The following is a 281,656-nucleotide window of genomic DNA, read 5'->3' as shown; positions in this document are numbered from 1 at the left end:
ACCGTATCCCTGTCTACCTAGCTGTTCAATTCAAGACCTCCCCCACGCCTCACATTTTGACTTCAGATTGCCTTTGACCTTGCTTCTTGAGCTGCCCCTGGGTTTGAACATGCAACTAATACCAGACTCAGTCCAGTACTGTCCATGGTTAACTCTCAGCTGCTCTGTCCTTGCGTCACCTGGAACAGGACATTGTAAACTAGGGAAATACTGGCAATGGGGTGGGGGTTTTTTGTATCATGAATGAAAATACCACAGAAAGGGCTGTTGTGTTTACTGTATCTGTGATCTGAAAATATAAAACATACTTTGGTTAGAATAGCTCTAATCTGCTCACTTTCCTGCATTAACAACATTAACGCATGCACAGATTGCATGGGAGTGAGTCAAAATGCTTTGTCAAACATGAAAACACTATTCTGCTTTCTACCCTGCATTAACATATTTCACAAGTGACTCATTCCAGACTAAACTAATATGAATACTTTTTTTCTTTTTGAAACATTCATCTTCAGTTTGTGTGGTAGAATTGGACGCTTACCTTTGGGATAAGGCAAGATAGAGTTTTAAGGCTACCATCCTATGCACATTTACTCAACAGAAAGCTCCAAAGGATACAGTGAGCCCTTTCTGTGGCAGCTCCCTGCTTGTGAGATGGTCTCTCCAGGGAGGCTCACCTGGTGCTTTCTTGCATATCTTTAGACACCAGGCAAAAACATTCCTTTTCTTTCAGGCCTTTGGCTTATTAAACAACCCATGGCCTTTTAAACTGTGGGTGGGTGTGTCTGGGTGTTTATTATTTTTGTTTTACTATGTTATACATTTTTGTGTTTTATATTGTAAACTACCCTCTGATCCTCAGATGAAGGGCAATAAAGAAATTTAACAAATAAATAAAAATATACTACTTGGTAAACAGGAGTAGGGTCAGCCTTTATGGAATCACATGCATAGTTCACTTGCAAGGAAACCAAATTTCCTTCCTTGGATTCCCCCCCCCCCCCGAATTGGTTCACAAATTTTAATCTAGAAGCATAATACAATGATGACTATATTAATTTTAGGTAGATGTACCACTGGCTACTTTTAATGACCTGGGAGATATGTGTGACCACCTGTACTGAGAGATGTTGAATCAGTATCCATCACAAGTGGTAAGAAACATAATAAGAGCCCTGATAGATCAGATTGGAAGTACATCTAGTCTAGCATCTCATTTCCCACAACTACCAGCCAGCTGTCTCTGGCAACTCTGCTAGTAGCACATGAACACAACAGCACTTTCCTGATGATGTTCCCCTTTAGCTGGTATTCAGAGGGATATTGCCTCTGATCCTGGAGGTAGTATATAGCCAGCATGGATGATTGAGTAATAAAGAGTAATTGATTCTTGATTGAGTAATAAAGAGTAATTTAGTGGTGAAATGTGGTGTTTAGCACTACCCATCTGCTATATCACTGACTTTCTGTATGTGTTGAAACAGCATTTGGTGGCATTATATCTGTCAGCATTCACTTCTCTCTTGAAATTATGCAGAACATCATAGCTAATGACCCTATATCCCTTCCTTCTCCCTTTTGCATCTCACAGGGCATTGGTAAACAGTATAGAATCATAGAGTTGGAAGAGACCACAAGGGCCATCCAGGCCAACCCCCTGCCAAGCAGTATGGTAGTTAGCAGCATGTAACATTTTAACCACCATGTAAAAATGGAGAAGCTTATTATTTTCTCTAGAAAAACTACTCAGTTTCTTTTTTGTGCTTTAAACCCCTAGTTCATCTGCTTACCTGCCTTTGAGCTGTTCCCTTGGGCTTATTGATCCAGAAAGGGTGATCTGTGCTGGCCCTCATTACCTCCTTGCATCCTTGCTTCTGCAAGTGGCACCCTGAAATTCCAGACAGCAGCAGAGGAGCTAAGCCAAGCATTGTCAGATCCAAGACATTACACTTACTGCCAGACGGCAAAGGTTCATTGGGGCAGCTGTGGGCCTTGGGCACCAGATGACTGGTCAGCAGCCAACCCTGCAGTGGAACAACTGTCCCACTTCAGCTTCAGAGAGTGCTACAGCTAAAACTGGTTGTGCACCAGCAGCAGGTGTTGGAAGCTCCTTTGCAGTCCTTGTTGGGCACGCTGAGCACAGAGGACCTGTTGCCTGACCCCTTGTTGCTTGTTATTTCTCTTGTTGCCCTAGGCAGCCTGTCATCCATCCTGGTCCTACTTCCCTTCCTCTGCTTCTGCATCTCCTCCCTGGTGCATATCTCATTTGCAGCCAGCTTCTGTTTCTGTAGTGGGCCGTACTCCTGTTGGCTGTACTCCCATTCCCAAGGTTTAGGAGGCATTGGACAGACTTCCTCCCTTGGTAGGGCAAGGTTGGTGGTTGGTAGTGCTCTCCCCCACACCCAGGGGAAAGCCTATCACTGGCACAACACTTCCATCCACCTGGTTACTTGTCGGATTGTGGGCTGTGATTGCCCTGATTAGACAGCTCCCTTCCCCACACAGATGATTGCAGTATCCCTGCAAATGGTTGTGCTCCTCCTGCCATCTGAGGGGTGGTGGTGGGGAGAGACATGGAAGATGGTTGCAGCAGCTATACTTTGTAAGACAGTTGCCCCCTTTCCCCTGCATATTTCTGTGGGACACTCTATAGTCAAATCCTTGCCATACATTTTAAATACATCTAAAGCACATGACTCTCTAAAAAATCCTGGAAACTGTTATCTACCGCTCACAGAGTCACAATTCTCACAATTTTTTGTGGGAGGCCCATGTGCTTTAAGTGTATGCTGTGGAAGTGATCTGTCCGAATTTCATAAAGTCTATTGTTAAGTGTGTAGTAAGAATGCTTGGGATTCAATAGATGTTAACCAAGCCATAATAAAAATTGAAAATCAATATGCAAAGAGAAACACTAAAAGTAAATCAAAAGCACACTGGGGGAAATGAGAGATGGTGGACAGGAATATGAGTGTTTTAGAATGGGGCCATATTTCTATGTTGGGGTGAGGAACCTTTTCAGTGTGAGGGCCACATTCCCTCATGACCTTACGGAGGCCACCTGAGAGGGGTGGGGAAAGCCGGAGACAAAAGTGGATGGGGCTCTTAATTTTCTACCGAAAGCTCCATTCCCAGCCACACACATGCAAGAGGTTTCTACAGGCCCTCATGCGCACATATTTTTCCATTTTCCATCCAGGCAAGGGAGAAGCTTTATCACAATCCAAGGACACATTCCAGCCATACAAAAGCACTTGAGGAGGGCACCGAGCAAGGCTGGTGAGAGAGAAGGCCAAGCTAGAGGAGTTCAGACCTCAAGGGAGCCCCAAGGACCAGATAGATCTAGTGGGCCACATTTGGACCCTGGGCCTGAGGTTCCCCACCCCTCTTGTATGTGATAGAAATTTGAGGAGCGTTTCATTTCTGCAACTGTCATTTTTCAAGGACAAGAACGTCTGCCCTTCAAGCATGGTTCAGTCTGCTCTGTTCTCCATTTGGCTCACATTCAAATACAGAAACCACTGCAGTAACTGGTTGGACCTGAAATGAGTCCATTTATTAGTGGTTATAGTAAGATGCCAAACGTGATACCAGGAAGTCTGTCTGTAGCTGTCATTCCTGTCACTTAAGTACCAGGACATGAGTCTGGAGCAGGTGCCAAATTGCTGAAGTGGACTGGAGGTTCTAACAGCACTGCTCTTAAAGACTGGGCCCATCTATTTCACCAAAATGCAGATTTCCACCAAAATGCAACACTAAAGTATAATCCTGCCCAACTGGACACTGCTGCTTTTAAAAAAGGCTTTAGAAACTCTTGATTTTTTTGTCAGAAGAATGGATTAAAGTGTGGAGATCTTCCTTTCTTCTAAAAAGCATTTAATGCAAGGAATGGTGACCTTTTCATGCTAGCAATTATCAATTACCAACAGCAAGAGGTAGATAAATGTAGATTTGTAAAAAGAACTCTCATACACATCTGTTAGAATATCAAAATAAAAACCATACTATAGCAATAGCATAGCACTATGGCATTTGTTTTGTCAGAACAAGATTTCAGCTTTTCAGACGGAACAATACCCTTTCTCTTCCTGCTTTACACTGTTCTGGAGCTTCTCCCATACCACGGACAATGGGTCAAAGACCCAGTTTGGCATACACACACCCCTGCATTTTTTTTGTGTGTGTGTGTGTGTGTGTGTGTGCGCGCGCACAAACACAGACACACACACACTGGGTGGCAGCCTCAGTGGTAGCCCTCTGGAGGCTTAACCCAGGGCAAGAAAATGGCTCCCCCCCCCATATTTATGGCTCTGACTGAACCCCCCCCCCCAAATAAAGCCAATTTGGTGGGGTGGGAACAGTGAGGGAAGTCCTGTTGCACTAACTGGAATCCTTGTGTTTGCTTCCTCCAGTAGGACTTGTTACTTGAATCCCACACATCTCCCCCCCCCCCTTGATCATATGAACAACAGGATAGGTAAAGCATACACCTGTGTCCATGTTAAATGATTTCGAGAAACCACATTAGTGATTGTGGCAGTATAAACATTCCAGATTGCTTAATTCAGCAAAAACAGGAGCTTAATGATTGTGCCCTTGAAGGGATGAGAAAGTGGCCGCAGTGTGTGAATTTATGAAATGCTAACACACACTCTCTCCACTTGTACAGGAGGCCTCCTTGTTCTCGCTCTTGATCAGCCGCACACCTGTATAACAGCAGAGACCCTTTGCTTGGCTGAGCCTGCCTGCAGTGCCACTTATCAGACCTTGCAAAACTGTTCCCACTCTTTTTCCAAGAGCGGTTTCCTCCCTGACCAAGAAGCCAGGAACAGATGCTTGGCGGCAGAAACATTTGTAAGAAACAGTTATTTTCAGGACTGCAAGTGTCACCGGCGTACACGAAAGCTGGAACAGCTGTGCCTGCGCATCTACTGGACTGTTCATTTCACTTTTGGTGAGATAGAGGCTTTGCTCATTCTTCATTTTGTATTTTCACTGGTGGCGGGAGGATAAGAATTGTGCGCCCCACTCCAGAGCAATACCTGAATATCTGGGAGAAGACCCTTGGACCTGATTGCAAAAACAAAACAAAAATCTTTTCATCAAGTCCAGACTAGCATTGTCTGGCTGACTAGAAAGCACCTCCCCAGGGTCTCAGTCTTCCTATATCTAGCCTTGTTTCTTGAAATTCTTTTTAACCAGAGATCCTGGGGGTTGATTTTGGAATCTTCTGCTGTGGCTCCCCCCAAACAATAGAAAGCTATTGGAAACCCATTGCTTAATTTTTGCTACCTTGAAATTTTATTTTCCATGATGGTTTACAAAAAGAATAAAAACATATATATTAAAATGTTTACATTGACAATATTCTAAAATAGACGTCAAAATGAAAAAAAGATCCCTCATAATTGTTTTTTAGACTGAATAGTATATTAAGGTGTGATTCTTCTCTTTCTGTTAATTAAAATCTTAAGCATTTCCTGCTTAGTTTTATGTGCCCCGGCCCCCGCATTAAGGAGCCAACTGGGAACATGTAAATAGACTTATTTTCCACATGCAGCTGCTTGCAAGTGCTCTCTCACGCTGAAGGTGGAGGGCCTTCTCTGTTGTGGCCTCTCCATTATGGCACAACAACAACAACAACAATTTATTATTTCTACCCCGCCAGGTTTCCCCAGCCAGTTTGGACGGCTTTCAACAGAACATTAAAAACAGAATAAAACTTCAAACATTAAAAACTTCCCTAAACAGGGCATGCTCTCCCTTGGGGCTTTCCCCCTTTTTTGCCAATTATTTTTATTGGTTTTCCTTGCACCTACATTAATAAATGTTGGTACCAGGCAAATAGTTTTCAATTCGCCCAGTTTTTTATGAAATTATTTTTTAATGCTGTATCATTGTTTTTAATTTAGTGCTGAAAGAATTTTAATCTGTGCTAGATTGGCATGTGTTTTAGTTTTGTATTGCTCTTGTGCTTTTATGTAAATGGATATGTTTAGAGTTGCATTCTGCTGCCTTGGTTACTGGTTTTTTTTAGAGTTTGTATTTTGTGATTTTCTGTCTTATGCATTACACATAGAACACGGTTATAGTGTGACTCCTAAGTAAATAGATTTATTTTGCACAGATTACTTTCATTTGGAGGTGTCACCCTATGAAGATACAGACAATGAAGACTCTTCAAAGACCAATTACAACAAACTGTCAACTAGGATTTCAGGTAGCAGCTATACTAACATTTGGTTGTCTTTTCTTTTCCTCAGGACCTACATACTACAGCTGAGTTTTTTTAGGGAGATAGGAAATGTTTTATAAGCAATTTAAAGGCAGCTTCAAGCAGACTTATTCTAGGATGCCAGGGAAAACATATGGACTAGAGGTGAGGGATATCAGCATGGGTAACTGTAGACCAAAAATAAAACACAAACTCAAATGTGAAAGGCAGAAATAACTGTTATTATAACGTAACAGAAAGCAAAAAGATTAAGACTGAAAGAGAAAGTAGTCCTGCGAAGTAAATTTTTCACAGAAATAAAGTTTTAGTCTGAGAGGAATCTTCTGAGAGGTAACAGCAGTAGCAGTCAAAAGAAAACTCATTGGGAAGGTAGAAGGTATCACACCTTTTGATGTGTATACACAGAGAATAGGAGTGCACCACCCACCCAAACTCTGGCCTAGTATAAAATCTTCCCAAGTGAAGTTCTCCATGTGATTGCTTCCCCCAACCTTCAGGTCTGCTCTGATGCTGCACCTGGGTGGATACCCAAGACAGCAGCACCAGTGTGCATGGTCCTTTTCAGAAGGACAGGTGCCTACTCTAAGGAGTCTACAATCTTAAGCTTCACACAGGGCAAACTATGAAGGAAAAGAAAGCAGGTGTAAATGAATGCATTTCTGAATTGCAAAGTGATGTTGGAAATTGCTTCAGCTACCTTTTCTTCGTGTTTTATCCACATCTTCATGGAAATAATCTCTTGAACCCACTATATATTTTTCTCTTTCTGTGACTTTTGTTGGCTCCCATATAGCTATGGATAGGACAAATCCCTGCCTGCATGCCACAAATGTTTGCCACTTGAACCACAAGTGCATGCGTCTGCGCTCACTCTATGCCCAGACCTGCAGCACAGAGACCACCTGTGATCGGCGCAGATGCCACCGGCACCTGAGACACTTCTTTGAGAGGATCAGCGCAGATTTCACCAAGAGCCTCCTCTTCTGCCCTTGTCAAGACGAGGTCTGTGGTGAGCGGCGCTGGAATACCATTGTCCCGGAGTGCTCTTTCCAGAGCAGCAGCAGCAGCAGCAAGCCAAACTGCCTCGTCCTGTTGGACTCCTGTCTGAAGGACAATATCTGCAAGTAGGTCTGGCACCAAGGGCGTTGGGGTGGCTGCCATAGTAAGCTTTTAGTTGTATGAGGCACAAGTAACTGGATCCTAAGGCGGATTGTACACTTGATATAGTAAAAGAAGGAAATAAAACGATATGTTTCCATAATGCCTAACTATTTACCGGTAGATAGTCCCAGTCTACACACATTTTAATTTTAAAATGCAGTTTTAAACAGTGGATCAGGAGAAGCATCACCTAAATCTGGGATGGACAATTTCTACATACTTGAGAGCCACTTCATTCTCCAGACAGATGTCTGTGGGCCAGAGGTGGTCAGTTTCATAATAAAATTGGAGACCATCTAGTAAGAAGGACTTTGCTCTTAAGGAGAGCATATGCTCAATATGTATGTTTATAAAAGGTAAAGGACCCCTGGACAGTTACGTCCAGGCAAGGGCAACTATGGGGTGCCGCGCTCATCTCGCTTCAGGCCGAGGGAGCCGGTGTTTGTCCACAGACAGCTTTCCAGGTCATGTGGCCAGTGTGACTAAACCGTTTCCCTTCCCGCCACAGCAGTACCTATTTATCTACTTACAGTGGTGGGCTTTCGAATTGCTAGGTTGGCAGAAGTTGGGACAGAGCAACAGGAGCTCACCCTGTTGCGCGGATTCGAACCACCGATTAGCAGACTCAAGAGGCTCGGTAGTTTAGACCACAGCACCACCCGCTCCCCTTGTACATTTGTATATTACATTAAACATGTGAGAGATGTAGCACTAACATGTCTGTTCTATAAAGTATTTTTGGTTAAACCACCAGTTGCCAGAAAACACTGCTTCAGGGGCCACGTAAGCCATGAGCCATCAGTTGCCCATTCCTAATGTAGCTATTACTTTTAAGATGAAGATCTATTATCTTGCTTGGCTTTGCATAAAAAGTGGCTTTGGTTTATAAACTACAGGACAAATGAATAAAGCAATCTCTGTGGTGGTAAAGAAAGCCCTCATTCTGATAGTTGTTATCTTTCACCAGATCCCGGCTGGCAGACTTCCAAGAGCAATGCAAGCCTTCAGGCACATCTTCAGATGGCTGCTCTCCGCATAACCATGCTGCATGCCTGGAGGCTTACATGGGGATGGTTGGTATGTGCTGGGCCCAGAGGAATTCACTGGGAGCTTGATGAGGGTTATGCCATTAGACATACCTTGGGGGGGGCAATGTAAGGTCCTGCCTTCCCGGTCTATGGAACAGAGAGTGAGAAAGGAGCATAAGCTTCTTTGAGCTGTAGGAAAACCCCTCTTCTGAAGACTTAGTCCATCTTCCTTCCCCTTACAGCTGAATACTATTCCACTTCCACGTTCACTCTGAAGTTGGAGGAGGAACATTAACCATCAGTTTCTTACGTTAGGTGGTTATTAGCCATGGTAACAAAATGGAGTATCCACGTCTAGAAGCAGTACACCTCTGATTTTGAGGTGCTGATGCCAGAAACAGGATCACTATCCCCTTCATGCCCTGCCTATGAAGCATTTGGCTGACCATGGCAACAGTGCAGTTGTGCTTCAGTTAATTACAATTTTTAAAATTAGATATATTTTTAAACCTTGCCCTTCCGCCAATCTGGAGCACAGAGCGACTTCTCATCGGAAATCCTTAGAAGGAGGTTGAGATTGTCAGGATGTTGAATTGAGCAGATTGGAAAGCATGTCTAGACTGGTGGGTCTATATCTTTTGACTCATTGGTATTCCATATGGGCAAATTCTGACTCTTGTCTTTTCGGTCTTGAAATAGGTACACCTATGACCCCCAATTATGCCAGCAATTCCAGTACTGACGTCACACTGTGGTGCTCCTGCAAGGATAGTGGCAACCAGAAGGAGGATTGTGAGCAAGTCCTCAGCTCCTTTGCCAGCAACAGATGCCTCAGTAAGTCATCCAAACATATGCCAAACACTTAGTCCATCTAGCCGTATTCATTGTTATCTCCTTTTCATATTAATACTAGAAGTCAACTTTTCCCTGATTAAATTAATTAGGCAGCAGATTCAGGACAGGCAAAACGAAGTACTTTTCTATCCAGAGAATTCACTGCCACTGGATTTTATGCATATATTACACTTAAATCCACCTTTTCATTGAAGGCGCTCGAGATAATGCGTTTTATAAAGAATCAGAGAAATTCATAAGAGAAAGATCTGTCAACTTGTTTGTTGTTCAGAAACATCCATAATATTAGAGGTTGTATGTCAGAAGTTGGCTACAGAGACATCTTGCTGGGAGTTGGAGTCTAGCAATAGTTACCCCTTCCCATCTAGCTACTGGCTTCATGCCTGCATACAAATTTATCAGAGGCATCTAGTCAATCTCTTTTGGAAACAAAGGTCCTGTTTTCTGATCCCTTAGGGTACTTCTAGGGCTCTTGTTGCTCGTTAAGCAAGGGATTGGAAACTTGTAGCCCTCCAAGTTGTTACTGGGCTACAGCTTCTATAACTCCTGACTATTGACCATGTTGGAATCCAACAGCATCTGGAAGACCAGAGGCTCCCCACCCCTGTTAATTAATCACTCCGGCATTCACAAATTCTTTTGTTCTAACTAGTTCACTGGACTTTACATCAGCTCATTGATCCTACTGCTTGAGCATAAAATCTGATATTGGCCCTAACTTTGTCCAAGTCCTCCTCTCTATCTGTTATTGTTAACGCATCTCTTAAAATGTTTGGTCTTGCTAAGATTTAAATATTTTATTACCGTAAAACAGAACCAAAGTTTGCTTGTTAAACATTTAATGCCTCAGCTTTTTATCTGTTTGATTATATTTATGGAAAAGTTTTTCATGCCCCCCCCCCCCAGTTTAAGATTTGGGCACTTCTTTGACCAAACATGCTTCTCCCCTTTGGAAGGGAGTTAAGCCATGCCCCTGCAGACATTGGCTGGTCTGTGCTCCCCTACAGCATGGAAACAGCAGCTCAGCTAAATCATGACGCCTAAAGCACAGTCACAAATTCCGGAGTAGACTTGCAGTGTGTTAATTGCCAAATGCTTCAGCAATCAAAAATCAATCGAAAAAAATGTTTGATTCACAAAAATCAATCAAACTGTACACAAGGAGTGTGCAATATTTTCTTGCTCGAGCCATATTCCCTTGTGGGCAACCTTCGGGGAGCGGGGGCACACATAACAATAAGTGGGTGGGGCCAGAGGCAAAAATGAGTGGATTAATAAATGTGGCTCCTAACATGGTTCAGCAGGCTGTATTCGAGCCATGCAAACACTTCTCTCTGTCATTCAGGCAAGCAAGAGGTGATGGTGCAGTTCAAGGACATATTTGAGTCAGAGAAAAGCACTCAAGTGCACAGAGCAGGGCTGTTGAGAGTATGGCCTGGGAAGGGGGCATGGCTTAGGGTGATTCATGGGGGTTGGAAGGGTGGCCCTGGGTCTGATGTTCTCTACCCCCACAGTAGATGCATGCATAGCCAAAGCTGAGCAGAAAAGGTCTGCCGGCTCCCTCTCAGGCCATTTCCAGGCACCAATGCATTAATTTACAATAATTTATCCTAGTTACAGGTAGGTACCCGTGTTGGTCTGACGTAGTCGAAAAAAATAAAATTCCTTCCAGTAGCACCTTAGAGACCAGCTAAGTTTGTCATTGGTATGAGCTTTCATGTGCATGCACACTTCTTTATCCTGGTTACAGGTAGGTAGCCGTGTTGGTCTGGGTCGAAGTAAAATAAAAAAATTCCTTCAGTAGCACCTTAAAGACCAACTAAGTTTTTATTTTGGTATGAGCTTTCGTGTGCATGCACACTTCTTCAGATACCAAAATAAAAACTTAGTTGGTCTTTAAGGTGCTACTGAAGGAATTTTTTTATTTTACTTCTTTATCCTGTTAGTTACACCTGGTTCTCAAAAACTCTGGGACCCAGAATGTGTAACCTGACTGTATACATGCATTCAGGTCCTCACACAATCTCCTGCGTGTTCTCTGCTTTACAGGAAGTGCAATCCAGTCTCAGATGATCTTAAACCAGAGGAATATGGAGGTTCAGGAGCAGCTGCAGTTCACACCTTCCCTAAATTTCCAGGGAGATGCCACCAGCACAGATGGCACAGTTTTCACTTCAGAAATGCGCTGGGTACGAACCGTTCCTCCTGTTTGATGCAAAGCCAGCTTCTTCTGAATCTGTAGCAGGGATATAGGGAACCTGTGGCCCCACAGAAGTTGCTGGTCTCCAAGCTCCCATCGGTCCAGTAGTGAGGGATGATGCAGCTGCAGTCCAGCAACAACTGGAGGACCACGGGTTTCCCATTCCTGATCTGTAGCGTAAGTGGAATCAGGTATGCTGTTATGCGCCTATAAAGCAAGTGGTTGGCATAACAAGGTTGCTTTAGTTAAGTGTGTTCTATTGTGAGAGAAAGTTGAGCAAAGAAGCTGGCGCCTTTGTCCCCGGGTATGTCCTCAGGTTTTCCAAGTAGAGCAGGGGACACGGTGCAAGTGGAAATGGTGCTGGCAGGGAAAGGAGGGATTCAAGTGAGACGTTGTGACCAACAGCAGATGTATCCAGTCATGAGTTCTCTCTCTCTCTCTGCCTTTTTAGGAAACTGAGAAAAATAAGATGCAGCCAGAGGTCCTCATGCAAGACGGAAGATCATTTCCTAACTCTGTATATTCTGGAGCGCATCTTTCTTCACTCACTTTGACCTTCACGCTGCTCCTTCTGTTACTTGGTCCGCCATAACATCATACATCTGGCATTGCTCCTGACTTGTAATTCCATGAGAAGGGAAACTGGACATTGTTTCATGCCAAAGAGGAAGCACTGACCACCGCAAGCTTCTTCCCAGTGCTCACCCCTTTCTGCCTACTTTCACTCGCTGTTCTATGCAATGTTGGCCTGCCTGTGAAAGGAGCAGGGGTTGCTGGTTCTCTTCCCAGTGCCCATAAGGAAAACAAAGGCAGCTTGGAGATTCTAGGGACCTATTGCCTTCCAATATTTTTTTTATTTTAAGAGGAAGGCGCCCATTGCCCCTAGACTAGCAAATGAAATGCTATTTCTGGCTTCAGAGTTGCCCCCCAATCTGGACCCTCTACTCTTGGGTGGTGTTCAGGGCCATGTGTATATGCATGTCCATTTCTTTAGACATGCAAAACAAAACTTGGCAGTGATGCTAAATTGTATCCTCTGCACTTAACCCTTTCTGCCCCTTTGTTGTGACTCATGAGACATTTAACACCTCAGGGCTAGGCTGGGCTTCTGTATTCATCACAGTAACGCACAACTTTTCTGTCTGGTATTATATGAGCCTTCTAGGCTTTCATAGGAATTTGCATGCAGGCTTACTAAGATTTTACCCACCAGAGTTTCCTCGGAGCAATGAAGTGTCTGCCCTGAGCTGCAGAGCCAAGATTTTTTTTTCCATGTGTGGCTACCAAGCATCCCTCCACATGTGTTTCTGTACGTTCTGTAGCACCAGACATTTATCCATAATGTAATAATTCCAGATGTAAAGATTTGTGTGGTGTAAACTGCTGTTCTTTTGTGCTGCGGTGGTGTGTTGTCCATTTCTAGGCACACATTCATAATTCACACCCCCATATGTGTCACCACTGCCTTGTTGGCTGGCTTAAATTTTTGGCAGAGGTAGCAAGCTAACTGCAACAACTTCCCTGTGCAGCTGTTTGGTGGCTGTGAAAGATGCAGTCAGTATTGCATCTTGTTTCTCTCCTACTCCCCAAGAAAAATAGACAATGTTGTGGTTGCCAAAGTTTCCTGCCATTTATGTGTGTGGGGTGGGGGGTTTGGAGAACAAAGGCACAATCCATCTTTCTGTGAATGTTCTACCACATCAACCAGTGATGACTGACAATGCCTCTGTGGATTTTAGCATGTTTCATGTTTTTCTCATCCAGGTATGAGTTCCTTCTTATTTGTGGCCAGTGAAGGGGTCCCTGTACTGCCCACCAGCATAGGCTCTGTTTCTATGTACATTTACTGGTAGACTTGGTCTCAAACATTGAGGTATGATTTGCAAAGGCCTGCCAGTTCATTCTGCAGTGGTGATGGTGTTTATTATTATTCCAGCTCTTTACTGAAGGCAAAAAAGGATTTGCTTGTAGCCTTTTTAAAATGTTTGTATCTGGTTGTAGCTGTACAAATAACTTTGAAAGCATGTCTTCTGAAAAACAAGGCAAAGAATGTGAAAGGGTTACAATAAAAGCTTATTGGGTTTTTAAAAAATAAAAAACAAGAAAAAACACCAAATAAATATTGGGTTTGGCAGTGTAATACTGGCACAGAATATGTATTGGATCCAGGCACCTGAAGTGTTGTGGGAATCCAGACCTTGGAACAGGCTTAGTATCCATATAAGCTGAAAGCTTTCGCAACAGTGCAAATGTTTTTACAACATTCCTTAGGGTAAGCAAGTCCTGAGTGGAAAATCATGGGAAGTCTTAAACTTCATTTGTAAATGCTTTCTCATAAGCCAGTTTGTATTTCACAACACTGTTCTCCATTCTAGTTCAGTTGCCAAATCAGGCTTACTTATACAACATAGCAAGTTACAAAAATAAAGTTCAGCAATTTTATCCATTGTATCCAAGGGACCACACTTCTCTTTATTTATTGTAAGATTTCAAGTCCGCAACCCAGTCCACAATAGGCCCAGTACCCATGTGCAGTGGGATTGGTCACCAACCTTTTTAGGCCAGGGCATACTTGTGAAATTTTGAAAAACTTCTGTGAGCACCAGTCACAAGATGACTGCTCCGGAGGTGTTTAAATTACACAAAATGGCTACCTTGGGGCATGGCAGAATATATAATGGCTGCCACATCTAAAAGAACAGAAAAAGAGACAGGGCCACAAAATGGTGTGGGCGTGGCCCACATCAGTGCACACAGCCCTGCCATCAATGGGGAAAGAAACCTCAGCCTCTTACGTATTCAAGGAGAGAAGCTCTTTGCACTTTCTCTCTGTTCAGAATGTCCAGTCCTGGCATCCATGGAAATGTGGGCATGTCTTTAGACTGGGGGCTCAGTGCAAGCAGCAATTGAGCAAAGTATCTATTGTGCATTGGATTTTTAAAGGGATTATTTACTGAGACCTTCCATGGGAACCATAGGAGGTACTTGCAGGCATGCTGGCAACCCTTGCTTGAGCTTTGTTTTCTTGCTCTCCCCTGGTTAGAGTAAGTGGGTGCCTTCTTAGGTCCATGTACCTGTCTCCCCATCCTCTTTCAGCCCTGCTTCCCCCATCACTTCACTATAAATTACTTGTGCTCCAGAACATAAACTACTTGCTCTGTGGAGGGAGGCAAGGCTGTATGGCAGTAGAGAAGTGTGGTCCCTTGCTCATCCTACATGGGTAAGTGGGGGAAGGGGCAAAACTGCTTGCTGGATCTGCAGTGGACTGGATCATGCCCCAACTGCTTTTATTTCCAGTATATTCCACTGAAATTTCATTTTCAGTATCTGGCTGAAGTGACCCAGTATTGAGTCTCGCTTGACTTTTCAGTGTTGTGACGTTTGTTCCTGCTACTTAACATAGTAACAATGGTAATTTGTCTCTATTGAATACACCAGCAACTCTCATGCCTTTGTTAAAGCTTCAGGGCAATAGAAATCTCTAAAATGTTATCCGTCTTCAAAGTGCAATTTAGGTCTCTTGGCAAACAGAGAAAGCGGGAGCATTGAGAGCTGCTATAATGTACAAATTGCAATATCTTACAAATGTGGTTCAGACTATAATATCCAAAATAAAGTTTATCTCACAACTCTGGGAGTTCCTTTCCTTTTCGTTCAGCAGAAAATGCATGAAATGTCAGTTCTACCTAGTGATGGCACAGTGCAGGCAGCTCTCACACAACAGGTTTGAAAATGGAACCAAACCAGAGACGTGTCTAGTCTCTCCTGGCAACCTATGGTGTTAGAATTCGATTGTGTTTCTATAACTCGACACAGGAAGCATTGATCCTCAAGCCTCAACTTCTCTATGTGTTGGCATTCGTCTGCCTCGAGACACAATGGAGTGTACCTCCAGGGATGAAGTCAAACCGCTGTGCTAGCAGCACCAGTAACCTCCCCAGGGTGCAAGCTGTGGTAATGTGTATGGAGGTCCTGGGCTGCCCAGACAATAACCCCCTCTTGGCTTCACAGATGTAGTCCAAAGAAAAGCAGAGCAATATGTTTGGCACCAGCTTGGCTGCAGGAGTTGCCGGAAGGAGGCATGCAAGATGCCGTCCAACCATTTTAGGGACTCCACTGCAGATTTGTGTAGGGTTTACGCCTTAGCCTTTTCTTCTCCTGCAAGACAGCAAAGGTTTAGGATAAGAGTTTTCCTTCTAGATAGGCTACCTTCTCAGGTTGACTAGCCCCATCTGCCCCTCACTTCCCTCTACAGCAGGTACAGAAACTGCCCTGATGGTGCAGGAGAGGGACCAGGCAATCACTTGCTCAAGGCCACGCTATGAAAATACCTCTTCTCGTGATGCGAGATTTAGGCGATAACCTGTATCTATAAAGCTTCCATCACACTTGCCAACAAAGACCAGTCTGAGAACTTGGTGAAGAAATAGGTTCATTAGTGCCAACTTTGTTAAACAGATACTATTCCATAGGTTCGCTATTCCTCTGGAGATGGGGAAAGGTTAGGTTGGTTGTTTCATCATAGCCTTGGGAGAGTTTATAGTTGATTTGGCATGTGTTCCTGTTGAAGCCCTGGTTGATCTGTGGAAAAATGAGATAAACCAGATAATGGATGTGATCTTTTCTAAGCACACACTCTTGAATGGCTTTCTTGTACCCCAGGGAACTTGGAGTAATAGCAGCAGGGATAATTAGTAGAATGTAAGTGGAGAAAGGCACGTTCTAAATGTGATCAAACGCAGGCTAGATCTCACTTTAGATCATACTTGATGGTGATAGTTGTAAAGAAAGAACTCTCCCCACCACTATTGCATCCACACACTGCAGTCCAGTGGAACTGTTTAGGTAGCAAAGGGTCTGCAGAGTGTTAGTCCCCAGTGTGAATGCCAACAGGTTACAGATAGTTCATTGTAACTTACTTGCTAAGCACTTCGTGAAAAATAGAAGTCAACATTCATTCCAAACTGCACCTGACATGCATCTTTACATACAGGTTTTCTGTGTTGTTTTTCTAAAACGCAAATTGCTCGGCTGGAGGGGAATCTGCTAATTAACCTCTTCCTCCCTTGCTAAAGTCTTAACCACTGCTGGTGGTTAAGTTCCAGGTGTTTCTGGGTGACAAGAGGTAGCAGATTGCCCTAGTAGATGACCTACACCAGGAGAAAATGTGATGTTGATTCTTCTGAACCTCTCAGCAACATTCAATACCATCAGTCCTAGTATTTGGGATGATTTGGATTGGGAATTAGATATACTATGCTTCTGTTCCACTCCTATATAACACGCAGGTCTCATAAAGTGGTGGTGGAGAACTTTGGCTTTGTGCAGTGGCATCTGTGGCTATGGAGTAAACTTCTAGGAGAAGTTTGGAGCTAGGTGTAGGCATATCAATGACACCCAGCGCTGCTTTTCTTACAATTTAGATGTAGCAGTGGATGTCCTGAACAGATGCCTTCACTTGAAACAATACGTTGGCTAACAAGCTAAACCCAGACAAGATGGAAGTAGTGCTGATGAGTAGGGCTTGCCAAATGATATTTAAGTCAACAGCGAGTGATATTGGCTTTGTGTGACAAATGGCATCTGTGGCACACAGCGCCATTCTTCAACTGCTTTACCAGCTGCACCTCATCTTAGAGCCTTCTCACAACTTTCCATACTTTGGTAACATGCAAGAATTATTGCTGTGGTGTTTGCACATAGACTTTCCTTTGAAGAACATTTGGAAACTTTGGTAGGCTCAGATTCCAGTGACCAGGTTGCTAACAGGGATCTACTACACTGAACCCATTTTATGGGTGGTAAAATATCTTCGCTGGCTCTTGGCTTGTTTCCAGATTCAAAGGGTTGGTTTTGTAACTTGTAAAGCCCTGAACAGCAGGGGACTGAGGCGAGGGGGCCTCAAGAAGGCTGCGGTCAGAGTCCCCACTTTCTGATGAAGTTAGGTGTTTGCCTGGCACCAACGTTCTTTATCCTTCAGGCGCCAGATTAAAACTGTCTTATTTGCCCGTGCATTTAGCGGATGATTGCTTATTGCTCACTTATTACTCCCTTTTGTGCTTCCCTTATCTGCTTTTTCTTTTCAGTGATTGATTTTTTTTATTGTTGGTTTGTTTTTATTACTTGATAAGCTGCCTTGGTTGCTTGAAAAGCAATGCAGAATGCAAATGCTTTAAAGAAAGAAATTAGATTCTCTAAAATTATTCTTAATAATCCAATGACAAGGCAGCAAGCAACCAAAGTTCACTAAGCCTCCCCCCCCCAACACTCCAAGTGTCCCTATTTTCCAGGGACACTCACAGATTTACAGAAACCGTCCCAGTTTCTTATTTGATCTCAGAATGTCCTACTTTTCCTTAGGACGTCCCTATTTTCATCAGAGAAATGTTGGAGGGTGTGGAGTTATGCGACTCCCAAACCAAGGAGACAAGTAACTATAAAGCTTTTTAAAGACATCTGAATGCAGCCTTGTATAGGGAAGTTTTTATGTTAAAACATTAGTTTTATTATGTTTTTATACAGGTGAAACTCGGAAAATTAGAATATCGTTGAAAAGTGCATTTATTTCAGTAATGCAACTTAAAAGGTGAAACCAATATATGAGATAGATGCATGACATGCAAAGCAAGATATGTCAAGCCTTGTTGTAATTGTAATTATTTGTCATTAGGCAGGTCAGTTATAAATGGAATGTAATTAATGAAATGTAATAGCAATGTTTATTTTTGTATTATTGTAACTATTTGTTTTACTACTGTGGAATTTCCAAAAGAAAGCATTTGTAAAAATTAAAAGAAAAATAAAAAATAATAAGTTGCAGTACTGAAATAAATGTACTTTTCGACGATATTCAAATTTTCCTAGTTTCACCTGTATATGCTGGAAGCCACCAGTATCCGGGCAACCCAGTCAGATGGGCAGGGTGTTGTTGTTGTTGTGATGGTGGTGGTGGTGTCACACAATACTTTTAGTTGTGCATCCAATTGATCCAATATGCTTTTAAATGTACTTTTTAAAAAGTATACTTGCTTTGGAGTGCTTTAGAAATCAATACTTAATTGCTCAACTTATTAATAAGAATTAATACTTCGCTTACGGTAATTTGTTAATTACTGTATGATACCTTGTGAAGACTTTATTATAAAAGGCAGGATATAAATACATCAAATTAATAAAATACATTTAGATACAGACACAGACTTGACTATAATCTAATATAAACATGTTCACAGTTACATGTTTCATGATACAAGTGCACTCACTAATGAGCCCAGATTGGAAGCAGCTCTTTGTCTAGTAGTTTATGCTGGTTTAAGGAGAAGTCTTATGAAAACAAAAATGGAAGCAGAAATTGCCACTGTTCATTTATTCACCTCATGTCCAGCAAATATGATTGGCATTGGCTGTTGTTGGTTTCACTCTGCAAATGATAATCTGCATTGCATTTCCTTAGCGTTGAAATGAATGGGGTGGAATAATGTAATGGCAACATAATTTATGTAAGTTAAAAGATTTCATCGCAGTGAGAAGTGTAACATAGTTTCCGACAGAAGACAAACTGCAGCAGAACGGAAACACTGCTGTGTGTGACGAATGCAGGGAAGAAAGAAAAACTATGCCTCCTTACATCCCTAATGCTGAGTGATATATGATGGTATCTTGCTACATGATTTGTCACATGGTCATGAGGGTCTAGAAATATTTTGGCTTTATTTTCAAATAGGTCGGGTAATGGTCATTATGTAGCTGGGCAGATGACCGATAATTTTTTTCTAAATCTCTTCCGGAAGCTACTTACAAGCAGATTGTTCCATAATTGGTTTGTTTTTTTAATGCCCCTTTATTATTCATTATTGATAACTATCAGCAAAAACTACCAGAGACGATCCTTTGGGCTCTGTAGGTAAACTGTTGATCCATAAGCAATTAAGGAGTTATCTGCTGACCCACCGAAATAGTCCAAGTGTATTATGGAACGTGGAAGTTCTCAATTATTTAAACCTAAGAGGGCCCACCCACTCTGCAGTAGCTTTCATAAAGGACTAAACCTATTGTTTGGAGTCAGACACCAACCTGTAGTTTTCTACTATTTCCCAATAATTTGTTTCAAGTGAGTTTGAGCCAGGCCTCTGCAGATATGGATGGAGAGCTGCCAGGTACAGCCTTGGTTATCCCCTGGCCCCCAGCTGTGTGTCCTAACTGGGTCCTCCTGAGACAGAGGTGACGATCCCACTAATAACTTTTTCAGAGATGTGGAGGTGATATTGAAGAGGTGGTCTCCACATCCATAATTTATTCTGTGCAGCTTTATTAAACTGACACAATATGACACTCTGTAAGGACCTTACCGAGATGCAGATGGACTAACATGGTTACTGTTGCTTTGCAGTTATTTTCAGGGAAGTAGTCCCATAGTTGACAGCAGCCAGGGCCGTCTTAATCATATCCGGCGCCGTGGTGCGAAGATCCCTCCGGCGCCCCCCCCCCCATTTCCCAGAGTTGTTGACCTTTTTTTAGGAAGGGGTCCCCAGAGTTGTTGACCTTTTTTAGGGAGCTGACACCACACTTGCATATTATCTCTGCTTGGGAAAAGAAAACAGGAAAGCTCTTTCGCTTTCCCCCAGACAGCGTGCCCGGCTCTCCTGAGTGTGAGGTGCTCGGCTGTGGGAGGAGGGAGCCAGAGGCCGCAGCCCCGCAGGGCGCGCTCGAAGCATGGGCAGGGAGGTGGGGGGCAGAGCAGCAGCCCCCCTGGTGGCCAGGCGCCCTGGCACATTGCGCCACCCAGCCCAGACCTAGAGACGGCCCTGACAGCAGCAGCAATGAATCAGGCCTGCCTCTTGGGTGCTATGGTTGAACTTTTACACTGGTAAAGGAGAGTCTGTTTTAGTGACTGGTTGGTTGGGATACTAATGGAGATTGTCCTCCAGAATGCCTTTTCCTGTTTGGGCCTTAGGGTCAAGGAAGGTTCCTCTGTGCCATGCTTTGTCTCTCCACTCCCCACAAGCAAACAGTCCTTCATCTTTTCCATTTGCAGCTGATCTCTTCCATTATCCACAGACCTGGAGGAGATGATCAGTAATTGTTAAGTGCTTGAATCAGAGACTAATAGCTGGCTGCTAATTTGCCCTGTAATGCAAGTCTGAATTCCTGGTAAACAAACTGGCTGCTTTTCACACACAGGGATGGTTGCCAAGAACCTAATATTAGAACTCTGGAGTGAAGGCTTTTAGAGCAATTTCATCCACTCAAAAGATGTTTAATGACATTAAATTGTGTACTAAATAATTAGAAGATGAAGGCTCACTTGGAGTCAATGAGTTACTGTCTGATTATGGTGGAAAGGGGTTTCTGTCCTACTTTTTAAGCAGTTGTACTAAAATGGTGTACCTGATAAATGATAAAGATAACTAGGCCTTTACCTATGGGCAAAAGAATTGGCGCAAGATGACGTTATCCATCAAAGTCTAAACAAGATAATTCCTGGCTTCAGCCTTCTTCCAAGTGGCTTTTTAAAAGCATACCGTTGGTAAAAGGTGATATAATAAAAGTCAGATGTGGTTCTAAATTTTTATAGTAAGCATCTGCTGGCAGGAATTTATGACTTAGCAAAGGGGGCTTTGGGTGGGAAGATGCACCGATTGCTTCTGCCTTGAGGAAAGTAGAAGCTCCACACCACAGAAAAACACAGTGTCAAGTTCAGAGGCTGTGTGCGAGCAGGAATCAGGAAAGCCAACGATACTCAGTTTGAAGCACACACAGAGATGGATAAACTAAAGGATGTTATATTGATTTTGCAACTGAATCAAAGTTAATTAGTAAGTTAACCTTCAGCGGCGTTGTGCGTTGGCTACAACCCATCAATATAAACAGAGTCCAGAAAAGTGCAGCCGTGGCTCAGATGATCAGTGCAGAGGGAGCTGGGTCTCCTGCCCTATCCTTTTTGATGGTTTTACCCTTTGCTGGTTCTGTACTTCTAGCAGCTACATAGCATGCAGAAATCTAGCACGTCATGCATTCCCTGGCATGGAGATAAAATTATAACGAAGGGCTCATCTGACAAATCACTAGGTATATGTAAGCAAAATAAAAGTTAGCAAGTTTTTTGGTGCTGCTTTCCATTTGTTTTATCACAGTGTCCCTGTACAAAGCTCTGGTTTTGCAGTGGCAGTTGAGGTTTGTCTGCATCAGTAAATCCCACCCCCTGCATTTCAACCTTGAATTGTGGTGATATATGGGGTTTGCCACATAGCAGGAGGCAGAGTAGGGAGAAGACAAATGGATCACATCTCAGTAGTGATGAGAAAGGAATTTTTTGATGGTATGATGCCAAACATCTGAGATGTCTGGCAGTTGTACCTTATCTGTGGCTACTACCGTAGGTAATGTAAAGGGACCCCTGACCATTAGGTCCAGTCGTTACCGACTCTGGGGTTGCGGCACTCATCTCGCGTTATTGGCCAAGGGAGCCGGCGTACAGCTTCCAGGTCATGTGGCCAGCATGACTAAGCCGCTTCTGGCGAACCAGAGCAGCACACAGAAATGCCGTTTACCTTCCCGCTGTAGTGGCACCTATTTATCTACTTGCACTTTGACGTGCTTTCGAACTGCTAGGTGGGCAGGAGCTGGGACCGAGCAATGGGAGCTCACCCCGTCGCGGGGATTCGAACCGCCAGCCTTCTGATCAGCAAGCCCTAGGCTCTGTGGTTTAACCCACAACGCCACCCGTGTCCCTTACTGTATATATATTTTGAAGTAAATAAGAAACACTTAGCATTAAATAAGTAAGACAATAATTAAAAACAAGCACTTTTTCCCAGCTGTGTCAGATGGTGGTACTACTGCTGACTAATAATAATAATAATAATAATAATAATAATAATAATAATATTTACACCCCACTCATCTTGCTGGGTTTCCCCAGCCACTCTGGGCGGCATACAGCATATCTGCTAGGTTGGCAGGAACTGGGACTGAGCAACAGGAGCTCATCCCGTCGTGGGGATTTTAACCCACAGCGCCACACGTGTCCCATCTACTACTGTGGCTACTGTTGTGCAGCAAATACCACACTGTGTGGTGTGGGAGCCAGGTTCAATATCCCCCTTGCCTTTCTTTCTTGAGGGGCAGCAATGCTTACCAAAATGTTGCACTGTAACAAAGATTACCTTGAAAATCTGGGTTCCAATAGTTTGATAACTCAGTGTTCTTCAACCTTATTTGATGATCTACCTATGTTATCAATTTTAAAATAATTGAATTTATTAAGTAAAGCTTTCATCCATATCCTTTCTTAACACTCCAAGGGTAAATTTTGTTGTCGTTGATTTCCAATTTCCACTAATCACATTATAGATGACAGGCAGAAAAAATAATTCCAAATAGTGCAATATGGTTCACTTCTGGATAAATCCTTTGTTTTCTCCAGAATTTCTTTCCAATAAACAATAACTGGACATTGGCAAAATGTATAAAAATACCTGCTCCAAATTCAGTTTCCTCCAAAAGCACCTGGATCTGGTCCATGATCTTGCCCAAGAAGGAGTGATTGACAGATAGCCAGAAATTACTTAGATTTTCCAAATCCAGGGAGGGTTTCTTGAGGAGTGGTTTTATCACTGCCTCCTTCAAGCAGGCATGGACCACACCCTCTCACAATGGGGCATTAATCACCTCCCTGGCCCCCTCCCTCTAAGTTTTATCAGCCTCAGCCAAGAGGGGCAAGTAATTGCCCTGATACAAGCATCTTGTCCACATCCTTGAGCCTTACTAACTGAAACTTATCCAACACAACAGGGCTAGACAGTGCGCTGGACACCTCTCGAAACAGCAACAGGAGAGACATTCATGTTCCTCCTGTGGGCTTCTCAAAGGCATCTGCTTGGTCACTCTGGAAAAGAAGAAGTTAGACTAGCCAGGTCTTCCATTTCCCGAAGCAGATTCACAAAACTTTCTGTTTTAATTAATCATTTATTAAATTATTACCCCAAAAAGCCCTTCACATATATATGCCATTTACAGATAACATATAATGTAAACAAAGCTTAACAAATAAGTTAACACGCTGCTCTATTAAGCTATAGACAATAGTTCTTGCCAAACGTCATCTATTAATGTTCCAGTATTCAGCAAAAGGTCACCCTTGATCACACAGGGCGAATGCAGTTTGCTTTGTATTTTCCCAGGCCCATTTATAATGGTCCAATTTATTCATTAGCATGGCTTGCCAGATCTTGCATAACTCCTCTTCTGTTGTAGGCAACAAGTCTTTCTTCCTCTCTAATATGGTGCCAGAAGGATTTGTGCTTAACTATTTGCAGATTAAAAAAAAAGGCAAAGGAGCCAGTCCATTGGTTTTTATGGGTTTACTACAAGGGTTGGGGGGGGCACTTTCTCATTAACAACCTTCTGAAGGTTGCATGACAGTGGTGGATGCGGCCAGAGATGGGTGGGATATGTGAGACTTTTACCCTTTGGGATTGGTAGGGCAGAAGGTAAGGAGACCAACACAGCCTCAACTTAGAAAAAGGAAAATCAAACAGCAGAGGGAACAGTTCTAGCCCAGCCTAGTTTACTGGAGGGTTGTTGTTTTTTAATGGAAGGAAGCATTCAAGAAGCGAAGCAGCAGTCCATTCTACCACCTTAGAGGTGATTCTGTATCACTTTGTTCTACTGCATGTATAGCTAGGGATGGGGGAAGAACTTTGGTTACGTCTGCATTTAAAGGTAAACCTACCTAATCCACGGGACACGGGTGGATCTTTGTATTAAACCACTGAGCCTAGGGCTTGCCCGATCAGAAGGTCGGCGGTTTGAATCCCGGGGTGAGCTCCAGTTGTTCGGTCCCAGCTCCTGCCAACCTAGCAGTTCAAAAGCACGTCAAAGTGCAAGTAGATAAATAGGTACTGCTCCGGCGGGAAGGTAAATGGTGTTTCTGTGTGCTGCTCTGGTTCGCCAGAAGCGGCTTTGTCATGCTGGCCACATGACCTGGAATCTGTACGCCGGCTCCCTCGGCCAATAACGCGAGATGAGCGCCGCAACCCCAGAGTCGGTCACGACTAATGGTCAGGGTTCCCTTTACCTTTACCTAATCCACACTTTCCAAAACAATATGTGAACTGAAACCACAGCCATCCTTCAAAATCAGCTTATCTCTGAATTTTGCAAGGGAGTTCTCCAGCCAAGAAATGTGCAAAAGAAATGAATATACTGGGGTGAAATCTGCCTTCAAATGCATATATTGGCAAAAGTAACATACGCACAAAAAAGTGTTGTATTAGGAAAATTGCTATGCAAAAGTGGGCACATTGGGTACAAACGGTGTACAAAAATGCACTAAAATTCTGAAGCCTCTAAAAATGCAGATTGTTGTGAAGTGAAGTGAATTTAAGATAAGAAAAATGAGAAACCAAAATTGACAGATTTGCACATCCCTACTCACTGAGGGCCCGTCCACACTTCTGCTTGTACCTTGCTTAGAAAGCACAGGTCCAAGCAGTTTCCCATTTGTCCTATGCTTTCTTTGCACGAGTCCAATAGGTTTTCCACTTGTCCTGCCACTTTCCCAGGGAAAACCCACTCTTTAGTGTTAAATCAGAGTACAGTAAATGGCAAGCAGACGTCTGAATGAGCTCTAACATGACTAAGCAGAGCCACTCGCTGAAGAAATGGGCCGCAATCTGACACACAATTGTCACAGTTGCTTCAATCCCACTGATATTAATTGGGGTTTAAAAACATGCCCAGCTCTCCCAAACTGTGGCCTTGCAACATACTTACCTATAAATAAGAGTTCTCTTCCTGCGTGAACAGTACACATCTGATGAATTATGAAGTGGGAGGGGGTGCTTCCTTTGCCTAATCATGGAAGAATATTTTTTCCTGCATTATGGAACCAAACTCCAGTTGCTCTATGTCATTCCCCTGCTTCTCACTGAACACCCCCATAGCATTCCACTACAGGCCAAGCAGATGTGAACTAAGGGGCTTAGACTTTCCCTGAATTCTAAATGGCTGAGATAACAGTTTGATTTTGCAGCCTCCCAGACTAGCAGCCAGCAAAAGCCAGAGACCAAGGGATTCTGAAATAATCTTTTGATTAGCTGAAGTCAATTTTGCTAAGTGCTAGTGGCTCTGAGAAACTGGTTCTGTCAGAGATCCCTAGGGATCCATTATGTATTCAAGGCAATAAAGGAAGAATTGCTTGAGGGGTTTTTTTCCTCCTTTTTTCAGAAATAGAGAATTATGGAGGTTATTTTTCCCAGACTACAGCTCTTTGGGTTTAAATCTTTGTATCTTTGGGGAAAGTGTTTGCTTCAAATGGGAGCAGTTAAGTACCTCCGTTTCCTAATGTAAGGTTTAGCAGAGACATCTGAGGAGGTTAAAGCTCTCACATCTTATTTCTGAGGCAGAAATTCTCATGCGCCTCTACCCCAAATGTTTTGATTCCCTGGGTATTAAAATCACTTCCCCACACCCCTGTCCAAGCAGGTGTTTATTTGCAACAGTGGTCTGTTACTACAGTGTTCTTCAACCTGGTAATCCCCAAATGTTGCTGGACTACAACTCTCATCATCCCCAGCCAGTGGTAAAGGATAATAGGTGTTGTAATCCAACAACATCTGAAGACCCAAGGTTGAAACGCACTGTTCTACTGCTTGTTTTGACCTTCATGGTAGTTACTTTTGCCCACAGCCCACCATCCCTGTCATCCCTGCCCATCCTTTATGTGCTGGTTTCCTGCCAAAAACGTCGGTTAACAGTAACCAAAATATCCACACCTGTTAGAATGAACTGAGTAGACATGTAGCATAGTCCATACTACACAAGGCACCTGAAGTTTGAAGAGATGGTTGGCTGTTTCACAACAATACAGTGGTACCTCGCAAGACGAATGCCGCGGGCAATGAAAAAATCGCAAGACGAAAGCGTTTTGCAATTTTTGTGAAGACTCGCAAAACGAAGTTGTCTATGGCCGTGCTTCGCAAGACGAAGTAGCCTCGCCACCCTGTGCTCCGGAGGAGGTCACGGTTTGGATTCCAAGGGCGATGGGAAGTGAAGCCGCCACCACCGCCTGGCCCTCTGCCCAGCCCGGGTGGGCAGCGCAGCCAGCAGCAGGCCTCATCCGCACCTCCCCACTGCCGTGCACGCCGGGACATGAAGCAGACGCCGCCAACTGGCCGTCCGGCCCAGGTGGGCAGCGCAGCCGACAGCAGGCCTTGTCCGCGCCTCCCCACTGCTGCGCGCCCACTTTGCGATGGGAAGTGAAGCCGCCACCACCGCCGTCTGGCCCGGGTGGGCAGCGCAGCCGGCAGCAGGCCTTGTCCGCGCCTCCCCACCGCCGTGCGCCCACTTTGCGACGGAAAGAGCCTTAAAAACATCCGGCCGTGGCGGGTGAGTCGGCGCCCCCTTTTTGCGCTTTTTTTGCCCATAGGAACACATTAATTAAATTTCAATGCAATACTATGGGAAACCGCGCTTCGCAAGACGAAATTTTCGCAATATGAAATGACTCGTGGAACGAATTAATTTCGTCTTGCAAGGTACCACTATACAGAATTCTCTCCTCTTAGTCCACCCCCCCCCCGCCCCTTTGTCCCTCTGGTTCCCAAGCTTCCCCAGTTCTTAGGTTTTTTAATCCCCTTCCTCTTCCCATTTATAAATACACCTTGGTATGTTCATCTCAGGCTGTGTGCACACCAGACGTTTAAAGCACATACCCCACTCAAAAGGAGTCCAGGAAACTGTAATGTGTTAAGGGTACTGGGAATTGTAGCTCTGTGAGGGGTAAATTACATTTCCCATTATTCTTGTCTGGTTGGGGGGCGGGAATGTGTTTGAAAGATGTGTGTATGCAGCCTCAGCCAACTAAAATCCTCCTTCCCCCAATTTCCCTTCATCTGTCCCCATTTATCTCAGCTCTGAGCCTCCATCCCACAAGCACTTCCGAGTTGATTCCCTGCCCTGCCAATGTTCCTTCTGCCACCTTTGGGCCATTTATCATTTACCATACTTGCCATGCCTCTTGGAATTCCTTTCCACAAACGTTCAAGTTCACAGCCCTCTGTCCTTTCCTCATCCACCCAGACGACCCTGAATCTTTCTGCCTCTGTTCTTGCTTGCTGCTATGAGCACAAAATATCTCTTCTGCCTACATGTCCAATTCCATTTCCCTCGCAGAAGCTGTATTGTTTGTTGTCATCCTTTTCTCTCCAGCTGACCCTTTTCTCTGCAGTAGTTAAATTTAGTGAACAGTCAGTCTATGTATGACATCAGAGCAACTCAACCAATGACACAGGAGGTGTGCTCACAGAAGGACATTGAGCTTCCCTCAGTTATTTAGATGCATGCATGCTATAGTAATTATGAGAAATTGTTCTGACAGCTACTGCTAATCTTATGGCCAAGAAAGTACTTTTGCCAAGTGACTAAATGTCAACTTCATTTCCCCTTAATCAATAACATTTACCATGCCCCAGGTGTAAATATCGAAAGCAAGCTTCAAGTTGTAACATAATCATTAGGCATTAATTGGTACATTTCAAGAACCACCATCAATAAATGACCCAAGTGCATTATAATGTCCATCAATTACTGGTAAATGTTCATATTTGCCAGAGCTGGCTAGGAATTTGAATAAATTAATTGCTTTTCAGACATCTTCTTGCTTCAGTTATAGTTTTATTTAACCCAATAAAAACACTCCTCTGTTGTCCTTGTCCTTAAATTTATGGTACTCCAAACATATCACAGCTGGATGAAAGACTTCCTTTGACTTTGGCTTTACCTTATACAGATCTGCTTTTCTTCCCGTAGTTTTTCTTTTGAACTACAGTATTCCATTGAAATTGTGCAATTATCTGTTTGCCTCACCTTGCATTTCTTACCTTCCTCAGGATTTGCTTTAACCCTTTACTATGGATCCCACTCACTGATAATTACCTTGTTCTGATGTTCCATCAAGACTTCTGTAGCCTTGATTAACCCAAACAATTTTCTGTATTATTTTTTAATCACTTTTCTTGGTAGGTCACTGATGAATCAGCCGCACACTGCAGCCTTTAGAAACAAGCCATTCCATGAGGCAAAGCAACCTTTTGCTAATCCTTAAAACTTGCCCTTAGCAACCCTGTATTGTGCTTGCTGCCTTCCCTCTCACTCCTTCCCACTTTTCTGGACCTGAGGTTTGGAAAGAATCCAGCTTCTGTGAGCATCATGCCCTGGTCTAATGGAATATGTAATTATTGCCACTGAGGCATGCAGCTAGACTCTGGGTCACTATTAACTCAGAGTGACAGGGTTCATTACGCACATGCGTCTCTTCAAAGAGGAGGGAGTGATGGATCAGAAATTAAATCAAGCCTAGTCGCTCCGCTTCAAGTGCTGTTAGTTGGGGCGTTCCAAAGAACATAACTAGGAAATAATGAGATGAAATTAAGCAAAGATAGATGGAGGATGAATTAAAAAAAAAACTCTCAAAGCCCAATTAGCCTGCAGCGCAGGGACAGGCCATGGTAGACAGTATTTATGTGATCCTGGGGCCAGATTGCTGAAGTCCTCTGTGGATGTGAAATGCAGCTCCCAGAACATTATTTCTATTCAGCTTCTGAAAGATATGGTCAGAGCTGTATATTTATTTCTATTCTAAGGGGGGAAAGCCGAAATGAATTTTGCATTAAGGTAATTCAAATTCTGCAATACAAAAGCGGAGTTCTGTGACCTGAATAAATTATGCAAATTTGTGTATTTTCCCATTGTGCAATGTGTGTATTTTCCCATTGTGCTTTATTTCTTATTCTGCAGTCTTTCCAATTTGCATTATTTATTCTGCTCTAGCCTAGCCATTGACAGGAGAAGCAAGAAGCTATGCAGGGCACTGAAGCTGTGCTTATCTATGCAGTAACTCCTCTTCCTGCTGAGAGTCACCATCCATTGCTTGCAGATGTTACTGGACTGTATCTCTGCTAGACGCAAAATTCTGCACTCAAGGTTGCATTCTGTGGCTTTTTCACGCTTTCACAGAATCACAGCCTACACACCTCTACAGCACTTTTTTCAGTTTTTTCTATTACTGTATTCATTACTGAGAAAAATCTCTGCAGGGCTGGGGAGAAACAGCCATATGCTGTGAAAGGTCAAAAACCATCGCAAGCAACAAGAAATGAAAGAATTAATATTAGTGGGGATTGCTGAATATATGGGTGTATGATCAATCAAACATGCTTACACTGTCAGAAACAAAAAGAGAAGCTCTAATAAATGGTGGGTGAGACCAGGACAGGATGAAAGGCACCAGTCACGTTCACACCATACACTGAAAGCACATTTTAAGCATGTGGCTTATCCCAAAGAATCTTGGGAACTGTAGTTTGCTAAGAATGCTGGGAGTTGTTATTCTGTGGGGATAAACTCACCTGGGGGAGGAGGGTGGGGTGGGGTGGGGTGGGGTGGGGTGGGGTGGGGTGGACGAGATCTCCTGAGAGAGAACCACTTCCCAGTCTCTCTCAACAGCACCCTCCCCACTTTACATAATTTCACATATACACATAGAGCCTGAGAACAAAACCCCCACATAAGGGGATGGGGAGGGAAATGTCTGTAATTTTCAGCCAGTAAACTGTCAACTTATGACATTTCCAGTTTCCAAAAATAATGATCAAATCAGTCTGCCACGATATTCACCAAAGACAAAGCCACAGTTTAAAAAAAACAAAATAAAAATCATGCCAGTTCTTTAGCTAAACCTTGGCAGGTCACCTACAAAGATGGAATGTGCCAAATTTTATTCAAGCAACCCTCCCACCGAGAGGTTGGCAAGAAGCACAGGGTCTAGTTGACACAAGAGTAAGAAGAAGAGCTTGTCAGCCTTGAGGAAGATACCAAGGGCTAAATAGCAGCTCTCTTCTTTCTGGGTTGCTCATCCCTAATAGCTGCTTTGTCTTAATTAACTAGATTTGATCTGTGTTGAAGTTACATGTAGGGGGATGTGGAACATTGTCAAATTTACAGGCAGGCATTTCTCCCCATTAGGTTTTCCTGGCTTATTTGTAACTGGTTTCTATACTTATTCTTTCAAGCAGAAGGACATGCACTAAGCCCATGCTTTACTTACTCTGCAGCCACAGAGGTACCTAAAGAGAATGTATTTGTGTCATTTGTCTTCTCTTCCTTTCTTTTTGGGGTGGGGAAGCAGTTCCTGTAAGAATTGCACATTTTTTATATGTCACGGGGAAATTGACCTTTGATTCCTCCTCTCTTTTAAAAACAACATTTTTTGCATTTGTTTGGTTTGCTCTCTTTCACCATCTGCACCAGCTAGCAATTGTACAAAGGGAAAATGCTGCAGGTGTGCCCCCCAGTTGAGTAAGACACCTGATTAGAGTGGTTACTACGGTACCTACGGTATTTTTATTCTCAAAAGGAGAATAAGGGATTTACGTGCCTTTCCAGGGGTAACCAACTATGGTCCTTTTGTCAGGATACAGAGGAGTAAGACAGCATAAAATTCGTATAGCAGCTGCCCAAATTCCTGCTGCCTGGACCCAGTGCTTTTTTTGGGAGGGGGGATACGCAGGGGTACACATACCTCTAATCATTTTGTGAATCTAAGTTTGGCTTCATTGAGGGCAGTACAGTGGTATCTCGGGTTACAGATGCTTCAGGTTACAGACACTTCAGGTTACAGACTCCGCTCTAGCCCAGAAATAGTACCTCAGTTTAAGAACTTTACCTCAGGATGAGAACAGAAATCGTGTGGCAGCGGCGCAGCAGCAGTGGGAGCCCCATTAGCTAAAGTGGTACCTCAGGTTAAGAACAGTTTCAGGTTAAGAACGAGCCTCCAGAATGAATTAAGTTCTTAACCTGAGGTACCACTGTATTTCAATATGAGTAGGAAAATGAGAGTACCCCTAAACATTTTTTTGGGGGGGGGAGCACTGCCTGGACCAATAGTGTTTGCTTAACTAGTTTCTATGACAGAGAGAGAGTCAGGACGATCTTAGTGTTGCTGCATAAACAGCAGAGGTTGGTGCTAGGGATCCGCTAGGCTTGAAGCACCCCTTCTTGGATGTCAGTCACTATAGAAAACAATGGAGGGCTAAGCCAGACTTACGCTTGTTCCACTGCTTTCCCCTGGTAAAACCCACTTTTTAGTACTGACTTGGAGCAAACGACCATTGGGGTTTTGCTCCGGTTTAGTGCTAAAGAGTAGCGTTTCCCTGGGAAAGCAGTGAGAGAAAAAATGGAAGGGATAGAGAACTTTTTAAAGCAGACAAATACTGTCAGTGAGGACAGCCAGTGTAGAGCTAGACTTGTTTTCACTGTCATGCTTGCAAAGAGTTTGTGCCCACTGAGCGAAGTAAAGGGACTCCAGGAATATAGAAATCTTCTTGGCATGACAGGTGAACCATGCAGGAACCTCATCAATACTTCCTTTGGAAATGGAAATTAAGGGACCGGTCACTAAATACCTTTGCTCTACATATTGATCAGCTGTAGAGGAGTGTAAGCTCACATAATACCCAACGTTACTTTTTGGTTGCCTACATAGTTGGGGAATAGTTCGGTTTTCAAAAGGCCAGCTTCTGCTTTCACATACAACTATGTGCACATCCTTTCAAGGTTACAAAGGTATAGCAGAAGAGACTGTGCCCTCAATTTTTGCACTGGCTCCATGCCATCACCTTTTCTCTTGCTGTGCGTGCTATGTCTGACTCTCTTATTAATGGTGTTTTACAGACGCACTTCTATTTTTGACTCTTCATTCAGCTGGGGAACAACATGCAAACAGAAGGCAAGTTGTCTACAACAGAGACACCCAGCACAGCATATTGTGGGATCATGCAAATGGTATATATTATATTGGTTTCTGCAAACTGTATTTCTCTGGCCACTGCCCTCTGAGCCTGTTGAAAAGGGCAAATTCAACAAGACATCTTGAGTTCCTCCCGTTCCCTGATGAATTAGAATTTGATGAATTAGAATAATGATTTCATCACATGTTGCTTTTATCCATTATGCTGTCATAAATGCAGAAAGCTATTAAGCACATTGATAATCAGAGGCATGACCTAAACAGCAGTCAATCATCTTTGGCAGGTTCCAAAACCTATGCATGCCATCTGATAAAAGGATATTTGCAACCATTAGTGCACCATTAACACAGAGTATGTTTGAGCAATTTCACAATTTTTTTTACCTGTGGGGCACCATGACCAACCCCGTACCAGTTTTACTCACAAGGTACCATAGCTGCCAAGTTATCCCTTTTTTAAAGGGATTTTCCCTTATGCTGAATAGGCTTCCTCGCGAGAAAAGGGAAAACTTGGCAGCTATGCAAGGTACAGTATCAGTGCACCTGCTCATGGCACCACAGAGCTCCTGAGTCTTCACTGCTGATGTGGAATAGAAAAATTCAATCACTTTTTGCAGCATGGGGTGGGAAAAGTTGCGCGCTAAAATTTCTTTGCTATATAAAATGTGACAGGTGCATTATCCTTCTCCCATGCTAAGGGTTGTAGCCAACATGAGTCCTACTCAACACAGACCCACTGAAATTAATGTATGTGGTGAACAGGTTTATTAATTTCAGTGGGACTACTCTTGAGTAGAACATAGTTGGCTACATAGCTGTCAAGTTTCCCGTTTTTCGCGGGAAACCCCCATATTTAAACCCGTTTCCCACTGTTATCCCGAATTGGGGGGAAAACCCGTAAATCCCCCGGATTTAGAAAGCAGCTCCTACCGACCAGGGCGGCTCCTTCTGCACATGTCTGGACATGCATAGAACCGATTTCAGGTGCTGCTCTGCCCATGCCTGGGCACCGGAAATTGGGCAGCGCCAGCACCGGAAGTTGCTTCTATGCATGTCTGGACATGCGTAAAAGCGACTTCCGGTGCTGTGCTGCTGCTGATCCCTTATTTTTCAATCCGGGAGTTGACGGCTATGGTTGGCTATAACCCTAAACCTGGCAAGCTGAAGCCCAGAGCAGTGCCATTCGCTGTACCACCCAAGGGTGCATGTTGCCATCAGCCCATAACCATGACTCTTACAGATCAAATCTGGAAAGCAATAAACTAACAGTGGAGAGGCCATCCAGCAATATACACAAGACAAGTGATAATATTTCCTTCCATCAGAAGGAAAGTTTACTTAACTGTGCAAGATGAACTACCCACTTCAGTACATCATTTAGTATTTATAGAAATTGAGGGATATGGCTATTTATTTCTTTGATGTTTATTTTCTTCCCCCATTCACAATAATTAGTAATAAAAAGTATTTGAGATCCAGCTTTTTTATTTTTAAAAAACAACAACTTTAGTAATGAATTTTATGAAGTAGGATGGTGTTTGGGCGGTCTTAAAAACCAGAGAGAAGAGATAAAACTTTTCCTGCTTAATGGACCAGCATGATTGTTTGTTCTTGCAGGGCGGGAGTGCTAAGAATCTCCCGCTGAGGATGCAGATAAGATGTTTGCAGTGTATTCAAACAAAAAGCCTCTGTAAATAGGGTATGTCATCTGGGCATCGTGCAGTTATTTTACCTCATATACGGTACCAATTAACACAAGATAAAAATGTTTGAATTGTTATAACTGAAAAGCAAGTACTCTCAGATTTGTAAGCCAATTTTTTGAGGACTCAAGAAAATATATTGTACTTGGCTATACCTTGGTTACGTTGTGTAGCAAAGTCCTGTTGGCATGGTTTTGAAGGCGGCAATGATATTGTTACAGGCCGCTCCAATCTCTGCTGAGCGGTAGCAAGATTGCAGTGGTGGTGTTGGCACTTAACTAGGATTTGTGATCTTTTGGAATGAGACACAGTGGAGACTAGTGTCTTTAAGAAATATACCGGTAGTTTACACTTATTTACAAGCTGAGTTTTGATGGAGGGAGCGCAAAACATTCCCCAAGAGTGTCTCTCGTGGCTCCTCTCATGGCTTCAGCACGCTTGGGGCCAAAGCAGCAGCTTGTCATGTCCCCTGGTATTTCAGAGTGCAGTATCTCCCAGCCAGTTATGGCTCCTCCTTTCTCCTTCCCAAAAACCCTTGCTCAAAACCACAGTTTAAAAGGACACCTTTTTTTCCTGTGGTGTCCCCCGTTACTCTGGTAACTTCCCCCTCCACGCTGACATTGTCTTCTCCCTGGCTGATGGCTCCCATTATCAAACAAACCTTGGGTAGATTCTTTGGGAGATTTGCAAAACTAAAAACGCACAGCAGTAAATAAATTTTAGAAAGGGGCAAGATTAGATGTGGACGCACAAAGCATTTTAAAAATCAAGACTCCTTGTGCTCCACTCTGCTCCCCCTTTCTTTCCACTCGGAATGGCCCTGCCCTCTGCCTGCCCCTCAGAGCCGGTGCATCACGTGCGGTTAGGCTTCAGCAGCCACAGCCTCTCCTCCTCTTCGCCTGCTCTCCAGCAGCTGCTATGAGCTGCCCAAGGGAGGAGGCTGGCAGCAACAGCCATGGAGAGGCAATGGGATGCTCTGTCACAGCTGCCACTGCTGCTGTCGCTTGGGACAAGCACCAGCTCATCCTTCTCCCCGAGTTTGGCACTGACGAGGGAAACAGGGACATTCTGGGATGAAATCAGAAGCCAGGATGGCTTTCACAATTCCAGGACTGTCCCTGGACACTTGGAGGGCATGCAGTTCTCTCCCACGATGGTTCTTGTGGGGAATGAGATTTGGGTAGAATGACCACCGAGATGGAGGCCATATTTCTCAACACAAAAACTTGAGTAGGTAACAGGTGGGCAAACTCTGGTAAAGGGGAGTTCTTGTTCCGCCTAATGCAGATGTCAGTTAATTAGAGGAGAAGGTTATATCATTAGCGGCCAAATCGATACAAAAAAGATTAAGAGCTTTGGACAGCAAGCTCCTGTGCTTTCCAGTACAGCACCTGGGGCTGTATTTAGCTAAAACTCAATATACATTAGCAACACAATCAATGTAGAGTTGCACTGGGATGTCTTCTTGAAATACTTTAATTGGACTCTTTCTAGAATTATCAATGCTAAACAAGACGTCAGCTTTAAGCAGAATCGCTCTCCATATATGATGGACAGCCCAGGGCCTAGGAAGCCACATTCTCTTTAATTATAGCTTTCCTTTTTTGTGATGCATATTAATAGTGATTTCCCCCCTCTCCCCTCCCCCCCAAATTTAACTGGCCTTGAAAGATTTGACAAGTGTTATTGGCAAGAAAGTGGAGGCACTCAGAACTATTCCTGATGGCCAATTCTGCCACCTTCCTTGCCAAATTAATGGGTCACCCCCCCTCTCCCCAGACCTAAAATTCTTCTGAACAGATAAACCACCAGCAATCGGGCCAAATGACTGCCAACCTTTTATCGTGGATTTATGTTCCGAAAAGAACACAAATCAAACTGTGTTGAACCTGCTTGAAATCATCAGGTCAATAAGCAGAAAATGCCCAATCAATAACATCCATGATTGGCCGATATCTGACATTGCAATATTACATGAAACTGCACAAATGGCGCTAATAACACAGTGCTTTCTCTAAAATGTTTTCCGTCATGTTTATTCAATACAGAAGTGCATAGCATAAGCTTATCTAATTCTGTCATCTGCACTGTGCTTTTTAACTTGTTCATAAATGAGCAGCAGCTAGAGGTACGGTAAGCAGTATGGTGGCCAAATTTGCTGATGATGCTAAGTTGTTCAGGGTCATTTTAGTTTTGCTATAACCTCTGGTCAAAAACTAGACTTGCCACTTAAATTTATTTATTTTTACTGTGCCTATATCACAAGCCTGATCCAGAGACATATAGCAGGTTAAGCTTCTCCCACTACATCTGCGTGTTGGGCTGTTGTTAAAGGCAGAGGAGGATTTTAATGTTGTTGCTCTCTCCCTAAAGCAACTCTCCCTAAAGTTAAGGTTTGGAGAACATTCCTATTTTATACAATTACTTGGTCCAGTAAAGGATATTCAATATATCCTATAGAGCCATCATTCTATAGGACAGCCTCACTAGTTTACTATTTAAAAAGAACTGAAGGAGAGAAAAGATGAAAATAACGGTGATGAAATCACTCTATTATAATGTTGTGAGAGTACAAAACAATGCGGACTTCCAAGGGTCATGACTTTGTGGTTTTCAGGCATTTCAGCTTTTGGCTAAACAATTAAGTAAATGAGATCCTTTGACCGAACACCACCCCTCTTCCTGGCCATTATCATTTGGCAGTTTCCAGTAGGCCCTGTGGTAAAGGTGTGTCTTCTTCAGAGCAATTTTCAAGAAGGCAGTAGCTTTTTACAGACTTGCTCTGGAAGGATGCTCTTTGCTCACCTAAAAATGAGAGAGAGTTTAGAATGAGAAGAAAGTTAAGCAGATTGCAATGCATGCAGGCCCCACCACCATGGAGCAGGGTGAGGCTAGCATCTCAAGGTAGCAAATGTCGGGACATTTTTGTTATATTATTATTATTTTGCTGTTGTTCAGAGTTTGCTGTCCCTGCTGAGAGGCTTCCTGGAGTGGTAATTCCAACCTTTGTATTTGATTTCTGAGTTGAGGTGAAGAGGTGATGTGGGGCCACAGACGTTCAGAAAGGGAAATTACCTTAGCAACATGGAATACAATGCTGGGAAGAAAAAAACATAGCTACATGGGCATAGGGAATGTCACTAGCAAGACTATTCTACTTCATTGAACAATTCCACTTAGATAGTGATGTGTGTGTGTGTGTGCAGTTAAATTCCCTTGAATTAACCAATATATCACCAGTGTAGGTCTGGGATCCCCATGAACCTTCAACCTGGGGGCTGTCTTAGCATTCAAATGGTTGCAAGCTGCAGCTAGTTTGAACAAGCTGCAGCTAGTTTGGCGTGCTCTGGTCCATGGGGTCACAAAGAGTCGGACACGACTAAACGGCTAAACAACAAAAGTTTGAACAATGAAGTATATGGAACTGGCTGAGATGACCGGGAGAATCCGCGACCGGGGAGAAGAAGCGACAGAAGAAGATTGGAAAGATTTCAAAATTTATTTTAAAAAAATGGTAAAATTGTATATTGAGATTAGATTTAGAAGTTTATAGAAACTGCGGGTTTGGGAATTATGTGAAGTAAATTGAAGTATGAGAGATTTGAAATCATAAGGAGTTTTAAATAATGAATTGGAAATTGCTAAAGATAAAGGAGTATTGAACCGCAGACGGAGGGAACTCGAGGAAGTCCCCCCCCCATACAATGTTAAAAGAATAAGGATTTTGCATTTGGATTTTTGTATTTGTCTTTTTAATGTTGTTTTATTGTGTGTATTGTTATTTTCATATTGTTGTGTTTATTGTTATTCTTATATTGTGCTGTTTCTTTTTGTTGTAAAATCAATAAAAATTATTATATATATAAAAAATGAACAATGAAGCCCTGCTCTTCTCAACATTATATTACGAGAAATTGCTTACAAAAAATGTGTATATCTGAAGAAATTCACACTAAAATGCTGGTGAATATTCATGACCTGATGCAGAAATGTGATGAACTGAACTTAAAAATAGGAAACTGAGAGAAACCAGTACTGACAGATTTGCCCATTCTCTTTAAAAGTTTCACTGAACTCAGCTTCACTAGGCTGGTGCTGTCCAATACAACAAGGGTGCTATGCAGCAGGCTGCTTGTACAGTGTTATTCAAGAAAAATATAATTGCGCAGCTAGCACATTACAGCATAGTCCAGAAATAAGCTGGCATTTACTTAGCACACAGAAGGGCTTTATTACAGTGTATGCTGGAAGATATTGCTCGATTAACCCTGTCTCCTTTGCTCTAACCTCTAAAATTACGCTCTCAGAAATTGCAACGCAAAAACCAGCAGCTCCAAAAGCCCTCGCAACAGGCCTGGACGACCCAGCGCAGGTTGCCTGTTACTGAATAACACTCTGGTCTGGTCTGCACATTTCTTTAAAGCGTAGCTAAATTAAACTACACTCTGTGCAGTGTACCAATGTTCGCTGCTGAAGCTGTGAGCACTTCCTCCCTCATCCCCACCACTTCTCCTGCTGCTGCTGCACTGCTGGAAAACAAGCCATGGTCTGGTTTAGCATTACCTCCGAGCCAAGGCTCACGGTTTGTTTCGCCCCACCCCAACAAACCACAAATGATAAACACGGTTTGTTCTTTTCTGCCTCTACACCTCACATTTCAGTTTGGGGCTTCCAGTGAAAACAAGATATTATACAATAATTTTTTAAGCAAATTGTTTTTAAAAATACACTAATTTCTTTATTTGTTTGCTTGTTTCTAAAGGACAGGTGACTTTGCAGCGACGGAGGTACCAGTTCCCCTGATTAAACCCACCAGTCTAGCACAGTTTAACAGACAAAGAAGAGAAGCAGTGGCATTTCTCCGGCTGCTTTCATCGCATGTCATACATGCTGTATGTATACCCTGAACTTGACAAAGTGTTCCCCCCTGTACAGTAACTCATCTGACTCCAATGTAGTGCTCCCTGAAATGGAAGAGTTACACATTACCTTTCCAGTTTAATTAAATGTTCCTGGGATAAATCTTGTGTTTATACATGCTTGCATTGTGCTTCTACTACTCCTGACTGCTCCATTTATAAACTGACTGGATGCAGTCCAATCATCTCCAGTTAATGTACCTGTCACTCACTGAAAGCTAAGACTCCTGGGAGGTTTGCTGTCCGAGTCCTTTTATTTGCTACAGTTATTAACTGTTATGTCTCTGAAACAGAGTTATTTATATTCATTAGATATCTGTACACACACACACACACACACACCCCTTTTGAGCCATTATCTTTTACCAGAGTGGAGGACGGCAGAAGTCCAACATTGCAAGCGTCTACTTTGAAAATATTGAGAGTGCTAGTTACATTGAAATGGCAGTGTGTGGGACGCGGAAATCTCAAGGGTTGGTTCCAAGGCCGGCTGGAAACAAGAAACTGATCAACACGGAGCTATGATTCAAGGTCAACTGTGTTTTTAATACCATTTCTTTAAAACATTTATATCCTGCCTCTTGAATCAAAACCGATTCACAAGGCAGCTTTCAACATAAAACGTGTGTGTGTGTGTGTGTGTGTTTGTGTGCTATATATAAAACAGCAGTAAGGAATGTAGCTCAATCAGTAGAGCACGACTCTTAATCTCAGGGTCATGGGTTTGAGCCCCATGTTGGGCAAAATAATTCCTGCATTGCAGGGGGTTGGATTAGATGACCCTTGTGGTCCCTTCCAACTCTACAGTTTTACGCTTCTATGATCAGCAGCCTCAACATGCTAATAACTGAGGGAAACAGCATCAGCTTCTGCTTAAAGCTGTGGGAAACAGCGTAAGGTGGGGCATCTCTTTCTAGTTCATAGAGTAAGGACATTTGGGAGGTGGGGGACAGGAGATGGAATACTTAGCACCACTACAAACTGATAAAACTTTACTTCTCCTATAAAACCTCACTTCTAAGTGCCATGCTTTCGGGTACTGTGCATTCTAAGGGCTCCTCCTGCCTAGGCTTCCAGCTTCACACGAAAGACGTTACATTGCAGAGGGTTAGGATCTCCTGTGATCCTTCTGTGATCCTATCACTCGGACTCTTGGTTCAGGAAGTTCTGAAAGTTTTATTAAGGAAATTAGCACACTGCATTGTCTCAGAATACAGGCTACAAGGCTCAAAAGGTACATCAACAGAAACTTGGCTAGGCAAAGCAAATGTGTTGCCTCCACACCTGACACACGTGCCCTGGCTCTACTTTTAAAGGGGTAGGACTGGTCTTTTGTGCGGCTCTTGTTGAAGGTAAGAAGACAGTGCTTCCAAGGAAGCACTTCTACAAGGAGACCGGATCTGTTCGTCCCTGTGCTGATGGTGGCATGTCATGTGGACTTACCAGTACATTCCAGTCCTTACAATTAGGGCGATTCCAGGAAGGCCTTCAATTGCCTGTGAAAGCACCCACCTTCGCTGCTCACCTGAGCTCCAAAGCATAAGGAGCTCATGCCACAAAGCAGGTGCCTCAATGGAAATGGCCCTCCTCTGAACTCTGGCCAACCTAAGTTCAACAGGCTTCAGGACATTCAAGAGGGTGGAGGGAACCATCTCAGATCCACTTGCCGGCTAAGGGATTTGCATATTCTTGTTGCACAAGTGCGGATGCCATTCCTGGTCAGCAGTAGTGAATCAGGGAATCAGTGGCAGACACTGCTGAGGTGCTGAGGCCTCAGAAGATGTCTAACAAAGCTGATCCCTTGCAAACATAAATGAGACAGAAACATATCCACAGTCCACTCAGCACTGCAGCAACTTTCTAGTGAGGCGGATGCCTGACCACAATTCTGCCGCATGTTCCCGTAACTAGGCTGAGTATGAAGCAATAATAAGGAAGCCCATCGAAGCAGGGTGTGTGTGGTTTAGCAGAGAGCACACAGCAGCAACTACCAATTAGAACTATTTCTGCAGAGTTTTACAGGCTTTGCTCGAGAAAAATGATTCAGAAAGGCTGGAGTCTTGACTTGGAGAAAGCCCAGCTCCTTGTATCTGTTCCAAGAACTGGGGCCACTAAAAAATAGCAAAGGGCCTGGATCAGCTTTGTTTTAGGGAAAGTGAACTTTGGAATACAGCAGTGGTACAAATTGCCTGGTAGGGACTAGGAGAGTAGATCAAGGAGCAATGGGAGGAAGAGAATATTCTCTCAGAGTATCATTTTGAAAGCGGATTGCAGTGTGGGAGGTTGTATGGCTCTACTTGCCCCACCCTGTTTTTCAAAATATTGCAATAGTTCCACATTCTGGTCCTCAGATGGGTATCAGCAATTTTCTTATTTGCAACTGATGTAACTTCCCGCCTCTTCTGCATTTAAGCATCGTTGGCTCTAAGGGACTGTAATAATCACATTTTAACCACAATCATGAAAAAGAGTGCTTGTTATTCTTTAGAAAATTGCACTTCTAATTGTAATTATGCATCAACAAAGCTTTTTAACTCCCATTGTCTGACCATACTAAAAGCAGTGTTGAAAATGAAGCCGTTCTTACGTTTCTTTTAATAATGAAAGCTAACAGCACACTTAGGGTTCTTGGTTCTCTGTCCAAGTGCAAAGGAGGATGGCAGATTCTTAACTATTCTATCTAAAAGTAGATATGTACATGTACTGCATTCACTTAACTGTAACAGCAGTGATGGCTGCTAGGGTCAAATATCAGAAATTCATCCCAGACATCAATTCTACATTTGAAATCCCGGTTATGTCTGGGAAAATCTGGACGTATGGCAGCCCTAATGGCTGCAGATATATATAGTCACCATCGTACCTTAACTTTCAGCACAGTAACATCACAAGCATCGTGTCTCAGATTGGTGGGAATGGTGGGAGGAACCAGCTGGGGAAACCTCAAGGAAAGAAGTCTCTGAGCCAGGGATTTGGTGCTGGGATGACAATGATGGATTGGAGTTTATTTGCTAATAAAGAGTTAACGCCAACTTGCTTGGTGTGGTTTCCAGCATCTGCTGCTGATTATAACAAGATGGTAAGCTTGTAATGAGAATGGTGACTTAGGACATTGTGGGGAAGGTGCATGAAAGAAGAGGCAAACATGGAAGGGGCTGAACACCTCTGCATGCATCGAACCAACCAACCAACCAACCAACCAACCAACCAACCGTCCTCTGTAAGTGTCCCTCTCCACATTCCCATTATCTCATGATACACAGTGTGAGGCATTTACCAATATAAGAGTCTGCATTTCTGCCCCAAGGCATCAGATCTGCAGTACAGGAAGCTCCTTGATAAACATTAAATTGACTTAAGTTATCAGACTGGGGGGAAATGCACTGGACATCAAGAAACCAGCCCAAAGTTATTTTGGGTGAGATTTTAATTTCATAACCCCGTTGGTTTTCTGGCTACCTTAAAAGTCCCCTTTCCCCAGAATGAGTGGATTTGAAAAGTTTCTGAAACCAGATTCTGGAGTGAAACACAGCTGATGGGCAAACCCAATGACTCTCATAAAATGTGTGATGCTGATGCTATAAGCCTGCAACACTTATGACTTAATTTTCTTCAGATTGTCTAATAGTGCATCTTACGAAGCAACATCCAGGAAATACGTTTTACATTTGCAGCTAATGTACTGACAGCATATAAACCTTATTGGCTGATTTACTGCTCCATGATGAGAATGTACATGGTACCATCTTATCTTTATCTGAGTCAATGTGGCCAATAAAAATAGGAATTCCAATACGGCCAATTAGTTTAGCTTGAAAGCATCTCATCTCATCATTAGGGTTGTTATCCATCCAGAGTTTTCTGGGAACCTCATGAAGTCTTCCACTTGGCAAAGGCTGAAAGGGCCAAACCATTCTCCACCCCCTTGGGACAGTGACAAGTGAGCCCTATTGTTAGACAACAGGCAGTTTTGAATTTGCATATATTTTTAATCATAGAAGGTTTACTTTTTCTGACAGAATGGCGACCACACAGATATATCACCGTGAACGGTATGGCTGAAAAGCTAAGGTGAGAGGTTGCCTCTCTATCTTTTCATATAGCTTATTAATAAAATGGAGGTCCATACTCACATTTCACTGTTTTGTAGATTAGAGGAATATAACCTTGGGCCCAACCAAGAATGCATTGGAAAAAATAGAAATAAGATTCATGGTGCAATTCTGTATGTGTCTACCCAGAAGTTAGCCCAATCATTTTCAATGGCACTTACTGTCGGTGAGTATGGGATTGCAGCCATAACTTCCATTCCCTCAAATTTGAGAGTATTGTCCCGAGTTCTGAAGAGCACTGTGAATATCATACAAAGGACAAGAAGAATACAATTGGGGAACTAAAAGAGAGTTGTCTGGATAAGCCACCATTATTATACCACTTCAGAAGAGATAGCCCCTTCTTTATACGAGAGAAGGGATGCCTCTTCAAAGAAGATGCCTGCCATACATATATTTTTAACTGCAAGTGCTTGCATTAAAAGTAAGCTTCTTTTTGAAAAAAAAAATTCTGCCCAGGTAATTGGGCGCATGTTTTCTGACTGTTCGAGAACAATTAAATGAACTGATTAATTGACGAAACCTGTAGCTCTAGTAATAATCACTATTCGTTTAAAATGTAGGCAACTGCTGTGAAGAGGTTTTAGTGATAATTCTTAAGTGCTCAGTCCAAATATGTAGGCAGGAAAGATGTCCACATTTTAGCAAGGGCGATAATAAGCTCAGGACTGAAGCAGTTGCCCCGTTATCTGATCTGATGGAAGCATGAAGCTCTATAAAATAAGGGGAGAAGCCTCTCTGAAAAATGCAACAAGACAGAGGATACTTTGTAGGGGTACAGTGTCACTTTGCATTGCCTAATGAGTGGGAGGCAAGGTGTGCTGCTAATGTGGAACACCATTCTCAGGAAATCTGCTATGACAGACGCCATTAAAGTAGGCCATGCTTAGATAATGTAGCTGACGGGTGGCAGAGCAAACCTGTGGGCTCTGCTTCCCTGCAGGGTAATCACACGTCCTTTCAGTTTAGTGAAGTGGACATTTTTCACCACCCTCCCTCTTTCCTCCATCCAAGAATGCTGCTACTAACAGTCTGACCCATGAAGTGCTCTTCTGGCACAAGGAGACCTATCTAAATGAAAGGAACTTGGGCCAGGACAACAGGGGAGAAAGGCTGTGTATTACACTCCAATCCTTGGCCCATTTACTCGATGGGAAGCCCCACTGATTTCCAAGCAGCTTATTTCCAAATAAGTTTGCTCAGATCTTGGACAGATCACTGTTTTTTAATTCATAACACTCATGAATTTTGAGCCCCTGTTGACCAGCTTATGTGCTCTGAGCAGGTCACATGACTTCCAACCCACTGCACTGCCGCTTGACAAATGTGGAGTTGAGCCTACAGTTGTGCAACAGCTTTTGACAAGGATGGGAGCTGCTCTGGGCATGGTGAGAGGAAAAAGGAGGAAGAAAAAGAAATGGAGAATTGGGATCAGTTGGTGTAGGGCCGTGGAAGCAGCAGCCATTGGAGAAGGACCAAGAACTATTTGTGGCCCTTCCTCAAGGGCAGACCCAGCTTTTGTCCTAAGCAAGTCAAGTAGATTCATGGAGGATAAGGCTACTAACCCCGATGGATATGCTTTGCCTCCCTGGTCAGAGGCAGTACACTTTGGCTGCTACATTTAGCTTTCACTTGTAGGCTTCTCATAGGTATTGGGGTGGCATTGTGAGAATAGGATGCCAAATCAGATGGGCTGCTGGCCTGATCCATATGCTTGTATGTAAGTGTATGTGTGCCAGTAAAACAGCATGAGACTCAAGGGCTGAGCCTCAGGACATTTTGTAATGTGCAAGGGATTGTGGGCAGCAGACCTTTCAGGTCCCACAGCAGCACTTGGGTTAGTAGAAGTTCTTGGCCGTTGCACTCTCTGTACAGCAAGACGGGCTTTCCAAGTCTGCAAATCTTCTACCACATGCTACACATGCATTTACAAATGGTTCTTAATGAACACAAGGGCTAGGAGCTAGTATTCTTACACTACCTGATTTTTGTCTAGATATCTGTTGTGTGGCACATACACACCACACACTCTTCTCATCTCCCGGTGTTTCTATAGATGGGCTGGAAGTCAAATGCCTTTCGTAACAATGGCAAGTGCAAATAGAAAAGGGAGTGGTTTCTCTTTGTGCCGGTGTTTGATTTCTTTTGTGGTGGTGCTTTTTATTTACTTTTCCACTCACTCTTTTCTGATCATTCTTTTATTAGTTGCTGGACCAGGGGTTTTAAATACTGTACAACAAGTCCACTCCCAGAAAGGAGTTCAATGACTGGTCAGAATTGCATAAACTTGCCATGTATTCAAAAGCTCCCTGGTAATGATGAGTCAGGGCGAAAGGATGCTTGAGGTGAAATGCCTCTGTGTGGTTTTTAGAAAAATGCAATTTGCATCAGTGCAGTTGGGGACTAATAATGGACGGGATCCGATAATGAATGAAACCATTGTGGACCTGAGAGATCCTCCCTCTTCTGAAGCTACCAGTAGTATTTGCTTTTGAGGTGTGGGGTGGGGGTGAGGGTGAGGGCGAAGATGCACCAAAACAAACTCAGACTTCAGAAGAGGAATTTTCCTTAGGACTGCAGCAGGGGAAGGAAAAGGTTAACTACCACTCCATGCCTGCTCTGATCCAATTACTTTAACAATCAACTCCCCCCCCCAGCTGATGCAATTTGCATTTAACCTTACTCACTGTACCTTGACCCTCATTTAACACTTAAAAGAAAGAAGAATGTGCTAAGCCTTTCATTGTTTGACAATCATTTCCTTTAGAACCACACAGTTAACATAAGGAAATACATTATATACATATACATTTTTTGGGGGGGGGTCTATAATTGCAATGCTGCTCCCTAAAAGCCATCACCAAGCCTGAAACTGTAGTTTTGTTCATGCAGTGTGCAATCACATCCATGGTCTTTGGCATTTGAGGTGTATGATAAGTCCCAAAGCCACTAGTTGGCACTGAGCACTGAAACCAGAGGCTGGCCTGCTTGTATAGGGCAGCAAAGTTCAGCTGCTGCTTCACCGCACCATCTGTTAACTCCACTTTTGGGGTTTGTTTTGGGTAAAGCACCAAGCAGATGGATTTCTACATAGCTGCCACCCTCTGGCCTTAATTAGCATTCTGGTGCCTTTATTTAGGTGCATAACAACAGGGAGGTATTTGGGAGACGCTTCACATCTAATCAATACAACTCAACTCTGTTCCAAAGTAATGTTTACCAAACTTTTCCTCCTATAAAGGCTCCTTTGGGGATGAGACAGGATTTGAGCCCATGTGGAATCTCAGAGCTCTGATTCAATTTGCTTTTAGATTTGGAGTTCGCTGCATGCACTGGTGATGGCAACAAAGACTGCTTTTTGGCTGGCTTTAGATATTGTGCATTTTGCTAATGGATTCCTGGGGCATTTATAAAAGGAGGCGCTGAAGATGAGGTGTCTGTCTTTACATTGCATGAATCAGAGTGCCCTAGAGACAACTGCAGCTATTCCATCCCGATTTATTAACTGTATCACTCATCTCACCTGAGAGTTATATGAACCCAAGCGGGGAAAGATTAATAGCATTCTTGACACGTTGAACCCCACTATGAAGTCATCATGTTGTAACGGTGAAGTCAGAGACAGATCACTAGATGCCTGGAATTAAGTGCTGAAAAGGTATGAGAGAAATGCAGAAAAATGAGGTGTGGGGTGTTTTTTTTTAAAGGAAGAGAGAGAGGGGCACTCAGGCAGCAAGCTGATCAGGGCAGAGGAGCAGAATAATCAAACCTCAGTGAAATTGCATTTCTATTGCATATTAAACAAGCATTTCAAACTGGTATTGCACCCTAAGAGTATTTAGCCAGGTTAATGTAGCTTTTGGGTTATAGCTGAGCCACTAAGCAGCACATATTCCCATTATAATCAATAACATGATTGCCATGTAAGTGGTTTAGCAATGGTGCAACCATTGTCTAGAGCACTCCTGTGGTTTAACCGACTGACTGCTTTAAAAGAGTACTTAACAAATTTGATCAGGAGGTGGTTTCTATTAGGGCACATAGAGACCAGCCTGTGCATTTCTCGGCCCAACTTAAAGTGCTGCAATTGAACTTTAAAGCCCTAAATGTTTCGGGACAAGGATTCATGATGACTGCCTGGGCCCACAGCCTGAGACCTGCCTCAGAAGCCCTACTTTTCTGCCTGTGTGTGAGAGCAGATTCAGATGAATTTCAAATCCCAAATCAAAATGGGATACCTTGTGAAGGCACTTTGAACTTGTCAGAGGTGAAGCAGGATCTTTACAATATGGCACAAGTTGAAGCAAGGAGCCCTGGAGTGCTTTGTGGGACTTCAGTGATCCAGACATCAAAAAACACAGCAGACAAGTGTCTGCTGAAAGCAAAAGTCATGTCTCTAAAGATACTATAATACCTGGATGGGGTGATGGAGGAAGGGAGAGCAACAGCGAAAAGGCACAGGAGGAGAGCTCCATAATGACTGACAGGTCAAGCTTGTAATCAAAGAGAATTTTTATATTCAGAAAGTGAATCCCTTAGTTCTTTCTACTCCAAAATCCATTTTAAAGGTGCCCAGCACAAAGTCCCTAGACCTATATGTATGCAATTTGGCAGCACCCCCCCCCGGCCCGGCCACAGGAGTGTCTCTAATGTATGCAGTTTTCAGACCTACTAGCCACTAAATATAATGAGTGATGATTCCCACCCTAAACCTAAACCTAAACCTGCCCTCAGAATACATAAGTCATCCATTTTTGCCCCAATTTTTTTAATAAAAGGTTATAGTTGGTTCCTTTTTTTGGATGAGGTCACATTTTAAAGACCCTCGACCTCTTTGCCTGTAATTAGGCTTTATCCGCTGTGATGAGCTACTACCGGTATGCATGCAAATGCCATCTGCTTCTGCCAAAAGAGAAAAAGTTATAGCACTTTTTTATTTCCCATGAAGTGAAATGGGGGAAATGAAGCAGACTTGGACTCCTGATACAAATGCAGCAGTCACTGAATTTGTTCTACCCAGAATGGACTGTTTTACAAAACACTGAATTGTGATCTGAGCCAGGTCTTTCGGTTGGTGCACACCCCTATGGCAGGTCCAGGGACAGGGCCTTCAAATATTTTAGATTATAAAGAAATATTTTTCTGGAATTGGAGCCTTACATTCTTAGCTACTTCACAAGTCAATGGAGACACTTCATAGTTCCCCACGTTTTCTTATTTTTTGTACACCACATCAGAATTACCAATAATAATAATAATTTGTTTATTTATTTATACCCCGCCCATGTGGCTGGGTTTCCCTAGCCACTCTGGGCGGCTTACAACAGAAAATGAAATAAAACAATTAAACATTAAAAGCCTCCCTAAACAGGGCTGCCATCAGATGTCTTCTAAAAATCTGGTAGCTATTTTTCTATTTGACATCTGATGGGAGGGTGTTCCACAGGACAGGCGCCACCACCGAGAAAGCCCTTTGTGTGGCAATGTGTGTAGCGGTTTACTGACACATTCTGTGGCATAGTCTGAAGACAAGTGATGCCACAATCTTGCAGAAACTCTGCATCTTATCAGTGCCTAGAGAAAAGACTGGCTGAGAATATATATATATATTCAAAGAGCAAAGGCAGGATTTAAATGAATAAAATTAGCATAATATTAGATTACTCCAGAATCATGAGTAGAACATACATTAATTCAGGAAAAGCATGATGATTAGTTCTGAAACAAAGGACAAACTATAAATAAGATAAATTTGCCTGGGCCCAGAAAATCTCATTTCAGTGAGCATTCTCAAAACCCTGTCATTCAGGGGTGCCAACAGGATTTTCTGGGCCCAGTGCACTCTCTGTGGATTGAGACCCCCAACTCACTCATAAGGCAAGTGACTTTTTATAGAAGACAAGAAGTGGGGAAATCTCCATGGCTTGCGGATTGATATAGATATAGAGTGTTTCCAGACAACCTGTTTATTAAGGTTGAATGTTCATCCTGATTTGTTTGCAATGAAATAAGACAACATTGGCTATTTAATGAACATTCATTCTGATTAGTTTGTGGGGAGGTTAGATGATGTTGCATCAAAGCAAGTGTTATCCCACATTTCCCGTCACTTTCCTTATCTCAGAAGTCTGATCCTTTGCTGGTATGTGACTGAATTCCACTCGAAAATAGTGATGATCTGGAAGTTCCTTTGTTCGCATAAGGAGATATTGGGGACTCAGCTAGACTGGTAAAGAAAAAGTGATTTAAAATCCCACGAGTCCCCTAGACACAATCAAAATACAATGGGAAGACGACATAAGCTACGAGATTAATCCCACTCGATGGACCCCCCTTTAAATCCATATCAACAAAAAGGAAAGAACTCACTCTGAAACTCACCTACAGGTGGTACCTAACACCAAGAATACTAGCGCTAATACGTCCAAGAACCTCACAAAAATGCTGGAGAGGGTGCACCTTAACAGGCACATATTTCCACATGTGGTGGGAGTGCCCCAAAATTCAACTATTCTGGACAACAATCATACGGGAAATAAGTAAAATAACCAAGCAAACATTAGAAATGACCCCAGAATTGGCCTTACTAAACATTTTCCAAGACAGTAATGCCCAAGTACACTACAAAGAACTCATAACCCACTTATTCTCCGCAACCAGAAGCACCATAACCAGACACTGGAAAGACCTGTCAGGAGTAAGCATGGACCAATGGTACCAAATAGATGGGAAACAGCCCTACTAGAAAAATTAACCAATAAGCTGAAACTGACACGGGTACAAATAAAAGAAGATGACTTCACCCCAGTATGGTTCCCCTTTATCACATACACAGCTCAACAGGACAATGACAAAAATCCACCAACAGCATACAAATCAATATGGCTAACCTGATCCAAAACACCCACCCACCCCACTCACACACGAACCAAAAACCACTACAGCCAACCACAAATGAACAACCATACCCTAGGATGACCCCAACTTCTCTCACCACCAAAGGAACACAAGGGAACAACAGAGAACCTGCACAAGCGACAGTGACAACCCCCCCCACGTATATTAAGTAAAATAGAAACACTGTCACCTGACACCCCCCATCTACTTCTATCCCACTCTTTCTTCCCAATGTCTCAACAAATGAAGCTGATTTGTAAAAATGTTATGAGAGACATTGCATATATTTCTGTAAACCTATAATAATAATAATAATAATAATAATAATAATAATAATAATAATAATAATATAAGTTATTTATATGTGTTGTATATGCGGTATAACACTGTGCCACTAGATGGCACTGCGGAGTCCCATTTCTTCCCTATCTGAAGTGCTTCTTTGATGTGTCTAGATCCAGCCTAGGATACAGAAATTGGCACGGGATCCCAGTAGCACCCATGCAGTCCCTTCACAGTTGGAGGCAGTAAAGCTTCTGAATAGCAGTTGCTGGAAACCACAGGAGGAGAGGGGTCTCATGTGGTCATATCCTGATTGCAGGTTCCCCATGGGCATTTGGTTGGCCACTGTGGGAACAGGATGCTGGCCTAGATGGGCCATTGGCCTGATCCAGCAGGCTCTTCTTCTGTTTTTATCACTTGTTTAGCACATGCTGAGAGTAACCGGTTCCTATTGCATTTCCACTCACTACCTTCCATGCAGAAAGATAATTTCATAACGCCTTAGCTCTCAGGCCTTCCTAGTTCACCATACAACCTAGCCACCAGCCCTCAATCTCAACAGAGGTCACAGTCTGAAAAAGCCATGGAGACAAGGTTTCATTATCAGTCACAGAAAGAGTCCTTGTTTTTTGAAATGCAGCCGTGAGATATGGCTTCTGCTGCACAGAGCTCTAGGTTTGCAGATGGAAGAATTGTCTTGAGGGCTAACAGCCTAGCACCTTTTGCCAGCAAAAGATGACAGGAATAAATAAACTCTTGCAATGAATGGTTTGCTCCTGCCATTTCTGTAATGAGGAAGGGTCTGTTTTCAATCAGTGCTGCTCCCTGCTTTCCCTTAAGTGTATTCTGTCATTGATTGTCCCCTAAGGGCTGGAGCACAGATAGCACTGCATCAAATAATTGGAAAGTCAAACTCTGTGTTCTATTACTCATGTTAACAGGCTCTCCAGATAGTAGATGCTTCAGATTGAGAGCTAATCATCACCACCACCAAGGACCATGCGGATATATGTGTGTGTGCCTCAGTCACATGAGACATCTTCCTGGCAACAGCCAATGAAACGGCCTGCCTGGTTTTGCAACACAAAGCAGCTGATTTATAAGATGTCTAGCTAGGGGTAAAGAGGGGAAATGAGCAGAGCTGGAAGAGAGAGACAATCGGAGACTGGAGTTGGAACTGTGGTACATAATTGCCTGCTATAGCAACCAGCATCAGGCCGTGTGAAGGACCTGCAGTTGCTGCAGCTTTAGCCCCCTCTACAGGGCTCGACTTACCTCAGAAGCTGAGGCACATCATGACACTTCTTGTTTGCATGGTTAACAGATGTTCTCCACTCTTGCCTTTCTATTCTTTTCCAGGAGAGTCGACAGCTGCATTAGTCTCCTGCAGCAAAAGCAACATAGAGTCTTGTGTCACATTTAACTATTTATTATCAATTTATTTACTTTTACATTTATATCCCACTTTTCTGCAAGGAGTTCAACAAGATGTACATTTTATTCTTTCAACAACCCTGTGAGGTAAAGTTAGGCTGAGAGAGGTAGTGAATGGCTCAAGTTCACCCACTGAGCTTCATGGCTGAGCGGGGATTTGAACCTGGGTCTTCTAAACCCTAAGTCCAATACACCACCCTCTGTACCATACTGGCTCTCATCTGGGTTGTACCTGATGAAATGACCTTTAGTCCACAGAAGCCTATGCCACACTAAGTTTCTATAGATTTAATAAATAAAACAATAATAACATTGGCAGGAGCTGGGACAGAGCAACGGGAGCTCGCCCCGTTGCAGGGATTCAAACTGCCAACCTTCCAATCAGTAAGCCCAAGAGGCTCAGTGGTTTAGACCACAGCGCCACCCACTCCCCAGGCCACATCACTAGGAAAAAAGTAAAATAAATGAATCCACATCAATTAATTTTTCTCAGATAAAGGTCTGGCACTTACAATTATTATGAAACTACATGGAAAGAGGGGGAAATACATTTTCAAAAGTCAGTCCCTGGCCACAGGCTGCCCACCAGTGCCCTGGGAGTGTGTGTGTGTGTGTGTGTGTGTGTGTGTGGTATTCCTCCATGTACAGAGTGCATACAGAGTCCTGTTGCACATTCCAGAGTGCCCATATAAGGGCCCATCCCTCACATACCACATAGCTTCTAAAATTATGGGCATTTTGTCCGGGAATGATACGTAGCAATAATAATTGGTACAGAGTGCCTACATTAAGTTAGGAAAAAAGGAAATTGAACTAAATTGAGGGAGAGAAGATCAGAAAGCATATACTAATGTGCTACAGTACTATGAAGTGAAAAACATTACCAATATAAAACATTACCAAAGGGTGGGAGGAAATGTTCTGGTGGTTAGTTTTGGACCTTGTCATCTACATACTGTTCATCTACATACTGATAGAATGGTATTATGCTGCTTTTTATTTCTTTCCTAATTCTGACACCTCAGGCATCTTTGGTAAATTATATTAGAACTGGGGGGGGGCAGAGCTACCCCAGCTTTACTACAGCAGCTTCATACCATTCTGCAGTGTGCTTAGCATAGTAATTAATCTGGGCCTGGACCCAATTAAGGATATATCTGCCTGCAGGGAATGTTCCAAGTGTCTAACACACCAGCACTTTACTCCAAAGTAGTTTTAAAACACTTTAAAAAACCCATCTTCAATTCTTCCTGGCTCTACTTGTTATACATTTATGTATTTTCAGGGATCTGTTGGGGCAGTTGACTTTTATTTTTTATTTATTGGATTTATATCCCATCCTTCCTCCCAAAGGAACCTAGTTCCATGGGTCAATTGTGCATTGTAAAGAATATGTATTTTTCATATTTAATATATGTGCTGCCTTTCTATGTCTTATGGAAATACATCCCATATTATCCCAGGGGATAAAATTGTGAATAGTAGATCCCAATACACCTTTCACATCTCATTTATCATGCTGCAGATTTTGTGCTCATTACAGACATATTCTGTAAGTTAAAATAATTTTTATCTTGTATTTTGAATATTCTCCATCTTCATTCTATCATTGCGGTAACTAGGAGTGAACTCAGGCGTTCATGTGAACAACTGTTAAAGGATCACATCCTTCTGTTTCCCTGTATAAATAAAATCCAGGCCTAAAACGTCTTCAAAGTTTTCTAATTAAAGGTAAATCCGCTGACTCCGGTATCAATTCCAACCACAATTTAAAGAGAAATAAAAATGGAAGGAAGTCTGCTCTCAACAACTATCATGTTCCAAGTTTGAATTCTGAATCTATTTTTAACAAACCTTTTTCTACAACCATGAAAATGAAGAAACTCTCAGGAACTCTGTGTTAAGAGTTCTCATCAATCCCTAAGCATCTGCAAGACCTCAATGCCTTGTAAGCTCTTTCTCTCTCACATTACTGAAGAAGGGAACCCACAGTGCCCATTAGATGACATTTCCACACACACTGGCTGTGGGTTTTAATATTGGGAATCTATTCCCCCATTTTCTGTGGTCCTGTGTGGCACCTCTCTCCCTGCTGAGCAGCTGATTAAAAATCTCGCTCTTACTGTGCTTGAGGATAAATTGTGGACCATCATTCAGACCTCACTAGTATACTGTGAGACACCACAGTTGTTGCAGCCACTATCTACAGCTACACCTGATCATTTAGGCCATGTCTACACAGGGACCCAGGTGGCACTGTGGGTTAAACCACTGAGCCTAGGGCTTGCTGATCAGAAGGTCAGCAGTTCTAACCCCTGTGATGGGGTGAGCTCCCGTTGCTTGGTCCCAGCTCCTGCCAACCTAGCAGTTCGAAAGCATGTCAAAATGCAAGTAGATAAATAGGAACCGCTACAGCGGGAAGGTAAACGGCGTTTCCATGTGCTGCTCTGGTTCGCCAGAAGTGGCTTTGTCATGCTGGCCACATGACCTGGAAGCTATATGCCGGCTCCCTCGGCCAATAATGCGAGATGAGCGCGCAACCCCAGAGTCGGTCACGACTGGACCTAATGATCAGGGGTCCCTTTACCTTTACACATTCGGCCTGGGGCCTCAATCTCAAAGAGGGCCTCAAATTTAGACACCTGTTAATAAAAGAAAATAAAAAAGGTTAAGTTTTGCAGCTTGTTTTATGCACATCAGACCAAAATGTGACATACTCTAACATCTTAGAACTATAAACTTAGGCAAATAAGAGATATGAGTTCAGTTGCTAGTAGTTGTTGTTGTTTAGTCGTTTAGTCGTGTCCGACTCTTCGTGGGCTAATGCACCTAAGGTAGAATGGAATCACTTAGGATACAATTTAAACAGGACTTGCCACCTCCCCATAGTCTTATCTACAAGTCTTTATGCTGAGAAGACGGCAGTGGGAGCTGTGCTGAGTGACCTATGTATACATTATTGTGGGTCTGTTCTATACTGGTTGGGACATGGGTGGCACTGTGGTCTGAACCACTGAGCCTCTTGGGCTTGCCAATTGGGAGGTCGGCAGTTCAAATCTGTGTGACAGGGTGAGCAGGTACTGCTGCAGCAGGAAGGGAAATGGTGTTTCCATGCGCTCTGGCACTCATCACAATGTCCCATTGCGCCAGAAGCAATTTAGTCATGCTGGCCACATGACTCGGAAAGCTGTCTATGGACTCACACCAGCTCCCTCAGACTGAAAAGCAAGATGAGCACAGCACCCCATTGTCGTATTTGGCTGGACTTAACCGTCCGGGGTCCTTTACTGCTGAGTGTTTTACAATCTAGGTTCATCATTGTTCCACAGAACTGTGTATTGCTTTAAAAGAAAGAAAGAGATGTAGTGGCCTAGTTACGCAGCTGTGGGACAGCACAGCAGCTGATGTCAAGTTGTACTGATTGGGGCGTGTCAGCAATTGCATAAGAGGAGGTCTGCGTACCTTGCTCAGTATCCATCTCTTTCCCTCTCCCTCTGATACTCTTATTCTCTGGTTGTTGAATGGGTCATGTCTCTGTAATTATGTAACTACGATTAGTGTAACTTTTGTTGTTATTTTTCTTTAATAAAATCCACTCCTATTTATACTCTGCAAGTCTCCTCCAACCGCTTTTTGTTGCGCAATAGCTACTCTGCTTATATATACGCCAACATTTACCTTTATATTGGTTGGGGGTGCCCCATTTTATAATGGTCGTAGTCCTCATCATCATCCTCAATCACCACCAGTCACTGCACAATGCTTACGTTAAAAAGAGCAGGTTCTTGATCTGAGAAAGACAAGACCATTAGGAAAGGGATAGGAAAGGCAAGGATAGGAGAAGAGGTGGAGATCTCAGGTTTGGGGAGAAAATACACATTTCCAGATACTGTTCAAACACTTGCAAGTAGGGTTGCCAGACTCAATAGAGGACAGGCCTTCTGTGCCTTTAATTGCCCTGCTCTCTTTTGAGTCTGGAAACCTTAAAGAGAAACCAGCAGACCCTTTGTTTAATTTCCAAGCAACCCAACTTGCAAGGAGAGAGAGGTGCTAATGTGAGTAGGTGGGGAAAGATCAAGAGAGAGAATGGATGGAAGCTAATGTGAGTAGGTGGGGAAAGATCAAGAGAGAGAATGGATGGAAGTGTTAAATGGGATTAATCTGGCCAACAAAAGAGTATTAAGAAAATAGAGAAGAGCAGGCAAATAGAGACAGGCTGGAGACAGATAAGAAGCCAAGAAAATAAGAGACTCCAAATCAGAAAGTAATTTACCAATTGGCAAAACAGATTAAAGATACAATACTATACAGTGGGAATAAGTCCTATTGATAAAGAAAGACCTACAGTACAGCTTAAGAAGTGCTGTTTGGTACATCTCATTTCCAGTTCCTTACCCACCGACTCCTGGCTGGGTTCAGCGTTTCCAGTTAATTGGTTGAGAAAGATACTGCCTAGAGAAGCCCTAAAAGGAGAGCCAAAGTTGGTTTCAGACTGGCAAGCCTGTCCAAGTAATCAAAGGTTAAACGTAATCTAGTTATCTTTAGACAGAAGTGGAATTTAGAAACACAAGAGGTTTGTGTGAAAACCCATTAAAATTAATACAACTAACACACAAAATTCAGATACAAATGTGCATTACTAGCTGTTATAGATGGACAATTATTTTTCCGTTCCTCTTAGGCGTTCAAAATTTGTTAATAAGTTTGCAACATTGGTCCACTTCTGCACAATGCTCTCTGCCCCATCAAAGATTTTTCTGGCTGAATTTCTCTTAGCATAAACTTGGGGTCCTTAACCTTACAAATAAACGTTCATAGCCCAATAATTGTTGCATCTTAGCAATTTATTCATGTAATGGACACATTACCCTTCATCTTTTTATTGATTCTCGGTCATTCTCTCGCTAGCAGGTTGTTCCAGGGGAGAGCAGAGATTATTAGTCTAAAATCGTGCCGTTGTGCAATGATGTGATGAACTAACTCCTGCTTTCCCAACGTCTCCCCACTTAATGTCAGCTAAGTTAATCTGCAGCTCTCTCAGATGTTATCAGCTTCATGCACGGCGTATTTAATTAGCCTCCTGCTTTAAAAGCCAGCCCTGGGTGTCACTTAAAAGGTGCATCTATTACATAGTAGAGTGACAGAATGAATTATGAGCTCTCATTATGAAGCCAGTCTGGAGAAATTGGATTACTGAACTCTTAGCAATCAGTACCCTTTCGCCCTTTTCACTCCAGCTTTCAAGGAAAAGCCCAAAGCGCCATCTTCTGCTCACTAACTGGAACCAAAAATAATGTGAGCACTCAGCTCTGTCCGAAGGGAATTGCTAAGAGAGAGGCCTTATAAATTTAGATCTAGCTGCCTGTCCATCAGTTAAATCACTTACCCAGGTCTGCTTGTGTGCACATGGCACATGCCAACCAGAAGTGCCCAAGCCTTCAACAAGCCGCCTAATAGCCAGTCAGAACAATGGGATGATAAAACTGGCATACTGACACTTGATAAGTGTGGTACCTTCCATCATTTCCACTCTGGGCAGCTTCCAACATACATAAAACATAATAAAACATTAAACATTAAAAAAAACACTTCCCTATACAGGATTGCCTGCAGACGTCTCCAACATTTCTCCAATGAAAATAGGGACATCCTAATGAAAAGTGGGACATTCCAGGATCAAATAAGAAACAGGGATGGCTACTCTAAATCAGGGACGTCTCTGGAAAATAGGGACACTTGGAGGGTCTGATATATTGATATTTCATCCCAAACTGGTTGGAAGTCCATCTTGTGATATCGGTTTCATAATTTTTGACCTGGCAATATATCACAAATTATGGTGTGTGTGTGTGTGATGCAAAACTCACAATGTGGGGAAAACCGTGAAGCCAGCCAATACTTCTTTCAATTTGTTCAGCCCCTGTTAACGCTGCTGGCTCAGCTCTTCCCTGCCTCCTTGCAGGGGGCAGTGAATCACATGAGTAGGCGCTGGCAAAAATCACGATGTGGGAAAAACTGTGAAGCTAGCCAATGCCTCTACATAGCTCCATCCTTGTTTCAGACATTGTGATATATTGGTATAATGTGATGTTTAGTTGGTGATATATCACAATCTGGAAAACCAGACATCGCCCAGCCCTACTACCCGCAGAGATCAGAATGGATGCAAATTGAATTGCCCTCGACAAAAAGTAACCTTTCTCCCTTCCCCAATTTAATATGACATTTCAAACCCTCCTTGGACAGGGCAGTGGAGAGAGAAGGCCACCTAGCACATCCTTTCTCGAGGCCACCTGGTACCTCCTTTCTGGGTCTGCTTCAGCAGGATCCTCACTTGCCTATATTGCTGCTCTCCCTGGAAAGCCTTTAAAGGTATGGTGTGTACTTCAGATGTACGTCAACCAACTGAAATCAGCAGGCTTTGGTCAGCCTAATTTTGCATAAGAACATGTTGCAAATCACACAAAGCAATCAGAGAACACCTCAGACAGGGTTCTAAATAACTGTACACTTCCGTAACTATGTAGTTATCTGCATATAGCTCCCAGTAGCCATGACATAGACCATTTATGTACCCATAGAGATCCAGGTTAATGTAGGAGATTTGACAATTGCTGATGTAAAAGATATCAGAACATTTTCCTAGCATGATAATCAAAGTGAGAGTCTGATTGCATTGCGCTAATCAATGCTCTTATTTTTATGATGCTGACTTCTGACCCTATTGCACACCTCTGTGAGATCATTATGCTGTTAACTTAGAACCCTTATGACAGAGACTAGAGTGTGAGAAGGGTGTGCATGGAAAACTGTAGAATGTCTCTGTGCAGACATTCAGAGTGGCGAGAGGTTGCAAAAGAAATCAGTGCTCTGTCTTTTTGGAGAGAGGGTTATATGCAGGAAGCTTTTTAAAGAGTAGCATGAAGAAACAGCTTTGCAAAGAAACAAGTTCTTTCCAGTAATATGGGTTTTCTGGAAACTTCTGAATTACTCCATACAATTTAGGGGAATTTTCAGTTTGGACTAGAAAATTTCCTGTTGCATTAGACTAGGGGCCAACAGAGTGATCTAATTAAGCATGCCCGTTTTTGCTTATATTTAGTAAATAAGGCTAAAAACTTTGGAATGACCAAACTTGCATAATATTTATTTGCAACTGGCATCTATCCATTGTTACTAATTCAGGCTGCATACAATGTCCAATTTTTGAAAAAGACCCTTTTTCTGCTCGGGGCCCTGCCAGACACCCTGTTTATTGAACATTCATCCTGATATGATTGCTGAGCAATTAGACAATGTCAGCAGTTTATTGAGCATTTGCTCTGATTTGTTCGTGGAGAGGCTAGACATGACATCAAAGCAAGTGCAGTGTTGTCTCACATGTTCCACGGCATTTTGCCCTCAATATCCTTATTGCACAACAAACCTGCAATAGGGAAAGATGTAATATGTTTTTGCAAGACCTGCAAATCAACCTAAATCTCCTGAAAAGAGTGTCCACATAGAAGCACCCTATGTCTTGTTTATTTCTTTTGTGAGGTCAGATACGGAATACACTTTCGCACCGCTAGGGGTCTCCTGCAGCACTCTTGGAGTAGCCTCCAGCAGACACTGGTGGACCACAACTCCCAGCATCCCCTGCTGCAGGAGTTACTGCCCAACTGGATAAGAAGTGTAGTCCAGCCAGAGACTACGGACTCTAACTCACACAGAAGTAAGCAGCAACTGTAAGTGATAGACTAGGCAGTGCAGGGAAATCCCAGCAGCACAGACAGGAGAGCTGTAGATAGTCACGGAAACAGATATTTTGACTACCATCAAGTCATTTCCATTGGAGGTCATGTAAACACCTTTGAAATGTATATCCCCACCCCCAACAAAAAACCACAAATGCAGAATAAACTACATCTACATACCCACAAAAGCCATACATGAGATATAGTTATAGAATCTTCCTTTTATCTCTAAGTTCTTTACAAATTTTCATTTCTATTTTATTAGATGATATCAGAACATTTACTTCAGCGCTTCTACCTATACCAATCTATATGGTTTTGGAATTTGTCTGCCTCAGTCTGGTGTTGTAAACAAATCTGCCCTTATTCCCTTATGGGTTATACAAGAGCCCTTATAGAGTCCTTTGTAGGTTCCCCATCAGTAGGACAAAATATTAATATTAAGAAGTAAAACAGCTAGTAAGCCTGATCTTTATTGAACTGTTGCAACAGAGTGCTCCCCTCACACGCAGGAGAAAGGAGGACCCAGAACAAATGTGTGCCTGCCCTTACATAGACATTTTAAATTGCCCGTCCTGGAGTCCAAGACCACCCCCAGAAACCTCATACATAGATCACAGAAGGGGTGTAGCCCAAGACCACCCCCCAGATACATCATACCTAAATCACAGAAAAGGCGGTCTACAACAGAAATTTGAATGTTGTTGTTTTTCCTGTCTGTCTTATTTGATTGCTTTTCTGGTAGTCTAGCCATTCCTTTGAGATGGTAATTACTTAATTCCTGAGACAATGGGAAGATTCCCTCACCCCCTCCCTCCTTGCAGAGAAACATTTGTTCAGTTTGGGAGTCAAAATGGTTTCAGGACTCTGCTGCTCCAGACATGTGGTTTATATTTTTATGTACGTGTTTGCTCGGTACATTTATGAACATTTATTATATACTGTGTGTGTGTGTGACCTTAAATTATTTTATTACATTGGATTATTTGTAAAATCAATAAAATCATACCATACCCAAAATAATAATTTATGGTACAGTACAACTAAAACCTTGTTTGGCTGTACATTCCACTAAAATTAATGAATCTTTTGAGTAGCATGGTTAGATTTGGGCTGTATGTATAATAACAAGACTAGGATCATCCAGGTTTATAATGTAATCCCATGTATGTCTACTCAGAAATTAATCCTACTAAATCCTATGGGATTTATTCCCAGGAAACTATCATAGTTTACCAGCTTTATTCAACCATTATGTTCAATACAATCAATAATGCTAAGGAACAGTTTATGGGTGTGCATCTGCTGTAGGGGAAAACACCATCCACCAGTCACTTTTCAGTAAGCAAAAACCAGCAGGGTTTTGGTATTTTTTTAAAGGTTTCTAGGATTGCAAAGGAATTGGAGACAGAATTTTAGGCCCATTCCGATAGCACATTCGTGTTTTACGAATACAGCCTGTTTTCCTTATATCTAGGAAATGCAAGGAAATAAATACCGAGGTATTGCACAACTTTTTACCTAGACGTAGGTAGGATAAACATACTTTAATCTGCTCCCTAAATCGCGGAGCAGGTGCCTAGTTCAAGCTCCTGCATAGAGCAGCAACACCCATCGGGCCGGAGAGGGATGCGAGGGAAGAAAGAACCACCGGCGGGCTCAGAATTTATCTCACTCGCGCCTCCTCCAGGCTGTCACTTCTCGGCCAATCAGGGTCCAGGAGTTCCAGGCCTCGTTTTCATTAGTCAAAGGTCGCGTGAAGGAGCCGAGCGGCGTCTTCCAATAGGGTTGCGGGGCTGCGTCGCGCGCGAACTGAGGAGCGAGCCGAGGCTTTGGTTGGTCGGCGCTTGCGTCTGCGGGAAGATGGCGGCGACCAGCACGGCGCCAGCGGTTGGGGCCGGGTCTACCAGTGCGGATTTCTCCGACCTGCGCGGGATCAAGAAGCAGCTGCTGGACGTGGCGGAGCGGAGCCGGGAGCGCGGCCTGCAGCACAGCGGGAAGTGGTGAGGAAGCCGCGGCGGTGGCGGAGAAAGGGCTGGGCGTGCTCTCCACCGAGTCGCGGCTAGGGCTGCGTGCAGGGTCTCCGGCAAAACGGGGGCTCCGCAGGCTGCAAGGGGCGCTCTGGGGCGACGGGATTCTGTCGCCATAGGGAAGGGCGAGGAAGAAAAGACCTCGGCAGCGTGTGCGCCGCTTGCTGACTCTTTGGCATGGCCAGGTGTCATTCGGCTGTTGCACAGCTGAATTGTAGTAGCGGGCTGGCTGGCTATTTTTGGGGAACGCCGTTATGGTAGTTACTAAGGTTGCTTAAGTATTATGGCTTATGCACAATGGTCTGTGCACATTGAGGTGGCAGCTATATCGGTCTGCAGGCCGCCTGCCATGTGAGGATGTATGGCAGGGGTCAGCAACCTTTTTCAGCCGTGGGCCTGTCCACCATCCCTCAGACATGTGGTGGGCCGGACTATCTTTTGGAAAAGAAAAAAAGAACGAATTCCTATGTCCTTCAAATAATCCAGATATGTTTTTAAATAAAAGGGCACATTCTACTCATGTAAAAACATGCCGATTCCTGGACCATCTGCAGGCTGGATTGAGAAGGCGATTGGGCCGCATCGGGCCCACAGGCCTTAGGTTGCCTACCCCTGATGTATGGGCAGTGCCGGATTTACATATAATAATATAATAATTTATTATTTATACCCCACCCATCTGGCTGGATTTCCCCAGCCACTCTGGGCAGCTTCCAACAGAAAAATGAAATAAAATAATCTATTAAACATTAAAAGCCTCCCTAAACAGGGCTGCCTTCAGATATAAGCTAAACAAGCTATAGCTTAGGGCCTCGCTCTCTTGAGGGCCCCCAAAATATTTAAAACTGGATGTACATTTCCAAAATACAAGATAAAATATAAGATAAAAAACAAATAAAATAAAACCTACATACAGCAACAGTGTTTTGGGTTGTGTATGGACCTATTAAGTTCATAAATTACCATATAGCATATATTCAACACAAAAAACAGCAACAATTTGTTGTTGACAAAGGACAGCTGGACATATGAAAGGCCCCATTACCTTTGGTAGCTTAGGGCCTCATCAAACCTAAATCTGGCCCTGTGTATGGGGAGTCTGTGCATGCTATTGTGCATGTTGGGGAACCATAGTCCTGGGGGCCAAATGCAGCTCATCAAGCTGCTGTGTCCTGCTCTTGAAACTGCCTGCTGGCTATGGCTCTTCCCCAGGGTACACACTACTATGGCCCTCCTCTATGTCCTCAAGGGTTTTTGCCTGGATGCAGTGAGCCTGAAAACATAGGAGGCTGCCTGTTGTACAAAGGTGAGTCACATCAGTTGTGCCTCCCACTCTTTGCCTCTATGCGCACATGCACAAACACACACACCCCAAGCATCATGCTGCTGCCCCCGAAAAGTTGTGTATGAGGGAATATGGCCCTTGTTCAGAAAAAGGTTCCCTTCCCCTGTTGTATGTAATGAGTACAGTGGTACCACTGGTTGCGTACTTAATTTGTTCCAGAGATCCGTCCTTTACCTGAAACCGTTCTTAACCTGAGGTACCACTTTAGCTAATGGGGACTCCTGTTGCCGCCATGCTGCTGGCGGACAATTTCTGTTCTCATCCTGAGCTAAAGTTCTTAACCCGAGGTACTACTTCCAGGTTAGCGGAGTCTGTAACCTGAAGTGTTTGTAACCCGAAGTGTTTGTAACCTGAGGTACCACTGTATTGTGAGCCAGACTGGCAGAAAGTGGTGTTTTTTAAGCTGCAGTGGGCTTTCTTGTTGTAGGGCCTCAGAGCTGGCTTTTGCCCTGGACCCTCTGCCCTTTAATGAGCTGCCTCCTGCACCTGAACTCACAGAGGTATGTATGGGAGGAAGGCTTGTTTTTGCATCACATAACGGGTGAGGCTGCTCTGGTGTAGTATCCTAGAAAATAATAACTTTAAAAAGTTGTGGCAATTAAAAACAGTAATGTTTAGGGGGGAAAAGACAAGCAGGCTCCATTTGCAAGTCAGTTTGCATGTCTAATCGACTTGAAGGCTTTACTTGTTTAAGGAAGGGATGAGAGAGTTGCACATTTATTTAATGCTCAGTTCTTTGTAGCTGAGTTGGAGGGAAGCGTTCTTGGCTGCAAGAGGACTCTTGGTTCCCAATATTGCTTCTAGTAGTGCTAGGGTCACTTGCCAGGCAAACAATTTTTAATGCAACCAGTTTACTTTCTTAGGATCCCTTCTTTTTAGCTTGTGTGGGCTTAATCCCTCTCTCCCTTTGCTCTCTTGTCATCAAGGCTTAAAATATCATAAAACTGATTTTCTATTATTCTCAGAGAAGCTCATATTGTATTAGAGAATAGGAATTTGGCCAGCAGACGTTATTTGAGAACTGCTGTTTCAACCCTGTATTTTGTCTTTCAGTGGAAACCAAAAGCAATGGAAACCAAAAGCTTTTGTTACTTGACAGAAGAAGGTGTTTAAGGAATTCATTACATTGGAATTTAACTTTTTATTTTTATTTTGTCCTTAGGAAGATGCTCGTGACTTGGACGCTTACACCCTTGCTAAATCTTACTTTGATCTGAAAGAGTATGACAGGGCTGCTTACTTCCTCCGGGGCTGCAAGAGCCAGAAGGCCTATTTCCTATATATGTACTCCAGATACCTGGTGAGTTAATAAGATAAATCAATTCCCGTTCCTTGATTTCCTCCCACTCTTCATAAAGATTATGTGATATAGCTAGAAAATGAAGCTTTATTCTTTTTGCTTCTAGTAGCTGGACCCATGTCATGTCTAAGTGAGCATCTCATGATAGAAAATTGCTGGTTCTTAAAATTCATTTAAAATTTTGTTTGTTTGCAGTCAGGTGAAAAAAAGAAGGATGATGAGACAGTGGATAGTCTGGGTAAGAAACCAACACACAACTTTCTCCAGTTTGGCTTTTGACGCTTGATTTATGGTTTCCAAGACTACAAATTATTTTTTCTTTAACTATTGATTGATTTTTTTAAAAAAAGGAAATGCAAACCGTGAGCAAAATTTAACTGTTAAATTAACTTCCCTTTCCCCATCATACATTGTTCTGTATTTGAGCTAGTTTAGCATCTGTCTAAAGAGTAGTCCTCAAAACGTTTTGCAATGGTACCACCCTTTGCTTTAAACAAAACTTCGGCAGAATCTTTGCAGTACAATATTTTAAAATGGTTTTATAAATACGTACTGCTAATGGTACCAAATAATAGATTACTTTGTTTACAGGTCCGTTGGAAAAGGGGCAGGTGAAGAATGAAGTTCTAAGAGAGCTACGGGTAGAGCTAAGCAAGAAACGCAAAGCCAGAGAGCTGGATGGATTTGGCCTTTATCTGTAAGCATTGAAGTGTGCACTAATAACATATTGTAGGGAATAGCCATATGTATGAAGTTGGGATTGTGAAATGAATAGGGATTCTTGTCTGTTTGTGTGCATGCAATTCACCACGCAAAATGTCAGACTAGGGCACGGGGATGCCATGGGCTCTTGCCCTAGTAGTGTTTCTCTTACTCTTTCTCTGTATCCCCCTAGGTATGGCGTTGTGTTGCGAAAGCTGGACCTGGTGAAAGAGGCCATTGATGTGTTTGTTGAAGCTACCCATGTTTTGCCATTGCACTGGGGGGCCTGGCTGGAGCTTTGTAACTTGATCACAGACAAAGAAATGGTAATTTGTGTGATTCTCAGGTACAGGTGTGTGATTATTGCTGCCCTGGATTTCTTTGGGAGGAGGGGCAGGATATAAATTCAGATCCGGCCACTATTTTCTGGTATTATTTGATCCATGACCTTTCATGAGGTCAATACTGTGTTTGGTGGTTTTTCTGATTCGAAAGTACTTGAATTTGCCAGCAAATCTTACGTAATTCAGTAGCACTTGGAGGTGTTAGCATTCTTTCCATTGAGTGGGTAGAGAGAACCAAGCCCATGTTGTAACCTTTCCTGCAGTTTTTGGGGGCTGCTGTAGACTGCTTCTCTAAATGTGTCCCTCTTTGTTTGGTGGTGGTTGCCAGCTGAAGTTCCTGTCCTTGCCAGATACCTGGATAAAGGAGTTCTTCCTGGCACACATCTACACAGAGCTGCAGCTGATAGATGAGGCCTTGCAGAAGTACCAGAGTCTTATTGATGCAGGATTTTCGAAGAGCACCTACATTATCTCTCAGATTGCAGTGGCCTATCACAATATCAGAGGTTAGTGAATCCTTCCAGGTTTGGGCCTTCTGGTGTTTTGTTTCCTGCTTTTCCCCCCCTCAGTGCCTGCCTTTTTCTTTCCTCAGATATTGATAAAGCTTTGTCCATCTTCAATGAACTAAGAAAACAAGACCCTTACAGGATAGAAAATATGGACACCTTCTCTAATCTGCTGTATGTCAGGGTGAGTACTTTTTTCTCAATCTGAAGTACATTATAGGTCAAGTAGTGGGTGGCGTGGGCAGGATGGAGTTGCTTAGCAGGCTTCCCAAAGCCATGTTACTGAAAGGGAGAGTGGGAGGGAGCAGGGATCTCGGCACAGTGGGAGGAGCATTGGATTGGCTGAGCTGCTCTGCCTGTACTGTGCTGGGTTCCCTGCTGCCTGACTGCTTGGTAACTGGCAGCGATGCATTGCATTGGGGAACCAGGTAGGCAGTCACTTCCTGTACTACCATGCTGGCCGCTACTGCATATGACCCTTCCTCAACCTTAAATTGCTCGCAATCCTTCAATTTGTGTACAGAACTTTTCTGTCTATATCCCTTAAACTTACTCATGTTTTCTTAGAGGTAAACCCCCATAGGGAAATTTGGTCTGTAAGGAAATAACAGAATTGTACTATCAAGTGAGAGAATATAACAGCAAACAGAATCAGGAAACATTTGCTACAGGGAGATGTTCCAGTTGCCTTGAACTGGTTTGTGAACTTATTCTGGATATTGTATGAAATTGCCAAATCTTTGCTAGTCCCTGTTGCTGATGATTTCCAAACATCCCAAGATTTGTAGTTCTCATTGGACTCTCTTAGTTCAGACAACCTAGTGACAGGATTTTGTGGCTTGAAATCCTGTTCCTTCTTTTTTTTTTTCATGCAGTGGTGTTACAAGAGTGTGTTTGCATCCCTGCAGTTCCCCCCATTTACTGGCTCCTGTCCTTAAGCTTACCACTTTCCTTTATCCACTAGAGTATGAAGCCTGAACTGAGCTATTTGGCCCACAACCTATGTGAGATTGACAAGTACCGTGTTGAGACCTGCTGTGTGATTGGTGAGAGACCTTGCTTGCTTGAAGAGGGATGGGAGGAAGCTACAGGACATGATCCTTTTTCACATGAAAGAGTGTTAGCAGAGTTGTTGTTTCCCAGTCCCTGGTTGCTCTCTGCTCACTTTTCATTGTGCTTTTGCCATAGGGAACTACTATAGTTTGCGCTCACAGCATGAAAAAGCAGCTCTCTACTTCCAGAGAGCGTTGAAGCTGAATCCTCGATACCTTGGAGCATGGACTCTCATGGGACACGAATATATGGAAATGAAAAACACATCAGCAGCTATTCAGGCATATAGGTATGTGTGCCCTCCAAAAACGAAGGCTTACTTCTGGTTTCCACCTAGGGTAGGGAGTACTTTTAACAAGATCTTTTTCTGTTGTTGTTACTCTCCCAATTGATGCTGCTTGTGCCTTTCTTTTTTAACAAATGCAGACTTTTGATCTTACCTCCACTTGTGCCGTATACCTGTATACTCTTTCAAAGAATTCCTGTGGTTTTCTCTCTTCTAGACATGCCATAGAAGTGAATAAAAGAGACTACAGAGCATGGTACGGATTGGGGCAAACATATGAGATCCTCAAGATGCCCTTTTACTGTCTCTATTACTATCGGCGGGCCCATCAGCTCAGGTAAAACTGCCCTGTATAGATACTGCCCTTGTGTCTAACTCTCTTTAGTAGCTGCTATTGTCAGTGTATGGAGTCAGCTTGCTAGAAATGAAATAGGGATGTACATTGCCATGGCTGCCCTGCAAATTACAAAATCTAATGTTTCAGTGCAGACTTGAGATTGACCAGAAGCAGGGGATCTTAACTTTCATTTAAAAGATAATCTGATCTTTACTTTTGCAAAAAATAATGAGAATTTGGCACTTAATATAGCTCCCCATATCTCTCCATTGCTCCTAGACTCTTCCTACTCTACAGTTAAAGGAAGGGAGCATGGGACAATCCAAATTTTAAAAGTCAATTTTGAAATCATAAGTCCCAACAGCTGGGTTTTAAGTGTTTGATTTTAGTCTCTTCTTTTGGGACGTAGACAAAAAAAAAAAGACTGTTGTGCTGTTAGATTTAAAAGTAAGGCTTAGTACTCATTGGGTTTTAGGTAGCTTTAGAAGTCTGAGCTTGTTCGGGTTTTTTGTGAGCCAGCTAATAGTTTCATGTTTTTCACAGGCCCAATGATTCCCGTATGCTGGTAGCTCTTGGAGAATGTTACGAGAAATTGAATCAGCTAGTAGAAGCCAAAAAGGTAGGGCGGATTTGCATTTGAGCGGCAGCAGTGGGGGTTATCCTGAACCAGATAAAGGAAATGTCAAGTGTATTTCTGCTGTGCTGTTTTGTCAGAACAATTGAATTGCCTCTGTCCATTCGCTTCTGTCCATTCATTGCCTCTTGAGAATGGACTGGTGAATGTAGGTTATGTAGCTGGAACATAGGTACTGGGGGAAAGTGCTCAAAATTTATCAGTTTCCAGAACTGAGCTTTTATTCTGTTTGCACTTTTCTTCCATATAATTGGATCTTCAGGTGGCTTTGTTTCTTCATACTCTGTTTGAAAAGGAGAGGAAAATATTGCCTAAACCTTGGAGCTACCTGTATTAGAGTTATCACTCCTATAGTCTTGTATTATGTTACATTTGATATGCTTCATACTATTCATTCATCTCTGCCAGGCAGGATAGTAGCCAATATTTATCAACTTTGCCTCTGACTCTGGACTAGACACCTTTGCATTTGTTTCTTTTTTTCTTGACAGTGTTATTGGAGAGCCTATGCTGTTGGAGATGTGGAAAAAATGGCACTGGTGAAACTAGCGAAGTAAGTAGTAGTTTTATATCACTTTTCTTGGATAGACTGGCAAAACCTCCTTATCTGACCACTGCCTTTTGGACTGAAATCTTAGTCTGCAGACTTTACGATGTGGATTTTTCCTGTCTTTCTGCATATCTCTTAGTCCTTGTGATCCCAGGAAATTATTTAGGGGAAGTACTCCAGATTATCTTTGACCTTTATGGCAGCAATATTCTGGGTAACTGCTAGTGGTTTTTCCATAGTTCTTGGTATTGGCATGTGCTCTTGGTGAGTCACACAGTATGCATTCATACAGGTTCTGGTAGTAATTCAATGGCTACACATAAACGTAAGTATAAAAAATATTTTATTATGTATATCAAGATAAATATAAAACTAAAATTGCTACAGTATGGAAATGGGATGTTTGCCTACCTTGGTGAAAATGACCCCTGGGAAATACCTGTGAGTGACATGCGCAGAGATTAAGACATTGCTTAATGTTTCTTCCCCCCCCCTTTATAAATGCAGCTCACATTTGATAGGTTACCTAGGCTTACTCCAAAGCATGTCATTTGTGATTAGGATAATCCCATCAACTACATACTGAATACTTAAAGTGGACAAGAGGTAGCTTCTTCTCTTATAGTGGTGGTCTTATCCTTTAAGCAAGAACACACTTTTGCCTTTTTTTTCTTCTTTCCCAGGCTTCATGAACAGTTGAATGAATCGGAGCAAGCTGCTCAGTGCTATATCAAATACATACAAGATATCTATTCTTGTGGGGTGAGTCAGTTCCAAATGATTTTGGGAATGAAAGAGTGAAGGATATACAGAGTGGATAAAAAAATGTGTTTGTCTTTTTTTAAAAGAAAAACGTATTTAAATTGGATTTTTTAAATAAAAAGTTGTAAATACTCTGTTTCTCCCAGGTTAATACTAAATCCTGATATAAGAAATCAATTTACCCTGAAACAAATCCTAAATACCTTTATTCTATTCTAGGAGATAGTGGAGCACCTGGAAGTAAGCACTGCCTTCCGCTACCTGGCTCAATATTATTTCAAGTGTAAACTCTGGGATGAAGCCTCAGCCTGTGCCCAGAAATGCTGTGCATTCAATGACGTGAGTAGCCAACACATCATCTGTGAGCTTCCTCACTGGGTCCCATGCCTGCTTCTACCCACAGTGCCACCATTGAGCCCACTCTTGGGTATGGCTAGAATGGTTTGAGGCCACACGTGTTAAGTCATACTTACACAGGATTTGAAAGAACCTAAAAGAGAAACTGAAAGCCCAACTCTTCTTTTAGGACAACATTTGATTGTCAGAGTGCTCGCCCATCTACCTCTACTAATAGAACCAATCAATAATACACCGATCATGACGAGAGCTTTGTGAAAAGCAAGTCAGGAAATCTGCTAACAAGTTTTCGTTCCTTGTGGAAATGGAGGTTGACGTGGGTAGCTAGTTTTTGCTTAGTAAGAAATGTGTTCCTGGTTACATGGATAAAACATGAAAATGTGCAGATATGTGCTTGCAAGCCACCCAAAAACCTCATAGTGGGCCTTATATGACCTGCAGGTTAGCTTGCCCTTGAAATAGATAAATAGAAAGCATGAACAGGAAGTAAAGTATTTAGAATCCTGTTGATCAGTTGATGTAGGCATGGCACAGCAGGCCAGATTATTATTTGTCCCCACCTCATTGGGCCAACTTTGACAGGCGGGTGGCACCACCTGCCTGTCAGTCACCTGACATTGTGATATCAGATGATTGACAGGTAGGTCAAAGTTTCCTTGTTCAGCACTTCGCAAATGCTTGACAGCCAGCTTTCTTAAAGGGAAACGGTTGTGCAGCTGACAAAGCCATGTCGCTACCTTCTCCACACTTGATGTCACATAGGACACTGGGTATGGGACAGGTGGGCATGGCTTAGAAAAAACAGGCCAAATTTGGCACATGGGCCAGAGGTTCACCACCCCAGAGTTGGTGAATAGTTTGCCGGAGTAGCCACTTCAGGGAGAAATATATCATGGGCTTTGCAGTATCTAAAGGCTCGCTAGATCTGACATTGAACCACAAGTTTGATTGCAATTCAGAATGGCTGATCTTTGCACAGGAACCCATGTGCCCCCTTTCTAGTTATTGCACTGTGTTTGCTCTTTGCTCATGCAACTTAATTTCTCTTCCAGACAAGAGAAGAAGGGAAGGCCCTCTTGCGGCAAATCTTACAGTTACGAAATCAAGGGGAGACCTCATCCACAGAGATTGCCACACCTTTCTTGCTTCCTTCTTCACTATCTGCCAATAACACTCCAACACGCCGTGTGTCACCCCTGAACTTGTCCAATATTACACCTTAAAATGTGCCTGCCTCTCTGGGCTGTTGTGAACTGCAAATGTAATCCAGCTGGAGCCTGGGTTTTTCCTTCCAATACTGCCTCTCTAAGGAGAGTTCTGTATCCAGTGATGCTTTCCTAGGAGGGCTGATAACTCACTGTTGAAGATAAATACATTGTGGGCATCGAAGGCTGGTGGCACCACATTTCCTAGTGAGTGACTGAATCCATTCTACTCCTGTTATGCCTCTCCTTTCTAGCATGACATCTTGGTGTAAGAAGGGATTCCAAGGTCACTTTCCTCCATTGACATCAATTGGAGTTGCTTCTCTGCCTGTCATGTTCATGGCATTCCTTTGTAATGTCTTGCTGTCATATTTTAGGAGGAGAAATGGTGCTGCCTCGCTCTTATTTCATGATGGAAAGAATGTCCTTGCAGCAGTTGGACCCTTGTCCTATTGGTTTTAGTTACTTTTCAAGCAGAACCGCTGTGTTAGATTAGCTAGCTGGTAAAAGGAGCCAGTGGAGAGAGCAAAGGGACTGCCGTTTGTCTAGCACAAATGTAGAGACATGGGTGAAAAATGTAGTAATTCATATCCCATCATTTCCCTTACTGATGCAGCAGCCGATGCTGTTGTGTAGCCTGGTGGAAGTGGTGGGACTTCTATATGTTCTTTAAGACAATCTCTTAAATCTCTATCCACCCGTATCCACCACTTATTTGAGTGGCAAAACTCATCCACACATTTTTGTTGCCCAGGAACACAACTTTACTGTCAGTAGAAAAAAACTCTTGCTTAGTTCTTTGAACTAGAAGCTGGGGTGTTGTAAACTAGTATCCTAGCAGGGATGCAGTTTTGTTGAATATGATCCTATGACATAAAATAATGGTTGTGATCAATCCTCAGTGTGACTTAGCACAAAAAAGTGGTAAACAATGGTATGATTTCCTTCAGCTGACATGAGAATTCAGGCATGCAAACTTGACTTGTCTACAGTTGAGCAGGTAATGGTATCAAGCAAGCTTGAATTCTGCTTCCACTATTAAATTGTTTTTACTACACATTCTTGTCGTTTATGTTAGTAAAACACAGAACTTTGACATCTGTTGTACAGCACAGGTGTTGGGGCTAGAGCACTCACATTTTGTTAATTTTTGTCTTATCTGGAGGTCTTTGCAAGGAGGGTTTCATACAGTGCCCTCATTTTATCATCACAATTGGTGGTGCTGGTGGGTAGACTAAGAGAGAATGATTGAAGAATGACTAAGAGACTATGATTGAATCTGAAGAAGTGTGCATGCACACGAAAGCTCATACCAAAATATAAACTTAGTTGGTCTTTAAGGTGCTACTGAAGGAATTTTTTTATTTTGCTTCGACTCAGACCAACACGGCTACCTACCTGTAACTAGTATATGCCATAGTTTCAGCTTTGTAGACGACTAAATATAGGCAAATTACAATACTTTACCACCTCTAAGGATTAGTTTAAACTGGGTATTTTTAGAGTAGACATCTTGCCCTGATGTCAGTATGTGATGCCTGCAACAAGTTTCTCACCACTGGTGTAGAATTATAGCAATGATTTAAAACAATAACCTTAAGACATAGGGTTCTTTTCTATTTGCGCCCGCAGTCAAGAATTGGAATTAGCAGGCCAGACTTGGAACTTTATCTGTTACAATCTATGGGCATAAATCCTGACATAGTTATTACCCGTCTTGTTGGTTTTGAATACAGTGGTGCCTCGCTAGATGAATTTAATTCGTTCCACGGGTCTTTTCTTATAACGAAAAATTTGTCTAGCGAATCCCATAGGAACGCATTGAATTTCAATGCATTCCTATGGGAAACCGCGATTTGCTAGACGAATTTTTCATAAAACGAATTCGTCTAGTGAGGCAACCTCCGCTCGAAAAATCCTTTCGTTAAGCGAGGCACCACTGTACAGTAGTTTGCACTGCTCATAATTGTCTTAAGGCTGGGAATCCAATATAGCATCAGTTAAGAACTTTAATTTATACTAAGAGTAGTACTAATGGAAAATATAGTATGTTCTTTTACCCACTCCCAAGGACCTAGATGACCTTTGTCCAGAAATGCACAAGTGAGTAGGATACATTGCCTGTTCCATTAAAATATTTGCATTTTGAATACCTTCTGTATTAGGGATCATGTGCAAATTAACCACTGAAGTCTCATGCCTGGGCTACCAGAGGGACACAAAACCAGCCTCATGGTTGAGGAGCCTAGTCTACCAGGCAAATAGAAGAAACTTAAAAACAAATGCTAGAAAGGTTTCCCTGATTAGAGCTTGTTCACATAGACATGAGGTTTTAGAAGAAACAAGGCACATTTATTATACAATTAACATAGATAATATACACTTCACATGCATAAAATAAGCTATTGAAGGTGATAAACATAAGGAATATAAGTCCAGGTTCCATATACACTGGAATAGCAGCTAGCCTGAAACAGAGGGCATGCATAGTAAGTAACCATCTTTGGGAAGCAAAGGATTTAGTTCAGGCCTCAACACATTAACGTGAAGGAAAATATTAAAGTTATCAACCAATTGCTTGTGCCCAGGTATACTACAACCCCCCAAAAGTCAGCGTTTGTTGCCAAAGGCCATGGATTTAAATGCTGGAGTGCCACGGGCACGTAGGATATAGGGGCTCTCTATTGCTACAGCAGGCAGGGCTGTTGGGCGAGTCAGGAAATTGCGCAAGAACGGCTTCTTGACAGGAGGTTCACTTCTGGGCTGCACATTTTCATTGTTTGCACAAAAACGTTTTTTGCTGCAAGAGGTCGGTGCTGCTTGGAGCTTCTGCAGAGTGTGAAATTGCTCTGCAATACAGGCTGCTTTCTTCCGCAAATCCATCTTCACTAGCATCATGTTGTTCTGCAGCTCACCCAAAGTCAGATCCTGGAAGAGCCAGCGGAGAAATTCAGTTTTATGAAGATGGAGCCTCCCCTCTTGTCAGACAGGTGCCAATCATTTCAGCCAGTTACTCTGAATGTGAAGACTTCTGAAAATCTGGGACTGCTTCACCCCGCCACCAAATCCTGTGGACTGATCTATGACAACTGGAGGGGGAGTAGTTGATTCTATGGCAGGGGTCGGCAACCTGCGGCCCATGGGTCGCAAGCGGCCCACAAGGGCAGTTTAACTGGCCCACGAGCCGCCCGCACACTATGCTAAACCTGCGCAGTGTGGGGGGGTCGCTTCTGCAACGCCGGAAATTGTGTCTGCACATGCACAATCCGGCCCACAGAGAGCTCTCCGTGGGACTTGACCGGCCCAGGCAGGTAAAACCTTGCTGACCCCTGTTCTATGGTCACTACTGTTGTGTAAGTAGCATCTGTCTCCATGGACCAAAACATAAATATGATATATGGCACTTTCAAGCACAATCTTGGCACAAATAGTAATAGTAATAATAATGTATTTAATTTATACACCACACTCCATCCGAAGATCTCAGGGCAGTTTACAAGATAAAAATGGATCAAGGCACAGAACCTTAAGGACACTAAGGATTTATCTATTTATGTCATAGGATTTCCACCATCAAATCAAAGGTCACCTCTGTGCCTTAGGTGTGTGTGTGTGTGTGTGTGTGTGTGTGTGTTGAGCTGCTGGATCTGAAATTTTTATGGTTTAGTCTATAGACACCAATGTAAACTGACTAAAATGGACAAAACCAATATTGTGTAGCAGAGCATGCATGCGCCCTATAAGCTGCTGAAATTTGGGAGACTCCACCTACCTGCTTCACCAGCATGTTGTCGCACTTAGAGAGAGCTTCACGGAGTTTCCCGGCTCCTGTGCTGTGGCAACATGCTCTTTCGGCTGACTGGAGGGACTCCCCAATTTTCTGCAGTTCAGATCTCAGCATCCGCACAGTCTGAGAGGGAAGGACAGTTAAGCACTAGGCAGCATCCAGCCCCTTAAGGAAGACTGAACTACATACAGTGGCAAGTTGCGGTTGGGGAGAACAAGAAGTTATGCACCCACTCTGAAGGTTTCAGAGACAGTGTCATTCAAGCCAGGGAAAAGGAAAAAGGTTGGCAGATGCCAGGAAAGGACGGTCTGGCAGTTAGTTACCTTTTGGCCTTCTTCCAGCTTCCGGTCCACGTTTGTCGTGATGGGCTTTGAGGAAAGTGGCGGCTCCAGCATCTTCTGGTATTTACGCAACTCTAAGGACAAAGCACAAATCACTGCAATTTAGCCCAACGGTTAACATTATTTTTGGCAGTCCTCATTACAAGAGCTGAATTCTTAAATGTGCAATGCTGAACATACTACCCCAGAACTGCCAGGCTACCCAGGCCTTTTTCCACACTCTTTCAATGTTTCAAGGCAGATTTGAACCCTGACAATACTATTTTTAGAGAAGTTGTGCATTGCTTTAATCCCCTTCCTCCTGCTACAGAGCAATACAGTGGTACCTCGGTTTGCAACCGCAATCCGTTCCGCGGAGCTGGTCGCTCCCTGATGCACGCTTCTGTGTGTGAGCGAAGCGCCAATAGAGCACTTCTGTGCACGTTCTGCACATCCAAGCGCCGCGGAATCCGGATGTAAACACTTCCGGGGTCCGCAGTGGCCGGAAACCGAAGTAGTCGCAAACGGAGGCGGTCGCAAACCAAGGTTTGACTGTAATGCAATTTGGAAGTCTGACCACACCAGAGCAGAGCAAAATAGTTTACCCTACAATGGGAAACGGTGAAGATTTAGAAAATATACTGCTAGACTAGAGGCACTAACACAAACATAGGAATGAACTATATTTTCCAGGTTCTTCTCTGCATCACAGTCTATTGTGATCAGATAATCCCAGCTTCAATTTTATTATGTCTCTAGCCCTCATGCCTGGGGGGGAGGGGAGCATTTGAAGGATGACGACTGGGTGGGATCCTAATAGTCAAGGGGACTTTATCCCCCTTCTTTGGCTTTCACCACCTCAGACTTTGGTATGTCAGGGCTACAAACTCAAGTATTTCAATTGTCTTGTAAAGAAACATGCTCAAAGAAATTTATAATTTGATCAAAGTGCATAATTTTGTTAGAGCATTTAAAATATTAAGCAAAAATGGCCTTAAATCAATTATTTGGATTCTCTCTCCCCCTCTAATTTTGACCAGTCAGGTGGGAACCTGCCATATTAAAAAAGTATTTAATATTAAGTCTCCATTCCTTGTACTTCTTGCAACGGACAACCATTTTCAGAGATAAAGATGGGGAATGGGATTTGCATGCAAAGCTTTTCAGGTTCCCTCCCAGGTACCTCCACTTTAAAAGTCAGATATCGGTGGATGGGAAAGACAAAGCTGGTTACATGGCCTGACCTGTTATAATACAGCTTCTTAAAAGGAGACCTGCTCTCAAGGAGGAGCAGGGGTCTCACACTCAGGCAGATATCCTAGGTGTGCTTTAACATTTCATGGCAGCTCACGCACAGAAGCCAAGGTTCCCAAATGCTAGTTCAGCTTGCAGTTCATTAGACTTATGCTGTTCAGTCTGATCTCTTGACAACCACCTGCTTGGAGCCCATATGACTACAGGGGGGGGGGGGGAAAACGCCTCACCTTCTGCAGTTCTTTGCAGCTCTGCTTGACACTGCTCTAACTTGGCTTTCAATTCCTGATTCTGGGAAGGCGTTACTGCTGCCAGTCGTTTTGATTTGCGCAGAGTCTGCTCCCGATCTGCCTCCTTTCTCTCTTGGAGCTGCTGTTGCCATTTTGCTTCTTGCAAGACATCCTGCAGCTCTTTTATCTTTTCTTCCTGACTCTGAGGGAGGAAAACAAGACAAATTACAGGAAGTGCTCTGTTTGGGAAGGTGCAGTCTGCCAACTTGGGAGATGAGAATGAACAGCAGCGGTGGAAGATAAGCTAATCAAACTTTCCCAGAATCTCCTGTAGTAGGAATGGGGAACCGGCAACTACTCTCCGGTTGTTACTGGACTACAGCTTCCATCACCCCTGGAGAACTGGAGTCCAACAACATCTGGAAGGGCCATGGGTTGCCATCCCTGTCCTGCAGGGTTGTGAGATTCTCATCTGGGCAGACTCTCATACATCCGGAAATCCATTGCAGTGCCAAGTGTGCAAAGGATTCCACGAATGCGCCTGGATACAGACCCTACAAATCACATTTGTAAGTTCACTCCTCCAAGGTGACAACACACACAAACCTCTTGCATATTTATTTATAAGCCTTCAGTAGGCTGTTTGGGAGATAGCCTCTTCGCAGATCAGATCTGTTCCACGTACATCATATGGAAAGACTTTGTTTTTTTGCAGCATTCTCCAATTTTATGAAAACGTTCCTGAACTGTGCACAGGTCACTCCTGCTTGCCCAACCTTTCTTCTGTGTGGACTGAAATCACCATGTCATAAGCTAGGGTTTCCGACCATGGAACCCTCAGACACCCTCACCCTCAAAAAACCCTCTGCTCTTCCTGAATTGCTTCAGGAATTTAAAAGGCTTTTTTTGTGGGGGTTGCCTTACTTTGGAGTGTAAGGCATGCTTTTGTCTGTCTTCAATTTGTTTTGGGGAGCATGGTGTAGGTGTTTTGGGGGCTCTGAGAACTGGCAGGTGTGTTTTTTTAACCTTTATGTAAAATGGCTTTTGATTAGTGCCCATGACAGTTTCTGAGATTTCCAAATGTGCCCCCAGTTCCAAAAATGGGGTGTCCCTGGCATAAGCTTTCATGGACTTAAGAGCGCACATTTGACGACACGTATGCCGTTATAAATTTGTTAAATCTTTTAAAAGAGGCCATGAGGCCCTGCAGTTTTGCAGATGCCAATAAAACTGGGTGCGTTGCTTCAAGTCAGTGCTAAGGTTTGGAACTGCAATGTCCTGCCCTCGGGAAACCCTCCAGCACCTCCTACCCAGAGTTTTTTCACCCCACGCACCTCAATCTTCTCCTGATAGTAGTCCGTAAGATACTCCTTCAGACTGTTCAGTCTGTCCTCATAAGCCTCCTCCAGCATCTCCCTTTGGGTGTCCAAATGCTCACTGCAGAGAGGAAGGTGAAAGGGGGGGGGGTAGGAAAAGAGTCATATCAGGAACAGACAAGATGTGGGATGGAACGCCAAGGCCCAATCCTGGAGACATGCCTCCACAGCCCTCTGCCACCAACAGTACCTGGTCAACTCTTCCTTCTTCTGTAGGACATCCATCATCTCATTGCAGATCTCATCACGGAGACGCATTTCCAGCTGAAACTTCTCCTGCCGCTCTTTCAGCAGAAGGTCTCGCACAGCTTCAGTCACACGCAACAGGTCCTGAGGGAAGAGAGGAAAGGAACATGACAACTGGGGTGGATCTACACACAGGAACAAACCGCTGTAAGTCATAAATTCAATTGTTTTATCAAAAAAAATTAAAACCCTGTATGTAAAATCACATAAAAAAGTTTTGTGCTCTCCAGCGCCATCTGGTGTTGCCTGTTTATAACGCATTTTAAACTCAGGTTTTTGACTATTGTAGCTGAATCCCAGGTTTTCCAGAACAGCCAAGATGAGGAATTGCTCCAGAGATCCAAGCATTACCACAGCTACTCAATTTTTAATGGGCAAGTAAGTATCCAAAGGAGGTTTTGGGGCCTAGAGGTAACTGGCTATCACTGCATCAGACAGCTTTGCATTCTTTCCTGCGTGAGGGCACAGAATTTTTGAATCTCAGTTGTCACTTCACAGTCTATTCTTGGCTGGGTCCATAAGAGGTTTTTGGCTGCTCCGGTCTACCCAAGTACGCTGCCAACGGGAGACTTTCTCAATGAACGACAGACAAACAAGCACTTGCCTCTTTGTCGTATGTGGTCACATCAATTTCATCCTCGCTCTCTTCTTCCGATTCAGCTTCTTGACACGGTACTTCTGCAGGGATCTTCTTCCTCCGGAGGCTGTACTCCTTGATGAGAGACTTAATCGACAGGCGCTTTGTAGGAGCTTGAAGGAGCTGGAAGGTATACAAACTGTTGCTGTTGGCATATTCCAAAGAGCAATGGGCACATCCCAGCAGGCAAAAGCACCTGAGGATAGCACAGGGGTGTGTGGCCAAGCAAAAGCACCTGAGGATGGCACAGGGGTGTGTGGCCTAGGGAGAATCCCAGGGCCAGGGCAGAGGCCTGCATCTGGCCCTCACCTTCCCACCCATTTGCTACAGCCTATGTTTAACCTAGGCAGTTTAACACATTGTCAGAAATTCTCCTGCCCCGGTTGACGTCCATGCCTGAAGGTTAATAAGCCACATCTAGGCCTCCCTAGAAGTACAACCAGCTATCTGTCCTTCCTCATACTGTGGAAAGTCTGTTTCTTCCATGGCAAGGATTGAGATACATCATCTCCCCAATCTTGCCCATTTCTCCGCTCTCTTGCAGCCAACCAGCTGTGCTACATATTCAAAGTGTTGGTGTTGACCTTTAAGGCCCTAAACAGCCTCGGCTCAGTATACCTGAAGGAGCATCTCCACCCCCATCGTTCAGTCCAGCCTGGACACCAAGGTCTAGCGCTGAGGGTCTTCTAGCGGTTCCCTCCCTGCGAGAAGTGAGGTTACAGGGAACCAGGCAGAGGACCTTCTTGGTAGTGGCGCCCGCCCTGCGGAATGCCCTCCCTTCAGATGTTAAGGAAATAAACAACTATCTGACTTTTAGAAGACATCTAAAGGCAGCCCTGTTTATGGAGGTTTGAAGTTTTATTCTGTTTTTAATATTCTGTTGGGAGTTGGGGAAACCCAGCCAGATGGGCGGGGTATAAATAATAAATTATCATCATCATCATCATCAAAGGAAAGAAAATGGGGAAACAGGTAGGAGGTGTAGGAGAGGGAGTACAAGTGTAACAAGCAGACTTTGGGGTACACCGGGGGGGGGGGGAGAAGAGAGAGAGGGAGGAGGAGGAGGGATTAGCAATGAAACTTCAAAGGCCAGCCAACATTTATGGAACCTTTCACCTTCAACAACTCTGTGTCTCACCTGACTAGCGATAGCTGAAAACTTAGCCACGTGAAGAGTCTCATCGTATGATGAAGCACATGGGTTGATATTAACAATCATACAGGACTGCCCACGTCCTGTGAAGAAGCCTTGGAACACACGGGTGAGCTTGCTGTCCCGGAAGGGAACGACACTCTGCTTCAGCCTGTTAAGGGGCAGCGGGAAAGGTAGAGAAGAGGATTTAAGCTCCGGAAATGGAGCAGGAAAGCAGCAACCATAGCCAGCACCCCACCTGCCAGGATTCAAATTCGACAAACCCTACACACAACCAGCAACATCTCAAGTTGGAGCGGACATCCTACAGGAAGCGCTCTTTGCTGGGTTCAAGTCAGGGCTATGAGGAGCCGTCGGACTGAGAGCTAGCAAGAGCTTTACCTCGCCTGCTGGTTCTGGCGCAGCAAAGTGATGCAACGCCCCAACGTGTGCAAAGAGGTGTTGATGTTATTTGCCTCTTTCATGCGGTCCCCGGCTCTCTGTTCTTTGCAGCGCTCTGAGCCGGCCAGGTCACAGAGGGACATCCTGGGGAGGAGGGAGGGTGGTGTCAGTTATCGGGATACAGGAAGTCGAATCCTACCAGGCCAAAGTGTTGCGTTCTTCAGGTTAGAAATCCTGCACACCAGACATGTAAACCACTGCCAAATAAACCCAACTAAAACCCGTTAATTCCGCGCTAGGGAGGATTTAGGTTGCTCTGCTTCAGGTAAGCAAAACTCCTAATTCTGCCCTTCACTGCATGCAAAAACTTTGACTTACTCGCTGATCTTTGGCTCCATCCCACTGCTGCTGGTGCTTCCCTGGAGGTGCAGAATGCGAATGGAGAAAACGCTGTGACTGCAAAGAGCAAAAGAGTAATGAAAACCAGTAGCTTGGGCTCAGATTGTTACCCCCCCCCCAATTCCCTATCTCATACACACACATTTGCCCTCCTGCCTCCATGGGCTTCGTTTTCTTGTGCGAAAGACACGCTTTGCCAATCCTGAGACATGCACTTTCACCCCACCCCTCCGCTAATAAATAAAATTATGGCGCTATTGCAGACCTGCGGCTAGAATGCTGGTTCATGTGGGTACTGGCAAAGCTCTGATTTCTCCTGCCCAGTTTCAGCAGTTTCCAGGCCTCAGCAGCATCTTGAACATTGATCCAGTTCAGATCTGGGAACAGGAATAAGTGGCTTCAGGCTTCACATCTCTAAGAAGGATCATCCTCAGCAAGCAGACAAGACCCTATTCCGTTACACAGCCCACGTTACCAATGCTGGCACCCACAGACTCCAGGTTTATTGAGAGTGGATCAAGCTACGGGAAAACAGCTGGCTGACCCACTGCTACATCCTGGGAAAGCCAGCCAGTCTCTACCTTTGACATAGGGATTGCCGGTCTGATCTTCGCACAGCCGCAAGGTGGGCCTCTTGCCGTTTGGGCCAAGTGTGGTCGTCTCCAGCAAGTCATAAATCTGTTCATTGTAGATCTCAAAGAAGGAGACCCAGATGGAAAACTGCACATCGTCTTGTGCCAGCACTGAGACATTATCTGGGTCAGCCCAGTGAGGCCCTGTCTCTGTCAATGAAAGCCAAACATGTATATTGCCAGTGACTGCCACACCCCACAGTCTGCCTCAGCTGAAATCCATCCACGATGTCCCTTCCCAATGACCTCGCCTGGCTCCCCATTAACTTTATAATTTTTTCTTCCCCTTTTAACACACAGCAGCTGCCCTTTTAAAGAAGGCCATAGGCATCTCCCCTTGCAAAAATTTCTCACATGCCTCTGAATTCTGCCTTGATTTTAAGTCTCCTGTAAGTCCCTTCATTGCTAGCCCACTCACTCTTCTGGGGGCATTTCCATGCCTGCACTGGTGTGAAATTCAGAGAGTGGTAAAATACAAAACTTCTACTGAATGGTAAATAAGGTTTTAGCAACAGTCCAGCTTTCTGCTTTGTAGTTAGTGACAGAAGACTGGCTTTGGCCATCAAGCAATGGCCAAGCCAAAAGTGATTTGGGAGAGTATTTTACAAGTCCCTCCAGAGAAAGCCCAAAGGTCCTCTCCTATAAAGCCCATCAATGTGTCCCCATAAACCACCCCAACATTGTTATAAAATTGATATATGGATGCTGTCACTAGATATCCCCCCCCCCCGCTCTCTTGTGGGTTGGGTGGCCCGATCTATTTTGAGATTCCACACCTCTTGAGGTACTTCTCAGCTTTGATCATGACAATTAGAACACCACCTGTCCCCAAACAGGTGGCTCAGGGCAGTAGGTACCTTCTAGATAGCTGGTGCTTGTCAGGCTGGCAGGCTGGCAGCTGTAAGAGAGGCCACCTAAGCCACTGTCAATGCTTCCACTTGTGCCTGCCTGCAGCTGGGATGCTGTGCTGTGACTTTTATTCAGAGAAGTATACAGCTCCTCCTGTAATTCCAAAGAAGGAAGGAAGACCACTGAGTTGCTGATCAGGGCATCTTTCTTCTTATAACAGGAGACTCAACGAGCAGGAGGGACACTCACCTCCTTCATCTTGCCACAGAGCAGGGCCTGCTTTTTCATTTCCTCCTGTCGAACCTGCTTGCTGTCCAGCCAGGTCACCTCACTCGAGAGGAAGGGCTTCAGATCCGTGGCCCGGTACAACCGCGTCCCAATACTATTGAAAATGATGGCCAGGGAGCGAGGCAGGATCCCCGCATCAGCACCACTACCTGGAAGTCAAAGAATAAGTGAGCAGGCACAGAGACAAGTGCCCCCCCCCCCAACTAGGTAGAGGCGCTTGCCTGAACCAGCACAGAATGAGTGCTTCTTACCCTGGATGGTGTAAGTCTTCCCTGAATTAGTGACGCCATACGTGTAAACAAGCCAGTTTTGCCCATGGAGCACGTCCTTCACGACATCCTTTATCGTTGCATCAAAGAAAGCCGCCTGGCCCACCTCTGGCCCAAAGATCTGCAACCCCAAATGTTACAGGTTAGTCCCTTTAGAGAGCAGAGAAAGGGAACCTGGAGCCTTCCAGACATTGTTGAACAACAACATCCATTCACCCTGACCATTGGCAGTGCTGGCTAGGGCTGATGGGAGTTGCAGGTCAAAATATGAGGCAGGCCACACATTCCCCCTCAGAGGATTAGTTAGGCAGTAAAACGAAGAGGGGAAGGGTTGCCCCCACTTCTCCACTATTTCCTCAGTGGAGCCTTGCAAAATCCTTTAAAAAAAAACCCGGTTGAATCCGACATAGAATCATAGTTGGAAGAGACCACAAGGGCCACCCAGTCCAACCCCCTGCCAAGCAGGAAACACCATCAAAGCATTCTTGACATATGGCTGTCAAGCCTCTGCTTAAAGACCTCCAAAGAAGGAGACTCCACCACACTCCTTGGTAGCAAATTCCACTGCCGAACAGCTCTTACTGTCAGGAAGTTCTTCCTAATGTTGAGGTGGAATCTTCTTTCTTGTAGTTTGAATCCATTGCTCCGTGTCCGCTTCTCTGGAGCAGCAGAAAACAACCTTTCTCCCTCCTCTATATGACATCCTTTTATATATTTGAACATGGCTATCATATCACCCCTTAACCTTCTCTTCTCCAGGCTAAACATACCCAGCTCCCTAAGCCGTTCCTCATAAGGCATTGTTTCCAGGCCTTTGACCATTTTGGTTGCCCTCTTCTGGACACGTTCCAGCTTGTCAGTATCCTTCTTGAACTGTGGTGCCCAGAACTGGACACAGTACTCCAGGTGAGGTCTGACCAGAGCAGAATACAGTGGTACTATTACTTCCCTTGATCTAGAGATGCTATACTCCTATTGATTCAGCCCAGAATTACCCAGACATAAACCCAAGATCCAAGTACATACCTGACTGAAGGTGAATTTGTGCACCGCCTGACCAACCCCTCGTTCAGTGTTTCTCATGGTGAAGGAATCCTTTGGTGCTTTGAGAAGAAGGGTCTCGGAATTCTCAATACAGACGCAGCCCTAGAGAGGACAGTTAACATTCTGCATTCAACATTTGCCACAGCAGGAGCACCCCCTGATACTAGTTTAAACAGTTGTGGCTTCCCCAAAAAAGTATGGGAGCTGTGTTGTTGTTTTTTAAAAAAGGTGTTAAGAGCCCCTATTCCCTTCACAGAGCTACAATTACCAGAATGGGTTAACAATCAATCCCTCTTTATAAGGAACTCGGGGAATTGTAGCTTGGCGAGGGGGATAGGCTGGGGCCAGGCTGCTCTTCCCCTTGCCAGAGAGGGAAAGGGGCAACTTCCAGGTGTGATTATACCTCTGGATAAGGGCAGAGACCACAGTGTCTTTCCCCTCCCAGGAGACTCTGGCAAAAGCACACACACACAGCCCACACACCTTAGATGCTGGCCCATGCATTGCCTATAAACTCACTTTATCTTCTTGTTTCTCCATCTCGGTTTGTTTCAGGGGTCGCACTCTTGCATATACCTTCACTTTTCCATTGTCACCAGAAGTGGCCTGTGGAGAAGTCACATGTGACTTTTAGGTTCATACCTAGGAGAGGTAGGCAATACTAGCCCATTCGTTTTGTTGTTGTTTTAATTGTTTTGAAACCAGACCAGAGTGCTTTTCAGATGCTGTTGGTCTACAGCTCCATCTTTCCCAACCATGGGTCCTGTTGGACAGGGCTGATGGGCAGCTGCAGTCCAACCATATTAAAGAGCGTCACATTGGCTACCCCCGAGGGAACACAAACAAGGGTTTTAGTTCTTCACCTCACTGCTCTTACCTGCTCACTGCTTGAGGAGATGGCAGAGAACTCCGCCAAGAGGTCTCTGCACAAGCCAGCCCCACATTCTGCCACAGTGGACTCCAGTACAGGAGAAGTGACAGCTTCTTCATCAGATAACAGCCCTACTGGGGAGGCCATAGCGGCTACACGCTGATGCTGCAAGAGAAGCCCATCATAGGATGAGGAATAGAAAAAGAAGCGTAAGTTCCACTGCCAGACTTTGCCACCTGGTTTCCAGGTTCCTTGCCACTCCTAAATAAATTATAACAACACTTCCTATGTTAACGGAGAAATCTGAGGGCTCCCTTGGACAAAAAGAAACAAGGACACCAGCCAGGATTTTCAGAGCAAAAGAGCAGCCAGTAGGCTTTGTCTTTATTGAAGACTGCTGTGACAGGTCTCCCACCAGCTCCAAGGTGAAACAAGATGGAAGCCCCATACAAAAGAGAACCCAAACTTTTATTAGCTGCTAATCCCCATGTTACACTCCCCCAAACTACATCACTAATACATCATGGTTACATCATGAAAGGGGAGGTCAGGTGGCAGTAACCTGAGTATCCTGGACCCTGCCCCATACCTCCTCTTGCCCTCCACCACTTATTTATTTTCTTTAAATAATAATCCTACATTGCTCCTAAGATATTTACATTTCCCTGTTTCCCAGTCAAGGTAATCACACCCTTTTGTCTTCATCTGGGTTTGCTACTTCTGGAATGGCTACCTGTCTGACACTCAGGTATCAGGATGCCAGAGATTATCACTCAGGCGGCGGGGCTGCTGAGTAGCTGAGCTCACATGTCTATATGAATTTCTGAAGTTTTCCCAGTGAGCCAGTACATAGATACCAGGTACATTTATTAGTGAATTGTTACATTTGGTATTGTGCAGCAGAGGCCCTTTGAATAGATAGGAAGAAACTGTGGTGAAGTATTTTGTGGGGACAAGTCACAAAAGTGATTGTGCTGATTTTGGTAGTGGGGTGCATGTGCATGGTATCTGGTGGAGGGGCACACACACATCCATACATAAATTCCTGGCGGAGAGGGAGCAGAGCGGGCAAATTTAATTGAACAAAGAAGAGGAGTTTGGATTTGATATCCCGCTTTAGGGACCCAGGTGGCGCTGTGGGTTAAACCACAGAGTCTACGGCAGGGGTCCCCAAACTACGGCCCGGGGCCCGGATGCGGCCCAATTGGCCTCCCAATCCGGCCCGCGATGACCCCCGCCGCTCGCCGTCCGCTCTTACGGCGCGCAGAGCGGCGGCGCTCTTCCAGGTCGGAAAAAAGCGCCGAAAATCCTTTGTGCGCATGCGTATGGGCCTCTCCCGACCCAGAAGAGGTCATTTCTGGTGCACTTCCGGGTCGGGGGAGGCCCATACGCATGCACACAAACAATTTCCGGCGCTTTTTCCGACCTGGAAGCGCACTCCCCCGCCCTCCGGCCCGCCGCGCAATCAGCGCGGTGGGAACCAGCCCAAAGCCCGGTAAGTCTGGGGACCCCTGGTCTACGGCTTGCTGATCAGAAGGTCAGCGGTTTGAATCCCTGCAACGGGGTAAGCTCCCGTTGCTCGGTCCCAGCTCCTGCCCACCTAGCAGTTCGAAAGCACATCAAAGTGCAAGTAGATAAATAGGGACCGCTCCGGAGGGAAGGTGTTTCCGTGCGCTGCTCTGGTTCGCCAGAAGCAGCTTTGTCATGCTGGCCACATGACCCGGAAGCTGTCTTTGGACAAACACCGGCTCCCTCGGCCTATAGAGCGAGATGAGCGCCGCAACTCCAGAGTTGGACACAACTGGACCTGATGGTCAGGGGCCTTTACCTTTACCCCGCTTTATCACTACCGGAAGAAGTCTCAAAGCGGATAACCTTCTCCTTTCCCTTCCTCCCGCACAACAAACACTATGTGAGGTAAGTGGGGCTGAGAGACTTCAAAGAAGTGTGACTAGCCCAAGGTCACCCAGCAGCTGCATGTGGCGGCGCGGGACACGAACCCGGTTCACCAGCGAAAGATGAAACGCAGCTGACTCGGTACTCCGGAGGCGGCGTGGGGAAAGCAGTGGCGAAAAGCCTCAAACCCCCCCCCCCGCAAAATGCACACACACCCAGCAACCGCTTACACACACGCGCGCGCTCACGCACACTACCGGTCTTGTAGCAGCAACGAATGTGACCCTCGTGCAAGCGTAGCTTCTTTAACCAGCTTCTGCAAAGGGTTATTTAAAAACATGCCATTCTACCTAATCTGCCTTTGGGATCTACCTCTTCCTTTCCCTATGAGTGAGAGCAACATAATTCAGCTAGAATTCAAGAGACCCGCCTCAAGCCTAGCGTCTGTAACGTATCTTCCAGGTCCCATAAGGAAAAGAGGAATTGGAATAAGGTGGGTAAATAAATGCCTAGAATTACGAATACGACGGGCAACCTAGTGAAAGGGGGAGGTTTTCACGAGTACCTAAAATGAGACATGCTCAGCGCTCACATTAGGAGGGGCAGCGGGAGGCTTAAATCGCCCCCCCCCAAGCCATTGCAGAAGTAAAGGTGCAAATCACCCCCGCCCCGGTAACAAGGGTTCAACCTAGTAACAAGGGTTGAGTCCAAAGCAATTCTCCCCCGACTGCCGCGTTTCTTCCCTCACCAGGCTTTCCCCCGTTCCGTGCTCTCCTCTGCCCGGCCCGCCAAGCTCTGCTCACTCGATCGTTGGTTCCGTAGCAGCGACAAATGGAGTCCTCGAAATTCTCTCCTGCTTCTTCTGCTATTTCAAACCTCGCGGTCGGCCCGATCAGCCAATCAGGACGCGCAAAAATCAGCTGTCAATCACCTACCCGGGGCGTGGCCAGCGCGGAGCTTAGCTTAAGGCTGTTCTTGCTGCCTGTAGTTTTGCCTCAGTCTGCTCAGGGAGGAGAGGAAGAAGGAGCGTGCAGAGTTTTCTCTCGTGTCGTTCTTCTCCCTCTGTTAAAACCCTGCTGGGCCACAAAATATGCCCCCTGCCACCATTCCAGTGCCAATTTTTGCCCCCCGCCCTCCAAATATCTCACTAAAAGTGGGGGGGGGGCGGACGGACGGACTATCTTTGGCTGCAACCCTCATAGGCACAAACTCCAAGCAAAAGGAGAGGATTATTTCACAGCCAATCACAGTGGGAGGTGAGGGACTCTTAAGACATTGGGAATTGCTCAGGAGAGCTATATGAAACCTGCATGCCTGACTTCAAGTAAAAAAAGGGTCCTCTCCAGTCACATTTTGATTTCTAACTCAGCTTCCAAAAAACTCCTGCTGAGTCCTGGTGCAATTGCTCCAACTGCAACATGGATAGCCTTGCCCAGAACACCAGGAATGGGGAACATTTTTAAGTAAAAAAAACAACAACCACATTACTCATGGGAAAACTTCCAGAAGCCATTTGCCAGTGGTGGATGGGGCTAGAGATGACAGTGGGTGGGCAAAGGGTGCTACTCGCCTCTTACCTTTATATGATAGGCCGCATTCCAGGCTTCTCTACACTCATACGATGCCATCCTGGTGAGCTAGCTTAAGGACATACCAAAGCACTTGTGGGGGGATGGAGAAGTGTGGATTAGGAGGGGATGTGGCATCTGAAGGATCCTTAGGGCCATAGAGAAGCCCTGGGTTTGAGGTTCCCACCCCTGCAATACATGGATTTTGTCTAGTAGCAGCCCACCAGGTGCTGGGGCTCTGCAAAATAGTGTATGCACCAAGCATTGCACACCCCACCAGCTGCTAGGGATGTTTCCTCTTAACCACATTCACCATCAGTCACACACACACACACACAGTTTCTCCCCAGTCCAACTTTAGCTTCTGCCGCATTATGCTCAAACTCTGTGGGACACAGAAGAAGCAGAGTCTAACAGTTTCCTGGCACTTTGCAAAACCACTGTCATTATATCTGGTCTTGTCATAAAGGTGACCCTGTTTTCACAGGTAGAATTGAAGTGAAACGTGCTGTGGTATTTGTTTTCCCTTTTTCTTTCCTCATGGCCATTATCTGCTCCTCTCCTTTTATATCAGACATTCACAAATAAATTATCATTATTGGTGGAGAACTCCCAATATCTCTTATGCCCTTCCCAAATTAGGCCAAGCCTAGTGATAACTACTTGGTAACTGGTAAAGGCAAGTACAATGGATGCAGCTTCAGAGAGTAGTGTTCTGCTAGGGAGGCATGAACAGAGTTCATTTGCGCCAGTGTTGAAACCAACAAAGCTACCTTGCTTGAGTACTAACAGCAGTATCATGTAGGGGTTGGGTTTGTTTTTGGTTTTTTGGCTCCAAAATAATGTTTACAGATAACTGCATGCTCTTTCAATTTTATAATTTTCTAAGAAGGAAGCCAACACTGATTTTTTTTTTAAAAAAATAATATTTGGGAATCTAGAACAGAACTGTTCCGGAACGGTAATACACAACGTAACATTTATTTTCTGGAAATGTACACCCCCTTGTTGGTGCCTGCTACCAAAAACGGGACTTAGCTTTGGGGGACAAGAAGTCTTGCCTGTGCTATGGCTTGTAGGTTCTTTAACTTTCTTTTTCATCCATTAAACTTCAACTGAGACTCCTGGGTGAGGACAAGACAACAGGGTTCCTTCCAGGAATAAACAACAGGAAAAAACATAGTATCAGACTACAGATAAACTGTACTTTTCTGATACATATAAATCTGTTATGACTAATACTTTGGAACATATACTGCAATAGATAAAAAAAAGCTCTTAGGGAAGTGGAGAGGCATCAGACTGCTGAACTGTGGTTAGCTTAACAACTTTTCCATAGAGCTAGACTGAAGGTAGCAAGGTTGAAATCCAGCTTCTCAGCCCTGGACTAGCCTGATTCTTCTGGCTCCTCAACATCTATAAATTGAAAGAAAGACTGTAAATCTCCCAGTTCCCCAAGGATTTATCATGTTCCAGAATAGCCTGTATGTATGCCTACATAAACCTCATTACAAAGGGCCACAGAAAGTACCAGGTTCAATCGCTGGCATTTCCAGGCAGGGCTGGGAGAGATCCCTGTCTGACATCTTGGAGGGCCACTGTCCGACAATGTAGACAATACTGAACCAAACAGACCAATGGTCTGACTTGATATAAGGCAGTTTCCTACCGGTATGTTCCTGCTTCGGGAGCCGAGTGAATTTTTAATCATCTTCAATCAAACCTCGGTTTACGACTACCTCGGCAAGCGACCACTTCGGCGAGCGACCGCCATGGACCCAGAAGTGTTTACATCCGGGTTCCACGGTGTCGGATGCGCAGACATGATCTGCGCAACTCGCACATGCGAGGAAGCAATCTGTGCAGAAGCGCTCTATCGGTGCTTTGCGCATGCGCAGAAGCATGCCTTTGGCAAGCGACCGCCTCCGCGGAACGGATTGCGGTCGCAAACCGAGGTACCACTGTATATGCCTTGCAGGTTGGCAGAAAATTCTACTCATTATTGGGAAATCTAAGGAAGAGGCTTTCACCTTGAGATGAATAACACTCATGTTTAGGAGACACAAGCGGGGATGACATACCCAATAAACATCCTGTGAATAAATGGCTGGATTTCCACTCATTTGTTCCCTACAGGTATGGGAACATGGCAAAGAGGAGGCTGATGTGGCTGTTCCCCCTTTGAACACAATCCTCTCACCTTCTCACAAAGCCTTGCATTTCCTCCGAGCACAGGAGTGCCTCGCCCAGCATCTGAAGCTGCTCCAGGACTTCTCGTTGCATCTCCAGAGCAATGCGATGTATATGGTGGTTGGAGTTATTGTACATGATGGCATTCTGGAACATCAGCATGAGATCCCGCTGGAACTGCACCATATTCTGAATGCGGCCCTTGGAGAGGCTCCTCTTTATGGAGGAAAGATCGGCTGGCCTTCAGAAAGGAGGGAGAAGTGAGTTGCAATTGTCTGTCATTCTGGCCAAGTTGTTAAGAAAAAATTACATTGTCTCTCGGAGAAGGATTTGGGCGGTTATAGATTGGAAACTGGCAGAACTTTAACTTGGTAGCCCAGATAGCTCTCAAAGGAAATATCCAATCCTTAGAGTAAGAATTTCTATCCCTCCATCAGTGGATGGTGGCAGTTACTGGCTTGTGTTGTACAGTGGATTTAATCTTCCAACATACCGGTACTTTTCTTTGGTTTAAACCAGCCCCTTCCCTCAATTTGGCTCAGGGCTACGATGACTCTGGGTGTGGGTTTAACCCTTCACATACCTATACTGCTTCTTAATACATAAATCACACACTAAAGCTGCTATTATCCACAGAGTGGGTAGATAGGAAGTTGGGTACAATAATAGCCTCTGTGGGAGTGATTCATCTTAAGGGAATCTACCCCAGTACTGAAGCCCCAATCCAAATCCCATCCTCTACCTCACTGCTTTTCAATCAATAATAATATTGGGTGGGTAAGGGGAGTAACTGGGAGACTGACTCATGGACCTCATCGATCCCACCATTGCATCCAGGCAGGCGTCTCCTGATTCAGATGTTATGGAGAAATAGAGCTGAGTGTCATAAGTGTACTGATGGCATCTGGCCCCAAAATGCCTAATGACCGCTTCCCAACAGCTTCATATATGTATTCAATAGCATAGGGGATAAAATAGTGCCGGGCAGCATCCCGTAATTTAACCACCAAAGGGGCCAAAAAGTACGGTAGGACTGGACTCCCCCATTTCTCATTCCATGGAGCCAGTCCAAGAGGCTATATGGACAATGGTATCAAAAGCAGCAGAGAGGCAGAAAAGCAGGAGCAAATCTGTACTACCCTTGCCCTGCTCACTGTAAAGGTGGCGAAGGATGACTCGGTCCCATAGCCAAGCCTGAACCCAGATTGGAATGGGTTTAAATGCTCTGTGTCATCCAAGAATGCTTGCAGCTACCCTGCCGCTATTCTCTCCACCACCAAGAAATTGGTAGCTGCAACAGGATGGTAATTATTCCAGTCCAAAGGGCCCAGGGCCAGTTTCTTTAAGAGTGTTCACGCCACTGCCTCTTTCAAGTCAGCTGGAACCACCCCATCACAAAATAAAACGTTCTCCATGCCTTGGACCCAAGGAATCAAACTCCCTCTGATAGATTTAAGAAGCTAGCAGGGACAGGGGTGAAGAGGGCATGTGGTCAGACATATTGCCACCACCATCGTATCCATATGAACCTGACTGCATAAGCTGAAACTGATCCCGTAATACATCATAGACTCTGGCATTGGACAATCTGGCTGGAACTGCAACCATGGCAGTTGTTGTGACTTGTAGCCACTCCACAGCCTTATTCTCCATACCAGCTCCCCCTCCACTTTCTCAGCTGACCTTTTCACCACATCTTTGTAACCAGGAGCCTGCTTCTCGGAAACGGGCTTCAGAAAGGGGCCGCTGTATCTAAGGCGAGACAGAGATGAACAGAGGTAAATAGGCTTCCTCATGTGCATTACACAACCCCTTCATGCCACGCCCTTTTCTGTATCTCAGAATGACTGGTGGGGATGACAGTGATTGGCAGATGTAAATCAATCAGCTAAGAAATCACAATATAACAATAAGAAAGGAAGGGTGAAATGCTCAGGGTACAACCATGCACAGGTTTGTGCTTTACAGGGGGCAGCTCTGAATGTTGTGTAAGCATAATGTCGGACCAAGATAATCAGGCCAGGATAGGCTGAGAAAAAGGGACACATTCAGCTGTTGTTCCATCTTCCAATTCTAATTATGGGGAAGGGCTGTAGCTCAGTGGAAGAGCATCTGCTTTGGTTGCAAATGATTGCAGTTCAGTCTCCAGACAAGACTGAAAATGTCCCTAGTCTGAAACCTGGAGGGTAGCTGCCAGTCAGAGTAGGCAATGCTAAGCTAGAGGGACTAATGATCTGATTTGGTATAAGCTGGCTTCCTATATTCCTAACCCTAATACATATAGGACACTCCATTTCCTCCGGGCTTCAGTCCTGGGATCGCAGCGTCTTCCCCCATATTTTCACTAGTTCTCTCTGAGCTTGATCCACAACATTCTTCTGTTCGATCTTTGACTCCCTCAGTTTCCAACTCTGGTCTTTCCATGCAGGCTTTTAAATCTTAGGTTTACTCTCACTGTATCAGTACTGAATTTTGGCACATTTCCTCTATTTATATATTTCCTCCTCTTAAATTTCAACTCCCCCTCACCTTACACACATAGTTCACCCTCTTAATAACCACCAGATACAGGCAGTCACTCCTGTTTATCCAAATACACCTTGATAAATTTGATGCTGCTTGAAATTATGATGCTCCTGAGATAATCTCAGGAGTGTATTGGATTTTAGGATCATGAAGCAAGTCGGATACGATTTCTGCTATTAAAAAAAACTTAGCAGATGCAGTAAATGCAATAAGCAAGGTGCCTAGGTTACTGAATGTATAGATGCAACGCTACACCACTCAAAGAAAGGAAAAAAATTGAAAGAGGAAAACTGCATGGTCAGGAAGTGGGACAGCAGGAGATTTCAGCCTAGACCAGACTGTGCAAAAGGTTGCATCTCTTAAATTGGGGGCAGGAGAGGACCCTCACAGGAAGTGGCATGCAGACACACAAAAATCGCAAGATGCTGTGTGACCTGCACCAGCTCTTGAATGGTTAGTATCAAGCAGCCATGAACTTGTGCTAGTGTGGATGCACCCTTAGTCCTCTTCACCTCCATAAACCTTAATAACACACCTGTGGCCAGCCACCATCTTCCAGATGGACAACAGAGTTTTTTTGAAAAGCAAATGCTGCTGGAGAGGGTCATCTTGGCTCAGCTGCATCCTATACAGATAAGAAACAGAACAGATATATTCCCATCAGGAGAAAGAAATTGGTGGGATGAAATGTGTTATTGGACCAGTGATCCAGCTATGGTTTGTTAGCCCCCGATGGAAAAAGAAATTTGTACAACTTACCAATGAAAGTTAGTAAATGAAGGGGTTAAAGAGCACAGGACTGTAAATTTATAGAGAAGGCACAGCTAAGATACACCCCATCACCTTCAGAGAGGGGGTAAGTATTGTTTGTTTCCTGCTCCTCTCTCCCTCTTCTTTTTGAACCATGCAACTGACCAGACACATGAGGCTGGCGCTCCCCGTCCAAACTCCATGCTTGAAGGTACCCTTTTGTGTTTTGTACTCAATAAGTTTTTATCTGTTTTGCTTTTGCTGTAGCATTGATTGATGCATGAGTGTGACCTTTACTTAATGTAAGTAAAGCATTTAAACTTATGAAAGTTTGTGCTCTATTAACTCTGAGAGTGGAAGAGACAGGGGAACACAATTAGTACCCAGTGCTTAATACTGGGACATTTAAAGGTCTAACAACCTATATTTGCCACGCTTTGCAAACACTGCATATATTTTAGTTTTAAACTCTGTCGGGGGCTCTTTTGACTAAAGAGTGAGTCAGCCCCATTTTTTTTTTAAAATTCAGGCAGTCAGCCAGCCATTTTCTTTTTCTTTTGTCGTTTCCCACACATGGGATAGCTGGATTAACTAGTATTCCCCAGTTATTTCCTAACAAAAAGTTCCCCACGCCTCTTCTAGAGGGAGCTTTAGGCTGCAACCCTATATACTGTATAAGCTTAGCTGGGAGCCAGGCCCACATAACTCAGTGGGGTTTACTTCTGAGTAGACCTGTACAGGATTACATGGAGAGAGAGCTGGCTACACTTAAATACTAAGCCTGAAGAGCAGGTATGATGCCATTTCTGAGCTTTGTGCCACCATTACTCACAAAGGCAGAGAAGCTGTACTTGTGGTAGGAGAGCTCATCAAGGGTGTTCCATAGGGACTGGAGTCATCGTTGCTGTAACTCAGGTGGAAGTCACAATCTTTCCAGTCTTCAGCTTGTTCTTCAGTGCATTCTGCAGCCACTTCCTGGTGAACACAAAATAGGCATGAGCTGAATTGTCAAAGTAACAATTGGAATATCAAACTCAAGGCCAGATGCTCATGATGGAAGATACAAGGATTCTAACTGGGTAGATCCATCTTTTCTCCACCCCACCTGAAAATGCAACTAAGCCCTCCCAAGCAACTTGTTCTCACTTTCCCCCTTCCCACCAACAATCATGGCTAGCTCACAGATTTCATCTTTCCCTTGGTGCTTATCAACTTTCACTTCACTGTGCTGCTCCTTTCCAAAGAATACGACCTCTATCCAAAAAAGGGGAGATGAGGCACAGACACAAAGACCTAGTCTTAAAACTCGACTTGTGAGAGTTTCCCCACTTACCTCTACGTTTTGTGGCATCCCATCCTTCGGTGTTCTCCAATTGAAGGAAGTATCATTTGTAAGCTCTAATGAGTAGTCATCTTCATCTGTTTCTCCTGCACTTTCCACAAGGCTTTGCAGCGTCTTCTTTTCCAATTCCTCATCAGGATTGTCATCCTGAATCTGAGAGTCTCCTGACTCCTCACACAGATCCTGTTGCTCTTCCAATCCTTCTGCTTCCCAATTCATAACTGGCAACCCTTCTGAGACCTGAAATGCCAACTTTCCCCTTCCTTGGGAAGTAGTTCTCTTTTTCAGAACCTGAAGCTGATTTCCTTTAGCCACTTCCTCCTCTTGGTGGATCAAAGATCCCTTCATGTCTCCTTCATGATCCAGCAATCCTGTTCCAGGCTGCTCCTCAGCACTGCAAAGTGCCTGTGGACCCTGGGCCAGGTATGTGCTGCCAATGCAAAGGGGCTTCATCAAATGTGTTACCTGGAAGAGAGGGTGACAGGCTAACAGCTTAAGACCATTACAGAATTAGTGACACTACAGAACTATGCAGATCTGTCCATTCAACACATCTTTTGTCCTAACGGGCACAGGATAATGACACAGCCAAAACAAAGAATAACACTCCATGGGCGTGTTAATAGAAGTGCATCTGGGCAAAGACACTCTTCCACTTTTGAATTAGAGGGCAGGCACCAACCCTTGTCAACACATTTATCCTGAACCTCTATCTCCGGGTACCTTTAGCCAACTGCATACAGAAATTGCCAGTCTGCCATGTTGACTGGGAGCACTATTTTTTCAGCAGTCCTCTCCAATTGACAAGGTCACCCACCACCACCTCCGCCTTTTCTTCAACTGCACCCATCAGCGGCCATACCTCTGACAAGAACCTCAAGATAGCATCCTGCTTGTACTTCCCAGCCTCTTCCTGGTCCCCTCTGCTGGCATCTTCCCATGCCAGAGGACCACTCGTTCCCAGCTGACTCTCCTCCTCCTGGCTGCTGCTCTCCTCAACCTCCTCCTCAGCAGTTTCTTCCCCCTTTCTCCAGCAGCCTAGTTCCAGGTCAAGATCTGAGCTAGAGTCTGTGGAGCCCTGGGGAGACTGGCAGCTGCTGCTCTTCTCAGACTCCGTGAAGAATTCTTCTTTGGACTCCAGCCAGGTCCACACGTGACCCATCTGCAAGAGGTACACAAGATGGGAAGAGGGTTTGACACTTGCTCACGTGCTAGCTTCAGATCAGATCAGGTGTTCAAGCAGGTAGTAAAGGAGCCAAGTTCAAACCCTGAAATACACTATCTGTTGTGGTAATGCTCTTAGCTGTGACTTGAAAGAGAACTTTTACCAAAAATGATCCCTAGCTTCTAATTGTCTATGTGGCACTGCACATCTGCCAAGTCCCACAGCAATCCAAATGGTGAGCCAGGAGATATCAGTGGGCTGCTGAAGCCTTGGGTTATATCACCAGGTTTGCTAGCAGTAGGGATTGGGAACAGGGCAACTCAGAAGTGGCTCAATGGCACAGCACCTGCTTTGCCTGCAGAAGGGACCAGGATCAAACCCTGGTATCTCCAAGTACGGGTAGGAATGTCCTTTGCCTGAAACCCTTAAGAGCCACTGCCAATCAACGCAGACTGTACTATACTGATCTAGGTGGACTAATTTGCTAGAATTGTACAAGGCAGCTTCCAATGTTCCTGCATAATAGGTAAAGGAGGAGAGGTGGATTTCTCAATGCAAGGTGAATAGAAAAGGCAGATCCTTTCTAACAAGAATGACAATCCATTGATAGCAGAATTTTGCAAGAGTTGGAAGCCACTGCCTTATTACAATCCAATGTGTCTAGAAGTCAAGATCTCAAAATTTTATCTAGGTTTAAAGGAGGAGGAGATAAAGATGCTGCATGAGAATGCAGGTGAAAGTCATGAAAGCCTTCCGTTAACACCACCCTGGGGAAATTGTATTGCTTATGCTGGCATCACTTAACTGGTGGTTATCCAGTTATTCTTTTTATTATCCCTGAAATATTATTCAGGGTGGAGAAAATCAAGAAGTCGTTTTTGCTGACCAAACCTGAGGATGTCTAAAAACATTATGATGGTTTCTTATTTTTACTCCCATTGGTGACAATATAAATTTTAGTAGACATTTGTTTTGGAGCAACACATTGAAGCATTTGCTGAGATATCATGGTCGAAAGAAGTGGTGGTGAAGCTGAGGTTGAGGAGCCCTAGGTGGGTCCCCAGGGCTCTCTATCCAACTCTCAGGACTCTCCCTCAGCCACTTCCCCTCCTCAGCCCACATCCCTCATGGGTTTTCTGTTCCTACTCAGGCACTGGTGTTTCCATCTGCCTCACCCAGCCTTTCCCAGACTGACTTTGAGAACAGCAGCAGCTAGGAAGACGATTTCAGGGAAGGGGAAATGTGTGTCTGTTTTTCAATTTGATCTTTTTACATGGTTTTGTATGTTTTATGGTTTTTATGCATTGTGATTTGCTGGTTTTTTATTGATTATAGATTTGTAATTCTTTATTGTGGTACATGCGAACCGTTTATTATTTGCCATTGTTTAATTTTACTGTTTATTATTCGATTCTGATGCATTGTTGATTGTTGCTTTGTTTGATATAAGTTGTCTATTTTAAAGTTGTGATTTTTTTTATATTGGATCAGATTGTTATTATTAACGTTTTATTATGTTATGTGATGGAAGCCTTCCAGAGTGGTGTGATATAAATAAAACATTATTATATTATTTTACTGTGCCCTCCTTGACTGCTTTTTCTGGGTTAAAATGTATCTTGCTTGCTTGTATGGAAGATGGACAGGTGTAGGTGTATAGAAACTTCCACACAGTTGTAATGCAGCCTACTGTACAAAGGTGAAGAATCACATCCATTTCTCTGAGTATGTTTGTCTCTGGCCGCAGCCAACAATGACATGTGGCTCCCAGAAGGTATGAACCACAATGAAGGCCTCTGAGCACCAGCTGCCGGCTGCCCCCATAAGACCTAAACAATCATAACTTCAGTCTTTGGCATCTCCAGTTTGAAGAGTGGGCAAGGGAGAAAGAGTTCTTAAGTAGCAGGGCTGGGAAGGGAAACCTATCCAAGATATTGGATCAGGCATGGAGATCCTGTTGTCAGACTCCAACTTCTATCAAGTGCAGTCAGTATGACCAATAGTCAGACCTGACAGGAGTTGAAGTTCAACATCATCTGGAAAGCCACAGGCTCCCCATCCCTGCCTTGCAGTCACTACCAATGAGCATAGCTATACGCAGCACATTTAATGAGGGTGTGTACGCAGGGTTTTTGCTTCCCCCCCCCAAAGGATGAATATTTATTGAATACATAATCATAAAGGACATTGCTTGATAAATAAACTGAAGAAACTAAAATGTAACTTTTTTATTAACTAAACAAAAAATACCAAATTTTTGCTGCTGTGGTAATGAAATTTCATGACCTTTAAACAGATGAATTAAACCGAATTGACCAAAACAGATTATGGTTTCACCACCTTCCTGTCCTAGGAAGGTGGGAAGTGGTGCTTAGAGGGAGACAGAACCATGAGACAGACACAGGCAAAAGAAAAAGGCTGCAGCTTCTGCCTGCATCTGTATCTGTAAGCAATGGTGGGATGTTGTTGTTTAGTCGTTTCCGACTCTTCGTGACCCCATGGACCACAGCACGCCAGGCACTCCTGTCTTCCACTGCCTCCCGCAGTTTGGTCAGACTCATGTTGGTAGCTTCGAGAACACTGTCCAAACATCTCGTCCTCTGTCGTCCCCTTCTCCTAGTGCCCTCCATCTTTCCCAACATCAGGGTCTTTTCCAGGGAGTCTTCTCTTCTCATGAGGTGTCCAAAGTATTGGAGCCTCAGCTTCAGGATCTGTCCTTCCAGTGAGCACTCAGGGGGATACTTAGCTCCAGCAGCAACAGTAAGGAAGGAGGAAACTGCAGATCCATTCTAGGCTTTTTAATTCTGTCTGTCTGCTTCCCTCGTCCCCACTTCTGCCTTAGTCTCTCTCTCTCTCCCCCCCCCCCAATATAGCCGCTTCCCTGTGGGTTGTGTCACCTGAGGCAGCCAGGCTGCTGCTCCATGCTCTCTCTTCCTTGCTATGACCTCGTGTTTTGAAACATTAGGGTGTGTCTGGGCACACCTAGCACATTCTGCATGCACACCTCTGCCAATGAGAAGAGACAGTACTGAACTACCACATGCCAGCAGAGGGCCATGGCCAATGTTGACATGACTATCCTGCACCCAGAGACAGGTAGAAACTCCTCGATCACAGCGCTGGGTTTTGATAGACTGGCTCAAACTCCCCCAGAAAGACCAAAACTGCGATGGAAAATACAATTGTTTCTTTTTGCTCTTCAGCAACTGATCTCTGAAGAGCAGATGCAACTATTTTTTAAGCACCTGGGCTGCGAGGAGAGACTTCTCATTACGATGTGGAGGAAGATGGGAGCTAGCAGACCTGTTTGAAATTGCTTGGCAGGTCTGATCTAGCTGATGGATTTGCCATTCTGGACTACGTAGTCAAAACATTGATTCACAGTATGTGTGGGTCTTTACAAACAAGTTTTTCTTGGAGAGGGTGGTAATGTAAATAAATCAAAGCAGCCAGCACGCCTTGCTCTACAGGATTCTCTACTACAGTTTATTATACACATTTACACTCCACAAATACAAAAAAATCTGTACACTTCACATTACAGTACGTACTAGCCACCAGTCGCTAGCTAATATGAGGACACTAATAGGACCCCAATACTGCTGCCCTACAACAGGCAGTGGGGCTGCTCTCTTGTTTCTGGTATTACCCTGGTTACACATTCCAGGATGATGGATATTCTTTATTACTGACAGGTCAGCCCTTCCCTGTCTATAGCCATTTCGTCCTCAGGATCAGGAAGGTTCTCATTTTGCTTCCTGGGTCCAGACACCAAAGACTGGGCTGTTTCCTATCTTCAGCATCATTTCTTCATCTTCATATCTGCTTCAATGGCACAACGCCGCCCTCTGGTCCCCCCATCCTAATCAAAATGCAAAGAGAAGGGAAGGCACTGTTATTAGCAAGACTGTGACAAAAGGAAAGACTGCTGGCTGCCATCTGTGTTGCCAGGAAAGACTGACTGCGCAGACAGGCAGCACCACTTGCCTTCCTAAAACACAGAGGGCTACCTTATGAAACCAGCTACAGAGTTTTCATGTGAACTCAAAAGGGGAAAGGGGAAAGGGGACTTTTGGCATTGGCATATGTAATGATGTGTTTGCCCCATGTAAAAAAGTTCCAAGTCATTTCTTTCAGTGGGCAGAAAGGATGCTGGCTAACATACCTGATCAACTGCTGCTCTTTACAGAAGTTCTCTTCCAGGTGAGTGACCCTGCCACTATCTCCCTAGCATGTCCTCATAGCGGCTTTCTGTGAATGTACGGAAGCTAGAGAGATCACTTCCATCTGCTGCCCACTCCATCTGGCTGCCTTTCCTCATGCTTCTCTGTCTTTAATAAATAGGCATTAGAAAACAATCCCTACCCGCATTCCCTTGGGTGGAGGATGAACCTGCCAAAACACATCTTTGGGCAGAACAGCAGCTTTCTTATTATAGGATCATGGCTGCATCCGTGGAAACAAAACACTGTATTTTAGTCTTCTTGCAGTGTACACTGTCTAGATTCTAGAACTATCCCATAGTTTGGAGGGGGCTTCAACACAAACTGTTGCAAGAAGTACGATATTTTTCCGTGTATAAGGCTAGGTTCCCCCCCTAAAAATAATGTCAAAAATTAGGGGGTGTCTTATACATGGATAGTGCCGAGGGTGGATTTTCTTAAATCTGAGTTCCCCCAAAATAGGGGGCCATCTTATACATGGGGGCGTCTTATAGATGGAAAAATACAGGTATGTATGAAACAGCGGTTCATATGTACCGGTAACTAGATTTCTCTTTACAGCAGGGGAAGCAGTTATTGAGACAACCCTTCCTGGGGATCTTTTCCTGTGCAATTCTCAGAATAATTTCACAATTCTATTGCCGTGTTATGTCTTACAGAAAGCTGCTCTGAGAGCCCTGTGAACTACGAAGGCAGGAACCAAGCTTTAGATGTAAATAATTAAATCCAACATAGGGATGCAAAGAAAACAAGGGAAGAGCCGCAATATTACTCTGCAACCTGGAATTTAGTGTGTAACATTACCCTATAAGCAAGAGTTGCCTTTTTAAATGTAGAGTCCTGTGGTCTACCCAAAGCCAGAATGGAAGGAGACAGACTGAAGAAATGAAAGGAAGTGGGCAGCCTGCAGCCAGAAATAACAAAAAGTCCCCCACTTTCCCCCAGACATCCAATCACAAAACAATACACTGAAGCACAAGGGGGTAGAAACATTTCTTATGTTTCAGCAACCCAGACACGATCATAGTCTGATTGTAATTTTAGAAAGCCCTTCGTCATGCAGACAATGTCCCCATATTGTTATTGTGCTGCTGAAAACGTTATCATTAAGTACTTACAAAGAGAGAAAGGAGGAAGGCAGGGGAGCCCATGGGGACACTGTCCTGTTGAAAGATAAACAGAAGTAGCAAATGAATTTGATGGAAATATACACATCCAGGAAGACAAGACAAAACACAACGTGGCAGTCTAAACCACTGTTTCTCAAACCATGGTCTGGGACCCACCAGAGGGCCTTGGGCCACTTTCCAGCATCCTCAGTGTCACAGCCTCTCCTGTGCTTCCTCACTTGCCTCCCTGCCTCCTAACTGGGCTGTAGCCTTTTGGCTGGACCAAAAACAGCACCAGAAAATTCTAATCAGAAGGCAGAAAAGTTCAGGTGGGGAGAAGGTAAAAAACGTCTCCTTCCTCTCAGGGAAAAGGGACAGAAGAGGTGTTGAAGGAAGTTAGAAAGTAAGAGAAAAGATTAATATTTATTGTTATTATTATTGATACTAATAAGAAAATAAACAAACTGGGAATAAAAAAGAAGGGTCTAAGAAAGGAAAGCTATTATAGGAAGAAGTGAATGTAAAAGGACCAGAGAAGAGGAATAAAAGAAATAGGCAGGTTGGGTTGGTGGGTGGGTGGGGGAATAAGAAGAGATGGGTAATACTTAAATGCAGGTACAGGTGGAAGGGGAAAAATATAAAAGAAAAAGACTTCTCCACTTAGAATATCTGAATCAGTGAATTTGGCTTAACATGGGAAGACAGCCATAATACTTGCAAAGTAATGTTTGTACTTAGCTTGAGGAAAGGTGAGCTATGGAACTCCTTGCAACAACAAGGACAGCAATTTGCTAGCCAATTATGGTAAGCTCTTCCTCCATCTGCCACTATTTTCTGACTGGTTGACCTCAATAATGTTCAGTTATCTCAAGTTGGTGCTGGGGGTAGAAAGTTTGAGAACCCCTGGTCTAAACCAAAAAAGCATGTCTCGATTGGGCTCCTGACTTCAAGTTTTGGAAAAGTGATTTCTCTGTCTCTAACCCACCACTCAGATAATAGAACGGAGCTGCTCTTCACACACGGAAATGCCAGCCCTCCTCATTTGGTAGCAATCCAATCCTCAACTTCAAGGACAAATTAATTTTTCAGCTTACTAGATATTGAAAAATGCAGGATATGGGGGCAAGGGAGAGGGACTGCCACAGCCATCTTTGTTATTAATTAAACCGAAAGGGTAAGCCGACTTCTATTCTGAATGAGACTTCTAAATGAAGGATTCCAAAGCTTCTCTACTCCCCTCAAATGGATGCATCTATCAAATGGCTCAAACAACCGCCCCCAAACAAATCAAAGGTTCTTGTTAGCCCCCACCTTCTCTGAAGCATCTTGTTTCCGAGTGGAATCTCGTCCACGCAGACTTTTTGCACTGATCCCAGACTCAGACGTCTGCATGATCAACTGTGTGGCTAGAAATTGCTGCAAGAAACCACATAATAGCTATTAAGGTTCTCAACATGAATGCAAGTTTAGTGGCTTGCTACCGAAACAATGGAGTTAACTTCAGTTTACTTGTTTGTTTCTAAGCCTGCATTCCTTTTGATTGATCTTAGGAATGGTAAATCATGCAGGGATGGTCAGACATCAGGTTTAACCAGTTCCTCTCCAAGAGGATCTTACAAGCTAATGCGACAATAAAGATGCCGCAAGGAGCAGGCATCTTCTCTAGTGTACTCAGTGCTTCCCATACAAAAATAGGATAGGAACAGTGCCCCACTGAAAACTTCTGACTGTGGCTTTACCTGAATCTGCTCCAAGACATCTCGCTGCATTTCCACAGCCATGTGGTATACATCATGGTCAGAGCTGTTGTACATGACAGCATTTTGAAACATCAGCATAATATCACGCTGGAACTCTGCTGTGGTCCGGATTAGCCCATTCTCAATATTCTTCTTAATGGTTGATAAATCCATTGGCCTGTCAATAAAACACCAGACAAACATTACTGAAGAAATTAAACCTTATTAATACAATCTAAAAATATATTTTAAAAGAACTAAACTAGCTGTTCTCCCCACTTTTGCCAAGAATCTGATCATTGCACCTGATCAACTTTATTAATGCTAGATTGAAGAGACTCTCCCAGGTAGATGCTGGCAGTGTCTAAAATCTGCAGGCTGACCGATGTCTGGGGCAGATCTGTGACAGATGGCATCAACACTAATGCAAAAACTGGCAACTCACCTCTGTACAATACTGTGGTAACCTGGAGCTATATCATCGGTCACGGGCTGCAAGAAGACATTGGCATACCTGTGCAACAAAAAATGTGTAAGAGTTTGAGTACATACAAGGTCAGTTGAAGTAACACAACTTCCATATGCAGAAGTACAGAACTGTTTCTCAACATTCTCTCCACTCATTTGCTCAATATGCTATAGCCAAGAGAATTCTACACCTGAAAATCTACCTTCTATGACTGGAGATATGACACCTGCTGAACATAGAAGATAGGCTACCAGAATTCTGCCGCAGATGCCCATTGGTTTTGGAAGAATGTAGTAAGATCACTCAATCCCTTTTCAGTTTTCTCCCATAGCCATCAGTACCTGGCATGTTTTGAGGGTTTAAGTTTCAATTTGACAGCTTAGTTTTTCAAAATTTCATGGCGGTTGCCAGGTTTTGTTCTAAAGGCTCATACGGAAATGCCGAGAGTTGCAACATTTAATTGATGAAAAGTTTTAAAATATATTAATCTAAGCAATTAATCATTTAAAAAGATGCCAAATTAATCAGGCAGATTTTTTAAAAATTAAGTGCAAGTACTTCAAAGGACTGCAGATGGCAAACACCCTATTAAAAAGAGGCATTCCCCTTTCTCACACACATGAGGAAATGCCTCCTCTAGAAGGAATGTTAGTACAACAGACACATACAGCAGTGTCGCCTCTTCCTACATCAGGGGGTAGGGAACTGCCAGGCCATTTCTCCCAAACCATGGCCACCCACATACCCATCAGCTGACATTACTGGTGATGTCAGCTGATGAGTGGGAGGACAGGGTCTAATCCTGCATTGGCTGCGCATTCCCAGCAGGGAACTAGTCCACACAGTCAAGGCAGCAGTTTAATCCCAGCAGCTACTTCAAAGACTGCACTCCCATTTGTGGCACCAGAGGCTCAAACAGGAACGTAGGGGCTGTTTTAAAGCCTTCTGCAAGTCTATCCCCACCCTTTTTAAGTCCCTGATCTTGGAGGCTTGAATGGGAACTGCAGAGAAACTTGGAAAAGGCTTTCTGAGTCTCCTCCTGCTCCCATTTTAAGTGTTTGCAATCAGTAGCTTAAAAAGGAGTAGCGGAGGGAGACTTGCAAAGCACAAGGGATTTTGACAGGTGGATGGCCCTGCCAACCTGTCAAATTTGCCCCATAAGGCAGATCCTGATAAAAGATCTGGCCCATGGAGCCAAAAAGGTGTTCTTCATACTTGGACACTAGGTGCAAGTTGATTTACCTGTGATTGGCTGCTGCTCTCCAAACTAACATAATAGCCTTTTTCCAGATCTTCTGAGCCTGAATAGCCTCCTGATCCTCACTGCAAACAGAGCTGAAGAGGAAAAGGCATCTATCAGAAAAGGACACCCAAAGGCTCCAAAAGCAAAGCATACAGATTATGGCCTAGCAACTAACCACGATCTCCAACATCCATCCCCACCTTCTTCAAATTTATCTAAGTTAACAAAAAAGAAAAAAGAAATGTTTGCTGGTCTCCTAGCAAGCAAATGTCTAACCCTGAGGCTCCTCCATACAACCAAGTAGTAGTAAAAGAAGAAGACGACTATAACATTGCATGGGTCTCCACTAATTCACACTACATACCACTGTACAAAGGGACAAAGTTAGTCTCAACTTTCAGCAGGCTAGTTGCATGTTCTGGGCTATCTAGTGAGTAGCTGTAGGTTCACCAATACTCACAACTGTGAGGAGGCGGGGCTGCTGGGAATGGAATCAGCCAAAGTGTGAGACTGCAAAGGCGCATTATGGATACTGAAGCCATCATCACTCTCACTCACAGGGGGCTCATTGTCCATTTCAGAGAGGTATCCCTCACCCTGATCTTCCTCTTTGGGCTCTTCCAGACTGGCAGCCTCACTGGCACCATCCTCCTCATCCTCTTCACCCTTAGATGCAAGATTAAGATTCCAGCAAATCAAGTAGCACAACTAAGGTGCAGCTGCCAATAACAGCATCTGCACCAGCTGCCAAAGAAGACAGCAGAGGGAAAAGGAAAAGCTATATGAACAAACATCTGCTCCTAGCATACTAGGGAGTCATGATTAGGGAGAATGCCTTTCAACTAACTTCCCCACACGAGCCTGTCCCACTTCCCCCATCCCAAGTCACAGGGCCTTCACAGAAGTGGCACCTCTATCAAAAGGCAGGTGTATTTTCCTCCCTCTCCTACTTTTGACAGATGGTAAAGCACACTCTTCTCCATCAAGAGTTTTTCAACAATTGAGGTTTTCAGCTTCTGCTACTTTCCCCTTGATTTCTGTAATTTTATGCCGGCATCTTAAAATCTATGGATGGTATTGTTGCCAGGTTTTGACATGTTTAAGACGAAGGGTGGTACCTCATCCTATTAGCACAAGTATTTCCACTTTTACTACAGGACTCTCCCTACCCCAACCTCTCCAAATTTGTTCTGGAGAGTTGGGGGGAAACCCATAACAGATTTGGTTGGGGGGGGGGGTCCAACTGCACAAGCAGAAATCCTTGTACTGATGAGACCCTTACTTAGTGCTACAAGCCAGAGACCCTGCCCACAGGCTTACAATTTTGAGGTACACAACACAAAAGGGAAACAGACTGGGTGGGAGGAATAAAAAACAAACTCAAGCATAAGTTCTTCATTTCAAATTCTTCCAGTGGGAAGCTGGGGTGGAAAACTTCACAAACAGGTGCCAGAATTGCTGGTCTCTCAGCTGCTCAGATGATGTGGTCCTGCACCCCACTGTTGAATGTTAATGGCTGCTGCTATGTGAGCTGAAGGAAGCAGCCTAGCTTCTCAGCAGAGCTGGTAGTGGCCCTGAATCCCTGCACCACTACCTCCCCCCACCCAGTGCAGCCTTCTGCCAGATATTAATTACATTGCATTTTGTTATACAATACTTTGTTCATTCTTTTGAGGGTCTTTGGCCAGAGAAAACAGGATAGGAATAAATATTAACACACAATAGCATAGCTACAAGGGAGGCCTGGATCTCTGCCTGCAGGAAGATTAACTCAACTTTTCCTTTTCGAGAACCTGGTATATCTTGGGATCACACACTAAATTAATTCTGCCATTCTCCACCTATGGCCTCAGATGCAAACAGCTGACAACTACTTTCACTCTGCATGTAAGTCAAGAAATCTGAGGATAGATAAAATACCTTCAGTTGGTTCTCAAAAAGAGCTTGGGCTTCCTCCTTCATTGATTCTGGGAGGGGGGAAAAGGAAAAAAAAATTAACTCCAATAATTTCAGGCAGTCACAGATACAAGGCTCCCTCCCTAGCAGTGTCACAACCAGTTCCCTCTTCCCCAGCAAGCCAGTCAGGTTACCTGAAAGCTCATATTTGTGGTGAAGATCTGCTTGTGAGGAATCTTCGCTTGCACTTGGAGCATGTGGGGAGGAAGTATCATCATCAGGGGGAAGCTAGAAGGAAAATGGCCTAACATGAGCAACAGGACCAGCTTCCTACACAACTCAGCATTAAGTCATATTTTATACCACCAGGACTCTAAAAGCAGACAGCGATTGAACAACAAAACAGCTGCATACACAGCAAAGCTCTGCATACCTGAGCAAGTGGCTCCCCAAGGATCTAACATACTGTATGGCCAAAACTGTGCATATGCTGTAGCCCCACAAGTACAAAGAAATGGAGAATGAAATGTTCAGCTGACTGTGAATCCAGATTTCAATTATAAAGAAAGGGTGACTGCACAATATACTTGATGGGTAATGTCTTCCAAGTGACAGGGATAGTTGAAGAACATTCCCGAGGGACTGGGGAAAGGGATTCAGTACTCACTGCCACTCCCTTCTGGCTAGCAAAACAAGAATACCCATACCCCCTGCCCCAATTTCAGCAATTTGCATAACCTATTGTTATTTGGGGTAAATCTAAGAATGCCCAAGCACAGATTGCACAGAGTGAATACAGTTAGTTAGTTTGTCAGTCAGTTTGGCCAACAAACAAATTTGCTCGTTATTGTGCACTAAGCATAGGTCTGAAAAACAGCTACAAGCTAGGGGCCTCCCTCTCTCCTCCCATACCTCATCTATCAACTGATACCCCACCCATGTTATATCCAAGAAGCCTCTTCATCGATTTACCTCTGTCTTCACTGTGCCATGATCCATTTCAACCTTTGATGATTCCATCTCCATTTCAGAGCACTCCAGACCAGCAACCCGTGTCTCTTCATCTTCAGGGGTTTCACTTGTTCTGGTTGCTAGTGCAGAAGCTTCCCCAGGGCTCAGATGAATCTGTCCCTGCTCAGAAGGCTCCGTCTTTATTTCTGTTCCCAGATCCCCAATGCTCATCAGATCTCTGATCCCCTTAGCCTCTGATTCCTCACAGTCTGGTCTCTCCTGCTTTACAGTCACAGCCATTGGGGGGATCTGACTCTGCTTCTCATGCTCCTGTTGGATTGGGTGCTCTCGTTGGAGTGGGTGCTCCCAGGGGTCGGTCAGTGACTGAGGATCCTCAATCTCTTCGCAGAAAGCCTCTACTGCTGCTACATCCAGGACTTCAGAATGGTCGTCCACCTTTACCAACAGTGATACAGGCACAATCAGAGGCCATGAGAACAATGGAGATGTAAAGAAAGTCCTTGCACTATCCCGTCTATTCAACATGCTGGGGTGCCAAACACAAGGGGAGAGTAGAGGTCTAGTTCACATGTCACATTAAAACAGTAATTTAAAAATATGAATGAGCAGCATGCTACTACACGCTGCTGAAATTGTGGGTGCCTCATGACTCTCCAGTTGTGCTGAGCCAGGGTATACCTTGTAGTGTCACCTGAACCCAGCAAGGTTTAAACCTTGTTTAAAACAAATGAAGTTTATTTTAACTATGGTTTCATGTTATATGAGATGCATGACCAGCCTATACAGGCCTCTAGATAATTTTACCTTGTCCTCAATGATAGCTATGATGTCCCCAACAGTCTCAAAGTCCAGTTCTTCCCCCGTGTAGGAAACTGCAATGTCCATCTTCTCCGCCAGATCTAGGTCTTCCTTCCCATTAATGCTGTGGTCTTTGGAAGTCCCTACAGCACCAGATGCCCCAGAGCCCAGGCAATCTTTCTTGATGGAATCAATGATCATGGAAATCTCACTGCTGTCCATTGACACTGTCACAGTGTGAGGATCAGGCACTGCCTCCATGGAAACACAGGTGTTGGGCTGACTCACTGGACAAGAGTGACAAGTCAAGTGAAAGCCTGGCAGCTGCAGCAACCAGCAGCATGGGTCAGATCAAGAAAATCAAAACACATTCTACAGCCCCAAATAAAGGCACATGCAGGCTGATGGGCCCTATTTCCCCCACCCTCCCAAATGATAAGAGTCAGAGCAGGAGCCATCTCTTAGCATCGGAGTCTAGATCTATCCCGCTCACTAACTTCACCCCAGATCATCTTTCCTTTATCGGTTCCTGCACCCTGCCTGACACACACGGGGGACTCTTCTCAACAACCTTGGGCCTCTGGCACAATGAATCCCAAAAGTAACCACCCGGCTACAGATTTTAGAGACGCCCACAGCCCGCATACACATAGACCTTCTACCGAACCTAAGAGGGAAAGTCTTCTGCAAGGTACAGATGGGCATACGAGTGCAAGGACGCACCTGTCGCTACACTTTCAGGAGTTGCAGCGGGTGGCACAGCAGCTGGTGCTTGTAGCGTGGGCACCATGACTAGAGTTGCCTGAGACACGGACTCTACAGGGGGAGGCAGGAGTTTGCCTGGAGGTTCACTGGCAACAGTAGAAAAGGAAGCAAGCGATGTGGTGAATTGCGCTGGACCAGCTTCTAAAAGGCGGGAAAGTGTAGGAGCACCTAACAAAAGTGTGAAGAAGGGGGAAAGCACATTAGCCAAGAAGCTACAGAATACTACAGAGCAAGCAATCCTTGGGCTCTGACCAGCTCATGCCCACCAGGGTTGCACACGCCAACACATGTCACAAAACAGACCACAGACAGCTGTCCTAGGAGTCACTTAGCAGGGCTCAGGAGCATATACAAGCAAGGATCACTCTGTGCTTTTAAAAGTGGAAGGCAGCATTTTATACCACTAGAAGAAATCCAAATCTGGGGCAAAACAACCACATTTTCGTACACTGGACAAATCAAAGGAGGTTTTCATAGCTTTCCCTTTATTTGCAAAACCTAAATTCAATTTTCAGCATTTAAAGGTGTACAGAATGCACAATATTTTGGTATAGATCAGGGGTAGGCAACCTGAGGCCCGTGGGCCGGATGCGGCCCAATCACTTTCTCAATCAGGCCTGCGGACGGTCTGGGAATCAGCGTGTTTTTACATAAGTAGAATGTGTCCTTTTATTTAAAATGCATCTCTGGGTTATTTGTGGGCCATAGGAATTCATTCATTCCCCCCCCCCCCAAATATAGTCTGGCCCACCACATGGTCTGAGGGACGGTGGACCAGCCCACGGCTGGAAAAGGTTGCTGAGCCCTGGTATAGATGAAATCGGATAGGGGGAGGGAGGGAGTGGGCAAAGTCTGGGCTGAGCAACAATGCCCAAGGGATAGCAGGATTCTAGAGCCATGGGAGCTAGTCCTATATAATAATGTCCATGTTGTCCCTGCGTCCAGATGTCCCGTGTGTCCCTGGGTCACTGCGCATGTGCCCCAGGGATACAGGGATTGGACAGCAGAGACTGCGCGCGCGCACTCTCCCCCCACTCTGCCTCCTCCAACCGCCGCTCCCGCCGGGGTGGAGGCCGGCGAAGGCCTCCTCACAACCCTCCCTGGCCGTGAGGAGCGGCGGTTGGAGGAGGCGGGGGGGGGGAGAGTGCGCGCGTCCTTCCTGTCGGCGGCTGGGGGAGAGGAAGGAAGGAGGAGAAAGCGCCGCTTTCTCCTCCTCCGTTCCTGTCCCCCTGCCGCCGACAGTAAGGACGGGTCCCAGGGTTCGGAGAAGCGCTGCGCAAGCGCTTCTCCGAACCCCGGGATGTCTGCTTCCTGTCGGCGGCTGGGAGAGAGGAACGGAGGAGGAGAAAGCAGCGCTTTCTCCTCCTCCGTTCCTGTCCCCCTGCCGCCGACAGTAAGGACAGGTCCCAGGGTTCGGAGAAGCGCTGCGCAAGCGCTTCTCCAAACCCCAGGATGTCTCCTTGCTGTCGGCGGCTGGGAGAGAGGAACGGAGGAGGAGAAAGCAGCGCTTTCTCCTCCTCCGTTCCTGTCCCCCTGCCGCCGACAGCAAGGACAGGTCCCAGGGTTCGGAGAAGCGCTGCACAAGCGCTTCTCCAAACCCCAGGATGTCTCCTTGCTGTCGGCGGCTGGGAGAGAGGAACGGAGGAGGAGAAAGCAGCGCTTTCTCCTCCTCCGTTCCTGTCCCCCTGCCGCCGACAGTAAGGACAGGTCCCAGGGTTCGGAGAAGCGCTGCGCAAGCGCTTCTCCAAACCCCAGGATGTCTCCTTGCTGTCGGCGGCTGGGAGAGAGGAACGGAGGAGGAGAAAGCAGCGCTTTCTCCTCCTCCGTTCCTGTCCCCCTGCCGCCGACAGCAAGGACAGGTCCCAGGGTTCGGAGAAGCGCTGCGCAAGCGCTTCTCCGAACCCCGGGATGTCTGCTTCCTGTCGGCGGCTGGGAGAGAGGAACGGAGGAGGAGAAAGCAGCGCTTTCTCCTCCTCCGTTCCTGTCCCCCTGCCGCCGACAGTAAGGACAGGTCCCAGGGTTCGGAGAAGCGCTGCGCAAGCGCTTCTCCAAACCCCAGGATGTCTCCTTGCTGTCGGCGGCTGGGAGAGAGGAACGGAGGAGGAGAAAGCAGCGCTTTCTCCTCCTCCGTTCCTGTCCCCCTGCCGCCGACAGTAAGGACAGGTCCCAGGGTTCGGAGAAGCGCTGCGCAAGCGCTTCTCCAAACCCCAGGATGTCTCCTTGCTGTCGGCGGCTGGGAGAGAGGAACGGAGGAGGAGAAAGCAGCGCTTTCTCCTCCTCCGTTCCTGTCCCCCTGCCGCCGACAGCAAGGACAGGTCCCAGGGTTCGGAGAAGCGCTGCACAAGCGCTTCTCCAAACCCCAGGATGTCTCCTTGCTGTCGGCGGCTGGGAGAGAGGAACGGAGGAGGAGAAAGCAGCGCTTTCTCCTCCTCCGTTCCTGTCCCCCTGCCGCCGACAGTAAGGACAGGTCCCAGGGTTCGGAGAAGCGCTGCGCAAGCGCTTCTCCAAACCCCAGGATGTTCTAGCGCCCGTTATTGAACGGGCTGAAATACACTAGTAAAATATAAAAGGCCTTTCATGGAAGCTCAACACAAGTCTTCTGCTAAATCCAGAGTGGGACTTGGAGCCCACATTTTTTCCCTTATAAGGTTTATCATTGCGAGAATGATCTTAAAAAAAAGAAGAAGAAGAAGGACCAAGCTATGAAAGCAATTCAGCGTCAATCAAGATCTTATGTCATGTAGCAGGGCTGGAGCAGACAAAGTCTGATGCAGAACTCTGAAGCCAAGCCTGGATATGCACCATGTTGACAGTGCTCTGGGAGTATTTAAACCAAGAGAAGGTGAATTCTGCAACCAGTATAGAATACAAAGATTTTTCTTCCCATCACTTCCCCAACACCTGATGTCGTACGACATTACGTGACTGAAACTTCAAACCCCGGCTCCAACGGAAGATTTAGGAGTATATTCACACTTTTCCTTCTCTTATTATTATTATTATTAAAATTTTCCTGCTTTAACTTTCCTGTACTTGATGCCATAAGATGTCAAAACAAGGGGGGAAATTATCATTTATTAAATCTGTATACCACCCTATACCTGTAGATCTCAACCTAGTGGGCTAACTGCTGCGGTCTAGTGGACCTAATTAGGTTCCCCACCACCAGTCTACTACTAGGTGCTTAACAATGAGGGCAGGGGGGAGGAAGGGAAGGCGGGGGAGCAGGGGAAAAGGACACACTATGGCTTAGCTAAAAGTCTCAAGGTATCAGTTAAATACATACAAAACAGCAGTAAAACAATTATCAGCAGGAAGGGAATTCGAAAGATGAGGACTAGCAATAGAGGAGGAGTATGAGATGGAAAGAGGAATGGCTTTAGAAGGAATTACGTACCAAGAGAATGGAGGAAGTGGAAAGGAACATTAAGCTAAACATGAGATTAAGGGGAAATAAGTGAACAAAGTGATTTAAGGAGGAGAATCAAGGCAATGACATTCATAACACGAAGTAACATGAGCAAACATCACACAAAGCCCTGACACATACAAGCAAAACTTTGACTAAAGGCTTTGCCATGCAAATTACATACTTGGTCTTCCAAGGTCTCAGCTTTCATAGAATATGTTCTTAATTTATTCACATTATTTGAAACAGGACCCTCACATCCCCTGCTGTTCTCAACATAAATGGCAGACTAGAAATTACACACTGTAGCGGTGGATTTCTTCTGAAGCCCCTTCCAACTCTAGGATACTAATGCAGAAGAGAGAAAAACACAGCAATAGCAGAATAGGCCTACCTGAAGCAGCAGGAGATGCAGGAACAGTAGTTGAAGCTGACTGCATTTCTCCACCGTGCAGCCCTGGAAGAACCCCTCCCACCTCCAGGAGGAGTCCAGAGCTGCTTGTGTGACCAGAAACTACTGTCATGTCGCTCTCACCCACCTGCCAAAGGATATTCACATACTAAAAACCAATACACAGACTGTCCCACTGCTATCCACACACAACCTGTACTACCAATAAAACTAAATCAGCTTCTTGCAGCTGGCTCCGCTGAGATGCTCTGGCTGCTCCTGTGTAGCATTTAAGCAAGGAGCCAGCAACATGAATAAACTCAATCAAATAAATAAAGTCAATCAAGTACAGAGGCAGGGAAAATCCAAAACAAAAAACTCCCTCATTCTCATCCACAGAGAAATAACACTCTGCTTCTCATCCATGGCTAGAAATTCAGGTTAGCTTGGCCTAATTTGTTGGAAATGCCAGACAGGAAAGATCAGCTCAAAAAGGAGAAAATTGTAGAGCTTTCCTTGGAAACACAAGACAGATTTTTTCCAAGCCCACCTCCTCAATATAATCAATGCTAAAAACACAAAATGAAACACTATGTATTAAAAAGTCACAGGAGAGAAGGAAAAAATAACCAAGGTGTATATGAAGCAAACACAGACTACATTGTATAGATGGTCACACACATCCCAGATGACCTTACTCATATGAAGGGATCCCCATATGGCTGCAGATCCTCCCATTCCACATAATGGTCCATTCCACCTGCCCATGCACACACTCACCAATGGTGAGAGACGACAGACTTTATGGGACAGATGGGAAGGCTGTGGCCCTCTGGAGATTATAGGACTAGAATGCCCATTAGCCCAAACCCAATTGGCCATGTGCCTGAGGCTGATGTGGGTTGGAGTCCAACATGTGGAGGGCTACAGGTTCTTCACACATCCCTGCTCTTAAGGGATCCTGCCACAAGCAGGCATTGAACAAGCTCTAAATATATTAAGAGAGCAAAACAAAATACATTATGGCTGCCATCCCATACCTGGGTGCATGGGATTGCAATGCAAAACATCCAAATTATTGTGTAATTGTGTGAGGTTTCCTAAAGTTCTTGCACTAAATCATGTCCTAATTTGTCATAAGATGTTGTAAACCATCTAAAATTCTTTTTTGTTTTGGTAAATGGTATATAATTTCTGTTAAATCAAATAAATTCTGTGTGTGTGTGTGCACGCACGCACGCGCACACACAAAGGTTTTATTTCACTGTATGCAGCTTGGTTGCCTCCTTCTCCCTTTTTGTAGGTTCAATGTTTACTTAAAATATTTTTATCTCCCATACTTTGAGGTGATTTACAACATATTTAGGACTAAATTATTAAACAAACTGCACTAAAAGTAAGTCCAGTGAGTTAATGTTGAAGCACTGGAGGTTAACCATTGTGGTTCTGATAAAATCCCTTGGATGAGAAATCACTGGGAGCCCCGTGTTAGAGCAAGATATTAAGTATAATAAATCATCTTTAAAAGCAACAACCAATCACCATTAAGAACAATTAGTTTTTTAAAAAGCAATAAAAAATCCCAACCAATCTGCAACTGCATTTCCTTAATACGGCTGTCTATGGTCTTCAACCCTATATATTCATGAACCAAAAATTCCCAGTTCAAATGTCATCTTAGTGTTATGAATTCACTTGGTAGCATTAGGACAGTCACTCTCCCCCACAGCTGTAACATGCAGATAATAATACTGGTCTGCCATATTGGGTTATCATATGAATGACTAAGAAGCTGCATGCATAGTGCTTTGTGGAGCTTGGAAAATTTGCTATATAGGAGTGAAAATTAACATGTGGCATTTAAGGCCTATCTAAGCTTCCCCCTTTGAAAAATGCTTGGGCCTTTTGCCCTTTCCAGTGAAAGTCAGTCACAGAGATTCACCAGGACTATTGCATATGTAAGCAGGGAACTCCATACCAGCCTGGGGCTTGTGGGCAGGAGGCTGCCCTTCTTCAGCAGCTCTGAAAGCAGAGGAGAAGGAGGCGGAGTTGCTTTCTGTCCTAGCATCTTTTTCTGGGCTGAATCATCTGTGACTGGGGTCATGGGGGCATCCAGGGAGGTGGAGCCCATAGGGGTGTCAGGGATCCCAATGAAGGAGGCAACTGGGGTGCTGGGCAATGTCCCTGGAGTTACCTGAGAAAGAGAAAAACCACACTGTTCAATGCCACATTCTCATCATCCTGACAAGTCCCAATCACCCCTCCCACTGGGGCCAATGACCAAGCATACCCCAAGCACCTCCTCCATCACTCTTGCTCCCCTCAGCCCTTGGTGTACCTCCACCTTTTCAGTGCATTTCAACCTTTTGTCACGCAGCACAAAGCAGGCTTTGTTCTCTGGAAAAGGTTGCATGCAAGTTATCAACATTATAAAAGTTTAAAAGGGCGGGGAGAGAAGTCTGGGAAAACTGCAGAGAGACCTATACTGTCTCAATGGTTTCTCCTTCTTGCCATATCCTTACCCCTGGACTAGCCTCTTCCAACGTAGGTTGAGATAAGTCACCCAGACTGTAGTCTGCTCCTGGCGAGGTTGAGCCTGCAGGAGAACGGACCATAATTCCTGGAGGTCTTCGTGATGTGTTCTTAACTGCCTGACGAGCTGGAAAATGCCGAAAATTCAGTCAAGAAGTTCAAAGAATCACCTTGATAAATAAGAAATCTCAGCACAAGATGAAATGATTCCCCAAACACCGTCACAAACATTCTTGGTGCTAACGAATTGCTGCCGTTTCTCCCAGCATAAAGAATCAGAATACGTAACTGGTAGCATATTCTTCCTCAGTGGCTTATCCATCACTAATCCAGGCAGCTTTCTTACTTCATCTCTTTTTCTCTTAGAAGAATCTCTCTGGCATTTTGCCTTCCCTCAGGATTCTTGCACCAAAACCTGGCATCTAATACTGAGGACAGTCTTTTAAGAAGGGAGAGGCTTCTGAAAATCATAGTCTCCCATTTCACAAAGGAAAGACTGAGGAAATCAGGCTGACCCAATCCATCTGCCTGTAAACCTCTTTCTTCCTCTCAGCTCAGTTGCAGCACTAAACATATTCACCTCCAGGAGTTTGATTCTATGAAATCAAAAACTGGCTTCCAACTAACCTTGATAAGCAGCATCTGTAGCTTTTCTCTTCACTTCTGCCTCCTCCTCTTCCATTCTTTTCTTCCTGAAAAAAATAACCAAGTGCAATGTTACACTAGGCTATTGGGTGCAAAACGGAGAAGCTTCCCATGGATGTGTTAGACAGATATCCCACAGTTCCTAATATAATGAGTAACTGCTCACAGTTAAGCCCTGAGGCAGGCTTTTCAGCCAAGACCTTAAAAATGCCAGGCCAAATATCAGGCGCATTTCTCAAGAATGCCCTCAAAGCTCTACTTCAAAAGCCACAAGGCCTTGCAAGCCATGGGATGAGGGAGAAACAAAAGTAAGCAAATGCTACAAAGCTTGGGCAATTGTACCACATGGGGGTAATGATGCCATAAAGCCAAGAAGGGTCAAGTTCAACCATTTTGTTGCAATGCTAAGAACTAAATTTGAGGGCTCAGATATGAAGTCCCAGAAAGAAAGAAAAGCTGTAGCAGGGAAATAATAAGATAACCCACACCACAATGTCATTGCACAGTTCCTCCAGCCTATGGTCCATGTGCCCTGCCTGGATCAGTTCTGCATCCCTCTTCAGCTGCCTGCAGAGACAACACAGATAGGTTTGATCCACGTCATCACATGCCCTGAGGCAATTCACATGCCCTGAAGCAACCAGGGTTTTCAAGAGCTCCAGACTCCAAAAAAATCTGATAAGTACCTGTACTTTTCCTGTGTCTCCTTAATCATCTTCTTTAACTCCTCAACACGCTCTGCTGTCAGTTTTCTCACAATTACATCTTCCACAGTTTCTACCACTTCTCCCTTCTCACCACGCTTTCTTCTACACAAAAAAGGGAAAAAACAATCTAGCAACCAGTAATGGCTTTCAATCTTCCCATATACAGCACCTTTTGCCCTCACATATCCCATATCCCACTACCCTATTCTTCGTTGTTCCAATTATCTTTTCCCCACTTTTGCTATTCTGCAACTCAGTGGAAATGCAATCTTAAAAAGATCACTACAGTGTAAGTATCAGCCAGCCACTTTGGAAATTTGTATGGGAAATTGCAAGAAGCCTACTTTCCCAAATATTGTACGTTGTACAATTTATAGCGACTGAAACACACAAATAAACAGAACAAATGATTCAGTCACAAGACACAGTAACATATATGAAAAAGTATTTGGCTTCTAAAGCTGAGTAACTTTTGCAGATTTAGACCACCTACTCCTCTTTCCTGGAGAATGATGTTGAACTGACCCCTAAGTAAAGCACAGGTTACAAAAATATGAGAAACAAATCTACTCCCCAACCTAGAATGCAGCATTCTGGAGGCGGGCAGGAGAGCCTGAGCTAATCCAGGATCCACTGGATTCCAAGCTGACCTCATTGCTGTCATTTGATGGCAATGGACCTGATTGCTCCGGCAGCATTCTGCCTGCCCTCCACCTGGGCAGAATGAGCTATGGGTCTGGATGGAGCTAGATGAGACTGTAGCTATGTCCTTCTTTCATGTTTTGTGACTGCCCAGCCAGGGTTTGGACTGTTCTGCCAGTGCATTATCTTCTTTGTAACCAAATAATTTAGCTTAGGGTAAAGTATGCAAGTTACTATAATTTCTAGGAGCCAGACTTAAAAAGAAAGATGGTCAGAAAGCAGCGTTTCAGGTACTTTTGTATATTGCATTCAAACTGTCATTCCTCTTCAGTTCTCAAATACGGTAGTCTATAACGCAGTAGTTTAACATTACACAGTATCTTCCTTGCAATGTGAAGTCCTGTCCTCCCCTGTCCCACCCCACTCAAAAGGGATGGTTTGGCCTTCGAACTCACTTTGGGGTCTCTGTGGTCTCCAGAAGCTCAGAATATTGTGATGCACAATGCTAAAAAAGATAATAAAAGTGCATACAGATTTCAGAAGATAAATCACAACAGACAAGAATCTGAGTTGAGACAAAAACTTGGGGTAGTTTATATAACACACATTCCACATATTAAAGCTGTTTCCAGATATGTGGGCAAGGAAGTATACTTTCCTGGCAAACGATTTTAAACATACTTATACACATTCAACATGCAATAGATCCTTACAGGGAGTCCCTTGAACAGGTATTCCTCATAGGTGAAATGAAATTATGATGTGAAATTTAAGCACCCTACCTTTTGGGAAAACCAATCAGGTGGGCGGCCGGGCTCTGCAAAGGGTTTGATGGCTCTGCTGACAGACACCCTAGAGAAGAAGAAGGAAGTTTCAACATCTTCCCTCCTTTGCTAGGCAAAATATAGTGGGGAAGGTTCGGTCACCAGTTGATTGGATTGGGGAAACTTTGACCCACAGACAATACAATACTTTCTGAAAATGACTATGTTGCATTGTGCCCCAAAACTAGAGCTCATTTTAAGTAACCCTCCTCCTTGTGGTAGTTAGCGTGCCTATGTGAAGGTCCACAAAAATTGGGGAAAACTTTCCATCATTCCCACCTTTTTTTCAGAAAAAAACAGGTTGTCTATTCCACCACCACCACCCCGCTAAATCTCCTATGCTCTTCTGTGTTAGTGTAACTTAGAAAAATGGGTGAAATTTCACTAAGTGCTTGGGCCATGTTCTGAGAAACCCATCTCCCACATCTGGATTTTGTTTAAAGAAAAACCCAGCAGCAAGTGGGTGGTAAAAACAGTCAAAGGTCAAAGGCCTATAGCACGTCTCATCCCCTCCCCTTTCTCTAGGAATGTGTGTATGTGCAGTGGTAGTTATAAAGCCAAAGCTGGATTCAGCAGCATTTGCATGAATGTGATCTTTTATCATCTTGGTGGATGTTACTTGCTGTATGGTAAAGTATAGTATGGTGAGATAGCATGGTAAAGTGCTAGTGGATCTCTCTGTAAACTTGGATCATTACTAGGTTTATTTCTAAGATCAGAGAACTGCATTGTAGTAGATTAGTTCATGATGTACCAGCATCTCTTAAAGTTTATGTAGGTAGTGTGCCTATGCTTGTCTTGTGCTGTGAGACAATAAACACTTTATACTTTGAACTGAACTGTGTGAGAAAGGAGTTTTCTTAACAGGGAACTCTGGAAAATACTGACTACTGGAAGGTAAGAAGGCTTTGAAGTTCTGCTGGACAACTCTGCTGGAGCTATGCATACTCTGCTCATTGCACTGGTCAAATCAACAACAGATGGTGGGCCCAGTATAACAGGTTATGGGCCAACTGACTTCTACAAGTCTAACCACCTGTAGCCCATATTTGGATCTAGAAAGGGTGGTTGATTTTGCTGCCGGGCAGCTAAGATACCACCACCACCCTGCCTTGTAGGTTTCGTACTTGCAGTTCCATGACTGGAAGGATGATGCTAAATACACTTGCAAGAGGACAACAGAACACTGGCAAGCAGAAACGCGAAAGCCTCCTGAACTATGAACAGCTTGCCAGAAAACTACCCCAAGTTCAGCTCTGAGACCCTTAGAGATAGTCACACGGTCCCCAAGAACAGCTTCCCCCATCTTGAACCTCTATATAAAAGCACACCTTCATCCTTCTAAATCAGTTTTTCATTGGAAGCCCAAATTATCCAGTTGTCAGTATTACTATTTGTTGTTAACAATATTGTAATCTGAACTACTACTACATATGAATAATGACACAGTGCAGATGTAGATACCTGCTCAATTTTCTATTAAAGCCCATTTCCTCAACAATTTCTCCCCTTTTTTCACCAGCGTATATTGTTGATTATATATTTAGAATTATATTTTGAAATTATCTGACACAAGATTATTTTAGCATAGTTTACTATGTCATATGTAGCTGGGTTATATGTCAAGCTCATTGTCTAGAAAATCCTTTCTCAGTAGGTTTTTGGTATGCTTACTAGTCTTGTGATCCTATCATTCTGTTTTTAACAATTTTTCCAACACATGCAAAGTTAGGATCACAAAGGGCATTCAATTACTTCTTGAGTTTGGAATAAGAACCACCACAAATCAATTGAGGGTTCTTTATGAAGTATGTAATACAGTTAAACAATATGCATTCAACTATGTTCCAAGGCATAGCAGGAACTGTATTTAGCAACAGTTTTTATGTAGCCAACAGTTATATCCGTTTCTTACCAGTTTTGGTCTCCACTCCGCATGACTGAAGAAGCCAAGCAAAGTTTTTCCCGGATAGACCATGGCTCTGTAGGCCCAGCACTCAGCAACTTGTGCTCTGATGTGGAAAAAGATAAACAATACGGTGTTGAAACATGCCCACATAGTTAAAAAGAACCCTCAAACTAAATTAAATCTATCTCAATCCACGCTGCTTTTAAAAGTTTGGTTTTCAAGCCCAGACACCCTCCATGCCCCACCCCAAAACAGCCACACTAAAAGTCAACTCAATGAAAGGTCTACTGGTAACATCTCAGTGGCAGAGAATATATGTTGCATGCAAAAAGTCACAGAGTCAATTTCCTGTTAACCTCAGGAAACATTCCCATCTGAAACACTGAAGAGGTGCCTTCACTTAGTGGTAGGGAAGATTCCTGTCTGAAGCTCTGGAAAGTCACTGCCAGTCAGTATGAACAATAAATAAGCCTTTGGCATAAGGCCTTTTACTACCTCCTATACCGTTATTCCCGGGTACCTCAGCTAAGGAGAAAACTCACCTGTCATCGGAGGCCTTTTAGACAAGCCACCTCCCAACCAACCCTTCTTAAAGGCTCCTGACATGTTAAAAGTTGCCTGACACCTGACCCATCAAACGAAGTTTCGCCCAACCAAGAAACAGGTATCCTTCTCTGGTTCTTTTTTTATTATTTTAAGGCGGGGCCAACCCTAGCTCCCCTCTCCGCGCCACGTCCCTCCTTCCCCAAAGAAAGACCCCCACTCACTACCCGTCCCCGCCGCCATCTTCTGAAGACGCGAACAAGCGCGATGCTTGCTGGGAAACCTGCTCCGAGGAGGAAGGAGAGGGTGGCACTTATTTTTCAAAGTCGCTTTTCTATTGGATGATGGCAGAGCTGACCGACCAATGGGGTGACCGGAAACAAGGTCTTTCCCTCCCCTTGAGCTCTATGGTTGCGTTCCCAGAGTCCCCTGCTCTCGGGGTCGGGAGCGGAAGTGGCCGCACGTGGGTCTGCGGTCTTTCGGCGGCAAACATGGGCAAAGCCAAGCACCAGGAGTCGAGGGAAGAGCCGGAGCCCGAGGCGACCCCGGAGAAGTCGTACCACGAACTGGTGGAGAACCTGAACGCCATCGCGCGTCCTCTGGCCTCCCGCAAGTTGACGCGCAAGCTGTACAAGTGCATCAAGAAAGGTGCGCGTGGAGGGGGAGGGGAAGGAGGGCAGTCTGGCTTTCGCGGGCGGTGGGGACTCCGTCCAACAACCCTTGCTGGAAACTCTCCCGTTTGACTTGCAGCATCGAAGCAGAAACAGATCCGGCGTGGGGTGAAAGAGGTCCAGAAATTCATCAACAAAGGCGAGAAGGGGTAAGAACTCCGTGCCGTTGCGAAGCGATGTGGCTTCTTTCCCTCTCCATGCCGCTCCCTGACGCTAGCAGTTCAGGTCTTGAATTTGGAGCCACTCTGGTTCGCCAGGTCTGGTCCCCATAGGAGTATGAACTCCCGCCGTGTTAGGAACTCCTCTTTCTGTCTCTGTATCTAACGGAGAGCTATAGATAGACACACAGGTATGTGTTGTATAGACACACACACACACACAGAGCTTTGGAATCAGTAGCTGGCATTTTCTGAGATGTTCCAGGTCGCAAGTTTACAAATAATCCTCAACTACAGTTTATAATCCTGTGATTCTGTTGGTGCAAGAGCCAAAGGGACTGAAGGGGCCACTCTGGTTCGCCAGGTCTGGTCCCCATAGGAGTATGAACTCATGCTTTTAGTGCAGTTTTTGCCAAACTGGTGCCTTCCAGATATTTTGGCTACAGCTCTGGGCCCCAGCCAGCACAGCTGATGGGAGTTGTAGTCCACAACACCTGAAGGGCACCTGGTTGGCAAAGGCTGTGCTAATACAAGGGTGGGGAACCTCTGGCCCTCCAGATATCATTAGAGTCCATCTCCCCTTAGTCACAGCTAGCATAGCTAATTGTCAGCGATTATCAGATTTGCAACATTTGAAGGCCCTCATGCTTGAAGGCATCATCACCAGAGAAACAATCCGGTTGTGTGTGAGAATGAGTTATGGTGTCTTGCATGCAAATGAGTATACTTTGCCCAGCAAAAACAAATTTTAATCCTTTTCATCAGACCTCGTTTTCATTTGGCTCTGTATAGTAAGTTTTTTGCCTTGCGTGGACCTACTTGCCTCAGTGAGTTATTTCCCCTGCTCCCTTACCTGTGTACATGCATGCTTGAAATCTCTGTGCAAATGATGACTGCAGAGATGAAGCACAATCACAATTTAATAAGCATACTCAGGATTATAACTATTACAATATCAAATATTTGGAAATATTCATAATATATGTTTTAATGTGTTTGTTGTCTTCTCTACTTGCATTGCTCTGGTCTTATTTTTGTTGCTGATGCTGCATTGTCTGTCTCTCCTAGGATCACAGTTCTTGCAGGAGACACACTTCCTATTGATGTCTATTGCCACATCCCCATCATGTGTGAAGACAGGAGCCTTCCATATGTCTACATCCCTTCCAAAACGGTAATGTAGGGTGGGGTAGTAGAAGAAAGGGATTCTCTTTTTCTTGTGGATCTAGAGTGGAAACTATATGTAGAGTTGGAAATGACCAGCCTTCTGACATTGTTTTGTTTCCATGCTAGTATTAACGTATGGCTTCAATTTCTTGTAGAATTTTTATTCTTCGCTGTAGACCTGCATCCTGATAAGGAACAGAAATCTTGGCTATTCTAGAAGAGCAGTTTCATGCAGCTGGCATTTATATAATTTCTCCATGTGAATTGGCACATGGTCTGTTTGCTGCTTAAAGTAAAAAAGGGAAACTTATACAGTTAAGAATGTATGTGAATTAGGAAACTCAATGCTGCTTTCCTATTTTTTTCTTTCAGGACTTGGGAGCAGCTGCAGGTTCAAAGCGACCAACGTGTGTTATCATGATCAAGCCCCATGAGGAATATCAGGAAGCCTATGATGAGTGTATGGAGGATGTGGAGGCTCTTCCCCTCCCTTTGTGAAGAACATCAGTAAGAGATGCTACTAAGACTGACAAACAGGCACTTGCCTGGGCAGTAGCCTGACCCTGATTTTAAAGGAGCGGGGAAAGGAAGAGAATACTCCAATTGGCACTGTCACCAGCCCTGTGGCTCATACCCGCTTCAAGTGCCAGTTATTAAGCAACTGATTCAGAAAGAAGTTATTGACTTGTCTTGCAGCAAGAGAAGTTTGTGAAGCTGGGGTGGGGTGGGGAAAGTGGAGAGATTAAACTAATTAAAACACTTGTAATGTTGTGTAGTGTCTATTACAATACACTGTTCACCCCTACATACCGCACAGGTATGGCGGGTGGTGCTGTGGTCTAAACCGCAGAGCCTAGGTCTTTCCTCATTTTTTAAAATACTTTTTATTGGTTTTTTAACATATAACAGCAAAACATCACCAACACACCAACCCCCAGCAATACCTAAAAGATAAAACATTAATTTAAACATAATAAACAAAAGCATACATATATATCGCCTTCTCCATCACACAGTGGTCAGGGGCTGACTTCCTCTTTTCCACCCCTTCCCGTGGCCCGATTTTAATTGATTTAGCTGTTCAGATTTTTTATTTTTGGTACGGTGCAGTCCTTTTTAGTTCCAAATTTAGAAAGAACCAATCGCTGTTGCCTGGCAGGGTCGCAGCTTCATGCCTCCGAGATAGCTTTGTTCCGATGCGCCGCGTTTTGCTCCTACCCCCTGCTCTCTCAGCGCCCAAAAACTAGGCAATCGATGGAGGGGGGAGCACACGCCTGGCGTCTGCCAGATCCATGCCCCCTAAACGCTTGATTAGGGGGTTTTTTTCTGGAGGGTCGCTGTGCTGTAGCGGCCTCTCCTTGCCTCAAAGGCACCACATCCTCCTCAGCTGAGAACAGCGGCTGCCATTGCCTCGCGATCAGCCGGAGGTCCACAGAACCTAGGGCTTTCCGATCAGAAGGTTGGCGGTTCGAATCCCTGAGATGGGGCAAGCTCCCGTTGCTTGGTCTCTGCTCCTGCCAACCTAGCAGTTCGAAAGCATGTCAAAGTGCAAGTAGATAAAATAGGTACTGCTCCAGCGGGAAGGTAAATGGTGTTTCCGTGCGCTGCTCTGGTTCGCCAGAAGCGGCTTAGTCATGCTGGCCACATGACCTGGAAGATGTACGCTGGCTCCCTCGGCCAATAAAGCAAGATGAGCGCCGCAACCCCAGAGTCGTCCGCGACTGGACCTAACGGTCATTGGTCCCTTTACGTTTACCACAACTTATCCTTGCCAAGGTGAAGTTTTCACTAACTTTTACATTCCTCCACTTGAAGTAGGTAAATGATTTTTAAATTTATAGGCTCTTAATATGTAAGCTGATCAATCCACACATGGTAGAGAAACTGCAATATCCCTGTCTTGGCAGGGCAGAAGGTGGCAGTGGGTGTTTTCTCCCTTCAGCAGTGTCCATCCCATTTATTTCAGTGTGAGGGCTGGCATTGTTTGTTCCCCTGGACTGGGGCAACAGGAGGACTTTGGGGCCTGCAGGTCCATGGCTTCTCCCTTGTAAACATCCTTGGACTTTTAAAAGAAGCAACATCTGTGGAACTTTTCACAGTCTCATGAGAGGAGGATCTCAAGGTCAGCTTCTCCTCTGCCCTCAAGAGATGCCCCTCCCCCAAGAAATAGCACCTTTGAGATGCCCTTCCAGGGACCATAGAAGTGAAGCCTTAGTTAGCTTCCAGCCATTTCCCTTCTCCAGTCTTATGTAATCTGGACCACTGTGGTGTAGTGTTGGACTAGGGGCCTGGGAGTTCAGAGTTCAAATCCCCACTTGCCATGAAGTTCACTGAGTGACCTTGGACTAGTAGTCACAGCCATCAGGCTAATCTACCGCATAGGGTTGTTGTGTTTATGGGGAGGGAAAGCCATGTATGCCACCTTGAGCTCCTTAGCAGAAAGGTGGTATATAAAAGAAAATAAAAATAAACAAGCAAACACAGCATGCATGAAGAGAGATGGATAGTTCAGACAAGTTCAGACTACACTTGTGTAAGAGTTTTGCTCTGTTGAGAGGCTTTAAAAGTGATATTGTCAGGAACATGTTTGCTTTAAGGAAAACGTTTCTTTTTGGTTCTAAATATATTAACACCAAAAACCATACACCAAGTTTGCTGAAAAGAAATTTATTTAGCTGTATTTCCATGCCATCCATCTCCTGGGTTTAACAGTTCCTGGTGCCTCGGAGAAAGAAAAACTAAGAATACATGCAGTGTGGAAAAAACCCTTTGATGTCAAAGGGTTTCTGTGGCATCAGAAAAGTATCTTTAAATATCTCTCTCCAGGCTAGTGCAGATCTTCACATCCACTGTTATTCCAGACTGATACTCCAAACTACTGCATTTTTAACAACAACAAAAAGCTAATTAAAGTGCAACTTGTAGGCACCAACTCCTGCACCTACAGCTTTAAACTATTTACCCTCACCATTCTAATAAAAATAGGCTCAGCTTTGAAAGCTAAGTTCAGACTTCAAGCAACACAGATTTAAACTCTGCCAGTTGTTTTAATACTACTTTCAGGTCTAGTTTCAAGGGAGTTCAAATCTCTAAATAAGATTCAAGATCCCTGTTAATGAGCCATACCCCCATTGTCCCATATTACAGAGGTTTTTTTAGGACCATTGCCTAAAATAGTTCACCTAGTCAGGTTCTGATGTGTTTCTGTAACCTTAATGAGTACTTAATGAGCAACAGGATCACTTCAACTTTCTTGAATAAAATAGACTGTATACCTACTTTTAAAGATGTCTCAATGATAGTTACTATTCTACCAGCATTCTCAACTTGACCAAAGTCATGGTACTTTCTCCATTTTCTACTCATTCACAATGGATAAAGCAGCTTAGCTAGGCTGTCTAACACTCAAGAGCAGCAAGCTGCTATCATGTACCTGTCATAAAGTATGAATTTCTTCAATATAGTGCTGTCCCAGTTTTTCACTTGTAAGGAGGTGGTGTTATTTTTATTAGGAAACAATACACCTTATTACTCATACCTTGTTTTTTGAAGAGCTACACTGTGTATTAGTACACAGAGGGCCCAAATTCCACCTCTGTTGATCCATGTATTTTCACCATTGCATTTCCAACCTATTTTAAACTTTTCTTCAAAATAGCAGTAAGCCAAGTTTCCAGCATACTTCTCCCAACTTAAATTCCATCCTTCCCATTGTCAAAAGCACATATTGGGCAGTGGGAAGAGAAAGGCAGCTCTAAGACTCCCCCCCCCCTCAAACCGATGGATTGAAACAAAAAAGACCTAAATTTATTTTGAAGTGTTTTTAAAATAGCAGCAACAGCTCCCTGTGTACTATTTGTGATACAAGCTCTATCTCAACAAGTAGAGCTATGCATGGGGAGAGTGTAAACCATCTTGCTAGGAAGGGTCACTGCCAGTTAAAGCTCCCAGGAAGAATCCTAGGAAGTAGTATGTTGTGAGGAGTACAGAATAATGTGGCTTGGCTTACAGTAGACATAAGATTGCTCTCCTCTGGCTCAGTGAGCTACAGTCAGTTCCCAGCCTGTAGCAGCTAATACTGTTCACAGCAGAAGACCACTCCTGTCAGCATATGCCACCTTCCATCAAGCATTATCCCAATAGCCTATTTTCACCAGAACATCTCCAAGGCATGCCATTATCAAAAGATTAGGCGTTTTCCATCAGCTGGGCTCTGCTCCATGGGACAATATGGACACTTCAGCCTGCACAAAGAAAGATCAGAATCAAAACAAGGCCTTAGAATTCTCATTGGATCTACTAGGAATGCTAGATGAAGGATTAGTAAGCAGGATGAAAAAGTATTCCTATACACAACTGCAGCCGCAAGAATATTGATTGCTACATATTGGAAAAAACAAAATATACCAAAAATTAGTGAGTGGCAGGGGAAACCATTTAGCTATATGGATTTAATGAAATTAACTAATTCAATCAGAGGCTGTAGCAAACAGAATTTTGACCAAAGTTGGGAAAAGTTTGGGGATTACATGAAGAAACAATGTCCTACATTAAAATCCTGGATTTATTTTTAATGTTCCGTACTGTCTGTAAGGATTATAAATTCAAGAGAACATATCAAGAAAGTTTATTAAGGTAAGGAAAGCAGTAATTGGCAAAAAACTTAAAGATGACGACAAGTGGAAATCTTATAGGAGAGGAAGATTTTGTTTGCGATGTTTATTTACTGTATTATTAGTTTGTTTTGTTGTGTTTTGTTTGCGATGTTTATTTAGTGTATGAATTGTTTTGTTTTATTCAATTTAGTTTGAATAAGAGACCATATAGGAAAATTCAGTGGAATTTTATTAGATTTCATTTATTTTTTATTTGTAAAATGATTTGTAAAATTGGTTATATGTTATTTTTATATGATTTGTAAGTTTTGTTGTTTTGATTTGAGTTGTTTTGATTTGAATCTCAATAAAGTTTATTTTAAAAATATATAGAATTCTCATTGGTAAGTAGTCCTACCAGACCACTAAAGCAGATAAGCAGGAAGTTGACCCAGACCCATACTTCCAGTAGACCACTAGCAAGTCCTAGTGTTTGGGTCCACTACCTCACTCTCTTCTCTGCACTGTTAAAAAGTCTGATTTGGCCTTGGGCTTGCCAGGTACTAAGCCCTACCTTAGAAACTACAAGCAGCAGTGCTATGGTCCCCCTTACTATAGCAACTGCAGTATGACCTAGTTAACCAGCAGATGGCAGCAGACACAGTGAAACTAACATGTAGTCCCCCCCCCCCAAAAAAAAGATGATAGAAACTGCTTCAGGGTGAAAGGGACTTCCTGGACCTACAATGGAAATGAGACGTGTGAGGAATCTAATCCTGTCGGGGTGACCACAGCATTTCACAGATAGGGGAGCCTGAATACTTCAAGTTTTCAGGCAAGAGTTCATCATCCACAGCCTCCCAGAATTGAGGAAAGAAACAACAGTTTGTAAAAACCACTCACTTCCCTCCATTGATGAGCTTGTTAAGGGCATCTCGAGAAATAACATGCCCACAGATGAGCTTGATGGGTGGGTTAGAATCAGTTGTCTGCTGGCGCAAAATGGGACATGCAAAGACCGAGTGGTACCAGCATTTCATCCCAAGCTCAATTTCAATCTGATAAAACAAGCAGAAAATAATTAGGCTTATCACCTGGTTGTTATAGTTAACTTTCTTCCGCAAAAATATCCCCACCCTGCAGCTCTCTCATAGCACCCTACCCCTGAATGGGCCAGGCACTCACAGGCAGCTCATCTTTGTGGCTCCAGACACCTGTGCACTGTCTCTGCTCAATCACAGCCTTGATGTTCATCAGCACCGGCAGTGCTACACATCCTGCAGCAAAGCTGCCGAGAGAGAAGGAGGGAGGAGATAGCTCAGTGCTGCTCAATCCACCGCCAGTCCCACCCATATCAAGCTTTACCTGACACTCAGCGGTGACTCCACTGAGAGACCTAACAGGGCACAGGCATCACGAGTGAATATCTCACAAATCTCAGTCCACTGACTCTCATCCAGAAGATGCTTATATGGAGAATTCTTAAGGCCCAAGCGCAGGTACACCAGGCTGCCCATCATCACCTGGATCTCTGCAGATGACAAATGCAGGAAGCAGCACTCAGGTAAACATACTTTTGCTAACGGGGCTGGCCTGTTATGGAACCAGTTATTGGGAACTGGTGATACCTATGACAACGAGCAGGGTGAGTCAACAACTCCCAAGACTTCCCTTACTAAAAAGAGAAACTTCAAACACTTTGAAGCAACAAAATAGGAGCCCATTCTATTGGGTGCGGCAAGGCCCAGGGAAACAGCCTAAAGGCAAGAAAGCTCCTCCCAAGGAACAAGTAGCAGAGTAGGCTTCTGGAAACAGCCTCACCTTGCTGATGCAGGTGAGCAAAGGGCTGGAAATGGCGTGCGTAGCTCAGGGCCTCTAGCTCCTTGCCTGGACCGCCAGCAAGGAGCCTGATGAAGTGGAGTCGATGCAGCCGGAACTCCAGATTGCTGTTCATTTCTGCCAGCTGCTGTCGGTGGAAGACTGCCCAACTGAGCAAGAGACAACACTGCTCAATGCCATCATCTACATTAAAAGCTGCCCTTAGAGTGGGTGCTACTCCAATCCAAGCTACATATTTGTGGACGGCCTGGTCTGAGGCAGGTTGCAGCCGCATTTTCTCAGCATGCTGTGGGCTCACAAATTCATATATCTTATTACAAGAATACCCTGGCCTTGTGTAGAAGATAATGAGTGAAAACAAAACAAAGCATAACTTCTCGGTGCTTGTTGGAAGAGAAAAGATGGCAGACCCATAGAGTGGATAGGCTCACTGATAATGAGGAGTGTGGTTCCCCCAATGGTCCTTGCCATAGGCCCTACTTCAAAATCATTCTGTTAGGACTCTGTTTCCTCTCCCACTGTACTTCCCAAGGGGGGAAACAGTATATAGCTCATCATTCTTACCTCAGAGCAGGCTCCAGATCCTGTTTGTGCAGAGCTTCCAATATGCTGTTAAGTTCCAGGAATGGCTTTTTAAAGTCTACATCTACATTCACAGTGGATTCCTGTGGAAGGGCAATCCAAATTAAGAACAAGGCTCAAGGCAAGGTAAATATTCCCAGAGGGAGGCTGTCAAGTACATATCCATCCTCTGCAGGTTGGATAGAACAGGCAGCAGAATAGGCAGCTTGTTGTACTTTGCAGTGGAACTGGCTGGCAGGTTCAGGCTTCTGATACTCCTGCATTTGTAAGCAAGAAACAGAGACCTTCCTGGCACATCTCAATGGCTAAGCAGTGCCAAGGCACAATGTAGAGATACAACTATCGGTTCCAATACACCATGCAAATAACATTTGCACTTCCATCTCCTCAAACCCCTGTACCTGACATAGTTCCTCCGCCACTCCCAGCATCCCTTGTTGGTAGAGGTGCTCTATGATGGCCAACACCAGGATCTGCTTCTCTTGAGACTCCCAGACCATAGCAGGAACAATGCCACACAAATCAGCATCAAAATGCTGGAACAGAACAAGGAGTCAGTCATTCACAAGCACTAAAGAAAGCCCCATACCAAGTAGTATTCCAAATCCCAGAACAATAAGTGGCTTTCCATCAGCACTGAGTATAATACTAGCTGCCATCCCATATCACTATGAATTTGGCAGTAGCTACAGACAAGTAGAGAAGTATATTGAAGTTTTGGATATAGTAAGGTAAAGGGAACCCTGACCATTAGATCCAGTCGTGACAGACTCTGGGGTTGCGGCGCTCCTCTCACATTATTGGCCGAGGGAGCTGGCATACAGCTTCCAGGTCATGTGGCCAGCATGACAAAGCCGCTTCTGGCGAACCAGAGCAGCACACGGAAACGCTGTTTACCTTCCCGCTATTTATCTACTTGCACTTTGACGTGCTTTCGAACTGCTAGGTTGGCAGGAGCTGGGACCGAGCAATGGGAGCTCACCCCATCACGGGGATTCGAACCGCCGACCTTCTGATCGGCAAGCCCTAGGCAGCCATATTGTACCCCATGCAAGTCTTTTTGCAAATTCAGGGGCATTCTTGTCAGTAACTTGTTTCCAGTAATTTAAACAGCCTGAGGGAAAAGACGACAAGCAACAGAGCTTAGGAACCTCAATAAAGCTTGTAGATATGGATGCGGCCCTCAACCCAATTTCATTCTGGTGGCAAGGCGAAAAAGGAAGTGTCCTGCCCAGCACAATCATCATGTAGCTACCCCACAGACTATCCTTGAGGAAACTATCAACAGAAAAAGCCCTACTCTTGTTGTTTATGAACATCATCAACCCAGAACTGAGGCTGAATTCAGAGCAAGGAATTGGATAGGTAGAAAGGGCTTGTTGTACACTGGAGAAATGTGGATGCTCTTGATTTAACAGCAAAAGGAAAGCACATGGGTTAAGTCTTCCTCTCCATAGATACTGGTGGGGAGGCGCCTTAGGCCCAATCCTCAGTTGAGACAGAAGAACTTCCTTCAGTTTCTTAAATGATATATCAGACAACAGCTGAATTACAGTACTGTACTGGTTTCAACTCCAAAAACTTATTCATGATCTGGGCTTCCCACAGTACTTGCCAATAGTTTTTCAGCTTTGAGTTTAAAAAGAGGGTATAGTCATTTGATGGAACTTATGCATGTTGGAAAGTAAGGTGGGGTGCCATCCTGGCAACTGCAGAGAGATCACATTATCATGGCATGAACAGAGTTTGCAATGGTTTCTAGTCATGTTCACTATCAAGGCTTAAATAATATCCCTTTCCTTGGCAGTAGTCAAGGAAATTCTAACAAGATTCAACTCTGATTCTTCTGCTTAATGCCCCCCCCCGTGTTTTCACTCCTAGCCCCGCAAAAACTAAACTAAACTATGTCTGTTAAGAAAAAGAAAAAACAGGAGCCACCCTTGTTTAGCTAATACAAAGCACATGTGTGTTTACTAGAACTACAGAACTTTGGACAATCTAATATTCTTTTATGTAGAATTCTAGCTTTCGGTGTTAACACAGAGGAAAGACACTGGTTCTGCAGGCTGGAAAAAAAGGGAGACATTTGTAGGCCTGGGTAAAATCAGGCAGTGTGAATGCAGTCAAAGCACAATATAGGAGAGAAGATGCATACTGCACTAATCCATAAAAGACCCATGTTTCAATAATGAGCTCTATATAGGGTGATGGAGCACATGCAAGAAAAACATTTGCTCTCAAAACTCATCAAGTTTTCAGTTTTAAATGGTTGGGTGCCCACCTTGCTCCTGAAACCTACTCACCCTATCGATTGCTTTGCCCACACGAGAGATACTGCTGTGAATGTCCTTGTGGTCTGAAGCTAGGTTCTGCACTGTGTCTTTGATCTTCTTACAGCATTGGGACATAACCAGGGAGAGAGTAGCAGACAGTGGCGTTCGTTGCAAGGCTGCAGGAGAAGCAGCAATTATATCTTAGTGTGGGTGCGAGTACAAGAGTATACAGGTAACTCGCATCTTACCCTTATTTTACTTACACGATTGCAGCTGTGTGCCAGGGGGTGGTGGTGGTATAAAAAAAGTAGTATAAAGAGCAACAATTGGGAAACACTTGCCTGCAAGCAGTCCAACTGGAGAACAGCCTTTACCAAAGGTGTTATGGGCTTTGAAGACACTCAAACTCAGGACGCAAGGGAGAAACGTGCTAAGAGGAAGGCACGCTTGGTAAATCCACACCGTGATCAACTCCCGCCCGGAATCCAATGTCCCCACTGTGGAAGGATGTGTGGATCCAGCACTGGCCTCCATAGTCACTTATGGACTCATTGTTAAAACAGTGTTTATAGAAGACAATCTTACTCGGCTATGAGTGATCGCCAAGGAAGAAGAATGATTAAATACATGGATAGCAGGGGAAACCCTCTCTCGTTTATTTATTCTCCACCCACCTGCACAAGGCTGTGATCACCGACTTACCTGGCTTTGGGAAGGCAGTGCTAGGGCTCTGGCAACATCCTGGAGCCCTCACGCCCAAAGCTGACCAGTTCCCAGTTTTGCACATTTTTGCATTTACATGTGGACTCCCAGAACTGAACCATCATGTAAGATGCAAGTTACATGTAGTCTATAGAGCAAGACTTCCTCATTGCTTACAAATTTGATCCGGAACAGGTAGGAATTAACAGAAGCCAACAGTTTCCCCCCCAGATCTTAGTCTTGGGAGAAATTTATGTTCACCAGTAAGAGAATGAACAGATTATGGGGCTATGGGTGGGTGGGATCTTAATTTTATCTATTTATTATTACATCTATCCCACTTTTCTTCCAAGGAACTCAAGGTGACATATGTAATTCTCCCTCTTTCCTTTTTATCCTCACAACAACACTATGAGGTAGGATAAGCTGAGATAGTGACCAGCTCAAGGTCATCCAATGAGCTTTCATGGTCACATAGGGATTTAAATACTGGTCTCCCAAGTCCTAGTCCAGCACTCTAACCATGACACCACATTGGCTTTTCTCACTGCTTCTAGAACAGGAACACTCAAAACCAATTCTAGGAATCTTGCTGCTTTCAAATAGATGATAATATAAATTACGGAATAATATGCTCCAAGAAAACAGGAGAACATTCTATAACGGGTTAGGCAACTTAAGGCCTGGGGGCCGCATGCACAGCTGAAAAAGGTTGCTGACCCCTGTTCTATAAAAGCAAAACACACATTCAACCTTTTCACTAATCTATTAATAACATAAACAATAGCTTTCATTTGTTAACACAATCTTTGTTGTGCCAATTTATCATCATTAGTCTTAGAGAAAACCTTGGTTCTGAGTCCTAAAGAAACAACTTTACTGATAAATTCTGGTTCAGCAAACTCAAACCTGAAGGAGCGTCTCCACCCCCATCGTTCTGCCCAGACACTGAGGTCCAGTACCGAGGGCCTTCTGGCGGTTCCCTCGTTGCGAGAAGCCAAGTTGCAGGGAACCAGGCAGAGGTCCTTCTCAGTAGGGGCGCCCGCCCTGTGGAACGCCCTCCCATCAGATGTCAAAGAGAAAGACAGCTACCAGATTTTTAGAAGACATCTGAATGCAGCCCTGTTTAGGGAGGCTTTTAATGTTTAATAGAATATTTTATTTCATTTTTCTGTTGGAAGCCGCCCAGAGTGGCTGGGGTAACCCAGCCAGATAGGCGGGGTATAAATAATAAATTATTATCATGCCAAAATTTTCTTTTTGTCAGAGATTTCCTCGAAGTTTCAATGTACTGATAGTCTGCCAGAGACACTGTTCCAGCAAACAAAGATGTAGAGGTTGAGGTTGTAAACATCAACTTCCCTACCAAGATGGATCACAGTCTACCAGTACTGTCATTCCTGGAGATATTTCAGTACATCCTCCTCCACAGGTACTTCAGATTTGTGGGAAATTTGTATCTTCAGGTCAATAGCACTACCATTGATACCTGAACAACTCCACATTATGCCAACATATACAATATTTATGGCTGTCTTTGATCAACCATTCTTTGGCTTCTGTTTCAAAAGGTTCAAGGACTTCAAGACAGTACAGTGATACCTTGGTTTACGAACAGTCTTGTTCACGAACTATTCAGTTTATGAACGCCACAAAACCAGAAGTAGTGTTCCAGTTTGTGAACTTTACCTCAGTCTATGAATGGAAGCCAAACGGTGGAAAGGCACCGGCGGCGAGAGACCTCATTAGGGAAAGCACACCTCGGTTGAAGAACGGATTTGGTTTAAGAACAGACTTCAGGAACAGATTAAGTTTGTAAACCGAGGTACCACTGTAACCTGTTCCACGACTGGTCCAGAGTCGACTCAGGCTGATGACAGGGTAAGAAGTTAGAAATGTGTTAGACAGTGTAGCAACAGAATGGACAATACAAGTCCTATCTTAACTCAGAAACATGCTGACCACTTCCTTTAGGAAGCACACAAGCTTCCAGCTACCACAAGGAGCACACCACATGCTCCACTGTCGGTAACTCAAGCTTACAATACAACCAGATTTGTTCCGGTTCCTTGGACAGGGACTCACAACTAATTCATTTGTAAAATGACTGAAGCAAATGATGCACCCTGTACATTAGTTACATTTCATTGCCTTTGGGGCTCCAGGGCAGGGCCGTCTTAAGCGCCCCTCGCGCCATGGTGCGCCGGATCTCTCCAGCGCCCTCCCACCCCGTTTCCCAGCGCGGTGGGCGGGTGGGCGCTGTGCGCTGTGCGGCAGGCAAGCGGGCAGGCACAGTGCGATCTCTCCGGAGCCCTCCCGCCCCGTTCCCCAGCGCGGTGGGCGGGTGGGCGCAGCGTGCAGCTGCGCGGCAGACTGGCCGGCCAGCGGGCGGGCGCAGCTCGCGGCGCCCTCCTGGCAGGCCGGCGCCATGGTGCCCTGCGCCACCCAGCCTGCACGTAGGGCCGGCCCTGCTCCAGGGATTACAAATTCCCTCCCACCCACCCACATTATATATCTGCCAGCTGAGAATAACACTTCACACATCTGATGCATCTAAAAAGAAAAGAAGAAGCCCTGCCACAATATCAAGTTAGCCTACCTTGTTTTTACCCCCAAAGTGTCCACATGAAACTAGCCACTCTTAAACCCAAACTGGGCGACCTTGGCCCAGCCACTCCCTTTCAGCCTAAGCTCTACCTCACAGGGTTGTCGTTGTGAAGGACAAAACAGGTCTCTCGGAAGAACGGGGTATAAATGTAATAAATAAAGTGGGTGGATCATTCTGTGCTCGGTGAGGGTTATATTTTCGAACTAATGAGGACACTCGAGAAGCCGCCAGCTGTAGCCTCTCCCGCCGCCGTCCTCGACCCACCCGCCCTTCCTTCCTCGCTCCCTCAGAGGCAGGAGCAGACTGGCCACCGCCAGACGGAGGCCCCCGCGCGTACCTGCAGCGCCCAGCTCCTCCCTCAGTTGGCTGACGTAGCGCAGCAGCTCCTCCAGACCTCGCTCGCAGTGCTGGCCATAGCACAGGAACTTCTGCAGCACTTTGTCCAGCTCCCTCTCCACGCAGGCGCAGCGCTCCATCGCCCCGGCCTTGCCTCTGCCGCGCGCGCCCTGGAAGAGGCAGGACAAGAGCGTCCAGTCAGTCACTGGCCCGGCGCGGCCATAAAGACCTGAGGCAAAGGGGAGAAGGTGTCAGGGAGGAAGAGGGGGAACGGAAAGGAAGCCCCCCACCCACCCCTGGCCTCCCTAACCGCTTGGTACTGGCCGCTCTTAACGGGAAAGGTACTGTGGCAGCCCCTTATGGGCTGGGAGTGTGTATTTCACGGCCCGGAGCGTTCAAGCTGGGATTGGGAAGGTGAGGGACGCCATAGGCTTTAACCCGTCTCAGACACTCTCTGGGCGAGACTAGACCACCGTACGGTGGGGGTGGAGAACACACGCACACCCCTTATATTACAGTGGCACATTCCTTTTTTTTGTCGGTGTGAGGACTGGACGGAACCATTTCCAGGGACAGCCGGGGTGGGGAAGGGGAAAAGAGAACAGCTAACCTGAGAGTCGCGGAATGAGACGTCAATCTTCTCCGGAACGGAACAACAGAATAATAATTGCGTATCAAGCCGCCTCCTTCCCTGGTGCGGTCCTATATAGGCATAACTGCTAAAGTTCTCTAATGATGGATCAAACCATCCTCATTTTCGGATAGGGTGTGCCTGGAATGAACCATCAACGGGCAACAGCTGGGTGGAACGGACCATTCTTGGCTCGGATGATATGCAGTGCAGGACTGGAATGAACCATTTTTAGAGCTAATCAGGACCCACTTTTAGTTTGAAAGCCCAACGAAGTGTTTCTACAGTGACAGATCAGGCAGAGGCTTGTCGGTTTGTGAAAAGTAGCTCATTATGTAAAAAGGTAACTATTAAGAACGACCTGGCCGCTTTAGTGCTCCAACTGGTGACACAGCCCTGGCATGTTTTACTATGGGTTTTTTGAAGCATTTCTGTTAATTATTCAACTCAAGGTGTCAGAGATGGTACAAACCTTTAATATTTGCTCAAGGAGCATGTCTACATAAATATTCCTTTGATTGCTGTAGTGCATTCTGCATGGGGCTGCCCTTGAAACTTCACCTGATACAAAATGCAGGTAGCCTGTTGGTTTATCTAGAGCCATATAAGCCCAATTCTGGGAGAGCTGTGGTGTCATCCAGTTACATCTCCAACTTAAATTCAATGTATTGGTTTTTACCTTTACTGTGCAACCCTATAAACATCTACTCAGTAGTAAGTCCCATTGAGTTAAATGGGACTTACTTCCATTGGGGCAAGAAGGGAAAATAAAAAGTACCTCTGCTTTCCATTACCAATGGTACATTCCTTTATTGGTGGGTATGAGGGCTTAACAACTCATTTCCTATATATTTATTCTTCAATCTAGAGGCAAATTAGCAGTGGTCCTTTGCCTTTTGGAAAACACTGGACTGCAGTCCGTTCAACTTTTATGAAATGCACATGGTATCTCATTGCTCTTCTGAGGTTTTCAACTGGGGCATTACATTGAAAACAAAGAGCAACATGTCCCAGACATTTTATTTTCCTTATGTGTGCATTTCTTTTTCAATCACACCTTGATTAAAATTTGATAAAACAGCTAAACACCCAGCTCATGCACAACAATTTGGCCATTGCTTATGCAGATGAATTGTGCTACCGTATGTGTCCACAATGCTAGTACAGTAGACTTGCAGTGGAGCATGAGTACCTGTTTGGGTCCCTCAGTGTTGACAGGCAGTCCACTTTATGGACAGAAGCTACAGCAGCTGAAAAACATGACCTAGTCTACAGAAAACCTCTGACCTTGGCTTGTAACAAAAATGTAGTGTCCACATCTTTGCTGGATATAAACCACAAAAGTGGGAAAGGATTGTTGAGCAATGTTCACCTACAGGTTCGGGAAATGAAATATCAGAACTGACACTAAGGAACGATCCCACCAGTGAAAAACACCAAAGTGAACAGTACATGCTTGCGAGGCTGTCTTGTGTCCAGCTGTAGTGGGAAGAAATGTAAAGTGGAGTGGCACACTTGTCTCCAAGTAGGAAAAGCTGTAGAGACCAGGTTTCTGGGCTGGGGGCCAAGAAGGAAACACTGCTGTCATAGACCTTTGGAAGAAACACATGTCAAGCGCAGGATGGCTGGAGGGGCCAGGACGTCTGAGCTTTCCAAGTGTTTTTGGATTTGAGCTGTAGCACCGCAGACTTCTTTGTATCAGTGACACCTGCCCGAGCCCCATCGCCTTCCAGGGAATGAATCAGTCCTGTGGAATTCAGGAAACTGGTTTGTCGAGCAGCTCTAGAAGGCAAGCACCACTGCTCCCTGTGACGCCTCAACTCTTCCCTGTGGCATCTGAGCTAGCAGCTTGGTTTCTGGCTTTGCTGCCAAGTTTTGGTGCCGCCCTCTCCTGGGTTGCTCCTCAACTCTGCACAGCTCTAATTGATGGGTGGAAACCTGCTTTGGGGATTTTGGATGAGGCGCCAACAGAGCACTGGACTGGTGTGGGCACAGTGAAACAAACAAGGGATTTCAACAGCCGGCTGTCCGACAAGAAAAACAAGCCAAGCCTTTGCAGTTTCCTGGGACCAGGGAAATCCAATTCAACTGGAATTGTAGGAAGCACGTTCCCTATCCAGGCCTAGGATTTTTTTATGCAGCCTGATGTTCTTATCCAATCTATTTTGCAATTTCTTCATTAATTTCCATCCCACCATTCACTAACCCAGGCCTTTGACTTTTGGCCTGTGGCTTGGACATGAGCCAATTACACATCATAGGTATCCAATAAATACATTAGATTTCTAGAAATGGCGGGGCCACAGTGAAGCTCAGCCAGTTTCTTAGGCTAATAAATTAAATTGCTTAGCTGCAGTATAATTTAGAGAAAGTTTTGCAGGGAAGGAAGCTGTGTTATATACGACTGGATATTCCACACCCAGCACAATATTTGGTCATCAGATCTGTCAAATTCTCTACCAGCCAGCAGATAATTATTTTGTTTTTTGCTCTTGCTGGTTATGCTGTACATTTCCTGAATTCAAATGGCTTGGGCATGCCAAACTCTCTGTGCTCACCTCACACTTTCCTTACCAGTACGGTGAGCAAACCCTGTTCTAAAGCAGAAAGAGAAGCTGCAGGATGCTAGAAACCACAATCAATCCTTTCTCCATCATCTCGGATTGCAGTCCGGATAAAGGATTATACTGACTTTCCCCCCCCTTGGATACAGAAAAATGCTTCAAGAAGATTCCCTCTTATCACCACCCCCTACCTACCCACCCACCCACCCACCTCCCTAACGAAGAAACACAGGGAAGAGAGTCATCTCCATTCTTGTCTTATGCATGGCCCCATTTCTTCTCGCTGCTCTAACTGGCCTAGGTAAGACTGCAAGAACTGGTTGTGGAGCAACGTAAGCATGTGTATTGAATTTTCATTACAGTATAAATGCCATGGTTGACAATAGCAGAAATGTTAGGGGATACTACAGTGGAAAGAGAAAGCAACAAACATGGAGCCAAAGATGTCAGGCAGATTTTTATTCCAGGAATTGCCAGGTAGAACTTCCATTTCAGGACTCATCACTCTGGCCCAGAACTTTCAAATCCAAAACTGGGGCACCCCTCAGTGGTGTGTGCCTTGTATTGTAAGCTTGCTCCGCCGCTGCTTCTCAGTGCAACAGGCCAAGTTTCAAGTTGTGAGGAGACACAGCCAAAGCTCCACAAAGGGCTCATTACTTGGTGGCACCATCCTTTGCACATTCTTCTTCAGACCTTTTCAAGAAGGGCCACAGCTCCCAATCGTGGCCGTTCACGTTCCACAATAACATGTGCCAGCGTGGGCACAAAGCAGGACACAATAGGAAAGCATTCTGCCCTCCAAGACAGGGAGGCAAAGGCCTACCTGGACGGACAGAAAATGCCAGGTGCAATGCTGGGATTCCATTCCATGGACAGCAGCAGTCTTCAGAATCCTCTATGGGCGAGATTAACCAGCCCTTTAGTTTAACCACTTCTTCTACCAAAACCCTAAGGTCCATGCTGCTGCGTGGTACCTCTCCCCTTTGTAATTCCAGCACAGAGCCCCTTGCATACTGTTCAGATCTTTGAGGACTCAACTCTTTCAATCCAAGGTGGCTCTGAGCTGATACTTCTGGGCTCAGCTTGGAACTGCCGGAACTCACTTAGTTGCCTCTCCAGTGTCTGGTTCCGGTAGTACATCTCCATATAGCCGGCCTGAATCTCCCGCTGATAGCGCAGGACTTTTTCCTTCTCCTTTTGCCAAGTTTTCCGCTCCTGCTCAAAGTTTGCAGCTTGCAGCTGGGCCTGGCGCCTCTCGCGCAGCAATTCTCCCCATAGCCACTCGGCGCTCTCGGCGCTCTCCCCCTGCATCCCCTGACTTTTAGAGTCATCTGTTTCACAACCCAAAAAGTCCTGGCATGCTTGCATGGGAGAGTCCCGTGGAGGAACGGGGGAGCTGCGCTCTGGCAAGGTTTGGAAAGAGTCCCCCAGCTGTGCCAGTTGTGAGTCCTTGGCTTGCAGCTCTGTTCGGACCTCCCGCAGCTGTGTTTTCAAGCTGAAGATTTCACCCAGTTTCTGGGCTATCTCCTCCTGGGCATCTCGGAACTGCTGCTTGAGCAATGAAATCTCTGCAGTCTTCTGACAGACCTGTCAAAACAGTACATTAGGGTGAGAACAGGGGATAAGACTAGACAAAGAGAAGCAGTGAGTTGTTGAATCCTTGGTGCTGCAGCACAGCACAGGGAAAGGGTTGGAATATTTCCAAAGGACAATGCCATGCCCACGGCAAAGTCAACCAAGCAACAACAAAGACCAGAGGGAAAGGGAGATGTTGGGGGTTGTTCAGATAGGATTGTGAACATAAGGCTTTTCATCTGAAAACTTAGTTCTACAGCTTGGCAAGAGGGAAGCAGTAGCCACAAAAACTTTGCCAGCTGTCTAGTAAGAATTGATCTGCTTTGCAGAAACACCAGAGTTCAATAGAACTGGCAGCCATGAGCATGCTGAGGAGCAAAGAAGAGCCAGGATCGCAGTGGACCTTGGCACTGTGCTCTGTATGGGTTTTCCCCACTCACCTCCCACTGGGTCTCCTCCAACTTGGGGCTCAGGCGCTCTGCCTGTTGCTGCTGCAGCCTCAGCTCCTCGCACTGCCTCTGCTGAAGGTCCAGCTCTTCTTGCAGCCGTTTCTTTTCCTGCTGAGCTTTGTAGAGCTGCAGCTGAAGTGCCCGTTGGCTGCGTTGGGCCTGTTGCATCACTTGCTGCAGCTTGGCTACATACATCTGCTTCAGTTCATCCAGCTCATCCATCCACAAGCGCTGTTTGTCCTCAAACATCTGTCAAAATGAGGGAAGATCATGGAGGGGTCTTACGTCAGCCCTTGAGATGACTGGCCAGATTCAGTTGGCAAATCAATGGCTTTTCTCAGTACAAAAGATATCACAATCCAGAAAGCTCAGGCTTTCTATGGAAGGCAAATCTATTCTACTCTAGGACTCATTCTTTAAATGTCTCAGTTTAAGTCCATAGCATCACAAGGTAAAAGGCACAGCCAACACAGTACCTTGCAGATGTTGTTGGATTCCAAGCCCCCATCAACCCCAGTCAGCATGGCCAAGGAGTTGTAGTACGGAAACAGAGAGACCATATTGGTTACCTCTGAAAGGATCCAGATAGCAGAACTGGGGAAAGTCTACATCCTGAGATTCTGCCGCCAGTCTGTTTATAGACAGGACTGGTAAGAAGGGCTAGTACTAGCCTGCTTCAGAGTAAGTCAGCTCATTTATAATCAACTTGAATATGTATGAGTATATAAACTTAAATTAACATACGTTATGATTCAGAAAAGGAGCAGCTTTCCAATATTCATGATGTGTAACTCCTTGGCACTTTCAGGATGGTAGAGCAAAACACAAACCCAATGACTGCAGAACTGCTAAGTCCTTCTGTCCCCAGAGTATAGCTTGACACTCAGTAAGACTGTATATTCCAAACAGAAGATATGGATGGGCAGCAAAACCCTGCAATATTAACTGAGCAGTTCACTTTTTCACTCTATTGCGCTCTCTACATCATCAACAACAAAGAAGACTTTCAAAACAAAACCAAGCAAAACAAAAGGGGCTATGAAGCACCATTTACAGTATATTCCTGCGTATAAGACTACTTTTTAACCCAGGAAAATCTTCTCAAATGTCAGGGGTCGTCTTATACGCCGGGTCGTATTTCTTATACAGTGAGTATATCCCAAACTCTATATTTTAACTGGAAAAGTTGGGGGTCGTCTTATACGCCCAGTCGTCTTATACGCCGGAATATATTGATAGCCTAGGGAGGCTAAGAATTGCTTCAAGGAAATCAAGCAGAAAAGTTTGCCCCCAAAAGCAGTTGTTTAATATATTAGACCACACAAATTATTCACATAGGGACAATTGGGCAACTCACTTTTATGAGCATATTTACACAATTATTTTTAAACCCTGCCTGTAACACAATTTGGCCATTGTCTTTCACTGTGGGGAGTCCAGCACCCTTGAAATGGGTGTTGGGACCAATGTAAGATAAGATGTTTTTCAATGATCATATACATATAGTATATGATCATTGAAGTGCCTGGCGTGCTCTGGTCCATGGGGTCACGAAGAGTCGGACACGACTAAATGACTAAACAACAACAAATTCATATAGTAAAATCAGACCAGGGAGAAAAATTGGAGCTCAGGTTCTCAGCTTTACAGTCTGCTCCACAGAGGAGATCCATCACCAACACGTATTTCAACATAACCCATTTCTGTGTGGAAAAGCTTCACCACAACGATTACATGCTCTGCTCCTTCCTTCCACTGGTACACAGGATACCTTCACACACATCTCCTATGTAAACTATTTTTTCCTTTTCCTCTAATTCTGTTATATACTTAATGAGGAATGTACAAGGAATTCTTTAATTAAATTTATATCGCACCCATTCTTTCAAAATAGCTCAGGACTAGATCAGTGGCAGGAATTGGTTCCAGATAGGAGTGGAAAGCAGACACGAGAGTCTTGCAAATAAGCAGCCTTGCAATGAAGTACTGTTACTAGTCCACCTGCCCCAACATACCCATGTTAGTAACCTGCATGGCACTTTGAAAGCCTGAAAGCAGTGTAGGAGCAACCAGCTCTCTTCCTCCACAGAAAAGCTTCTCCATTGCCCTGAGGCCATTCTTATTCACCACAGGCATCCAGGAAAGTGGCTACAGTACTAGCAAGCCTAGAGAAGGGTGACATGGCTGACAGTGATGTATGTGGGATGCAAATTAAGGATGGGATGCTTTAGGAACAGAGGATGATGCAAGATCCAAAAAAACCAGAAGGCAAAATGAGGAAAGGGAGAGCAGATTGTAGTTTCCACAGGACCAAATAAGCCCACCCTGTGGCGAAAATCCACCCACCTGTGTGAAGGGATCATCATTCTCACTCAGATTTCTCTTAAGCTGGCGGAGCTCCATGCCCTTCTCAGTCAGCCGGTCCTCGAGCTGCTTCACCACATCTTCCAAGGAGTATGTGGGTTCATATGGAGGGGGTGGTTCCCCAGAGCTCTGCAGGCGGCTCAGGCTCTTGCAAGACAGAGGTGCTTTGTCTACAGCCAAAGGGTCCCGTGGCCCCCGAGAAGTCCTGTCTAAGGAACCACCAATGTGGTTGATGTGGCCTACGGAAGCACTGAGCTGGGTTGGAGCAGGTTTGAAACGGGGAGTGTAGGTGGGGAAGCTTTGGATAGAGTTGGTGCTCTCGTCCAGGCTGATGGTGTGCAGCAGGTGGCTGCGGAGGGGGCCGCGTTGCGAGGAGCTGCTGGTGCTGCTCTGGGTCAGCAGCGTGTGCAGGCTCCCGTTGCTCTTGGACAGCTTCTGGCCTTTGGCTGATGACAACCCCGGCATGGACAACAAGCTCTTCCCAGACACCACCTTGAAGGCAGAGGGTCTGATCCGACACTGGAAGGAACACAAGAGCCATTAGCAGGTACATCAACCCATGAGCAAAGCAGGGATGGAAGGAGGTCCACATGTTCTTGCCACAGTTTGTAGAGTTGGATATAGCAGGGATGCAGAACATCAGTCTTAGGGGGCAACTGTGGCCCTCCAGGTCTCTTATCTGGCCAATGGGACTCTTCTCAAGCCGCACGCCCTTCCTCAGCCACACCCGCTACTGGCCCTGCTTTGTACCCGCCTCAAGGATGGAATTCAATATAGAGCTACGGTGGAATTCAATATGGCGCTAAGGTAAACATTCCATCAGCACACGGAATTCTCCTTGTGCAACCATCTCCCCCTCTTCTCCCTCCACCCTGCCCCCGATTCTGATCTAGGGGATGCCCCAACACTCTGGAGCAAATCTGGGGAGGCACGCACCTCACATGGTGGGAGGAGTCCCATTGTGCAAGTGGAAGTAGTTCTGCTCATGAAATTATTTCTTTGAATACTGCTCTGAGTATTGAGCGGAAGCGGAAGTTGGTGTTGTGATGGGGGCTGCTTGGAGTAGCCATAGGCAGTGCACAATGGCCGGTAACAACGTAATGAACCCACGGCGGCCAAATCACATTCTCAGATACAAACCTCTGTCCACAGAGAACAACCCTACCCTGGAAGACACCACACCAGACTACATGAATCTACTGGGAATGATTTTCAGTATGTGTGGCTTGATGCTGAAGCTAAAGTGGTGCGCCTGGGTTGCTGTCTACTGTTCGTTCATCAGCTTTGCCAACTCTCGGAGCTCAGAAGATACCAAACAGATGATGAGCAGATTCATGTTGTCTAGCTTGGCTGTAGTGATGTCCTATCTGCAAAACCCACAACCCATGTCTCCTCCTTGGTGAAAGGATATTGCCTCTCTTCACAGCTCCTCTTGCAAAGCAGAGGTGCACTCCCTCAACAGAGAGGACTATTTTCTCAGACAATGCAGATCCATTTGCACATGTCTTGGCAGTACTCGTTTTGCTGCATTAATAAAGTGATGGTTATTGGGGGGGTGGGGATACTGCCCTGAATGTTTTTGCTTGGCTGCAGCGTGTGCTTGATTGAAATTGATAATGCTTGTCGCTTGCCAAGATGGAGGATACAAGGGTACATGAGTGTGTGTGTGTGTGTGGAAACTAGCCACCTGCACAAAAGTAAAATTCATATATGTTGTTGCTCTGCCCACTTCTGCCTCTGGCCCCACCCAACACTGGCATGTAGCCCCAAAAGGATTGCAGCCCTTGGTCTAAAAAAAAGGGTTCCTACCCCGTTATATAGATTGGTTTTCCCTACTGATCGCCCCTCAACTTCTTCCTCTTTCAGCTGTTGAAGATAAATGACATAGGCCTTCAAGAAGAAGAAGTTTGAGGCAGAGGCAGCCTACTTCTTTGACCAAGTAGGCTGGGCACTCCCTAGCCAGCAGCAACATACTGGACACCATGTGGAATCTGGTGGCCATGGGGCCAAGTGTATCCCAGGGTCCACCGATAGCAACAGTACAGCATCAGTAGCCAATATAGTTGTTCTGTCCACTGCAAACTGCACCTCCTTAGTTCCAGGTCCCTCTGGGTCCATTAGCTCCTCCTATGCTCCAATGCAGTGGTGGAGAACCTGTGCCCCCCCATATATTGTTTGATTACAGCCCTCAACAGCCCTGACCGTTGGCTTCGGCTGATGGGAGTTAGAGCCCAACAACACCTGGAGGACCGCAAGTTCCTGACCTCCAGAACACCCCATTAATCCAATATCCCCACATCACACGCTGCTGGACCCTATGTAAAGCTAAAGGCTTTCTGTTTCAACACATCAGAAATACTGTAGGACTACTGATGGGAAAATGCATTGGATTTATGCCAAGAAGCCCCACCCCATTCCCCTTCTGATCAGTGTCTCTGCCAAGAAACTCTCTCTTCCTTCCTAAAACCACACCCCCAGCTTGCTCACCTTGTCAAAGCGTCCACGTTCAGGCAAGGAGCTCTTGGAGAAATCAGCTGCCCGTTGATTGTCCCGGAAATACCGCTCAGGGGACTGGTTCTCCCGGTCACTCTCATAGTCCCTTTTAAAGCCACCTCCGGATGACTGGTGCTTCTTCTCAGCCCGCTTGCCCCCATGCAAGTAGCCAAAAACTTCACGCTGTGACATTCCTTTCCGGAGCAGCCCATCTGGCTGACGCATGCCGCGCAGACCTCCCGGAGCAGTTGGCAAGAAATCCTGTTTCTCTACTAGGCTGCCCACGCTGCCCATGCTGCCGTCTTCGGGCTCGGAATCCAGAGAGTAAGGATCAAAAAGACAATGGCCAGGGTCACAGGTCACATGAGAAGCCTGTGCTGTTGCCATGGAGATTTAACGACAAGTGGAATGCCAGCACTGCCAAAAGAAGTCACATAGGAACACAAGTTATTGATATGTTTGTTCCCACCAGCCTGTGGGAACACCAGGCTAAAAATCTATCCCAATCCATTCCTGTCAGCAAAAGGTCCTCACACCAGTTCCTAGCGACACCATGCTAGGAAACAAGTCTTCTCTTAAGCTTTGGTGGTCAAGCGAAACCAACAGAAGCCACTGATATTACAGGAGGGGTAGGGAGTCCAGAAGCTGTGGTTGGCCTACAACTCCCATCAGTCCTGACCATTGGCCTTGCTGGTTGAGGCTGATGGGCATAAATGCCCAACAACATCTGGAGGGCTGCAAGGTCCCCCACCCCTGCCCTACAGCTAACTATGGGCCCTGTCTCCTGCATCCCTTTTACTGAGCTATTTACTGTACTCACCCAGCCAGAGCAGAGTCCAAATGCAGGAGATGCTTCAGCAGGAAGAAGCAACTCCCAACAAGGAGGCAGGATCCACCCAGACCTGCTCCCCACAGAAGCCTAAGTTATTCTCCTCTGATGACAAGCTGAGTCCCATCTCTAGCTCCTCCCACCCGCCTCAGGCAGTAGGGTGGAAAACAAAAATAAACACGCTGGATGGCAAAGGAGGAGCTCCAAAACTGACATTACTTGTGCAGCTACCGGTTATTCTCTCACCAAGGCTACTGCAAATCGTTTCCTTATTTTAGCCGCCAATAAAAGAACTCCTGGCAAGCCCCTATATTGGGCTGGGGAACCTGTGCCTCCCCACCACCTCCAGCTAATGCAGTTGGACTACAACTCCCATGATCCATGACCATGGACCATGCTGGCTGCAGCTGATGGGGGCAAGAGTCCAACAACGAACATATGGAGGGTGCCAAGTTTCCCCACCACTGTTCTATACATTATATGGTGGTGGCAGCCTCTACTGTCCCTAAGAACATCCTGCTCCAGTGATGATCACTGATAGCCTCCCCTGGCCCGCTTGGTCAAGTGCAGCCAGAATCCTATATAAAGCTTATATAAAGGTAGCATATTTTTGCGGCTTAACAGGCCAGTCAGAACAGGACATGAGTCTGGCATGACATTTGATGGGACCACAATGAGGAAAGCAGCTCCCTACCAGGATTCAGCCTTGGTCTGTCATATTGTCAGGGTGATAGTGATGATGCAACTGCAATTTCCCTCTCACACAGAACAGGGCCTTTTTTAGCTCCAGGCTAGTTAAGTGTACAGCCTGCTGTTCAGTTGGTTAAGAGGTGGGAAAGGAAGGAAGGCACAAACCACAACCTAATGCTTGCCAGCTTCCATGGGGCAGATAGGGTGGCCATGTGTCCTACTATGGAGAGGACAGTTCTCTATTTGAAGGGCTGTCTGGTCAAAATCCAGTTTAAAGATAAAAGAACCAAGAAGGGGGGGGTTGTCTTTGAAGTTGCCCCTCAACAGTGGACTGAGAGGCACACAGGTCACCTGGTCAGTCTTTCCCACTATGGATGAGATGTTTGTACTTTTACCTAAAATATTCTTTCTAAATCTGCATCTATACATATGAATTAGCACATGCAGATTTACTATAGGTTTGTATGGTTGTTTTTTTACCTCTTCTTGGTAATGGGTTTTCTCTTTCTTGGTGATGTATGAGTGGGCACTCTCGGGGTAGGATAAATCTCAGACTCCTAAACTTCAGAAACGTCACCCAGTTTCTATATACGGTACTTGTCTCCAGACCTGGCTCCAGATATACACTGCCAGAGTTGAACAGTAGAGAAACAAGCATATATGACTTGCTGTTTTTCCCTCCTCATGGAGGCAATAATATAAGGCGTAACAATCCTCTGTGTCCCCTCTAACTAAAGGCAGGACTCGTATCTTAAACTGTTTGGTGATTTCTCGGGGCAAGAACTGAAGTATCTTGGCACAGATTTATTCTGATGAGGCAGTGTTTCAGGGAACTAAATTGGAAACATGCTCAGAGATGAGCTGGAAGCACAAACAGCTGAATTGGAGGAAACCGGAAAAGATATTTGGGAGGCAAGAAGGGGAGGACAGCATCATTTCCTGAGCAGGTGTGAAGGCTTTGAATACTCAGCCTTACTAGGAGAGAGCATGAAAGCCTGCTGTTAACTGTTTGCAAATGAATGTTTGGTCTCCAAATGCCACAGATTAAGGTCTGGTTTACACATGCAGCAAAATAAAGGCGAAGGTTAAGGACTTCTGACAGCAGGTGGAGAGCCATATTTCCGAATGCTCCCGGAAGTCCAACAAAAACTCCCTCTGAGCAGAAGCCAGCACAGCAGGCAATAGGCTAGAGACTAGTCCTGATAATATAGTTTCTTACACCCATCACAAAAAATAAATGCAATACAGAAACAGCATTAAAAGAGGCAGCAACATTCCAGATAGGAAAACAAATTATTGGGGGGGGAACCAAGCATAACCACAGAAGGGGGGGGAGTAGAAAAAGAAATTAAAAGTGACAGATTTAAAAAACCTGTGAGAATAGGAAAGGGTTTTGCCTGGGGGCGAAAATATGTCTAGCTAGGCAGCAGAGAGAACCTCTCTGGCAAGCTACTACTGAGCAGCCCAGTTTTTTTGTAGCCACCTGTTGTATCTCAGCTGAGTTGGGACTTGGCGAAGGATCCCCATTGTTGATCTCGGGGTATATAAGTAGAAAAGGGTGGAAAGTGGTTTTTCACATATTGCACTGAAGGACTTGGAAGGTCAGAATCAGCAATTGCGCCTGGCAACACGCTGGGTGCCAGTGTAGTTGGCATACTAGGCTCTTAGTACCCAGCCCCAAATAGTACTCTTGCAACTGTATTCTATACTATCTGTAGTTTCTAGACCATCATCAAAGGCAGTCCAAAATACAACACCTCACAGTTACCTAATTAGGTTACCAAGACACACCAGGATCACTGAAGCCAGGCTATCTCTGCTCAAGCATAGTCATAGTTGGTGTACCAGTCAGGTAAGCTAGCATAAGGCACTATAAGATGGCAGAAGGCACTCTCATCCTCTGCATGGCTAAGCCTAAATGCCCACTGTAAGAGCTCAATGCACTGATCTGATGTGATTTATTATACTTCTATGCCGCTTTTCATTCAAATGAATCCCAAAGTGGCTTACGAACAATACATAACAATGACATGATACAGTACAGCATAATATATCACAAATACACTATTAACAACATAGAATATTTAACAAATCATCAGGAAAACAATTACAATTCATAAAACACTTAAATCATCAACTAAAAAAATAAGCTAAACATCACAAAGCAAAAGTCATAACCCGGAGTGGGGGGGGGAGGAGCTCTATTATACACGTCCTTCCTTTTAATCATAGGCCTCTAAGAAGGTAATCTCAATATTTCTACTACAACAGTTCCACTTTCCATCATTACCAAACTAGGGCTGATTTCTTGAATTGCCCAGGGCAGTGGCTCTAAGAAGGCTAGCACCTCAGAGCAACTCTCTGCACCTCCATTTTAAACGAGCTTGCTGCCAAATGTTCATGCTCTGACCCTGCAAGATAATGACCCTAAGCACTGCAGGCTCATTAATTATCAGATAATGAATCAGCCCAACATGCTCATAACCCTGAGTCAAAAAGCTGCCACGAGTACGGAAGCACAATGTTAAAAGGACTTTGCCAACAGGCGCCAAAAAAGGTCCACAGTCAAACTGGCAACAGAACCCGGGACTCCACATTCCCTCTTGTAGGGGCCAGTAAGTTGGCTCCAGTCATATCAAGTGGATCAAGGAAGTCCCAAAGAGGAAGGTTTCCATGGCAACAGACTTCCACACAGCTCATTTATGTTCCCACATGTACTGATAATATACAGTCTGTTCAAAGTAGGCTTGTGGCAGAGAGCCCGCCCAGCTTTAACAGATGTTGACACAGTTCTTGCAAAGGAATAAGAGATCTCCCCCCCCCCTTGGTGCACATAATTGGGTCCCCAGTGCACATGACAAAGGGTAGCGACAGTAGCTAAAGGCTCATTATAATGATCCTATCCCATGTTGACTGGCAGATAGGATGGGGCGTTTCAATAGATGTCCCAGAGGATTTGGCGGCCTAGATTCCTATACAGTGCCAAGACTCTTGAAACTTTCCTGGCCTAGAGGCTCACACCCCATCTGAATCAGGAGAGACTGTGCATGCCCTGGACCAGAGTGTGGACTCGGTGAAGGCCAAAAAAAAAAAAAAAGAGTCTGAATCATTGCAAGATGGAGGCAATGCGGGCAAGTGGTTCCCAAGTCTCAATAATGGGACAGCTGCCTTTCTATTGGGTTGCACTCCCCTAAAGGAGCAGGTATGCCTGGGTATAGACTGGGTGTGCTCCTGGATCCAGCTTTGACACTAGACTAGAGGCTGGTTCCCAGATACAAGAGAGAGGGCAGTTGCCCACTCTGGATAGGGCTGCACTCCTTCTGAAGGAGCAGGCACATAGTTTGGGGTGCTCCTGGAACTAACTTGGTGGCCTTAGTGACTGGGAGTTCTTTTTATCTGCTGGTATGCCCACCAAGTGTGGCAGTTCCTGATTAGGGATGACCTGACTACTAAATTCCATGTGTACTGATAACCTCAAGACTATGCCCTTGCGTTTCATCCAGAAGCTTCAACTATTGTGGAATGCTCTGGCTAGACTGGTGATAGAAACAGACTACCACCAACACATGACAACGGACTTAGAAGACTGGCACTGGCTTCCCGTCTGCTACCATGTACAATGTCCTGAACAACCTGGGCTCAGGATACCTTACTGACTGCTTTACCCTGTATGTCCCAGGTTGATAAGTGAGATCATCCAGGGAAGTGTGGTCCCCCATGGACCAGAAGCACAGCTCATATCAACAAGAAGCCATGCCTCCACTGTAACTCTAAGGAACTCCCTACCATTAGAAATTAGGCAGGCACTGTCCTTGCTAAGTTTCAGATGTTAGGTTAAACCAGGAGACCTTCACACCATTAGAATGTTGTTCTAATGTTCTCCCCGCTACCTACTGTATATTGGGTGTTTTTATTTCTGTAAGCTGCTTTGAGACATATGGTGAAAAGTGGTGCATATGCTTGTAAATAAAGAAATAGAGGCTGGGGTGACCTTCATGGCTAGGAGTGCTTTTTTACCAGCTTTGGTTGGCAAGACAGCTACGGCCATTTCCGAACCAGGATAGCCTGAAAATGGTTGCTCATGCACTGGTAGCCTCCATGTGACGCTGCCCATGAAGTTGGTTCAGAAACTGCAGATTGTGCAAAATGCAGTGGCCTCAACCGCTCACTGAGGCAGACTATCACCATCGTGTTATGCCGTTGCTGAAAGAATTATACCCACTGCCAATTAGCTACCAGACTAAGTTCAAGGGGCTGGTATACAAAGCCTATAGAGCTTGGGACCAGAATATAAGAGTGTATTACTCCTTCTATGCCCAAGCAATGACTGCACTGTGAAGAGAAATGGACTTCTGCATATGCCATCTAATCAAGAGGCCCATTCTGTACAATGTAGGAATTGGGCCGTTAGAATGGCAGCACCAACTCTTGGGAACTCCATACTGTTTCTTTCAGACAGACACCATCTCAGTTAGTTATCTTTTCAAAGTCTATTGAATAGCTTCTGTTCTTCAACAAGCCTTTGCAGTGAATATTTTTATCCCACTCAGTATCTGCATCAAACTGAAATTGTTTTTATATTTGAAATTGTGTGTGTGTGTGCACATGTGTTTATTGTTGATGTAGTTATTACTTTCCGAGATATTTTATAGGAAGCAATTCACATACAGAATGGAATAAAATAAATATTTCCCAATACCACCGTTTTGTTCATAATAATTTCATGATTAGCTGATGGGGTGATTTTCTTTTATTGTCATGTTGTTGATACTATATGTGAAACAAATTATTGAATGTTAATAGTTTTTGGTTATATTTTGAATTGTTACAGGGTGGCAGTGATTTCTAGTGTATATTTTGTCATTTCTTAGGGTTCTAAACCACCTCAAACACAGTAATTTGGAAAGGTGGCAAACAAACTGGAATAAAATGAAGTTGGGCTGGTTCACATGGATGAACCTGTTCAGGTAACACTAGGACTGTGACGCATTGAATCTGTATGGAAATTCCTCAATCAGACCTGTCATGCCAACTGGGATGGAAGCCAGTTCCTGCCAAATCTCTTTCTCTACTGTTCAGTTCATAGTCTGATGTCCAATTACTCTTCACTGTTTTCTGTCTTCTAAAATGTTTTGTGGTCTCCACCCTTTTCTTTAATTTGCTCCATGTGGTTCTATCCAAGTCTTGATCTTGTTCCTTTTTCCTCTTAGTTTCCTTTCAATCATCTATTGAAGGATCTCCCATCTTCTGCAATATCACATTGGACCCTAGGACTCTTAGGATAAGCACCGTCATACTTCTTCAACTTTTTCTGCAGTCTGCATACTGCTCCAAATCCACCCAAATATACCTTCACTCGCTTCCATCCTATTCACATTCTTTTCCAATACAAGCTTCACATTTTGTTTCTTTCACTTGGCCTCTTGTCTATACTTCACATATACCGGTAAATATATGAACACATATTTTTAAACTTCTGGATATATTTCTCCTGCCAGATATTCTCCGCTCAGTGAATGCTCTGCTTTATAACAAAAAGCTGGGAGAAGCAATGGGCCCTGTTGGGATGCTACCTGGCAGGGCTGGCCTACCTTGCAAAAGTGAGAGGGTGGTGGATTGACCATGTAGGTTGCCAGAGAGCAGAGGTGAGCAAAAAGGGCTAGGCAGCGCATGCAGGAATCAGGTTAATGGGCATGCAGCAGAGCAGCGCTCCTCCTGACTGGCTCAGATATGCCTGGATACATAGAATCATAGAATTGTAGAGATTCAAGTCCAAACCCTGCAATGCAGGAACACATAGCTATCCCATACAGGAATTGAACCTGCGACCTTGACATCATCAGCACCACACTCTAACCAACTGAGCTATCCTGGCTGTGTGGGGGGGATGTTCCCTCACCTTCCCTAGCGTGGAGTTGCACCTTGAACCAGGGACTTCCAGCCTACTCTTCTGCAGCCCCAGAGCTCCTGGCAACTATGCATGGGTGTTCAGGCTGAGGATGGGAGGAAAACAAATGCGCCATGGTGTGTCTACTAACTGTCTGCTCCTCTGGCTGACTGGCTCTGTGGTAATTGCAGTGTGGGTTCAAACTTTGGAAACTCCCTCTCTTTTGCCCCTGATATAGCCTTTTCCTTCCCTTACCTACCTCCCTCCCCACTCTGTCTGTGTGTGGCTAGGTTTACAAAAGGTGAGCACGGCCAGATTTGCCCCCTCCCTCTAGTAGGGCTCACACTCCCATATCCTGCTTCCCAGCCCCGTGCTCTATGCAGTGAGTCACTGATAGTTATTGCTGTCAGCAAGTGTCTGTAGCTAGCTGCCTTTGTTACACAGCTCAACTCCTCCCTTGGGCTGCTTGGCCAAAGGGTTTTTACCTCCCTACCTGAATCTTTAACCCCTGTTGGCAGGAGGGCTACACTTGATATTTGCAAGCCCAGGAAATTACTTGGGTGCTGTGCAAGTAACATTGCCAGCACAATCCCTGATTCATAATGGGCAGTGCCAATTTTCCCAGGGATGCTGGCCGTGTTTGATGTATCCCTTTCTAATGCTGCTTTTGTATGTGTATGTGTGTCCCTCTCAACGTGGTAAATATAGGCTATGGGGATGTTCCAGCAGTGTAGTGGTGGTACATTCTGCCCCCCTTGCCAAATAAATAAATAAAGCAAAAATAAAGCATAGAGATTGCGTTGCCTTAGGGCTAGTTCCAAACTGATTAAAGGATACTCTCACATAATTTTTAACTGACCTATGAAAATCTCCAACACAGATTGTATCTAAGTATCAGAATTTAACCAAGATAAATTGGGCAGCTATACTATAATTGGTAACTAGAATAAGAATAATTGGTGCTACATAGGTGGAGGAAAATAAATCCTTCAAGCCTTAGGGTGAAATTCCATCACATTATGAAAAATAGGGGTATGACATTTCTGAGGTATGGTATATTATCTTACAATGTGTGTGTTTTGCATTACGTTTCACCTCATTTTGAAATGCCAGTGATTGCCAGAAGACTGGGCTAAATTGGCAATTCTAGTGGAGATAAGTGGAAAAAAAAAAGAACTGAGACGAGAGACTGGCTTACTGCAGGAATTGCCAAGAGTCTAACCTCTGCAGACTTCAATAACAACTGACACTTTATTTTGTCACACGCTGGAACTAGTGCATCCCTGTAGGATCAAACCCCCTTCCATTTATGCCAATATACAAATCTATGGTGAGAGAGACCTCACTTGTAATAGTGGGCAGTATTCAAAACACATTCCCTCTCCAAGGATTTCCAATTGCATAAGGGGATTTTCTCCAAGTCTCACAGTGGCCAACCAATTCTTGAGAGTAGGATGTGGACTAGATGGGCCTCCTTTGGCCTGATCCAGCAGGGTTCTTCTGATGTTCCACTAAGTATTTGCAGCAATAGGACAAACTGGGCAAATCTGTAATGTAATAATAAATTGACAGTGACAGACCGATAATACAAGTAGTCAGGGCTAAGTCAGGGACAGGTAAATGAAGCAGGCTCAAAGCTGAAGCAGGCAAAGTCTGGGAAACTGAAGATGGCTTTGGATACTACCCAGAATTGCTGCTGGGGGGGAAATGTATGAATAACTTGCACATCCTGCTTCCATTCTGCTACGTGCTACATACCGGTAGGTATCCAGCTTATACAGCTCCTTTTGAAGATGATAGTTTGCTGCTATTACTACTACCCAGAAGCATGGAAAGAGCGTTATCTTTTCAGTGCTCCAATGCAACATCTGAAACCATCCATAGTTAGGATCTAGAAGTGATGCATGGGCACGTTCTGTTGTAGAAATAAGGGTTTAAGGCAGGAAAGGAAGAGATCTAGCAGGGCAGGGGATAACTGCAACAAAGCACACATAAGAGAGCAAAGCAAGGGAAGAGATGACTGGGGATATTTGAGATCTGGAGGCACATTACTGTAAGTTTGCAGCGGTGGCTAAATGGACATGGTTCTTGTCCAATTCTCAGAGAGTAAGTCAGGTTCAAGGATTTCTGACACTAAAAGCTGAAACTTCACTATCCAATCACACTAATACAGTACAGTGGTACCTTGGTTCTCAAACTTATTCCGTTCCGGAAGTCCGTTCCAAAACCAAGGCATGCTTTCCCGTAGAAAGTAATGCAAAATGGATTAATCTGTTCCAGACTTTTAAAACAACCCCTAAAACAGCAATATAACATTAATTCTACTATCTAACGAGACCATTGATCCATAAAATGAAAGCAATAAACAAGGTACTACAGTCAAAACAAAAAAACAAAAAAAACCATCAAAGCAAAAAGAGCCGCAAAAACAAAAACGCAAAATAGCAAAAACAGACAGACCTCAGCGTAACACTCAAAACAGAAGTGTGGCACTCAAATCGGAAGCGTAACACTCAAAACAGAGCATGTTCAGCTTCCAAAAAAAAGTTCGCAAACCGGAACACTTACTTCCGAGTTTGCAGTGTTTGGGTTCCAAGTTGTTTGAGAACCAAGGCGTTTGAGAACCAGTGTACCACTGTACTTGTGTGGGCTGTGACATTTCTGGGCCAAGGAACTCTTGGTCTCTCCTGAGAATGTCAATGGTAATTTCATTTCTTTCTCAAAAAAGAGAAGGCGATAAGCTTCATGGTGTGAACAAGTATTAAAAATGTGACTGCAGTTTATGCCAAGACTCATAAACCAGAAGGCAAATTAAGAGACTCCAATATGTGGCTGTCACTGAGAATGACTATTAAATCAGCATCAGATTTTTAGAAGCTTGCTGTGATTCTAAACATCTGAAGGAGACCATGAATGTCATAAAAATAGAAAAGGTCTCCTGGATCAGACCAAAGGTCCATCTAGTCCACCATTCTATTCCTAGTAATGCTTCAGAACAGCCCTCTACTGTTGTTTCACACACACACACAACTTGATTTCAGTGCTATACATCAGGCATGTCCAACAGGTAGATCGTGATCTACCAGTAGATCACTGGATGTCTGCAGTAGATCACTGGTAGATCACTGGCTCCCCCCAAAGAAGCCGAACAACTGTGGCTCCCCTAAAAAAAAAGCTCAACATTTTACCTCCTCCCTGAAAAAACTCAACAACTTTGACCTTAACCCCCCCCTTCAATTGGTCTTCCTCCTTCCTAAAAAAAGTTCAGCAACTTTGACCTGAACCCCAAAAAGGAGGGTAGATCACTGCCAGTTTTTAACTCTGTGAGTAGATCGCAGTCTCTTGGGAGTTGGCCACCCCTGCTATACATGTTCTAAACTTGGGAGGTTCTATTTACCTATTGTGTCCATTGATAATCCTTTCTCCATAAATTTGCCTAATCCCCTTTTAAAATCAATATGTAAGCCTGTGGCCATGGACACACCTTATGGAAGTGAATTCTATGCTTTGTTTGAAATTACATATTTTCTTTTCTCTGTTCTGAATCTACTGGGTGTACTGTGAAACAATTGGGTGACCTCAAGTTTTAGTATTATGAAAGGGAATGGAGGGGGATCACACTACCTATTCTTTCCACGCCACATATTTTTTTCATAAATCATCTTTTTCAAAGTGATGTAGTACCATAACTTTACCCCTTTCCACAAAGGGTGGTGTTTCAACCCTTGATAATTTTGATCACCCTTTCCTGCACTTCTCCAGAGATCTACGATTTCTTTTTAGAGATGGAGCTACCAGAACTGTAAATTTCAGTCAATATAACCAAGTCAGTCCCCTCTCATCAGTCATCTAATGTGGGCCATCTAACGTTACAGATTTCTTCTCCAGAAGCCACTGCATGGAGGTTGCTCCAAGAGCTGTTTGCTATACCAAATGCACTTTCATGCAGTGGTGAGACAGGGTGGGACGAACAGGGCCGGCTCTAGGTAGACCCCCGGTGGCGCAGGGCACCACGGCGCCGGCCCGCCAGGAGGGCGCCGCGAGCTGCGCCCACCCGCTGGCTGGCCGGTCCGCCGCGCAGCTGCGCCTGTGGCAGCCGCGCTGCGCCCACCCGCCCACCGCGCCTGGAAACGGGGCGGGAGGGCGCCGGAGAGATCTGGCGCACCACGGCGCCAGGGGCGCTTAAGACGGCCCTGGGGGGGAACAGGACAATTGCTACATGTGCAACCATTGTATACATTTTGGGAAGCCACACCCAATTACAGCTCTTCAACAAGTTTGCACACATTTTACAGTACAGAAGTGAGAACATTAGGCAGAAGACCAACACCCTGAGAGCAGGAGAGACTTATTCCATGTACTGCCCGTGTAAACTGTTCAGTTGCCTCTCCAAAGAAGGTGAGGCAATGGTTGGAACAAGGAAGTGGCTCATGTTTCCTGTATCCTTCTAAATCTAAAAATAGCAATTTCACAGGAAGCAGCTTGTGAAACCCCCGGGCAGGTAAGGTTGACTATGTTGGGGCATTCAAGGTTAGAAGCAATACCCAGACATTCCTTTGAGTACAAGTATTCTCAGACTTGGCTTCTGCACTGATCAGCTCTCCTTCCTTCAAAACAGGAATACATGCATCAAAAGAACTGCTCAACCGCTAGACCAGAAATGGGGAAACTGTGGTCTTCCAGATACAGGACTGTTAGATTGCAAACTCCCATCATCCAAATTCATCATAATGCTAATGTACAAGAAGCACATGAGGTTGGTCTAGACTAGAATTAGATGACCCTCGCAGTACCTTCCAATTCTATGATTCTATGACCCCAATTGTCCTGCAAAGAAGCAAAAAAACAAAAGCAAAAAACCCCCACATACATAAGAGCAGGCACAGGCAAACTCGGCCCTCCAGATGTTTTGGGACTACAACTCCCATCATCCCTGACCACTGGTCCTGTTAGCTAGGGATGATGGGAGTTGTAGTCCCAAAACATCTGGAGGGCTGAGTTTGCCTATGCCTGCATAAGAGGTTTGTTTTTAAATGACCTGCAGCTATAGTGAAAGCATTTTCTAAAGCTGTTCCTCAGTCTTGCTTTTATGATCTATATACCATTCAAAACAGCAGGATGACAGAGACTAAAACCATATGAATTGTATATATCTTTACATAGCTAACAATCTACATTGTTCAGAAAAAGAATGGAAAAAATAACTATTAAGATATCCCAGAAAGAAAATGCTCTGTTCTGAAAGCCAAACATGTATACACCAATGACTCATCAAGAACTATTAGACTTTGGAGATTCAAGAAACACAATTGCCTTATTTGTATATTGAATCGTACCACTAGTTGACTAGCATAGTATTTTCTACAGTGATTCTTCAAGGTCTTCAAGTAAGTGGACAATTTCCCCATCCCTTCACAGGAAATGGGATCCTGATAGTCTTTTTGACTGGCACTTCAACAATCTGAACTGGGACCTTCTGTACATGAGCAGGTACTCATATACTACTACATTATGAGACTCCTTTCTGGATTTATGGCTGCAGCATGCCGAACAGAATCCAGTTCCTGAGGCAGAACATCAGGAGTTCTCATTTTTAAGGAGCTTTCTAGCATATCTTTACAGAGGATGGAGCGTTGTATTCAGTTTAGCCTTTAGTCATCCCCACATTTCCTCCTGCCATGACATTACACTTGGCCAAAGACATTCCACATTCTGCAAGACCTCAAATCTTGCATTTTTTATGGGTCTTCTTCTTCTTCTTCTTCTTCTTCTTCTTCTTCTTCTTCTTCTTCTTCTTCTTCTTCTAAACACATTGTCTAGGTTCAATTCTGTGCTGTTAGCTACATAATATTGGGTGGAAGGAGAGGTGGATGCAAAAAGAAAATAGGTCTGCCCAGAAAACCACTGTATTTTGTAGCAAACCATTCTCAAAGGAGGGAAGTATCATCAGCCTCATGTCTGTACATTATTTATTTACCTATTGCTATAATGCACCATATTATTAAAAGCGACAAGATAAAGTCAGATGGGTAGTGTTGTGTATTGAGTCAAAGGATTTTATATCTGCATTACTATTGTCTGTATGTGCTTTAGGGTAAAGTAACTGCCTTTTGGTTCCAGGGGGTACAGCTACTATTGGTTCATTTAAGCTGCTGTATTTGGATCCTCTGTCTTATTGGTTCCCTCCAAAAGGCAGCACTGTGATTGCCTGATATTGTTCCCTCCAAAATGTATCCCTTTCTAGCTAGTCCCCTGTCCCTATAAATGTAGCCTTCCTGCCCTCAGAGTCAGTCTTGTTCACTTAAATAAAGAGCTGTTACTAGAGAACTGTCTCCAGCATGTTTTGTCAAGAGAGCTGAAATCACAAACCCCACGTCACAACAACTGGCGACGAAGGTGGGATCCGGAATGCTGAGGAGCGGTTAAACACAACCCTGCCTCAGAGTCCGGATTGCAGCTGAGAACAAGACTCACTGGCCAGCTGAGAAGACGACCCTGCCCGCTAGGACAATGGAGAGTCCAAGGGTATTGGAGCCCTTCCAGCCATCAGAACCCCACACCTGGGAAGACTACGTTGAACGCTTCGAGTTCTTCGCAGTGGCTCAAGGGATCACCGATGCCAGCAAAAGAAGGGCCACATTCCTGAGCTACTGTGGGCCCGAGACCTTCAAGCTAGCAAAGGCATTACTTGCTCCAGCGAAGCTGAGTGAGACATCTCTCCAAGATATTCTTGCCTGCCTAACAAGCCACTTGGCGCCTACTGAGACCAAGTTCCATAAGAGGCAGCAGCATGCTGGGGAGTCTGTATCCGCATTTCTGGCTGAACTCCGGAAGCTCGCTCAGCACTGCGGCTTCCAAAATCTGGAAGAGACTCTCCTGGATCGGTTTATTGGTGGTCTGAGCAGCAAGAAAGCCAGAAGACGCATCGTGGCTAAAGAAGAGGTTACCCTTGCTTCAGCCTTGAAGGAGGCCACCGCCACGGAGAATTATGAAAGAGAGGAGCTTGATGCCAGTCGCAAGGCCACTAAGCCACAGATAGAAGTTGCGCATGCCATGGACGAGCTAGAGGCTACTCCGAGCCAGAGCCCAGTCCGTGGGGTCGAGTTGGTGCGTCAGGCCTGCACAGTGCACAAAGATTGCCGAGGCAGTTGCCCAGGTTGTGGCGGAAACCATGGGCGGAAGAGTTGTCGTTTCAGGGATGCTATGTGCCGGATGTGCGGGAAGACAGGTCACATCGCCAGGGTCTGTAGATCGGCGGCGTCAGGAGCAACAGGAGCACCTATACTGGAGCATCGCAGACCGCCCACAGCAACTCATTTTCGAAAGGACTGCCACTACATAACGGAGATCAACGGGAGGGCCGTGCAGTTTCCAGCGCAAGGCAAGGCACACGTCAAGGTGAAGATTGAGGGTCAGCAGTGCGACATGGAGGTGGACTCTGGATCTGCATTCACCATTGTGTCGGACCAGACCGCGAAGACATTCTTCCCCAGGGGTAAGTTGCCCCCTCTGGAGCCCTTCCCGGCAACCTTGCAGTCGTACTCAGCAGGCCGCATCCATGTTATGGGAATGTGTGCCGTGAGAGTACAGTTCCGGGACAAACAGGCTGTACTCAAACTGGTGATTGCGAAGGGCAGTCGCCCCAGTCTCCTGGGCACTGACTGGTTCCCTGCCCTGGGACTGAGTATCTCAGGGCTTAATTCAATCCAAACCTGCCCTGAGATGAGTGAGACATTATGCAAGGAATTTGCTGGTCTCTTTAATGGAAAACTGGGTTGTTATAAAGGGCCCCCAGTTGACTTCGAGTTGGACCCCGGGGTGGCCCCAATCCGACTCAAACCAAGGCGAGTGCCATTTGCACTGCAACCCAAGATCGAGGCAGAGCTGGATAAATTGGTCAAGCAGGGAGTTCTCTCACCCGTGGACTCTGCTAAGTGGGAGACTCCAATCGTCACGCCCCTTAAAGCAAATGGGGAAGTCAGAATATGTGCAGATTACAAATGTACTATCAATAAGGCACTCAGGGGAAACTCATACCCCATTCCAGTCGTATCACATCTGTTGGCTAAACTGGCTGGGGGCAAGGTGTTCGCCAAAATTGACCTGGCACAAGCTTACCAACAGCTGCCAGTAACCCCACAATCAGCGGAAGCACAGACTATTGTCACACATAAAGGGGCGTTCAGAGTTAACAGATTACAGTTCGGAGTTTGTGTGGCCCCAGGGATTTTTCAAGGGCTCATGGAACGCCTGTTAAGGGGTCTGCCGGGGGTCTTGCCATTTTTTGATGACGTTTTGATTGCTGGAAAAGACCCACAGGAACTGGTTGCGCCTGTCCGTGCAGTGTTGCTCAAGTTCAAGGAGGTGGGGTTGCAACTGAAAAAGGAAAAATGCAGTTTTGGGGTGCCAACTGTGGATTTCTTGGGGTTTAAAATTGATGCATCAGGCATCCACCCCACAGATGCTAAGATTAAGGCCATCATCGAGGCACCACGACCACAGAACAAGACGGAGTTGCAGTCATTCCTGGGACTTATTAACTTTTATCATTCATTCTTACCCCAGAAAGCTTCGGTAGCTGAACCATTACATAGACTTTTGCGGAAAAAGAATGTGTGGCGATGGGGGCGGGAGCAGCAGAAGGCTTTTGACTCCTTGCGAGAAATGCTGAGTAGCAGGAGCGTCCTTGCTCATTATGATGAGTCGAAGCCGCTGGTCCTGGCATGTGATGCCTCTCAATACGGCCTGGGGGCTGTGCTGAGTCATAGGGAACCGGATGGGTCGGAAAAGCCCATCTCTTTCTATTCCCGTACGTTGTCACCCACGGAGCGCAACTATGCTCAAATTGATAAAGAGGCACTAGCAATTGTGTCAGGAATCAAAAGGTTCTATGATTATTTGTACGGTCGCCATTTCTCCATTGAAACGGACCACAAACCACTGTTAGGGTTGTTCAACCCAAACAAACAAACGCCACAAATTCTCTCCCCCAGAATGTTGCGTTGGTCAATATTCCTGAATGGGTTCCAGTACACCTTGACCCATGTGCCGGGGAAACAGTTGTGCCACGCTGATGCGCTGAGTCGATTGCCCCTTCCTGGCGGGAGCAATGAGGATCCTGCTCCGGCGGAGCACATTATGATGCTAGAAACACTTCCGGGGGCTCCTGTAACAGCTACTGATATAGCTGAGAAAACGAGGAAAGATGCTGTTCTCTCCCGTGTGCTCACTTGGGTGGGGAGGAGGTGGCCAGGTGGTCCGCATGAAGAAAAATTCAGGCCTTATGCGACAAGGCAGCACGAATTGTCCATGCATAAGGGTTGTCTCCTATGGGGAGATAGGGTGATCATCCCAGCACCACTGAGAAACAGGATTCTTGAGACGCTTCACATGGGACACCCGGGAATGGTCAGGATGAAGTCGCTAGCCCGATGTTATGTGTGGTGGCCTGGAATGGACCAGAACATAGAACAATGGGTACGAACATGCAAGGCATGCCAAGAGGTGCGGCCAGAAGTGGCCAGAGCACCAGTCCACTGGTGGGAGCAGTCCAGGACTCCCTGGAGCCGGCTGCACATAGATTTTGCTGGGCCATTCCAAGGGAAGGTCTTTTTGGTTATCGTTGATGCATATTCCAAATGGTTAGAAGTGGCGATGGTCCCTAGCATGGCATCAGCTGCCGTAATCAAGGTGTTGAGGCAGCTGTTTGCAACCCACGGGTTACCTGAGACCATTGTATCAGATAATGGGGCAGCTTTTGTATCCCAAGAATTCAGGGCATTCTTGGCTGATAACTTCATAAGAGGGGTCACATCCGCGCCCTTTCACCCATCCTCCAATGGGCAGGCTGAGCGCATGGTAAGAACAGCCAAAGAATCCATTGCGCGCTTAATGGAGGGTAACTGGTCGGCTCGCATTGCACGAATGTTATTTTTGCAGCATGCGACGCCGTGTACTGCGACGGGCAAGTCGCCAGCTGAGCTGCTCTTAGGTAGAAGACTGGTAACGGTGCTGGATTATGTCCACCCAGATAAAATGCCAAACCGTAATTCAAGAGCAACCCCCCAGGCTGAGACTGACACAACAAGGTATCTCGCCCCTGAAGATCTGGTCTGGGTGAGGAACTATTCACGAGGTCCGCGGTGGGTGGCCGGTGTGATCACCCGGGCTAGTGGACCTGTGTCCTATTATGTGACCTTGGAAAATGGGCAAGTTTGGAAGAGACATATAGATCAGCTGAGGCGCCGGGCGCTCAGCAGGGATGAGTCAGATAATTCATCCCTGGCTAATGACGCACAGCTGCGAGACCAGAGTGAAGATGGCCCAGAGGTGCAGTCACCAGGGGCTTCAGCAAATGAACCAGGGTCTGCTAGTCCTCAGGATGACGAGGTACAGGTAGGGGACCCTGAGATGTCTGGGACTCCATCTGTTCCTGACGAAACCCCTATAGCAGCCCCTCCACCACAGGTAACACCCAATCCAGAACCTGCAACACCTGTTGTCAGGAGATCAAGTAGAAGTTGTAGGACCCCACAGTACCTGAGGGATTACGTCTGCTGTGCTCACTAGGGGGGGAGGGGTGTTGTGTATTGAGTCAAAGGATTTTATATCTGCATTACTATTGTCTGTATGTGCTTTAGGGTAAAGTAACTGCCTTTTGGTTCCAGGGGGTACAGCTACTATTGGTTCATTTAAGCTGCTGTATTTGGATCCTCTGTCTTATTGGTTCCCTCCAAAAGGCAGCACTGTGATTGCCTGATATTGTTCCCTCCAAAATGTATCCCTTTCTAGCTAGTCCCCTGTCCCTATAAATGTAGCCTTCCTGCCCTCAGAGTCAGTCTTGTTCACTTAAATAAAGAGCTGTTACTAGAGAACTGTCTCCAGCATGTTTTGTCAAGAGAGCTGAAATCACAAACCCCACGTCACAACAGGTAGCTTACTGTCTGCCTTATAAACCCCTGGTACAAAGCAACAAAGTGCTGACCTAAGAGCAACACATCCAAACTCAGGGGCATTATAAAGTTCTCGTTTGAGTTTACAACCCCACAAATTTGGCTTGGGTTCCTTTGTCAAGACTCCAACCTTTACTGTTTGACTAATATTCTGGGACTTTTTACTATACACTTCAAATAGAACCTGGTAAGCCAAGTGAAGAAGAAAGTGCCGCCATATGAGCCACCCGAACGGCGTGTGATTTGTAGTAATGAAAGATAAATGGCCTGCTGGATGCAAGCCAATCTTCTTTCTGATCTGGGTTATATTTTGCTTGTGGCACTGCTGGATGATGTATGCCTGGAAATCAACAAAATAACTTGCACAATGTTGTTCTTATTAGACTTTCAGGGTTTGGTTACGTTGGGAATTTCCCGATGATCACTGAGCCTGGGGGCTATTGTGTTCCCCTGCAGTGTGTGGCTTGGCTTGCAGTATGAATCATTTCAAGCTATTTTTGCAGTGTATCCACTCTCTGATCCTGGCAAACCACGCTCTGTATTTTATAGCTTGATTTGCAGGTGGGAGTTGCTGATGCTGGTGGACGAATGGTCCTGCCTTTCCAACCTCTCTAACTTGATATTGCTGATAATAATGTGTTGGGGTTGTGAAGATGGGGCTTGACATACCGTACATCTCTAGGACTGATTTCAAGTTGTTCTACCACTGGCAAAGGGATTCCAGGGCTAATGGTAGATGTCTATAATCTGCTCTGATAGGGATGGAAGGATTGGTCAGTTTTGTTTTGTCTAGGTTTCTCGTTTTCCATGCTTAAACTCAATTTGTCCCATTTCCACAACAGTTTGATTTTTTTTTTAGTCAACACAAAAATCCGTACCTTTTTTTTTTGCACATTTCTCCCAATAAACACCTTTCTGTGTACATTTCTGCCCAATACTGTACATGCATCTTTGCTGGCAACCTTCCCTAATACATTTTTGGACAAAATAAAAAAATTCCTTCCAGTAGCACCTTACAGACCAACTACCGTACATTTGTCATTGGTATGAGCTTTTGTGTGCATGCATACTTCTTCAGTTTACATAATGTCCATTTTTGGACATTATTTTCACCTATATACACATCTGCGTCCACACTTTCCATCAATATATGCTCTTCCTTTATATGCATTTTTTGGCTGGAGAACAGCATCTCAAATTCAGAGATGTGCAAATTTGGAAGAATAACTATCTGCTGGTTTGCCTATTGGTTTAAAAAGTGAAAATTAGGTAAATTTGCATTAGAATGTGAACTGAAGAGATTTCTCCCTCATCCCTAGTCCTGGGCATGTCCTACAGTGTCCTTCAAGGTTTCACCTTGTCCCTTCTCCTATCCAATTTCCATGCTGTGAAGATCTGGAGACAGGTGTTTTCAACATGCTGATCACACTTGCTCAGTTTTTTTCCTTCCAGATCCTGTCATCTTGGGCATGATTACTCAATGACTTTCAGACACTATAATCTGGAGGGAGGGTAGATACATGTCACTCATAAAAGTTCAGGATTCGCTGGTTGTTAAAGTAAAAGTTTACAATGTTAACATTTATGAGGATGACTTTTTTGAAGGTGATCACAAGTGGGAGGGGGAAGGTCAAATATTTAGGCCAGGCATCCCCAAACTGCGGCCCTCCAGATGTTTTGGCCTACAACTCCCATGATTTTTAGGTAAGAGGACCAGTGGTCAGGGATGATGGGAATTGTAGTCCAAAACATCTGGAGGGCCGAAGTCTGGGGATGTTTGAATTAGGCCAACCACTGGCTTTATATTGTATGCTGCCATATTCATGTGTTTGGTGTCCATTTACAAAAGGGGCTGGAATTTTTGCTTATGGGGGTCTATAGCCCTTCAGGGTGGTCTCTTCCAACAATAGGGTTGGTCCTAGCAAAGGGCAGCAGTCTCTTGTGCTGGCTTCATTCAATTCAGTCTAGTTAACAATCTCAATATGCCACTTGCATTCACTGGTCACACAGTAGGGGGTCTCTGGAAGGAATGCTCTGGCCTGTGCCAGGCAGGAGACCACAAAGGAAGAGAATGATTACCTTCATGGTTCCTTAGGAATAACTGGCCAGAGGAAGTGGTGGAAAGGATAACTTTCAATGGAGCGCAGCAGGGGATACATATACAAAATCATCATAAAGTTTGTATTCCAGATTAATTCATCTGCCACACCTCAGAGCCACGCTCACAGTTCATAAAGTAGATCACACCATGCAATTTCAATGTGCTTAAAGATTAGTTTCAATAATTTAAAAAGTTTACTCCTTTGTTGCTTATATACCACCTCGGCTGAGAGAGCAGTGGGGCTATTAAAGAATAAAAAGTGGCACTTCATTCCTTTTAGATATCTGGAGCTTGTCTCACTCTCAGTTTGTTAACGATTTCATTTGCTCCTATCTTTGCCACATGTGATGCTTGTCAAGTCCTTGTACGGTTTTTGTTTGTTTTGTGTGTTGTTTTTTTAATTCCAAACACAAGCACAAGTACATGTTCCGGTTTATCCAGATCTACGACTAGGTAGAAAGCTATCCCAGAATGAATGTCACAATGTAAAGTTACCCGGGAGGCAACCTCTGCACTGACACAAGCTCCCAGCACGGATCGTTTACATATCCCACTGCTACCACGCAAGCAAGCGGGAAAGCATTCTACTGCGCACAGCCTCTCTGCTGCGCAATTCCCAAAGAACGACGGCGCTCACCAATAAAAGGATGCGCCTTTCTCTCCAACACCAAGACGCGGGGTCGCCATTCGCCTTCGCCGGGGCGAAAAACCTGCGGCCCTCAGTCTAGCCAGATCTTCACCCCCGAACCCCTTTGCTGCGACGCCCGGGGCAGCGTTACGAGACAGGGCAGGGTTCCCCGTCTCTGCGCGCCCCGACGCCTCCTTTTCCAGTCCAGCAACACTCAGACTCCGGCCCCATGAGCCAGCCACCCCGTCCCAAGGGAACCCTGTTGAGCCCGTCCCAGACCCCCCACCCCCAAAGGGAAGACACGCTGCTCGCTCGGGGCTGCATTCGCTGACGATCGGGGAACCACGTGTAAACGAAATGAGAGAGGGCTAGATGATCCATCTCGGTTTCAGACCCGGGAGAAGGGGGGGGGGAGCAAACGCCACTGTCCGAAAGCGGATGAGAACAAAGAGCCACCCGCCAGATGGACAGGTCCCAACCGAAGCCGGGACCCGGGACAGTTTCCCCGAGGAGAGCGGCGGCCAGCAGCGACTCACCATGACTGCTGCCTGCAGCCTGATCCCCGGCTAGACTGGGCTGGACTCCATCCCGCGACCTCCTCCTGCTGCTGCCGCTGCTTCTGCAGCCCCTCGGTCGGCTCTTCCTTCCCTCGCTGAGATTTGAACACCCCACTGCAGGCAAGGAGCCCGGGAGTCTCTGGCTGCGCCGCTGGGGAGGAGGCAAAACCTGGTCTGGATCCGCTCCGCATTTGCGCCTACCCACGTAACAGCGAAGGGAGCAGTGGCCCTCGCGGTGCTGCGGCAAGAGCAATGGCAAAGCGCGGCCTGGATTTCGCAAACTTGAACCTCCCAAACAAAATGGGACGCAGGGTAAAGGGAGGTTCAGTGGCTACTTGCGCTGGGTGCCCTCCCACTGACTCAGGTAAAATGGCACCTGCGTAAGTGGCTAAATTGTCCCCTGAGACCAGGGAAAATTGCACCTTTTGAGATGACGAATGCAAAAGCGTGGAATTATTCCATGAATACTCAGGAAGCAAATGCGGAGCTGGGACAGCAAGAGCAAGCGATTGCAGCCAGAATCCATCACTCTGGAAAATCCGAAAGGTTGGGGTGGTTGCCCACGGGAACTCTCCAGGGAGCAGAATAGTACAGGGGCTGACTTAATTAAAAAACAGGAAATTGCTCTTCCTAGAATTTAAATTATAGCACTTTGATAAAAGTTTGCTTGCAGGTTTTGGGTTGAAGGCTGGTTAACTCCAGAAGTTGTATGCTGAGTGTGATCTTGTCCTCCAGTGTTTAAATTTCCCAAAATTTATGCAGTAACCAAGGTAAAGGGTGTTTGATAATAGAACACCTGTGTACTTTTGAAGTACAAATGCCCAGTGTCTTCCAATAGATAATATTTAAATTTGAGCCTCTGTACTTTCAAGTCCATATTTTTAAAGTGGAAATAAAGGTAAAGGTACCCCTGACCATTAGGTCCAGTCGCAGACGACTCTGGAGTTGCGGCGCTCATTTCGCTCTATAGGCCAAGGGAGCCGTCATTTGTCCGCAGACAGCTTCCGGGTCATGTGGCCAGCATGACTAAGCCGCTTCTGGTGAACCAGAGCAGCACACGGAAACACCGTTTACCTTCCCGCCGGAGCAGTACCTATTTATCTACTTGCACTTTGACATGCTTTCGAACTGCTAGGTGGGCAGGAGCAGGAACCGAGCAACGCCAACCTTCTGATTGGCAAGCCCTAGGCTCTGTGGTTTAGACCACAGCGCCACCCACGTCCCAGTAGGAATAAGGGTGGGCTAATCCATGAAGTTGTTATAAATTCCATAATGCACTCTTATCAGTAAAAATGCTTGGTAATGATAGAGAATATAGTGTCAAAATGCTACGTGCAGTTTGTGTGGGTTTTGCTTCACAAAACTTTGATAATACCAGATTTATTTATTTTGAGTTTTAAAATTATTACTACTGTTTTAAATTGATAAGCTGCCTTTCTGGACCAGGTCCCCTCAATGTGGGTAAACAAAATGCAAGCAGAAAATTTAATAGACACAATATTATAATATTGTTACAGATTTCGTATTATTTTTAAAAACAACACCTGAACAATACATTCAAATATAATTCAGCCAGTATAAAAACCATTGTAAGACCCACAACAAATATATATATATGTATTTAAAATCAATAACTATCCCTAAGGTTTAGGATGGATTACATATGTTCTGAATTAACTTTCTATAGAGGGGAAACCCGGTCACTGTGGTCAGCTCATAGGGCAATGATCTCTCTCCTACACAACTCAGATCTCAGATCTCCCCATTACCCAATTGAACAGATTCCAATAAGAAAGAGAATGAACAAAATAAATCAGAAGTAGTAGTGAGAGTTGGGAGTCTAAGCAGAAATAAGGAAGGAACAGTTGTTGTTTTTTTAAAAAAAGAGCAAAGCATGAAATCAAACTCTAAATCAGCAGATAGCAGTTTTACAAATACCAGCTCAAAATAAACAAAACACAGCTATCCCTTTACTAATTTAACTCAAGCCATTAAAATCCAATGGCGGGTGGGATTCAAAGATACTACAATCCCTCTGGAAGATGTTCAGAGTTGGATTTATGGTGGGTCTCCAGGAAGGGAAAATTCTGTTATTGTGGGGCAGCCATGATGATACAGGGTGAGGGAGTTGCCTCAGGTAGAAGATTTTGGGATACCCTAATGAGATGGTTATATATGGTATGTGTATATATATATATATATATATATATATATATATATATATATAGCCACTATATAAAGTTTTTCTGTGTCAGGCATTCTTATGTCTTGCATCATTTCTGAGTTCAGCACTGAAAATATTTTCCTGTTAGAAGAGAATTATTTTCATTTCCACTGAAGACAAATCTATAGTAGTCATAACACCCTTGGTGATTACAATGCCATTTCTGGAGGAACTGACAACATAACAGCAAGCTACTCTCATGGCTCCCCAATAATCCTTCTGCATAACACAGTAGAGCTGTTACCTATGTTTTTGAGATGCACATTAGCAGAAATGTATGGAGGTCCAACTTAAACTGGAAAATTTATCTATGCCCTAGAGCCAGTCTTCGAATAGCAGTAACCAAAAGCAAGATTACTGCTTGTTGTTGTTGTTTAGTCATTTAGTCATGTCCGACTCTTTGTGACCCAATGGACCAGAGCATGCCAGGCACTCCTGTCTTCCACTGCCTCCCGCAGTTTGGTCAAACTCATGTTCGTAGCTTCGAGAACACTGTCCAACCATCTCATCCTCTGTCGTCCCCTTCTCCTTCTGCCCTCCATCTTTCCCAACATCAGGGTCTTTTCCAGGGAGTCTTCTCTTCTCATGAGGTGGCCAAAGTATTGGAGCCTCAGCTTCACGATCTGTCCTTCCAGTGAGCACTCAGGGCTGATTTTCTTCAGAATGGATAAGTTTGATCTTCTTGCAGTTCTTGGGACTCTCAAGAGTCTCCTCCAGCACCATAATTCAAAAGCATCAATTCTTTGGCGATCAGCCTTCTTTATGGTCCAGCTCTCACTTCCATACATCACTACTGGGAAAGCCATAGCTTTAACTATATGGACCTTTGTCGGCAAGGTGATGTCTCTGTTTTTTAAGCAGGAACTGGCAAGCCAGTATCCCTGCCAATAAAACTCCATGGGCAAAGACAACAGGCATATCAAAGATTACTGCTAGTCTGGACCAAAGACTGAAATCACAACAGAGCTGTTCCAAGTAAGAGGTGAAAATAAAAGGGCCCCACTGTTGGAAAGTACGGTAGGTTCCCAAGTACATTGTTTTGCTGTTGTTGTTTTACTTCACATTTTATCATAAACGAAGCCTGAAGTGGATTACTTAGAGCCAAAGAACATATTACATGTATGGTTGCATAGAACAGATTTTGCAGGATTGCATTTAATAGATCTGTTGTATTGTTTGTTTATAAATGGCCGCCATTACAGAGGAGGTCAGATTAGGGATCCTGGCACATACAGAAGGGTATTGACTCCCTGTCCCTCATCCCACTTTGGTGCCACAATATATTGAATGACTATCACCCTCCCAAAGTTGCTACTTGCCTCAAGAGCTGATCAATGCCCTGAGCAGATGAACCCTACTGAGTCTTTTTAATGGGGACTCAGTACAGACAAATGGGGTCTCACTTACTAGGTAAGAACAGAAGAACCCTTCTCAGAAATCAGATTCAGTCTTGGTACATCTGACCAAGCTCCACTCCTGCATTTGCTCTTACCCAAGCTCACTTTTGTCAGGAAGGCATGTTGTGATTTTAATCTGCACAGCTGAAGCCCAGCTGCCCCCTCCTCCTCAGCCATGAGATCCCACAGTTGTTACCTTTTGACTATAATTCTCCCCTCATTTCCAGCTGCTAAAGCACATTAAAAGAGGCTAAAAATATACTAAACACTCCCCTGATGTGACAGCATTGCTTTACATGGAAAAGTAATTGCCACCGGGATGGTTTGTGATCATGAGCTGGAGGAGAGGCATCAACTAGATGCTGGCAATCAGAGAACCCCTGCCCTGGAAGCCAAAGGAAAATGGGGGGGGGGAGAACTGTGTAGTTCTGACAGAAAGAATGCCACAGCTATTGTGGGCGGTGAGGTATTTTGAAATTAGAGGGTAAGTAAGTACTGCTATCACCTGATTTAATTCTTGTCCTTTACAGCTATTGGAACGAGAGAAATTCTTCATACCAGAGCCTGCCATATCAGCAGTTCCAAAATTCAAGACAGAAAGGGATAAGAGGCACGTGACAATAAATTTACAGAATCCCCACAGAAATAAAACTGGATATCCTATAGGTCCCTCTGCAGTGCCTACAATTCTTACACATGGTGCATGAGTCAAATTTCACAGTGGATACCATAACAAATCCCCCACTTTCCTAAGCACTGAGTAGTCCAGGACTAATGTTAACATACTTTAGCTTCTTTTGGATGAAAGAACACTGGAGGCTTATGATGTCTTGGTAGTGCTTGTTTATTTACAAATATATAGTTGAGCATATTGGAAGTTAATGGGATCATGTAGCAGGTAGCACAGTCTCTGATCTTGACCCAGATTCCTTTGTTTGTATCTGAATGCTAGCCTCAGCAAAAACTCCCCTATCTGGCTGATTTGCTCTGCTTCTATCTAAAATTGCAGAACTGGCTCCAGACCATTTCTCTGTCCTCTCCAGTAGCTGTTTTGTGTTACAACCCCAAATTCTGATGCATTACATTCCAGAGTCTTGAGACAGATTCCCAGCAAAGAAGGAATATTTATTATTATTATTCCAGAGGGCTGGCCACATTAGCCTCTTGCAGCAAAAATAATAAGAGTAAAGAGGCATCTTGCAGATTAGTTAAGTGACATCCCCACCTGAGTACACCTTTGTCAGTCTTTAAGCTGCCACAAGACTCTTTGACTATTTTAAGTCTCTTGCCAGTCAGTTGCTCAGCGATAGGCCCATTCAGAATACAACCCAGACTGCCAGACAGTAGTTTATAGTAGTACTTTAATTGGCCATAGAAGTGCACTTAGTTTTTTGGGTCCACATAACAGACAAACCAGGGTATAACATACGTGGCCAAACATGCTGGATAGAGACCCTTAATAAAAACATATTTCAGCACTGTAAACAGCATTGAAATGGCAATGCCAGCATCTAGTTGACACCTCTCTTCCAGCATCCTTTTCTGTAAACCGCCCTGAGACCTCCAGGTGTAGTGCAGTACCGAAATTAAATTAAATTAAATTAAATAATTAAATTAAATTGGAATGAATGAATGAAATCCAAGGAAATATAATGGGAGTATCTTTCAGTTTTGGAAACAACAACCCCAGATGTCCCTTAAATTAAGGCATAATTCTCAATTCTAGGTGGTGCCGGGCTCTTCTTTTCATAGAGTGCTTTCTTGTAATTTTCCTTTTCTTATATTGTTTGTTAATAAATAATGTAAGAAGAGCCTGCTGGATCAGATCAAGAGCTCATCTAGTTCAGTATCCTGTTATCACAGTGGCCAACCAGTTGCCTAGATGAAGCCTATAAGCAGAACACTCCCCCCACTTGCGATTCCCAGCAACTGGTATGCTGTGTTTTAGCGAAAATAAAATAGGCTGTTCAATCCTTTATTCTTCAAAGTGAAAGACGTTGCAATGGGTGTACACACCCTGAAGCCACGTGCAGAAATAGTCCTGACATTCATCTCGTGTTTTAAAATTCCCTCAGAATCGTGGGCTTTCAGAACAGTGGAGTTTGTCTGCTGCTATAATAGTCTGGCATTCACAGGAAACAGGCTGCCACCAGGCTGAATCAGTGCAGGGAGATTGTGCCAAATGAAAACACAAAGACAAGGGAACTCCTCTCTCTATCTCTGCTATCATGATTATATGTAAAGACTAAACCAGACATTATCTCAGGGAGTGTATGTTCCCACTCTCAACTTCACATTTGCCACGATGTTGGAGAAAGCAGGAGTAATGGAGCATTTATTTACCCAAGAGCAGGCATCTCCAAAGTCCATTTCAGGGGGCTAATAAAGCTCAGCAACTTTGGGGTAAAATTGTAAAAAAAAAAAACTCAACAACTTCAATCCTAAAAAAAAAGCTCAACACACGCATGTTCACTTCATCGAATCTGGCCCTCTTTGAAAAAAGTTTGGACACCTGTGCCCAAGAGGATCAGTGAGGGAGACTTTTTTATATTTATATTTTCCAATATTTATATACCAGCTAATGACAAAAGTCCTCTGGGTGGTTTACAAGTAAAAGTGAAAAACAAAAATTACAATAGGGAACTAAAATCTAGCCCAGAATAAAGCCGGCAACAGAGAATGACATCAGTACAACCAATATAAAAAGCAGTTAAAAAATAAAATAAAAATGATATCTTCACCTGGCATCTGAAAAAGTCATCATGTAGGTCCAAGACAGACCTCTCTGGGGGTGCCAACACTGGAAAGACTCTCTCCAGTAGCCACCCTCATTTGTTTCATTTTGTCAACACTCTATCCTGCATTCATATGGCAGAAGAGAAGTTCACAGGCACAAAATAATCATGCTCCAGGTATTGGGTATGGACTTATCCCAAACTGAAAAAGAAATAAATTGTTTGGAAAGAGCTGGTGTGCAGGGCCGGCACTACAAGGAAATCTCCCGCATGCAAGATAACCAATTGTTTTCACAAGTGCTTCAGCCACAGAGTGGTGCTTAACTTCTACACCAGCCAATTTTACCCATAGTAATTTCCCCCCAGACTTTTTTTTTCTCTTCAAAACCCAGCTGCAGTGAGGCAGGGGATGATTAGAAACTGCCAGGGTCCATTTGTAGAGAAGGATCTGTAGGCAGAAGGATGGTAAAGCCCTTCTTTCTCGCTCCTCTCCTTAGTTTTACAGTGGCATTATAGGGTGGCAGCCCCATTGTTTCGCTGTTAACAACTGGTTCTGTCCTTAGCTTGTGAACTTTGAGATTAGACATTTGGTGGTGAATAGGGTTGCCAGACTCAATAGAGGACAGGACTTCTGTGCCTTTAATTGCCCTGCTCTCTTTTGAGTCTGGAAACCTTAAAGAGAAGCCAGCAGACCCTTTGTTTAATTTCCAAGCAAAGGGTCTGCTGGTTTCTCTTTAAGGTTTCAAGACTCAAAAGAGAGCAGGGCAATTAAAGGCACAGAAGTCCTGTCCTCTATTGAGTCTGGCAACCCTAGTGGTGGAGCCTGGGGGTCATGGAGGCTACACGGCCTGAGATCCCTTCCTTCTCCGTAATTTTATGTTTTTGCTGAATAAAGATTATGATTCTGAGGCCAGAGGGAGTACCGGAAGGAGGTAAATGAATGTTTGTAGTACAAATAAAGTACCAGTTTCTACTAAGGAACAGAGATGTAGTTATTAATGAATAATGCTTTCTTGCTTCTTTACCTTCAATCTTTCAAACAACTTTACCTTCTAACTTGGTTTTCCTGAGAGGTTCATCCCGGGACAGGGTACTGAAGTTAGTCAAGGTTATGCTATGACGTCCCATGTACCAGCAACCAGGATCTCTGCTTCCAGAGACACAGGGCCAGGTGCATAGAAGCCTATGACTTCACGTACAACAATGTCTGTTTCTAAGTGTCCAGTTTGAAGGCCAGTTTCCCTTATTCTACATGGATGGTCAGAATTCCCTTCTTCATCCATATAATAATACTATCTGCAATCCATGTTGCAGTGTAATATTTGTTCCACCGATCCCCAAACCCTAATCCTGCTCCGTGCATATATATATATATACACTTTAAAGAAGGGCTCATTCAGAGCATAGATCAAATTGCTCCAACAGGAACAGTCTGTTTCTGTATAATTAACCCTTAGCGGAACTCTTGTTCTGTAGATGCTCAGACCTGCCAGGACTTGCCAGTTACAGAGCCCTGCAGCTAACACAACAGCACTTTGATATATATCACTGTGAGTCAGATTGTGAAACCCACTGAAGTCAATAACAGGAAACAGAATTGGCCAAAGATGAAACGTTTTGACTGCATGAAGCATCCCAAATTCCCAGCCATTTGCAGGTCAGGGACTGGAAAGCTGCCTGGGATTCCAGCTCTGGCTCTCTGATGTAATAGCTCCAGCACTGCTTGAGCTGCAGCGTTGTTCTGAGCAATTATAGGCTCAAAATAATGCAACCACGGGTGGCTTCCTGCAGGATTCTTCCTCGCTTCAAAAGATTATTCACTCAACACAAAGCTGAACACTCTCCCCCCGACCCTTGCTTCCCCCACAGAAATCTTGGCCGTGGGGAATAAGTGGGCGAGTTGATAACAGCCCTGTAATTCCAGTCAGCAGTGGCAGAATCTCAATTTCCTGCAAGATATCAAGAGGTTTTTCAAATAGCTCTGATACTGCTACAAAAGATAGCATATATGTAATAGGAAGAAAAAGAATAGTGCTTGAATGTCCCCAAACTTGAGACAGGAAGTAGGAAGCCATTTAGGGTTGTATAGGGGCCAGCCCAAGATACATTCCTACTCCAAGGGAAGGACAATATGGCATTCTCTCTGCCACACCAATTTCCACATACAGAAACCGACCAGAATGACAGCTGAATCTTACTTTAGCATAGCACTGGTGATTGATGGACATCTTCCTCCACCACATCAGAGGACAAAGGCAGGCCATGTGGCACACACAGCACTGCCCTCCAATACTTTGCTGCCAGTCCCTAGCATCCTATGCATGTTACTGAGTTCAGTGGGACTTACTGCCATGTAAACATGCATCAGATTATAGCCTTGTTTTGCTGGTATGGGTGGGATGGCTTTGCCCCCTGCAGCCAGTGCATATTCTGTTCATATTGTGTTATACAGCTAGCTACACAACCAGCTGCGCCAAATACATTTAGATTTTAACAGCTACTGTTGTTCAGTAGAACAGTGCCCTGTGCAGAGATTCCACATGACTGGGAAGTCTCAGGGAATTTGGAGGACTAACAGCAATGTCGTTTACCTGGAAGATACGCTTTGTAAAACTCTGGATTTGGGGAGAAATAAGTGAGCGGTAGCAGCCTGAAGGCGCACAAGAACTGCCAGGTTTGCAATGTGATTCCCAATAAGCCTAATACTCCAAAGCAAGCCCCCATCTTTGGGCAGACATACAACTAAATTTGGCTTCCCTGTTCCACTGTTCCATTATGCGAACGAGACATGACACAGTTAATGGCTCTGAGTCAGCCTTGCTCCCTCCTAGTCGAGTTCTGGTTTTTGTTACTTTCCGTCCCCTCCCCAGCTGTCACAGGCTTGTGAAGCCGGATCGGGGGCGTGTTGTCAGGGAGCCTCCTGGTTGGGTGTGATGGTTACACCTGGGAGGGATGCCAACACCACCATGGTTCAGTTCAAAACAGGAACCCAGGCAAAGCACCTTCTGGCTTAGTAATTACATGCTGTGCTCCTAACACATGCTCCACAAACTGGGTGTGTTCTCCTGCAGCTACACATGCTCCAAAGCTCTCCAAAGCCTTCCCTCATCCCCAGCCCTCCTACGTATTCCCAGGCATACACAGCGGCCCTGACCTCGAAGGCTCCTTCTTAATGGGGGAAGGACCACAGCTCAGTGGTGGAGCATCTCCTTTGCAAGTAGAAGATGCCAGGTTCAATCCTCTGCCCCCAAACCCAGAGAGTCACTTCTAGTCAGTGTAAAAAAGGTAAAGGACCCCGAACGGTTAAGTCCAGTGAAAGGTGACTATGGGGTTGCGGCACTCATCTCGCTTTCAGACCGAGGGAGCCAGCGTTTGTTCACAGACAGCTTTCCGGGTCATGTGGCCAGCATGACTAAACCGCTTCTGGTGCAACGGAACACCGTGACGGAGGCCAGAGCACACAGAAACGCTGTTTACCTTCCCACCACAGCAGCGACTATTTATCTACTTGCACTGGCCTGCTTTCGAACTGCTAGGTTGACAGAAGCTGAGACGGAACAATGGGAGCTCACCCTGTCACGGGGATTCGAACCACCGACCTTCTGATCGGCAAGCCCAAGTGGCTCAGTGGACTGATGGTCGGACTCAGTATAAGGCAGCTTCATATATTCCTGTTCCTAACCCTCACTCCCCAAAATACAATCTTAGACCCTTATTTTTTTGAACTTGCTCCCATCATATCAGCTCACTCCTGACCAATGGTGTCCTTTCCCAACAATGTATCTGCAGACTAACACATGTACACAAAAACATGCAGTCAGGGATAGCCAATGTGGTGCCATACAGATGTTGTTGGGCTCCAACTCTCATCCGCCAATGGTCAGGAATGGTAGGATGATCAACCCCAGGCACTATGGTCAGTAGTCACTGGGCTACCCTTGATACAGCTCTCAATATAAGTTCTGTCTTAATATTTTGGTCACCGATGAACCTGTGGCTCTCCAGATGTTGTTGCTCCCAAAACCACTGACCACTGACAATGCTGGCTCAGGCTGATGGGAGTCTATCATCTCCTCTTTATTTCCATTCCCACTCCCTTTAGTGTCTTGTCTATTCTTTCTACACCTAAGAGCCCAAGACAAGACTCATTTCTCTCTCTTAATTCATGTAAGCCACTTTGGGAAACAATAATTGTTTGAAAAGTGGTATAGAAGTATTTAAACAATATTTTTATGGGGATTTGAAAGGAGCATGTGTCTGCCTGAGAGTGAGAGACGGAGAGCTGCAGATAGATAAAAAGTAAACCTTAAGGCTGCTCAGTATTGACTTTGAGCCAAATGATTAAGAGAAAAAGAAAAGAAATAGGGGTTGGATCCAGACCAGACAGGATTTTATCCTTTTTACATTTGGATTGTACAAAATAAGGACAATAACAACACCACTTCCTGCCTGTTACAAACATGGAGGAGGAGAGCAGTAGCAGACTGGGAGAGAAGGTTCTGGATAGTGATAAGGAAGACACACAGTGGAATCTGTGACTTGCCTAACTTAGGGGGAGCTTTTTCCCATTTCTTAGGGGGAGCTTTCCCCCCCATTTCTGTTTTTAAATAACTGTTAAAGAAAAACACTTGCTGATCTACTGTTAAGTCATCCATTTTCCAGTAGATCCCAATCTACTTTCTGCCTTTGCACTAGAGCAAGGTCTGTGTTCAATTGCTTGCTTGGCCTAGCCCAGCTGCTCTACCTGTGGGTCCTTTAAATAATTCCATGCAAAGTCATGAATAGCTGCCAGTGTGGTCCCTGCAGTTCCACCTATGGTGTCTGTGAAAGGTCTCAATAAATAAACCCTCCAAAACTCACAGTACACAAGAGAATGTTTACCCTTCCTGGTCAATCCCTGTTTGCACTGTCTCATTGAACACTCCCCCATAAACATGCCCATATTTCACTGGGTGCCAGGATTGGACACCCACCCTTCTTTCCATTCTGACCAGGGGAGGGGTGCAAATAGTTGCTCTCCATGAACAAGTGCAGTGCTGGGCCTTTTCCCATTGTTGTGGGTAGCTGCTGTTGCGGGACAGGGTTCTATCTATCTGCTCATTAGATGTGGCAGCCATTTTGTGATGTGCCACACACCTTACGTTGGGCCACCACCGCCCCTCCAAGGCAGCCATTTATTGACAGGCACCCATGGCAATTTCTCATAATTCCAAATACCCCCACTGGCCCCGTTTTCAACTGTCTTATAAAAACAAAAGCCAGTACTGATTGGGTCTCCTATTCCTCTCAGTTTACCAGATCTTAATTGTACTGTTTTATAGGACAGGCTCTTCCACATGTTTAGAGATATTTATGACTTTGGTCAATGTTACAAACACTCTCCTGGGACCAACTACACCTTACTTCAGTAAATGTATATGTCTAGGGCTGCCATATGTCCGGAATTTCCCAGACATAGCCGGGATTCGACCCTCGCAAACACTGTCCGGGCGGAAATCGCTTTAATGTCCAGATTTTCACTTTTTTAAACATGGCAACCCTATCATAGAAACCCTATGCAGAAAGAAGAACAGCGTTTCCTTTGTCTCCACACGTTGGGTATTGTGCTTTTGTCGTTGTTGTTTTTCCAGCAACTGTACCTAGCAGCCAGGTGAAAAAGAGGACAGATCTTGTGCACTTTTTAATTGTTGTGTAGAAGAGAAAGCTTCAGCAGGTGTAGTTGGAATGACAACGTGTCTGCTGATATGGCTTCCTCTACACAATTATTAAATGTGCAGGAACCTTGTTGTTTTTACACCTGGCTACCTTGGGTGCATCATAGAATTGTAGAGTCATCTAGTCCAACCTCCTGCAACAAATCTCTCATCCCACAATTACAAACATAATTGGGTTGGGGGAATAGCAACCACTTTGTAAATTTAGATGGTTTTTTTAGGCCTAGCATGTCTAGGGCAAGCTGGCATATCCTTTTTGCTTGAGCACAGAAACACCCACTTTGTCTCCCTCACATATTTTTGTTACGTCTTACATATTTCTGTTACTATTTATGTGTAACATAAATTCCTTCTTAATCTCAGCACTTGATTAGTGTAATGTGATCTACATAGGTTGCCTAAGTCACAGCTGGTGCAGAATGTGGCAGCCCATTGCTTAATGGACGGGGTTCTGGGAGCACAGTATATCACCAGCAGCAATCTGTAGCCTGCCCTCTCCAACATCCTAAGCAAGCATGGGTCCAATATTGCTTTTTAAGGTAGCTTCCTTCGTCAGTTCCACCCATGCATCAGCCTATCCTACAGGGTTGTGGTGAAGATGAATGAAATCAAGGAGTATTATGTGCACTGTTGTGTTGTTGTTTAGTCATTTAGTCGTGTCCGACTCTTTGTGACCCCATAGACCAGAGCATGCCAGGCACTCCTGTCTTCCACTGCCTCCCGCAGTTTGGTCAAACAAAGTACCGGGCCTTAAATGGGCTAGCAACATGACTAAAATAATAAATCAAGGCTAAGTCAGATGGTTTTGGAGAAAGCAGTCTCAGACTCAGGGTTGCTTAGAGGTTACAAAATTTGCACTTTGACTGCAGTGGGGGACTGGGGAAGAAGGCTAGAAAGCAGTAGTTTTGGTGGAGAAAAGAAACAAACCAAAGAAATAAAATAACGCACCAGAGAATTTTGGGACCATATAATATAACCACAAGCCTTAGGAGAGTGAGCTTTATGAAAAACTGAATCTAGATACTTAGACAATGTTTTTGTTTGTTTGTTTACTGTCTGAACAATTAGAATAATAGAATTGTTGAGCTGCAAAAGACCCAAAGGGTCATCTAGTCCCGCCCCCTGAAATACAGGCAAGAACTGAACTTAAAGGTAAAGGAAAGGGACCCCTGACTGTTAGGTCCAGTTGCGGACGACTCTGGGGTTGCGGCGCTCATCTCGCTTTACTGGCCAAGGGAACCGGCGTACAGCTTCCAGGTCATGTGGCCAGCATGACAAAGCCGCTTCTGGCGAACCAGAGCAGCGCACGGAACTTACTTTGCCACAAATCATCAGTGACATAGTTAATTGATGCCAACCCTAGGTTATCTGTTAACAAAGTTGTTTCCAGCTCAATAATTACACAGTACTTGCCTCACCATGGGGCTAAACACACAGAACATTAAGATAATTATTGTAGCCATGACATATCATAAATCGCATTCTTCAAAATATAAAGTATTATAATTACACATGTGGAAAATATAGGCATAGCTCTGTATTGTTTAGGGTTTGCGTTTTAAAGATTACAAGCCGTACGAAGACTCCAGAAATCCAATGAAAACTCCCAGAATACTGGTGGTTTTATTTGCTCTTCTGCAGTAACAAGTGGAACCTTCAACAAAATTGTGCAGTATTTCCTCCTTCCTAAGCAGAGTGTTCCTATTGTGGGTTACAGGCAGCCATTCTCTCCAAGCAGGGCATTTTGCTACACTGCACCAACACACACCCCACCACTTTCCATTTCCTGGCATTAATGACTACAGAGCATGCTCAGTCCTTATTTGGCAGGGGGGTTTTTTGGCAGAGGGAGACAGTTGATACCTTTTGGTGGTGGTTGTGTTTTTTTTAAAATGGTTTTGTACTTCTGTAAATTTCAGGGTTCTTCTGAGCATGGGGAACACTCTCTTGTTTTGCCATGACTCCATATTGACTCTGGTCCTGATTTCTGATTTCACTGTTTGAGGGAGTGAAGATTTCAGTTTTCATTGCAGAAATGACAGAGAAAACAATACTATGCATTATATTTCTCCAGAATTACTCGGGGGGCGTGGCGTTAACTGTTTGGTTTGGTTTTCTTTTTACATTGATCTTGTAAGGGTAAAGGGACCCCTGACCATTAGGTCCAGTCATGACCAACTCTGGGGTTGCAGCGCTCATCTCGCGTTTATTGGCCCAGGGAGCCAGCGTACAGCTTCCGGGTCATGTGGCCAGCATGACAAAGCCGCTTCTGGCGAACCAGAGCAGCGCACGGAAACACCGTTTACCTTCCCACTGGAGCGGTACCTATTTATCTACTTGCACTTTGACGTGCTTTCGAACTGCTAGGTTGGCATTTATCTTGTAGGGGATCCTAATTCAGCCAAAGCAACTTGACCTCTAAAGCACCACATCTCCATTTGAAACACACACAGCTTTTTTTTCAGCTGGAACTTGCCAAAACTCAGTTCTGGCACTTCTCAGGTAGGCGCCATTGTTGTTATAAAAGAACAAGCGTTCATGGTGAATTCCGGCACCTCTTTTTCTAGAAAAATAGCACTGCAACACACATACGGGCTTTCCTCTGAAAATCTATGTGAAAATGCTGGCCTAATTTTATTATCTTTTAGGTTTTTTGCTCTGCTTCCTCATACAGGTTTAGAACCGTTTTAGTTTTTATTTTAAATAAACGATCACCATCCCCCAAGGCAGGGGCTGGGATTTAAACTGTCTCCTTTGATTACTGAGCATCACCACCAGTACCCTTAGCAGATGAATGTTAAGCAGAAGAGGTGGGAATTTTGTACTAACAACCGCCAGAGGTGCACCTAGGTGCCCTTGGAAAGAGCTGCACCCCTTTTGCCTTGGCAAGGAGATATATTGGCATCTCTGAAGCTGCAAGAGACCATGGACAAAAAACTCAAAAAGTTTGCTTTTCATAGCTTTTGGGTTCCGCCAGTGACTTCCTGCCTTCCTGTGGGATCGTGTAGTCAGGCGGACTCCTAGCCACTCTAAGCCAGAGTGGAGAGGTGCTATTTTTGTGACCACCAAGGCCTGTGCCCTGACAACAACAGAGCAAAACATACGGAATCAGAAAGAAGAAGAAATTTGCTGAATATAGGGGTGTGGCTAATAATAGCTCCGCCCACCTGATTGTCAACCTCAAATTCCACATTCTCGAATGGGCATTCCTTGCTTTACTCTAGGAGCCATTAAGGCAGTGACGTTGGATGTCAGTTGAATTGGCTACATGGAGCTGGATGCAAACCAGGGGGGAACAAAGTCCTTGTCGGAGATCGGGTAAAGAGTTGTTCCATCTCGCTAGATAGCTAAATGTTGACTCAGTCCCAACTCAGCCTAAGACGACCAGCTAATATTATGTTTGTAACCTCACCCTCAAATACTTTCAGGGCAGCTCCAATGGAGTTTCCCCAGGTTAACCTCACAGTAACCCTGCAATTTAGATTAGGAAAGGAGATTTGGATGGGGAGAGAGCTGGGTTCAAAGCTCTGCTGCAACCGGAAGCGCACTGGGTGAACTTGGAGAACTGGGCCAAAACTAGCGAAATGAATTCCAATAGGGACTAATGGAAGGTTCTGCACTTAGGGAGGAATAACCAGCTGCGCAAATATAAGAGGGGGCACATCTGGATTGCCAGTAGTACAAATGAATAGGGTCTTTGTAGATCACAAGCTCAACATGTGATGCAGCGGCAAAAAAGTGAATACTATTATAGGCAATATCAACAGAGGTATAGTGTCTAGATCAAGGGAACTAAGAGCACTGCTCGGTTCTGCCTTGGTCAGACCACATCTGGAATACTACTGTGTCCATTTCTGGGTGCCACAATTTAAGAAGGATATTGACAAGCTGGGATGTGTGTGGAGGAGGGCAACCAAGAAGATCAGGGGTCTGGAAACCAAGCCTTATGAGGAACAGTTGAGGGAGTTGGGTATGTTTAGCCTGGAAAAGAGGCAACTGAGAGGAGATATGATACCCATCTGCAAATATCTCAAGGGTTGTCACATGGGGGATAGAGCAGGCTTGTTTTCTCCTGCTCTGGAGGGTAGGACTCAGCCAATGGATTCAAGTTACAAGAAAGGAGATTCTGACTAAGCATCAGGAAGAACTTTCTGCCAGTAAGAGCTGTTAAGACAGTGGAACGGATTCCCTCGGGAGGTTGTGGACTCTCCTTCCTTGGAGGTTTTTAAACAGAGGTGGATGGCCATCTGTCATGGATGCTTGAGATGAGATTCTTGCATTGCAGGGGGTTGGACTAGGTGACCCTCAGGTCTCTTCCAACTTTACAATTATACGATTCTGTTATTCTATGACTTTCTTCACAGCCACTAACTAATAAAAGGATTTGTCTTTGCAGGGTGGATGAGGAGACAGAAAAGGAGCCTGCCTGGCACCCTACCCACCTGCAGCTGACTGTCTTGCGTGCCTGCTCTCTACGCTCCAAGGGCGCCACTGGCACCAGCAACCCTTACGTTGTGATTCAGCTACAGAAGCAAAAGTTCAGGACATCCGTAGCCCTACACAGCCTGAGTCCCGAATGGCATGAAGAGTGTACATTGCAGCTGCCCAGTGTGCTGGATGACTCAGAAGAGAATGGCCTCATCCTTACCGTCATGCACCAGTCCTTGCATCATTTCAACCAGTTCCTGGGCAGAGTCTGCTTGCCTCTTGCCCAACTTTTTCAGGACAAAACGAAGAGAAGAAATGAGTGAGCATCACCTGCCAGCCCTGCGTCTATCTCGCAAAGTCAAGCTGGGGATAGCCAACACAGTGTCCTCCTGGTGCAATTTCCATCAGCCATAGCCAGTTTGGCCAGTGGTCAAGATTGATGGCAGTTGTAGTCTAGAGGACACCATGCTGGTTAATCCACATTTTTGAACCATGGGGTGGCATCAGGCAAGATGTGTAGGAAGATATAGTTTGGAGCAGTGGCGGAGCTTCATGCTCCGGCACCGGGGGGCGGAGAGCAGGGGGGACTGGTGTGTGTCCTGGGGGCACGGCGTGCCGCCGGATGGTGTGGCACACTGCGTGAGGGGGTGTGGCGCCCAGCACGGAGGGGGGGGGCAGCTGCGATGGCACCCCACTGGGATCGCGCTGCCGGGGGCGGTGCGCTCCCCCCGCACTCCTCTTCCTCTGCCAGTGGTTTGGAGGTGATGGCCCTTAAGAAAGTGTTCAGCGCCATAAGCAGCAAAAATGTGGCAAAGCCTTTTAAGAGGTGCATCATTGCCCAGCCGAGGTAGCAATGCAAATGTCATGCACACACAAACACATGCACACAATAAGAGACTGGACGAAAACTGGCTGCAAACTAACCAACCCATAGCTTCCATAAAAATGCACATATTGAAGGGCTATGTAAAAGTGCCTAATTTTAGCTGGGATTGTAATATTAGTAAGTACTTGGGAGGAAAGGAGAGGGCCTGGCCTTTTCCATTGGGGCTCCCCACTTGTTGAATGCTTTCCTGCTGAAGTCCACCTGGTACCATAATTAACGTCCTTCTGGCTCCAGTTAGAAACTTATCACTTCCCAGGCATTTGATAGCAAAATTGTAATAATCTATTTATTGATGGTGTGCTTTTGCTGCTCTTTTATTGGTTGTTTTATTATATGGCTTTTTTGTAATACATCCTCCCCCCCCTTTTTGTGCCATGCTTTAGGCTTTTAACATTTTGTAAATCACTCATAGGCTCCTTTTGTAGCAAGTTATTAATTAATAGCTGACTGGAGAAGCAAGAGGGAGGATTCTGTCTTCTTCAGAGCTGGTAGGGAAGTTTAGCATATGGATGACATTTAATACACTTCTCCAGTCACACTCTTTGAAATGCCCAGTTGCAGAATCTGGCAGGCTCCACCTTCAGCAAACCACCCAGGCGCACCATGTTTAACATCTCCAGTATAGAATAGGGCAATTCACATTTTCCAAAATGTAAGTTGCAGCAATTAGCCTGTAAGCAAACAGGAAACTGGTAGGCCGAAAGATCCAGCCAAGTGCTGAGGTCACTGCAACACACACCCAAATTGGAAATTTAGGGGAGTTGCAAACTTCTCATCAGCTGCCACCAGTTTACAAAATGGTTACATTCACACTGTGGCAAGTTACAACTTGGTCAATATTCAACCGCAGTATATGACAGGGGAAACCAACAGTGCCCTCCAGATGTTGTGTCGCACGAATCCCATCACCCTCAGCCAGCACAACCAAAGGTCAAGAATCATGAGTGTAGTCCAGCAACATCTGCAGGGCGCTGTGTTGGCTACCCCTGCTCTAGAGCATCCTTCTGAAACCCAGCACCCTCTAGATGTGTACTGCAACTCTCTTTAGCCCAGGGTTTCCCAAACTTGGGTCTCCAGCTGTTTTTGGACTACAGCTCCCATCATCCCCGACCACTGGTCCTGCTAGCTAGGCATGATGGGAGTTGTAATCCAAAAAACAGCAGGAGACCCAAGTTTGAGAAACACTGCTTTAGCCCAAGTCAGTCACTGTAGTACAGGGTTGTGCAAAACATCCGGAGGACACCAGGCTGAGGAAGGTTGCCCTATTGTGTTACCACATAGGTCCCAAGAAACAACCTGGTGGCTATATTCTGCCTCTTCTAACCTAGACAGTACGCCTCTGAATACCAGTGGCTGAGAATCACAAGTGGAGAGAGCGCTATTTGGCTCTGCTCCTGCTTTTGTGCATCTCATAAGCATCTGGTTGGTGTGAGAACAGGATGCTGGATTAGATGAGCCTTTGTCCTGGTACTGCAGTGGTAACCCATAGAGCCAGGGTAGACTGTGTGCAACTCTTCAGATTTTTCAGGCTACAATTTGAGTCACCCCTGCTCAGTAGCCAAACTGACTGGGTCTGATGGGACTTGTGCTCCACAACACCATGTTGCCTCTCAGCAGTAGAAGAGTGGCAAGTTAAGACACCTGCCATAGAGACCATTGCCTTCTCTCTCTGCAGGTGGTTTGTGCTGCAATCTCGACCTGGCAAGAAGGAGAAGACAAGAGGACAGCTGCAGCTGGACATTCAGTTCTTACAGATCTCACCACAAGCCAGTGAGCCAGCGTTAAACTCTCGTGGGCCCTGGGCTTTCTTCTCCAGATTCTATGGGAGCAGGAAGGGCAGGCGGTACAAGGTGTACAAAGAAGCTCCATCTCAGTCACCTAGCTTGGTATGTGAAGCAGGACAGAACCTGTCCCAGTTATTGAGTTCTCTTCTGCAAGGGGTGCAGGCACTTTCCTTTTTCAGCCAGTAGAAGCTGAAGGCATTTGGGCCAGAAACTCCACTTTTTAAGTAGTTCTGTACACAACTTGCATAACTGGCAAAGTGTTCCTAAAATACAAAGGCAACCCTGTTGGCCCACAACTATCATTCAGAGGGCCTTCTTGGTGGTGGCATCTGCCCTCCCACCAGATGTCAAGGAAATAAACAACTACCTGACTTTCAGAAGACATCCGAAGGCAGCCCTGTTTAGGGAAGTTTTTAATGTTTGACGATTTATTCGGTTTAATATTCTGTTGGGAACCGCCCAGAGTGGCTGGGGAAACCCAGCCAGATGGGTGGGCTATAACACACACACACACACACACACACACACACACACTCCACATTAGGGTAATCCTGTCATGTGGCCAATCAATATGTCAAAAAATGGTGTGCAAGCTTTTCTGTTCTCCAGAACTCTTCATCAGGCAGATAGTAAGCAGAGCAAATGGTGGGTGGGAGGAGGTGGCAGCTGGTGGTGAAGTCATCACTGTATGAGTCTTTAGATGGAGTGAGATATGAGACCACAGACGTTCAAATGAGGTTACATTAGGTATTACGGAGGCATCAGTTTGCACTGTGGCCTCTTGGGAAGCAGAAAACCCTCTTGGTCTACTGCCTTAGGCTACAGTCCTATATACCCACTGACTAGTGGTTAAGCATCCCTGGACTCAGGTGTGCTGTCAGCCAAATAATCCTGTTCCTCAAATAGAATAATACCGAGCAAGGCTTCCTGAATAGTGACTAACCGCCAAGGCCCATTTTGTTTCCATTCCTTGCAAATGGTGACAGACTTCCCTTCCCTTTTTGTTGGTTAAAAAAAAATCCAAGCATTTCTCTAATAGGGATAAGAACATTGGGAAGAGAGGAAGCCTAGCCAACCAAGTCCTAGTTCTCTTTATCAAGCATATCACTATAAGCATCATTTCTGGCGGGGGATGGTAGGCAGTGACCCTAGTTGGGCACATTTGAATAGTGGTGGAGTTAGCTTCAGAGCTGCTGCCTTAACTCTGTATGCTTCCCTATTATACAGACAAACGACGAGGATTCATCTTCCTCCAGTATGACCACTGAGCTAGAGGCCTCATCAATGAAGTCTGCATCCAAGTGTGGCAGCTCCTTGCACATGGTAGCAGGTGACTACAGAGAGGAGGAAGTGCCCAAGCTGTATAAGGCAGCACTGTGAACACCTTACCAACTGGAGGGTGTTACCTCCATGTAGGGGTTGCCAATGTAGTACCTTCCAGATGTTGTGGACTACAGATCCCACCATCCCTGGCCACCGACCATGCTTGTTGGGAGTAGGCATCCAATATCTGGAAGGCACTAGACTGCAGAAGGATGCCCTGTGAGATCGCTTATCACAGGCATGCACTAGTTCCAACCTTGCTTTAGAAAAGGAGCATGTGCTAAACCTTTAAGACCTGCAGTACAAACTGACCTGAAGCATAGCTGGCCCTCTTTCTCCAGGGAAGCAGACCCAAACTATCGCTTAGCTGATCAAACAATTGCTAAGCTGTGTTATCAGTGGTAAGCCCCTGTTTATTTCATAAATGAGACAGCACCCCATCTTCAGCAACTTCCTATTACTGTCGGCAGTGCATCTTCCATTACTTGTAGTGTCAAAGTGCATCATCAGAGAACTAATGGGGACAACATTCTCAATTCTCGATCAACTTCCACCATTAGCTCCCAGCAACTGCTATAGTAGCTTCACATTGCTGAAAAGTGACACCAGGGATGTCAATATGAGAGGGATGGGTCTCAGAAAAAGTATTGCTCTACTTCCTTTGTGTTAAGGGAAGGATTCAGATGACAGTACGCATGAGGGGCCATGTGGGATAGCCCCACTCACACTGCTGGCCACATTCAGCAACGGTGAGAGGGTCTCCAAGTCAGTGCCAACTCTGTCACATATCTCTGCCTGCCACAGATGCTCCATGCTAATCTATGCATCTGCCTCACATGTGCTTTCACATGAGGGTTTGCTCATTCAGATCAGTACCTACTTCTTGGTGGTCACCCTCCAAGTCTGAGAGGACAGACTGACAAGCCAAGAGTTCCACTGTGCACTCTCCAATTTTGCCCTGGTGCACTGTGGATTGTCTGCAAAATCTGGAAGATTTAGGCAAGGACTAGATTAGGGGGAAACAGCAAAGCAGTCAGCACATATAGAAGCCTAGAAGTCAAGGGAAGTTGCTAAAAGTGCAACACCGCTGGCTGAAAGTCAATCTTGATTTCCATGTACCCAGCGGCAAGCAATTAATGAAAAGTTTTGTTAAGTGGGAACTGCTTTTGGGGTGTAGAAAATCACAATTCTGTAACCCCTTTGGCTCTACCCTCACCCCTTACAGCAACTTCGGCTGGCAAAAAATCTACCTCCAAAACTCAGCTGCAGAAGCTTATTTCGTGCAACTACAAAGAACTCACCCCTGATGCTAAGAACCTGGCAGCCAATTCAAGTCAGTCTGAGCATCCAAGTACCCTTGAACAGTTCAGCAGCATATTTACTCAACAGCTCAAGAAAAAATCTAAGCCTCTGAAAGAGGAGAGGAACCTGGAGGCGGCAGGCATTTCTATGGAGGCTTGGCAAACATCTCTCCCACCTCTCCATGTTGCAGGGCCCAGTGACATCCCTCCACGAGCACAGACCCTTCACCTGTCGACAGTGAGCCTCCAGCAGACAGCCAGCACTGCTACAGCCAGCTCTGTGACCAGGCACTTCCACAGATGCCGCATGCACCTGAGTAGGAGCTATCAGTTCTTTCGCAGGTGTTTTGGCCTGGTTCCCTGATGCTGGGGGTCCGTCTCTTGTTCTCTTGGTGAAGGAGATTTATTGGAATAGTCATATTGTACAAATGCATCATATTCAGACAATATATCTCTTTACTTGTGTGGCTAGTTTTTTTAATTTTAAGGCGTGCCTTCAGGGATCTGAAGAATGGGTTTGGATGAGGGTTCTGGATTAGAAAGTTTAATGGGCCAGAAAAGTGAGAAGGTGCAAATCAAAATGCCAGATACAGTGGAACCTCGTGCTACGTAGCGCCCTCCTTGCAAACGCTTCGGGTTACGAGCTCCGCTAACCCGGAAGTAGATGCTTCCAGTTGCGAACTTTGCCCCGGGATGTGAGCGGAAGTCACGCGGCAGCAGTGGGAGGCGCCATTAGCGAAAGCACACCTCATTTTATGAGTGGTTTTGGCTTAAGAACAGACCCCCGTAAAGAATTAAGTTCGTAACCAGAGGTACCACTGTACTACTTACAGCAATGCCTATGTGTGTGCGTGCACACACACACACACACACACGATTTCCTTTCATGAGGCACTCGCCTTAATGGCTTTATTGAAGCAAGCCAACAGCTTTCACAGTCCCAAAGACCCCAATAACAAGACCCTTTACCATAATGGGTTTAGGTCTGGTGGTTAGTGACAATGCTCTCTGAGCCAGAGCACAAGTGTCCACTTAGGAGGAGACCTCATAAGAAGAGATGGGGTGCACAAGAGCTTCACAGCAAGTCTCTATACATATTTTGAAATAGGAGAGCAGCAAACTTCCAATAAGTTTACCTGATAGTGATTCTGTAAAGTCCTTTAAGCAACAGCCTGGGCAACAAGTCTATAGGTCCCACTGCCTTGTTATCACATAGTGTTGGAGTACTGGCTGATATAGGCAGGATGATTCAGTCACTGACCTGCCTCTTAGTCTCAGATTTTCTTCCATATGTTGAGGTGTAGGTTGCCAAGTCAACATCCTTCTGAACAGGCGCTCAGCCCATTTAATCTTGCCAGTGTCTCTGCATTCACTGCCACTTTGCCTGCATCCACACGGAGGCCATGCTCTGCATCTGACCTGTCAACTGATGTGGATCCTCGGACCTTTTGTTGCAACCATTGGACCCACAGGCATCCATGCCCTGTTGCTGGCTCCTGCAGAAGGATCTGCCTTTGGAGAGTCCAGACACAATTCTGGTAACCAGCTGCTGCAGCAATGCAAGAGTCTATGCAGGAGTCGGCTCAGCCAAACGTGCACCAGGGAGTCTCACTAGTGTCGCATTCTAGGAAGATGTTGAGGATTGTGCAGGGAGATTCTGCCACAGTCAACCGAGTTCGTGACTCCACTCTGTATTGGAGGTTGGTTAAGCCTCCATGACGATCCACCTTGAACTGCTCCTACATGGGAACAAAAATGCCACACGTCATACACACAGGTTCAGAGAAGGAGAGCAAAAAATGACATCATGAAGAGGGCTTGTGTGAAGCAGAGCAAGCAGGGAAGGAGGCTTAAGTGTTGTGAAGGATAGAGTCACAGACTTAAAGCTCTTTATGGCAAAGGGAGGGGTCTAAGACAATCATAATCAAGGGCTCTTCTATTCTGCAGCATCAGAACACCAAAGGTACAATCAGTAAGTTATACAAGTCTCCATAAATTAATTGGCACTGCACGATTCCTATTACTTTGTTTATGGGAGACTTCTTCCAAGTTCCTTTTAAGAAAAACTAGGGAGAAAAGTAGAGAAACACTTGCACCAAGCTGGGAAGGCCTAACCATAGACTACTAGGAACCTTAGACTTTATCTGCTTTCAGCAAAATCTGCCAACTTTGATTCAAAATGTTTCCCTATACTGTAATCATATGGATTTTAAAAGGGTGGAAGAGGGGAAGATGAGATTCTCAATATTTTGTCCTATCCCCAAATCTGCTCCATAGGGTTGGGGAAGCCTCTAGAACAGATTTAGGGGATATGCAGGGAGAGGAGGAGAATGTCCTGTTGTGCAGAGAGAAACGTGCACCGATGTAACATTCACCGTAGCGCTATACTGAATTCCACCCACTGTTATTTATTTCATTTATGTACCACTTCCTGGGAGGCATCCTGAATCAATTTACAACACAAGCTTTGTTCAAACTGAATGGGTGGGCATCATTTTTGAAATTTTTTATTTCATTTTATTTACGGCACTCATAAGGAAGGGAAAGCAGATACACATGAACACTGGGAAGAAACAGATCAGAGGCACTAAAGGACGGAGATAATGGCTGCAAAAGGCACACTCCCTGGTTTCTAATGCTAGCATTTATTGCTTACCTTGTAAAGTTTTTATCCACAGTCATCAGGGATAGAAATGTGTGTTTTAAAATTAAATATTTTGAATAGTCAATACTGTCTACATTTTGTAGAAAAAAATCTATTAATGAATACATGAGTTCCAGGCCATACATATTTCTGTGCCTTCCGATGTAACCATCTTGCTCAAAGCTGTTCTCTCTAGGCTAAGCGGAAGCAACAGTGCAGGACTTACTACTATATGGCCAGCTCCATGTAATAAAAACAATGTATTTTTAGTTCCAACCCCCAGCCACCTGCTTCCCCCATCTCCCACATGAGAAACTCCCACCTGCTTTTGGGAAGCAATGCGCTTCTGGTCTCTCTTGCGCCAAGCTGGGTCATGAAGATGCTGGAATGTCTTATATCCACTTTTAATTCCTGATGGCCGGAACAGCTGAAATAAAAAGTTGGAGCCTACATTGAAGCCAGAAATCTCTGTCCAAAACAGAATTCACACACCATGGCAGAATAATAGGCTCAAATCTCACCCAAGGTCTTAAACTACAGCGAAAGCCATTCTGCAGCCTCACCTGAAGTCCAGCCCCTCTGATGCGGCGATAAAACTCATCATCCTCACGGCCCCAGCCCCAGAAGCGGTTTGACATTCCATTACACTGAAACAATAATAAAGGCACAGTTTAAACCAGAAATATTTTCCCTCCAAGTCTTGGGTCAGAGACAGTAAAATCTGCTGCAGTCTTTACTAAGCCACAGCTAACACCATTACTGCAAGACTCTTAATCTTCAGGATTAAATGGAGTAGAGTGCATCAAAAGCCATTAAATGTACAGTGCCAAGTCTAACCCCTAACTGATTCTGGGATAGCTCAGAAGGTAGAGCTCTTAATCTCAGGGTGGTGGGTTCGATGAAAATAACTAGCAAGGACTTTGTCCTTCTGTGGGTTGTATAAAATATCCCAGGAGCCCAAAGAACTTAGGTCTTACCATTCGATAGTGCTGCTTGGTGAGCAGCAAGATGCCACCTACGTAGGTATTATAGTGGTAGAGAGGGTGCAGCTCTGGCGATGCCACGTGGAAAGGGCCTGCAGCTGGGAAGCCGTAGTCCAATTCCTCATTGAGAGGTAACAAGTCCACATCATGCATGGCAATGTAATCCGTGTCATTGCCACTTTCAAGGAAGCCCACGTTGATCAGAGATGCTCTGTTAAACCTGCCCAAGAGACCAATGCAAGCAGATGGGACCTATGGCAGAAAATTCTATTCAGGAAAGCTCAGCCATCACTGTCAAAACTGTTCAGTTTGTGCACCCAGCCACTGTTTGATAATCTACGCTGTCCCTAGGAACTCACTGGGAGCTGTCATCCGGAGTTTTGGAGCGTCACACTATGCAGATGACACCCACCTCTCTCTCTCTCTTCCATCTGAATCATGAGAAGTGGCTTAGGTGCTACATAGGTAGTAGTGGTTAGCTAGATATGCACCAGCTAATTCACACTGAATAGGCATAGGTGGTATGTCTACCGGGTTCTCAAATCCATTCTGGGTTGGGTTGCACTCCCCTAGAAGGAGCAGGTTCATAGCTTGAGGTAATCCTGGATCCAGCATGGTCACTGGAAACCCAGGTGGCCTCAGGAGCTAGAAATGCTATTTCCAGCTACAGTCCCTTTTGGACGGAGATGACTTGGCCACTGTGTTCCATGCTCTGTTAACTTCCAGACTGGATCACGGCAATGCACTCTACATGGGGCTGCCTTTGAAGAGGACTTGGAAACTTCAACAGGTTCAAAATTCAGGAGCCAGATTATATACTGGGGGTTGCCTTTAGAACTCATATAACCCCTGTTTTAAAACAGCTGCATTGGCTGTTAGTTTCTGGGCTCATGGTAGTGTTTAAAGCTCTAAATGGCTTATGCCCCAAATAACAGACACTGCCTCCATTCCTACAAATCGCCTCAAGTGCTGAGGGAGCCCTCTTTGTAGTCTCACCACTCTCAGAAGTTGGTGGGGTAGTGGCTCAGAAGAGGGCAATCTCTGTGGCAGTCTCTGAGTCATGGAATTCCCTCCATGGAAGTGTTCTGGCACCCTCACAATGCAACTTTATCAATTTCATGTCCAAAGTCACCCTAAGAAGAAGGTAACTATTTGGGATACAGGGTAGGTTGAAACATTGAGTGGAAGGCACAGCATGGGGTTCACATTCACCCATACCTTACAGTACCTGTAATGATCCACCTGGTTGAGTATGAAGATATGATGGCGAATTTTCTTCCTGCTGAGGAAACGATGCATGTGAGGCACAAAAGCCAGCAGCTCTTCAAAGCGCTCCCGGAAAGGCACCAACACTGCTAGACGGTGGGGTCCCCATGATGGGTCATCAGGAAGCTGAGGTAGAGGCTCAAATGTGCAGGGTTTCTGAGGCAGTGTAGCTGCAGCTCTTTGATTTCTAGTCACATCCCCTGAACAACTGAGCTGCAGCCACAACAGGGAGAGAAAACCCAGCAACAGTGCAACAAAAAAGAGTTGAAAGAGAGAAAATTTCCGGGGTAGGATACCAAACAGCCGACAGGACCTGAAGCAAAATCAGAATAGGGCAAGTCAACAGAGTGAAACATGATAGATGATTCCTGTGATGATCCTCCCTCCTCTATTACTAACAGTGTGCTGAAGGAATTCAGTTATTGTTCAAACAACCCACTATTCCTTCTTTCTCCCAAATAAACTCCCCATTTTTATATGGGTTTGCTAGTACATAGAGTACAGTTCCAGCTTTCCAAATAACGTGGCTCTGTATCCTTAAAAACTCCAGGCAAATGTTTCAGGAACAATCTTGTGCCCTCAGTAAGGTTTCCCTCTCAAATCAGGTTCACCTCAGCAGCTATTGCCTCAGCACTTTAGCCTCTGCAAGGCACTCTTTTCCCTCCACTTGCCTCCTCTGTGCGTGACTGTGAGATGCAAACTATCCACCTGCTCCTCAGGCTTAGTTTTATCTCCCCTCTTCAGTAACCACCCTTTTGAGTTTAGATACGTTGCTGGAATAAGGAGGAACATCCAATTTTGACACAACATAGATGAAAGCTTTATTTAACTGGAGAACATGTATATTTCTTTATGGTTTCATTTGTTTAAACTCTTAGTTCATCATCTTCTTTTCATATAACACAGACTTGTTAATACAGCTCCTGCATCCCTCTCCAACACTCTACTCTCCCAACTGCCAACTCCCAACTGCCATTTAGAATCTCCTCAAGCTCCGCCTCCCAAGGAACACCTGCCCAAACTGGGAGTGATAGATTAACCCATGATGAACTGTAGTCATCATCAGGCACTATTCCGCCACAATTCCATGTGCAAAAGAAGGCAAGACAGAAACAAACTGCCACAAGTTTCTCTTAAGCAAGCACCACCTGTTAAGGTGGGGGTCATCACAGTGGCTGGGAGTCAGGCCCCTTATTCAACCCATGCCACAACAGCAAGAACTTTGGAAAAACACTACTGTCACAATGTGAAAATAAAATAGGTAAGACTGGAATGACATGGAAAGATACATCAAGCATTTGTATGGCCCTTTCAAATCTTAAAAGTACTTCACATACCATTTCAGTTATCCTTACAAATATTCATGTGAAGTAACTCAGTATAATTCCTATAATGTAGTTAATTTGGGGGGCGTGTGGGGGCAGAGAAATAATGGCTTATGGCTGAAGCACGTTTTGAACCAGGGACCTTCCAGCTCTTAGATCAAACTACACACTTACCTGGGAGTAAGCTTCACGGAAAATTGTGAAGTATTACTGAGTAAACACGCATAGAAATATGCTGTTACGTTTCCCCCTATGTTACACCAACTCCAAGAGCTCATCCTATCCCCCCATATTCATCCAAAATGGGCTCTTTAAAGCATTGCATGTACCTTGTGCAAAGTGACACCCGCCAACTTGAAAACCCTTCTTCCCAACAACTAATGTGTTGCCAATTACCAGTTACTTGGGAGAAACTTCTTCCTGACTCAAGAGACAACATGAGTTCCGTTACTACAACTCTAGGTTAAAAAAAAGGTTTGCTATATTTGAGAAGAGGAAGGGCAGGGTGAGATAAGGGGAAGTATACAGCCCTCCCAGTTCAATCTCCGTAAAACGCCTCCAGTACAAGCTCCCCGTGCCCCGCTTCAAGTGCTCCTCTCCCTTTCCCCCCTATATAGTGCTTTCCATTCATTCCTATAGGGGAAGTAAACTATTCGTGGAGGAAAAAGCAAAGATGTGTGCCACTCGGTGTATAGTTAAGGCGGGAACGAAGCTTGTTTCTCCGCCATTCAGATTCACGCCCATTCTAACCTCCACAGCACCATTTCTTGACGCGACAGAAAGTCGGGAGGTATAACAGATATTTCAGGACTGAAGCTTAGACGCTGAGCCTTCAGGGTCCGCGAGCGCTTCTCATTCATCCCCCCCCCCCACCTTCCTAGTCCTCCTCTCCCTCTCATAAATTTCCTCTCCGTTAGGATACTTACCCGCGGCGATACATAGTAGACTTGCGCCGGGATGGGAACATCCTACTGCCTTGCCGGCAGGACTCCCCACCCAACCCAGCCGGGACACGTTGGCGAGGACACCAGGTCCGTCGACTAGAGCGGTCCTCTAGAAACGTGCTCCCCATTGGCTGTTCCGCCTAACACTCGTTCCTACACGAGGACAGCTACTCAGAGGAACCGCAGATTCGCCGGTTTCCCGGCAGAGGTGGAGAACATAGAAAAAATAGGAGGAGGAGGAAAACGAGGCAGTAGATCTCAGTGGTATCAGGCAGCTTATGGGGAGCAGTCCAGAATGAGCAAATGAATTAACAAAGTTGGGTGATATGAAGCATGTAATATGACTAGTTTTTGTGAAAACATTTTTTTAAAGTTGTAGTGGGCAACAAAGTATTGATTGATACCCTATTACTAAAACTCTTATGTACATGCATTTTGGGACTTCTGAAGAAAGTGTAAGATCTTGACATGAAATAAAGTTAGCAGTCATTGTTAGAAGGAAATACCATCTTTATTGACTTCTCTCTCATTTGCTTTACAGTAGCAACCAGGGCTAAAATAGCCACAATACAAAAAAAACAAGCATGTGCCACTCATTAAAACTGGTCCCTCACCCATAAAGCCTTAGTTGTTTAATCTCCTACATAAAAGCTTGAACTACATTGGAGTATCTAAAATTGTCACCCCATTAAGTTGTCTTAGTTGGTCACAGCAGAGTGTAAGAAACAGGCAACTTCAGTTTCATATGTGCACACAGTCAAGGTGGCTTTAGGAAAGTTGGGATCTTGGAACACTTCAATTGGATGGTGTAGTCAGTGGCACAAACACAGACCATTGCAAATAACACAAACCTGGGAAACTAAAAACAACAACAAAACAAAACAAAAAACAAAACAAAAAACCTCAGATGAAAGAGACCCTTTCCAACAAACCTGGTTCCAATGAATAGGACACCAGCATTCACTCATCTAGTGCAGCAATCTTCATTCTAGAGCAGGTCTGGGAACCTTTGGCTGAATCTTTGTTACTGAACTACAGGTCCCATCAGCTGCAGACAGAACGGCTAATGGCCAGGGATGATGGGAGCTGTCGTTCAGCATCATTTGGAGAGCCAAAGGTTCCCCACACCTAGTCTAGAATGTGCTTTCCTGTGCTCTAAACAGTTTTTTTTTTTAAGATAGACCTCGGCACAGTCATGTAGCTTTATAATTAAACCCAGTTTAATGCCCTCAAATAATTATTCTGAACATCTTCAGCACTTCAATGTTTAGCAAGTTCTGCTATCTGAAAATCAAGACAGTTCAGGCCAGAGCAGATTATGTCTGGCTCAGAACTCCTTAGCAACTGGAGGACATTCACAAGTATCTCAGCAATATACCACCACCACCCTTTTGTAAATTTAATAACACAACATATTCAAAGCAGCAAGGGGAAAAAACAAGATAAAATTTAGTAATTGAAAGGCTGGTGCCATTTGAATTGCAGACTACAGTTGTTCCCAGGTTATAGCCCTCGCCTCTAGTAAACAATTCTGGTTTTTGCTTTGGCAACAAAAAAAATCCCTTTCACATTTTGGAAAGTGTACACTTGTCTCTACTTTCATGTAATATCAGTATGGTAATTGTAAAGCCAAAGCTGAGCCAAGACTATGCTACCCTTTTAGGTTTTCTGCTCAGCCACCATGACACACAAAATATGAGCTTCAGACCTCTATAGCAAAAAGAAGGCATGGATAGGTGTCTCCTAAAAAATCCATCTCAGATACGCCAAGCCAACACAGTCACTTCTCCAAAGGCTTAGTCACCAGTAACATTTACAAACAAAAGACACTGGACATCAGCAATAGCCCCTTCACTTAAATAGTCTACATACGATGGCTAGGTCACCCATAGTGATATTGGCCCGAGAACAAGCTGCGTGCCTCCCAACCCACACGGTTCTTACCCCTCTCCTTATGCACCCAAATTGGGGGCTTGTTACACCAGTTTCTCATAATAACATCCAAACTTAGGCTTAAGTGCTGAAGCTCACAAGTGTTAGGTTTCCATTCCTAACAAGCACGATGTAAGTGTCCAAGCTGGGTGCAATGAAGGGAGAAGGGGAAGGAAGAGTGTATGGGCACATGGTTCAATCTTAGGCCAGTAAACCATGGTTGACCAGTTCAAAATTGGTCTCGTTGAGATTTAACAATCTTTTTGGCTCTCCCCCTAGTTTAAATGTAACAGTCTTCTGGGTCTCCTCCCTCTCAAACAGCAATCTCAGACTTTGATAGGGGAGGAGTCATGAGAGGATGCTTCAATAATTTTGGAATTATAATCAAACCATATGATCTGTTAGATATCCATAAATGTATTTAGCAAAACAAGCCCCTAGGAGACCGGGACTGTAAAGTTACTTGGGAATGGGGTTTGCTTCCAAGTAAATGGGAGTTAGGATTGAGCTGGAACAAGCAAGTCAACACATGTTCCTGCTGTAAGAACAGCAGTGCAGAACCAAGCTTACAAGCAAGAAGCTCACATTCGTAAGAAAATGAGGCATCTGATCTGCCAGAAGAATAGTGGTTGTGCGTATACAGGAAAAGCCAATTTAATTCTAGCAAGCTACAGAGGAAGATATAAGTCAAGTAAATTTCAATACTTGGCTATCCTCAGTCAATAGCCCAATTATTATCACATATCCCAACACATACATACAGTGTCCCCCAATATTATTCCACCAATCCCACAGCAGTTAATCCCAAAATCATTCCATATCCCATTCACATTAAGAATATACAGGACAGGAGAACTGCAGGCAGAGCTTCCAGGTCTTCTTATTCAGTGCTTTTCTTCAAAGCAATATGCTGGCGGCATCAAGAAGTCAGAACTAGTAAAAATACAGCAGGGCTCAAAACTGGCATCAGTTCCTGGGCTTTGTCATTTGTGATGCTGGCTGGAAAAAATGGTCCTGGGTGCCCTTGGGAAGAGTTGATTTTTGATGAATGAAGGACACACTTAGGCAAGAGAAAAGCACCCGCCCCAAAAGCTCCTCACACAGAACATGAGTGACAGTGAGGGAGGGCAGGTCTGGATTGTCTGGAGAAAACACAGGGCCTTAAGAGGCGAAGCTGCTGCCCTGGAACCGCAGCAGGCTGAGATGTTGGCAAGGAGGAAGAGAAATGGAAGGACAGAGGCAGAGAGAGGTAGATGACACTGAGCCTGGACAACAACCAGTCTGGTGGAAGAAGACTGAGGAGAGGAGAAGCACCCGTGCAGGCACTGAAGAACTGGGAATGGCTCCTGTGGGAACTGCAGGCCTTTTGCTGATATCAAACAAACACACCATTTTTTTATACCAGCTTCTTGGCCTCAAAGAAACTTTTAAGATGCCTCATCTGCCAGACTCCAATGGCTACAAGAATGAGGGTCTGGACAATGGACCACCAGAGAACTCGCTGGTTTGTGCTCTCACTAGTTTGCCGGAAGCGCTCCTCTCGCCACTGATGAAAAAAGAAGAGGAGAAAACAGTTTATGAGTAGGAAAGGGGAGAGGCTTCATCAAAAGCTAAAAGGATACTTTTTTAGCATGAGTTAGGGAAACAGCTGACTCTGGCCACAGTCCCACTACACATTTAAAGTACTATGATACCATATTAAACAGCCATGGCTTCATCCAAAGAATTCTGGGAGTTTATTAAGGGTGCTGAGAGTTGTAGGAGGCCTCTATTCCCCTCACACTGCTACAATTCCCACAAATCCCTGTGAAGTGGGATTGCTTGTTAAACCACTCTGGGAACTGCAGCTCTGTGCGGGGAACGGGTCTCCTATAACTTTCAGCACCCTTAACAGCCTATTGTTCCTGGGACCTTTTGGAAGAAGCCATGACTGTTTAAAGTGGTATCACAGTGCTTTAATCATATTGTATGAACATGGCTGAAGTCTACCTTCCGCAAATAGCACAACCTTACTAATAAGGGTGCACACTCACTATAGTCTTACCCTTTAGAAGGAAGCCCTCTTTCCCACGTCAGAACTGTATGATGTGAGCATGTAAGCAGACCACTTCCTTTCTCAGCCTTATTATACAGAGAGGATTACTGGAGACCAGCTGAGAACCTCTTTGGAAGCTGCCCATGCCAAGGCAGACTAGTTGTCCGTCTAGGCTGGTACTGTCTACTCTTATTGGCTGGCGATGTCTAGGGTCTCATGAGGAAATGTCTTCCCCATCATCTGCTGCCAGAGTCTTTTATCTGGAGACATCAGAGAATGAACATGGACCTTTGGCATATGAAGCAGGTGCTCTGCCATTGAAGTACAGAGCTGGATTCAACCAAGATGTTGCACTGGTAGAAACCAGCACAATGAGTCCCACCAGCACAATGGGACTTCCCCCACCACCCCTGCCCTCTCCAAATTGGGTGGGGAGAACCCCCAGAATAGTGCATGAAAGGAGGAGAGGGCAGCTTGTTCCATTTGGCAAGCAGAAATACTTGCGAAGCTGGAACTACCACCTTAACATGACATTAAATTTCACCCACAGTCCCCCTCTTTTTACCCGCTGGTAGTTCTGCTCTTTCTGGATCTGTTCAATCTGCTCTAGGAGCTGGCGTACACGTAGCTGCAGCTCACTCAGCTTGTCCTTGGCTGCAATCTCAGCATAGTCGTTGGCATGTTCCCCAACCTGGATATCGAGGTGGACCCTCTGCAATGAAATTCGAAACGTCAGCAGTGAAAACTTGGGCCTGAAGATACCCACCAAAGCATGATGCTTCAGGAGCTGCCTTGTCAAGTCAAATGAACCCAAGCACAAATCTTCCCTTTGCATGAATTCTCTTACCAGCATGCCTCCCGCAAAAAGGGAAAACTTTGTGGAATTAGAATGTAGGCAGATCTGATGTTCCCCAGGTGTGTGTGAAGTAAAGGTGAATCTGCCCTCTGACCCATACTGTCGAGACAACACCACCTATAGAACAGAACAGAAGAGATGGGAATGTAATGTATGAGTCAACCAAACATACCAAAACCATTTTGATACCAGGCTTCACACAGCCATAATCAGTTAAAATAGGAAACACTGAGTATTTGTAATACCAGTATTTTAGGTTGATTACACAGATGCTTCTGGAATACTCTGCTCTGAATAACTAAAAACTATTAAGATTTCTATTGTGTACCTGAAGTCTTCTGGATAAAGTCTTCAAGCTGCATCTATTCCACCATGATATATTGCCTGTTCTACATACAATATCAACATGATGCACTGCCAGTTCTGCAGGCCATAAAGCCAACATCTGTAGCTCCAACAGGTGTGTGCTGAGTGGTTTTCCACAGCAAAAGGCCATGACAACAAATCAACAGCATGAAGTTTGAGATCCACATTGTTATCTCTCAACAGTCATGCACCCAGACTCTTCTTTGGGGATAAAAGAGGTGGTCTGCAAATTATCCAAAGTTGACTGTTCACAAAACACTGATGTACAGTGGAACCTCGGTTTATGAACACCCCGGTTTACGAATTTTTGGTTTACAAACGCCGTGGACCCATCTGGAACGGATTAATTCACTTTCCATTACTTTCAATGGGAAAGTTCGCTTCAGTTTATGAACGCTTCAGTTTATGAACAGACTTCCTGAACCAATTGTGTTCATAAACCGAGGTACTACTGTAGTGAACTCAACATACTAGTCCTATTGCCACACAAAAGGGCATAAGGGACCAAAAATACAACCCTGCTTCTTCATATCCGGTCAAATCTGGGGTGCCAACTTGAATAAAATATTGGGGAGGCCAAGGTAAGCCCTACCCTGCATAATCAATCAGAAGAGGCAGCACATGCACACCATTTAAATGGCAATGCCCATGGGGGCCCATGACTCCCTCAATTATTGTATTGGAGAGCCTGAAGGGACCTTGGCCCATAGAAGTTGGCTCCTGTGGGTCAAATACTTGCGTATCAGCACACCAGACAACAGACCAGGAGAATACAATCAAAATAATGGCCCTTAGGAGATCAAGATCAGAAAAGGAAAGACCCTTTTCTCTATACTTCTGGAATAGTCTGTGGTTACACCATACACCTGAGACAGACACACATCTGCCCTCAGAGCAACCGAACACGTGGGCCTCTTCTGTGTCCGTATACCTTTTCATCAGGGTCCTTCACTTCCACAAACATGCCCAGGCCAGGAGTAGCTGGTAGGTACTCTTCCCGTTGCTTATCAAACAGCTGTGTCCGGTAATTCCCTGTGATATAGAAACGGAATAGGATGAGGGGAAAGTTGGCCGCCCAGTGAAATAACTTATTTCCCAGCTGAATCTCCATCACCATCTGCTATACACAGGTAAATCTCCTCCCGTGTTCCCATCTCAACCCCCGTTTCATTGCCCAACTCTCTTCCCGATCGGCAGCCGCTCAAAAGCCTTTAATACCCGCAGCCCCCCTAGTTCACTGTGCCCCAGATCCACCCCCTCTTTACCCTTCCCGGGCCATGAACCCGACCCCCACTCTCTAGCTAGCGCCACTTTCCCCGCTCTCCCCTCCGCCCCGCCAGGCGCACCGATGACCATGGTCTCGTCGGGGATCTCCTCGATGAAGCACTTGCGCTCCGTCTCGCCCAGGTGGAAGTAGAGGCCCCAGCCGGGCGACGCGAGGCAGGCCAGCAGCAGCAAGAGCCGCAAGAGCATCGACGGGCTGCGCACGGGAACCGCCATCACGCCGCGCCTCTCCTCTGCTTCTCGAGCCACGTAATCGCTCCAGCCGAGAGGGCTGAGCAGCCGCGCGGCCTTCAGGAGGCAGGACTACAATTCCCAGCAGCCCTCGGGAAGGCAGCGGCGCCGGGCCGTTCGCTGGAGAACCTCCCCTCTCCTGCAGGAGAGGTGCCGGTGTGCCATTGGTCAGAAGCGACGGCGTATGTCGCGGGGGCGGGGATCTGCGCCTTGCCAGGTATTTTTAAAAAATATATAAATTTTTAATGCTTTTTCAGGTTTATACATTTCACTAATTTTACAATCATTTTAACATTTCAAAGCTTGACTTCCTCCCCCCCCTTTCTACAGTTCCTTAAATTTATATCTTTTTATATCTTCTGCATATCCAAATTAACTTAATTTGCTCATTCATCTACTTTAAATATATACTGTACTCTTATAAAACTGCAGGTTATTACAATAATCCTGCTAGTCTTGCCAGATGTCTTGGACTACAATGCCCATCTTCCCTGCCACGTGGGTTATGCTGGCGGAGGACTGATGTGGGTTCCAGTGCAACATTTGGAAAGCATCACCTGGCTAGCGGCATCCCCTTCTCCCTTAGCACCTCCAAACCCCGTTAAGACACTGCTGTCGTAGAATACGCCTCAGGCTCTCTCCCTGACTTCTGGAACAGAAAGTGCTGCAGCCAAAGCGCAAGCCTGAGCCAGTTTCTCAAGTATTGGGAGTGCAGAAACCCAGTTCAAAATGCACTTTAGGTGTGATAACAGGAATGGCCTGGACTCTCTGTCTTGGTCAGACCACACCTGGAGTACTATGTCCACTTCTGGGCACCCCGATTTACGAAGGATGTTGACAAGCTGGAACATGGGGGGGGGGCAAGATGTCAAGGGTCTGGAAAACAAGCCTTATAAGGAATGGTGGAGGGAGTTGGGTATGTTTAGTCTGGTAAAGAGGAAACCAAGAGGAGATATGATTAGCTACTTTCAAATATCTCAAGGGCTGTCACATGGAAGATGGAGCTAGCTTGTTTTCTCCTGCTCAGGAATGTAGGGCTTGAACCAATGGATTCAAGTTACAAGAAAGGCAATTCCAACTATGTAACATTAGGAAGAGCTTTCTGTGGTAAGAGTTGTTTCACAGTGGAATAGATGACCCCAGAAGGTGATGGACTCTCCCTCACTGGTTTTTTAAGCAGAGGTTGGATGACATTCCTTCATGGATACTTTAGTTGAGATTCCTGCATTGCATGGGGTTGTACAGTACTTAGATGCCCCTTGGGGTCTCTTCCAATTCTACAATTCTAAGAACAAGCACAGAGGTGGGCAGAAGTGTTTCAGCAGGCTCCTTCTATGCCAGCTTTTAAATGTCTGCTGAAAACTTTTATATTGACCCAGGCCGATGCAAACAGCTAAGAGTACACTCCACACATTTATGATTACATTCGCATTATCGCCCTATACCGATAGATCTCAGGGTGATTCTCAACATATCAGGTTAATTCACAACATGGTCTACTGTTGTTCGTTTTTAATTTTTTGGCTTTAAACTTATGATTTGACCGGTTTTTTATTTTTATAAACCACTTTGATATATTTTTTTATGATAGAGGTATATAAGTATTTTCATAAATCAGATAACATTGCCCAGTGGAAAGTTGTTATCATTATACTTATTATACTTTCAGGCTGCAGAGAACAACATATTCCTTCCATCTGCCCTGCTAAGAAGCCATCTGCATCTGGTATTCCCTCAACTATTACCTAATGGCAACAATACTGTCAACTACCTAAACCTGGCTTCCTCAACCTTTGCCCTCCAGATGTTTTTGGCCTACAACTCCCATGATCCCTAGCTAGCAGGACCAGTGGTCAGGGATGATGGGAATTGTAGTCTCAAAACATCTGGAGGGCTGAGGTTGAAGAAGCCTGAACTAAACTGTTTCCATCTTAGCTGAACTGATGTATGAGTGTGTTTTCCTCCTCCCTTTTCATATCCCCCCCCCCGTGTGTCATGTCTTTTAGATTATAAGACTAAAGGCTTGGATTGCCTTAAAAGTGCTCTTCAGAACCTCCTCTTTTAGAAACACCTGCCTGGCTGTAGTAAAAGACACTAACAAGAGTGTAGGGCCAACAGCAGGAGAGCCTTCCATAGCGCAGGAATAAGCAGCTGGTAGCATTTGTGTATATACATGCACTTGCTTTATCATTTATTTAAATCATTTTAGTCTTGTTCTTTAAGGGAAAGTGATCTATGTTAAGTAACCTCTAACTTTTCTAATAATTAAACATGAACAATGCTTAGCTTACTGAGTTGAGAAGTGAGCAAAAAGATTGCAAATCTTTCTGCACCTAAAAAATGCAGTTCGGAAATTAGGCTCTTTTTATTTTTTACTGAACTCCTTACACACCTACATTTTAAACAATTCACTGAAAATAATTCACCATCTGCAATGTGAAGTGTTAGATACCGAGTCCAACATGAGCCCAAGCCACAAGGCTACATCACATTAAAGGCCCCATTAACCCACCATTCTTACTCATACTCCATAAAATTAAGACAAACCAGCAGCTGAGGTCAGTTTTCCACTTTTATTTCACACACCCTCTCTTTCACCCATCATCTTGCAGATCCCACACGCAGCTATGTGGCTATGGCAAGGTCCCACCACCAGAACCACCTAGTTCAGAAGTTTAATGCGATGATTCAGAGCAGGACCTGAATGTCTGTGACCAATTTTGGCATATACTCCACAGTAACTGAAAAAATCAAGTTCCCACTCTCTCAGACCAATGTAATCACAGGTTCCATCACCAAAGGGGGGCGGGAGAGATCACATTTGATAGTCACCAGTTGTTTCGGTGTAAATTAGTCTCTCTCAGCAGTAAAGAGCTGGTACTAAAAGGAAGTACCAGGGCCAGTGAGACTACAAAATACATTCAGTTCAAAACACCCACCTTGAAGGCGGCTTACGGGCCAGGCAAGAAAATTGCTGCCAGCAGTTAGCAGGACTCCGGAAATATTGCCCTGCTAGAGAAACACCAGCACATACTAGCTGGGATGCAGAGTCATGCCCCATAGAGGAGGAACACCCACCTCTAACCACAGTTCCTCCCCCCTTTTAATAAAAGGTGATAAAGAGGGGCTGATGGCTCTGAATAGCACTCAAAAAGAGAGAAAAGGTGTTCCCCCTACCTTCTTGATTGTTCTGACATATGTTGTCGGGCTTGTGCTGCCAGGTTGGGGGGGGGAGATATGAAAATAATCCATGTCTTTCTCTGAAAGAGCCTTTTGGAAACCAGCGTCTATACAATTCTCCCTCCCCCCTGTAAAAAATATTCCCAAATGCCCAGAATGTGGGCTTGCTTCCCCCTCTAGTAAAATCGCTTGTTTCGCTCCTGGCGTTTCTGGAAGACCACAGCTCCCACCACGGCACAAACAATGATGCCAAGCAGAGAACACAGGAGCAAGAGGAACACCTTCCAACCCGTCAAGGGCCCACTGCGGAAGTTGCCTGTCGGGTCATCCACGTTATCTAAAGGAGAGGGGGCGGGAAAGAGAAGTTGAGAGAGATTTTACAACACACATCACGCTCTCAGGCTAGACAGGAAATGGGTTAATACAATCCCTAAGAATCAGCGGTTGAAATTTGCCAGGAGCCATGCGCATTTTGCACCTGGCTATTGGCCACTTGTGACAAAGTGAAGATGCCCAGGCGCCAGAATGGCACCTGACATCTCCCATCATCTGGTGGTGCATGTCTGAGGATCCTTGGATCCTGACTGTTTTCACACACTAACAACACAACCTGCGTTGCTATATTTTATCTGCACAATCAAAATGAATTTTAAGAACCAAAAAGTCGTATTGAAAAATACGAATTTCAAGCCATCTGGCCCCAAAATGTCAACGAGGCATTCTATTTTGGTGAATGTAACCTTAGTATTAGGAGCCATTTGGTGTCTAGTTTATATACCTGAGTTTCTAACACTGCCAAAATGCACAGAGTGTGTAGGGGAAAGAGAAGAAGGCATGCCACCTGTCTCCAAATATTGCTTTGTTCCACCCTCAACTGTCTTGCATTGAGCAGGAAGGCCTGAAAGGGGGCTTCTAAGCATATTAGGCTGACTGTATTTGGAAATCTCTCTGTGATCAGCTACCCTACGTTATCAAGGTTCCTGATCACAAGAATGCTTCTAAGTATGCTCAGATAACGGTGATAAAATGACGTTCTCAGTGGTGCTGCCACAGAGGAAGACTGGTTGGCATTAACCCATGACAGGGCCTATTCAGTAGTGGCTACTAATTTCTGGAATGTCCTCCCTAGTGAGGTGAGCCATTCACAAGGAATTTGAAAACATTCCTGTGTGTCCAGGCATTTAGTGACTGAAGAATATGTACTGTTCTTGGCAACTCTGATACCATGGGATGAAATAATGTTTTTAACTGTAACTGCTTTTAGAATCCCCACCCCCAATTGTGGATATGTTTACCGCCCTGGGGAGAGAGGGTGGGATAGAAATATAATAAAATAATATGCATACCTATGCACATTTTAAAGTATTTTTTAATCAATTCCAACTTTTATTATTAATATTTTATTAAATTTCTATACCTCCCTTCATCCAAAGATCACAGGACAGTTTACAATATGAAACACAAAAATACATAAGAAACAAAGCAATAACCCCCACCTACAGTTTAAAAGGACATAGATTGGCTAATTAGCCGAAGGCCTGGGAGAAGAGGAATGTTTTTGCCTGGTTCTAAATATATTCAAGAAGGCACCAGGCGAGCCTCCCTGAGGAGAGCATCCCACAGGAGGGAAGCCACTGCAGAAAAGGCCTGTTCTCATGTTGTCACCCTCTGGACCTTTTGTGCTTCCAACATGCACCATAGCACATTTATTTACAAAATACACATTGTTTGAATGCAGGAACAGGATTACAGGTTGTCAAAATTCTGAGCTGCAGAAGAGAGCTTCTGGAGAATTATACCCAGAATTAAATTCAAGCCAGCAACATGATACAGATTTTATGCCTATCCAAGTAAACACATTTTACAACAATCCCAACTTGGGACCTTCAGATTACAAATGTTCATAACACATGAATAAATATTTACTCAGAGGATTTCACTGAATTCAGAAGGACATAAATACTAGAATGTATACCTGTCATTGCACTGGGATTCCTAAGTGCTCTCTAGTAAAAGGGATCAAGATTTTCATTTCAGTCTACTGCTTCAAGCTAAAAGCACAGCTCCATGAAAGTGCATGCTGACCATTTAGCATACCCCGAAGAGATATGGGGAGGCTTCCTCACACGACGGAGTGCTCTTCTGTTTGCTTCATGAGCATTCAAAGCAAAAGTACTAAGAACTCACCTTTTGGTGACTTGAGAAGGCTGACACTAGGCTCAATTTTTGTCCAGTCTATGTTTTCTTCCTCTGGTGGATGTTCCACCATCAGCTGAAATAACTTCATTGAGATGATGTCATGATTGTCTAGGAAACAAAGACATCAAGTTGTAATATGGTGGTACAGCTTATTTAAAATGCCATCTCTTAGAGAAAGAAGACTTTTTTTAAATAAAGAAGCTATTAATTCAGGAAGTTGACTTAAGATCCTCTAGTACTCAGTTCAATAGTACAAATGTATTGTCTTCACTTTACCAAAAAATGGCTCTACTTTACCTGTAACCAGATCTAGGCAACAGAGCCAATTCCACATTATTGGCAAGCAGCCCTTACCAGATAGATCGCCTGTACCAGCAGAAGCCCCAAAAAAGTAACCAGTGGGCAGGCGGACTCCAGCAACGTCAAAGCAATTTTTCCATTCATTTTTGTCCTCCACATCAGTCATCACCTGCAAAATAAGTGTCATCTTGGATGCCAAGAACAACCCAGCTTTCACTCTCCCAACCACATAAAAAAACCTTACAAGCACACTAGAGCTTCAAATCTGGGGAAGAGAAATTGACCATACCATACTATATTGTCTGGACAATCGGTTCTATATTTTGTATCTTGCTACCTTCCCCAAACTGGACCTCTCCAAATGTCGTGGACTACAGCTTTCATCATCCTTGACCATTGACCATGTTGACTGGGACTACCCCAACAACACCTACTGGAAGCTGCTTTGCAAACATTGTTGATTCCCATTGCATGGCTTTTCCCAAACACCCAACTAGGTGGTTGTCAGGCACTTGAAAACCACTGCACTAAGCATTTTGCAAACTCAATGCTAGGTACTTCCAAATGATTGAAAGGTGAGTTGTCAAAATTGGCCCACAGAGTTGCGGGGTAAAGATATGAATCTGGCCCACTGGGACCAAAAGGTTCCCCACCTAAGGCAACCCATGAAGAATGCATTCAACGTAGTACCCCAGCCAACTTACTGTCAGACGTCCCCGGGAGTAACGGATAGCCAAAAAAGTGTCATGGTTCCGATTACGAAGGTCAGCTGTGCAGCCTGCCAGCTCTGTCCAGCGACCATCTTTGCTATGGTCGTATGTCAGGGATCCATTGTTCACCATGGCAGAGATGTATGGAAACACACGCTGCACAATAAAAGTAGCATGGTTTTAAATCTTCTGCATGTAGCTCTTACCCCAAATACTTGTGAAGCAAACATATATGCATATGGAAGCACCACCTGTCTGTGAGACAATTCCAGACAGTTACAGTGGAACCTCGGGTTACATACCGTCCTCCTTACGAATGCTTCAGCTAATGAGCTCCGCTAACCCGGAATTAGATGCCCCTAGTTGTGAACTTATGCTGCAAACCCAGAAGTTTGTGAACGTTCTTTGGAACCCAAACGTCCGACGTAGTTTCTGATTGGCTGCAGGAGCTTCCTGCAGCCAATTGGAAACCATGCCTTGGTTTCCGAACGTTTTGGAAGTCAAACTTCCGAGGTACGACTGTGCTTGGGTTGCAAGTACAAGCAACCCTCAAAGCCAGTGTGTTTCATCACTTACCTCTGTAGCTTCATCATTTGGGTAAGTGTCCAGAAAAATGGCCAATCCATGGAAGTTATCTTTGCTGCCATAAACAGGGCCTGAGCAGGACAAAGCAAAGTATGGTGACTAGATCTGCATCTTTGCACCATTGAACAACATAATCCAGCCAGGCAGAACTCTACAGATTAATCTGTAGAGCATCATTATTTCCATACAGTTTGAAGCACTTGAATGTTGCCAGCAAACATTGTAAGAAAGGTTGTATTATTTTCAAACATTCTGCGCAAAGAATATAACTATGACGAATGTTCTCCAACTTCTCGAACAGCAGCTTTTCTACTATGGCACATGCATTATCTCCTATAGAAACATGTCAAGTAGGTAAGAATTTAGATCTAGTTGTGAAACAACAATAAAGCATTTACACACACATTCTCGAGCAACAATGAGCTGATATGTAATTAGGAACTCCCAGAAGACTATGCAGCAGTGCTCACCCAAAATTCTTAACAGCTTACTATGAAGGCCTAGTTCTCGCTGAGATGGCAAACCTGTCTGGGCTGTGCCACTACAGACTGCAGGTAGGAGCTCACATGACTGAATGTTTCTCCATTTAAAAACATCCCTCTACACAAATATATATGGGAATAGGCATAAGGCTGTAATTCCATATAATATAATAATAAAAAATATCATTGAACTCAGAAGGACTTGCTGCACATTACAATGCTATGCTAGTTTAAGCAACTTAGCTCAGAAACTATCCACTCATAACTGCATTTGGGGGCCCAGAATTCATCACAGTGGGATACCACCCTGACTATTCAACCCACTTCAGTACCTGCAGTAAGGCGCTCCCGAGTATACCACAGAGCAAAACCATCTCCATGCAGATTTTTCTTGCCAATTCCATGGATCTTGAAATGGACATGGAGCTCCCAATCCTTTAGGAAGCAGGGCTAGAAGACAGAATATAGTAGCCCTAAGCACTTTTTAGAATGATTCAAAAGTTCCTTTAACATTCCTTTCACACAAACACACACTTTGGTTATTGTTAAGTAGGCATGATCACTGCTAGTCTCATCCCACTACCACTTTTCCATGCAGAAAACACACTCACCACTCGGTTCCAGATTGAACCCTCCTTACTGCGCTCATCAGGGGTCAATCGAACGTACTGGCTGGTCAGCATTGTACTCCCCTGGAAGTCCCAGAGGGGCATTGAACTGGAGCCAACCCCTAAAACAAAGAAGATACCATGGAAACCAGAAGTTACAGACTAGGCACAAAACCACCACCTCACAAAAATGATGGGAACTGTGTTCACTTGTTCTCCCCATTCTTTGGCTACCAATCAGCAGAAACTGATTATTCATGGCAACTTGATGAACGTGACTCCATTAATTTGTAATTTATTATTTACCAGGCAACTAAGGCTTTCCTCTGGATCTGTAAGATCTGCGTATTACACAAACCACAGCCTCCAATCGACCCCCCGCCCGACCTCTCAGGGCCTTCAGATTGAAGGGGCTGTCCTGGGCACAGAAAGGTCCCGCCTGGTTATTTATGAGGGTCCTTCGAGAATGTGTGCAAAACGAATAATACTGTCTCCGCGGCCCTTTGGTTTTCCTCTCTACTTCCTGAAGTGTCAAAACCAAGTCTTCCCCTTGGCCCAACGCGACCTGAACGTTAACCAGGGGCAGTCAGGATGGAGAAAGGCTCGAGAAAGGCGGGCGAGAAGGAAGGGGCGGAAGAGTCGGGGGGCAGCAGCCCCTGCCCACCCCACGCACCCTGGTAAGGCTTGATGAGCGAGTGCTCTCTTTTCAGGTGCTCGCTGTTGCCATCTGTGAGCTCCGCAGCCCCTCGAGGCACCGACACGGCCAGGAGGAGCTGGAGGAAGAGCAGGGGCTGCAGCGCCATGGCGGCCGCCGACCCCCGCAGGCACCGCGCAGATCCACCGCCTCCCAGACCCACGACCATCCTACTCCCTCCTGCCCTTCTTCTTCCTCCTTCCGGTCGACCCTTCGCCCGGAGGTAAAAAGGAAAGGGAACCAAGGCAACCGAAACCATCGACGTCGGTAACTCTATTGTCCCCCGTCCGATCTCTGTAGGCCGGAACTCCGCCCCCCCAAGCGACTGTAGAGATAGGAAAAGTGAAGAGTGAAACGTGCTCTCCTGCTACCGCCTTCCGGGGTTCTGAGAGCGCAACGTGTCTGCGTGCGAGTGGTTGGAGCGGAGCAGATAGAAGTCGCGCCTCCTCCTCTGCTGCCCCCACCCCGGAAATTGCGGACGCTGCAAGGTTTTCGTGAACTGCTCGTTCTCAGCCTCAGCAGCACCCGCCCTCTAATCTGCAATATGGGGGTTGTTAGCAATGGACTACCTAGCAAGGTTGTTGTGAGCTGTTTCTCGGCCGACTTCTTCCCTCCGCTTCCCTCCTGGTTGAGTAAGGGAATAATAATAACACTGAATTGAGGAGTGGGTGGTTCCTGCTTAGAGCTCCAGGGCAATCCTCAGGGATGCCCCCACCTGCAGCTTCATTTCCCAGCACAGCTGTTCACGAGGGCAACCAAAGCAACTTCCAGTCCCCCAGCCCAGCGAGAAGCCGTGAAAGGGTCTTGGGAATCCCTATCACTCAATAACTCGTGTCTTCTCTAACACCTTGCTCAACTTTAAACTGGACTCTCTGTCTTTTTGGGTTGTTGTTTTTTTAGGAGAGGCCCTTTTAAGGCAGGAGGGGCTGTCCTTAAGGAAGCATTTACCGTAACATCTTTCAAACAAGACAGCTCCCCTCTCAAAGATATGTGTCAAAACTACAGGGGAGGGGGCTCGCATCTTGTCAGAATCCTAGATCTAGTCACAATCCTCTCCAAAGGAGCAAACTCTTAGAGGCTGTGGGAGCTTCGGCCCCCACAATAAAATACTTGTGGGCCCCCTGATCCTCTCAGTAACTGAATGTGGCATCTAGATCCAAAGGAATACAAGTGACTTCATCCGCAAAGTGGAGGACAGGCTGAGTCCTCCTAATTTGGTTTGCTCTTTTTTCACAACTTTGATTTGGCTAACCATCCAAACAACATTACTTTTTGCATCCGGCACTGAGCTACATGTGACTGTGCCTCTTTCGTTGTTTCAATAGGATTCTTATGTATTGCTGCATGCCACCCGAATCTCCGAGAGCTGCGAGATTCCAGGGGTTCCAGGCGCTTACCCAGGATTCGTGTTTCATTTTGGGAATGAGGCAGAATGGAGACTGTGGTGCCTTTAGGATATACAGTTTATTTACACATATATACAACCTGAGCCTACAAAGGAGGGGTTCACAGCATTAACACCCCAAAAGGGTCTTGTTTCTCCCATAGCCACAGCCTTGGAGTTTACAGACATCCAACATTGCTCTGTCTCTCTGTCTTCTCCCAGCTTGCTGCTTTACTCTCTAGCTCACATCACTGCAACTCAACTCTAAACTCTGGCTTCATCCTTTTAACTAACCACAAGCTTTGGGGGGGGGGGGTTGCCATCTCGCACAGAGCCCCTTCCTTTGTTTCCCTTAATGTCCCATCACCCAGGCTATTACCTCAGCCAGGAAGCCAGCTTGGCTTATATTTTAACACTTGCTGGATCCAAGGGATAGAAAGATCTCACATACAGTCTACTTCCTCCCCCACCAAACTCATAACAGTATGTATCTATGTACCTTTCCCTTGGGTAGTTTTGAACTGTTCTCAGTTCATTGACTTTTCAGCTAGAAGTTGATTCCACACTAGTGCTACCAAGGCATTACTTAACTACAGTCAGCTGGAAGAGCAGAAATAAAAATTATGGTTCCACACAGCACTTGACATAGTGCTATGCAGTCATACCTCGGGTTGCGATCGCTGCGGGTTGCGCGTTTTCAGGTTATAGACGCACCGAACCCAGAAGTACTGAAACGGGTTACTTCCGGGTTTCGGCACTTGCGCATGCGCAGAAGCACTAATTCATGCTTTGCACATGCGCAGAAGCGCCAAATTGCGTCATGCACGTGCGCAGACGCGGCGCTGCGGGTTGCGAAAATGCCTCCCGCACGGATCACGTTCACAACCCAAGATTCCACTGTATTGTCCATAAAAATCTGGCAAAATCCTGTTGTCTCTTCACTTTGAGGGAAGTTCCCCTGCAACTGTACCTTTAATGAATAGGTTCCTCCTTGCCCCTTTCTTTTAAAATAGCCAATTAGTTGCTTCTTGTTCTCTAGTAGCAAGGGCCCAGAGAACTGACCCTTTATTAGATCCCGTTCCTTTAAATGGCTTTAATTGATTTCCTTTTTTGCAGCCACAGCAATTTCTTCTTCTAATTATTGGTGCAATTACAATAGCAGAATAAAAAAGTAAAATGTAACGAGCTATTGCTTGGACAGCAATTAAAGCTTCTCTCCAGGAAACAAGAACTGACTAATTAAGGGCTAACAACACAATCATAATCATGTCTACAAAGAAATATGTCCTATTGAATTCAGTGTGGTTTACTTCCAGGAATTCCTTGGCCAGGAGTGAGCAACAGCAACTAGCCATTTTCAAATGAGCAAGGAGTAATCTAGTTCCACTAGTGCAGGTCAGAACTGTATTTTGAGACAAAAAATATCACTACAAACCAGGAATGGAAAAAGATGGAACACAGAAAACCCTGATGTGCAATGGGTTGGCACTAGTGGTAGATAACACCATAAAAACAGAGTTTGTTTGATGTACAATCAAAGAAAATGGCTAGTGTGGAAACAACCAGAGTCCCCCTCATTTGATCTGTGTATCCTGGTATTGAAGACAAACAAGTCCAATATAGCAGTGAGAAAGATGTCCTGGTTAACCCATCTTTTGATCCACCAATTCAGAAATTACCAGCCTAGAGGCTACAGGGCACTTCACTGAAACGAAATTGCCCCTGTTATGGCTCCACCTCTGGACAGGGTCTGATGGGAGTTCCTAAATGAGCAGGAAGATATTCAGGTTTAGGGTGTGCAATCTTTCCTCCTGCTTTCCCCTACAAAGATCTTCATGGGTAGATAAAACTTTGGCATGGTGGAGCTTTTGTTTTCCAGTCCAGAAAGTGGACAGTCCCATTTTTCTCTGTCTTTTGTAGGAGACTCAGGAATCGCACACAGTTCCACCCCACAATTTTCAGGGATTTGGGTGTATCTAGTACATTAGTAAGGTGAGCTTATCATACCAGGTTGTTTGCAGAGTCAATAGTCAGTATCTGTCCAGTGAAAATATAAGATATTTTGCTTTAAGTTTTATTTTCGTCATTTTGTGACATGATCACAATTATAGTTCCAGGATGATTTTCGAAAATCTAGCATTGCATCCCTTATTACGGTATGCTTGCAGGAGGAGATTTACTCATTAGGTCAGATATTTCAGAAAACTCAGGAAATCATTTCAGTTCAACATCCTTTCTCATCTTTGACTCTTGGGCCAGGTCCTGATGGTACCTTCTGCTATGAACTTTTGTGCACCACTAGGACTGAGGCTGTGGCCTCTGGGGATTCTGTAGATAAGAAAATCCATTCCTGTGCTCAGCATTTTCATTTTTTCCGACTTGTGATCTCGCTGCAAATCCAGTTCATCCCATCCTAGATAGATAAAAGAGAGACTGTGGTTGGCAGTACTTTCTGGGCTCTGATTCCAGCCATGAGCACCTCCCTTTCCCATTCCCTACAGAACTTCACATTATCTCACAGACACAACACAAACCTTCATACCTGAATGCCTTCACCAGATAGGGCTGAGCAAGCTTGGATTTGCCATGGCCGGTCTCGGTATGTGTGCAGGTTGAGCCCTTCAGCAATCTCTGCTGCAGGGGATGCTGTTGCTAGATCCTGCTTGTTAGCAAACACCAACAATGGGACACCCGTGAGATTCTCATCTTCCACTAGTTCGGACAACTCCTGCCAAAGATAAAAGAGAACGCAGTGGATTCTGAACAGGCTCATCGTATGAAGTTACATCAAGACCCACCCAGAGGAGGTTATATTGCTAGCTGTGGCATTCAGACACAAATTGTCATCACCTTTACCTAGAACTAGTGCTTGTAATGTACTCTGTTTCACAAAATTCCTTTTTTGAATGGTAAACCCAGAGGAGTAGGGCCTTGTCATTCAAGGGATGTGTCATAGCTGTTCCTTGTTAAATGCTATGAGCACAGGGGAGCTGCCTGATGGTGGTGGTGGTCATAATACAGTTGATGCTCCCATGATCCATACCTTCTGAACCCGCTAAGCTAAAGGAGGTAGGGAGAAGGAGATGTGAGGTTAAGACACCAAGCAAGCATTCTGAACACTGGGTTCTACTTCTAGACTCTGCTATTATTTGACAATATTTTCACCCTTCACAACACTCATTCCCAGGTGCGCAGTTCTCCACAGTCCAGATTACCAAATTCCTGCCATAGGTAGAATTATGGGATTGGAGGAGGTAAACTGTCTATCCTACCTGCCCAGTCTCCTCAAAGCGTTTCTGGTCAGCACTGTCAATAACATAGATCTGCAACGAGGAAAAGAAGGAAATCATCTACAGCCCACCATTATTCCTCTGGTCCCAGCTCCTCTTACCAGCTCCTAAAGCTTTTTGGTTCTTTTAAGGCAGCCCCAAGACATCTTTCTTTCTAAGGTATGAAATCCAAGTGGTGCCCTGCCCATCCCCCTCCACACATTGTGGCTGTGGAAGTATAATAATATAAGTAAATAAAATAACAGGCAGTTTGATGTCCTCTGATAATACCTTCTAAATTCTGCAGTCTGAGGCCGGTCAGCTGGCACTGCCTAAGAGGCCTTCCAGATTGGTGGTTCCATTGCATGTGCAACATGTCATTGATACAACAGTAGCACATGAGAGGTGGGTTTATGCTTGGGCATCCACACATCATTCCACTTTATTAGTCGTTCTGTGGTGCTTGCTCAGTGCTACCACACTATTTCCACCTGGAGATGAATGTTTGCACTATAACGGAACAAAAGTAGGGCCAAAAAAACCCACCCCAAATCCGGAACATTTGTAGCATGAAAAGTTAAAGGCTTTCAGCTATGGGACATGTATCGATTGGAAACAAAGCAGTATATCCACCCAAAAACTTTTGCAGATGTAACAGTATTGAACATGGGATTGTGTGAAGCCGTTCCCTGTCCCCATACCATGATGAACACAAGCTGTCATGAATGTACAGTGAAAAGGCTGTATGGAGGACCCTGGATATTAGGGCTTGCCTTGCCCTAGATTTGGTAACTTGTGTGGTTCCAGCAGACAAATTTCTACAAAGGCAGTTTTAGGGGCTGAGCCCCACACTCACCAGAAGGTCTGTGCTGCCCAGGTACTTCTTCCAATAGGCCCGGATCGCCCGCTGCCCTCCTATATCCCAGACATTGAGCTTGAAGCCATGAGAGTGGACACTTTTAATGTTGAATCCCTTCACAAAAGGAATCGGAAGAGGTGGGTAGGAGAGAGGCATAAGCAGGAACCGTGTGCTTCCTATGCTGAAGAATCCCCCCCCCGGTTGCTCTGCTGCAAACTACACAGAATTTGCATGTGGCCCAGTTGGTGATGAGAACTCAGAAGATGGGCAACCTTTTCATCAAATATGCCCATATATTAGAAACAAAAAAGCAATTCCTCCTCCCTCGTCCCAATGCAATGTCTTAGCCGCAAGGCTTGCCTGAAAAGCTCTGAGAGAGCCAAGGTGCTATTGCTGGTGTGTCTGAGCTCCACACTGTGGGGATGAGAGAGGAGCGTAACAGCAGGGGGTTGGTTAAGGTCTTGACTGCCGATCTGTTCCATTGACTTTATGTAACTGGTTATCCAATTCCTCCTTGCCGCACACTCCATCCCAATCCCTCAGTGCTGATCTCCTTTGCCGCTGTGCTTACCTGTGTGGGGGTAATTGTGCTGACTTCTTCCGATGCCAGGCTCTTGAGCAAAGTAGTCTTTCCGGCATTGTCCAGCCCGAGGAGGACAATTCGCAACTCCTGCTCTTCAGAGCCTTTAAGCTTCTGGATGACTGAGAGAAGGCCCTAGGGCGCAAAAGCAGCATTTACTGGCTGGGATCTTTATTCTAGCTGCTGCCTCCTAGAGAGGGCCCGCCATGTTTTTAGAGCTTTCATCCTTAGACAGTCACTTGATTTTACCCACCAGCCTTCAGAGCTGACAATGGGGCCATTTTACCAGCTTCAGAGAAACATCTCAAAGTTCAGCTCTCTCAGTTTGTGATGATGGTTATGTAATGTTTTATTATGTTTTTATGTATGTTGCTCGAGAATGTGTGGGCAACCCAGTCAGATGGATGGGGAACAAATAAAATAACAACAAAAACAATTTATATACCATTCACAACAACAACAATTTATATACCATTCACGACAACAATTTGTATACCGGTACCAGTATATACTGACAGACAGCCCAATAATAAAATAGTCATCATAATAACAGTCCACTCCCCCACAGTTTCACAGGCCTTAGATTATTTACCGTAATAGCCATGTTTCGACCACCCTCATTTCCCCTGCTCCTCTCACACATGAATGGTCCCACCAGCCTCCACCATGGGCACCAGGGTTGCATTCTGCAGCTTCTGGTTACCATTCCATTTGTGTTGTGTTGAGAGGTTGAGTGCTGTTGCTCATGTAGCCAAAATGGTGCCATCCATGAACAAGAGGGAGATTATTGGCAGGAACCTCAAGGTTTACAGAAGTACCAGAAATATTTCGGTGGTGGTGATGGAGATCCCCAGAACGGCCCAGTGAGGACAGATCGTGCAGCAGGCACAGAATTCTGGCTGACTTTCAATAGGGAGGAAAAAACAGGCAACAGAGGAACAGAAGGGAATATTGCCGTGGAAGGCATGGTTGAACAGCCACAACACATGGTTGCAGCCCCCATGTTGCAGATATTAAGTGTAGATAGTAATCATGGCGGGTCTTTAGAACCAGTTCTGGGGAGCAGACTAGTAGCAAGTCCTGCCACAGAGTAGATGCTGAAAGAGTCACTCTGTGAATACTACCTCCCCCATCCCAGTATTTGTTACAGGATCAGAATTCACTCACCTTTTGCACTTCACCCATGGTCAGGCTCTCGACATCCTCTGCAGAGCCAGCCGTGGAAGCAGTCTAGGCTGCTAGCTGGGTCCTCACTGCGTGACTGACATGCCTCACTCCAGCTGGGGGAAGGAAGAGGATTAGGACTCCAGAATTAGCTTGTGTTTCTCAATTTACCCAGGGTGTTTAGTAATACCCTAGGTAAATCCCCCTACTGCCAGCTGTCGCCCTGGCTTGACCCAGTCCACTCCTGAAGTTCCAGGCGAAAGATGCCTGTCTGCCCAACCAGATTTAAACATGTAACAAGGTGCCTGAGTATTTTTGGTTAGCATCTTATCTAGCGCAGTTCAAGGTGGAAATTTCCTCTATTTGGGTGACTTGATGGTCTGACCAGGTTGCTCAGGGTCCTGTCCCGTCCCCCCATCCCAAATGAATGGTAGGCCCAGCAGTGGAAGAAAACGTGGTGTGGAATCTAAGGCTGCAAACTCCACCATACATTATTTAATGCATATTTAAAGCACATGACATCCCCTAAAGAATCTTGGGAACTGTAGTTTGATGAGGGTGTTAGGAGTTGAAGCTCTGTGAGGAATAAACTACAGTTCCCATGATTCTTTGGAGGAAGCTGTATGGTGTATATGCACCCTTGGTTCAATTACTATATATAGGATTTTCTGCAGCCCTTTCCTCATCTTGCTTGAAAAAACCACTCTTGCTGCAGCCTGTGTTTTGTTAGCTCAAAAATGGAAAACGAGTGAAGTCCCAACTAAAGAAGAATGGCAACTTAAGCTGACAGAATATGCACAGCTTGCAGATTTAACATATAGAATAAGAAATTAAGAACATACATTTAGAGAAGATTGGAAAACGTTTATTGAATACATGGGGGGAAAATGTGTTCACTTGAAAACATTGGCAACATTAAGATATATTCAAAAAAGTGTAAATAAGTTTTGATGGATGTAATAATGGTTTAGTTTTTGTAAAATATGCAGGGATTTATGATATGCAAAATGAACCATGGAAAGAGAAGGGAAGTCATTGACATTTTAAGGATGTTTAAATGAGTATTTTAAATTGTAAAACAGAAAATTTAATAATACATACATACATACATACATACATACATACATACATATATATGGGGAAAAGGAAAAAGAAGGGGGGGGAACCACTCGTTTACATTTTCTAATGCTAACCAGAGCCATTTAAAGGTTTTTGGAGCTGCTTTTCTTGGAAGGGGCACTCTTCATAGATACTGTATATTCCGGTGTATAAGACGACTGGGCATATAAAACAACCCCCAACTTTTCCAGTTAAAATATAGAGTTTGGGATATACTCGCCGTATAAGAAATACGACCCGGCGTATAAGACGACCCCTAACTTTTGAGAAGATTTTCCTGGGTTAAAAAGTAATCTTATACGCAGGAATATACAGTATATTGTAATACTAATTACTGTGGGACCACTGAACATAGTAAAAAAACCAAGGAGCAGGATTACCACAAGACCCACCAGAAGAAAATGTAGGGCATTCCACTTTTCCTCAAAATAATTTTTTTGTCACACGTAATTTTATGTTCCAGCCTTCCACAGCCAACCACCCTCCATGTACCGTATACTGTATCTGAATTCATGTAATTGCATGAAAGGCAATTTGATCCCGCTTTCATTTGAATAGATTCACTGGGCTCTCTGAACTTCTAGGCCCATTGTAGGAGAATTCCAACCAACAGGGATGCAATGGCTGCTTGGCATTGTTCTTTGATTTAAGAAACAGTTTCAAGACAAATCTGGTGCCAACTGATTTTCTGGATCTACTTCAGTCACCCTGATGGATGACTTATGCCAGGAGAAAGGAGGACTGCTGCCTTGTTTATTCTTCTCGAACTCTCAGTCTGGGTAGACCGTCTGGACTGAGAATTAGAGGCACAATTTTACAATGGTTCCACTGCTACCTGGATAGCTTCTGTCAGAATGTAGTGCTTGAGCATTTGCGCTACGGGTTTCGGTCTTGTTCCTTGTGCTTTTCAACTACCCGAAATGACTGAGTGATGTCATCCAGAGATTTGCCACCAGGAGTCATCAATAAGCGGATAACCCTCAGGTCCAGTTCTCTTTGACAGGTGAGGCAGGAAGCCCAATTCATCTAAATCCATCTGCTTTGAGGAAGTGCTGAACAAGAGCTTCTTCAGCACAGTCATGGACTGGATGTGAGCCAAGAAACTGAGGCTCAATCCAGATAAGACTGAGTCACTCTTGGCGAGTGGCTTGTCTGCCAAGGGGAGGGGTATTCATCCCATTTTTAATGGGGTTGCATTCCCTCTGAAGGAACAGGTTTATTGTTTCAGGGTGCTCCTTGAACCATATTTTGTCACCAGAGGAACAAGTTTCCTCTGTGGCACAGAGCACTTTTTTAACAGCTTAGGCTGGTTAAGCAGCCCTGGCAGATATAGAGTGGCCTCAGCGATGCGTGCTTTCATACCCTCCAGGCTAGGGCTAAGCTAGATAGTACATTTGGACTTGTATGGCTGATTTTTTTTAAAAAATAAGGAATTAGGTGCAAAGGGGGATGTTGCCTCAGGAAGGTGAGCTAACACCCTTTGCTCATACTATGATCCTGATCCGAATTTCCCCTTCTCCAGCACCAGCCACGCACATTGAGAGGAAAGCTCTCATCAGTGCCCCTAAGAGATTTCCTTCCATTGTAAAAAGCAGGGATGGACTTACAGGATGCTGACCAGAGTGATGGGTGGTGAGGGCTGAGGGTTAAAGCCCCTCTCCATGCTCCCTAGCTGCTCTACCCACTATGTGCCAGCAATGACACCCCAATAGCCACACAAGGTCAAACCCTGTGACAAACATCTTGTCTAAACTGGAACTGTCAGAAGGTTAGAGTACTCTGGTGGGAAAACTTTGCTCAAAGTATGTGAGGATGGGTGGCAGATGCTTAGTGAAGAAAAGGCATGCCCTGCAACAGGGCTGAGGACCTGTGTTTGGACCCAACCCTCATCAGCCCCAGCCAGGGATGTTGGGAGTTGTAGTCCAATAGCATTTGGAAGGTAACATGTTCCCCATCCCTGCTCTACTTGCTCAAAGGATATTTACTACTAGAGAAGTTAAAAGAGGCTGGGGGGCAAGATGCACATATAGTATTAAATTGGCAGGGTGAAGGGATCAGGCGACATAGCGAACAGGACAAGCTTTTGGAGTAGAGTTCCCATTCTGCACAGCAACAGGAGTCCCTAAAGTTTGCAAGTCACTTGATGGTCTCAGTTACCTGCTTCCAAGCCCCAGAAGTTTGGATCTGTTGCAGCAACAAGAGAGCGTACAATTCATGAGTAGCGAGAACAGAAGAGTAAGTTTATTATACAGCTGTAGCACTGTCTGCAACACGCAGAACAACTGGACAAGAAATAAGGAAATCCCCTTTTCCATGAATCTTTGAGGGGCAATACAAGGGAATTCAGCACTATAACAGTTAACAGAGATAGCATCCATTAGCAGTGCAGATGGATACTCTCATTGCAAGCATCATCTTGAGACTGGTGGTCAGCATCACTTGACCAGTTGGTTACCATGGGCACGTGATGTTTCTTGGTTCCTCTGCAATCAGCTCTGTTCTCAAAATAGTAAAAATGGAAAAATCCCTGATAAGGAAATAGCACTGAAAGCCACAACGTAGCCCTCAAAAGTGGCATGTGGTTCCCAAAACAAGTATATGCTGATATTAATACAACCGGACAGCAGAGCTGATGTCAGGGGGAAAGAACTCACTGCTTTGGCCTGTGTGCCTGTGAATGCCAACTTGGCATACCCACACAGGATGGCATTCTGGCACAATAGATTGTTTTTCTTCTTGCACCACTGCCTAGCAACCAAGAGGGAACAAAAACAGGCTTCACAGAGAGAATTAGACTCCATTGTCCTAGAGCTTGTTCTGCTGCAAGCACAGGTTTTAGCTCTGGTTATCAAACTTTATATGCAGCCTAACTGGTGCATTCAGGTCTTCATAACAAGCATTAAGAGCAGCACCTGTGTCACTCACAGTGGGATGTGGCTATAGATCCAAGGTAGGGCATCTTCTTTGCATGCAAAAGGTCCCAGGTTCAGTCCCTTCCATCTCCACATATGGCTGGGAAAGGATCCAATCTGAGACCCCGGAAAGCCAATGTCAGTGTGCAATGCTGAGCTAGATGGGTACATGAAGCAGATTTCTGTGTTCCCCAGTAGGCATGTCCTACACATGCTAGGCGAATGTTTGCAAATAGATACGTAACAACATTAAGAAGAAAGCCACACAATTGTACAGACAGAAGAAGAAGAAGAGGAAGAGTTTGGATTTGATATCCCGCTTTATCACTACCCGAAGGAGTCTCAAAGTGACTGACAATCTCCTATCCCTTCCTCCCCCACAACAAACACTCTGTGAGGTGGGTGGAGCTGAGAGACTTCAAAGAAGTGTGACTAGCCCAAGGTCACCCAGCAGCTGCATGTGGAGGAGCGGAGACGTGAACCCGGTTCCCCAGATTACGAGTCTACCGCTCTTAACCACTACACCACACTGGCTCTCACAGAAGCAGTGTGGGAGTTTTAATTGCTCATCAACATTCTCATTGCCGGTAAGTAGGTGCCCCTAACACGTGTATAATCACATTCCAGCAATAATCACAATAGTGGTGCATGTACTATCTGGGAGACAAAATTAATTTTCTCAGATTCAAAGCACGGCATGTACAGAACGGGGAATGTGGTGTTGCTGCAACTGAAGCACATACTGGAGGCGAAGATGTCTGGGCTCTGCCTAGCCAGTAGCTAACAGCTGCATGTTTACTGCACTAACAACTTTGATCATGTGTCCAGAAAAGAATTTCAATCAATATGCAATAGCGTTTACTGCTGTTTTTAATTTTTTAACCTTTCCTGGCTAGGCTGCATTATTTCTTAGAATATGAGCGCAAATTGCTTACACAGAGATGACTCATTGACATGAAAGCTTCCTGCCACATTTCAGGATGGCTGGGGGCAGCTAATCACTGACTGTGCCTGGTCTTTTGAAGTTCTTACATTCTGCCTTGAATGTGTAAGCTCAAATCTAATTTAAGTGCAGCAGGACATGGACATGGGCAGAGGACAGCACCAAAGAAAGATCACAGTTAATTATCCACATTAGCTTATGTGTTCTTGGTCGGCAGAAGTTATTCTCATTGCAAATGTCATTTCACAGAATATGCTTGCAGGGACTGTGACGGCAGTAAAAGGGGAGGAAAGAGAGAGACAGAAGCAAGGACTATGGGGAGGGGACAGGAAGCACCAGAGCACAGAAGCCTCACCCTTGACCACTGGAAGCCCCACCTAGCTGTTTCACTAGCTTCTGAGCATGCTGTCTTTTGAAGCTTTCCTGCACAACCGCAAAGGGTGGAAATGTGCTCTTTGTTAAAATGGAAGCTGGGAGTCTCAGAGTCTAGGTCCTGTGTAGCACCCAGCAGGAGAGTGAAGTCACCACCTGACCTGGGCCTCGAGCTGCTCCTCCGGGCGATAGGCCTTCCACATGCACACTGTACCATCCAGAGAGACCGACACATACTGCAGGGAAGCAGAGAGGACAACACGTCAGGGTGCAACACCATCAGCATCCTGTATGGGGCTGGATTCAGTCTCTCCATGCAGTGCATCGGTCACCCATGGTCCTCATCCATTTAGGTCTTCAGACTGCATTGGTCTCCCATCCAACTGCATGGCAGACTACAGTGGGCGGCACCAGCCTGGCATCCACTATCAGTGCAAGCCAAGCTAGGATATCAGTACAGGATTTCCTCCTGCCACATTGCACCTTCCTGATATGCATGTGGGTGTGTGGGTGTACTTCTCCACAACTGACAGATTTGCATTAAAGCAATCAGTAAAGAAGCTGCTTTTTTTTTAAGAGTACGCTAAAAAAAAAGGTTAGTTGGCCAAAGACCCAAGTGGCATTTCGTCAGACACCCAGCATGATCCAAGGAACAATGCTATAGGCCACATATGTATTCTGCTTCTGGCATGGCAAGTCTGTGCTCCAGAATCCTCAGCAATATCCTCAGGACTCTGAGAGGCACACTCATGGCTTAGGCCAGGCATCCCCAAACTTCGGCCCTCCAGATGTTTTGGACTACAATTCCCATCTTCCCCGACCACTGGTCCCGTTAGCTAGGGATCATGGGAGTTGTAGGCCAAAACATCTGGAGGGCCGCAGTTTGGGGATGCCTGGCTTAGGCAGTGAGCCAACTCACTGTGTGCACATCTGACTTCCCATGTTCAACTTAAGAACAGGGCCTGCTGGACCCAGACCAAAGGCCCATCTCACCTAGCATTCTGTTCTCACAGCTGTCAAGCAGATGCCTGTGGGAAATCCACAAGTAGGATCTGAGTATTTCCCATGTGAACAGAGAATACACTACAGAATCCTTGTAGCAATTTCTAAGGCATACTGTATTCTTAGCTTGTAGAGGCCGCCCTTGCCTGCCCCACAAAGGATGGCTATTGCTGGCCTAGATACAAGCTAGAGGGGGGCAGCCATGTTTGCTCCCTCAGTAGGATTCAGCTTATTGTCAGCCACTGTTAGTGAAGCTAGCCAGAAATAGAAAACAGATAATTATTTGTTCAGTCCACCCCGTGACTGGGCTATGATAGGTAAACATCTTATACAGTAAACTGCTTTGAATTCTAAAATAAAAAAAGGATACAATTCCCCTTCTCCATTAAGTACTAGTTTGTTTGTAGGAAGACTGGAAGTGCAATATAATACCCTATTTAAACAACAAGAATACAGCATGGGGACAACCTTTTTGGTAGTGCTGCCCAGCTCAAAAGTGGGCATGACCTCACTTAATGTCATCAACATGTGGCTGGCTCTCTGAATAGGATGCTGATAGATACAGATTAGGCACAGTACCACATGGCTCCAATATGCATCATCACAGTACTGTATAAGCATTGCTTTGTGCTGGTACATTAATGACTTAGACCTAAGAGTGGGAAAACTCCCATCCCTGGCTATCTGGAACTTTTCCCCTAGTGGGTGGTCCTTGTCTCTCCTACCTGCTCCATTTCTGGGACATGGATGAGTCCCTTGACGGAATCTTGGTGCCCTGTGTAACTTTGCACCTGCACTCCAGAATTTGGATCATAAACCCTGCAGGGAGAAAAGGGCAGAGCCATCAGCCTGTTCAAAGATGTGCTGCCTCTCATCCCCTTCCTTTCCACCGCCAGCCTCCTTATGCAGGGGCTACCTGATGGTATCATGGACCCCTGCAAGAATGCAGCCATTGACCTGGTCGATGCAGAGGCAAGTGATCCCTCTGGAGGCTCTCAGGTTCTGCACACAGCATCCACCATCTTCGCTCTGTGTGAACCATTCAAAAGAAAAATCCTATCATCCCTGCTGCTGGAGGAAGACTCTCTGGTCATTCCCCAGAAAATGTTTCTGCCTGATCCGTATAACTCCCCCAAAAACTTATTGGTCCAGAAATTCAACCAAGTTCTTCAGCAACTAGCCCAAAGTTTTCCTGCCTCCCTGCTAGTGAATATACCCAACGTATGAAAGTAACCACCTGATCAAGCGCTTACCCAGAGCCGAATGGAGCCATCTTCAGCACCGCTAACCCACTTGTCCTCTAGTGGGTGCCAGACCAAGGCTACGACAGCGGCTTTGTGCCCACAGAGCTCAGCCAGGAGCACCAGATCAGCACAGTGAGGATTGAAAGCGCAGATAAAAACTCTGCCAGTGCTAGAAGAGAAAGCAAATTCCCTCCTGCCCAGTCCAGGAGGGTGTGGACTGTGGGTGCGGGGATGGCAAAAGACATGGCAAAATCAAATTAGTGGCCCTGGACCCAAAGATTAGGTTCCTGCAGGAGTGGCTTCATCCTTTTTATTACTGGGACCCCCACTTTTCAGCAATACATCTCTCCTGCTTGGGAGGCCTCAAAGTGCTGTTTGAGAACATTCTGTGGCTCCCCCACCTTTCAAATAAGCAGGCAGGCAGAATCACCCACCTCTTTGGGGAATAGGCCATATCCAGGATGGGCCCGTTGTCCTCAGGTAGACTGGAAAAGGCATTTTGCAAAGAGCGGTTGTGCAGGTCCCAAAGACACAGCTTTCCATCCCATCCCCCACTGAGCTACAATGAAATACAGCAAGGTGAAGTCCTGTTTTGCAATGCTGCCCCTCCCTTACCCCTCCTTGCAGTGTGTGTGTTCTCTCTCTCTCTCTCTGGCACTGTCACTCATCCACATCCCCTTTCCTCCCAATATGTGCCATGCAGGCTCTTCCTACAGCATCTTACTCTCTTCCACTCTCTCCCTGCTGCCCATCAACAGAGACTGGGCTGTCTCATACAATGCCACCCAAGTCCATTCTACGGTTCACTCACCAGGTAGGGGAAATACAGTCCAGCTTCGCCGGCTGCCACAGCAAGTGCCGTCACCATGCCTGTGTGCCCGCACAGCACCGTTCTGCAGGTGAAACCTATGTAAGACAGTACTGGCATGAGAGAGGCAGTAGCAGGACAGAGAAGAGGGGGGGGGGGAACCAGGGACCGGAATCTCTTACACACTCAGGAGGTGGCTTCCCCAAAACGAGCCTGCGGTGCTTTTTATCCCCAGCTTGACCCTACTCCAAAGCGAAGAAAGGAGGGGAGGCACCAGTACCAAATGAAAACAAAAGGGGGGGGGATGAAATAAACTAGAGAAACATTCAGTGCCCCAGCATGGTTTGAAGGGAGATTTCATCAGGGACACTTAGGTGGACAAGAAATGGACTCAGCCACTTTTTCGTTTGTCCTGTGTCCGGAAAGCACAGGTCTCAGTGGTTTTCCACTTGTTCAGTGAATTCTAGGCATGAGTCCAAATTATTTTGCCTGTCCCCTGCTGCTTTCCCCTGGAAAAGGCATGGAAAATTGGAACAAACGACAATCCACAGAAAACCTGATAGCTGTTTGTTCTGATTCAGCGCTAAACCATGGGTTTTCCTGGGGGGAAGTGGCAGAGCAAGTGGAAGTGAGGATGACCCCAGTGTCTTATACAGTGCTCTGATTCATTTGGTCATGGACCATGGTATACGTAGGTCTGCCAGGACAGGTGCCGTGTGTGGTGACTCCAGGTGGTAGTTTCTCAGTGAATGACTCCACCCACTCAGGCTGACTATTGGAACCTCCTAGACAGCAAAGAGTGTAAGGGGACTTTCTGGTCCAGTTGAGGCTTGCTTGAGCAATAAAGTCTTCCTGAGCTCTGGTGGGTTCCTGCAGCCTTGGCTGGTCTTTGGCCCTGACTTGCTTGCCACTCCTGATCTTCCTTCTAGACTCTGACTCACAAGTTTTCATTTGGTTTTGGCTTACTCTTCAGTCCTAACTACTTGCTTGTCTCAGACTACCCTTGATCCAGCCCTGCCACACAGTGTTTTCCATCTAAGCTTGAAATCCTCACCTCACTTACTTGGGAATAAGCCCCACTGAATTCAATAGAATTTACTAGGCATGGTTAGGATTGGGCTGTGGACTTGTGGAAGGATACATTCAAAGTGCATTGGGCCATTCAACATTTGCTTCTGTGCACCTTTGAAGCATCATCTCTTTTTCTTTCCCCTCTGAGTTTACTCCAAACCACTTTCTTCACCTGCTACACAACTGCTTGAAGTGCCCTGGGTCTTCTCATCTTGGACACAGCTTGATGCCAATGTTTCAGAATTTTGATCCAACACAGGTGGGCATTGCTACAGCATGGGATGAAAACAGCAAACCATTAAGGGAACCTTTCTCTAGGAGAAATGCCACCCACTTCTTTTTTGTTTGTAATCCAAGGGAATTTCCTGAGCCAAAACCTGTGTTGCCATGTGGCTCCTAGTTGGCTCGGTTAAATAAATCTGGCTGGCTGGTGCATCTTTCTTATCTTGGAGGACGGAGGCCTTTCACTTCCTGTGGCTTACCTGCAAGCACATGTCTTCTGTCTTCCATCCAAGAAGCAGAGGCTAGGACAGCGGTTTGCACTCACCTGGGCAGAAGGTTCAGCGCCTGGGATGAAGCTCTCAAACTCCCAGAGATAAATGTTCCCATCAGCTGCCGACACCACCAGGATATTCAACTCTTCAGCAAAGAGAGCCCTGGCAAAGGCCCAGAGCTTCGTTAGAAAGGCAGCAACTACCTTTAATCTGTGATTTCACAGCCAACATTACAGAAGCCAACTCTTTCTCCAAGATTAAATCATGCCCTGTTCTGGCCAGCTTGGTGACCACCATCCCTGACCATTAGTCATACCGTACTAGCAAGGGATGATGGGAGCATGACACCAACAATATCCAGCCCTGCTGCGAAGCAAATGGTGAAGGTCTGCCTGATCCCTAAGGAAGAAAGGGTCTCTTCAAGACAAATTATGCTGTTGCCTCTCTGCTGCAGTAGCACATACTCTTGGGCAGAGCACAATGACAGTTACCTAGTGAATCCTATGCTTCCTTTTCGCGTGTCTTTGGCTACTCTTCGGAACCTGGTGTAGCCACTCTGTTGCCCAGCTGAGGCCTTTCCTTGTTTTCGAGGGGAATCTGGACGAGGTTGTGGCTTCTCCTTGCCATCCTCCTCCCTCTGCTGTGCCAAGGGGCCTCTTCTTTCCAGATGGGCTTCACTTAGGTGGAACGACTCCCTGCTGAAAGAAACAGAGACACACAGGATGTGTGTGGAGGGGGGGGGGGAGTGTAGACCTGTGGCTGTGGACAGGGTTGTGGTTGAGGATGAGTGAGAAGGCTGGGAGCTCACAATGGCACAAGGAGCAGATGGCTGCATGACTGGAGCAGGCAGAGAATGGGCAGCTGCAGAGGGCAGGGAGCATGAGGGACTAGGGTGGGCAGGTCTCTGCTTGTCTGCAAGCATCTTGTCTTTGTACAGCAATACTAAGTATGACTCGGTTAGAGCCAGATGCTGGAGAAGAACAACTTTTTGAAACTCCACTACAGAGATGGGAAACTTGTGACCCTCCTGATGTTGCTGGACTCAAGTCCCACCAGTCCCAGCCAGGGTGGCTGATTGACAGGGATGATGGGAGTTGTAGTCCAACACCCCCCTGACTTAGTGAGAGATGGCAAGGGAGACTCCTCCCAGATCATAGCATTCCTCCAACCACGTCTCTTCCAGAGGCTTGTGTTCTAGGCCAATGGCAGCTATTGACCAAGGGTAACACATTTAGTAGTTAAGCTCCACTATTATTCTGGAAACCAGTAGATAGCTTTTATCTGGTCACCAAATAGCACAGATCTGCTATACTACAGAGTCTGTTCTGCCAGGGGCTGTTCTTCTTCTCCTTACCAACAGAAATCTGCAGCTCTTAGGCTAGCTTCTGCTCACTGCCGTACCTTGTAATAGGGGCTTCCCCAACCCATGTCACACACCAGGGACTTCTTGGTCTGAGGGGATGAAACCTTACCTGTAGATGAAGGGAGAGATGTAGCTCTTCTCCCACTTCTGTAGCATCCCACTGCTGTCCCCACTGAAGAGCAAAACGGGCTCCTTTTTGGCTGGTGGAGATACATTCAGAAGGTCAAGCAGGGGCAGCAGGGGCTTTGGAAAACCAGACAACATTTTTATTGCTGGACACATAAAACTCAACCCCGGCCCTTGTCCCAGCCAGATAAGACTCTCCTAGCTTTGAACCTCACCTCACGGAGCTTGTACATCTGGGGCTGGAGCGGTTGCAGAGTTAGAGATATATATGGCTGCTTACCATAAGTTAGGCACTCTAGGGGGTGTTTGCAAGGCAGCACTGTCAGGCATCCCAACTCGCTGTAGCGCCAGACGAGTATTTGCTGCGGCTTTGCCGTGCCTGGAAGAAGGAAAAGTTCTGCGTTTCTTAAAATTACTTGGGTTATTCTAAAAAGCTCTTGCCATCCACTGAGCCTTCTAATATCTCTGAAGAAGCTGAGTGGGAAATCGCCTTGTGTTAAATTAGAAAAGCATGCATAGATCTCACAACACCTGATTGCATGAAACTGGAATCTCTGGATATAAATCTGGGACCTGTGGTGGGAACCAACAGGAATATAAAAAGAGCCTGCTGGATCAGGCAAAAAACTTCCCACAACAATTAACCAGATGCCCATGGGAACATATAAGAGAGAAGTCTGTCCCAAGTGCTATAACCACGCTGGGTCTGAATGCAATAAGCACATGAGCCTACCAAGGTCACCACCTGGTTCTGTGATGAAAGCCCTTTCTTTTGTACTAATTAATCAATTTTTACTACATTTATATCATGCCTTTCCTCCAAGGAGTTCAGGGCAAAAGACATAGTTTACTCACCCCATGTTTTCCTCACAACAATCCAGTGGCATTAAGCTAAACTGGGAGAGGGTGATTGGCCAAGGAGGCCCAGCAAGCTTTGTGGCTGAGTGGTGGAATGAACCTGGATATCTCCAATGCCAATTCAACGCTCTCACCACTGGGTGCCATACTGGTCTAGTATCTTCCCCTAAAGCTATTTTCTCCTAACTGCATGAAAGGACATGGCCTACAGATAAGAAGAGATGCTGAATCTAACATTGGCAGCTGAGAGACCAGGTGAGGCCTTGTATTGCAGATGTTGGGAGGGGGGCATCTGTACTCTACTGGAGAACTCACCTATCACATGCCTCGAGTCTGGCAGGCTGAGAAGCTGCTGAAGAGCAGGCCCATCTTTCTGTTGGCCTTGGAATGTGGATATGAACTGTGAAACCTGAAAGCAGATCAGCACAAAGAATTCAGAACAGGCTGGCCATTAAATACCTGTTTCTCCTTATTCTTCCTATAAATGTGGAATGGTACACAGGAGCCATCTTTACTTAGGGGTCAAAGACCTATCAAAAAGAGCTGTGCTGGGGGCACTTGTTCAGTGGACTTTTGAACTTTGTTGAGCACATGACAGAACTTGGGGTCGAACTGTGAAATGCAGTTGGATCTGGTATTGAAAGCTACAAAGAAATGTAATCTTTGAGTATGTTTTTGGGGGAGTTTGCAGATCCAGGAATACAGTGTTAGAGGCACTAATGGCTTTTGAAGCATCCACCCAATGGAAATAGCAATTGAAAAACATGTTCAGGAAGAGGCCCTGAGAATGGGAGGATACAACAGCTAAGGAAATGAGAAGAGACAGGATTTAATCTTCAGTATATCTGCCATCTGACATTTGGAAGAGGATCAGAGTAATTTGTCAGTATAAAACGGCTGTGTATAGTTTTTATGTCACCTGTATTATGTCATTAATCAGGCAAAATGGGTCTGATCTGTCAGGGTAAGGCAGCTTGTTAAAAGAAACATGCTCCATCAAAGAGTGCTCTTTTTGACATGGGTAATTTTTCATAGGATAAAAACTAATCAATATGAGGAGCTGAGGCCAACTAAGGACAGGCAATTCTTCAAGGGAAAATCATCCCATAGAACAGCTCCCATAGGAACAGGGGAACTTACGTATGTTGTTCCAGGTCAGTCTATTTATCTATCCAGCCCAGTATTTAATACTCTGAGTGGCAGCAGCTCCTTCGGGTCTCAGGAATTGATTGCTCCCATTATCTAGCTCATTTTAAGTGGAGATGCTAGGGACTGAACCAGGGGCCTTTTTTTGACATGCAAAGCTTACTATTGTACCCTCCCCTCACAAGGCACTGGTCTCCAAGCATCTTTTGCTGTGAGTTGAGGATGGCACACTTGAATATGTCCCATGCAATTTTCACTCCTGCAGTCTGAAGTAGCAGCCCATGAAAAGCCGCACCACAAAATTCTGCTTCATGTGTAACATGGGTGAGCAACAGGATCCTGGGCTTATCGGTCCCCATTTGCACAGCATGGTCAAACCCTTGGCAGCAATTGTTTACCACTAGGACTGTGGCCTTGCTGGAAGAAAACAAAAAAACTGGACAATCTAGCTTATATAGTCTTAATGCACATGCCTAATATACTAAGACTGTGAGCAAGTGTGGGAGTTGATTGGCGCAGCCTGGCAGTGCATGTGGAGAGAGTCATCTGGCTTATCCTCTTGGCTGCAATTCACAAAGACAGAAAGGGAAAGAAAACACACCCTGGCCTTTTGTCCTCCCTATATATCCCTATGCTAGTTCAGGCGGATGCAATGGCAACCCATCACCAATAGAGGGCTCCTTATAATAACAAGTTCATTGATCTTTAGGCGAGGGGAAAAAGGAAATGCCACACTTAAGTCGCTCACTATTTCCCCAGACTGAGGCTCATAGAGGGTGGGCTGGGTTGTACCACTGGTGATCCAGACGATGCCAACAGATGCCACGTAGCAGAGTCCAGTAATGTTCCCGGTGAAGGGGCCAAGGCGCTGGATGAGCTTCCCATCCTGGGACCAGATGCCAACTGTCTGGTCAAAAGAACCTGACAGCACCCTGCAGAGGAGATGACAGACCAGAGGGAGGCTCAGGGAAGCAGGACTTTGGCAGCGGAGTGGAGGAGCAGGGCTGTGCTTGCATTCCCCAAGCAAAGACTTCACACCCTCTATATAAACCAAAGGCTCCCTTTCTAGTCAATCATTGAAAGCAGGATAAAATATTCCATCTCTCTCCCCCCCCTTTTCTTTAAGCAAAGTGTTCTTATTTTACACTTCCCCAAGCGGAACACACTCAAAGCCTCTCCCTCCTGGCCAGAGGTTCGAGTAACATCCTGCGGCTTCCAGTTCCTCTTTGTGGTAAACGTCATCCTTCCAGAGCCCTCTGGCTCTAGATGTGCTACTTAGAGCACCAGCCTCTGCAACAGAAATCTATCCAGAGAAGGAGGCATCTCCTCCTGCTTCTCCTTTCCCCATCACCATGCTAACTTCTCCTGGAAGGAAGGAAGGAAGCTGCAAAGGGAGGGGGAGAGAAAGGAGGAGGGAGCAAAGCCCATATAGTATTCTTTTATTTTAAAAAATGGATAGGAAATATAACCTAGGAAACGTGAATCAGAGGGGACGGAAGCAGGAATTAAGGACTGTAAGGGAATGGAATTTCTGCAGAGTACATTATAAAAGGTGGTAGGTGTACACTCAGCGTACAGTGATTCTCGCTTTCTATATGTGAAAGCGAATTTAGCTCATCCTTGCCCTTCAATTGTATGCTTCCATCCACACCACAGCAGATCTCTTTGGGCAGCAGGATTTGCCCTTTTGAAGTGACTAAAGAGGGAATCCTGCTTTGTCTCGTTTCCCTGTCCTTATGCCAGAATGAGGAACCGTTTTCAGCCCGAGTGACAGGCCACATTCCCTTCCTGGGGCCTCAATGGGCAGAGTCATTGGTATGACTCCTACCTTTCCTACAGTAAAAGCCAGAGGTTTCTACACATGCCCACAGCATGCCCACATCCAGGCAAACAAGAGGCATTATCACAGCTCAACAGCATATTCTTGCCATGCAAAAGCACTTGAGGGGGATGCAGAGCAGGGTCAGTGAAGGGCACAGCTTGTGGATGGAGGTGGGTGGCCTGGGACAAGTCCCAGGAGTCATTCAGAGAGGCCTGGAGGTCCACCTCTGGCCCTGGTTCTGAGGTTTCCCACCCCTGTTCTACATAAGAATTGTGGCACCAGGAAGCTGCCATGCAGGTACAACCTAAGACTATCTGTGAGGGACAAGGGATACAGGGAAGTCCCTCCCATCTTAAGTTCCAGCCCATCCCCAAGCGCTGGAGAGAGTAAGGAGAGCTCTGCCTCCAGCGGAGAGTCAGGAAGTGGTGTCCGAGGCTCAGGCAAGGTTGTGGAGCCCATGCCTCAGGTGGGACAGGAAGTTGGACGCACGGGGGGGAGGCCAATCCCCCCAACTCCCGAATTGCGACGCAAACGTAGGGGGAAGAGGTTGGGTCTGCCAAAGCTTTGGTGCTGGAAGAAAACGCGCCAATCGCCATTCGGAGGTTCTGACACCTCACCTTAAGGATGCATTTTTACTGCTCTGAACACTGTAAATAATCAGCACTTAATAAAAGCCTTAAAAGACCATGCTGGAGTCGTTACTCTAGAGTAGCCATATCAGGCCCTCTGACAGCAACCTCCGAATCTTTTTTTGGCTACTTTGGAGTGCAGCGATGAGCGCTCAAGAGGCTGAGCAGTGGAGGCTGGAGGCCGAAGCAGCGAAGCAGGAGCTACGGAACCTCACAGCACAGGCACAGCAGCAATTGCATGCCGCTCAGGAGGAAGCGCGAGGGGCGCAGGAGGAGCTGAACAAGCTGGTGGACCAGGTGAGGACAAAAGAGGAGACTGAGAAACAGCTAAGGGTGATGGTATTGGACCTGCAGAAAAAGTTGGAAGAGGAGAAAGCCGCTAGAGGTGGGGGGGCGCCCCAGCCGCAGCTAGTCCAAGTGAGAAGGGGACAGAGCCTAGTCACCAAGTTTAGCGGCGACCCTAGGGAATACCTAGGATTCGAGACAGAAATAAATTATGCGCTGGAATTGCATGCAGCAGAATTCCCAGATGACGCGCACAGAGTCTCCTTTATCATAGAGCATTTGACGGGGGCCGCCCGGGAATGGGTAAGACCGCTCATCGCGCAAAAAAATCCTTGCATGAAGAACGCAAAATTATTTCTAGAAGCTTTAAAAATAATGTACGCTAGTGACAGTGAAATGGAGGCCACTAAACAGGAGCTTCATAACTTAACACAAGGAAAATCGACAGTGAGGGACTACTGGGCGAGATTCACCATGCTGGTGCACAAACTGGGGTGGGATCTGCAAAGTGAGCCAGTGAAATCAGCCTTCTACCTGGGTTTGCATGCAGATGTTAAGGATGAGCTGGCAAGAGGTCCTAGACCGCGGACTATGGATGAGTTAAGCAAAGCGGCGCTAGCGGTGGGGGTGAGACAGGAATCCAGATGGTATGACAAACAAGCGACGCGCGCAGCAAAACCTTGGTTCCCACGCTCCCAGGACAGACCACATCACCAAACCCCACCCCAGGGACCACCCCCAGACCCGCCCAGACCAAGCCCAGAGCCAGAACCGATGGAGATCGGTGGAGCGCGCGCGCGGGCTTTTCAAACCCCGGCGGCGCCAAGACGCAAGGAGGGAAGGGGCGGGAATTGCTTTCTCTGCAACTCCCCCCGGCATCGCGTCAGAGACTGCCCTCATCGCAGAGAGTGGCAAGGAAAGGCGGGAACGGTTGTACCTTCCCCCACTGAAGCAGCACCACAGCAGGGAAACGAGACAGCCTGGCTGCAGGAGACAAGGGGCAGCAGCCAGGCACAGTCAGCAGACAACAGCCCCAGCCCGCCCACCCGCACAGAGAGGAGCAGAGCCAGCCCACCCCTCCCAGAGCAGGAGTGGTTCTAGAAGTCACGCTAACGCTCCCAAATGGCTATCCCCTGACTGTCCTCGCCTTAATTGACAGTGGTGCCTCAGCCAACTTCTTCTCGAGAAACTTTGCAGAAGAGCACCAGATCCAGCTTCTGCAGCTGGATTTTCCCCTGCACGTAGCCACCATTGACGGCAGAGAGTTGCTGGGAGGGGCCATCACTCATCAACCCCCCCCCCATGAGAATGACGGTGGGAAGGCACTCAGAGACACTGGCTTTCAACGTCACAACCATCTCAGACCCCCCCATCGTTTTGGGAATGAGCTGGCTGGCGCGCCACGACCCCTCCATAAGTTGGCACCAGAGATGCATCACGTTTGGGTCGGACTTTTGTCTGGAACATTGCATGCAGCACCAACCAGGGGAGGGGCCTCCAATAGCCACGGTGGCCACCATGCATGTCAAAGGGGGTGAGGCGATACCCAAGCAGTACTGGGACCTGCAGGAGGTCTTCAGCGAAGCGGAGTCCGACCACCTACCCCCACACAGGTCTTTCGACTGCCAGATCAACCTGGTACCAGGGGCAACGATACCCCCAGCCAAGCTGTACGCCATGTCAGATCAGGAACTCGAGGATTTGCGTGCGTTCATAGACAAGAACCTCAAACGGGGGTTCATCAGAGAAAGCAAGGCAGCAGGAGGCAGCCCGGTCTTCTGGGTGGACAAGAAAGACACGCAACAGCGCCGTCTTGTGGTGGATTTCAGACGGCTCAACTCAGTGACAGAGCCAGTGGCTTTCCCCATGCCCAGAGTGGACGATCTCCTGACAGCGGCACGCAGGGGCAAGATTTTCACCAAGCTAGACCTGAGGGGGGCGTACAACTTGATCAGGATCCGGGAAGGCGATGAGTGGAAAACCACGATGTTCACGCCTCTGGGCTCTTTTGAATATCTGGTGATGCCCTTCGGGTTGCAAGGGGGCTCAGCATGCTTCCAGGCCTTCATGCACCACGTCCTGGGGTCCCTTCTCTTCAAGAACTGCCTGGTCTTCCTGGATGACATCCTTATCTATTCCGCTGACCCAGTGCAACATGTGAAGGATGTCAGGGAGGTGTTGCAACGCCTGAAGGAGAACCACCTGTATGTGAAGCTGGAGAAGTGCAAGTTCCACCCCAGGGAAGTGGACTTCCTGGGCTACAAGCTGTCAGACAAGGGGCTGGCGATGGACAAGGACAAGGTGCAGGCCATCCTGGACTGGCACAGCCCCAGGACGCGCAAAGATGCCCAACGCCTCCTAGGATTCGCCAACTTCTACAGGAAATTCATCAAGAACTTCTCGCGGGTTACGGCTCCCATCACGGATTGCCTGAGAGGCAAGCAGAAGTTCAGGTGGACGCCAGAGGCGCAAGCAGCGTTCGAAAGCCTCAAAAGGGTGTTCGCGTCCGACCAGAACCTGTTCCACGTAGTGCAGGATGCGCCCCTACGCATTGAGACCGATGCTTCGGACCGGGCTTTGGGAGCGATCCTGTTGCAACTGGACGCCAACAGAGAGTGGAGACCTTGTGCCTTCTTCTCCAGGAAGCTGACACAGCCTGAACGCAACTACACGGTGTTTGATAGGGAACTTCTTGCGATCCACGCTGCTTTCCAGCACTGGCGACACTTCCTGGTGGGCGCCAAGCACCCCATCCAGGTGTGCACAGACCACAAGAACCTGGAGTTCTGGAGAACGGCCAGGGTGCTCAACCAGCGACAGATACGGTGGGCAGAGTTCTTCTCGAACTTCAACTTCTCCATCCACTACATCCCGGGGGAGCAGAATGTCAGGGCGGATGCCCTCTCCCGCAAACCAGAGTACATGGAGCAGGAGTTGCCACCAGCGCCCAGGCACATTTTCCCCCCATCAGCATGGTCCTGCGGAGCAGCAGTGGTGAGCGAGGCAGAACTCACCGCACTGACGGCAGCAGATGAGTTTGCCTCCCGCATCTTCAGAGAGCTGCGAGGGGGGAGGGAGCAGGCTAAAGACTTTGAGGAAAGGAGGGGTTTGCTTTTTTACAGGGGAGCCCTGTACCTGCCCACCAAACAGCTGAGAGGTAAGGTCCTCAAGCAGATGCACGACAACCCAATGGCGGGTCATTTCGGAAGGGACAAAACCACTCACCTAGTTATGAGACACTTCTGGTGGCCAGGGGTGCGGGAGGATGTGAGGGATTATGTAAGGGGCTGTGACACCTGCCAGCGAGCAAAGGTGGTCAGAGCGCCACCAGCAGGTTTGCTGGAGCCCTTAGCCACACCGCACAGGCCGTGGGAAGTAGTGTCCATGGACTTCATCACAGACCTGCCGTCGTCCAGGGGCAAGACCGCAGTGTTGGTGGTGGTGGACCTCATGTCCAAAATGTGCCACTTTATACTGTGTGCCAGGGCGGTCTCGGCAGAAGAGACGGCCAAACTGTTTGTTGACCACGTATTCAGACTGCATGGATTGCCTTTAAGAGTTATTTCGGATCGTGGCCGCCAATTTGTTTCCAGGTTCTGGCGGCAGCTAATGAACCTCCTGCAGGTGGAGGTCAGTTTGTCTACGGCTCGGCACCCGCAGACCAATGGACAGGCGGAGCGGGTCAACGCCATTCTGCAGCAGTACCTGAGATGTTACGTCAGCCAGAGGCAAACGGACTGGGTGGATCGCCTGCCACTGGCAGAATTTGCCTACAACAATGCGGTGCACGTCTCCACAGGGGTGTCGCCCTTTAAGGCCAACTACGGGCGCGACCTCAGATCTTTCCCGGAGAGGGAGGGGGAGGAGGAGGAAGAGGGCCCACAGGCAGAGGATTGGGCAGAGGACCTGGAGACGGTGCACCAGCAGCTCAGAGAACACTTGGAGAGGGCCAAGGAAGCGTACAAGAAGGGGGCAGATCGCCACAGGCGACCGGGAGAGGTCATCAGGGTGGGGGACAAGGTTTGGTTATCCTCGGAAGGTCTTCCCACCAGGGGGCGATGCAAGAAGTTAGCACCCAGGAGGCTGGGCCCCTTCACGGTCACGCAACAGGTCAACCCGGTAGCCTTCAGGCTAGCACTGCCTGAGGACATGAGAGTGCACCCAGTGTTTCATAGATCACTGCTGTCGCCGTACAGAGAAAGTACTAGGTTCAGGGACAGCGATCAGCCTCCAGAGGGAGGGGGGGAGACGGGAAACGCCCGTCAGCTCAATGAGGCAACTGAGATTTTAGACTCAAGGAGAGGGGTGAGAGGGCTGGAGTACCTGATAGCATGGGAGGACACTCCGCCGTCCCACAATGAGTGGATACCAGCCACGGAAGTACCTGAGGAATTTTTAGTAGAAGAGTTCCACGCCCTGTTCCCCCACAGGCCCAAGCCCTGGCACATGGAAAGGGAGGAAGAGGGGGAGGGGCAGGAGGAAGGGATCGCAGGCAGCAGCTCTCCATGGAGATGGGAAGCGGAATTTGAGGATACGGAAGAAGAGGTGTGGGTTTCACCGAGGTCGACGACGTCAGAGGCAGGAGAGGACTGGCAGAACATTTTTACTCCCACCAGCTCTGACGCCACTGACTTCTTGGGATTCCCGTCTTCTCAGGGGGAGGGGGAAAGATCGCCGGATTGGGGGAAAAATTTTACACCCACAGGCTCGGATGCCACAGACTTCTTGGGGTTTCACTCGTCCCCAGCAAGCAGAGAGCCCCTAGGGAGGGGGGGGGAGGAGCCTGGGAGGGGGGTGGATGTGAGGGACAAGGGATACAGGGAAGTCCCTCCCATCTTAAGTTCCAGCCCATCCCCAAGCGCTGGAGAGAGTAAGGAGAGCTCTGCCTCCAGCGGAGAGTCAGGAAGTGGTGTCCGAGGCTCAGGCAAGGTTGTGGAGCCCATGCCTCAGGTGGGACAGGAAGTTGGACGCACGGGGGGGAGGCCAATCCCCCCAACTCCCGAATTGCGACGCAAACGTAGGGGGAAGAGGTTGGGTCTGCCAAAGCTTTGGTGCTGGAAGAAAACGCGCCAATCGCCATTCAGAGGTTCTGACACCTCACCTTAAGGATGCATTTTTACTGCTCTGAACACTGTAAATAATCAGCACTTAATAAAAGCCTTAAAAGACCATGCTGGAGTCGTTACTCTAGAGTAGCCATATCAGGCCCTCTGACACTATCCTTCAGCATAAAAGTCTCCCCTCAATCCACTGCTGCTAGTATCTATTTGGCTACTCTTGCCTAGTACCTTCCTGTTTGGGGGGAAGGAGAGTCAATTAGACACTGACAGGTCATGGCACGTAGCAGGAGAGCACCTCTTGACAAATGTCTTCACACACAACCCATTCTCTAGATCCCACGGCCTAGGTGGCCTGCCCTTTGCACTGAGCTCGTACCTTGTGGTTTCTTGCTGCCGTACCAGCAGCAGGTGAGTGATGGCTGCACGATGGGCACGTGGGATGCAGTGCTTGGTTGTCAGGCCCTTCTTGCCTGGAGTTTGATAGGTGTCAAAGATCAGCAGCTTCTTGTCATACCTGGGAAGGGAAGGGAACGTTGAATCTACTGAATCTGGACTCTGAGGCTGACGTGGCTTAAACCTCCCCGTGGTGGGAGAGGGAGCTTTGGTTTCAAAGCAGAGCCGCAGATCCCCTCCTTGGGAAAATGTGTATGACTCACTGCTTTGTCCTTCGCAGTCATCCAGAAACCACATTATTACTGTCACCTTGTTGGAGACCATCTCACTGCCTTCCACCAGGGCCTGTTTGATAAGGTTCTGCATGACACGATGAGTAGCATATGATAGAAGCATTTCACAAAGCAGTAAGTATCACAGAGGGTCTGTACTTTGAACCCATCTGCAGACGGAGCCCATTCTTCATTCCCGCAACTCCCAACTTACCCTGCTGTGTATATTTGGTTGTCCAGGCAGGCGATGCAGGACACAATGTCTGTGTGTGTGTGCTCGGAAAAGCCCCGGGCCATGTGGACCACGTGGCCAGATTCTCTCCTTTCATCCAAAGGGAAAGCCATCAGGCGTCCCTTGCTGCCACAAAGCAGAAGATGCCGAGCCAGGCTGATGGACAAGGTGAAGATAGGGTACCCTAGCTGGAGGGGGGGAAAGCGGGGACTGGCTTGAGTGCAGGAAGACTGTGCACAAAATAATAGGCTCTAAGGCAGGCATCCCCAAACTTCGGCCCTCCAGATGTTTTGGACTACAATTCCTATCTTCCCTGACCACTGGTCCTGTTAGCTAGGGATCATGGGAGTTGTAGGCCAAAACATCTGGAGGGCCTGCTCTAGGGACTCAGGGAGGCAATACTACCTAGTTCTCGCCCTGCAAGACTTTCTGGAAGGGCCTGGTCTTACATAGATTTTATTGGAGTTAGACCATCAGGGCACTCGAGGCCCAGAAGACAGCAAAATCTAATCCTGATTTCAGTGCTTTTTAAAAAGAAATAAAAGGTGCCGGTACTCACCATGAAGTTGTTACAGTGTCACACTTTTAACATTTGGTGTTTGGCGGCGGGGGTGGTGGTGGTGGTGGTGTTGGTGTTGGCACAGAAAACCCTTGATTACCCCCCAGAATAAAGCATTGCCTATTTTTCAGAATGAACATTACACTTCAAGGGCTCAAATATTTTATTTCTTACATTTCTCTACGGCCCTTCATCCGAAGATGGTTTACAAAATAAAAACACAAAAATGTACAGCATACTAACAAAAACAATACCCCACCCCCAGTTGAGAAGGCCATAGATTGTTTAGTTAGTCAAATAATATTTAGGAAGCTGTCTTCTACCTCAGGGACAGGAACCTGCAGCTCTCCATATGCTGTTGGACTACAACCCCCATTATCCCTGAGGCTTGGCTGGGGCTGATGGGAGTTCTGGAAGGCCACAGCTTAGGCACTCCGGGTCTGCATTGACTGGGAGCAGCTTTCCAGGGTGTCAGACAGATGTCCTTTCCAGCGCTACCTGGAGAAGCCGGGAATTGAGCCTGGGGCTTCCTGTATGCAATGCATGTGCTCTGCTCCTGAGTTGCAGCCTTTCGTGGGAATACTGGTTGGGGCAAGTTCTCCTTTATCCTCAGAAGCCTCAGTTAGTAGGTGCAGAAAGTGAGATCTCTACCTAAACTGCAGATGTAGCATCCCAGGAATCCCCAGAATTCCTTGAGCAATAAGAGCTTAGCACAATCACTCTCTGACAGGGTTTCCCAGACTTGGGTCTCCAGCTGTTTTTGGACTACAATTCCCATCATCCCTAGCTAGCAGGACCAGTGTTCAGGGGTGATGGGAATTGCAGTCCAAAAACAGCTGGAGACTCAAGTTTGGTAAACCCTGTTCTATGATATCTGGTCAATTCCATGCAATGACTTACAAACTTCAGAAAAGCAACTGTGTCATTACTCTTGGCCTGCCCTGACCCCAGGATGTAATACGGTGTGGTTCTTACCAGGATGCGGTCAAGCACAGTGCCACCTACAGCCCACACGAGCACGGAGCCATCATTGGAAGAAGAGAAGAGGAGTCGTGCCTGCGCCCAGGACTGGAAGTGGGTGACTCGGCCAGCATGCTCCTTGGCGCAGAGGGACATGTGCCCATTCTCCGCGTCCCACCATTTGATCACTCCATCTATCAGGGCAAGAAGGGTAACAATATATGGCTTGTTTAGCTAGGGGCTCATTTTGGGAGGAACGTCTCCAGCTCATTTGGAGAGAGATGCCTTAAGGAAAAACCTGATGGGTTTTGAATGAGGGCACTGTGCTAGCATGGCATTCCCTGATGAGAACTCAAGCATAAATTCAGAGGTCATATAGGGACATGGGGACATGTGCTGAAAGCATGTAGATGAGACAGAAAGCAGACTCTTGGTGCAGGTGAAAGATATACTGCGTTTTGGGCTGTACTCTTGTTGTGGGGATGGAAATGGGGGTCTATTATGTGATGTAACTGTCCAAGATTTGGGCATGTTATACGAAGCAGGCATGGAAGTTGGGTAGAATTTAATGCTGTAATGCTCACAAAGAACTGGGAAAATGTACCTCTCTAGCTAGGACTCACCTTCAAAGCCGGTGAGGCACTCCCGTCGGGCTGAATGGTAGCCAAGAGCTGTTATGGGACGGCGATGACGTTCTTTCACCTTCAGATGCTCTTGCATAGCCATGACTGAGATTAGGACCAGAGAACGTGGGGAAACACAGGGTCATCCCTCTGGCAGATTTCCAAGTTCTTTGGGGAACGTTTGGGGCTTCTTTGGCGAGGACCTCCCAATCAACTGAAATTGTGTAACCTGAAGTTGCCGCTATATCAGGCTGGAAGCAGCCTCAGTATAATGAGCCAGCCAGCTTGCTAATAGTTTCCTAGGGAATATTCTCTGGACCCATTAAAAAAAGAAGCAACCCAAGACTTGCCCTATGAACTTTTACCTGCAAAAAGGGCACAATGAAGTTTTTCTTGACTGGGAGAGAAAAGTTGTACCATCTCAACTTTTCTCCTCTACCCTGTGGATAAAGGGACTCTTGCCCTCCTAGGGGCGTCGTGTCGTCATATAAGAGCAAAGAGGGTCCTTTACTCTAAAGAGTCCTGCACACGCACCCAACTCTTCCTCTACTCTCTCTCTGTCCCCTCCCTTCCTGCGCCCATCTGAGGAGGGAGAGGCGACGGTTCCCCCCACAGCTTCCCACCCTTTTCTCAGGCTGCTTCCTTCGCAAGCGGCAACGCGGCACCCTCCGCCTCCTCCCCGAAACTTGCCCGAACACTCAGCGCGCGCACCAAGGCGCCCGGGGACGTTTCTTCGAAGGCTCCGGCTGTGGCGCCCGTGGAGAGAGAGATGAAGTCGGATTTCTCGTTTATACTTCCTGCTCCTGTCTCCATGGAAATCCAGGGAGGGCGGGAAGGAGCCAGTGCCGGGGCTCCCGCCTCGCTGCGGCTTTTGGGCGTCGTGAGAGCCCAAAGCAGAGCCGCGGAGTCTCCCAGGCCCCTGGGTTGGCCTTCGCGCGCAGCCTTGGAGAACTGCGCGCGACCTGCGTACCGTCCTGAAAGGCTCGCCGGGGTCACCTTTTCCTAACACATGGGCGTAGCCGGCGGGGTTCAGGCAGGGCAGGTGCGCCCCCCATCAAGTAAATAAATAAAAATACTTAACTAACTGAGCAATTGTGTCGCAGATAGCTCGGTTCTGCACCCCCCCCCACAAAAGTCTTGCACCCCACCTTAACATAAATCCTAGCTATGCCCGTAACTTGCATTTTAAACTTCTTCAACGAGAGTAATAGAGAGTAATATACTGCTTAATCGACAAAAACCTCCCACAAAGCAGCGTTGTTGTTATTTACTTCATTTATGAATGATATAAATGGACTTAATGCAGCACAGAGTATGGAGGTCGCTCTCCCTAGGAGGCAGTGATGGCCACCAACTTGGATGGCTTTGAAAGAGGATTAGACAAATTCATGGGAGGAGAAGGCTATCGGTGGCTGCTAGCCGCGATTGGCTATGCTCTATGTCCACAGTTGGAGGCAGCAATGGTTCCCAATAACAGTTGCATCTCTCTCTTTTCTCCCTGTAAATGTGGCATAGCTGCCAAGTTTTCCCTTTTCTCACGAGGAAGCCTATTCAGCATAAGGGAAAATCCCTTTAAAACATAGCTGCCAAGTTTTCCCTTTTCTCGTGAGGAAGCCTATTCAGCATAAGGGAATTTCCCTTAAAAAAAGGGAGAACTTGGCAGCTATGCTTTAAAAAAGGGATAACTTGGCAGCTATGAAATGTGGACAATCAGTTTCATAGTCCTTACAACACAGTCCCTTTTTGTTGCAATAGACTTAAGCCCTCTCTGGAAATTGCATAGGCCTTGTCTCACAGCACAACTGATAACATTGTGCATAACAGTAACTGCACAAATCTCCCATTATGAGGAAAGACCCCATCTGGTGCATTGTACCTTTGGAGGCAACAAGCAGCATGAAGTTCACTAGGAATGTGGATATAATGTAGATATAATTTGAAGCGCCATGGACGATACAGGTAAAATGAACAGTAAGAGAATGAAAGATTATGAAAATAAAATATGAAAAAATTGGCTGCTGCAGTACTAAAAACAAATGCAATTTGCAACCTAAACATTTGCTGGAAGGTCAGGCATGAATATTAAGTACTTGCTGAAGTACTATATATAGATACAAAACATAGCCAAGTAGGAGAGAACCACCCACAATCATTGTCCAAAGCTTGAAAAATTCAGACAAGTAGCAGATCCATTCTTGGGGCCTCTTGCTCCAGTTGCATGACATGATCTAGAAAAGTGACAAGATGATTGCAGCACATATGACAGGAAGGAGGGAGACATGGGCTCAGAGCTTTAGCCTTCATGTCACAGAGTCCAACAAAGCTGGAATTGAAAGCACTTGTATGCATTAATACACTTTCCAGGTGGGCCAGAGTCTTTCTCAAGGAACTGAGGCACTGGTACCTTTCTGACTGTAAGTGTGGAGGGTGAGTAACCCTTTTCCTCTTTGGGACAACCTTCCAGGGTACAATGCAAATAAGTGGTGGGCAGGTGGAGCAATTAACACAAATTTTTCCTTTGTACAATTGGCTGGCTTCCATATACCCTCATACACGCCTCTCCAGGGATGGAAAGATGCGTCAACTTTGGCTGTCCCAGTTTTTCATTTTCCCACCCGCAATAGCATCCAGATTCCTTTGACAAAGAACCAAGAGAGGTGCAATTTTTGTACCCCCCCCACCTGTGCTACAGGAGGGAGCCAGCCCCCTGACCCACCATCCACCAGCCTATCTCTGATGGCGGCAACATTTTTGTTGTTTGTTGAGAACTACCGTTTATAAATTACCACCAGAAACATATTTGCCTTAAATAGAGTGTTTTTGTCATGACTGATGCAGTCCATATAGAACCTGGGAACTCTTACCTAACAGATTGATAAGACATCACAGGTAATAGTCTGTACATAAATGATGGATGCGTGTGGTCAATTTTACTTTAGATTCTGAAATATATATATATATATATATATATATATATATATATATATATCCCGCTCCTCACTGCAAGCACTAATTACACATCTTCACAGGCAATCTTGAGAATGTTTACAATACAGAAACCTCCCTTGTGGATTCTCTACTACAATATTATTTGCAGTGCCTCCCATGCTATACCCATGGGGAGTACCATTGATTGTGCTGTGTTTGTATGACATGCTAGAATTTGCAGCACATTCAGGTAAGCTCATTCATGTTCCCAGCCTTGCATTGGATCAGAGATGTCCAACTGTTACACTTTGGGAGGTCAGTGTATTCTCCTGATACTAGGCCAATGCCTGGGACAATATGTTTAGGTACTATAATGCAAGTGGCATTACTTAGCAGGAAAAGCTTCACTGCTCTGGAGTGTTCTGAAATATATCCTCAGGTTGACAGTGATCCTTTACTTTCTCAGAATATGCATAACAACACAATAACATTACACAATTACACATTACAAGTGACACTGGACAACATTTTTTAAAAAATCACACCTTGCTTTGAATTTGAAAGAATTACCAGAAGCTAGTTAAAGTTTTCATTGGAGGGTTCAAATCTGTCTCAAAGGCTGCCAGCTTTCCCAGTGAGAGCCAGTATAGTGTATGTGTTGGTCCATGTCCTAGAATCTAGGACAAGGGTGGCCATATATCCTACTTTACAGAGGACAGTCCTCTAGCTGAAGGGCAGTTCAGTCCAGGCATAGGAACTAACTCCTAAGAACTGAGTCCCTTTGCCCCCCCTAAAATATTTCAGGGGGCTGCCCCCCCCCCCAAGCTGATGGACATTGCCATTCAAATGGTGTGTGTGCACTGCATCTTGTGATTGACTATGTGGGGTGGGGCTTACCTGCCCCCCGTATTTTATTCAAGTTGTCATCCTGAATCCAGGTTGAGTTTAAAGAGAAAGGGAAAGCAGGAGGGCTTTTGGAATTGCCAGTCAACCGTGTGCATCTCACGAGTGGACTGAGTAGGCACACAGGTCACCTGGCTGTAGTCCTCTCTGTGGTGAGAAGTATTGTATTTCTATTTAAATTTTAGTATTTAAAATTGGTGTCTCTATATAAAAACTAGCAGATGTAATTCTGTGTTCTCTGTTTCTGGCAATGTGTTTTGAAAGTGGCCACCCCCCTAACTAGAACCATGAAGTTCGCTGGGTAATCTTTGGCCAATCGCTCCATGACCTTCCCCCCACAGGGTAGTTGTGATGATAAAATAGGGGAGGAAGGAATGTATGCCACCCAGAGCTCCTTGGAGGAGGGCTGGGATAAAAATGTAAGAAATAAGTGAATAAATCCCAATATCACGCTTAACAATGTTGGGCCGGGCTGCCTGGATTAGAAGCCTAGAGGCACCATATATGTAGTCACAAGGCCCCTGACTTCATGCCAGCAGGCTTGTTTATTAGCTGGAACCTCTTTTGCCATATTGCTACAGCAGAGATTATGAAACAAAGTCCTCATGTTCCTGATGGACTCTCATGATCTCCAAGGACAGTTTTCTGAGCTGCGTTCACCTCAGCTTGCTGTCTCCATTTTCTCACTCCTGCTGCATTTCTGCTGAAGCAACGCCTTGTTACCTTGCTCCCATCTGTTCAGTTCCTTCCCCTGAGGGGTTTATTGTGGTGGATGACAGTAATTCTCTTTGCCTTTAGCTCCTAACGCTCCGGTTCCTTATCAGGATGCAGAATCCTTTGGGGAAATTTATGCTCTAGCCTCGGACAGTTCAAAGAGAGTCCTGGGCTGTTGTAGGTGTCTGTGGGGCTGTGCTCTCTGAAGGAGGGAGTCTCTCTTCCAAACCCCATTTTGAGCTGTGGTTTTTGGTTTCCATAGTGACACTTCCTGTGGTAGAGAAAAGAGGTAGTGAGTGCAGCACTGTGAGCGTGGCAGGCAGCTGCGCTCCTTCTTTCTCTCCCTGCCGGGGATGCTCAGAAGGCCGTGCTGCAGCCTCAGGGAGGGGCTTCTCCTAGGCTGATGGTCCTGGCTTAGACGGACTACCTGTGACAGCAGCACGAGGCATGCTGGGAAAACCCAAATACCTGGGCGTCCAAAATGGCCGAATGGTGAGTGAGTACACTTCAATTGCTCCTGGGGGATGATGGCAAGGCCAGAGGCTTGCAGCTCACAAACCTGCAGGCAAATATGGTTTCTGTCCCCCCCCCCCCCTGGTCCCAGCAAAGGATGCTTCAGGAAAGCAGCCTTTAAAGGATCCGGGTTGTGTGTTTATGCATTTTGGGGTTGTTATTTATCTAGGAAGATCAGCATTCACTGTTTTTCTCCTCGCAGGGTCTCTCTGGGCCAGCTGGGGTGCCTTTGCTTTTCATGGATCTCTGACATCCAGGAAGATAAGTGGGAGGCTGTGACACTGATATTGAGGAGAGGGTGGGATTTGACTATTAGAGAAAGGCCAATGCACACTTAACTTCCTTTGAGCCTGGTGACAATGAGCCTGTTTGCCCCACCTCGTTCTTTGTAACTTGTGGGAGAGTACATGGAGAGCCCTCTCTGCGTGGCTGGTCTGTGTCAAGGGTCTGTGACTCTTGCCTTGCTAACCCCTCGCCCTCCACACCCCGCCAGATTGTGTTTTTTTTTCCCTCACACTGAGCGAGAGGGTTTCTGTGGCCTGTGAAATCACAGTACTTTTCAGAGGCTGCAGCCTGCACGGAGAGATGATCTGCCGCGGTGAGCCCAGAAGACCGAGGGCTGGCGTGAGAGTCTCTGAGATCATGTTGCACAACTCAGCATGACTGGCAGCCACAAAAGGCAAGGAAGGGCTGTAATCAGATTAGATGGGCCGACAAAACTGGATGCCGGAGCCTCATGAAGTGAGCAAGGCAAAAAGAAAAAAAAGAGCAAGGAGTTGCAGGTTATATAAGCTGGTGGTGCTGAAACCTGGCAGCTATTTGTTTAGGGGAATAGCAGGGTTTAGTAGGAATGTTAGATGGGACATAATTGCGAACCAGCCACAGAAGCCTAGTTGGTTGCTTGGAAAGCGGTTTTAGCCTTTGTTTGCCCTGGATGGGGCATCCTATCTGGAATTTCTGTGTGGGATCAGCTTGTAGGAGCCTTTGGAGAGAAGTCCATGGTGTGGTTCATAGAAAGATTCCCTTTGACTTTGGTGACAACATAGAGTCTTATCCTATTGTGCAGAGTTGGGGAATCTGTGGCCTGTCAAACACTGTTAGACTCCAATACCCATCAACCTCAGCCAGTATAACAAATGGTCAGGGATGATGGGAGCTGTAGTCCAGCATCATCTGGAGGTGCAGAGAATCCCCATCCTTTCTGTAAAGTGGATTCAAATAGAAATATCATATACTGACCCCAGAGACAGTACCCACATTACTGTTTACTCTGGCCCACCACTGGTGCTTGAAGCTGCGTACACATGGCATTAGTCGCAATCCATTTCTATATCCTGTCGCTTTTTCTTGAGAAATACTGTTCTTTGGTGCATTTCCCTTCAAACCAGGTGTCATCCATTTGGAAAACATAAGCTACATTCATTTCACGGTTAAGCTGAGGTGTGTACAGCTGTTGCACATGTGCAGATGACAGCTTCATGAGTAGGAGTTCAGGGTGGTGGTGGTCTTCAGGCATGGGGAAACCAAGCAGGCAATGTGTATCAAGTGAAGACACCCCTGCCCCTTCTTGGCTGTGTACAGCAGTATGGAATATGTGTGTGGGGGGGGATGCTAATGTGTGCATAATCTATGTGTCCTGAAAGTTTCCCACTGCCATGTAACATTAGGTTGAATTCAACCCTGTTTCTGTAGAAACCGTTGTGGGTTTCCAAGAAGGAATGGCTGCTCACGTTCTCATATGGGGAGTTGTTCTGTCTCCCCTGACATGAGAAGGACCAAGCTGTCCCATCAGCACCCTGCTTCCATTAGTCCTTTTCAGGTTTGTGTGATCTGAAAGACCTAGACTGAGGTTCCAGTATGAGGAACCTTGTATGTGCCACACAGCAATGGCGTAGGCAAAGGACACCACCAACATCTGTATGTGGTTGGCTTGACTAGACACTGGCACTGTGGCAAGGCTGGTCTCTGTGCCACATCCGGATGGTCCTTGTGATGGGAGTCTCTAGTTGAGGGGTGGGGAACCTTTGTCAGCCTGAGAGGCGCATTTCCTTCTGGGGGCCACATGCCAGTGGCAGGTGGTGCCAGAGGCAAAGGCAGGCAGAGCAACGATTGGCTAGTGTTTACATATACCCAGACAAGCCAAAGAGCCAGTGTGGTGTAGTGGTTAAGAGCGGTAGACTCCTAATCTGGGGAACCGGGTTCACATCTCCGCTCCTCCACATGCAGCTGCTGGGTGACCTTGGGCTAGTCACACTTCTCTGAAGTCTCTCAGCCCCACTCACCTCACAGAGTGTTTGTTGTGGGGAAGGAGGGGAAAGGAGATTGTTAGCCGCTTTGAGACTCCTTCGGGTAGTGATAAAGCGGGATATCAAATCCAAACTCTTCTCTTCTTCTTCTTCTTACGACACATTCTGGTCAGGCAAGAATAGGGAGGGTGCAAAGCAGGGCAGGTGAGGGGTGAGGCTCAAGTGGGTATTATGGCAGCAGAGAGTCTTAGAGGCCAAATAGAAAGGCCTGAAGGGCCACACTTGACCCCTGGGCCTGAGGCACTCCACCCCTGCTCTAGGTCTTGTGTGTGGCCCTTTGGTGCCATTATACAAGTAATGTTGCACTTTGAACACCATTTCTGATTGAACCTGGAATGCCCCACTTTTCCATTTTCTTCCCCTCCATGTCTCAGAGAACAATTAAAAGTGGTGTGTGTATGTGTGCAAAAACGGAGTGCTGCTTATACCGAAAATAAATTACCTGCATCAAATGAAGGAAATTGTGGAGCTGGCATACAAAGCCCCTTCCTATAATTCTGAAGGAAAGGGTCACCAGTCCGCTTTAAATCGTTTAATTAAAATGCTTCAGCAGCCAGCCATTTTTTAGGAAACACATGGGGCGTTTCTTCCTTTATTGTAAATGGAGACTTACACTGCAAGCCTTTACATGTCTTCTCAGAAGTAAGTCCCACTGTATTCAAATGAGCTTACTCCCAGGTAAATGGGTAAAGACTGGGCAACCGTAAGCATTTTTAATAAGAATTAAATCCCACTGAGTTCAATAGGATTTACTCTCTGGTATGTTCCTGATCATTCTCACAATTTTTCCTCCTCCTCCTCCTCCTCCTCCTCCTCCTCCTCCTCCTCCTCCTCCTCCTCCTCCTCCTCCTCCTCCTCCTCCTCTTCTTCTTTCCCACCTTTTCCCTGACAGAGACTCATGGCAGCGTAGTGCTGAAATGTTATTTCAGTTCCATTTATCAGTTGAAGGTATTGTACACAATCCCCTCCCTCACATATCTTTTTTTCCTTTACAACAAACTTGTGAGGTAGGTTAGGCACTGAGGTTGTAATTGGCTCATGGTGACAGATGTATATGCGTATAAGACATCTATGTGTGCAGGAGATCAAACGCGGGAGAAGCTTCCTGATGTAGAATAGAATGTCTATATTTTCATTTGAGAAAATGTTGGACAGTATGGAATAGTATTGGCCCTGGGTCATTCCTCCTGGGGTACATCTGGGAATAAGGTGGGCCTACAGCTTACTTTCTCCCCAAGGCAGCTGGGTCCAGGGGTGGTAGTGTTGGGATCCTGCTCTCGTGTAGGTCAGCACCTCCTTCCCACCTATCTTACATTGCTTACAGCGAGTTCTGACCACAGCAGACTTCCACAACATCACGGGAGATTGGATGCGGCATAGTCTGGCACTTGTCCTGAGGTCGGAAGCTTTCTGGTAGCAGACGGCTGTCTTGCACCTGCTGTGTGCAGCAGGATGTCCTGTGAAGCTGTCTGATGCTGGAGCAGAGGCTGCCTCCGTCCCCAGGGGTACTGGCCCCGCAGCATCCTGCCATATCCCTAAGAACTCTTTTGACCACTCTCATCCTTCTCTTGCAGGGCCTGGCTGTGTCAGATGGGGGTAAGTAGGCTTCTTTGGGAAGGGTGCTGGGCATGTGGGAAGGTTAAAGACCTGACCATGACAGCAGGGCTCACTGGCTAGTAGGGGTGGAGCAGTGCAAAGGTTGGTAAACTCTACAAGCAATAGGAAGACCTGCTCACACTCACTCACATTGGCATTCTGAATTACATAAAACGGCTCCAGGCAACTAGATGGTGAAACAAACGTTGCCCAAAATATCTCTCAGGATATTTTGCCTGGACAGAGGACACAGACTGGCCATTTCCAGCTCTAAGACTTACCAGCTGGTATACAGAGGCCAGAGATTTGTTGCTGGGCCAACCCCTTCATTATGTGGAGTTAGGTGTCTACCTCAGAAGGATGCTGGGGGTAGAGGGAGAGATGAGGAAGTATTGGATGACAGGTCTGCCTATGCCACATAGCATGGCCTGCACCTCCTACAGTGGCCTGCTGCCCTCAGGCGCAGTGGGGGAATGCCATCTTGTTGAAGTAAGATTCAGTTGCCACTCCAGTTGGTTTCTGTATGTCAGGAGTGGCAAACCTTTGGCCCTCCAGATGCTGCCAAACTACAAGTCCCAGCAGCCCCAGCAATCATGTCCAGTTGCCTGGGATGATGGAAGTTGTAGTTCAGCCACATCTGGAGAGCCAAAGGTTCCCCACACCTGCAGTATGTGAAATGAGGTTGTCATCTAGACCTCTCCCTCAGGTAGCCAAGTTCGGCAGACCCCCAACTCAGTGTCACTCTAGGGCTTGGGAAGGACCTGAAATCTCTCTCTGTTCACAGAGTTAAACAGCTCGAGGGCTCGGGGCAGTAATAACAGTGTGGACAGTCTGTCAACCACCCAGAACACCTCTCCTTCGGGGCAATCTGTAGCACGCTGGGCAGAGTCCTTTGAGACACTACTGCAGGACCGACTTGGTGTGGCCTACTTTACTGTGAGTAAGACACAGCACTTCTGTTTATCATGATCTCCCTCCAACATAGTCAGTCTGTGGGGCTTATCTGGCCTCAGGGGTGTAGCTAGCTGGGGGCGCTGCAGCGGATCCACTCATGGGGGTACCGCGGCAAGCTGCCCGTGGAGTCCACCTGGCAGATGCAAGCCCCATGCTGCCGTTTGGGGCAGCGCAGGGCCCCGAGCTACCATGTCACTCCCAGGAAAGATGCGTGGCTCAGGCACACTGCAGGCCAGGCCCCATGGTATGTGCCACCTCCCGTGGTGTGCCATTTTGTCACCCCTTCAGGGATGACACCCAGGGCGGACCGCAACCCCCACCCCTTCCTACGCCCCTGTCTGGCCTGCTAAGCCTTCTCTAGTGGCCTGCCAGCCTCTTACCCAATTTTCTGGTGGCTGCCACTGGGGCAAAAGCATGCAAAATCAAGCAAGGGTGGTGCATTTCCCCTCCCTACCATGGTAGTGCTATGTAGAGAGGTGGAAGCTTCTCCACCCAGTCCAGTGCCACAAGGGAGAAGGAAATGGCTCACCCTTCCGTGAGAAGCAGAGGTACACACCGCCCCCCCCGGTGTGTGTATGTGTGAGTCTGCAATAGTATGTGCCTGTTGTAGAGTTTACATAATGTTTTGCTTTGTATTGTATTGCATTTGTTGTACCTGGCTGAATGGTGCCTAGATGAACTCTTTGATCTACATAGGACACTCAATTGTGAGAGTCCTGGGACAGAGAGAGGGTCGTCCTCATCTCTACCCACACCTCTTTTTAGGAGTTCCTGAAGAAGGAGTTTAGTGCTGAGAATGTATATTTCTGGCAAGCCTGTGAACAGTTTCAGCAGATCCCAGCTGGCAGCACCCAACAGGTAAGAGCACCACCAAGGCCAGACAACAACGCAGATGAAACCCAAAGCCAGCAGAAAGCAGACTCTTTCTCTGCCTGGGGGGCTGAAAGGGAAGCTCAGTTTGTTCCTAATTTGCCCTGAATGGGATATATTCACATTTATTTTTTAACCACAAGGTTTAGAAACTGCAGTTTATAAAATGAAGACTTTTGTTTTGAGGAAGCTCAGTTCTGCACAAGATGCAGGCAGAACATTTATCATTGCTCAGAAAACACATGGCCTGATTTGGAAGAGAGGATAGGCTAAGAAATGTCAGGATGACTCCTTGCCTCTCAGTTACACTACATGAACTGTACTGAAAAATAAAACACTAAAGAAATTCTGTACCTGAGGAAGGCAAATTCTTGGCTGAAAAAAGCTGAATTCTGCTACCTAGACACATTGTGGAAATTGACTTTTTGTATACCGATACTTCCCTGCTTTCGTCACTGAGGTCCAGCGCCGAGGGTCTTCTGGCGGTTCCCTCGCTACGAGACGCCAAGTTAAAGGGAACCAGGCAGAGGGCCTTCTCGGTAGTGGCACCCACCCTGTGGAATGCCCTCCCACCAAAGGTCAAAGAGAACAACAATTACCAGACCTTTAGAAGGCATCTCAAGGCAGCCCTGTTTAGGGAAGCTTTTAATGTTTGATTTCTGTATTTTAATGTTTTGTTGGAAGCCGCCCAGAGTGGCTGGGGGAACCCGGCCAGGTGGGCAGGGTATAAATAAATTATTATTATTATTATTATTATTATTATTATTATTAGTCATAGGGAAGGGCAAGGAGCTTTGCAGCACATTAAAATACTTCCTTTTGATGGCTCAGAAGCATTTTGAGCCTCCCTCTGGCTTTGGCAATTTTACCAGGTATGGGAAGGAAGGATTCTCATAATGTTGAATTTTGCAAACAAATGAATTTCAATTTAATACTTTTCTAATATTTGCATACAAGCATTGGTTGCATGCAACCCTGTGACTAGAGGAACCCAGACGCTCTTCTCCACTAAAGGAGACAAGAAGAGCGGCACAGAGAGCAGCTGCACTTGGTACCTTGGCTTCTTACCTGTGGTAACGTCATAACTCGTCTCATCCCACATTGCTTTCTCCATAGCTGGCCCAGGAGGCTAGGAGGATCTATGATGAGTTCCTGTCAAGACATTCGGTCAGCCCAGTCAATATTGACAGACAGGCCTGGATTGGTGAGGAGATGCTGGCCACCCCCACCCCTGACATGTTTCAGGTCCAACAACTCCAGGTGAGAACAGTCCACCTTAGTTAGTCTATGAGATGTGGGCTTGTGTGGGAATCTAGGAACACCACCTGCTCCTTCTCCAATCAGTAATGCGAAGCATCATTACTGACGTCTTCTGAGGTAGCAGAAGGGATGCAGCTCAGAAGCAGAACAGCTACTTTGCATGTAGAAGGTCCCAGGCCCCAATCCTTGGCATCTCCAGGTACATCTGAAAGCCTGGAGGGTTGCTGCCAGTTGGTGTTGACAATACTGAGCTAGATGAAGCAGTGGTCTGACTCAGTATAAGGCAGCTTCCTATGTCCCTCTGAGGCGATCCAAGCCCTGGAGGGCGTCCTGCTTCAGGGACAGTGACTAACCCAAGGCTTCTTGCTCCAGATCTTCAACCTGATGAAGTTTGACAGCTACGCACGCTTCGTCAAGTCTCCACTGTATCAGTCATGTGCGAAGGCTGAAAGCCAAGGGCAGCCCTTGCCAGAGCTGAGGCCTCACTCTCGAAGCGGCAGTCCCCCAAGCGACCATGGCAAGGTACAGGGCCTCCTCTTGAGCAGGACTGCTTGGGAAAGTTAGGGGGTGGCCTTTCCCCACTTCGTCCCCCTAACCTGGTCCAGCGTGCCTTGAGCTGATGCACTCTCTGGATTCCCCCTAGAAAACGAAACTAAAAGCAGGGAAATCGCTGCCGCTAGGAATGGAGGAAGGTGGCAACTTAGGCAGCAGGAGCCCTCGGAGATCCTTTCGGAGAGGGGACCAGAGGGAGCGTCACTGGGGAGGTGAGTCCAAAGCCAATAGTTGGGACACCACAATTGTTCAGGTGACTCTGGGTGGTTAATAAAGTGCCCAATTGCCATGGATCACATATCCTCCCAAAACCTGCTGATTCTCTGTCCTAGAGGAAAGAAATGGCAGTGAAGGGCCGTCCCACTGGCGTAAGTCTCAAGGCTCTTTGAATTCCTCGGCTAGCCTGGACCTGGGCTTCCTCTCATCTTACGCCACCAACAGTTCCCAGACTGAGGCAAGTGCTTCTGGGACTTGTTTAGCCTTGGGGGGGGGCAGTGAAAACTGATCTGTGCTGCTGTTGCCTACCCCATGCTGCTCGGGTCACGCTCCCTTCCCTGCGCTAGTAGGCATTTTGCTGTTGCTTGATGTTCTGCCATGGCTGCTGCACGCTCTGTCCCGCCCAGCCCCCACGCAATCTGTAATGGGCTATGTGACTGTGCAGTGTGGAGGAGGTTCTCAACAATGTGCAGTTCAGCTCTGCAAATGCTCCTGGGAAGAGTCGCTGAGGCAGCTCCCAGTATTTTCCGCAGCTGCAGTCTTGGTGCCCTCCAACAGACGCCCACCCCTGGAACTGTTGAAAAGATGTTGCTTACAGCCATAGGGAGTCCCAGCTGGCGGGGAGGCAATCCTCGCCTCCTGAATACAATGACCAGTGAAAGGAGAACAGGGAGTGACATTATCCCTGGGGGAAAGCATTGCTACAAAACCCAATAACAGTTGCAGGGATAGCAGGGTGCTGAATATTGCCAGATCTGCATAACATGAATGTAAACTACAGAGTACAGACCTGTTCCAATGGAACCAGCTTCTGGGGAGCAAAATAATGATTTTTATTTACTTATTTTTTAGTATATGCACATGCATGTACAGCGTACTTGTTTCTTGGACAGTGGATCAGATCAGATTTTTCTTTGGCTTTGATAGATATTACACATAAATGTCAACAGACCAGGCATGATTCAGCACAGTTCACCAGGTTCAGTGGTGCTTATTCGTAGGCAAATGTGGTTAGAGCGACAAGCTTAGTCTGCAAGAGCGACATGTATGCAAAGGTCTGTGCACTGCGTTCATAGCACCAGTGCCAGATCTGCAGAAAGGGGGAGCTGTTGGACACAAAAGCAAGAGTTGCTGACTTTAGGCTGCCAAACTGACACATCTTAGAACCAGAAATCTTTTACACTTTTCTATACAGTAACCAGAATGAGAAATGTAGATTGCAAGAGTAGAATTCTAAAATGTATTACTTTAAACTGTAGGTAGTAGGGAAGGATCATATATTTAAATTGCTCCCCTATTGTAGTCTCTGCGTGCAGCAAAACTAGCATATCATTAGAGAGACTAAGAAATGGGTCCTCAAATGCATGTCTGGGTTAAAAGTGGTTCCTGAGTCTGAAAAGGTTGAAGATACCTGCTATATAGAACCTCCATGTTCAGGAGTAGTAGATCTCATGATACTTTTTGCTGGGAAGCAGCAATGCATTGCTGCTTGCATGTTTCCCATAGGCATCTGGTTGGTCACTGTGAGAACAGGATGCTGGACTAGATGTTCCCCTGGCCTGATCCAGTAGGGCTCTTCTTGTGTTTGTATGTTATGAGCTTGTCTGAGCAATCTGATTAACCGTGGTGGGAAACAGGATACCAGACAAACTTTGGGCCTTATCTAGCAGAGTTCTTCTTCTGCTAAACAGTTTACCATGATGCAAAATATGGTTTACTAAATAGAGGAAAGTTTAAAAATAAAATAAAAAATGGCACTCATCAGAGAAGCACAAGGAGGGCATTATACCCCCCACCTGCCACTTGTGTACATTCTAGTATTCTATCTCCTCATTCTCTATAATGCATGGAACAGCAAATATATTATGTTTTGCACACAGGTGAGGTATAAATGATGTACAGTTTTGTATGAAAATTCTGTGTATGGCTATTATCATTGGTGCATTTGTCCAGAAGCCTCAAAACACCCACAGTCAATACTATATATCAGACCTTAGGAAATCATCTGGTGTCCACTCTGAGCATTTATCCTAGTACGGTAGTTGAGCCAGCCGAAGAGTGATGCTGAATGTGTTGATTTCTCCTCCTCCAGAACAACAGGCAGAGCCTGACTGGCTCAGAACCTGATAGTCAGAACCAGCCTGTCAAGTACTGTTGTATTTACCTTCCCGATGGGACTGCCTCTCTGGCCCCTGTGCGCTCTGGACTCTCCATCCAGGACATGCTGGCTGGGATTTGCCAGCGCCGGGGCCTCCACCTGCCCGATGTCAAGATCTATCTTGTGGGGAATGAAAAGGTAGGCCCGGCCTATGGGAGGAAAAGGGAAAGAACTTCTGGAGGAATACCACTACAGAAATTTTAAGAGGAAGGGATGCTGTGTGTGCTGTATTTCCAGATCAAATATAGACAGAGACAGCAGCTGTAACCTCTTTCAAAGGGCAAAAACTGTCCAGTTGGTGGACAATACAGTAGCTTCCCTTGTGAGCTGCGAGTTCAGAAGTCCTTGCCTGAAATTTCACTGCAGGTACAAACCCACTTGAGGCAAACCAACATTCTCTCAGTCTCAAAAGCCATGCGCAACAATTGGCCATTTTATAGGGTTGTTGTAAGAATTACAGAGATAATGAATGTACAGTATATTGTCCCATAAGATTGGCTAGTTGAAGGCTCAGAATACTAATGATGGATAAGACACTGAAGATGGATTGCTAGAGGCACCAATATGAGTTACACACTACCACCATCACTTTCCAAGGGACACCCACTATTCTTCAAGTATCTCCTTGAGCCAGCTAATTTTACCCCACATAGCTGACGAGGAAAGAACTCAACATGAAATTACTTTAGGTTCACTTCAGGGTGAATCTTTCTTTTGCCCAGGGGTTGGGCCTCTGCATAGTTTCAATTCCTCTGAAATTCAAATACCTTCAATGTTGTTCTTTACAAAGTGCTGCCAGAGACAAATATTTACCTACCTATCCACAGGTAAGCCCCAGAGATCCACCCTGATTGTATATCAAGTATTTCAGAAGGCGTATTTGCATTAGGCAAATAATATCCAGCTTATAGCTGATTACAGCGTGTACATATACTTATAGGTCATTCCTAATGAAATAATCTCAGAAAGCTTCCTGGTCCAAAAAAAAGCATCAAAAGACCCTATGCATGTCTACTCAGATGTAAGTTCCACTGAGGTTCAAGCAACTTTCTCCCAGGTAACTGTATAGGATTTCAGAAGGCTGCAAACCTAAACACACTTATTAGGTGATACATCTCGCTGAATTCAGGAGAACCTACTTCTGAGTAAACATGCTTAGAACTATATTTAATACAGTAGTCAGCATTTAAATAGCATTTCTTGAGCATTCGAAGTGCTGCACATGTACTATCTCGGTAACCTTTACAATAACCTTATAAGGTACACAGACAAAGGACCGAGGTTGACAGACTGTCAGTACTGGTAGGAGCAAGATTTGAACAAAGGACACCCTCCGTCCTTAAGCCACAACACTACACTACTAACCTCTCTGTTTGTGGAGAGTTGCCACTACCATCCAAGTGCACAAATAAATAAAAAAACATGGTTCCAAAATATTCAAAACAGTTGAAAAATAAACTTGATCCAGAGAAAGGCATCTTGAAAGATTAGTAGGCATTGCTGAGGCGTCATGAGGAATGTTAGAAAGCGCTGATGTTGCAACAACACATGTGTTGCAACATATGGAAAATAACGGTGGTGTTCATGGACTCATGCTAGGAGGCGATTCATACCTGGTGATAAGAAATGTTAACAAGCAAACAAATGTAAACTAGGAAGAAGCCCTTAATCACTAGGATTGTTTTGTTGCAAAACACGTATCATGCAGGATTATTAAAGCTATTTTCCCAGACTTGCATCCTTGGTCTCATTAGCTTTTAAACTCATGCACACCTGTGGCCTTATTTTCTAGTTTTACTTCAAATACGTAGTGCTTTTTTTCTGGGGGACGCAGGGGTATGCATACTCCTAAACACTTTGTGGATCAAAGTTTGTACTCATTGGGGGGCAGTATTTCAATATGAGTAGGAAAATGAGAGTACCCTTAAACATTTTTTTAGGGGGGGAAAGCACTGCATATACCCATATACAACAATACATCCGTGCTTTAATTTTTGCTGTATTAATATGTCTGCCTTTGCTTGGCTTTTCACAGAAGCCGCTGGCACTGAACCAGGAGAGCTTAGTCCTGGTGGATCAGGAGGTGAAGCTGGAGACCAGGGTCAGCTTTGAGTGAGTGTAATCTTTGTAGACCCCCTCCTGCTCTGTATTGGCCATGTACTCCGTAGCCAACAGGCAGAAACTTTGCTAAATCCCTCTTAGCATGCCCCGGGGATGGGGGCCCGTCTTTATTTGTGAAACATAAGCAAACCAAACACCTCTCTGTCTACTGGTGTGCATGCCACTTTTATCTCTATGTTGCTTTCACACACACACACACTGCTCAGAGCAGCTTATAACAAGGAGAACAGCAATACATCATAGTAACAGCGATAATAAAACAGCATACAAAATGCAGCTTTTCGGTACAATAAATGTAGGAACATGACACCTCTTGGCAGGGGCAAGAACAACAAAGGAGTTTGAACAGTTTTATCTCAGTCCTGGATGCTCTGGCTACTGCGGCTAAGTCCACTACTACAAAATAGCCAAGAATCAGGTTATGCCAACCAAATGTCAAGGCCTCAGCTTCCCCATTGGGTGTGCTGCCCCTGTGGTATCCCCAATTCAGGGAGCATGAAGGCTTCCAAAAGCAGAGGGGGTGGGCTAGGTGGAAGCACCTCCCCCCACCCCCATTATCTTCCTCACACTCCATTGAGTCTCCCATACTGGTACTGGTGGCCAAGTGAGTAGACCATATGTGTTGCAAGCCCCAATCTGCAAATCTCTTGGGAGATAGCACCCTCCCCCCCCATCTGTGTGAACCTTGCTGTATCACCATGAACATAGGTCAGGGCTCACAGCACCAGAACGGACTCTGCCTCTCAGACCCTAAACCACAAGGGGTTCGCAACATTAGGATTTCATTCAAGACAACCTGCTTGAATATTCTTCTCCCTGCCCACTTTGCTGCGATTCATATATGGACACAGTATTAGGAAACTACCATCCTTCCTGCACTGCTTTCCTATGTGCTCAGTTTCTGTGTCTTTGCCCATGGGCTTCGAATGGGGGAATCAGAACTATAATCTTTGGTTTGCTACCGTTAGGCATCAGGAAGTGAGGGTTATCCTTCAACTGGGGTAGATGACTGGGGTGCACGAGTTATGCAAGGTGGCAGTGCCAGATGCAGCATACCGTGCCCATTGGGTAAATTTCTGATGTTTCTTCTCCTTATAGGCTAGAAATCATACCCCTGAATAAGACAGTGTGCATTCTGGCGAAATCTACTAAGCAGCTGCGGGAGGCTTTGCAGCCCATTGTGGAGAAGTACGGCCTGGATCTCACACGAGTCCTGCTTCGACGGGTGAGAACGGTCTTTGAGGAAGTGAAACAGGACACAGAAATGAAGTCTGGGTGACTCCAGTCCAGTGGTGGGGGACCTGTGGCCTTCCAGATGTTGTTGGATTCAAAGACCCATAAACCCCAGCCAGTATGGTAAATGGTTAAGGAGTATGGAACTTGGAGTTTCCTCCTGCAGTTTTCCTCTCTGTGGGGTTCTGCTGGGGACTGTAGGGATGGAATTTCTAGTTACATTTGGATCTTAAGCTTTCTCCCCAGTTTCTTTTAGCATCCCTTGCTCAGCACATAGTGAAACTATGGAAATTGCTACCATAAGTTGTAGTGATGGCTACCAACTTGGATGGCTCTAAAACAGCAGACAAGATAAGAGCTTCCCGTGTCTACTAGTCGTTGAATACCAAATGCCTCTGAATAGCATTACTAGGAATTCCTCGTTGTTGTGTTGTTGCACTCATGTTCCACTTATGGGTACAAACTGGTTGACACCTGGTTGGCAACTGGGAGAATAGGAAGCTGAGCTAGATGGGCTTATGGTCTGACCCAGCAGGGGGCTCTTTTGCATTCTTGTTAGGGACAATGCTTTCCCCTTCTAGTTAAGCAGGAGCAAGTGAAGTGACAGGCCAGGAGAGACTGGTACCCAGACCAGAGTCCATGGTAATGCTCTGTTCCAGCTAAATGTAGGCCATTCATAGGTCCAGCAGCTCTCTAGGCTCAGACACCATTAATTCTTTTTGTGGGTTGGCAGGCCACGGTACGTGGCTATTTCTCTTCAGCTTCTTTTTGGAAAGCTGCCTACTTTAGCAGCATGTATACAGTGTTGTTCTGGTTCATCTACCCTGACATGAACTCCTTGCCTTGCTGTGTCTCTAACTCTGCTCTCCTGTTGCAGCCTGGTGAGCTCCAAGCTCTTAATATGGAAGAGAAAGTTGCCACTGTGGCTTCTCAGAAGCTTGTGCTGGAGTCAGATACAGGTAGGTGAAGCTCAAAGGCACATGTGGTTGCTAATGTAGTATCTTGCCTTCCTCTTGACCTTGTTCATTTTTCTACGGATAGTTGGTAGATGGCTTGGCACTGGGCAGTATTAGACAGGGACACCTTCTTAGGGAGGGAAGAATGAATACCATGTGGATCTCAGGGAGGGAGGGAGGCTAATGCACATGACTGCCTTGTGTTTCCTGCCAATGTTGAAAAGCAGACCACTATTTTTTGCACCTTCCACTCAATGAGCCTGTTCAATGTTGGTTGCAGAATGGTGGTGGGAAAATCAGCTCTCAGTCATGGTGAACAGGTTAGATGAAGAGCCATTTGTCATAAGAAGTGAGGCCACAGGCACACATACAAAAACAGTCATCCACATGTCCCAGGGCATTTATGTGCTTTAGCACGGTGATATTTGTCAAGGGTGGGGGATCATACCAGATTTCATGCAGTATTGCATCCTGCTCCACATTCGCTCTGATCAACCACCTATGTCTCGTAAACTTATAGGTGGCCCACTAAAGTTGACACTTTTTTTCTGACAGGGCTCCTTTAATAGCTGTGTGATAAGTGAAGATTTTCTCCAGCAGGAAGCAGCAGGGAAGGGGAGAGTCACCTGTTGAATGGGCTCTCATCATACGGCTGCTGAAAACATGGGAGCCTTGTCAGAAAAAGAGAAGGCAACATTGCTACTTCCTCTCATCTTGTACTCCAAACCCACAACTTCCCTAGTCCATGACACATTTGTAAACACAGCATTTTCTTATTTTTGCCAGTATTCTTGCTAGCACATGGATCGACACTTGTTCTTTCAATCATTTCAAGGACAGTCCATTCATGCTCTCTCAGCTCCCAGTTTATAGGTTTCCAGCCTCTTCCATGTTGTCTCCTCCAGGAAATCCCGATCCATTCTCCATCAAGTCTTACTCTCAGCCTTCGTTCCAGCCATCCTCCCATTGTTGTCAGAGCTTAAGGTCTGACTCTTTGTTCTGCTGTCCCTCCAGGATATCTGATATCCATGTGCTTTATTGCAGAAGGGAAACCTCTTGGTGTGAGAAGTGCTGCAGTAAGCCCTTCTCGTGAGCTGAGTGAGGTGAGTTTTGGCCATGGGTTGTATTACCTTAGCTGGGGCAATTGCATGACAGAATGGTGCTCTGTTTTTATTTTTAGAAACAAAGCATTCCTGCATGTAGATCTCAGTGAGAAAAGTTTTGGCCTAGCAGAATTCCTGATAATACGTTTTCTATGTCTAGCGATGTCTTTCTGTCCCCCACCCCACCAGCCATGCATATCACCTTGTTTTGGGTTTGCTAGGCTTATGTCATAGTGCTTACCGGTAGGCAGGTACAGGGTTGGCAATTTTGGGCTCTGGTTATAACCATGCCTTCTCTCACTGTGGTTCCAGGATGACAGCTCTGTAGAGACAGAATCTGAATCTGATTCATTCAGTGAGGGGTCCTGTTCCTTCACTAAGCATCCTAGGAGCAAACAGAATAGACGCACGTATGACTTGGAAGGTAAATCTTCTCTGAAGTTACTTGTCAGATGGGGAGGTAAATAAGATGTTTATTACTGACTAGGAAGCAAGCAATGCAGTCCCAGGGAATTAAAGGGCGCTATGTCAATCTGCATACATGTTGACATATTTATTTCTGTAAATGCATGCAATTTTCAACCTCACTACTTTGTTGTTGTTGTTGTTGTTGTTGATGATGATGATAATAATTTATTACTTATACCCCGCCCATCAGGCCGGGCCTCCCTAGCTACTCTGGGTGGCTTCCAACAGGATATTAAAAACACAATAAAAAAATAAAACATTAAAAAATTCCCTAAACAGGGTTGCCTTCAGGTGTCTTCTAAAAGTCAGATAGTTGTTTATTTCCTTGACATCTGGTGGGAGGGCATTTCTACAGGGCGGGCAACACTGCCAAGAAGGCCTTCCGCCTGGATTATTGGCCATTTTTAAAAGAAAGGTTTAAACGTGAAGAAGGCTGTTGAATAGAAAGGTGACAACTAGTATAATAAATTATTGTTAGGCTGCCAGAACTACAGCAAATTCCTCCCCCCCCCCAGGGCTCGTGGATCTGCTGAACCGTGCACAGAGCTGCAGAGTCAATGACCAGCGTGGCCTCCTGTCCAAAGAGCATCTAGAACTACCTGACTTCCTTCAGCTGCCTGAACAAGATGGTGTCTCCAGCAAGACCAGCTCCTCATCCAGCCCAGCCCCTGAGAAAAAGTCCACATCTGAAGCCCCCAGTGCTGAGGCAGCCACCGCCTCTCAGTGTCAGGCCCAGAAGAAGCAGTTAGGATATCAGGCTTCCCTTTCAGAGGCGCCTACGGGAACTCCACCATCAGCAGGTCCTGCTGGGAAACCTTCAGCCATGTGACCTCCTCCATGACTCCATCCACCCGCCATACTAGTCCCTTCCAAGAGGCCTAGTCAACCCCATGTTCCTTGCAGTGAGGTCAGGTCCCTCCTGTTCAGTATATGTTGTGGTACCATGTTCTGCCTCACAGGGACTCCTCCCCTCCCATAGGAATATGGTCCGAGGCCTGGCTATGGCCTGCAGCCACCTCTAGGGACCCCCAGCCTGTCTTCCAGGAATAGAAACGTCTCCTCCTAATGTTCTGGCTGACTCTCCTCCCTTGGAACTGCCCGTGCTGGCTGGGCAGGAAAATGCCAGTCTTGCCCACTCGCTGTACCAGACCGTCGTACGGTGTTGCTCCGTGTTGTGAAACAGCTGCCCATGGCTGCCCCAGCAGCAACTGCATCTCTGTGGCAGGTGGTGATGACGCCTGTATATAGTTTGTAATTTTCAGTCTTTGTAAAATGTAAGATAACACTGTTGCTTAAGTTGTGCTGAGTCTCTGTGAGTTTGTGCACGGCATCACATGCCTTTCTGGGCAGTGCGGCAGCAATGGGTTGTGAATGCAGCCCTCAAGGCAGGCACACTCGGGTGCAGGAGTTGTGGAGACAGGACTGTTTTGGGGTCTGCGCTGCCCCTGAGAGGTTCCCACATCCTTCACGTGAAACGACATGGCTTAGAGCGAAGAGGACCCCCAACCCAATTCCCAGGTGCCCTGGGTCGAGCATTTGATGTGCAAATCCGACAAGCCCACACCAACTGTACCACAGAATCTCCTTCGCTGGAGCTGTGTATGTCTCTGCTTAGGAGCTGGGTCCCCCATCCCTCTCCAAAAACGGTGGAGGTGTGCTCTGTGGGCAAGCAATTGTGTGTGTGTGTGTGTGTGTGTTTGTGAGAGAGAGAGAGAGAGAGAGAGAGATGAATGGAAACTTGGGTTGGAAACACTCCAGTTGTAGGGTTGCCGCGCTCTCCCCACGCACAGAGAACACGCACATCCCTAGGTCCCTGGAAAACCTCTGCAAGCCTTTGCTCAGCAAATGTGTTCTGCTTGTGTGCATTTGCTGGGGAGATCAGCCAGCAAGCGGCGTGTGGGTGAGGTCGGGCGGGGCGGGGTCGCCGTCTCCCGATGCGCCCCATCCCCTCGCCCAGCTCAGTCCCCGAGGTACTTACCGAGCCGCCGCCTCGCATGCTAAGCACGGCGGAGGAGGCAGCTGCTTCCCCATTGGCTGCCCCTGACCGCATGTGCCGGCCCCTCACCGTCTGAATGAGAGTGGGGAGGGGAGCAGCCAGTGCAGGCGGAGATCCCGGACGGGAAGAGCCACCGGCAGCCCCAGCGACAGCCAGGTAAGCCCGGGCAAGCTGCGTCTTGCGGGCGGCGGCCATTCTTAGAGCAGGGGTCATTCCTAAGCAGGGGTCGTTCTCCTGAGTTGCTGGTCGGCTAGGGGGCGCTCCGCTCGCGAGGAGCAAAGTAGAAGGGGCGCACCTTCTCTCTTCAGCGTCAAGGCTCCCTCCGTTTCCTCAAGTCAACGCTAGGGGACGCTGTGGCTCAACGTTTCTGGGATGGGTGGGTGGGTGGGTGGGTGACATCTCCCTTTGGGGATCTACTTTGATGCTGGGCGCGGGGTGTCCTAATTTTGTGTTCCTTGCCATGCTGTGGTAGTTGGCTGCTTGAACCCCAACCCTAACGCTGCAGGCAGCATGATGCTTCGGCCCCCTTCTGTGTGGAAGGGACAAGCCCCAGATGCAGTAAGCTTTGGGTGAGCATTAGGGACAGCCTTAAGGTGAAGTTCTGCTTTCTGCCTTGGCTGCATTCCCATGAGCTCTAATGTGGCGCTCTTGTGTCCTGAGCACCCGAAGAAGGGAGGGTTAGAATAAACCTGTGGATAAACTCTAGTGCAGGTTTCACCAATCTGGTGCGTCTATGGGTCTGAAGGTAGTTGTATCCCAAAACATCTGGAAGGCAGTGGGTTGGTGAATGCTGCTGTAGTCTGATGGGAAGGGGAACCAGGACAGAAGGGGCAGCGCTGCCACTTACTTATTGAATTTATATACCACTCTTCATTTGAAGATCACAGGGCAGTTTTACAACTTGCCCAGTTCGCACGCTCTCTTCAGGAGACCTGGGGATCCCAGGCTAGAGGCAGCTGTGGAGGTGCATGAGATGTCCTTAGAATGGAGATGCCTGTCCAAATGAGCAATGTTTTCGAACTGCAGAGTGCATGGGATTTGAAGCAGATTTCCAGCTTTCTTGGAGCAAGAAGCACTTGGGCAAGGGAAAATCCCAAATCCATATTCAGGTGCTTCCAGATAGGGGTTTAATTTGCAAATGGGTCACTGAGATATTGCAAACAGGTCACTGGCAACAAGATAAGGCTTTCCTTGGAAAGGGCAGTTAAATGGAGAGAAAACACAGGCTGGTATTTTTATGCTCGTGATGGGTCTATATGGATTCTGCAAAATAAAAATGAAAGAAATTGTATGTATGATGAGCATTGAGCCTACAGTAAGCATCTACCTGGAAGCATCAAAGGGCACAACATTTACAAAATCCCTATCAGGGCAATGCTCCAAAAGGCTAAGAACAGGTAAGCAGAGACAAGGTCATAGGCAAAGAAGGCTGTTCAGCTTCCTCCTCCTCGCCCTTGAACACTCTGAAAATGGGGACAGGGCAGGTAACTGTTGTTGGTACTGCTGTTGCTTTTTTAAACAAGGGGAAGGAGTGGTTTCTGTTGGCTGCTTGGTCTTGGGCTTTCAGTGACTTTTCCTTTGAGGACTTGGTATCAGGTGTGCTCCCCACTCTGAACTGACAAACAGCCTTATTTGTTGGGCGAAGGGGTAGGGAAGGCTGTGATTTTCGCTGTGAGGCTGATGGGCAGAGTACAGAGTGGAGGACCATCCAAACAGCAGCATGTGCTTCTTTGCACTTCCATTCAAGTCAGGTCCCCCAACACCAACATGCTCAGTGGGGAAAGGAGTGGAAGAAGGGAAGCAAAGTATCGGGACTGCTGTCTGCTATTTTACCCACCATACAACCCGCTGGCCATAGTCCAGCCCAAATTAAGTTCTCTTTCCCTCCCCCACACATTCGCTTCACTGGGAGATCTTTATGTGCGCCATCAGAATTGGTGTACTGTATTTAATAAAAGTATTTTTAAAAAACCAATGGGACATATATTAGCTTGGTCATTTTGGTTGCCTTTCTGCACCTCTTTCAGCTCTATAATTTTCTTTCGGAGATAGGGTGACCAGAATTGCACAGGATATTTCCAAGCGCAGGCACACCATAGATTTGTATAGTGGCATTATGATGTCAGTAAGTTTTGCTTTTTATTCCTTTCCTTGATAATCTTCAACACGGAATTTGCCATATCCATAGTTGCTGCAATTTGACTGGTGCTTTTTGTTGAGCTGTCTACCTCAGCCCCGAGGTCTCTTTCCTGCTCAGTCACTGCCAAGTCAGTCCCCATAAAACAAATGTGAAGCTAGGATTTCCTCCTCTTGTGCCCCAGTGTGTACCACTAGGCACTTATTATCATTGAACCACTTTTGCCATTTTAATGCCCATTCAACTATTTGAAGAGATACCCTTGGAGTCCTATGCTTTCCCCAACCCCCCCTTTTTGTTGTTGTTCTTACCACCCTTTATAATTTACTGTATTGCCATCAGCAAACTAGGTCACCACTTTGGTCACCTCTAACTCTAGGTCATTTATGAACAAGTTTAGAAGGGCTGGCCCCAATAGAGATCATGGGGGGAGGGGGAGCCCTTGTTTACACCCCTCCTTTGCAAGGCCTGTCCATTTTATTGTCACTAGGAAACAGGGGATTTAGCCCTTATTTCCTTTGAGGTCAGTACCGGTAGTACTATTAGCCATGACTACCCTCCTCATGTGTATTGCGGCCACAAGGAGCGGGAGGAGACTGATGGTTTCTCAGATGATGTGCATCTTCCTTGCAGAAACTTCTGTCTGGCCAGAGAAGGATTTAAGAATTGCCCACCAGGAAAGAGCCATGGAGCTGAACTCAAAGGTACTGCATGGAAGTACTTTATACTAAGGAGGCCCAAAGAGGGGAACCTTCCAACAACTGCCACTCTCTTATTCCTGAAGACACTATAAATAAGCACCAGGGATCCTGTAACTCTCCAGATGTTGTTGACTGTAATTCCCATTCTCCTCGGCTAGGGCTGATGGATGTCAGTGGCCCCTGAAGGGCCACAGTTTCCCCATCCCTGCTGCCGATGCTCAGCACCTCTGAGGAAGTGTCACAGGGTGTCACTCAGTGATGGCAACGGTGCCACTAAGTGTGTCACACATCTCTCTAATCCAGCAGAATCACAGTGCTGCACAGAATGGCATCGTTGCATTAATGCAGTTTTGGATGGGGCTACGGCTCAGGGGAAGAGCCTCTTCTTCACAGATCCCAGGTTTTAGTTTCAAGAGTCTGCAGTGTCTCAGATGTGGGGGCTGGGAAGGACCACTGCCTGGGACTTTTGTGGAGCACTCTATAGTCAGTTTATAAACAATATGGGCTGGACCAGGAATAGCCAACATGGTGCCTTCAAGATGCTTTTGGACTACAATGCCCATCATCCCTGACCATTGGTTATGCTTCTTGGGGCAGATAGGAATTGTAATTCAACAACCCCTGGAGGGCACCACCAAGGCAGACCAAAGAGGCAAATATGTGCATTCTCTCTATGTATAGCCAGCCTCAAACAGCTGTAGAAGTTGATCAGTGGAGATCCTAGACCTTTCTTCTCAGCTTGCGCTTAGCACCCATCAGTGAAAACATCATGCACGCTGAGAGCTGAGCATGTTCTGTGATGTCAGGTGCGATCATGCCACTCACCTTACAGGTCGTATCTTCTTCCTGCATCCACATCATACTGAAAGGCCAGTGCCAGGAGTCACCTTGCAGTAGATGGGCTGTAAATAGTGGTGTAACAGCTATGCAGCTTCCACTTGGAATGGGACAGCCCTGCTAGCCCCATTCACATCTGCTGGTGGTGGCATGGGAGATGCTTCTCTGTGCCTAGACCATATGCCACTGTGGTTATGAATCTGCATGCAGCCAGTTGCATGGGTCCATCCCAGCTCCCAGCCCAGTGGCAAAGAGATCTGATACTGCTGTAGACTGCACTGCTCTGGGGTTGCATCTTGCAAACCAGAAGTGGTTACTACGCCACTTGCAGTATATATGAATGGGATATCTAGCATGAGCTTCCCTTCCTGAAGTGTCTGCAGCAAAACAGAAGCTATGAAAGATTCCAAGGGAGAGAAAGGGCTCAACGAAGGGCACGTTTCCCCAACTGATGTGTGCTTCCTATGCTGCAGGAGCAATCCAGCTCCCCTCAGAAGCAGGGAGTGAAAGCTCGGTCCAAATCCACAGAGGAGATCCAGCCTGCCAAGAAGGTAACTGCTCTACTCCAGCTCCACTTGGACGAAGAGTCCCCAATGTATGGTCGCATTCACAGATGGTCTGTTGGATGGCTTTGCTCTCCTGTTTGGTGGGAAGGGGTTCCCAGTGTTCTGTGTAATGTCAGTACATTGCAAACTACACTCTGGGCTTTGGAGCAACCCAGGCCACTTGATTAAACTGTCCTGGCTCTCATTGCAGGCTTTCCACACTCCCCAGAAGTCCTTGCCCAGCCAGATGGATGGAGATGATTCCAAGGTATGTTCACTGACATGTCAGGATCAGCTTGTCTCAACCAGACCAGAAGTCCATCAACAAAGAACAACTTATTTGCCTCTTCCAGAGGTCCCAAGCCATGATATCCTCCGGCTGCATTTTGGAATATGACCCTGATGCAGATGAGGACATGTGTTTTAGCTTAGCACTGATGAGGGATTCCCCTTCCCCTCAAGATGAGGATCTTTTGAGCACTCAGTGTGTTTCTTAAGAGGATGGGAGGACCCCAGAAGTGTGAATGGGAGAGGATGGGAGGAAGAAGTCTAGGCAGTTGGGGGGGGATTGTGTTGCAGGTTCCCATGTTAGCAGAGGTTCCATGGAACCAAAGTGCCATGCACAGGAAGAAACAACCCATATACCTGGATGAACTTCACTGAAGGTGTGATCATAGAGATTCATGGGTTTCTCTCCCTGCCTCTGAATGTGTCCCATTCTGCTGCGCTCCCCAGGGTTCCTGTCCTGTCCCGGCACCCAGTACTATTCAGCAGCAGCAGCAGACCTGAGGAACAGGAGCTGCTAGACTGCTGGTTGCAAGGAGTGGAGTCGTGACCATTCCTTGTTCTGCTCCATGGCTTGGCCCTGTTGCTCAGTCTCCATGCCCTCGTGGATGTCGCTGTGGTCCTGTCTGTCCAGCTGTTGCTGTCTGACTGTCTGTCCTCTCTGTGGAATGAGATCTGGGTAAATAAAGTTAGTTGGAACGTCTTTTACTCTCCTCTGTCACATTTATGCAGGTGCCGTTTGTATCACCAGAGCCCTGAAGGGCGCAAGAGCAGAACTGGAGACCAAACTTGCTGAAAGGCCTTGCTTCCCATGTGTTCTGTGCAGACGGATATCATGCCACTGTCTCTGCAGAGAAACCTGCACAACTCTCTCTTAAGAAGACTAAGTTGAGGTGTTACTGGGCAGGTCATAGGCAGGTCATACAGAGATGCCCTTAGAGTCCTAATACTTAATTTCTCATCAGCACACCAGATTTCTGGCCTGAGGACCTTCTTATGTGGCTCAGTTCTTGCCAAAGAATCTCCCACCTCCATGAGAACAAGCTCTGGTTGATCTTTCTGTTGGTTTACTTGCTGGCAACTCCATAGGCAGTCAGGACTCCTCATTTCATGTCTTTGTTATCTGCTAAAATTGATAGAAAATCCAGAAGTCTTGTTCTCTTGTTGCAAGAGGCTCATGTTCAGTCAACGCATGTGGGGCACCTACCTCCACTTGAAAGCCTCTTTGTATGCAGAAAGACTACACATAGATTTCCATGTGATGGGTGACTTCAGCAGACGTTCAAGGTGATACTATCACATGCATGCCCTACCTTTACATATGAATCAGCCTTCAAACATCCTCCATATGGCAAATACAAATGGAGAAACTTTTTCTGGGTAGGGTGTCAGGTGTTTGTGGGACAAAAGGCTCTTCCTGGAGAGAAAAATACCAAAATGTTTTCAGGTAATTGAAAGTCACAGACCACAAAAGAGAGATAATTCACCCTGCGCCCATAGTGTGTGTGTGTGTGTGTGTGTGTGTGTGTATGCAGCACGTTCTGGCACAGTCGCCATCTCCCCTTGCAGAACCCCTTCACTTGGCATGCTGAGGGGAGAAGGCAATGCCTATTGGGCTGCAGCGTCAATGGAACATCACATTGCATGCTGGGCAAGGACTTTGACCTAGCACAGTCAATGAGTGATAGGCCAAGGCAGAGGAGATTAATGATTGCAAGTCATTCTGAAGAGAGGCTTGTTGAAGAGTTGGTGCATTTCAGACGCAGTTTTTTTGGCCATCCTCTTTCCGTTGTTCTATAAAGAGCTCCATCCCATGCCAGATTCCTGACAACTCTGCAAACATACGTTTAAATATTAGTGTGAGGATCACTATACTCCTTGGAAGTCAGACAGAACTTACATAATTTTGGTTTGTGGTTATTCTATGGATAGTACATTGACTGTTGAAAACTTACAACATAAAATAGAGACTGGGCTTGAAAGGATGCCACAGACCAATTATTCCTAACCAACATTTGTCTGGAGAGCCTGTCCTAACCATTGGGCACAGTTCCTTGCAAGGCATGCCTAGACTATAACACCTGAGAGGGACGAGGGCACCATGGATACGGACCATACCAATCAGTGTCTACAAAGGGTTTTAAGTTTTCTTCTTAATCTAGTTGTATGTAGGGCTGGCCCAAGAAACCTTGCTGCCTGAGACACAAGGCAAGATCCCAGGCGGTTAAGACTTGCTTCAGTACGGATGATGGGACAACATCCTCCACCAGCCCTGAGGCAGCAGAAGGCTTCCAGCTCAGAGGAGGCTAGATTAGGAGACGCAGGGAGAGGTGAATGAGGCAGCTGCATTAACAGCAGTCTGACTAATACCGGTAGGAGGAAGGGTTGTATGTATGCCATTCGCTGTCTATCTTTTTACCAGTCTTTGCTAGAGACGACTTTCTGAAACTGCTTTCTTTTGTTTCTGATTTTGAATACAGCTGCATAGTTAGTAGAGCCTGAAAATAGGATTTTTCAAGGTTCTTTTATGGCTCTTTTTCAGATGCTGCCTAGCGCAATAAAGAAAGCATAGAATAAAGATACATTGCTAGGCACAACTGTATTGCATTTTAAAACAAACTAAACAGCTAAAACTGTCTTTAAAATGCAAACAGTTGCTTAGTAGGAAGAAAGTATGTTGTAGATTGTGTATGAAGGTCACAAAGCCAAGCTACATATGAATTAGAGGAACCATAATAATGGTGTAAACCAAGAAATAATGTGTAAAAGCAAAATAAATAAAAGCCAAAGTGCAGCACAGTAAACCCACAACTTATGCAGGGGTTACGTTCCAGGGATCAAGCCGAAAGCCAAAATTGTGTATAGGCAAAGCACATTGGATTTGGTTTGCCAAAGTCTTTTTTTCCCCAGACACCTGCCCTTTAATTTATAAAATTATTTTTATTTTTGCCGAGCGCGTAAAGCTGAATGCACACAAGTTAAATGCGTATAAGTTGCTAGCTTTACTGAATCACTGACTTTATATCAAGCGGCAATTTGTTCATTGATTGAGATTTCTAAGGCTCTGTTTCATCCAATGGGCCCTTCAAAGTGTCTTACATTAAAATCATAATAAATTGCCATCGATAAAAGATAATACCTGTATAATATTGGCATATAACTTGAGCATTGCATGCCCATGTGATCAGTGTTCCTTTTCTAGTTTGCTTTGTTAAAAAAAAAGGCATTGTTTCTTCCCACCCTTTATTTTATTTTAGCTGGAATATTGACAATATTTCACCCAAACCTCTACAGGAAAACTGTATTTATTCAGAGATGGAGCTGTTTTTGTCCCTTGCTATATGCCAGAAACATGCATCTGTACACAAGATGACTATATACACGGGGAAGAGTCAGGCCTGGACTTTAGTTTCATTTGACACTTGGTCATTCAGAAACTCCTCCCCCCCCCGCCCCCTGCACCACCCAGCTGTATCCTCTTGGCTGGTCAAGACTCTAGATCCTTTCAAGTGGGTGGGAAATTGGCTGCCAGGCCATGAAGAACAGGTAATGATAAATAGCAGGAAGGTTGGGGCGAAGGAACTGTGGTTGAGGTTACTTGGGTTGAACCCCTTGGTGGCTCTGCTGAGAGAGTATCCTAGGCAGGAGACACGAGGGTTGCCAGACGACCTGGAGGGAAAACAAAGAGCTAGAGCTCAGCACTGCCCTGTTTGTGGACCGAGAAATTCTCCAACAATTTCTCAGGGGTGAGGACTCACCATTCACAGTGGCAGGATCACAGCTGTGGGCTGTCTTTCTAACTGTTTTCCTGCCACCCACTGCCATTGTAAATGGCAGCAGCAGGAATGGTGTGAGCAGCCTGCCCACAATTTTGCATCTTCCACAATGCCCCAGAATTAGTGGAGTGTTTTTCCGACGGGTGGATAATATCCAGAGGAAATCTGCAAAGTAGCCTTTGTCTAGGATGAAACAAACAAACAAACAAACAACAACAACCCCCACCCTCAGAAGTCTTCTCAGAAACGTCTCAGAAATTTCAAGTCAGCCTTATGACACAATAGCCTGGCTAGGTCGGTATGCATATTCTTGTTTTTTGCTTTCTGGCCAGCTGTCTGGAAAACAAAGGGAAAGGTCATTTTATTCCCATTTCAGCATTTTCTTTTTCAAGCTGTACACCATAAGTGAGTAGCCTGTGCCCCAGGGCCTGGCAAAAGCTCCACCGCGATCTACTCCTAGGCCTGACAGACAGACAAGCAAACAAACAAACTACTGTGCTCCAATCTTAGATCTCCAAAAATGGTGAGCTACACCACCCTGGACATGCCAGAAGGTAAAGGTAAAGGGGCCCCTGACCATCAGGTCCTGTCGTGTCCGACTCTGGGGTTGCGGTGCTCATCTCGCTCTATATAGGCCGAGGGAGCCGGCGTTTGTCCGCAGACAGCTTCCAGGTCATGTGGCCAGCATGACAAAGCTGCTTCTGGCGAACCAGAGTAGCGCACGGAAACGCCGTTTACCTTCCCGCCGGAGCGGTCCCTTTTTATCTACTTGCACTTTGATGTGCTTTCAAACTGCTAGGTGGGCAGGAGCTGGAACCAAGCAACAGGAGCTCACCCCGTTGCAGGGATTCGAACCGCCGACCTTCTGATCAGCAAGCCCTAGACTCTGTGGTTTAACCCACAGCGCCACCTCTTCCCAACATGCCAGAAAGCAGTATCCAAATCCTACCCAGGGCTCAGAGATTTATTTATTTTAATTTCAAGAGTTGGCAGTTCTAATACAAATGTACACAATGATGCTGTTGGATTAGAAGATACAAAAGATCCCTCCTGCGGTTAAGAGTTGCCACCAGCCCATTTTTTAACTGCCCCCCCCATCTGTGCTGTAACAGCAGCCAAGTATGCAAAACTTAATTAGGTGAAGCTTTTCATTCTCGCCATTCACCACCTTGTCAGAAAAGGCTTCACCCTACTACATTTCTGGGCATTCCCGAGTGCTTTTGAGGACTCGGGAGTAATATGCTGGTTCTCCATTCATTGGGCAAAACATCTACACTACAGCAGAGACTCATACTCTATATCAGGGGTAGCCAATGTGGTGACTCCAGATGTGCTCAGACTCCAGCTCACCTCACACCAGCCAACCTGGTTACTGGTCAAGGAGAATGAGAGCTGAAGTCCAGTGAAACATCTAGTTTAGTCAGATAGAAGGCTCTAAAAACCACAACCCCAAACCAGTCCTGGGATCTAAGAATTTACCGAGCCTGGGAAAATACAGTGAGTAAATAAAAGAGGGTTGAGAGTGTGGAGAAGAAAGAGGCTGGATATCACAGAAAGAGCTCTGCTGGATCAGACCAACAGCCTGTCTAGTTCAGTATCCTGTTTCTCGCAGAAGCCCATCAATTGCCTCCAGGAAATCCACAAGCAGATGTGGAGCTGACTCCTCCTCCTCTCTTCTTTTGATCCCTCTGGACAGGGAAGTTCCATTTAACCATCATGGTTAAAACCTATTCTCCATTGGTTTGTCCAAGACCCTTTAAAGCCACTTAAGCCAGCGGAAATTGCCATATCTTCAAGGGTAGCCCCATGTAGAATACATTATAGTAATCTAACCAGGAGGTTACCAAAGCATGAATTACTGTGATTAAGCTACCTGGTCCAGGAACTGATGTAGCTGCCTGTAGCTGGAAATTGGTGTTCCATGTTGCTGATGCCACTTAGGCCTCAGTTGACCATGCTGGATCAAGGAGCACTCCCAGCTACAAACCTGCTCCTTCAAGAGGAATGCAGTCCCATCTAGAACAGGCCATCTACTCAGTTCCTAGACACAGGAACCACCAACCCACAAAGCACTATCTTATCAGGATTCAGTCTTGGTTTATTGACCCTTATTTAGCTCATTACTCTGTATAGAAAACTGGTTCAGCACTTGCACAGCCTCACCTGCTTCAGGTGACAAGGAGCAGCAGAGTTGGGCGTCACCTGCACATGGATGCCAGTGCGCCTCCAATCCCCTTATGATCACTCCCACTGACTTCATATAGAAATGAATGAGGATGGAAACTTATGGGATCCCAGAGTCCAACTGAGGCCGTGGATTTCATGAATTAATTATGCATTGTGTGAAGAAGCACCTTCTTTTGCCTTTTCTGAATCTATTAAAGAAGGGAAGGACACAAGTGATGAGGAAACAATGACAACATCGACTGCCAATCAACATATCTAATTAGATTATGGGAGAGGGACAGCGCTCCAATGCCCATCATTTAGCTGTCCCTTTCTGCACCTTTCCTAGCTCTGTGATATCCATTTGCATCCTGGGTGGCGGGAAAGGATGCTTTTTGACCCAGTACGAGATAAACAAGCCCCAGCACTGAATCAGTCTCCCCACGCCCACCCCGGCCCACGACCACCATTGCCTCATGTGAAGTTGGTGCTTTCATTGAGCTGTCCATCACTACGTCAGGATCTCTTTCCTGCTTAGTCGTTGCCAGTTCAGACCCACCAGGGTATCACATAGCATTCAGGTGGCCAAATGCAAAAGAGCAGAGGGCTCCTGCGCTTTCAACAACTGTGTAGCAGGGGGGATTTCAATAGCAAGGACAGAAACTTCTGTAGGCTACACCTGCCGAAATTCCCTCTTCTACACAACTCTTGAAAGTGCAGGAGCTGCCTCCTCCATTGCACCCTACTTAGGTCAAGCTTGTTGGTTGACTGCTGCCCCATTCATGTGACAATGGCAGCATCCCTACTTTAAAAGCAGGCGAGGGACAGAATCTGGACAGGAGGGTGGATCCAGAGGCCACTTTGGCAGGTAGGTGGGGCCACTTATATTCCTGGTTTGATTTCAAACCACACAGGCAAAGGTAGCAGGGCTGGCAGATTAAAATCAAACCATGAGGAAATCAGCCCTGAGTGCTCCCTGGAAGGACAGATCGTGAAGCTGAGGCTCCAATACTTTGGCCACCTCATGAGAAGAGAAGAATCCTTGGAAAAGACCCTGATGTTGGGAAAGATTGAGGGCACTAGGAGAAGGGGACGACAGAGGACGAGATGGTTGGACAGTGTTCTCGAAGCTACGAACATGAGTTTGACCAAACTGCGGGAGGCAGTGCAAGACAGGAGTGCCTGGCGTGCTGTGGTCCATGGGGTCACGAAGAGTCGGACATGACTAAACGACTAAACAACAACAACAACAACAAATGAAGGCTAGCGATACATTTCACTGTGGGGCTTAGCTGATTATCACCCACAGCAAGCCCCAGTTTGGGCAGGGATTGGTTGCACTACAGAATTCCCAGAACCTCGGTAGTGTACTTGGTCCCTACTGGGCTGCCTGTCAGCACTCACCTGCAAAATTAGCACTCCTCCTGAGGCTACCTGTTCCTGACCTCCACCCTAAAGTTCTTAAAGCAGTGACAGAGAACATGTGGCACTCCAGATGCTGAAAGACTGCAGCTTCCATCAGTCCCAGCCAACATGGCCAGTGGCTGGGATTATGGGAGCTACAGACCAACAACATCTGAAGGATACATATCCCCCATCCCTGTCTTATATGGTGGCCTCGCTTATGTCTGAAAACTTTCACAGATATAGGCAGCCAGGAAACCGGAAGGTTAGGAAATGGATTACTGTTGCCTTTGCCTTGTGGATAGATGACGTCTCTCTTCTCCTTGCCCAGTGAGGTGGAACTGATGTCGCAGCCCTTGTACTTGTTGTTCAGGAAAGCCTGTGCTGTGCAAACAAGGCAAGTGTTACTCCTATCAGCACAAACTAATTTTGCGTGGCCCAGAGATTAAAAGATAAACATCCTTCCCCACCCTATATTGGTTTAGCTTTCAAGGGCTGCAGGCAGGTGTTACCTGCCACCTTGATACATTGGTTACCTGGGCAAGTTCCCAGCTAGGATTAGTCTGGAATGTTCCGCTTTATTCTTTCCACTCCCATAGGCAAGGGGTTAGTATAAATATGATTCTGCCTTTACTATAATAGTCCATCTATTACAGTCTTGTGACTTTCAGCTCTTTTGTAAACAGAATTTTGGCTTGGGAATTTCATAGCTGTTCCCATGTCCATGCACATTCAACCAATCTATACTTGCAATGCTACACAAAACACATAAGACCCTTAGTGAACATCCCGCCCTCTCTCATTTCCATATATAAACACACACGATCACCATCATCCTACCATTATTTTCTTTCACTGACACCATTGCTTTAATGCAAGGTCTTCAAGGATGTTTATGACACATTTTGATGGTATCAGGGTGCCTGCCTTAAATGGTTGGTCAGATAGGTGCTAGCTAGGCTGTACTACGGTAACCTTTTCTGTCCAGTCTGGGCCGCCATTTCTTTCTGACCCAGTAGATGATCCATAGCAGGGGTGTGTGTGTCTTTTTTTAGCCCGAGGGCCAGATTTCCTTCTGGGCAAAAACCTTCTGGGGGGCACATGCCAGTCATAGAAGGACCAGATGCAGAAGTGGGCAGAGCAACAATTGTAAATTTTATATTTGTCCAATAGGATAGTTTCTGAACACATTCAGTCAAGCAAGAGGTGCAGTCAGGAGTCCAAGAACATATTCCTGTCAGGCAAAAACACTCAGGGTGCAATGCAAGGTCAGCGAGGGGTGTGACCTCAGAAGAGAGGTGGTGGCCTGGGGAGAGTTCAGAGGGCTGATAGCAAGGCCAGTTCCCCAGCCCTGGTTCCTGTATACCAAATGGCCCATTTATGAAGCCCCAATAAAAGGCTCTGTGTTTTATTTTCATTTTATGTGCAGCACCTAGTTTTTGTATCTTCGGTATTATTGTGGATGATCAGTCTGATGGATGCTACAGGGCATATTGTTCCCAGGCTGGGTACTGACTGATGCTGGGAATGAGGTCTATGTGCAGTTCAGCTAAACTTAATAACACCATGAGATTGAGGCTGTGTCAGAATTGTCATTGAGACCTACCATGTCCTTCCTTCATTGAGTGTAGGGTAGCAACTTGTTGGGCTTGGAAGCTTTTATGTGAAAAGAAAAGCTCCAATAAGTAAACCAATAAAAACAGGTAGTAACTCAGCCTAATTACAGTACAATGACAATCTTCCTAGGAGCAGCAGATCATATTGGTTGCATAAACACCATACTTTTAAAGCACATTCCCAAACACCCACCCACCCAAATATCCTGGTGAACTATAGCTCAGTCAGAGATAAACTGCAATTCTACCAGGATTACTGGTATTTTTTTTGGGGGGGGGTGAGAAAAGATGCATTAAATGTATGGTTTGCATGCAGGTTCAGCCAGAGTTTGCTAGCAAATATGATGCCAAGCAGACAATTCCTCTCTTTTTTATCCTCCCCCCCCGAAAGCAATACAAAAATACAACAAAACTCTCACATAGTTTTGTGTAGAAAATATAAATGAAACTCCAGTCCAAGAAAGAATCTTTACAAAGAAAGAACAGTTGTTACTATGCAACCCACAGATCTGAAAATACTTTTTGGACTGTTCTGTTATATTCAGTTCTATTTGTAAAAGCAATAAATCTCAACCAGTCAGCAGCATAACTTTTGTGTAAGTTTCTCAATAAGGGCAATTTCCCAGACCTCGTTACACCACCTAGCCAAGCTAAAGTCCTTTAGATCCTTCCAGAACCTGGTAATAATAGCTCTTGCCACTACAAGTAAATATCCAATTAAATTCTTATTTTGTCATTCCAGATTTTCTCCCATGAACAAATTTAGTAATGCTAGCTCTAGGGTTTCCTTGAGTTGTTGCCCTGTTATGTTCAGGATTTCTTGTGTGTGTGTGGTGGTGGGGACGGTCCCAAAATTTAATAACTCTACCACACTTTGTAATGGTGTAGGGGGGGTAATAAGATTGTCAGTTCCTGATCCAAACAGAGTTCCTTGTGGTTATGATATTCTTTTCCTGTCTTCTCTAGGCTGAGATGTGCTAGAGAGTACTTCAGTGGGTAAGGTAACTGTGGGATAACCAGCCTCATGGAACCAACATGCTTTAGTCTAATTAATGCATGTAGGGGTTAACACCATAGAGTAAGCTGTCCTGCCAGGCTTAGCTAAGTCACTCCCCCTCATCTTGGGAGGAAGGTTATCAAGCCTACTGTTCCCCTTCAGTCTACCTGAGAAGCTCAGCATGTAGAGAGGCTAAGTTTGTTGTTCTTGCTTAGTTGCATGGCTCTCACAGGCCATTCTTAAGTTCCTATACAAATAATGAAGGAACTTTCACTACTTTGTAACCACTAAGTTTTACTGCCTGTGCAAGCTATTCTGAAGCACATGAATCTGACTTTTGGAGAGTTTGTTAGTCAACCCTTGATTTAAACCTTTTGTAAGGCTTCTACGGAGGGATGCGGGTGGCGCTGTGGTCTAAACCACTGAGCTTGCCGATCGGAAGGTCAGTGGTTCGAATCCCCGCAATGGCATGAGCTCCCGTTTTTTGGTCCCAGCTCCTGCCCACTTAGCAGTTCGAAAGCATGTCAAAGTGCAAGTAGATAAATAGGTACTGCTCCGGCGGGAAGGTAAATGGCATTTCTGTGCGCTGCTCTGGTTCGCCAGAAGGCTTAGTCATGCTGGCCACATGACCCGGAAGCTGTCTGCGGACAAACGCCGGCTCCCTCGGCCTATGGAGCGAGATAAGCACACAACCCCAGAGTTGTCCGTGACTGGACCTAACGGTCAGGGGCACCTTTACCTTTACCTTTAAGGCTTCTACATTAACCCTTGTTTTAATACCTCATGTGTGGTATTTTTCTATGCTGGGGGAGAGGAAAGCTTTGGAAGGAACTTTACTTTTATGCATATTTTGTGATTTTAAATCTCTGCTGGGGTTCTCTCACTAATGAATACTTACCCCAAACCTGGATCTTGGCATCCAGGGAATTTTCCTTTCTACAGTATATCATTTTTCTCT

General features: G+C 45.7%; 15 protein-coding genes, 2 long non-coding RNA genes and 1 pseudogene across 43 annotated transcripts in view; 7 read left to right on the top strand and 11 right to left on the bottom strand.

The window, feature by feature from the left end:
* Positions 1-15,108, top strand: part of GFRA3 (GDNF family receptor alpha 3) — a 16,972-nt gene extending 1,864 nt beyond the window's left edge. Inside the window, exons 2-8 of the mRNA XM_035105896.3 lie at positions 4,670-4,954; positions 6,128-6,220; positions 7,029-7,359; positions 8,364-8,473; positions 9,124-9,258; positions 11,329-11,468; positions 11,931-15,108. Coding sequence (XP_034961787.3) covers positions 4,670-4,954; positions 6,128-6,220; positions 7,029-7,359; positions 8,364-8,473; positions 9,124-9,258; positions 11,329-11,468; positions 11,931-12,071 — 1,235 coding nt within the window. The 3' untranslated portion in view covers positions 12,072-15,108. The remainder of the gene's footprint in view (positions 1-4,669; positions 4,955-6,127; positions 6,221-7,028; positions 7,360-8,363; positions 8,474-9,123; positions 9,259-11,328; positions 11,469-11,930) is intronic.
* A 46,101-nt stretch (positions 15,109-61,209) lies between these two features.
* On the top strand, positions 61,210-71,839 carry CDC23 (cell division cycle 23). Its single transcript, XM_035105894.3, has 16 exons — positions 61,210-61,374; positions 63,174-63,246; positions 63,909-64,046; positions 64,242-64,284; positions 64,638-64,743; positions 64,942-65,074; positions 65,421-65,598; positions 65,685-65,782; positions 66,563-66,644; positions 66,787-66,940; positions 67,155-67,274; positions 67,818-67,893; positions 68,400-68,461; positions 69,142-69,220; positions 69,440-69,559; positions 70,630-71,839. Exons 1-16 carry the CDS (start codon positions 61,235-61,237, stop codon positions 70,798-70,800), a joined length of 1,773 nt encoding a protein of 590 aa, XP_034961785.1. The 5' UTR covers positions 61,210-61,234; the 3' UTR covers positions 70,801-71,839.
* A 1,273-nt stretch (positions 71,840-73,112) lies between these two features.
* On the bottom strand, positions 73,113-87,296 carry KIF20A (kinesin family member 20A). The gene is made up of 19 exons (XM_035105892.3): positions 87,163-87,296; positions 84,525-84,683; positions 84,167-84,253; positions 83,630-83,749; positions 82,586-82,724; positions 82,296-82,483; positions 82,055-82,199; positions 81,147-81,347; positions 80,831-80,942; positions 80,545-80,622; positions 80,167-80,310; positions 79,771-79,936; positions 78,600-78,755; positions 77,940-78,079; positions 77,708-77,810; positions 76,374-76,575; positions 74,893-74,984; positions 74,555-74,692; positions 73,113-73,710 (listed from the first exon to the last, which is right to left on the bottom strand). Exons 2-19 carry the CDS (start codon positions 84,663-84,665, stop codon positions 73,393-73,395), a joined length of 2,670 nt encoding a protein of 889 aa, XP_034961783.3. The 5' UTR covers positions 84,666-84,683; positions 87,163-87,296; the 3' UTR covers positions 73,113-73,392.
* A 1,548-nt stretch (positions 87,297-88,844) lies between these two features.
* LOC118080528 (bromodomain-containing protein 8-like) lies at positions 88,845-96,056 on the bottom strand. 3 transcript variants are annotated; one of them, XM_088662079.1, is made up of 7 exons: positions 95,653-96,052; positions 94,782-95,255; positions 94,281-94,423; positions 93,234-93,323; positions 91,856-91,924; positions 90,183-90,413; positions 88,845-89,398 (listed from the first exon to the last, which is right to left on the bottom strand). In XM_088662079.1, the coding sequence occupies exons 1-7, from the start codon at positions 95,950-95,952 to the stop codon at positions 89,392-89,394; spliced, it is 1,314 nt and encodes a 437-aa protein (XP_088518205.1). In that variant the 5' UTR covers positions 95,953-96,052; the 3' UTR covers positions 88,845-89,391. The 3 variants fall into 3 exon arrangements, with proteins under 3 accessions (XP_088518205.1, XP_088518204.1, XP_034961782.3); XM_088662078.1 differs by having other exon boundaries at positions 88,962-89,133; positions 95,653-96,056; XM_035105891.3 differs by lacking the exon at positions 88,845-89,398 and having other exon boundaries at positions 90,179-90,413; positions 95,653-96,056.
* A 3,364-nt stretch (positions 96,057-99,420) lies between these two features.
* On the bottom strand, positions 99,421-121,037 carry BRD8 (bromodomain containing 8). 14 transcript variants are annotated; one of them, XR_015948206.1, is made up of 22 exons: positions 120,771-121,037; positions 120,235-120,331; positions 118,278-118,347; positions 117,951-118,000; positions 116,833-116,955; positions 116,633-116,713; positions 116,129-116,193; positions 115,492-115,628; positions 114,948-115,163; positions 112,973-113,117; positions 109,128-109,337; positions 108,411-108,721; positions 107,607-108,041; positions 106,829-106,922; positions 106,659-106,705; positions 105,297-105,404; positions 104,738-104,830; positions 103,472-103,540; positions 103,027-103,204; positions 102,599-102,703; positions 101,297-101,341; positions 99,421-99,817 (listed from the first exon to the last, which is right to left on the bottom strand). XR_015948206.1 is itself a non-coding variant. In XM_035105882.3 (22 exons), the coding sequence occupies exons 1-22, from the start codon at positions 120,832-120,834 to the stop codon at positions 99,758-99,760; spliced, it is 2,871 nt and encodes a 956-aa protein (XP_034961773.1). In that variant the 5' UTR covers positions 120,835-121,037; the 3' UTR covers positions 99,421-99,757. The 14 variants fall into 14 exon arrangements, 13 of the variants coding, with proteins under 13 accessions (XP_034961773.1, XP_088518198.1, XP_088518190.1 ...); XM_035105882.3 differs by having other exon boundaries at positions 105,199-105,404; positions 108,411-108,691; XM_088662072.1 differs by having other exon boundaries at positions 105,199-105,404; positions 116,635-116,713.
* A 165-nt stretch (positions 121,038-121,202) lies between these two features.
* Positions 121,203-123,533, top strand: NHP2 (NHP2 ribonucleoprotein). The gene is made up of 4 exons (XM_035105880.3): positions 121,203-121,419; positions 121,522-121,591; positions 122,669-122,774; positions 123,140-123,533. Exons 1-4 carry the CDS (start codon positions 121,263-121,265, stop codon positions 123,263-123,265), a joined length of 459 nt encoding a protein of 152 aa, XP_034961771.1. The 5' UTR covers positions 121,203-121,262; the 3' UTR covers positions 123,266-123,533.
* A 1,885-nt stretch (positions 123,534-125,418) lies between these two features.
* RMND5B (required for meiotic nuclear division 5 homolog B) lies at positions 125,419-136,450 on the bottom strand. Of its 4 annotated transcripts, none has more exons than XM_035105878.3 (10): positions 136,313-136,450; positions 135,704-135,931; positions 132,087-132,232; positions 130,185-130,319; positions 129,766-129,866; positions 129,184-129,350; positions 128,728-128,893; positions 128,548-128,650; positions 128,266-128,420; positions 125,419-127,011 (listed from the first exon to the last, which is right to left on the bottom strand). In XM_035105878.3, exons 2-10 carry the CDS (start codon positions 135,840-135,842, stop codon positions 126,948-126,950), a joined length of 1,176 nt encoding a protein of 391 aa, XP_034961769.1. In that variant the 5' UTR covers positions 135,843-135,931; positions 136,313-136,450; the 3' UTR covers positions 125,419-126,947. The 4 variants fall into 4 exon arrangements, with proteins under 4 accessions (XP_034961769.1, XP_034961770.1, XP_088518207.1 ...); XM_035105879.3 differs by having other exon boundaries at positions 135,704-135,872; positions 136,313-136,445; XM_088662081.1 differs by lacking the exon at positions 136,313-136,450 and adding an exon at positions 136,013-136,168 and having other exon boundaries at positions 135,704-135,872.
* Positions 136,451-139,341: 2,891 nt separating this feature from the next.
* Positions 139,342-167,954, bottom strand: N4BP3 (NEDD4 binding protein 3). Of its 3 annotated transcripts, XM_088662077.1 has the most exons (6): positions 167,402-167,537; positions 154,531-154,731; positions 145,773-146,195; positions 143,268-143,804; positions 140,913-141,170; positions 139,342-140,484 (listed from the first exon to the last, which is right to left on the bottom strand). In XM_088662077.1, exons 3-6 carry the CDS (start codon positions 146,163-146,165, stop codon positions 139,915-139,917), a joined length of 1,758 nt encoding a protein of 585 aa, XP_088518203.1. In that variant the 5' UTR covers positions 146,166-146,195; positions 154,531-154,731; positions 167,402-167,537; the 3' UTR covers positions 139,342-139,914. The 3 variants fall into 3 exon arrangements, with proteins under 3 accessions (XP_088518203.1, XP_034961763.1, XP_034961764.1); XM_035105872.3 differs by lacking the exon at positions 154,531-154,731 and having other exon boundaries at positions 167,402-167,954; XM_035105873.3 differs by lacking the exons at positions 154,531-154,731; positions 167,402-167,537 and adding an exon at positions 146,599-146,732.
* On the top strand, positions 144,368-144,688 carry LOC118080523 (PAT complex subunit Asterix pseudogene; annotated as a pseudogene).
* Positions 167,955-182,760: 14,806 nt separating the features above from the next.
* Positions 182,761-189,679, top strand: LOC118080039 (uncharacterized). The gene is made up of 5 exons (XM_035104970.2): positions 182,761-182,810; positions 183,874-184,239; positions 186,482-186,692; positions 187,818-187,920; positions 189,139-189,679. The coding sequence occupies exons 1-5, from the start codon at positions 182,761-182,763 to the stop codon at positions 189,576-189,578; spliced, it is 1,170 nt and encodes a 389-aa protein (XP_034960861.1). The 3' UTR covers positions 189,579-189,679.
* Positions 189,680-190,091: 412 nt separating this feature from the next.
* B4GALT7 (beta-1,4-galactosyltransferase 7) lies at positions 190,092-196,435 on the bottom strand. Its single transcript, XM_035105874.3, has 6 exons — positions 196,359-196,435; positions 194,070-194,420; positions 192,836-193,061; positions 192,422-192,505; positions 192,181-192,285; positions 190,092-190,953 (listed from the first exon to the last, which is right to left on the bottom strand). The coding sequence occupies exons 1-6, from the start codon at positions 196,397-196,399 to the stop codon at positions 190,798-190,800; spliced, it is 963 nt and encodes a 320-aa protein (XP_034961765.2). The 5' UTR covers positions 196,400-196,435; the 3' UTR covers positions 190,092-190,797.
* A 430-nt stretch (positions 196,436-196,865) lies between these two features.
* On the bottom strand, positions 196,866-203,084 carry TMED9 (transmembrane p24 trafficking protein 9). The gene is made up of 5 exons (XM_035105875.3): positions 202,912-203,084; positions 202,497-202,597; positions 201,191-201,316; positions 200,909-201,055; positions 196,866-199,854 (listed from the first exon to the last, which is right to left on the bottom strand). The coding sequence occupies exons 1-5, from the start codon at positions 203,063-203,065 to the stop codon at positions 199,705-199,707; spliced, it is 678 nt and encodes a 225-aa protein (XP_034961766.1). The 5' UTR covers positions 203,066-203,084; the 3' UTR covers positions 196,866-199,704.
* A 2,555-nt stretch (positions 203,085-205,639) lies between these two features.
* LMAN2 (lectin, mannose binding 2) lies at positions 205,640-212,162 on the bottom strand. The gene is made up of 8 exons (XM_035105871.3): positions 211,818-212,162; positions 211,148-211,266; positions 210,869-210,986; positions 210,046-210,125; positions 209,464-209,625; positions 208,814-208,928; positions 208,448-208,567; positions 205,640-206,597 (listed from the first exon to the last, which is right to left on the bottom strand). Exons 1-8 carry the CDS (start codon positions 212,095-212,097, stop codon positions 206,437-206,439), a joined length of 1,155 nt encoding a protein of 384 aa, XP_034961762.1. The 5' UTR covers positions 212,098-212,162; the 3' UTR covers positions 205,640-206,436.
* Positions 212,163-213,283: 1,121 nt separating this feature from the next.
* LOC118081557 (ADP-ribosylation factor-like protein 3) lies at positions 213,284-224,640 on the bottom strand. Of its 3 annotated transcripts, none has more exons than XM_088662084.1 (7): positions 224,602-224,640; positions 219,098-219,210; positions 217,922-218,065; positions 217,348-217,464; positions 216,495-216,545; positions 215,765-215,950; positions 213,284-215,635 (listed from the first exon to the last, which is right to left on the bottom strand). In XM_088662084.1, the coding sequence occupies exons 2-7, from the start codon at positions 219,113-219,115 to the stop codon at positions 215,588-215,590; spliced, it is 564 nt and encodes a 187-aa protein (XP_088518210.1). In that variant the 5' UTR covers positions 219,116-219,210; positions 224,602-224,640; the 3' UTR covers positions 213,284-215,587. The 3 variants fall into 3 exon arrangements, with proteins under 3 accessions (XP_088518210.1, XP_088518211.1, XP_034963945.1); XM_088662085.1 differs by lacking the exon at positions 224,602-224,640 and adding an exon at positions 222,371-222,389; XM_035108054.3 differs by lacking the exon at positions 224,602-224,640 and having other exon boundaries at positions 219,098-219,248.
* Positions 223,806-244,315, bottom strand: LOC118081556 (uncharacterized). Of its 5 annotated transcripts, none has more exons than XM_088662075.1 (18): positions 244,078-244,315; positions 243,388-243,492; positions 242,780-242,958; positions 241,228-241,433; positions 240,725-240,862; positions 233,301-233,484; positions 231,722-231,815; positions 230,829-230,927; positions 230,532-230,622; positions 229,551-229,757; positions 229,113-229,221; positions 228,738-228,834; positions 227,498-227,592; positions 227,121-227,245; positions 226,696-226,879; positions 226,359-226,471; positions 226,168-226,261; positions 223,806-224,676 (listed from the first exon to the last, which is right to left on the bottom strand). In XM_088662075.1, exons 2-18 carry the CDS (start codon positions 243,488-243,490, stop codon positions 224,590-224,592), a joined length of 2,205 nt encoding a protein of 734 aa, XP_088518201.1. In that variant the 5' UTR covers positions 243,491-243,492; positions 244,078-244,315; the 3' UTR covers positions 223,806-224,589. The 5 variants fall into 5 exon arrangements, with proteins under 5 accessions (XP_088518201.1, XP_060127565.1, XP_088518199.1 ...); XM_060271582.2 differs by having other exon boundaries at positions 244,099-244,226; XM_088662073.1 differs by having other exon boundaries at positions 244,011-244,135.
* Positions 244,316-246,755: 2,440 nt separating this feature from the next.
* On the bottom strand, positions 246,756-256,605 carry LOC148686899 (uncharacterized). The gene is made up of 2 exons (XR_015948205.1): positions 255,240-256,605; positions 246,756-248,203 (listed from the first exon to the last, which is right to left on the bottom strand). It is a non-coding gene; the product is annotated as an uncharacterized LOC148686899 (long non-coding RNA).
* On the top strand, positions 248,196-265,534 carry RGS14 (regulator of G protein signaling 14). Its single transcript, XM_035105870.3, has 15 exons — positions 248,196-248,424; positions 252,326-252,347; positions 253,132-253,283; positions 254,067-254,159; positions 255,288-255,431; positions 255,804-255,953; positions 256,075-256,195; positions 256,316-256,437; positions 258,292-258,495; positions 260,393-260,469; positions 261,577-261,703; positions 262,589-262,670; positions 263,712-263,770; positions 264,083-264,194; positions 264,754-265,534. The coding sequence occupies exons 1-15, from the start codon at positions 248,380-248,382 to the stop codon at positions 265,065-265,067; spliced, it is 1,824 nt and encodes a 607-aa protein (XP_034961761.1). The 5' UTR covers positions 248,196-248,379; the 3' UTR covers positions 265,068-265,534.
* A 679-nt stretch (positions 265,535-266,213) lies between these two features.
* LOC148686898 (uncharacterized) lies at positions 266,214-271,442 on the top strand. Its single transcript, XR_015948204.1, has 5 exons — positions 266,214-266,390; positions 269,005-269,075; positions 270,383-270,460; positions 270,666-270,722; positions 271,190-271,442. It is a non-coding gene; the product is annotated as an uncharacterized LOC148686898 (long non-coding RNA).
* Positions 271,443-281,656: the final 10,214 nt, after the last annotated feature.

This window comes from Zootoca vivipara, chromosome 2 (genome assembly GCF_965207765.1).
Source record: "Zootoca vivipara chromosome 2, rZooViv2.hap1.1, whole genome shotgun sequence".
In the NCBI taxonomy this organism is placed as follows: Eukaryota; Metazoa; Chordata; class Lepidosauria; order Squamata; family Lacertidae; genus Zootoca; species Zootoca vivipara.
Note: the sequence above shows the minus strand (reverse complement) of the source record. Positions and strands in the feature narration are given on the sequence as shown.

Bases quoted from the DNA above. Each gene is read 5' to 3' on its own strand.
- NHP2 (XM_035105880.3), top strand. From the start codon at position 121,263: ATGGGCAAAGCCAAGCACCAGGAGTCGAGGGAAGAGCCGGAGCCCGAG. The intron at 121,420-121,521 runs GTGCGCGTGGAG...TTTGACTTGCAG, and splicing joins GTACAAGTGCATCAAGAAAG to CATCGAAGCAGAAACAGATC. The intron at 122,775-123,139 runs GTAATGTAGGGT...TTTTTCTTTCAG, and splicing joins TCTACATCCCTTCCAAAACG to GACTTGGGAGCAGCTGCAGG.
- RMND5B (XM_035105878.3), bottom strand. From the start codon at position 135,842: ATGGAGCGCTGCGCCTGCGTGGAGAGGGAGCTGGACAAAGTGCTGCAG. The intron at 130,320-132,086 runs GTGAGTAGGTTT...GTTCTGTTCCAG, and splicing joins TGGGCAAAGCAATCGATAGG to CATTTTGATGCTGATTTGTG. The intron at 128,421-128,547 runs GTGAGTGCCTGG...TTGTTTTATCAG, and splicing joins GCCACAAAGATGAGCTGCCT to ATTGAAATTGAGCTTGGGAT.
- B4GALT7 (XM_035105874.3), bottom strand. From the start codon at position 196,399: ATGTTCCCATCCCGGCGCAAGTCTACTATGTATCGCCGCGG. The intron at 192,286-192,421 runs GTGAGGCTGCAG...TTTTTATTTCAG, and splicing joins TCAGAGGGGCTGGACTTCAG to CTGTTCCGGCCATCAGGAAT. The intron at 190,954-192,180 runs GTGGGAGTTTCT...GTTCCCATGTAG, and splicing joins GCATTGCTTCCCAAAAGCAG to GAGCAGTTCAAGGTGGATCG.
- LOC118081557 (XM_088662084.1), bottom strand. The intron at 217,465-217,921 runs GTAAGCACAGCG...CCTTTTGTGAAG, and splicing joins GCACAATTACCCCCACACAG to GGATTCAACATTAAAAGTGT. The intron at 215,636-215,764 runs GTATGAAGGTTT...TTATCTATCTAG, and splicing joins TATCTGGTGAAGGCATTCAG to GATGGGATGAACTGGATTTG.
- BRD8 (XM_035105882.3), bottom strand. From the start codon at position 120,834: ATGTCAGGAGCCTTTAAGAAGGGTTGGTTGGGAGGTGGCTTGTCTAAA. The intron at 102,704-103,026 runs GTAAAGCCACAG...GGTTTCTTGCAG, and splicing joins ATGTCTTGGAGCAGATTCAG to CAATTTCTAGCCACACAGTT. The intron at 99,818-101,296 runs GTAAGTACTTAA...CATTTTGATTAG, and splicing joins CCTTCCTCCTTTCTCTCTTT to GATGGGGGGACCAGAGGGCG.
- LOC118080039 (XM_035104970.2), top strand. From the start codon at position 182,761: ATGGAGCTGGATGCAAACCAGGGGGGAACAAAGTCCTTGTCGGAGATC. The intron at 186,693-187,817 runs GTATGTGAAGCA...CCTATTATACAG, and splicing joins CATCTCAGTCACCTAGCTTG to ACAAACGACGAGGATTCATC. The intron at 187,921-189,138 runs GTGACTACAGAG...CACCCCTTACAG, and splicing joins CTCCTTGCACATGGTAGCAG to CAACTTCGGCTGGCAAAAAA.
- RGS14 (XM_035105870.3), top strand. From the start codon at position 248,380: ATGCTGGGAAAACCCAAATACCTGGGCGTCCAAAATGGCCGAATG. The intron at 248,425-252,325 runs GTGAGTGAGTAC...CTTCTCTTGCAG, and splicing joins GCGTCCAAAATGGCCGAATG to GGCCTGGCTGTGTCAGATGG. The intron at 255,432-255,803 runs GTGAGAACAGTC...TTCTTGCTCCAG, and splicing joins TTCAGGTCCAACAACTCCAG to ATCTTCAACCTGATGAAGTT.
- LMAN2 (XM_035105871.3), bottom strand. From the start codon at position 212,097: ATGGTTTCGGTTGCCTTGGTTCCCTTTCCTTTTTACCTCCGGGCGAAG. The intron at 211,267-211,817 runs GTGCGTGGGGTG...TCTTTGTTTTAG, and splicing joins GCTCATCAAGCCTTACCAGG to GGGTTGGCTCCAGTTCAATG. The intron at 209,626-210,045 runs GTAAGTGATGAA...TTTATTGTGCAG, and splicing joins CAAATGATGAAGCTACAGAG to CGTGTGTTTCCATACATCTC.
- KIF20A (XM_035105892.3), bottom strand. From the start codon at position 84,665: ATGGCCTCCCCAGTAGGGCTGTTATCTGATGAAGAAGCTGTCACTTCT. The intron at 78,080-78,599 runs GCAAGTGCTTGT...CTCTTCCCTCAG, and splicing joins TGACCACATACGACAAAGAG to GACCTGTTGCGTGTGACTGA. The intron at 74,985-76,373 runs GTGAGGCGTTTT...CTTTGTCCTTAG, and splicing joins GCTGCAAAGAACTGCAGAAG to AGTTGCGTAAATACCAGAAG.
- CDC23 (XM_035105894.3), top strand. From the start codon at position 61,235: ATGGCGGCGACCAGCACGGCGCCAGCGGTTGGGGCCGGGTCTACCAGT. The intron at 64,047-64,241 runs GTGAGTTAATAA...GTTTGTTTGCAG, and splicing joins ATATGTACTCCAGATACCTG to TCAGGTGAAAAAAAGAAGGA. The intron at 67,894-68,399 runs GTAGGGCGGATT...TTTTCTTGACAG, and splicing joins AGCTAGTAGAAGCCAAAAAG to TGTTATTGGAGAGCCTATGC.
- LOC118081556 (XM_088662075.1), bottom strand. From the start codon at position 243,490: ATGGCTATGCAAGAGCATCTGAAGGTGAAAGAACGTCATCGCCGTCCC. The intron at 231,816-233,300 runs GTGAGCGACTTA...ATCTGCTTTCAG, and splicing joins AGCCTCAGTCTGGGGAAATA to GTTTCACAGTTCATATCCAC. The intron at 230,928-231,721 runs GTGAGTTCTCCA...TCCTTCTTCCAG, and splicing joins AGACTCGAGGCATGTGATAG to GCACGGCAAAGCCGCAGCAA.
- N4BP3 (XM_035105872.3), bottom strand. From the start codon at position 146,165: ATGGCAACAGCACAGGCTTCTCATGTGACCTGTGACCCTGGCCATTGT. The intron at 141,171-143,267 runs GTGGGTGGATTT...TCATTTTGACAG, and splicing joins ATGATGATCCCTTCACACAG to ATGTTTGAGGACAAACAGCG. The intron at 140,485-140,912 runs GTGAGTGGGGAA...CTGTTTTGACAG, and splicing joins TGGAGGAGACCCAGTGGGAG to GTCTGTCAGAAGACTGCAGA.
- LOC118080528 (XM_088662078.1), bottom strand. From the start codon at position 95,952: ATGGGTCACGTGTGGACCTGGCTGGAGTCCAAAGAAGAATTCTTCACG. The intron at 91,925-93,233 runs GTGTGTTATTAA...GTCTCGCCTTAG, and splicing joins AAGATGGTGGCTGGCCACAG to ATACAGCGGCCCCTTTCTGA. The intron at 89,134-90,182 runs GTGAGAGGATTG...TATTCCTGGAAG, and splicing joins ATGCAAGGCTTTGTGAGAAG to GAACCCTGTTGTCTTGTCCT.
- TMED9 (XM_035105875.3), bottom strand. From the start codon at position 203,065: ATGGCGGTTCCCGTGCGCAGCCCGTCGATGCTCTTGCGGCTCTTGCTG. The intron at 201,317-202,496 runs GTATACGGACAC...TCTGTTCTATAG, and splicing joins TGAAGGACCCTGATGAAAAG to GTGGTGTTGTCTCGACAGTA. The intron at 201,056-201,190 runs GTAAGAGAATTC...ATTTCATTGCAG, and splicing joins TTTTTGCGGGAGGCATGCTG to AGGGTCCACCTCGATATCCA.